We start from the raw sequence: 288,358 nt of genomic DNA on the forward strand, positions 1-288,358 counted from the left end.
TGCAACCGCAAGAGATGCAACACCTGTTCCTTTACCTCCCCCCTCGACTCCATTCAAGGACCCAAGCAGTCGTTCCAGGTGCGACAGAGGTTCACCTGTATCTCCTCCAACCTCATCTATTGCATCCGCTGCTCTAGATGTCAGCTGATCTACATCGGTGAGACTAAGCGGAGGTTGGGCGATCGTTTCGCCGAACACCTCCGCTCGGTCCGCAAGAACCTACCTGACCTCCCGGTGGCTCAGCACTTCAACTCCCCCTCCCATTCTCCGTCCGACCTCTCTGTCCTGGGTCTCCTCCATGGCCAGAGTGAGCAACACCGGAAATTGGAGGAACAGCACCTCATATTCCGCTTGGGGAGTCTGCATCCTGCGGGCATGAATATTGAATTCTCCCAATTTTGTTAGCCCTTGCTGTCTCCTCCCTTTCCTCAGCCCTCGGGCTGTCTTCTCCCATCCCTCAGCCCTCGGGCTCCTCCTCCTCCTTTTCCTTCCTTCTCCCCGCCACCCCCTATCAGTCTGATTTTGTGTACCTTCGATTTTCCAGCATCTGCAGTTCCTTCTTAAACACATATTAAACAAGTGCAGGCTAAGGATTAGGTGGGCAGAAGTGAAAGGATGTAAAATGCCATGGGAGGCTATGACATAGGTACCGATTTTGCTCAGCTCACAAAAAGGTTCAAATCCTTGGAGAACATTTTGTGAAGTAAATTGAAAAAAAGTTTCCCACTAGTTTCACCTTAAAAATTCTGGATACATTATAATTTTGATTGATTGATTAAAAGATCCATCATGGAAACATGCCCTTCGGCCCAACAAGTCCAAGCCGACTATCAATCAGCCGATTACACGCGTTCTATGTTATCCCACTTTCAAATGCACTCCCTGCACATTAGGAGCAATTTACAGTCTAATTAACCTATAAAGCTGCAGGTGTTTGGGATGTGGGAGGAATCCAGAGCAGAGGAAATCGACATAGTCACACGGAGAAGGTGCAAACTCCACACAGACAGTACTTGAGCTCAGGATCAAACCTGGGTCTCTGTCGCTGTGAAGTAGCAGCTCTACCAGTTGAGCATCAGTGCCGCTGAGACAGTGAGGCAGCATCTCTACCAGCTGCTGCATGATTGCCGTCCATAGCTCGGTAATCCTAGTCAAAATGTAATTTTATTGAAATCCAAATAATGACTACGTGAAGAACCCCGCCAGGACGCATGCGTGTTATATCGCTACACGCATTGCAACAAGTCACAGCAAGGGGGAACGACGTTCCCCTAGCGGCAAAATTTGAAAGCCAGGAACAGCAGGTAAGGAGACTCTGCGTTCCAGAATTTGAAAGTCGGGAACAGCAGGTAAGAAGACTCAGCGTTCCTTCCACTTACCTTTTAGGTGGAGACATGGACCGGATCCATGAAGGCTGCGGGAGAGCTGGCGGGGGAGAACCGCGGAGTAGCGGGCAGCCGGCAGCAGCAGCCAAAGGCACGCTAATCTCCCGTAATGGGAACAGCTGTGCCCGACTTTCGCTCCCGACTCACTCCCGCACCGGGCCGGGCGGGAGAGGGAAGCAAAACTAATGTTCCCCGCGCTGGTTTTTTCACAGGAGGGGAAGCTGGACAAAGTAGTGTCCACAAGTGCTGCTAGTGAAGCTGGCTGGGGAGGACCGCGTAGTTGCGGGCAGCTGGCAGCAGCAGCCAAAGGCACGCTAATCTCCGGTAATGGGAACAGCTGTGCCCGACTTTCGCTCCCGCTACGGCGAAATCCACTTCTCGGCCGGGCGGGAAAGCGAAGAGAAAGATCCCACGAATGCCGGACTCAGATGAGTCGGAATTTGAGGAGCCGCCGGGGCCGGTTCGAGCGGACGGGGCAGTACGAGCAGCCGGGAACGGCTAGTGCCCGAGAGCACTGGAGCTGGTTTGACCGGCTGCATGACGAGGAGCAGCCGCGAGCGGCCAGTGCCCGTGAGCACAGGGGCCGGTTAGAGCGGTTGCTCCAGGAGATCCTCCAAAGTGGCAGACTCCGGGAGAGGGTGGTTAGCCACAGTGGGCACCCAATAAGCCCCACAGCGGTACCCCTTGCGGGGCTGCATAGTGTCTCCTCCTCGTCAGAGGAGAACACGGAGGATCTGTTCTGGGTAGACTCTGAACGGGTCACAGAACCACATACCCCCAGTAACCCTGGGGTGTAACAAGGCATGCTGGATATGGTGAACCAATTCTTTCAGCCAGACCTAACCGGGGAAGACCTGGAGCCCAAAATTGGAGCCAGTGTGGACTATTTGTCTAGTAACAAACTACAGACACAGGCTATGTCTGACGCCATTGCACGGCATATACCCCCAGGTAACTGCAAGGCATTGCAAGTGCCTAGTGTTAACCAGTGTATCTGGAGACATATGGGGACAGGAGATTAGCAATACTAATCTCAAAATCCAAAACGTGCTCAAGGTATTGACTGCGGGAAGTCAATAACGGCAGCAGACGGGGTGGAACGACGTTCACCCGTAGCGACAATTTTAACCTGGACCTGCAGGTAAGAGCTGCGGTCTTTTTATGTTTTTACCATGCTGATTGCAGGTGGAGAAACCAACGGGCTGCGACAAAGCTGGTGGGCTAGATGGGATCAGCTGTGCCCGATCTCGCCTCCACACCGGCCATATCCACTCCACGGGAGGGGCACTCGGATCACCGATAGTAGGATCAGCTGTGCCAGATGTCGCCTCCGCACCGGCCAGATCCACGCGGCCGGGCAGAAAGGCTAGACACAAAACAAACAAGATCGTGGACTCCGAGGAGTCCGACTTTGAACAACCGCGGGCGGCCAGCGCCCGAGAGCGCTGGAGCAGGATGGAGCGGTGTATGGAGCTTTGCTCCAATGTGACAGGAACAAGAGAACCTGCGGGGTCCTCCAACGCCAACCAAACCGAAAATCCAGACCCAGCGCGACAACAGCAGCGAAGAACCTACAAAAAGTAAACCTGCCACTGGTAACTATGGAGGTAGGTGGGTCTGGTTCCCTACAATATACAGGGAGCACGGAGATTGGGTGGAGATTACACTCTTTTCTGAGTGCATGGAGCATGATAACAACCGATACTTACATCTAAAGCAGTATCCAGGGATATACAATAGAGTTTATACACAAGTACAGCCCTCCAGTTCAACATATACTGAACCGAATGTTCGTGCCTTCTGATAAAGGAAAATCAAAAGCGCAAGCTGAACTGAAGCGGCTTTACATAAAAGTGTAATTGAGAAAACTCAACACGAACCATTAGAATTCGTGTCCAATATATTTATCAAAAACAAAAAAGATGATGGTTATCACATCATCATAGATCTGACAAAATAGATACCTTTGTTACTGCTTGACAATTAATTTCCAAAGGTTACTTCAACGGCCAGCATCGATTTAAAAGATGCTTACCATTCAGTGCCTATACGAGGTGACCACAGATGTTACTTAAAATTCAACTGGATGGGACAACTCTGACAGTATAAAGCACTGCCAAATGGGTTCTCATCAGCCCCAGGCTGTTTCACAAAAATTTTGAAACCAGCCCTAACGTTTCTACGGAAATGTACACACATGGTCATGGCATATTTAGATGACATACTCATTGTGGGCAACACTTTGGAATTGGCCAAACAAACTGTCACAGCCACAAAAAAGTTATTTGGGAAACTGGGATTCATTTTTCATCCAGTTAAATCTAAACTAACGCCTTCCACTACTATGGACTATCTGGGGTTTCACCATTGACTCAGTTCACATGTCGGTGACTCTGCCTAAGGGAAAGGCTAGAGGTTTAATAGAGGCTTGCAATAACCTCACTGACATCAGCAAACCATCCATCAGATTGGTAGCAAAAGTAATTGGCATAATGATGGCTGCCTTTCCATCCACACAATTTGGACCTCTACATTACCAAAACTTACAGAGAGCAAAATACAAGCACTCTAAATTATGCAGGTCACTTTGCAGGTCATCTGTGAAACTACCAATCAAGCTAAAATGGAACTAAAATGGTGGATAGATAACATCTGGCTTTGTTCCAATCCAATCATTGTCAGTAACCCTTCCATGGTACTACAAACTGATGCCAGTGCACTTGGGTGGGGAGCCACCAATACCAATACCACCGTGGTAGCATACATTGACCACAGGGTGGAAACAAATCGACATCATGTGACAATCTGTCTATACAATTTGGCAATGGTGTATCCAGAGAGATATTTGGATATCAGCCACTTACCTACCAGGAAGACTAAATTCAGTGGCAGACACCAGGTCAGGCAAATTTAATGAAAACACCAAATGGATGTTGAATAAAATAGTATTTGCTGATATCACAGCAAATATGGAACACCAAATATAGATTTATTTGCATCCAGACTTAACCACCAGTTTTCAAATTATGTTTCATGGGAACCAGACCCTGGGGCAGCGGCGACAGATGCATTTTCGCTGCATTGGGGGGGGGGGGGGGGGGGAATTGTTTATTTACGCATTCCCTCCTTTTCCTGCCTCATCAGTCGGGTATTAAGGAAATACAACAAGACTCTGCATCTGGTATTGGTAGTACCCGATTGGCCTACACAACCATGGTTCCCAGTGGTATCAAACATGATATCAGAGACATGAACATCCCGTCTGTTCTGGAATATCTGGCAGGCCTCCACTATGATGAGGGGCTCAGTTACAGTGCCATCAACTGCGCCAGAAGTGCCCTATCGACTTACCTATGGCAGGGGACAGAGCATTACACAGTTGGGACTCACCCACTGGTACAAAACTTATGAGGGGAATTTTTAATACTATCCCCAAGAACCAGATACTCCCAAATATGGGATGTAAGAATAATCCTGAAGATGCTCAGGAATTGGTCTCCAGCAACAGTTCTGTCCCTACACAGACTGACATTAAAACAGTCATGCTAATGGTATTGGTCACGGCACAGAGGATACAGTCACTGCAAAAACTAGACTGGACAACATGACTTCCTCAACAGAAAATATTACGTTTCATATTTATGAGTTAGTAAGCAGAACAGAAAGGGATCAGCAGGCCTCAATATACAATTAGGTCATACCCAACAGATGACCGTCTGTGTATAGTAAGACATCTGTCGTTATACATGGAGAAAACGAATATCCTAAGAGGCAATGAAAAGGCACATTTTGGTCAGCCACTAGCAACCACACCAAGAGTGACGGACCAGACCATCTCAAGATGGCTGAAACAAGTGCTAACACAGGCTGGGGTGGATACTAATATTTTAAAATCTCTTTCCACCAGGGCTGCAGCTACATCGGCAGCAATACAGTTGGATGTACCAATGGACCAAATCCTCAAGGCAGCAGGATGGTCTGGAGGGGGAAACATTCCAATTATTTTATAATAAACCAGTAATGAAACCTGGAACGTTTGCAGAAACAATTTTAAGTTCTGTAAATTAATTTAAACCCATGAAAAGGGTTATGAAAACATATGATTTCAATGTCAAATTCATATCCAAATTATGTTAACACAATTCCTCCCACAGTCAAGGCAGACGTGATGCATGGACTCGTTTCCACGGCATGATATCACAGAGCTTTAAAATCTTCACGTAGTCACTCACGTGACTCCGAAGTAAAATAGTAAGATTAAACGAGAACTTACCAGTTTGAAGTTTGATCTTTATTTTATGAGGAGGAACGTTGAGGGAATACGTGCCCTCCGCTCCCACCCTTGATCATAGTCTGAACTGGTATCTGTTGTCTAATCTTACTATGTTTAGTCATTACAGTTATCTGTGATTTCACACCGCTGCTTTGAAGAATGACACGCATGCGTCCTGGTGGGGTTCTTCACGTATTCCCTCAACGTTCCTCCTCATAAAATAAAGATCAAACTTCAAACTGGTAAGTTCTCGTTTAATCTTACTATTTTATTGAAATCCAAATAATGTAGGCAGACACAAGTATTACAGGTAATGTACCCTTTCACGGTACTCACCCAGAGAAACAAATACCATTCTGCGGGCTGTTGACATGGTGAATGGGGAGAGAATCTTGAATCAGGTATTATTGTCCCAAAATAAGGGGTTATTTCTCTCTCAATAATTGTTGTCTGACCTCCTGTGTTTGGAATATTTTCTCTTTTTCAATCCATTCCTAGTCCAACCAGAATTGTGTCAATCAATCACCTTGGAATCTGCAATTACTTAATCCCCTCAGGTGCATGGGAGGAATGGGATACAGTGCATTGTTGATGCCCAGTTTGGCAGATCAGTGGTTAAAACAGTGTGGCATCAAATCATGGTTGTGTTTGTGTACCTACAATGCATGGGAAAGCTACATATTTTACTGCCCTTCCCAAAATGATGTACAGCATGAGTTATGCTGCAAATATGTATGTGTGTATGTACGTGTCTGTACATTGATCACAAGTAAACTTAGGTGAACACAATTTTAAGAACTGAGTGCATTATGTGGTGAGATTGTTGGCACAATGTTGTACCAGGCACTGCCAATGGCTGAGAGTTACTGCTTTCAGTAAAAGATCATTTTTAGATAACTTTACCTCGGTTTATTGGCTTATGTAATTAGCAACACTAAAGAGAGCGGATGGAGCTTACAATAACACTGATGCTGTGGCTTGTCAGTGTAGCAGGATTATGTTTACATTACGATGGAAATAGAAAATGATAAGAATGGTAGCAAGAGGGGCAAGAAGCGAACTTGGCAGATACATGAGTGAGCCCTCGAGATAATGAGAAAAGTTGATAATCTGACATCCGATTATGTAGAAATCCTGATAGTTCAGCATCTGGCTGCACAACAAGGATCCACAAACCTGTCTTCCTCGATGGGACGGTGGTGGAGAGAGTCAAAAGCTTCAAATTCCTAGACGTGTATATTTCTGAAAGATCTGTCCTGGACACAGCACATTGATGTAATCATAAAGAAAGCCCATCAATCTCTCGACTTGCTTAGAAGACTGAGGAGATTCAGTATGTCAACAAATACCCTCCTGAACCTCTCCAGGTGTATAGTAGAGAGAATAGTGACAGGTTGCATCAAAGCCTGGTTTGGCAACTCGAACGCTCAGGAACGAAGATGATTGCAAAATTGCTGAACATTGCCTATTCCATCAAGGGTACTGACCACCCAACCATTGAAAGGATCTATAAGAGTCGCAACCCCCAAAATGCAGCCAGCATCATCAGGGACCTACACCACCCTGCCCACACATTCCTTTCACTCCTGTCATTGGGAAGAAGGTATAGAAGCCTGAAAATTGTAATGTCCAGGTTCAGGAACACCTTCTTCCCTAAAATCATCAGGCCATTAAATACTACAACTTCCACAAATAGTCTCAAGACTTGGGGGCAATATTTGTGACTATTTGCGCTAGTATTGTTTATTTATTTGTCTGCTTTTTCATATATATACTGAACTTTTTTTTCGTGTGTGGTGGGTTTTATGGTGTACTATGTTTACATATCTGTTGTGCTGTTTTCTGACTTTCATTGTGTTTTAACACTTAACTATCATTTACATATATATTGCAGGTTATTCTATGCCCCATGTCCCTAGATATCCTTCTACAATCAGTGATTAAGAGGCTAGGGCAATACTGCCAAAATGTTCAATATTTTACCATTGCCAAGGGTGACTTCAGTCAGGTGTATTCTCAGCCTTTGGTCCCTTTATAATGCCTGCTACCTTTCTTTTGATGGACTCAAAACATGCATATCCACGTGCAAACTGAGAGAAACTACTTCATATTACACAAAGGCATACCAGTTTTACTTTAATCCTGCCTAATTGCTTCAGTATCTCTGCTAGAGTTGGAAGAAGTTTCTTTTTGTGGTGATCAGAACATCCTCCTGATTACACAGAGATGTATTCCGTGGGAAAATCTCTTCATAGTTGCTTTGAAACGTTCAATACAATACAATAGTTTGGTGCAAGAATAAAATCCCTTGTGTGTATTGATTGTTCAATATAGCTATCTCGATCAACATTTAATTGCGTGTCCCCATGGGAAAAATCTACTTGTGTAATTACTTTTGCCCCAGCCAGCTCAGCCAAAAGGTCCTGTGATGCTGGCAGTGGATATTATTCATCATCCACCACTTGATTTACTGTGCCCTTGCAGTCATTATAAAACTTGACTCTTATATCTGGTTTTGGAACCATCACAAACCTCAGCATTGTGATTCATCTTCAGTGAAACGCCAAGCCATTTATCCAACTGAATCGGATAATTGGCCCCTGTGAATTGTCCCTGGCGTGTAGGTGACTTATAGAATCTGGGGGGGGGGGGGGGGATTTTGTGGAGAGCATAAATTTATATTGGTGTGAAGGGTTTTTGATGGTGACAACAGATGTGATGGTGATGTGACAACAGTGGGTCAAAGGGCCTTTTTCCATAGATGGACACAAAATGCCGGAGTAAGTCAATGGGTCAGACAGTATCTCTGGAGAAAATAGATAGGTGATGTTTCAGGTCGAAACCCTTCTTCAGACCAGTGTCTGCAGTTCATTTTCATTACATATGGCCTTTTTCCATGTTATATGACTCAATGATTCCACAAACAGTCTTCACACCCAGTTTAATGTTGATGTGCACTTTATTGATTTTAATATCTTTGTGGGCATCATTAAACGTGCTTGCATTCATATTCAGCGGTGTCTAGACACAGCTTGGCAAACTCTGAAATTAATGATTCCCCAATTAAATGTTTGCTGCCATAAACATGCCTTCCCTAGGTCTATCATAAAATGTTGCTTCTTTAGTAGACAGAATGTCTCTCAAGTGCACCTTCAATTAGGCTATGCTTTAATGTCGGAATTCCATGAATATGTGTCTCAGCTATTAACTGAGCTGAACACAGCACTGAAGCTGCACCTGAATGCGTTTGTTTTCAGTTATGATTTTTGTCTTGAAAACTCAATTCACCTGCTTCTGTTATTAAAAAAAAAATAGTAATTATTCTGCTGGGATCTGGACATCTATTACAAGGCCAACATTTATTGACCATATGATCCTGGAATAGACAGTGGTGAGCCATAGTCTTGAACTGTAGTAGTGCTGTCTGGTGCAGAAGGTCCCACAGTGGTGATGACAAGGAAGTTCCAGTGGTGATGAAGGACTGGCGATATGCTTCCAAGTCAAGGTGGTGAGCAATTTGGAGGGAAAAGCAAATGGTGGTTTATCCATGTTCTGATTTAGTTTTTTTTCGTGGGGTAAAAATCAATGGGTTTGGGATGTGTTGTTAGATGACTGGTGATTAACAGTATTGCCCTTATGTGCCAATGCAGGGGGAAATTAATAGTTAGGCGAATGGATGAAGTCATCATCAAATGGGTTTCTTGTCCCAGATGGTGTTGAGCTTCAAAAAAGTTAGATCTCAACAAGGCGGTTGGAGAGGAATCAATCATGTTCCTGCATACTGCCTTGTAGATACTGGAAAGGCCTTGGGGTGTTAGTGGGTGAGTCATTCACTGCAAGATACCCAGCCTATGAGCTGCCCTAATAGTCATGGTAATCATAGCTAGACGGCATAGATTTAAGGTGAGAGGGTAAAAATGAAATAAGAACCTGGGGCAACCTTTTTATACAGATTGTGTTGGTAAATGGAATGAGCTGCTGGAGGATGTAATTGAGGCAGATATGTAAAAGCATTTTGACGGGTACTTGGTTAGGAAAGATTTAGAGGGATATATGCCAGGCATGGGCAAATGGGACTAGCTCGGATGAGACATCTAACTCGGCAGATGAGTTGGTATGAAGGGCCTGTTTCCATGCTATGCAGCTCCATAACTACTTTCCTTTATGTGATGGATTTCTCAAACCACTGAAGAGGTTTCCCCTTGACATCTGTTGACCATTTTTTACCAGTGCTTTGATGCCTTATTTGGTCAAATAATACATTTAAAAGACAATTGGACATGTATATGGATAGGAAAGATTTAGAGGGATATGAGCCAAATGCAGGCAGGTAGGCCTAGTGTAGATGTGGCATCTTTGGTAACCTCAAGAAGAGCAAGGTGACATACCTCGATGACTACCCACCGGTGGTGCTGGCGTACATTGTGAAGAAGTGCTTTGAGAGATTGATTGTGAGGCAAATCAATTCCTGCATCAGTAATGAACTGGACCCTCTTGAATTCAACTACAGGCATAATATATAACCATTATTATATGGTTATTATAATAGATTCACAGCAGATGTAATCTTCCTGGCTCTCCACTATGCACTGGATCACACGGGCAACAGGAACACGCACATCAGGCTGTTGTTCATCAACTACAGCTTGTCGCTCAACACTATCATCCCTTCCAAACTCTTCGACAACAGGGTGTCAGGGATTATTGGGGGAAGGCAAGAGAATGGGTTTGAGAGGGAAAAATAAATCAGCCAAATAAACATGATGGGCGAAAAGATCTAATTGTGCTCCTATAAGTTATGAACATGAAATCTAGGTCTCTGTTCCTCCTTATACCACTGGATCCTCAACCTCTTCATCACCTCTTCACTGACCATCATCACTGGAGCACCTCAGAGCTGCATCCTCAGTCCCTGCTCTGAGGTGGATTATCAGATGAATAATGGGTAACAACAAGTCAGAGTACTGACGGAGATCGATAATCTAGTTGAGTGGTGTCAGAATAACAATCTTGCTCTCAACTTTAGCAGGACCAAAGAGATCATTATTGCCATTGGAAGAGAAAGCTGAGGGATCACGCCGAGAGACCACGGGGATTGGCAGTGGAAAGAGTTCAAGTTCCTGGGAGTAGACATCCCTGATGATCTGTCCTGGGTCTGGCATCACAATCACAAAGAAAACTCAGCCACTCTTCTATTTCCTCAGAAGGCTGAGGAGATTTCACACGTTGTAAAACACTTTATCAAACTTCTACAGGTGTATGGTGAAGAACAACATGGCTTGCTCAGGGATGAAGGAGGCTGCAATAGATGGTATACATTGTCCAGACCATCATGGGTATGTACCTCCCCAGCATTGAAGGAATTTACAAGAAACGCTGCCGCAAGAAGATGGTGAATATCATTAAAGACCCACAACACCCTGGCCACGTTCTCGTCATGCTGCTGCCATCGGAAACAAGGTACAGGGTCCTGACAACCATTACCGCCAGGTTCAAGAGCAGCTTCTCCCATCAACATTAGGTTATTGAACCACCTCGCTCAATGCTAACCATAAACCTATCTCAGCACCAAAACACTATGGGCTTTGCTATTATGGTTGCTCCACGTACCTTGGTTTTTGCACTATCAGGGTCTGATTTATTCAGAATCAATGATAATTTATTTTTGTTGTGTCTAATATGCCGGTAAAGCTGCAGTATATAAAAATTTAATTGCTCTAGTTTATATCTGGGGCACATGACAAATAAATATTCTTGACTTTACTCTTGGATCGTGACATCATGTGGAGTGAGTCAAATTGACGGGAAGTGGTCAGTCTTTAGAATTTTCTGCCCATGAGTTTTGTGAAGGTTCAAAGATCAAAAGATGTCTCAATATTAAAGGAATACAGCATACAGATCAGCCATGTACTGGCTGAATGATAGCGCAGGAACGAGATGCTGAATAACATTCTCCTGCTTCCATTTCATTGGTTCTCTTAAATGATATGGCCATAATAAGTCCATGTGTAAAAATACCATTGCAGCTTGGAACTGAGTGCATGTGGATGATGTTTGTTTCATCTTGCTTTCCAGCTTTATTGGTCACTCCACTCCCTATTTTATCAACCTCTTTTAAACCTATTTTGCCTCTTCCCCTGAGCCAAGTACCCACAAGCTTCATTTCAATCCTATATCTTTCAATGTCTTGAATCATTCTGTTGACTCCCATTGTTTCTTTTATTGCCTTAACATTGAATTCTATCTACAATACTTCTCAACCTTACTGTGTGCAATCCTCCTTCCCAGAATTCTACTTCTTCAACTGATACTTGGATCCAAAGCGCTTTTGTGGACAAAAATATGTCATTACGCATGATTCATAGGCAAATGTGTCACGTGGCCGGAAAACAAAATAATGATGTGCAACTGTTTAGAGGCTGGCATGCCATTCCAGAGCGTATTTGTAGATTGGTTACTCCACACTAACCAATGTAGTGCTTTATTATTAGAAGCTCCACCTACTACACGGTTCAAATTATCGTAACCCAGCTTGTGCTGTTAGTCTTGTTGCCGCTACACAGCTGAAGTAACATGCTGTAGTGTACTGTAAGTGTCTTTTAATAAACTCTGTTGTACCATGTTTGTGAGAATGACTGGGTCATTTACAGTATTGTCACAAACAAAGCACTGTTTGGATCTGCATCAAATCAGAGGTGGGAGCACAGATGTTGGAAGACAGCTGTCCTGTAAAACAGGGATGTCTGTGGTCTTGAATGAGTAGAGAGTTTGGTTTATGATAATGTAGACTCATAACAGTAGAAGAGACTGGATGAACCAGCCCTCTATTTCAGAATGCCCAAATCCTGCTTTGGTACTTCTCCATTTGGTTTTCACTCAAGGTAGCAATGTTAATGTCCTTGCTGTTTGTACAAACGCTGTGGCATCAGATCATGTCCACACTTCCAGACTTCCAGAATCAGAAGTTTTTACACTTTTCGCTGGTGATTTATTTGCATTCTTTCACTAGCAGAAAGTCAAGATGCCTGCTAAATGTACAGGGGATCAGCTTCAGGGGCAAGTAAGTTACACTTAAGCCAAATAGTGCAGAGAGATGTTCACCAGTGGAATAATGGTTGGTTATCAGTTGGTTATCAGACGACTCATTAAAATTGAGAAAGTTATTAGTTAGACTTGATCAAGGTCTTCAAGATCATGAAAAAGTGTGCATTGATGGATTTGTCCCTCTGGTCACTGAGATACTAAAGAGGAAGTACAAATTTTAAATATCGGCAAAAGAATAAAAGGAGAGATTTGCATTATTAAGGTTGAGTTGAGAAATTATTTGGAAAAATTTGAATGCATGACAGCAAATGTTATAGAGTATGCTGTTTGTTCACTATAGCATGCTACCATTCTATCAAGTAGGATTTCCAGTAGTCTTACTGTTTCATATGACAGGAAGACAGGGTCAGAGGATGGGCAATTAAATGGTAAAATAACTTAATTTTCAGTAAACAGTGACTGAATCTAAGTGATAGTTTTTAGAATTATCAGTCAACCAAACACCGTGACATCCAAAGCAATGGGATAAGTAAGGGGCTAACAGGATGGGTTGGATTGGTGGTACAAGATATTTATGAACAAGTTTTGACTGGAGGAGTACAGAAGCAAAATCCTGCAGATACTGGAAAGTTGAAATAAAGCACAATTAATCAATGGGTCAGGCAGTATCTGTGGAGAGAGAAAGACGTAATGTATTGGGGTTACAGCCTTTTATCAAAATATTAGAACACTTGATGTATAGACTCCAATGAGCTGAACGGTCCTTTCTATTTTATGTCTTTTACTTACAATCTACACAGCTGCAATGTTCCTTCCTCTGTCTTCAACATTTTGACATAAAGAGTGCCATTCTTCTGGCTATTCTGATTAATGTGCGATTTGTGACAAACACCCTTCCGCTTGGGTTTGCATAGAGTGCCTGGAAGTGGTTGAAATCTATTGATTTGTTTGCCTTACAACACTTCAAAGAGCAAGAAAAAGAAAGCTGGTTTGTATTTCCTTTGTGAACGAAAAAAAACTTTTCATTTTTTTTCTTATTAATTTCCCGAAATTCTTGAAGTCGATGAGTCCTGGATCCCTTGACCTCTTGCAAAGAAAGGGCTCTTGCCCCCAAGAGCCTACCCATGCATTGAAGAGAGAGAGAAAATTCACAAGCACCACTTTGAATTATTGGCCATTGTGACCGTCAAACAAAAGCCTTTCATCAAAGGTCCTTAATACACGTTTTTCTTTCATTCCTCTGTGAAATAGGCTGGGCAACAATTAATTTCAGAGAGAATTCATCCAGGATCCATTACTTCCCCCAGCCCTATTGCTTTAATGAAAATCTATTTCCCTCTCTTTTGTGTCCAATATAATTTAATGCCCATTTTATTAATGGCCTGAAATAATTATGGAACCTTTGTGATTCTGAAGTATGTTTCATTTAATTGTGCAATAAATGTCTAATCTTTTCCTCCATCTAAAGCTATTATGGCATTAAAATTAACAATTATGCAGCAAATGTCTTGGTGAATGCACAGGGGTCCATTGAAATCACTTCTGATAACAAGACATATATAAATCATTCATGAGAACAATTTCTGAAAAGAAAAAATTATTTGTGTTTTGAATGACATTGAGGAGCTTGGTCTGGACCACAAGAAGATAGCACTAAAATCATCATTTTTTTCCCCTCTCTAAATTGCATTATCCTACCCAAGCTTTACTCCCCCTTCTTCATTTTAGTAGGACAGATATTTTCAGAATTAATTAACTGTTAGCTCAGAAGGTAAAATATCTATTCTTTTTTTAAAGGACTAGAATAACTATTACATGCTCATCATTCAACTCTGGGCAGCATTTGAAGGTAAGGCGATTAAATAGGCGAAGCTTGCCTTTTTCATTTCTGCTATCTTTCTGGGAATTAATAGCCCTACTGATAGAAACACCAGTCAGGTGAGGCTAAGTTTGTTGTCTCAGCACTTTATTAGTGTCATGTCAGGATAATGATTTGCTTCTGCACACATTGCAACAGCGAGTGGTCATCTTTCCTGGGAAGACAGGAATCAGTTAAGATTTTCTTGATCTGCATTATCAGCATATTTACTTTCTTCCTTGTTGGACCAACTGGGCCGCAATCTGTAAATAAGATGGGTGCCTCGTGTAGACAGTCAAAAATTTGGTAGCTAAATTGATCAAGAAGGAGAAAGTGCAAAAATGATTTACAAAATGATAGTAGAACTGGAAGGTTACTGCCCACAGGAGAGACTGAATGGGTAGGGGCTCCATTTTCTAGATGACCTACAGGAGGTCATACAAATTCTGAAGCTATTTAATAGGGCTGATGGATAGATGTTCCCACTCTTGGAGGAAATGAAAACTAGGCTCCATAAATAGAATAAATCCACTGACATACCCATAGACACTCCTCCATCCAGATTAGCTAGATTGTAAAAGTTGCTGCTTTGGGAATAGTTGAGTAAAATATATGGAAACACTTAAAAGTAAAGCCAATGAAGTATAAGGGTCATATAAAGGGTGCCAGCTCTTTTATGCAACTGTCTCTTAAATTCGCTGATGTACCTTAACTTTAGACCCGTTATAAACTCGAATTTATAATTCTTATCCTTGAATAATTTTAAACTTATATTTCAACTCCACCTCATTCAATTCTCCCTTTCAGATATTCATATGGACATACAGCACAGAAACAGACTCTTCAGCCAACAAACGATCACTCAGTTTTACACTCATCCTAAACTAATACCATTTAATTCTCCCATTCCCATCAATTACTCCCCAGATTCTACCAGTCAACTACACATTAAGGGTAATTTACAGTAGCCAATTAACCTACCAGCCTGCCCACTCTCCTTTCCTATAGAAGGAAACCGGAGCACTCAGAAGAAATCAATGCAGTCACGGGGCGAATGTACAAACTCCACATTGACAATAGCCAGGGTCAGGATTGAACCTGCGTCTCTGGAGCTATGAGGCAGTGGTTCCAATAGCTGTGCCACTGCACCATTCTTTAAACTCATAATTTTGCCAAAGCCTCCTTTGGCTTACCATTCATTGTTATATCGGTTTTCTGAGCAATAAAATACTTATGCATGGAACGGATGTTACAATAATGCAAGTTATTGATGTTCTGGGTTCAAGGAATTAACATAAATTGGTATCAATTTGGTTGAGAAGATCAGGAAATGTTTGCTGCAGAATGTGTGGAGGTATCACTTACAAATTGCAGGGCAAAAATGAAGAACATGACAGGGAAATCAGAGCAATCGATAGATCCGTGTGGCTTCAAACCATGCTTAGAATAGAGTTCTGGTCACCATATTAGGCAAGCATGGTTAAAATGGACATAGGTTTACCAGGATGTTGCTACAACAGCAAGACCACAACAATTAAGAAATGACTGATCAGCCGATGTGAAGGGAACACTTAATGATGAGTTTTTATAATTGTAGAGATGTTTAAATTGAAGGACTCACTTTCTGATTTCCCAAAGCCTCTCTATCACTTACTGAGCACAAATTCACAATGCACTGACCTGGGTGAGTGTAGCTCCAACAAGAGGCTCAACATCCAGAACGAAACAGACTATTTGATTTACAACCCATCTACCATACAAAACTTTCACTTCAATTGAGGGGTGCCGTGGCACTGAAAATAGCATAGTTGCCTCACAGCTCCGTTGACCCGGGTTTAAACCTGATCTCTGACACTTTCTCCCTGTGATTGCGTGGGTATCACCTGGGTTCTCTGGTTTCAACCAACATCCCACGGATGTACAGGTTATTAAATTAATTGGCTGCTCTAAATTATAGAAGGCAGTTGAGGCCAATTCACTGGATGTTTTTAAGAGGGAGTTAGATTTAGCTCTTAGGGTTAAAGGAATAAATGGATATGGGGAAAAAGCAGAAATGGGGTACTGATATTAGATGATCAGCCATGATCATATTGAATGGCAGTGCTGGCTCGAAGGGCCGAATGGCCTACTCCTGCACCTATTTTTCAATGTTTTCTATGATTCTATGTTTTCTATATCAATGGGTTGGATGAGTATGTACAAGGCATGATTAGTAAGTTTGCAGATGACACAAAAATATGTGGTAATCAAGAATTAGATGCTGCCTCACCCACTGAGTTTCTCCAGCATTTTTGTCTACCTTCAATTTTTCCAGCATCTGCAGTTCTTTCTTACGATATAGAGCAAGTTCTTGATCAGCTGGGCAAGTGAGCTGTGGAATGGCAAATGGAGTTTAATTCATATTTGAGGTGTTGCATTGCACTTTGGGAAGTTAATCCAGGACATGACCTTCACGGTGAATGGCAGGGCCCCGGCGAGTAGGGTTGCCAACTATCCCGTATTAGCCGGGACATCGCGTATATTGGGCTAAATTGGTTTGTCCCATACGGGATCACCCTTGTCCCGTATTTGACTGCTACAACTCGGGTCGACGGGACTGTCGGGTCAGAGCCTCGCGTCCGGCCCCGCTTCACCCGACCCGGTGTAGTGCAGCCCATGGAGTGCAGCAGCAGCGCCTCACCCGTGACCCCATCGGTCAGCAGCCCAGCCAGCTGTCTGACCTTCGGACCTCCGCTTACGGCCGACACCACCACACCTCCTTCTCATGGCCGATCATCGGTTCATGAGTTAGATGGGGTGTGATGTCGTGCGCAAAGTCCGGCGTCCAGGCCAAAACTCCTCTGCTGGCCCGCCAGCTGGGCTTTGTGTGCAGTCCAGTACCCGGGCCAACTCATCATTCACCCAGCCACGGACGAGTCGGTCAACGAGGTGCCATCGGGAATTTGTCCCTTATTTTGACCTTTTGTCCCTTATTTGGGAGTGAGAAAGTTGGCAACCCAGACTGGGGATTGTTATAGATCTGGGAGAGCCTATCTACTTGTGGTGTCACAAGTAGATAGGCTGATGAAGATGTCTTTTGGTATTAGTCAAGGAATTGAGTATTGAAGTTGAGACATTATATTACAGTTGTACAAGATGTTGGTGAGGCTACACTGGAAGTATTGTATTCAGTTTGGGTCTCCCTGGTGTAGGAAGGATGTCATTAAGCTGGAAAGAGTGCAGAGAAGATTTACGAGGATGTTATAGAGGTGTATAAAATCATGAGAGGAATAGATATGGTGAATGTAGTCTTTCTTCGCCATTGAGGACTTCTCATCTCATTCTTTGCCTCAGAACTATCCTGCGACCTTACTGCTGTGAGTGGTCCTACCAGGAACATCGCTCCAGTTGATGACACTCTTGAGTCATTGGAACATGCAAGCCTCTCCTATGCATGAAGCCAATAATCCCACGTACCACATGTCCTAGACTAATACAACACAGAACAGGTCCTTCAGCCCACCCAGTCCATGCTGACTATTCATTACTCATCTACACTAATTCCATACACGTTCTATGCCTTGATGATTCAAGTGCTTGCTCAGATTCATCTTCAAAGTCGGTGTCTCTGTCTTCACCATCTCTTCAGGCAGATTTTACTTCGGAGTCACGTGAGTGACTACGTGAAGAACCCGCTCAGTGCGCAGGCGCGGCATTACGCCAGCAGTGCAACAGCGGCTGCCACGGGAGTTAGGCTCTCCCGTTACAGAATGAACCGGACCGTCAGGTGAGTACCCTGAGGTCGGGTTTTCTTTTACAGGTGAGCCTTTTTCTGCTTGTGTTTTTTACAGGCAGAGAAAAAGGCTCTGGAACAAAACTGTCCCCCGTTTTCCCGTTGGGGAGGGGGGCAGCAACAGGCGGTAGGAGCGTTACCCGGTGTTCCGTAATTCCCCGACACCGTGCCGAGGCCAGCCCGCTAGTACCTGAGCAGCGGGCTGGACGCATAGCCACTCGAGAGGCATCCGGCAGGTGTTCCCGATGTCGGACGAGACGTCTCTCCACCCGCACGGGGGGAGTGAGAGCCGCCTGAGCTGCTGGAGCGGCTCACGGAGCAGGTGCCTGCGAGACGCGCTGCTTGAGGGGCGCTCTCGCATCTACAAGGCACAAAAGCTCCAGAAGAAGGCAGTAGGAACAATTACCGGGCGCTCCGCTATCCCCATCACCGCGCCGAGCCCAGTCCCGCTAGTGCCTGAACTGCGGGCTGGATGTCTAGCCATCCGAACAGGCATCCGGCCGGTGGCGTCCGATTCATCGGACGGGGACATGTCTCCACCTAAATGGAGAGAGACAGCCGCCTGAGCTGCATCCAACAGCAATTGGAGCAGCTCCAGCGAGATGCGCAGAAAGAGCGCTCTCGCGGAGGGAGGTCAGGCACCCCCTCCACAGTGCTTCATGCACTGCCCTCTGCTCCCTCATTACTGGAGGCTAGCATTGGTGACCAGGGCTGGGCTGGTCTGGAACAGGGGCAGGCGGACGAATTCGGGAGTATGCCAGGGGTGCAGGAACATGAAGAGCTGTTGGGTGTGATGGACCGCTTGTAGCAACCCCACGGGCTGGAGCACCGCTGGAACCAAGAATGGCGGCCAGCATCAACCATTACTGGGAAAGGTGCTCGCTGAGGTGCTGAAACAACACAGCACCAGAAAACGGCGAGGCCCTCAAAGTAAAAAGTGTCAACAGCCAAATCTGGGGGCATGTGGGTCACACATCCGGACCCAAGAACTCAAGCTACAGCGGATCCTAAGGCTCCTGACGTCGGCCATCACAGCCTTTGCTCGTTCCGTGGAGACCACGGAGATGGATACCTGCCAGCAGGATGTGCTGGCATTAATGTGTACCACACAATTTGAGATCAACAATCTCTGGAGGGAAACATAAGACCTGCCCTCAATCCCAAATGTGCTGGCTTGTGTAAAGCCCCAGCTGCGGAGACGGACGCGCTGCTATTTGGGAAAGATTTCAATAAAAAACTGAAGGAGATGCAGGAAGCATCAAAAACCTTCGGCCTAATGAGGGCAGGCCCCGGGACGAGCAAACCAAGACCTCCGATACCCAAGCGGCAGCACCCCACGGCATCCACCAGTCGACGTCCGCAATATGGGACTGGTGAACGCTTGGGGTCCGCACATTATCCCCAAAGATCTTTTAGATCAGGGCCCGCAGCGGACCCTCTGGAAAATGCGCCTCCCCCCAACATCGCCAGCACGTCAGAACAAAATCTTCAGGAAAATGAAGAAACAGAATCGCCAATAACCATGGAGGTAGGTGGGTCTGGCCCCTACCAGCATATAGAGAATAAGGGTGCTTTATTAACAGGGGGGAGATTACACTTGTTTAAAGAAGCATGGGGTATGGTCACGAGTGACAAGTATATACTCAACAACATTACAGGATATAAAATACAATTCATGTCAGAAAAAACGCCGCCAGTTCAACAATGGCCCCAAAGGGTATTTCTCCCTCCGTCAAAAAGAAACGTGAGGGACAAGCTGAACTGGTGAGACTTATCACAAAGGGGGTCATCGAAAAGACCAAACATGAACCTTTGGAATTTGTATCGAATATATTCACTAAAACCAAAAAAGATGGTGTCTGTCGCATCATCATTGACTTAACATCACTAAACAAATTTGTTAAGTATATACATTTCAAAATGGAGACATATGTTACTGCCAAACAACTGAATTCCAAAGGACACTTCATGGCAAGCATTAATCTTAAAGATGCTTACTATCTAGTACCCATATACAAGGATCATCGCAGATACCTAAAATTTATCTGGATGGTACAAAGCATTGCCCTATGGGCGAACTTCAGCCCAAGATTATTCACCAAAATATTGAACCCAGCCATGGCAATACTAAGAAAACAAAAACATATTGTCATGGCATATCTGGAGGATATTCTGATAGTAGGGAAAACGATGGAATTGGCTGTGGCAGCAGTATCAGCTACAAAACAGCTCCTCGAAACTCTGGGGTTCGTCCTACATCCAGATAAATCTAAGTTGAAGCCATCCACTATCATGGACTACCTGGGCTTCACAATTAACTCAGTCCATATGACTGTTACCTTGCCAAAGGCAAAAATGGTTGAATTAGCACAATCATGCAACAAATTAATGGTCAACGAGCGACCAACTATTCGACAAGTAGCAAGAGTAATTGGGGAAATGGTAGCAGCATTTCCGGCTACACAATTCGGACCTTTGCACTATCAAAAAATTTACAGAGAGCAAAGGTACGGGCAATAAAACGACATACAGGTCACTATGATCGTGTCATGAACTTACCCACTGAAGCAATATCAGAGCTACAGTGGTGGGCAGAAAACGTTTGGCATAGTTTCAGCCCTATCTTTATCACTAACCCTACTTTAGTTATTCAAACAGATGCCAGTGCTCAAGGCTGGGGAGCGACTAACTCCATATCCAGCACAAGTGGTAGATGGACTAAACTAGAGTCATCATTACTACTTACACTGGGCATTAACTATCTAGAGATGTTGGGCGCCTTTTATGGTTTAAAAGCATATGTATCTAATATGCAGCACTTGCATGTTCGGTTACAAATTGATAAATACTACGGTGATGGCTTATATTAACCATATGGGTGGCATAAAATCATTATCATGTGACAAATTGGTCAACATGATTTGGCAATGGTATGTCGAAAGACATATTTGGCTATCAGCTACTTACCTGCCAGGTAAGCTAAACACCCATGCCATGAGAAAATTAAACGCCTGGGTTGCAAGTTTGAACAGACCTTACCTGGAACTGGGATTGTCCAAACAAACCATCACCACCATGTCGGCATCCCTTCGAACATCCACCAAGAGGCAGTACTTAACCAGCATCAAAAAAGGGAGAAGTACTGCCAGGAAACAGGGACAACATACGCAACAGCTACAGCCACCAACATACTGGAGTTCCTGGCCATCTACACCACGATGTAGGGATCAGCTACAGTGCCATCAACACAGCGCAGAGTGCTCTTTCTGCTTATCTCAAACCAGCGCCAGGACAACAGGCGATGGGATCCCATCCACTGGTGGTAAAACTGATGAAGGGCATTTACAATATCAAGCCCTAAGCCCAGGTATACCCATATTTGGGATATCAGTGTGGTCCTGACATATCTCAGGGAATGGCCACCAGCCAGATCCCCCGGCCTCGAGCAAGCTACACTAAAGACGCTCATGTTGATGGCACTTGTATCCGCTCAGAGGGTCCAGTCACTACACCTATTGCGACTGGACAACATGATCACAGCTCCAGACCAGATCTGTCGTTATCCAGCGACTGGTCAAACAGAGCAGACCAGGAACACCTAATCCAGTCGTGGCTTACCCACCAGAACCACGGTTATGTGCCATGACCTACCTACTATCCTACATAGACACAACCAGAATATTCGAGGGAGATGAAAAGCCTTGTGGGTCAGTCACAAAAACCTTATGGTGGGGTACGAGCCAAACCATTGCGAGATGGCTCAAGCAGGTGCTAGAAACTGCTGGGATAAACACTAACATGTACAAATTTTATTCCACCAGGGCAGCATCCATGTCGACGGCTAAAGAATGGACATGCCTATACACCACATCCTGGCTACAGCAGGATGGTGGGAAGGGAAAAGACCGTTCAGAAATTTTATAATAAGCCGTTGGCAAAACCTGGTTTATTTGCAGTAAAGATTTACGAACTGCAAATATTTAATTTAAGCCCAGGGGAGCAACTTAATTCTTTGTTGTTATTGTTTAAAAAATACCATTGTGTTTTTCTACAAATAGACTCATTGGTTCATTACGATAACACTTCCTCCCTCAAGAACTTCGGCAGTGAGTGAAATGAAACTGTTACACGGTTTGAAATCACAGAGCTTTGAAATCTTCACGTAGTCACTCACGTGACTCCGAAGTAAAATAGTAAGATTAAACGAGAACTTACCAGTTTGAAGTTTGATCTGTATTTTATGAGGAGTTACGATGAGGGATTACGTGCCCTCCGCTCCCACCCTCATTATATGGATCAAACTAATAAATTGATGTCTCCTTATCTTTACTATGTTTACTTCAAAATAACTGTGTCTATCTGTGATTCCACACCGCTGCTTGGAAGTATGCAGCGCCTGCGCACTGAGCGGGTTCTTCACGTAATCCCTCATCGTAACTCCTCATAAAATACAGATCAAACTTCAAACTGGTAAGTTCTCGTTTAATCTTACTATTATATCAGATTCCAAAAAACCTCTGGTTAAAACAGATCTCCTCCGGCTGGTTCTCCATGCCCAATTTATTTTCTCTTTTTTGATATCTTCGTTGTGGAGAATGTTTGCTACTATCTACACTTTCTAAGCCCATCATAATTCTCTGTATGCTTCAATCAGGGCCCCCTTCACCCTCCTCCTCTCCAAGGAAAACAAACCCAGCCGATTCATCTCTCATCTTAAGCAAATGCTCCATCCCAGGAAACATCCTGCTGAGCCTCTCCAATGCAACCATGTCCTTCCCATAGTGTGGTGACCAGGACTGTTACACCATACTTCAACCATGGCCTCACCACTATTTTATCAAGCTGTACATAGCCTCTCTGCTCCTATATTCAGTGCCTCAGCTAATGAAGGCAAGTATCCTGTCCTCATTCTTCACCATCTTGTCTGCTTATGCTGATGTTTTCACTGGTCTTGCCTCTTTTTCACTCAACCCATACACATCCAGCCAAGCACAAAGCAGTAAGGAAGAATAAATCAGGAATAAAAACGAAGCTCATGGATGAATTGAAAGAAAATAAATAGAAACACAAAAGAGAAAAAGGCACAAACATCCAGAGTAAAACAAAGCAGCATAAATAGAAAAGAAACAGACAGTCTGCAGATATAGAGTTGAAAATGAAAGCTTCTGGAGTGTTAAAAGTCCAAACATGAACCTCGCAAGTAGATTTCTAGTTCAATTGTCTTGAGTGTGCTTTGGTCATGGTTGAATCAATTATATTGTTAGGTTTGCAATTCCTGAAATAGTTAGTTTTTTGTTGTGATTTCATAAGGTTAAGAGTGAAATTATATCACAGGCCTGTTTCAAGAAATGTTTGCTAATTTACCTACAGACATTATTGAGGGCCAACTTGCATTTAGATGAAACACTGTTTTGAATATACACTATACAATAACTCCATCTGACCTGAATATCTTCCACAGCCATTGTGCACTTTAATGAAAGAGATCCAGGAAATTACTCACTTTGGGAAAGAATTAAGAAGCCTGTCTCACTGTATATTTTATGTGAGTACATTACGGCAGAAAAATTACAAAAAAAATGATAGGGAAAAGAAAGTCATTGCAAGCTTTAAATGTGTTTAACCTTGACTCTACAAATGAATCGTAATTACACATAGAGGTCTCTCATTCTGTATTTAAATAGCATTAATTAAAAAGCAGTGGAGACTTTTATCTCAGGCCAAAGTTCCACACAATAGCACAAGGGGTAGCAAAAAAATTATTTGACCCTTTCAAAGCAAGTACAATGCTTTTCCCGAGAAGGTATTTTTTGTAGAAAAGGACAAAATGAAAAATGTATATCTCCTGAAATAATTTGTTCTGTGCTTAATATATTCCTTTTTTATTCATTGTGTTTCTTTTTAAAACTCAGGAAATGTTTGAGAAATGCATTTTCTTTTTCATTTCTATGTATTCTAAAATAATTATTTTCGATGTTATGCCTTGCAACAATTATTTGTGCAAACTTCCATTTTCCAAAAGAGTTATGAATGAGACTTAATGAAAACTTTACAACATATGCCATAGTATATAACAATAACATGATGATAATGTGGCACAATTAAATGTCATTTATGAATGGAATGCCATTCTTCAAAGTGACATGGTTTATTTTAAACTATTTATGACTAATGTGCAACATTTTCTTTTATTCATTATTGGGATCTGAACATTATTGGCAAGGCCACTATTTATTGTCCAGTTCCACCTACACTTGAGAAATTGGCTGCCTTACAGAACATAAAAGATTGCAGCACAGGAAAAGGCCTTTTGTCCCATCATGACCTTAATTTTATCCTTGTAATATCATTGCTGAGGTGACCCGTCGTCTTGTCAAAAACATTTCATTTGTTACCGTTGACCCTGTGTTAACCTACATATCACAAATAAAACTGAACTGAACTGAACTGAACGACCATGATGCCAATCTACAGTAACTAATCCCATCTGCCTGCACATGGTTAGTATCCTTCTATTCCCTGCCTATTCATGTGTCTATCTAAATGTCTCTTGAACGTTGCTATCATATCTACTTCTACCACTTCCCTTGGCAGCACATTACAGGCACCTCTGTGTAAATAATTTGCTTCATAAATCTCCTTAAACTTCCCCCTTTCACATGAAGGCTACGCCTCTCGTATTTGACATTTCTACCCTGGGAAAAAGATGCTGACTATCGACCTTCTCTATGCCTCTCATAATTGTATATACTTCTATTGGGTTGTCACACAGCCTCTGACACGCCAGAGAAAACAAACCAAGTTTGTCCAACTCTGCTTATAGCTAGAGCTCTCTAATCTAGGCAATATCCATGTGAAACTCTTCTCCACACCTTCTCTACATCTTTCCTGTAATGTGTTGAGCAGAACGGCACACATACTCCAATTGTGGCCTAAGTAAAATTTTACATAGAACCCAATTTTCATCCTCAATGACCTGACTGATGAAGACAACCATGCTATACCATCCTATCCACTTGTGTTGCTATTTGCTTGGAGTTTTGGATTTCCACTTCAAGATCCCTCTGTACATCAAGGTTGTTAAGGATCTTGCCATTAACTGTATACTTTCCTCATACATGTAACCTCCCAAAGTGAAATATCTCACAATTGTCCAGATTAAACTCCTTCTGCCATTTCTCTATACATCTGTAAATGGCCTTTCCTCCATTGTATACTTTAACAACCTACCTCACTATCCACACCCACTCCAACTATAATGCCATCTGTAAATTTACTAATCTGACCACATACATTTACATACATTTATATGCACATTTCACAAACAAACGAGATCTCAGCACAGATCCTTGAAGAACACAACTGGTCACAGACCTCCAATGCCCTTCCACCACCACCCTTTTATGGTCAAGCCAATTTTGTATTCAATTTACTCCCCAGTTCACCATGGATAAGACTACTGACTGGTACTTTGTCAAATGCTTTATAAAGTGTATATGGACAACATTCATTGCGCTTCCCTCATCAATCACTGCCATTACCTCCTCAATAAATGGAATCAAATTTACGACATGATTTCCACTGTACAAGGCCATGATGATTATATACAATAAGTCCACGTTCTTCCAAATGCAAATCATATTGTAAGAATCTTCTCAAATAACATCCTATCACTGATGTAAGGTTCACCAGCCTATAATTTTCTGAACTGTCCCTGTTGCCCATATTAAACAAAACAACAACTTTGGCTACTTTTAGGACTTTAGGACTTTAAGTGTCTAAAGAGGATACAAATATCTCTGTCAAGGTGTCAGCAATCTCCTCTCAGTATCCTGGGATAGATTTCAACAGGCCATGAGGTCTTATCCGCCTTAATGTTTGTCATGTCACCCAACACCTTATTATTATTGACATGCTCTCAAATATTAACATACTCCTCCTTGATCCCACCATCATACATGTTCTACTCCCTCATGAACACTAATGTGAAGTACTTATTTAAGACTTCACCGACCTTCTCAGGCTCCATGCATTCATTCAGTCTTTTGTCCTTGGGTGTGCCTCACTTTCCATAGATACACTTTTGTTGTGTCGTTGAAGCTTTGGCAAGTTGCTGTTATGCATCCTGTATTAAGCAGCCATGGTGCCATTCTGATGACTGGCATTGAGGCTTAGTTGAGGGCTGTATGGGTAATCAAGCAGAATTGTTTGTTGTTGACGATAGACACAAAATGATGGTGTAACTCAACGGGACAGGCAGCATCTCTGGAGAGGAATGGGTAACGTTTCAGGTTCAGACACTTCTTCAGACTGATAGTATCTGTTGCTTTGCTTATTCCATGCCCAAACCTTCATTAAATTGCATCAACAAACATGGTCCTTTCAAAGTGGGATCTCAAACTTCTTGTTAATATGAGAAGTGACGGAATTACATTTTATGCAGATGAATAACTGAGAGACAGAAATGCTTTATAATATTGAATCACTGAGAATAGTGTGACATGTCCTTATTGTAGTCTTTGCGGGTCATGTTCAGTCAAGTCCGTTGTCAGGCTATGCACCAGACCTATGACTCTCAGGATGAATGATTGAACAGCATAATTTCCTAATGAATGCATTTTCTATTATTGCTCAGCAGCTTCCAGATGGAATCAAGTGGCTTGCAGTCTTGACTTCAAACTTGCTCCTGTTGCATCACAAATAGTTTCTGTTTCCCATTAGAAACTCATCTTCAGCCTATTGCATATACAACCCTCTTCAGAGTCCTTGTCACTTCCAGACTATCGCACTGATTTCTTGGCCGGTACACTCTCTCCTTCCACATATCTTACCTCGCCTGAAATCCAAATCTTTGTATCCTATTCCTTACCTTCCCATTTAGAATTTGACCCTGTTCTCACTAATCCAGTGGTTTCGAGCTTAGCTGTCTCACAGTACCAGTGACCTGAGTTCAAATTCTCACCTCCAGTGCTGTCAGTGCAGAGTTTGCTCATTCTCCCTGCCTGTGCACTTCTCCCTGCCTCCCTCCCCCGGGTACTTTGGTTTCCCTCTATCTTCCAACGCCGTGTAAATTAGTAGATTAATTGGCCATTGTAAATTAACCCTAATGTGTAGGTGTGTGCCCAAATCTGGAGGGAGTTGATGGCAATATGTGGAGAATATAATTGGATCAGTAAAGAATGGTCAAATGGCCTGTAATCATGCTGTATAATCTTATGACACTTTGATTCTATCGCTAATTCCTCAATTTTAAATTTCCTCTCCAAGCTCTCAAATCCTTCCATGTCTTTGTTCTTTCCTTTTACTGAAACCTTCTCCAGCCCTACACACCTCAAGGATATTTCTGTTCTTTCATTTTTGCCGCTTGTCGAGGCCCAGTTTTAATCATATCAACATGGACAGCTGACCTTTTATCTGCCTGGGTCCTAAGCTCAGAGGTGTCAGTCTGAACCACCCACTCTCATGCAAAATTTCCTTCTTTAAGATACTTTTAAGGATCTGCCTCAAAGACCAAGCATTTGACCATCTGTGACAATATCTCTTCTTATCATCATTGCTATGAATAACTCTGGGTCATCTTACATTGTCAAAGGTTGTACATAATTCAAAATGTTGTGCTGTTCAAATCTTGAATAAATATAATGTTATCAAGTCAGAAGTAAAAACATCCTGGAAGTGTCAAATACCATTATTATAGAGGGAACCGGGTTAGCAGCCCCAAGTGAGCTGGGATTGAGTGTGGCATTGTCAGCATGGTATTGGGAGTCTATGGCATGATTAGGTATGGATATGTGACTACAGGAGAGAAGTGATGGCAACATAAGGAAGCATGGTGTAATAATGGCACCGCATATACAGGTTCAGAGGAAGGATACACATATATTGCTAGCATCTGAGTAACCAGGAGAAATTTACAAACTGATGTTACAGCTCAGAACAAATCGTTGTAAAATGCTTGATGTAAGGGTGAGATCCTCTTCCTTGAGCATGGTGTAAGAGCCTGAGGATTGATCACTACCTGCCGTCTGAGTTTGACTCCTCACAAGTCTGAGTATTGCTCCTCATAAGCTCTGGGTCCTTTCTGAGCCTGAACCTGATATCTAAGCCCCATATTCATACATTATCAGAATTCCTAATCACCGTAACATTTAAATAATCCAGTGTAGCGGCGCCTGCTGGCGTACGCAGAAATCGAACCCGGCGTTCGGAAGCCACGGTCACGTGACTCGGGAGGGGCCGCTTGTTTTGCGCGGTTTTTACTTGCGCACGTTAGTTCAGCGCTGACCAACATTGTGGGCTGATGAGTCTCAAGAGCCTCTATACTGAAAATCGAACTTTTGAATAAAGATCTGTTGGAAACCCCAGTTGTCGTTCTTCAGACCGCCAAATTGGTGACCCCGACTTGTCTAGCTGTCGTTAGACAAGAAGAATTATGCAGGAAGAGAATGTTCCCGCAGAATCGGCCAGCACGAGGCAGGGCTCACCGGCCTTCAAACTGCCAACCTTTTGGCCTGATCAATCTCAGGTGTGGTTCGCCCAGGTTGAGGCACAAATCCACCTTCAACGCATCGTGATGGACGACACAATGTATTTCCATGTGGTGGGGGCTTTACCAAAGGACTGTGCCTCGAGGTTGTTGCCCTACATCAGGGACCCTCTGTCCATCAGCAAATACGAAGGGCTGAAGGCCCTGCTGTTCCACGCTTACGGTCTCAGCCGCAGAGACAGGGCAGCGAGGCTGCTGCACATGGACTGTATCGGTGACCGGCGGCCATCAACCATCATGGCGAAGATGTTAGCCCTGATGGACGGGAACCGCCCGTGTCTGCTTTTCGAACAGGCGTTCCTGGAGCAGATGCTTGACGAAGTCCAGCTAATGCTCGCCGGAGCCGATTTCAGCGACGCGCAGCAACTGTGGGCGCACATGCGGCGGGACATTTTCGCTTTCGCCCGCCCAGTGGTCTACAGTCAACGCAGATGGTGCTACTACCACCAACGATATGGACCCGAAGCCCAAAGATTTCGGAGCCCCTGCTCGTATCCGGGAAACGCCCTGGCCAATCGTCAATAGAGGCGAACGCGATCGGCCCAAACAAACTCCTTTACATCCGCGATCGCCATTCTGGCCACTGTTTCCTGGTGGACTCCGGTGCCCATGCCAGTATCCTGCCTCCGAGTGCCCGAGATATTCGCGCTGGTAAGGTAGGACCCATCCTCTCGGCTGTTAACGGGAGCGATATTCGCAGGGTTGCTCACGCCCCGGTTCGACGGGGCCACGCCCCATCATGGCGTGGTCCACCACATTCCCACCGAGGGCCCACCGGTACACGCCCGCGCGCGCTGTCTCCTGTCCGATAAACTGCGCGAGATGAGTTCCAACTTATGGAGGACCTACGGATCATCCAGCGGTCGGATAGCCCATGAGCTTCCCCGTTACACATGGTGCCCAAAGCGTCCGGGGGTTGGAGACCTTGGGGTGATTACCGGCGTTTGAACGCAGTAACCACAGCCAATCGGTACCCAGTCCCAAGGATTTCTCGGCCCATCTGGAAGGTGCAACTTTCTTGTCGAAGGTTGACCTTATTCGCGGGTATAATCAAATCCCGGTCCATCCCGACGATGTTCCTAAAACGACCACCATAACCCCTTTCGGCCTTTTCGAATGGGTCAGAATGCCTTTTGGTTTGAAGAACGCTGCTCAGGCATTCCAAAGGCTAATGGATCAGGTCGGTCGGGGTTTGCCGTTCATTTTCATCTACCTGATGATATCCTGGTAGCCAGCAGCTCACAGGTGGAGCATGTCAAGCACCTCCGCCTACTTTTCGAACGGCTGCACAAACACGGGTTGGTGATCAACCCTGCGAAGTGCCAGTTCGGATTGTGCTCCATTTATTTCTTAGATCATAGCATCCCCTCCCACGGTGCGCAGCCACTGCCCGAGAAAGTCGACGTTATCCGTCGTATCCCGAGGCCCCTATCGGTCAAGGGTCTACAGGAGTTTATCGGGATGGTTAACTTCTACCACCGATTCGTCCCGTCAGCCGCCACCATCATGCGGCCATTGTTCCAATGCCTGGCCGATAAGCCCAAAGACCTGGTCTGGTCTAAGGAGGCACGGAAGGCGTTCGAGGGGGCTAAAACCGCATTGGCCAAAACTTAGGGCGTCAGCCCAAACGGCACTCACTGTAGACGCTTCCGAAGTCGCAGTAGGCGCAGTCCTCGAGCAGTGTGTAGGTAGTCGCTGAGTGCCACTGGCATTTCTCAGCAGGCAGCTGCGAGCCCCCGAAGTTAAGTATAGCGCTTTCGACCGGGAGCTCCTCGCACTGTACCTAGTGATTCGCCATTTTCGTTATTTCCTGGAGGGGCGCGCTTTCACTGCATTCACAGACCACAAGCCACTAACGTTCGCTTTGACCAAGGTGTCTGACCCCTGGTCTGCCAGACAGCAACGGCACCTCGCCTACATTTCCGAATTCACGTCCCATATTCGGCATGTGGCAGAGAAGCTGAACGTTGTGGCTGATGCGTTATCCCGTCCAACGCTGCCCGAAGTCTCAGCGCTTAGCCTAGGCGTTGATTATGAGGAGCTGGCCACTGATTGGCCTTGGATTATTGGGGTTTTGCTGTGAGGCAGTGACTCGACTAATTGTGCCGCTGTGATGCTCCAAGTTTCAAGGTATCAGAACCCATTCTCTTCAAGGGATAATAAAAATGTCCTGATCTTGGTCTAATGTCAGAATAAACACAACAAAGCAAAAAGGAACTTTCCTGTTCCCGTTCACCAGGACACCAATTCGATATGTTCACCCCATTCCTGCCACTGCATTACCTGCTGTGCAGTGAGGCATCTCCCACTGGCGATATTGTGGCCACTTCCCTCAGAAGATGTTTTCTTCAGCCGGTCTGGAGGTTGCTGTGTTGATGCATGTGGCAGCGGTGCCCAGCGCTGCGGTTAAATGACGTATTTTCCAAACCATTCAGCAGCACTGTGAACTCTAACCCAGCTGTGAACATTCACACAAAAGAGCTGGAACTATTCTTTGTGAATAAAAGGCTCAAAATAGAGTTTCTAACTGTGTTATTCAAACGCAAGATCCAGTGCAGTGGAAAATATCTCTGAAAGCTCACTCGTTGCATACTTAAAGAATGCTGTTATTTCTCTTCAATTTATGAAGAAGTCACTTACTTGTACATTCAAATAACAAATGCATATAAACAACATACGGATATGCAGATATTGTGCATATAAACTCACAGCTAGATATACATAAGATCCACATATTTGTGTGTGTGTGTGTGTGTGTGTGTGTGTGTGTGTGTGTGTGTGTGTGTGTGTGTGTGTGTGTGTGTGTGTGTGTGTGTGTGTGTGTGTGTGTGTGTGTGCATGTGTGTGCGTGCGTGCGTGTGCACGCGTGTGTGTGCACAAATCTGCACAGTGCATCAAAATATAAATGCACCCTGCCTCAGAATTAGATGCAATAAGTCAGCATAGATATGATAAAGGCATTTAAGAAACACTTGAATATGCTGTGAATGGTGGGATAGGGATTATGTTCGGCATAGACACTGTGGGCCGAAGGGCCTGTTCCTGCGCTGTACTGTTCTATGTCCATATTCTAGATGCATGTTTTCTCCAGTGAGAAAAAAACCCCACATAAACTAAAGCGAAAATAAAATAGTGCAGATGCTGGACATTTGAAATACAATCAAAAGGTGGTGAAAATGTAAGTGTCTGTGGAGAGTGTCAGATGGCCTAAGTCCTTTATTTAAAATCCAGCAGATACACAAATAACTGATTCATAAATGTAACCTGCAAAACAACCTCTTGCTACAGCTACATTCCAGTCCTGGGATGGCTACCTTGCATTGAGGACTCACTTTGGATCCTGATCGAACAGCACAGCATTCCAGAGATTTCCCAGACCTCAGCTTGGAAATTATACGAAAGAAGCATCTAACAAAGCAAACCATATAATTTGTTTTAGATCAGGAAATGTTTATATATTTTAGAGTTTAGAGATACAGCATGGAAACAGGCCCTTCGGCCCACGAGCCCACACCAACCATTCACACTACCATTCACATTCACATTCACTGACCCATTCACACTGGTTCCATGTTACCCACTCTCTCACCACTCCTTACACACGGTGCAATTTACAGAAGCCAATTAACCTACAATGTGTATGTCATTGGGACGTGGGCAGAAACCTGATTACTCAGAGGAAACACAGGCAGACACAGGGAGAACATACAAACTCCACATCGACTGCAACCAAGGTCAGGATTGAACCCTGGTGTCTGACGATGTAAGTCAGCAGCTCTACCAACGGCGCCATTGTGCCACCCATTTAATTGGTTTAAGTGTCCGTGATTAGGTCTCGACCTAAAAAGTCACCATCTCTCTGCCACCATAGATGCTGCCCGACCCATTGAGTTCATTCAGCAATTTGTTTTATGCGCTTTTTAGCGCCTCAATGCTGCAAAGGTTTTTTTTAACATTTTTGAATACCTCCTGATTTTGTTGTTTAATGTTTATTGATGCTAATTCACAAATATCCATTTTCAGTTACAGCTTCATAGGTGTGTGCCTCGACGGGGCAAAGCCACTCAGGAATTGCAGGAACACTGACAATTTATAGTGGGAGCACCTTCCCCCGTTGCTCATCATCACCTTCCCTGGGGTTATTAGGGATAGAGTATAAATGATGGCCACCCACCAATGTCTACCTTGCAAACAAAAATCAGAATACTGTGGCCTGGACTATATAAATGAGCCAGGAAGGAAAATTGTGCCCAAAGGCAAGCTGGAAGAAACAAGTGTGACTATAAATGGTGTCTGGAATGAATTAGGACAAGGCAGCAATTTTGGTAAGCTTCCAGTTAATGGTACAGGAAAGAAAATATCCACCTCCATTAAATTTATCATTACCTTTTCTGCAGAGATCAACCTCGTTTTCTCCAGCTTTCCACATTACTGAAACATGTCATCCCCGCTCCTGTTCTACTAAATCTCTTCTCCATTCTGCAAGTGCGTTTTTGTCTTCTTGCATTTTCTGAATCCTTCCTCTTTATTAACATTACTCTCAATTTGGTTTTGATGGCAAACTCTGAAATTGCATTTGAATTCCCAATACCCATCCATTTATCGAAATGATGAACAACCTTAATCCCTGTGAAACACCACTGCCCATCTTTTGACAGTGTGAATAAATATCTTTAACCTTTAATCACAAGTTCCTGTTACTATATCAGCTCTGCAACTGGCCACATAACATGCACGCACTCTGATTGTAGTCATAAGTCTATGCAGAATGTTTTATAAGTCATTGTAGCAAACATCCGCTACATTATTTGTGACTTCTCTTTCTGTTCCTTCTTCAGAGCATCTGACTCAGACTGTCCATTTAGAAGGAATCTGCAGTTATAGATTCTCCTGAAGTCCAAAGTGCTGATCACACTTCTCATAAGAAGGAACTTTTTCACGCCAATCCAACCTATAACCCGGAGGTGCAAGTGACTGAAGATGCTGGAAACCTGAGTAAAAAATGAACTGCTGGAGGAACTCAGCAAATAACCATATAACAATTACAGCACGGAAACAGGCCATCTCGGCCCTACAAGTCCGTGCCGAACACTTATTTTCCCCTAGTCCCATCTACCTGCACTCAGACCATAACCCTCCATTCCTTTCCCATCCAGGGAGCATCAGTGGAGGTAAATGGATGACGTTTTCTTCACCGCTCTTCTTCAAACTGACTGGTTTTGGTACAACTTTATAAAACATTGGTTAAGCTGCGGTTGGAGCATTTTGCACAATTCTGGTGAATCTAATGAGCATAAAAATCTGTGGATATGAGGAACTGCAGATGCTGGTTTACAAAAATAGACACAAAGTGCTAGAGGAACTCGGTGGGTCTAACAGCATCTCTGGAGAACATGGATAGGTGTCGTTTCAGTTCAGGACCCTTCTTCAGATTGATTGTGGCGGGTGGGGTGGAAGTGGTAAAGAAAGCAGGAAGAGAGGAGGGGCAGCAACTAGTGAGTGATAGGTGCATACATGTAAGGGAGGAGTTTGTTAAGTAGATGGTTGGACAAAGGCCAGAGATGAAAAGACAAAAGGTGTGAAATAAGAATGGAAGAAGTGCGAAATGTGAAGCCACAATTCATACCTCTACTATCTTTAACTCACACCTTTTGTCTTTTTTATCTCTGGCGTTTGTTCAACCATCTGCCTATCCTATCCAACAAAAAAACCTCACTTGTATCAGCCTATCATTCAGCTTTGTCATTCCCCTCTTCTTTTCCAGGTCTCTCTACCAGACCCCTTCGCTCCCCCACTCCCCCCCCCCCCAACCCAATCTGAAGGTGGTCCCAACCGGAAATGTCACCTATACATGTTCTCCAGAGATGCTGCCTGGCTCGTCGAGTTACTCCAGCACTTTGTGTCTAAGTATGCCTACACTTGATGTTAGTATTGGTATTGGTTTATTATTGTCACATGTACCAAGAAAAATATTTTGTTTGTGTGCTACCCAATCTAATCAGAGAATACTAATGAAGCCATACACCAATACCAAAAAGGTAGAGCGATGAACAAAATATTACAGTGGAGAATATATTTGCTCAGCATTGTAGTGTAACATTTCCAGAGTCTGACGGTAAGGGGTTTCCATTGTTTCTATCTTCTGCCCGACAGGAGCAGGGAAGAAGGAATGATCAGGGTGGAAAAAGTCCTTGATTATGGTGGCTGCTTTCCTGAGACAGCCTGAAATGTACATGGAGTCAATGGAGGGGAATCTGGTCTGTGTCATGGACTGAACTACATCCACAACTCTCTTGTAGTCTTGGGCAAGAGCTGTTCCCAAACCAAGCTGATGCACCCCAACTGGATGCTTTCTATGATGCATCTGTAGAAATTTATCAGAATCTTTGGAGACATGGTGAATTTTCTTAGTCTTCTGAGGAAGTAGGGTCATCAGTGAGCTCTTTTGGCTGTAGCTTTTTTTTGGTACTGGGATTAGCAGTCTTCTTAAAGTGGGTGGGGAGATCATAATGGAGTTGTGAGAGGTTAAAGAAGTCTGTGAATACTTTGTCAGCCGGTCTGCACAGGTCCTGATGATTTGGCTGGGGACTCCATCTGGGTCAGTTGCTTTCTGCGGATTCACTCTCAGGAAGGCCAATCTTACGTCAGCCACGGTGACCATTGGTACAGGCGCACCCAGGCGGGTGATGCTCCTCCACCGATCTTCAGTTCAAGGCACACGTAGAATGCATTGAGCTTATTGGGAAAGGATGCCTTATTTTCCAATGATACAGCCCAGCTTCACTATGTAGCCTGTTATAGCATGCATTTGACGTAGCTATGGGACTCTCTTGGCATCCCTCTTGGCATCCATCATGGCTTTGCGGAGGTGATAAATACTGTAGATTTATTGCACCACTGATATGAACCATGGCTGCATTTCCAATTTGACCTTGCCAGCTGTTGAGCTTTACTCATTCAGACTTGTTTTCCGTATAGTTACTACAAATCCAAGATCAAGCCAGATAATGGGTGCGCCTGTCTGTAAAATAAATATTCTGCCTAACCCTTGGAGCAAACAAGTTTAGAATGTTGTTGATGCTTCTGCTTCTAAATCCATCACATGTGCATAACTACAATTCCATTAGCCTTGGATATAGATTAAATAGTCTGATAGGTACATCAGTTGTTAATGCTCGATGACCCATCCTGTGGTTGAATGCCAGCAGCTGATTCATTGAGAAGTCATGTATTGTCTCAAGTCCTTATCAAGGCATCTGAACATACCTGAGGTTGGTGGCTCCGTGTAGTTCATGTTTTTTACTGTTCAATTTGTTAACAATAATAAGACTGATTGGAACCCAAAGCATGTGGGCCCTGAAGATCTAATCTGACTTTTGCTTTTTGTAGTATTTGACATTCTGCTGGTCACTTCCATCTGATCCGCAATGGGCGATTCACATTGTGATAACCCCTCTTCAGACAGTGGAACTCTTCCTGAATGTACAGTATGGATACATGATTGCATGTCGCACTAGACTTTGGTAGTTCCAAAATCCCAGTCTTCATGTGTGATCGCTGATCTTGTCTGCAAGGAGGAAGAACAATAGAAAAAATTCTTGCTGCTGACTTAGTGCGATTGTGTGATGTGTTGAGCAAATGAACATCTCTCCAAATTGGGCCTGATTTAATTACGTAAATTAGGACTTCTTATTTTAGCAGAGGCTGATTCAGAATTCATTATAAGTGCACTTTCCATATGTGGACTAAAATAAGTAAAATTTGTCTGTGAGGGCAGGAAAAGTTCCTGTAACTGTAACCCCAAAACTCTTCTGGCAGTCTGGGGAAGGGTCCCTGATGCTGTGTAAGAAGGAACTGCAGATGCTGGTTTAAACCGAAGATAGACACAAAAATCTGGAGTAACTCAACGGGACAGGCAGCATCTCTGGAGAGAAGGAATGGGTGAAGTTTCGGGTGAAGACCCTTCTTCAGATACTACTTGACTGACTGAGTTCTTCCACAATTTTCTGTTTTTCTTTCAGATTCCAACATCTACAGTTTTACTTGTCTTCCATTTTTTTTCCAGGAAATTTTTTACATTGCAACTTTTTGTAACACCAAATTATTGGACAAATCATTGGGTGTCGGGGTGGTGGGGAGAAGGCAGGAGAATGGGATTGAGAGGGTAAAATAGATCAGCTATGATCAAACGGTGGAGTAGATTTTATGGCTGAATGGCCTAATTCTGCTCCTATAACTTATTAACTTATGAATCTATGAAATCCTTTTGTTGGCGATTTTAGTTTTCTTATGGGATGGACAATAGACAATAGACAATGGACGATAGACAATAGGTGCAGGAGTAGGCCATTCGGCCCTTCGAGTCAGCACCGCCATTCAATGTGATCATGGCTGATTATCCCCAATCAGCACCCCGTTCCTGCCTTCTCCCCATATCCCGTGACTCCGCTATCTTTAAGAGCTCTATCTAGCTCTCTCTTGAAAGTATCCAGAGAACCAGCCTCCACCGCCCTCTGAGGCATTCCACATATCTAAGATCTAAGCACTGTTCATTGTACTGATAACCAACTCTATATATTGAAGGCACATACCCTAAAAGAGTCAATGACTTTACAGTGAATGTTCGTCAATCAAATGTTTGCTGAGTAGCTATGAGACTAACTATTATGGGGTTCTTTTATTTGGATCAAATCAGATTGAAGGCAGATTTAATTGAGGTGTATGACATGAAGCTGATTCAGGATGAATAAAGGATCTATTTTCAGATTCAGATTCAAATTATTGTCATATACATCAAGCTGCAATGAAATTCCTTGATCACATGAAGCACTCTACTTGTGTAGAAAGGAACTGCAGATGCGGGTATATACCAAAGAGAGACACAAATTGCTGGAGTAACTCAGTGGGTCAGGCAACATCTCTGGAGAAAATAGATGGGTGGCATTTTGGGTTGGGACCCTTCTTCAGACTAAGCTCTCTACTTGTTCCTTGTAGAACAATCAGAAGGGAGGGGGCGTAGAAATAAATCATTGGTAAAAGGATTTAGAGGGAATTGAAAAAAAAAATGATTTAACTGAACAAGTGTTGGGAGTCTGGAACTCACTGCCTAAAAATGATGTATGAATGTTTCATCACATTTAAGAAGGACCTGGATGAAACCTTGAAGACCCATAACCTATCCACCTTTGGACCAATTGCTGGGAAGTGGGATTCAACTAAAATCCATTTTTGGCTAGCATGGATGTGATTGATTGAATGGTCGCCTGATCTGACATGCATGTATATGATTCTACATTGGAATCTATCTGGTGATAAATTGGCAACCTATTTTCTCCATTTTAATTCCCATGACTTCCAGGGAAGGAATGCCAGAACATTTATAGCATTCTGTTGCCACCTTATTCAATAATAGTCAGGGTCCCTGCACCAGTTGATTGATTCAATTCAAGTCTTGCATTTCCCAATTCAGTCATAGGCAAAGAACTTGCTTCTGTTACTTCTTTGCAGTAAGCTTCCCTTTGGTATTTTATTGCTGAGAAATGGTTTATTAATTCAAGGCCTTGCTTCCAAATGCCAATTCAAAATATGGACCAGACAGTGTTAACAAGAAATGGGAACCAATGCAAATGAAAGCAAATGAATAGACTATTGGAAGCATGTATGATTGTTTATTCTAATCATTTGAGATGTAAACAGAAGGCCAAGGTGTGTGTGGGTATTGGTGAACATTCTACAGTATAGAAAAATGAAAAATGCCTCAAAATATAATGATTCGGTGAAATCCCATTTTGTTTGCTGAATGTCTTGGGGGAAGAAGGACAGTGAAGCAATGAGTTGTTGGATCCCTTTGAGGAAAGGAAGCCGTTTAATAAAAGATCACGCGGAGAGTTAAACAACATACTGGCCAGAATCCTTTCTCTCTTGCTTGAAAATCCCAGTAAATATCCAGGTTACAGAATCCAAAATGTGAAATGGGACTCATAAAGAATTAATTCATTGAAGGACAATGAACAGAAAACAGGGTGAGAATGAAGGCAAAGGATTACAGCGTTGGGGCCAGGTATCTGTCCAGTCAGGGGCCCCTTTAGAAAAGTTGCTTTAGCCAAGAGGTGGAAATCGGGGGGAAAATCCACTACTTAGTTAGTGGGCTTCTGGTCTTACATGCCAGTTATACCTCTGTGTCCTGTTACTAGGTTGCTTAGCGAGGGCAGCATCACCCCTCATCTTCAGTCTCATGAGCCTGAAGAAGGGCTCGGACCCAAAACATCGCCTGACCATTCCCTCCACATATGCTGCCTGACCTGCTGAGTTCCTCCAGCACTTTGTGTTTAGCTCTACAAGTTCTTCCTTTTCTAACACTTCTGCCTCATGACACTCCTGCCAATGGGAACAGCTTTGCACTATCTATTCTGTCTCCACCCTTCTTAATTATAACATCTATATCAGATCTCATCACCATCTCCTCTACTGCGTGAAGAACAATGGTCCACCCACAGAACTAAAGTCCCTCATTCCAAAAATAATTTTAGTCATTCTCTTCTGAACATTGCTCCCTCACTTGCTGGAGGATAGTGAGATCAGCGTGGAGTATATTAATGTGCTAGGGTAGCTGGAGATCAACCAGGAGGATACTGAGTTGGATGATCAGCCATGATCATATTGAATAGCGGTGCAGGCTCGAAGGGCCAAATGGCCTACTCCTACACCTAATTTCTATGTTTCTATGATAAGCATTAAAGTGGACAAATATCCAAGACGAGATGGGATCTATCCCAGGTCATTGAAAAAGGCAAAAGTGGACATTGCAGGGGCCTTGATGAAGATCTTTGAATCCTTTCTAGCCACATGCAAGGTTCCAGAGTGTCCAGTATTGTTATTTTATTAAAAAATATTATAAACATGATATAGACATGATTCAGGAAATTACAGGCCGATGAGCCTCACGGGTCAGTGGTAGTGAAGCTATAGAAGAGGATTTTTGGGGATAGGATTTATTTGGATTTGAAAAGGAAATGTGAAAATTCAGAACAATCATCTTACCACGCCCAAGGCAGGTCATGTCTTACTACCTTGATTGAGTTTTTTGAGGAGGTGATGAAGTTGATTGATGTGATAAGGCAGTGGGTGCTGTCCCCATGAATTTTTATTAGGCAGGATAATGTCCATCATGACAGGCCGATGCAGAAGATCAACAGTGGATGCGATCTCGCTGGCCCTCCACTCCGCTCATGACCACTTGGACAATAAAAACTCATATGTCAGGCTGTTATTCATTGACTACAGCTCGGCATTTAACACAATCATCCCCTCCAAGCTGGTTACCAAACTCTCAGAACTGGGTCTCTGCACATCCCTCTGCAATTGGATCCTCGACTTCCTCATTCACAGACCACAGTCTGTCTGTATTGGTGGAAATGTGTCAGCCTCGATAACAATCAGCACAGGAGCAACTCAAGGCTACGTGCTCAGCCCCCTGCTGTACTCACTCTATACTCATTACTGCGTAGCCGGTCATAGTGCGAACTCCATCATCATGTTCGCTGACGACACCACTGTTGTGGGACATATCACGGATGGAGATGAATCAGAGTATAGAAGAGAGATTGACCGTTTGACCAAATGGTGCCAGCACAATAACCTGGCTCTCAACACCAGCAAAACCAAGGAACTGATTGTGGACTTTGGAAGGGTTAGGATGGGACCCATAGTCCTGTTTATATCAACGGGTCGATGGTGGACAGGGTCAAGAGCTTCAAATTCCTGGGCATGCATATATCTGAAGATCTCTCCTGGTCCGAGAACACGGATGCAATTATAAGGAAAGCACATCAGCACCTCTACTTCCTGAGAAGATTACGGAGAGTCGGTATGTCAAGGAGGACTCTCTCGCACTTCTACAGGTGCACAGTAGAGAGCATGCTGACCGGTTGCATCGTGGCTTGGTTCGGCAACTTGAACGCCCAGGAGTGGAAAAGACTACAAAAAGTTGTACATACTGCCCAGTCCATCATCGGCTCTGACCTCCCTACCATCGAGGGGATCTACCGCAGCTGCTGCCTCAAAAAGGTTGCCAGCATCATCAAGGACCCACTCCATCCTGGCCACTCACTCATCTCCCCGCTGCCCTCAGGTAGAAGGTACAGGTGCCTGAAATCTGCAACATCCAGGTTCAGGAATAGCCGCTTCCCCACAGCCATCAGGCTACTAGACTCAACTCATACAAAACTCTGAACATTGATAGCCATTGCACTTTATCTGTTTATTTATTTAGGTGTGTGTATATATATATTCAATGGTATATGGACACACTCATCTGTATTTATGCCTATTATATTCTGTTGTACTGAAGCAAAGCAAGAATTTCATTGTCCTATCTAGGACACATGACATTCGGTAGGGGGCGCTGCACTGGCAGCGCCTGTCAGCAGCGTGTCCGTCTTTTTTTCAACTTTTTTTATTTTTTTAGTATGTTTAAAAGTGTGTTTTTAATGTTTCTTTGTGTGTTATGTGTGGGGGGTGGTGTGGGGGGGTAAGGGGGAAACCGTTTCGGCCGCCTCTTCCATGGAGAGGCGACTTTTTCAGGCCGCCTCCCCCGTGGCCTAACAGCAAGGATCGGCGCCGACTTTCCCGGAGACGCGCCCGGGGCTTCAGCGGCGGGCACAGCGTGGACTCTCGGCGTGGAGCGGGTGAGACCTCGCTGGAGGGGAGCGCTCCGTTACGCTGGCCCGCGGCTGCCAGCAGCCGGCAGTCTGAAGCAGCGGTCTGCAGAACTCCAGCTGGTGCGGTGTCTACAGCCCGGGATCTCACGTTGGGGACCCGGGTGGAAGAAGCTTCCACCGCCGGCCCGCGGCCATCTTCTACCGCGGGTGTGGTATGGACTTAACATCACCCCAGGAGGGGAGCTTCGACCGCCGGCCCTGCAGACTGTGGTGCTTCCGGCTGCGGCACGGCAGGTACTTTAAAACTTTGACCGCCGGCCTGCGGCCTACACCAGCCTGAAGCCGCGGTCTCTGGTTGGGAAGAGCCGATCCTGGACTCACCTTGACTTTGACTTTGTCCCTTACCATCTGGACGCCCGCAGCAACGGCTGTGGAGGGTGGTGGTCCCAACCACGGGGGAAAATGGAGGAGGACTGGCCAAGCTCTGTGCCTTCCACCACAGTGATGAATGCTGTGGTGGATGTTTGTGTAAAATTTTAATGTGGTTGTGTTCTTTATTATTGTACCGCTGCTGGCAACCCAAATACCACCGACCTTGGTTGTGTGGCAATAAAATTATTTCTATTTCTATGACAATAAACTCTCTTGAATCTTGAATATTAAGATGCAAAAGATCTACAGTGACTTGATAGTTGGATTTGAACGGCCTTAACCATTGCAGACAGTGGGTAGTCGAGGAAGGGTGTTATTCTGGCTGGAAGTCTGTTAACAGCCGTGTTCCACAGTTGTCTATACTGGGACCTCTGTATTTGTGAAATGTATAAATGGCGACCTAATTGGTGAGTTTAGAAGAAGGGAGAGTTTGAAAAAATGTCATGCTGAAGACCTCCTTCGACTATGTTGAAGACCAGCTTCGACTAGCTTCGGGAAAATTGGACACCGAATAGTGGAGAGTGAAGACGACCTCCTTCGATCTCCTTTGACCTCCCTTCGGCCATGATGAAGACTAGCTACGACTACCTTCGACTACCTTCGACTACCCTTAGACTAACATGCCGACCTATTACGACCTACTATGACTTAACCTATGAGTAAAAAAAAGTATCGATTTTTTCCATGGCGACCTTTTATTACTCGCGGGCATTTTTCAACATGTTGAAAAATACGCCGCGACCTAGCTAAGGCCTCGAGTACACGGGGACTACTCTCGAGCATGAAGGAGAGTTACAAAGACCTCCTAGGACCTCGTGTCGACCATGCTGCGAGTACAAGTCGAGGGCAAACTCGCCAGAACTCACGGATTAGGTCGCCGCAGTGGGACAGCCCCTTTACAAACACAAGCAGAGAAATGGCAAGTGGAGTTTAATCAGAGCAGTGTGAAGTGCTGCACTTTGGGAGGTCAAATGTAAGGGGAAAGTACACAGTTAATGGCAAGATCTTTTACAGTTTCGATGGGCAGAGGAATCTGTGGTCCAAGTCTATAGATGCCTGAAAGTGGCAACAGAAGTAGAGAGAGTGATAAAGAAGGCATTGGTTGGGCCATTGAGCATAAAGGGCCTGTCCCACTTACGTCCTTCACACGCTAATTACGCGACCTCGTGGTCGCGTTGAGGCGCGACGGTCCCAAGAAGGTCGAGCTCAACTTAATTCGACCGCACAGCCGTCTGGAGCGCGTGACGTTATTTGAAGATGGACGCAAATTGCAGGAGTAACTCGGCACATCTTGTATGTGTATGTGACGAATAAACTTGACTTGACTTGACTTGACTTGATTTAACTCAGAGGGACACGCAGCATCTCTGGAGAGAATGAATGGGTGATGTTTCGTGTCGAGTCTTCTTCAGTCTGAAAGAAGAGTCTTGACCCGAAACGTCACCCATTGCTTCTCTCCAGAGATGCTGCCGGTCCCGCTGAGTTACTCCAGCTTTGTGTCTATCTTCAATTTTCTTGGCCCCGCTCTGGGAGTAGAAGTGGGGGCGGATCCGGACCGCAATGGCCGTGAGTCCCAGGCTGAGCTCGGCGATCGTTTGCCTGCTTCTGCTGCTGTTGAAGGTGAGACGTTGCGTCGCACCAGGGTCTTGGGCCTGCCCACTTTGGCCGTCAGTTCCGCGACAGGCCGTTGGCGCGCGAAGGTTTTGTTCGCTACAAAAATTTCAGAGCCCCACGCGATGTCGCGCACAACTACATACCCCCCCCCCGCGCTTCTCAGGGGGACCGGCCCCGCGCGGCCATACGATGCCCGTGCGCCTCAACGCGACCACGAGGTCGCGTAATTTGCGTGCCAAGGACATGTAAGTGGGACAGGCCCTTTAGAGTCAGGAAGTCATGTTGTAGCTTTATAAAACTTTGGTTAGGCCTCATTTGGAGTATTGTGTCCAGTTCTGGTCATGCCATAACAGGAAGGATATGGAGGCTTTGGAGAGTCTTGTTCCCAGGGTAAGAGTTTCAAATACTAGATGTTAACTGTTCCCCTTTTCACAGATGTTGAGTTTTCCTGGGATTTTCTGTTTTTATTTTTCTCATCGGGTCACTGAGGTGTCACTGTTTCCAGAAATTTGCTGCTGCACCCAACTGCATCCATTGGATCTCATGCATATTTTTATGTTCAGGGGTTGTAAAAGTTCACTGTTAAAGCAAAAGTCTCCCTCTCTTTTCTTTTTAAAGTAGATGTTGCTGGAACAGCCACCATTTATTACCAACTCTCAACACCCTGAACAGGTCACTTCAGAGTCAACCACATGGTAGGTCTGGAGACATATTTAAACCAGACTGGTTAAGGATGGCAGGTTTCCTCCCTAGAAGGACATTAGATAAGTTCTTGCAATTCAGTAATTTTATGATTATCATTACTAAGACTAGCTGATCATTTTTTAAATTCCAGATTATAAACTGAGTTGCCATAGAGGGATTTAAACTAAGATCTCTCAGGTGTGAGTCCAGACTCCTGGTTTGCGAGCTTAGTAAATGAACCATTTCATTGTCTGCGTACCACAAAAAATAGGCAATGTTTCTTGTGTGAAGTGCAAAGAGCGAGAAAGGAATAGGGAAGTTTGGGCGGAAAATTTGGAATTTTTTAAATAAATGTATAGAATGTATAGAAGCCCTCATGAAAAGATACTGTCCTTCTGGTTATTATTCTGGTGTGCCCAGTTTGGTGTAAGGACAACATATAATAAAGCCAAGAATTCATTAAATCTCCCCTCTCTACCCCACCCGCCCTACAATGCTGCAATATACTTTTGATTGATGGAAAAAGAGCCATTAAAATGTTAATTGACCTCTGCACTTCAAGTCCCTAGGTGTTAAAGAAGGAATAAGAAATTGCCTCCGTTTCACTTTCATGGTTAATAACCAATTGCTTTACGAGAAATAACGTATATTTTACACAATGCCTTTCACGATTTTGCAATGTCTTAAAGTAGAGTTTACTTTAATTTTGTTTAGTTTAGAAATACTAAATGACACTTCAGCCCACCGAGTCCACACCGACCACTGACCACTGACCACCTGTTCACACTAGTTCTATGGAATCCCACCTTTGCATCCATTCTACACACTAGGGTAAATTTACAGAGGCCAAACCTACAAACCCGCATGTCTTTGAGATTCTTTGGGAGGAAACAGGAGCATCCATAGGAAATCTACAAGGTCACAGGGCAAACATGAAAGCTCCATATCGACATCACCTGAGGTCAGGATCAAACTCAGATCTCTGGCACTATGAGGAAGCAGCACTTCCAGCTGTGCTACTGTGCCACCAAAATGAGTTGTAGATCATTCAGCGCAGAAACAGGCCTTTTCGCTCATCAAGTCGATGGCAACCATTGACCACCCATTTACTAGGTGTGTTGCAAAGCCTACCTGAAGCGTCGCTGAAAATCTGTCGCTGCGGGTGTGCGCGATTTTGGCGCCGTTTAGAGGGGGGCGGGTTTAAAACGCGATTTTCTCTAGGCTGTTCAAATCGAAGATGTTCAGCCTAGTTAATTATTAACGAAAAATTGCTGGAAGACCCCGTCGCAAAAGCTATTATTAGTTTTAAAGACCTCGTATAATAGTTATAGTAGTTTAAAAATCAATCTCTAAACCCGCGACCACCGGCAGCTGTCAGGGTCGCATAGAGCAAATAATAGAAGGTAGGCTGCTTATTTTTACATTAAAAAGGGCTTCTTAAGATCCCTTTATACAAAGTTTAATATTGCGAGTAGCTCATTTTGGGCCCATTATATCCCGCAGTATTTTTCTGGGCATTTGAGGGCACAAATCTACCGCAATGTGAATGTTCTAAACCAGCGCGTTCACAGGAACCCACTAGAAAGCTGATTTAAAATGGACTTTAATTTACAGCAATTAAACACTAAATTCCTTCCATTTGGCCTATAAATTAATGTAAATGAGATTTTAAAATCATGTTTTATTGTGAATTATTTATGAATATTATTTGGACACTTAGGCTATTTAAAAATGTTAATCATTTATTAAGAAATGGATAGATGTTTAGATCTAGTAATTGAAGTTTGAAATTAGCTACACTTGGGTAACTAACTAATTATATGCTTTAATTTCAGGTCATCCAAGTAAGATTATTTTATATTTGTTTCAGAATGCTTCAATCTACGATAACTGAAAATTTCATTCAGTTCTCTTAATTTTTAAGAAGGTTATGGGCTTTTGACTGTCCACGATCACAGCTTTTTTGTTATGTCCATAGAAAATCAATAGGGAACAAGATGCTAATTTTCGAGTATGTAAATGGCCATAACTTTTTAAATACTTGAGATATGAAAGTGAATTAGGTGTCAAATTAAACTTCTTTTTATGCTTTATCTGATGGGATAAATTGCAGACTTGATTTTTAAAATCTCAAAATTGTGTAACATTGCTACATTTACATTATTTTATTCACCCCACAGTCTCATCAACACCCCACAGATTCTACCACTCACCCACACACTAGGAGCAATTTGCAAAGGCGAGTAAACTCACCAAGCTGCAAATCTTTGGGATGTGGGAGGAAACCATTACACCCAGAGAAACCTCACATAGTCAGAGAGGGTGTGTGCAAACTCCACACGGGCAGCATCGGAAGTGAGGATGAAACCCAGTCACTGGGGCTGTGAGGCAGCAGCACTACCAACTGTGCCACTGTGCCATCCTATCCCATCTCACAAGGTAATTCACAATCAATGACGGGGTTTTAAAAATGTTATTGCATTGTAGGAAACGCAGCCGTTAATTTGCGTGTTGCAAACGCCCTACGTTGTAATCTGCAAAGACCTGGTTGTCTGCTTTAGCAATGGGACATGTTGGTTGGCACATCAGTGCAATCATCTTGCTCCTCTCTAAATTACTTTAACAAGATCTTTTACATCGATCCCAAGGGAATAGCTAAAACAATTTAACATCTCCAAGAGATGGATGAGCCCTGTTAGTTCAGATGTTAAATGAAATTAGGAGTAGGATTGACCCCTCTTACCCCTTCACACCTGTCCATCGCCACCCCCACATCCCCAACCAAACACCTTAAGTAGAATGAGGCCAGGATTCACACATGACAAAGAATTTCTGAATAGGAGCGGGTGCCTGAGCAAGACGCAAGGCTGTAAAGGAAAGGGGAACAGATTAGAGAGGGTGGACTGCATGATAAATCTGCAAGCTATTGTGAAGCAGTAAAGGTTTCACCATTTGCAATATAAATCACCCTCTGACATTTGTGTTTTATACCCAGAACCCCACATCCTCTGACAAATAGATTCAATCGGGTGTTCATCTCCAAGAGTCTCGTAATATCTGTCTCAGCAAACAATTGCGTGTAGCACATCTGACTGAATTTGTCTGCTACTATCCATAGATAAGAATCCTATCTATCACCCAGAGAACATTTTTATGTATGAAATACAGCAACTACAAGCAGATGCATGCACAGTATTTGTTCAAACACATGATTTCTATCTGGAATCCCATTAACTCAGTAAATACTGAGTTATTCTAGAGAACGCAGGCTGACAATTCATTAGTACCTTATGAAATGGGCAGGTAACGTTAAACGAATGACCTACTTGATATGGCGTTACACATACCGATTGTGGCTATGCAATTATTAGGGAGTCTGTGAAATATCAATGCACAAGCTTTGCGAATTCATGGTAATGAATAGGTTGCAATGGTCAGATGCTATCTAATATTTTCTACTTTCATTTCATTTTTTTTTAAATTGTAGGCACATTGAAATAATGGAGGTGGGTGACGAGAGTGTGGAGCATTCTGCATTTCAGACAATGAACATCAATATTGTGCAGTGCAATCAACTGCAGTCTGCTAATGCAGAGTAAATGCGCTACCAGAGATAGTGGTGGAGGCAGATACAATAGTGGTGATAGAAGCCTTTAGATAGGCACATGGAAATGAAGGGAATGGAGGGATAGGGATCACATGCAGGCAGAGGAGTGTATTTAAATCTGGCATTCTGTTCGGCACAGACATTATGGACCGAAGGGCCTGTTCCTGTGCTGTACGGTTCTATGTTTACGATGTAATGCTTTTTTCCACAGTATCTCAACACTGCATTCAAACTAGCACACTGCATCCTGTGCACCACCTACCATCCTAGAGAAGGAAAACCCTGTGCATTCTTTAAAAAAATCATCTCCGGGGCAGCATTCCTTCCATTGAAACCAACCTCCCACCCTATCCCAGTCCCCACTGTGATATTCAAACTTCCTCATGGAAAACCTTGTTCAACAAAATCTTCTCTTACCCTGAATCCTCAATTCCATCCAATTTTCAGTTTCCGACCAGGATGTTCAGTTTAGTTCAGTTTAGTTTATTGTCACGTGTACCGGGGTACAGTGAAAAGCTTTTATTGTGTGCTATCCAGTCAGCAGAAGGACAATACATGATTACAGTCGAGCCATCGACAGTGTATACACTCATGATAAAGCGTTAACGTTTAGCGCAAGGTGAAGCCAGCAAAGTCCGATCAAGGATTGTCCGAGTCGAGTAGTCTCCAATGAGTAAGATAGTTAAACCACACTTGACGCAAATAGGCTGTGGAAGCAGATGCAATAGAAACAGTTGAGGGGCATTTAGACAAGCACATAAACAGGTGAAGAATGGAGGGATACAGACCATATACAGGTAGATGTGTAGTTTGAATTGGCATCATAGTTAACACAGGTCAAAATGTAAATAAATGCAAATATCATAAATCTGAAATAAAAGATTGAAGGTTACAAACCAAACTGAAGTACATTGGTTTAGTAAGGGTGGGTACTTAATGGTCAGCATGGATATAGTGGGGCCCAAGGGACTGCTTGTATAGTGTATCACCGACTCTAAAAATGCATGAGTATGAACATCTTTACTTCTCTCCACTCTTTAGGCTTGAATGTGTATTAGACAAATGCTCTCAAGAGAGAGAGTCAGGGGTGAAAAAGATTAAAGTATTAGAACAATTTATGTTCAAAAGATTAGGTAGATTACTTTGCTGACAAACCTTTAGGAAGTGCCATTGTTATCCCTCAGTTTAGTGACAGCTGCCCAGTGCTCAAAGGACTGCAGTTCTTTGAGTGGCCTTTTGTATTTTCAGGAGCAGTGAGAACACAAATAACATTAAGTGAGTGACAAATTTGGAATACTGATGGTAAAAGCATTGGCCTTGTAATGCTAAAGATGCCTACATACTTAGAGATAGACAATAGATAATAGACAATAAGTGCAGGAGTAGGCCATTCGGCCATACAAGCCAGCACCACCATTCACTGTGATCATGGCTGATCATCCACAATCGGTACCCCGTTCCTGCCTTCTCCCCATATCCCTTCACTCCTCTATCTTTAAGAGTTCTATCTAACTCTCTCTAGAAAGCATCCAGAGAATTGGCCCCCACTGCCTTCTGAGGCAGAGAATTCCACCGATTCACAACTCTCTGGGTGAAAATGTTTTTCCTCATCTCCGTTCTAAATGGCCCACCCCTTATTCTTAAACTGTGGCCCCTGGTTCTGGACTCCCCCAACATTGGGAACATGTTTTCAGCCTCTAGCGTGTCCAATCCCTTAATAATCTTATGTCTCAATAGGATCCCCTCCCATCCTTCTAAATTCCAGTGTATACAAGCCCAGTCGCTCCATTCTATCAACATATGACAGCCCCACCATCCCAGGAATTAACCTCATGAACTTACGCTGCACTCCCTCAATAGCAAGAATGTTCTTCCTCAAATATGGAGACCAAAACTGCACACAATACTCCAGGTGTGGTCTCACTAGGGCCCTGTACAACAGCAGAAGGACCTCTTTGCTCCTAAACTCCTCCTCTTGTTCTGAAGGCCAACATGCCATTAGCTTTCTTGACTGTGTGCTGTACCTGCATGCTTACTTTCAGTGACTGATGAACAAGGACTGCTCTATCCCCTCTCCTCCCCCACTCTCCATCCCCAGGATCTCGAGGTTGCCGTTCCTCTCCCATCTTGAGTGCCCCAGAGGAGCATCAGCCGTCGGCACCCTCAGAGCCAGGCCTCGGATCAGCTCGGAAGCACCAGCAGCTATGGCCGCGCCAGCGTGTGTGCAGGAGGGGGGTGAGGGGGTGGGGGAGAGCTCGGAGAAAAGGCGGGGGAAGAGCCCTGGGGGAGAGAGGGGTATCATGGGAGAGGAGGGCAGTAGCCAGCGAGGGAGACCAGAGGGGAAGGGGCTGGAGCTGCAGGGCGGTGTGATGGCGGTGCGATGGCGGTGCGTTTGGGACTCACAGTGGCGCTGGATGCTGTCCGCCACCGGGATCAGACTGACCGCTTTCTGTTTAGCGACATCTCCCGCGTCGGGCCGCTTCCAGTCCCTCTGAAAATTGTGTCGGGTTGGTGACTTCCGCCAGCCACCCACGGCGTCCCTCTGCTCCAGTAAAGACGCGATGGCGCAGGAAAAGGTGGACCGTCCAGCGGAGTGATAGGAGAAGAGACCAATCCGCGTGGCGCTGAAAGGAGATCGATTTGCGCACGCACGGTTTTTAAGATTTTTAAACCTCGCTAACTTTTACAATATACCACTGATTGGAACAAAACTTGAGCACTCGCACACAGGAGAACGGTGAATGAGCTGGTGAAAATCATAGCGCTCTTGCGTACCGTTTTTGCGCAACTAGAAAACTGCGCAAACCGGAAGAGCAGAAGATCAGAGTTTTAGAGATAGATAGATAGATAGATAGATAGATAGATAGATAGATAGATAGATAGATAGATAGATAGATAGATAGATAGATAGATAGATAGATAGATAGATAGATAGATAGATAGATAGATAGATAGATAGATAGATAGATGCAAAATTAGTGTAAATGGGTGGTTGATGATTGGTATGGACTCAGTGGGATGAAGGGTCTATTTATATGCAATATATTTCTATGACTACGACTCCAGAATGTCAAACATATGAGATACAAAACAAACAGGTCGTTCAGTCCATCAAGTTCGTGTTGACTCTCTAGCCCTCATTTATTCAGTGATTCTCTGATGCACTTGGTCCTAACCAATAGATTTTCTGCTGACTATCACAAAAAATTAGATTATCCAGTTATTTATCTCATTACTTGCTGTGTGCAAACTATCTAAATTAACTTAAATTTAGGGATTACCCTCCAAAGTTATTCCGTTACACTGTGGGAGTGCATCAGAGGATGTGTTAAAGAAGAACATCTTTTTTCTCTTGTTTTTGAAGATGATTTGATCTGTGGATCACACGCCACAGAGCATGTTAAGTGCTTTAAGCCAGTATCTGCTCTGATCAAATGTGCGAGGCCGTCGGATTTAAAGACAAATAAAATAGAAAAATGTAGCTTTCTAAGCTGATTTCTTCCTGTATTTTTTCCAATTTAATTGAAGCCCAGTTCAAGGTCCTTAATTTCAGATAGCACAAAGTCAAGCAAATTCCTCATTTCACTTTTTTTTCTCTCTCTCTCTCAAATGCCTGCATCACAAAACCTATTATTAACCAAGAGCAAAAGTGACATCCCTGGAAAGTGCAAACGTGGAATATTTTTATGCGACGGAAGATAGAGAAAATACCTTGAATTACCTGCACTGTCTGTCTGGAGGCACTAAGCAATGATACATCATCCCATCCATTCAACAACCCATTATCACTTGCCTCCCTCCCCATTATTCTCCTTAAACCTTATCAACAGTTACCATCACCACAGATGCTTGAATGGAGGCCTTGTAATTGTCCTGGATACCACTCCACAGCACCTCGAACTGTCAGAGCAATTTCGAGAAAGGTCTGGGAAGTAGAGACTCGCCTGTGGCTATAGGTACTTAATAGGATACCTTTTCACAGCTAAATGGAAAGTTTCTTTATTTATTGCCTGCTGTTTAGCTCACTATTAACTGCAATCATGTTTTTTATTTGGACGCTGAATCTCCATACCTAGGTTGTTCCAAAGTGACCCAGATAGGGGGGAGGGGGACTGATGATGAATGCTGAAATGTAATGTGAGGGAGCTGGCTTTAGGGAAAGTTACTTTACTTTTATTCTTACGGTAATTGTCAATGTGGAATGTTTCAAACTTGCTTCAGTCGATCTTAACATTTCACCTGAGTAATTGCAACTCCAATTAAACCATTTTGACTTATCCTATCACAAGCATTCCCTGTGTCCTACACATCACTCCCCCATCTTCTCTCCTTCTGAAAACGAACCCATCTCTCACTCTCTTTCCCAGTTCTGACAAATTTGCACAGTTTCTTTTTCAACGGTCTGACTTGCTGGTTTTCAATCACTTTTTGTTTTTATTTCAGATTTCCTGCGTCTGCAGTTTTAATTCCCTTTAAATTAAATTAAATTAAATCTCTCCCCTCTCACCTTCAACCTATACCCTCAAGTTTGTGATTCCTTTACCCTGGGTTAAAAAAATGTGCATTCACCCTATTTATTCCCCTCAGGAATAAAATGGGACCTGGACCACTCTTGTTGGGAGCTGCAAGCAAAAATGCAGGACTGGTATTCACACCACTGGAAGCACGCTGGTGCTTAGTCTCCACAGAGGGCAACAGAAAAGGCTGCAATGGAAGAAAGTAAAGCACAGAGGGGAGGGAGAGAGACATTCACCCGCCCATCTGACCTGACTTTAGGAACAGTTTCTTCCCAGCTGTTATCAGGTAACTGAACGATCCTCTCCCCAGCTAGCGTGTAGTCCTAACCTTCCATCTCCTAATTGGAGAGCTTTGAACTATTTTTAATTGGACTTCAATGTTATATCTTGGCACTAAATGTTGTACTTTGTATCCTTAATCTGTGCACTGTGAATGACTTGATGTATTCATATATAGCCTTCGACTGGATAACACACAAACAAAAGCGTTTCACTACACCTTGGTACACGTGACAATAATAAACTAAACTAAATTAAACAGCCGAAAAATGTGTAGGAAGGAGCTGCAGATGCTGGTTTAAACCGAAGATAGACACAAAAAGCTGGAGTAACACAGCAGGACAGGCAACAACTCTGGAGAGAAGGAATGGGTGACGTTTCATGTCAGGACCCTTCTTCAGACTGGAGAAGGACTATATTTTGTGTCTATCTTCATCTTAAATTAAACTGACCCCATTCGTCAAGTTGCCCATGCCACAGTGAGCTTTGGGCTGAGTAAAGGAGTGAGTTATCATAGTGTGAGGCTCACAATGGATTTTCATTAAAACACTGATCAGAGAAAGGAGCTCCAGTGAATTACTTAACATGACGCTGCCCACTGAAAAGTCCAGAACAAAATAGATTATCTAAAACAGGTGGCTCAAGTGAGTCACTTGGAAAAGAAAATGACATGTATTGCTGAGGACAAGATGTTAATGCCACTTTTTCAATCTCAATCCGACACACATGCTCCTGATCTTGTATTTATTCCTTGTTTGAGGTCTGGAGTCAGACCAGAATATACAGTATTTCTCATCTTAAGTGATCTTGAACTTAATGAGCTTATTAGGAGTAAAGCATATTGGTGGGTCTACATTCACAGACAAGCCTGACTGAGTCGGGAAGGTAAGATTCCTACCATGACGGACCAGGGTTTTTATAAAATTGGTAATTTTATCATCACCCTTACGTTAACAATTTTCAATTTCCTTATTAAACTCCAGATCATTCACTGAATTTAACTTCCACAGCTGCCATGATTTGAACTCGGATGTCTCAATTGTTAGCCCAGACCTCCGGATAACTAATCTAGTAGTGTAACACTCACACCATACCTAGAGATGTGAGCTGGTAGTGGCAGGTCATTGTTTCACAGAGAAGCTCCAATCTCTGTCAGCTGGAGAGAAAATACACATTGTGTGACCGATCACAACATCACCAGGCAAATGTCAGCACCTCCAAACGAAATGGGAGCACCAGCCAATTTCCCTAAGTTGCTAACTGGCCTGGAAATGATTGCTAGCATGAAGTAATGTGTGCAAACTGGTTTTCATGAAAGAAAATCTGCAAACGGGTGCAATTTCTAGGCAAATGAGTGGTTTTGGCAGTCAGACAAAAACAACAAACAAAATTTAAGAAGTTTATTGAACATAATAAGGCGTCCAAAAGCAATTCAAAGGAAAATTGTCAGATTCAATTAAAAGCAAGTTACAACAATGAGACAAGGAAGTTACGAGAGAATTCTTGAAACGTTTTTATCTCTTCCCTGTACATGGAACCCGACTTTTTCCTTATCGAGTCTCCGTTGCCATTGTCGTTGGGCCTAACATCATGGAGCCGGCGGCCTCCAACCGGAATTGACCTAGGGCTCCAGTCGTGCAGCCTGCGGACTCACCATCTGGCCGACTTCGGAGCTCGGCTGCAACCCGACTTTGGAGCTCGGAGGCTTAGGCTGCAGGCCCTGTAGACGGTAACTTCGGGAGCTCGCGGATCACTGGTTGGAGGCCGCTTTTCGGAGCTCCTGCAATGGCAAACTTCGCCCGCCCGAATCGAGGGGTTTAAATCGACCTGGAGCGAGGTCTTACATCGCCCGGCGCGGTTTAAACGGCCGTGGGATTTACCATCGCCCACCGGAGGGGCTCTAACATCTAACATCAGGAGCCCCGATCGGCTCGATGCAAGTTTGACTGCTTGACTGCAGGAGAGGAATGGGCACAGAGAACGGGGAAGAGATAAGACTTTTGCCTTCCATCACAGTGAGGAGGTGTTTGGGGATTCACTGTGATGGATGTTGTGTGTGGAATTGTGTTCATTGTGTGTTTTGGGGGGTTTTTTGTTTGATGGTGACTGCAGAAATGCAATTTCGTTTGAACTTATGTTCAAATGACAATAAACAATTCTGATTCTGATTCTGAGATGCTGCCTGTCCTGCTGAGTTACTCCAGCTTTTTGTGTCTATTTTCGGTTCAAACCAGCATCTGCAGTTCCTTCCTACACAAGAAATATCTCACACCTGCTTGTATCTCAGCTGCCTGTAGATCCACTCAGTACTTTCAGGGACCACTATAAATGCCACAGGAGTTCATTCATGACAGGGTCCATGGTTCACCCAACAGATTTGCTCTTATTATTTTGCCAGTGTGGCTGTCACTAGCAAAGCCATCTTCTATCACAGTGGCGCAACGGTAGAGTTGCTGCCTTACAGCAAAATGCAGCACCCGAGACCCGGGTTCGATCCTGACTACGGGTGCCGTCTGTATGGAGGTTGTATATTCTCACCGTGCTCTGCGTGGGTTTTCTCCGAGATCTTCGGTTTCCTCCCACACTCCAAAAATATACAGGTTTGTAGGTTAATTGGCTTGATAAAAATGTAAAATTATCAAAAGTTGGCGATATGCAGAGCACTGCCTTGCCGACTACAAAATTTGGAAGGTTCAGAAGGTATGGCCCTTGGGAAAGAGGAGGTGACCAACTGCAATGCATGTTGTGAAGGTAGCAAGTTCCAGGACTTAAATTCAGCGCTATTGGAAGAAGATACTTCCATATCAGAATGGTGTGTGGCTGAGAAGGGTACGTGCAGTTACAATGCCCCTGCAGTGGTGATGGCAGGGTTGGAGTGTGCAGGGAGAGAAAGAGTTTCACCTGAGTCCAGTGGCCCACTCACCTACTACCAAGACAATTGCATCAGAATCAGAGTTTGATGGAAATTAAGAGATTTCCTTTTATTCTCGTGTCTGGAAAAAACATTTTCACCCAGAGAGTTGTGAATTTATGGAATTCCCTGTCACAGAGGGCAGTGGAGGCCAAGTCACTGGATGGATTTAAGAGAGAGTTAGATAGAGCTCTAGAGACCAGTGGAGTCAAGGGATATGGGGAGAAGGCAGGCACGGGTTATTGATAGGGGATGATCAGCCATGATCACAATGAATGGCGGTGCTGGCTCGAAGGGCCGAATGGCCTCCTCCTGCACCTATTTTCTATGTTTCTATGTTTCTAGGTTACTCAAGGGTTAAATAACCTTTTCAACTTGTTTTATCTTTTGATGCGCAGCGATTTATTCAATCTTCCAGCTTTCATGTCACTTTCGTGCTCTGCAGGCTCAAGTGCATTGCTTTTTATTAATTTCAGCTATCAGGCCCAAGCTTTAAGTAGATCAGTCGGCTTCCTGTTTTCTTCCGAGATAAAAATGGAATGAAAGATAAAGGGGCAGAGCACATTCCTGAACTTTACACAGCCCAGCCAAAGCAGGTGATAAAATACTTGAATTCCTCCTGTTCCTCCCATACACACCACACACTATCCATAAACAAATCAGTGGGAGATATCTCAGTTCAAACAACATTTAAAATGACATTGTGTGTGGATGCGTGCATGTGTGTATGTATAAGTGTATTCTGAATTTCATATGCACTTTTCTGAATGTTTTTGTGTGATGCACATATTTACGAATGCAAGTCTATTACAATGCATGCATGTTTCTGTGTCTCTGTATATGTCTTTGTGTGTGATTATTTGATGTTCAACATTTCACTTATAACTATGCTTTATTACATATTGATTAGTTTCCCACTACTTTGGATTTTGAATGCATCAGTTTTGACAAATAGTCCTTGGCAATTGTAAATTGTGAATGAGTATGGATAGATATGTGATCAGGAATTGGGTATTTCATCAGAATACACGGATTCAATCCTCTCACCATATTTGTGGCAACAAATTTGCATAACTGGAAAAGAACTGGATGAGCAAAAATATTGTACTTCCTTAGAATTTCCCAGTAAATGCATCCTGCCAGACCAGGTATTTGAAATATAAGCCAAGCCCATAAATGATATTGCAACATTATGTGCATGAGTTGCATTCTCAGGGGTGAGATAAATACTTATGGCTGCTCCTCAACTCATGCGAACCTTGTCTTTCTCACACTGCCACCAAGACAGGAACACCTTTATCTCCCATGTCATGACGTGGGGTTTCCTGCGAAAGTCTGGGCATTAAATTCCCAACTTTGATTGCTGATTCTGTTTTACCTGGATTCTCTTCATTGCACTTCATTCTGTCATTGGCTTCGCTCTGTGCCAACATTTAATTTAACTCACTCAAGTTAGGGCCTATGTTGGGAATTCCCCTCTAGCTACATGCTGTAGAGAGAGACAAACCCAGGAATAGAGGGGAGTCATCTATGGGAAGTAGACTGGAACTGCTCCAAGGACAGCCCAGGAGTGCTTGACCAGCAGAATCATTGTTTCATTGCGTCATGCAGCACTGACGTGGCATAAACAAGCCAAAACCAAAGAACTGAGAAGCAATATGATATTGTATTGATGAAGGAAATACTTTCACATCAGAATAGTTTAGTTTAGTTTAGTTCAGAAAAACAACGCGAAACAGGCCCTTGGGCCCACAGAGTCTGCGCCGACCAGTGATACTACACACACACTAGGAACAATTTACAATTTTACCATGCCAATTAACCTACAAACATGTACATCTTTGGAGTGTGGAAGGAAACCGGAGCTCCTGGGGAAAACACACGCAGGTCACGGGGAGAATATACAAATTCTGTACAGACAACACCCATAGTCAGGATCAAGCCAGAGTCTCTGTCAGGCAGCAACTCTATCATTGCCCCATACTGTACAGCTGGAGTAGGTATTTGCACATCCAATGCACCTGCTGCCTTTCTAGACAATAGAGGTGGCAGAGCTGGTACTTAAAATAGAAAATGTTGAGACATAAGGAACTGCAGATGCTGAAATGGAAAAGAACACGTGACATTTTGTGTCAGGACCACTCTGCAGAATTAAAATGCTCAGTTTACTCAGCCAACAGATTGATACTGGCTTTTACACGAAAAATCACCACCTCCCTACTCCAAATAACTCTCCCCATCATTCTCCTAGTTTTCCATATTCACTTAGAAAATAATTCCCTTTTCTCTCATGCTTTTTGTTCTTGCGTGTGCCCAGAAAGTGAGATCAATTCTCTGCAGGGTTGTGCAGTTTGCTGTGCTTGTCCACCTTGTTTTGCCAAAGTGCTGGTTTAGCAGCAGTTAACCAGCAGGGGGAGACTGGTGGAGGAGTGATTGAGAGAGAGGTAAAAACAAAGATGGCTGCATCTAGATGAACAGCGTATTTCCATTTTCCTTTCTGAATTGATAATGAATGTTAATCAACCTCTCTCCTTTCTCCAAAATTAGTTATTTGATCTGTTCATATCTAATTTAACAAGTCTGCAAAGGAGAAACTCATATTACAACTCGTATTACAAAATCACAACGCATGTTAAAGGCAATGAAAGACATTTGTGAGCAGTCTTAATAAAAATGAAGGACCATTTGACCATCATTTAGTGTTTCATTCAGAGAACAGCACTTTCGTTACTGTAGCATCCTACGAGAACCGGATTCGATGTTTAGCTTAGAGTTTGTGGTCCATTCTTTGAAGTCGGTCTTCCATCCGTGACCTGATTTTGGCTGAAATTATTAGATTACTTAATTTTGGAAGTAGACACTAAATGATAAAAATTGAATCTATCAGAAAATGGATATCCTATGGATACAATGGAAATGGTCAGATTCTCATTCCAAGGGTAGAAATTACAAATAATAGAGAAGATAGATTTAGGGTTAGAGGGGGGAAATTGTACCTGAGTGATACAGCATGAAAACAGGCCCTTAAGGCCACTGAGTCTTCACCAACCATCATCCACCCATTTACACGAATTCTACATGAATCCAAAGATAGACACAAAGTGCTGGAGTAACTCAGTGGGTCAGGTAGCGTCTCTGGAGAAAGAGGATGAGTGATGTTTTGGGTCGGGACCTTCTACAGACCCTTAACTCAGACGGTCAGCAGCATCATTACTTTGAAGAAGTTCTCCTCCTATCTCCGGTATGAACCAGCATCTGCAGTCCCTTACTACACATTTTGTCTGCTCTACTGCAAAATCTCCTCTCCTTATCCTTACTTTGAAGAAGTTCTCCTCTTCCTATCTTTAGTAACTTTGAACTTTAATAATGTTTTTGTAATATTATAAATTCTAAACATTTAACAATCTAGTTTTTAACTTTAACTTTAAACTCTGTAGATTTACCTGTACACAGCATTGGCCCATACCATTACCAAAGAAGAACTGTATAAGTCGTGAAGTTGCTATGGCAGAGATGGTCCATTTGGCATATCAACTCAATACCTGCTCCTTATTGAGCAAATCAGTCAGCCTCTGGCTCTATTCCGTAACTTTAAGTTTCTTTTTAGTTTAGAGATACAGTGCGGAAACAGGCTCTTCGGTCCACTGAGTCCGCGCAGACCAGCGATCCCCGCACGTTAACACTATCCCACACACTAGGGACAATTTATACTTATACCAAGCCTATTAACCTACATCACTGTACGTCTTTGGAGTGTGGGAGGGCACCAAAGATCTCGGAAATAACCTACACGGTTACGGGGAGAACGTACAAACTCTGTACAGATAGCACTCATAGTTGGGATCGAACCCGGATCTCGGGCGCGGCAGCTCTGTAAGGCAGCAACTCTACCTCTGCGCTACCGTGCCAGCTTCTATCCAGTTTTCTTTTATATTCACTAATAATCCTCACTTTCACCACTCTGGTAGTCAGCAAGTTCCCGAATATCATTATTTGATGCTAGGTAAAAGGTTTGTCCTCCTCATTTGCTTGTATCTCTGGGTCAAGATCTTACATCTATGCCCATTAATCTTTGTACGAACAGCTAATAGGAACTATTTATTCTTGTCTTGCCTGTGTAAATATCATGGTCATATAAACCTCTTTCAAATCTCTTTTCAACTTTCTTTCCCCATGAAGAACAAGTTCAATTCAGAGATACAGCATGAAACAGGCCAGCCCACCAAGTCTACATCGACCACCAATCACCTGTTCACACTATTTCTATGATATTTCACTTTTGCATCCACTCCCTACACATTAGGGGTAATTTATAGAGGCCAATTAACCTACAAACACATCTGGATGGAAACCGGAGCACCCAGAGGAAACCCAAACAGTCACAGGGAGAACTTGCAAACTCCACACAAACTCCACACAGACAAAGTCAGGATCGAACCAGAGTTTCGGGAGCTGTGAGGCAGCAGCTCTACCAGCTGCACCACTGTACTGCCCAGGTGCCTTCCAGAGATGCTGCCTGACTGATTGGGCTACTCTAGCACTTTGTGCTTTTTTTTCAAACCAGCATCTGTAGTTCCCTGTGTCTAAACTTTCCCAGCATTAAAAAAAATGGGACTTTGAGGAAGCCAAAGGCGACTGACCTTAAAAGCAGGCATGCAGACTACAATGCAAGATAAACCCGGTGGAAACTCATGTGGTCACAGGGAAAATGTGCAAACTCCACACAGACAACACCCAAGGTTAGGATCAAACTCGGTTGCTAGCTCTATGAGGCAGCAGCTCTACCAGCTGCACCACTGTGCTTCTCTGGTTTCTTCAGAGAAACATTCCAACTAAAATGTCTCCATCCTGGAAACATTCAGATAAGGCTCCCTTGAACCCCTGAGCATTTAACATCTTGTCTAAAGTTTGGTGACCAGATTCGGACACAATATCCCAGTTGTGGCCAAATTAGAGATTTATAGAGGTGTAGTAAAACTTCCCTAATTATTTGTCATTTTATTAAAGCCAAGATTCCACCAGTGTTAAAGTGATTGTCCTTTATTTGTATGGACCCTCTTGCACCCTTTCTTCAATACAGTTGTTCTAATCTTGTCCCTGTAACCAGAAGACAAAGTATGTAGGAAGGAACTGCAGATGCTGGTTTACATGGACGATAGACATAAAATGCAGGAGTAACTCATTGAGACAGGCAGCATTTCTGGACAGAAGGAATGGGTGATGTTTTGGGTTGAGACCCTTCTTCAGACCGATAAAGGTAAGATAGACACTTACACTTACTGGAGATAATGTAAAGGTAAGCCTTTACATTATCTCCACGCCCCCTCAATTGGTGACCTAGAATGTGAATCATCTAGACCGGGCTATTTATCCAATGTTGTATAACCAGTCTTTCCAGTACACCTACCTATCAATTTTCACACCATCCAATCCCTTTTTAATCTACAGAGAACGTGTCAGCATTCTCTTCAGGAGTAAAACACCAGTACAATATATTTATTTCATTATTGCTTTGTTCTGCTCCCCTTGATCACATCGCACCTTCTTTGTCCCTCAAAGCTCTCTCCCCACCTCCTACTATTTACTTAATATTTACATACCATGAGAATATTGGGTTCCCTCACTCTAACTCCCATTTAATTCTCATATCCACTTTTCATTCTCTATTCTCTTATCAAGAAATTATCAAAAGCTGCCTTCTTCCTCAACTATATCAGTGAACTTCCTCAAGAAGAGGCCTAAGTTTTGCTGATGAACCATCGATCACCTTTTGAGTAATACTTTTTTCAGAAGACCTGACCTCGATGTTATTTATGCGTAATATTCTTTTCAGAAAGCAGATATCGCATCAAATAAATAGGATGATCATTAACACGTGGCAACAAAGAACATGCTGGATGAACTCTGTACATATTTAGAATCTGTGGAGGGAAATGAATTGTTGACATTTCAGGTCAGGACCAAAGATCCCAGTGTTAAGGATCTTTGGTCAGGACCTTCATCTAAAGTCCATCTTGAAACGCCAATTGTCCATTTCCCTCCACAGATGCTGCTAGATCTACTGAGTTCCTCCAGCACGTTGGTTGTTGCACCAGATTCCAGCATCTGCAATCTTCTGTGTCTTAAGCTATAAATGTAGCCTATTATATTATATGGAATGAATCTGAGTAAACAGCAGAATATGAAACAAGATGAAGATTAAAAAACAGAAAGTGTTGGAAATACTCACTAGATCTCCCCGTAACCTTGATCAGATCTGCTGGCATTCACTGGAGCAAGGAATAGAGTTAGCCTTTCAGATCAAAGATGCATCGGCGGAACTGAGACAACAAAATGAACCATTCCATTTCAATTCTCCGCATGGTTTGAATCTCAGCTACGTATGTACAAATTTGTTCAGACATGCAGCAAGATGCTGAGTGTTGAGAATGTATATGTTGTGCAAGATGACAGAAACATTGCAAGGTAAATGATTCTATTACATGTTCTGGTGTTTCTGCCCTTAGGCCACTGTAAATTGGGCCAGTTATGTAAATGAATGGTAGAATTTGGGGAGAGTTGTGGAAATAGGGAGAATAAAATGCATTCAGTGAGACATGCTTTCAGGGGCATGTTTCTATGTACTGATCCAGGAAGCAGTCTGGAAATATTCTTCTGCACCCCCTTCAATCGTTTTACTTCCTCATTAATAATAATAATAATAATCTGACCATGTTGCACGTTGAAGAAATTGCAATTACTATACGTCATATCTATACATAACTAAAGCTCTGATCTTGTTATCTTCCGGTTGCGCAGTCATTCTATTTGCGCAAAAACGTTACGCGATAATGCTACAATTTTTTGCCAGCTTACTCACCATTCTCCTGCGCTGCGATTGCACCACGTTTTGTTCTGATCGGTGGTTTAATGTAAACTTTAGCGAGGTTTAAAAATCTTAAAAACCGTGCGTGCGCAGATCGATCTCCTCTGCTGCCGTTCAGCGCCGCGTGGATTGGTCTTTTCTCCTGTGACTCCACGGGAGAGTCCGCCCATTCCTGCGCCATCGCGTCTTTACTGGAGCGGTGGATGGCCGGCGGAGTTTTCCAACTGGACACAATTTTCGGAGGGACTGGAAACGGCCAGGCACGGGAAATGTCAGCAAAGGGAAAGCGGAGAATCTAATCTCGGCGGAGGAGAATGACTGGTGACCAGCGACCAGTGACCAGCGGTCTAGCAACCAGCGACCAGCAACCGCTGTGTGTCCACTCCAGCCCCTTCCCCTCTGGACCCCCTCGCTGGCTCCTGCCCCCTCCCCGTGATAACCCCACAACCCCCGTATTTTCTCCGAGATCACTCCCCACAACCCCCTCCCCCACCAACACCCCCTCCACCCACCGCCCACATCCCCCTTACCCCGCCCACACGCCCCCTCCCGCCTGCACCCTCCCATCCACGCCCCCCTCCCCAAACAACCCTCCCCCACACCCCCCATCCCCCAGGCACTCCCCTCCCCCACACACTCCCCCCTCTCCCACACATCCCCGTCGCCCACAAACCAACATCCCCCTCCCCCACACACACACCCTCCCCCACACACCCCCCTCTCCCACTTAGGGGCTTTCTCTCTGTGACTGCATTTGTCTCTCCCAGATGCTTTGGTTTCCTCCCATATCAGGGTGGTTGATTATCCACTGTTAATGGGTAGAGGTGAGTCATAGAGATATACAATGATAAACCAGACCCTTTGGTCCAACACATCCATCATGACCAAGCTGCCCAACTGAGCTAGACAACACCAAGACTGTCTCTTGCTGGACTCACTCCAACCACACTGATTTGTGCCAGTGTTCATTCCCAATAACCAATTTACAATAACCACCAGGTAATAATACTGACGCAATCTGGGGTACCAAAACACCAATATTGAATATGGATTGGTACAATCACACTTCCATAAGCCAGATAGATTCTCTGTCTATCAAACTGAGTCAGAGTCATAGAGTCATACAAAATTGAAACGGGCCTATTTCCAACTTGCCTATGCTGATCAACGTACCTCATCTACACTAGTGCCACCAGCTTGCGCTTGGCCCATAACCCTCCCAAACCCAACCTACCCATGTACCTGTCCAAATGTCTTAAACGTTGTCGATTAGTGTCACTCATACTGTGGCTCCGCCCACAGGCTTATCAGAGTGCTCTCTCTCTCTCTCTCTCTCTCTCTGTTAGACTGGTAGTATACATGCTGAGATGAAAGCTCCTTGAGTTACCTCTGCAGAGTTGCTAATAAAAGACAATGGATTCTAATCACTTTGTGTGAGTCTGATCGACATCCAACATGGTGTCAGAAGTGGGATCATTCCATTAATTGTTTGGCACTCCTGACGGCACGTTGAGCCAGCCCATTCGACTGAGGATATTCAGGGCTGCTGGTGATTGGACGAAAACCCCAGCATGCAGCAAAGTCGTTGAAGTACTGGCTGGTAAATTGACTGCCATTATCAGACAGTAGTTGGAGCTCCGTTGTCTGAGAAATGGCGAGCCAGCTTTAGAACTACCCCATGAGAAGTGGGGCTACTAAGAAGATCGATGTCAAACCAACCAGAATACGAGTCGACAAGAACCAGGCACTGCTTGCCATGCCACTCAAATATGTCAGTTGCCACTGTGGACTACAGAAGTGCAGGAACCGGGTGGGAGAGAAATGGTTGCTTTTGTTGATGTGGTGCCAAACTGTTGCACAATGCACCGGATTCCACTTTCTTGTGAATGTAATCAGTCATGCCAGGCCAGTAAAACATGTTTTTTGCTCATAGGACAGTTGCTTCGGCACCTGGGTGTCCCGCATGGACAGCGTCAAAATACTTGCTGTATAGAGAGGCAGGAACGACAGCCTTGTGACCTTTTACGATAATGCCATCTTGGAGAATCCTGACACAATATAAACGTTTGGTCGACGACAAGCTGGGCAGGTTTGCCTGTCAAGTACACAATCGCAACTAACCCCGAGGTACTCCCAATTCTCCGTCTGGCACACCAGATTCCCCATGCTATGCGGGTCTGTGTACAAGGTGAACTCGACAGAATGGTGAATATGGGTGTGATTGCCCCCGTGGATATTTTTAAAGTGGAGATTGACAGATTTTTGATTAGTATGGGTGTCAGGGGTTGTGGGAAGATGGCAGGAGAATGGGTTGAGAGGGAAAGATAGACCAGCGATGATTAAATAGTGGAGTAGACTTGATGGGCTAAATGGACTAATTCTGCTACTATAGTATACTATAACCTGAACCTATGAACATGAATGAAGTGCAGAAGAGCATGCTGGAAGCAGCAATCCTTCCACATCCAGTCATGAATGATAGTGGGCAGTTAAACAGCTATCAACAGGAGGAGATACCATGAACATCCCAGCCTCACTGCTGATGGGCACAGCATGACAGTGCTAAGGACAAAGCTGAATATTTGCAACCTTGTTCAGTCAGAGGTGCTGAATGGATGTTCCACCTCAGCTCCCCACAGCACAGAAGGCAGTCTTCAGTCAAATGGATTCATTCCACGACATCAAGAAATGGCAGGGAGCACTGAATATAACAAAGACTAACCCAAGCTCTCTGTCTTGTGCAGTACTGAGTGAGTGCTGCAGTGGTAAACATAGGATCTTAAGACTTAGCTAACCTCTGTAGTGGATATAAATGTCCCCGAGGTATCATTTTGAAAAAGAGCAGAATTTGGAGATCAGCATTATGGGCCTGTCCCACTTAGGCGACTCTTTAAGAGACTGCCAGGGACTAGTTTTAATGGCATTCACCTACGACACCTGGCGACAACCAACGACAGCACCTACGACAACCTACGACAGCAAAAATTGTCATCACTGTCGCCAATTTTACAGCAGTCGCCTGTAGTCGCCCAAAGAATCGCCTGTGGGACAGGCCCATTAGGGTAGCACCTTTTGAGTTTTATTCCCAAACCAACATTACTGAATGAAATTATTTAATCATTATCATGTTTAAGAAAGAACTGCAGATGCTGGAAAAATCTAAGGTAGACAAAAATGCTGGAGAAACTTAGTCTGAAGAAGGGTCTCGACCCGAAACGTCACCTATTCCTTCGCTCCATAGATTCCTGCCTCACCTGCTGAGTTTCTCCAGCATTTTTGTCTTACCTTTAATCATTATCATGTTGTTGTTTATGGATGGTTACAAGATTTCCTGTATTACCATGGTGACTATGATTCACACTTCATTGCATGTAAAGCATTTAGCAACATCCTGGTCCCTGAAAGATGCCATGTAAGTGTAATTTTTTCCTTCCCGCTATACATTTAATGGAACTCTAAGTTACTGGTGACATTGTATTCTTTCTGCACAGAAGGGGAACAAACACAGTTACAGATTATACGCAAAATACTTCCAATGATCTATTTTTGGAAGCTTTTTCCTAAGTGTCATATCTCCTGGACGATCAGACTATCGGGGAGAATAAGTTACTCTCCTGCCTGGACTAGGTTCCCTGCTGAAATCAGCCTTTTAAACACTCTCCTTTTTTATTCCTTGCGAATTTCGGAAGTGAGATCTGGATCAGCTTATTAGCGAGATAATGGAGGTACAAGGGTGGTATCTACAAACCGATTATGTCTGCGCTGGGCTGCAGTGACCTATGATTACCCTGAAGGCAAGCAGGGATACTTCTAAAGGTCAGCAGGAGCTATCAGGCAGGGGAAAAAAAGTATCAACTTAAAGCTGTATTGGGCCAGACTCAGTGATAAGTAAACCCACGGGCACAATCACAAATTGCTGCTTTGTGCTTTCATCTCCTTTCCCATATATAGTGTAGTTACCATGCATTAGATGAACATTGTTTAGTAAGCAGCAGCGTTGCTGCTTATGCTTTTTCTGCCCCCACCATTCCCACTCACTATCAGACTGTGATTAACCAGGGAAGCTCATCTATGCTCCTGCTGCAAAAGTGCTTTGTTTGTGGAAAGGCCCCTGGGGTTTGGAACACAATAGGACACTGGGTGGACATTAATGGCTTCTAATACACCACCTGTGCCAGTCATTACTCCAAAACTAAAAGCATTTATCTAATCAACAACATTCAATAACAGACGCACACATACATTTACACACACAATAAAGCACACACTCAGATAAATCCATGTACATGCCACACACAATGCCAGACTCATAAGTAAACCCTCACACAAGTGAATATATCCTCTGAATGCATTCCCACACTGATATGCAAATATACACCATTGTAAAAGAAGTAAGCACAGATGTATTCCAATACTTAGCAGCATATGGCCGCTTCTTCCTTCCTCTTGTCCCTTAGTGGTCTGTCAGGATTGAGGATGACTGGCTTCCACTTTGGGTCTTTGCATTCTAAGGTGAGTGACAAGGCATTGTGAGAACAGCAGACTCTTCCACAGAGGGGCACCTGATAAGGTGGCTGACTGGTCTCTGTGTCGATACAATACATGGATTGGCGTTTTTTAATACCATCTTGAATGTTCCTATTCTACTTTCAGTGTAAAGGGCTAGGGATCACCAAGACTCCGTGGGTTTGCTAACTTCAATGTCCGGTGTGTGCCATGAACTTAATACTGAGACCTAGACATTGAATATTGATCTCGTACCACTGTTCCCATGTATTGGAACTTACTGCATAGTGGACAGTCAATCTGTAGGCGGACACTGCAAATATCTATTAGGCAAGGCTCAAGCATAAACAAACAATATATTTAACACAGATCAAGCAGTATTCAATATAAAACAATATGTAGTTATGTGGAGATTCAGAAGGATAAGTTGATTAGTACGGGTGTCATGAGTTATGGCTTCATGATGCAGGAGGTCATGCTTCAAGTGCATGGACACTGAGCTCACTGGAAAATGGTAATTGGTTTCAAAGGCAAATTAAGAACAATAATTATGAAACAGATTAAATCGTAGTTTTTAAATAAGAATTCTATCTGGGAGAGAGAAGTTGGGCGTTAGATTAATTCTCTCCAAGAGCCTGCATAAGTACAGTGGATCAAACAGCATCCATATGTACTCCATGAATCCATATTTACATCTTTCCAAATCCTCTGAGGAAGAAGAAACAGAGACAACAGGTAAATAAACCATGTTTCCCTTAATTGGTATGACTGTATGGCAAACCAAATTCCTCGTATGTTGCAAAACATACTTAGCTAATAAGTTACGATTATATTATGATAATGTTACTGTATTAGTCATTCTTGCTGTGGGTGTTCATCACAAAGTTATTTAGTATTTTGTCATCGTCAGATACATAATTCAAGTCGTGTGAAAGAAAGACTTAATCCAGTTAAAACTTGCACTGAAGATCAGCATTTATTCAACTTGCAATTTGACTCACTTGCACTGATTTTCATAACATACTCCACATTATATGATTCAAACCAAATGATAACTGCATTAAAATGATAAAATATGAAAGATGCTCCAATCAAATGTGGATGTACTTATCTGTTTCAATTTGTTTATTTTATTCCTTCTGTCTCATACTGCCTGGTTTCCATTGGTATCTTGGTGATTTTGGCTTGATGTCGATTACAAACACTCCCCCTGCTCTCTCCATCCCCATTCTCTGCAACTGATTTTTGTACTTTTCTGGTTCTGACAACGTTTTTTCAACTCAAAACAATGACTCTGTTTCTCTCTCCACTGATGCCATTTGACCAGTATTCTCTGTTATTTCCCATTTTATTCATTATTTTTTATTGTAATAATTATTACACAAATTAAATATTTATAAAATAAATTAAATATTAGGTATTAACTGGACATGAGGGAGAATGGAATTGTAGCAATTATAACATTATTACTTAAGCATCTATTATAATCCCATAGCTTCCCGGGACTGTGTGAGTTAAAAGGATTCTCACCTTTCCAGCAGAAACTCAGTCCAGTTTGGAAGAATAAGCCTTTCTTAATTGCCAGATCTATCTTTCTCTTTGAAAGCCTGTTTGTCTTGCTGATGTTTGCAAAAACTTTCATTTTAAAGTTCTTATCTTTGCTTTCAAATCCCTCCACTACCTTACCCTGGCTCTGCCTGCCAAGCGTTCTCCTGCCTTCCGATTCCCGATTTTAATCTTGACATCACTGACAGACAGTTCCTCAGTTCTGCAAAGTCCTCCATAAATCGCTCCACCCCTCCAGCATTATTCCTTCACTAAGGTGTTCCCTCCCCAACCAAACCTTTGGTCATTTGCACTAATATTATCCTTTGTCATCTACGGTGAAACAAAATAAATAAAATATACAATGTTAAATATACAATATACACCTAAGAGGGATTTTGTTGTTCAGATTGATTTTGCTGTTGGAAATAGTGTCAGAATATCTCGTCTGCAAAATTGCTATTTCCAATTCTTGATTTGCAGAATTATGCAAATTGGTTAACCATTTTAGAGTCAGGGAGAAATATACTGTAGCACAGAAGTTGGCCTCTCAGCCTGAAGATAGACACAAAAAGCTGGAATAGCTCAGCGGGACAGGCAGCATCTCTGAAGAGAAGGAATGGGTGACATTCTCGACCGGAAACGTTCTATCTTCGGTTTGAAGGGACCGAAGGCTGATAAATCCCCAGGGCCTGATGTTCTGCATCCCAGGGCAATTAAGGATGTGGCTCTAGAAATCATGGAAGCATTGGTGATAATTTTCCAATGTTCTATAGATTCAGGATCAGTTCCTGTGGACTGGAGGGTAGCTAATGTTATCCCACTTTTTAAGAAAGGCGGGAGAGAGAAAACAGGGAATTATAGATCAGTTAGCCTGACATCCGTGGTGAGGAAGATGCTGGAGTCAATTATAAAAGATTAAATAGTGGCACATTTGGATAGCAGTAACAGGATCGATCCAAGTCAGCATGGATTTACGAAGGGGAAATCATGCTTAACTAATCTTCTGGATTTTTTTGAGGATGTAACTAGGAAAATAGACAAGGGAGAGCTAATGGATGTAGTGTACCTGAATTTTCAGAAAGCATTCTCAGAACTCTGAACAAACTGGGTTCAATAATGACCAACCCCACTCACCCACTCCATGCCCTGAAGGTGATCAAGAGCAGCATCTTCAGTCAGAGGCTGATTGCACCAATGTGCAAAACTGAGAGACATAGGAAGTCCTGTTTACCAGCTGCTATAAGGTTATATAATGCGCATAAATAACTGCACTTTTTTTAAATTAATTGTATTTTAACTTGTATTTTAACTTGTATTTTAACTTGTTAAGTATGGAAGCCATTTGAGGAAATGTGTGGTGTTATGTCTGTCTTGAAGCTGTCGTGGCACTGTAATTTCCTGTAAAGGATTATTAAAGGTATAATCAATCAATCAATCAATCAAATCAATCAAATCAATCAAATCAATCAATCATTTGATAAGGTCCCACATAGGAGATTAGTAGGCAAAATTAGGGCACATGGTATTGGGGGTAGAGTGCTGACATGGATAGAAAATTGGTTGGCAGACAGGAAACAAAGAGTAGGGATTAACGGGTCCTTTTCAGAATGGCAGGCAGTGACTAGTGGCAGCTATTTACAATATACATCAATGATTTAGAGGAAGGGATTCAAAATAACATTAGCAAATTTGCAGATGACACAAAGCTGGGTGGCAGTGTGAACTATGAGGAGGATGCTATGAGAATGCAGGGTGACTTGGACAGGTTGGGTGAGTGGGCAGATGCATGGCAGATGCAGGTTAATGTGGATAAAGGTGAGATTATCCACTGGCAGCAAAAACAGGAAGGCAGATTACTATCTAAATGGTGTCAAATTGGGAAAAGGGGAAGTACAACAGGATCTGGGGGTCCTTGTTTATGCAGGTTTGAAAGTAATGGCATGTTGGCCTTTATAACAGGAGGAGTTGAGTATAGGAGCAAAGAGGTCCTTCTGCAGTTGTATAGGGCCCTAGTGAGACCACACCTGGAGTATTGTGTGCAGTTTTGGTCCCCTAATTTGAGGTAGGACATTCTTGCTATTGAGGGAGTGCAGCGCAGGTTTACAAGGTTAATTCCTGGGATGGCGGGACTGTCATATGCTGAGAGATGTAGCGGCTGGGCTTGTATACTCTGGAGTTTAGAAGGATGATAGGATATCTTATTGAAACAAATAAGATTATTAAGGGTTTGAACACGCTAGAGGCAGGAAACATGTTCCCGATGTTGGGGGAGTCCAGAACCAGGGGCCACACTTTAAGATTAAGGGGTAAGCCATTTAGAACGGAGACGAGGAACCACATTTTCTCTCAGAGAGTGGTGAGCCTGTGGAATTATTTGCCTCAAAAGAGGGTGGAGGCCGGTTCTCTGGATACTTTCAAGAGAGAGCCAGATAGGGCTCTTAAAGATAGCGGAGTCAGGGGAAATAGGGTGAAGGCAGGAACGGGGTACTGATTGGAGATGATCAGCCATGATCACATTGAATGGCGGTGCTGGCTCGAAGAGCTGAATGGCCTACTCCTGCACCTATTGTCTATTGTCTATTGTCTATAAACCAGCATCTGCAGTTCCTTCTTACATCTTTCAGCTCATTGAGTCTGTGTCAACTGTCCACATTTACACCAATTTTGCATTAATCCCATTTTTTTAAATGTCGGTGCAATGTGAGACTGTAGCTGAGTTCTGTAACTTCTTCTGTGACAGAGGTAATGGGAACATATATCCCTCCGAAAAACCTCCAGCGAACATGTTTTCTTCTGTCAGGGCCAGCTTTCCTGTGCATGGTCCACCCTGTTTCTTTACCCTGACTATTGTGGCCAATCGGGCACAAACATGGCATCACAGTGGCATCCTTCTTGATTATCCAGCATCCATGACATTTACCAGTCTGCTGTGCACAAATTTTTACCATTGTTGATCATCCAGGGCCTTTTGCATCCATCAGCCCTACATGGGTTAGACAGGGAATGGGAAAGAATTTGGCCAATAATTGGGAGTGCTAATAAATTTTGACGTTGCTAGCAGCAACCAGATTCCCCCAAAATTTAAAAAATTTAAAAATCAAACAAAGATGAAACAAAAGTAAACAAAACAAAATTGTGACTGTCAAGGGGCAACACCCCAAGTTTCAAGAAGCACTGGCCAATGTAAGCGGAGTTGTTAAATAATGTGTTTGAATTTTGCAAGATTACAGAAGAAAGGCAGGATCTGAGTAAATAGTCAACTGAAAATAAAAATAAAAATCAACAAATGCTGGAAATCTGCAAGAAGGATAGAGAATGTCAGAAATTTTCAGCGGGTCGGGCAGCATCCAGAAAGACAGTTAATCTTCCTATATCTGACAACGTGTCAATTGTTCTTATGCCTGGGGGAAAAAAATGAGTGAGGGTAGGAAGTGCCTTGATTTCTGCCAACAAAGGAAGAGAAAGCATCAAAGATGACAATTTTTGCGGAACACCATGAGGCCCACTTTCCATGAAGAAGATAAGAAAGAACTGCATATCCAAGGAAACTACATCAAAGTAAAACAATGCCGGTCTCTCCCTCTCCAGCTCAGCCTTATTTGCCAGTCGTTTCCAGCATTTTCTGGCTTAATTCTGATTCCTTTAGTGACTCAGATAAGCAAGGACATCACAAAGTGTTTTACAATCAATAATCACTGATTGATTTTCTATGTCGTTTGAGGGGTTAACGTTAGGCAGATCATTGCTAAGAAGTTGCCAGCTTCAGCGGAATTGTTGAAATAGGGAAATGTAAGGAATGCTGAACACCTCAGATAGAAAGAAGGTTGAGATCTTCTGTATGATCCTTTAGAATCATAGCGAGATACACCACAGAAACTGGGCCTTCAGCTCACCAAGTCTACACTGACCATCAAGCATCCATTTCTACACCACCCATTTTATTCTACCCACATCTCCCCTCAGATTCTACTAACCTGCATGTCTTTCGGATGGGGGAGGAAACACGAGCACCCAGGGGAAGCCCACATAGTCACAGGGAGAATATGCAAACTCCGCAGAGACAGCACCGGAAGTCAAGATCGAATCTGGGTCACTGGAGCTGTGAGGCAGCGGCTCTAGCTGAGATGCGGTGGAGTTGTGGTGGTATCCACAAGGACTACCTAAACATGGGAGCTGAATTTAAACCACTGGCTGGATGGCATCAAGCTGTAGAGGTAAAAGAAGGATTTAGCTAAAGTAAATACTTTAAAGACTGCTTAAAATATCCCTTTGAGCTCAATCATCTTTAGCTTGTTCAAAAGCAGGATTGCTGCCAAGACCATGACCATGGGCTGTTAAATGGATGGCCATGGTCTGCTACAAAAGTTTGGTCACTTAGCAAGTATTGGGATTTTCCATGAAAGCCCTGCTTGGTAGCTGGACTGAGTTAAATGGGACGTCGATTGTAAAAAGCGGGATTAAGATTAAAAACGTGTATCAGCAAAGTGCAGGTTCAGTCGACGAAAAAAAAATGCAAGCGAACCTCCTGTACTTTCATTGATTTGTGTAGAAACAGCTTACGAAGGACTGGAAGGAGTATTTACACAGTGAACTAATGTTGTCTTTGTGTGTTTGTGAGAGAGAAATAAAGCGAGGAAGGAAGGATTATTCCCTCAGATGCTGATCCAGTTCCATTTCAAGGCAGAGTTTCTCGACACCATCAGTTAGCTGTGGGGCACATCTCCATAATCACAGTGACTGGCTATTAAATGCTTAACCACTATAATTTTGCCTAGGTTCGGATTAGTTTGTGCCTTAGGCAAGGTGCTGGGATAACCCCAGCTAATTCCTCCTTTGATTTATTTGTGGGATCATGTTTTAAACACTCCATTAGTGCTATGTGAAGAGTCTAACCATCATTGCGAACTTCTCAAAGTTGCACTACAGAGGCCTGTCAACCCATTCTCGTGTCTAATGGAAATCTCTCCCGACTTTCTTTTAGTCAACAAACAAATTGTGGTTTTATTGTTTCTGCTGTTAAAATCTTTGCAAATCAGACAGGAGAGAGAGAGAGAGAGAGTTCAAGTTCAAGTGAGTTTATTGTCATGTGTCCCTGTATAGGACAATGAAATTCTTGCTTTGCTTAAGCACACAGAAAATAGTAGGCATTTACTACAAAACAGATAAATGTGTCCAGAGGGAGAGAGAGTCAAATGCAAAGGGATGTTGACAATGACCATGGCACAACAGACCCTGTGTTAGGGAGACACAAAAATGCTGGAATCTTGAGCAAAGCGCACTGTGCTGGGGAAATTCAGCAGCTCAGGCAGCATCCGTGATAGGAATGGACAGACAATGTTTTGGGTTGGGACATTATATTAGTTTAGATGAGTTCAGTTTAGTTTAAATTAATATTGCCATATGTGGATGTGAAAACCTTGTTTTGCATGTTATCCAGTCAAATCGTACTATACATAACTACAAACATACACAAGTAAATGAGTAAAACGATTGTAAGCATATCCTCTTCTGCAACAGCAGGCAAAGAGTCGCCATCTTGCAACTTTCAAGTTTCAAGTCTCTGAAAAGTCTGCTCTTGACAATTTTAATAGGCAATTTTAAAATGTTTAAGGCCGGGTGTCCTGGCAGCACTGGACAGATGATGTAGGGTTTGGCCCAGCCCAGCATGATGCTGTCGGTTTCCTTCACCACCACTCCGGGAAGCTGCTGCAGGCTGTGCTCGATCTGCTTGCCAGTGGCCGCCTCCACCAATGCCACTACCTGCTGCAACCACTGCAACTGTATCATCTGTTGCCTTTGCAGCCGCCACACTGCTTTCGTGCATCAAGGTCTCAATGTCCCGCTTCCCAAACTGACCACAAAACGTTAGGACGCTTTGCGACGGTGCAGGAGATACATTCACAGACCGCTCCCAGACACTAACTCTCTCCTTCACATCCACTACTGCCATCTTGATTGCATATAATTTAATAGTCCTCTTAGATTGAACTGTAGTCCTCTCATCTTCATCAAAGCAAAGGAAATTTAGTGTTTAAAATTGGACAAAGCTCTGGAAATTTAGTGTTTAACATTGGACAAAGCACTTCAGACAGCCATCACTAACACACTCACAGCCAATTCAAGTCACAAAGGTGCAGAGCAAACTTCCTCTAATCTACGTAGTAACATTTAAACCATAGTAATCATCTACACCCTTCCTTGTCGTACAAACATGCTATTTATTCTTATTCCCTGCACCATCCAATTATCAGCCATCTTTTCATGAATACCTTTGTCAATTAGTGCCACAGAGTTCAGGGCTTGTCTGTTTTCCTGACTGAAGTGGTTAAAATTAATTTATGTTAGACCCTCAGAAACAAGAGACATTCTTTCAATTAATCTGGGTCAAATTGACTTCAATTGCAGAGGTGAAAGGTAAATATCTCACCCAACACATCACCCAATCCCAATATTTTATCTGATTTATGTCTAAACTTCTAAACAAGTGATAATTTTGACTGCAGATTAAAATGCTCGCTTCGCAATGCCTAGTAGAACAAAGCTTTGCATTTTCTGAAGAGGCGGATTGAAGAGGAAGCTTTTCACAATCATTGTACAGCAAAATCTTTGACACAAAGCTCTGGCAACGTTTCTGTGACGTCTATTTAATCTGCAAATAAATACTTCAGCTGTCAAAAGGTTTTGCTATGTGAGGAAGCTTCACGTTTAGACTCATTGTTCATCAGGCTAAATCCTGCTAATCTCGGGGTTATGGATGTCAGATTGTGAATTTTGTTTTGATCAGCACAATAAACAGATTACTGCATATACTGTGTCATTATGAAACACCAGAATGTTTTAATCAAGTTGTTTTCCCCCCCTCCCCCTGAGTTCAAGTTAAAAGCAGCTCCAGCTTCTCAGTTACCTAAAAGATTGTGCAGAAATGAAATATTGAGCAATTACTGATCAGGTGTGCATTCCAATTTGCAACACAAGAGTTGTGTGTTCTGTGTTTAGGTGATTATTTAACTGATGGGGTAGAGTTTCCAATTTAGTGAAATCAGGAAATTGGACATAAATTGTGCTTGAAATTGCATTGGTTAGTTTAAATTTTCACTTAAATGATTTTCCATAATCACAAACAAGCGTAGTCAATCAATGTAATGTAATGTAATGCAATGTCATTTCTTCTTGGTTTAAGAAACTTCCCTTGATATATTTAAAGAGTGCTAATCTGGTGACGTTTTACCATTGCATCTGAAAATTGGTGTAATAACAACAACTTAATTATGGGTCTCCAGTTGACCACATGTGAGTAAGGTGAAAATTTAGTTTGGAAAAATCACAAGAGAACTATTTACTGTATTAAAGTAAGATTTTTTAATATTTAAAAGCGTAAAAGATATCACAAATAATAAGTTCAAATAGGAGATGCTTTAAAGGCTGCAAACCTCTGTGTTAATGGAGGCACAGCCCACTCATTATTTCAGTCTGGGATCTGCCAGCCCAGGTATTTGATCTCTAAGAGTGGATGTGGGAACACTCACGAGTCAAATCCTTAGTCTTGACCAAGAAGATGATAAATCTTTGAGAAAAAAAATATGGTAGGCACCAGGGAATTCAAATGCACATTACTTATTAATAAGCAGTGGGCACCCTTGATCTTCTGAGGAACTGCATAAGAATATGGGAAAGTAGGAACAGGAGTAGGCCATTTGGCACCTCATACCTGTCCCCTATTCAACATGATCGTAGTTGATCAGCCATAGGCCTAACCAGCCCTTCTGTGCCTGATCCCCACAATCTTCCATTCCACGATCTTTCAAAAATGCATTTACATCCTTTTAAATATCCCCATCATCCTTAATACCCTTTTTTTTTGCATTATTAATGTTCTATTTTGTGGTCATCTTTGTGTAACTGGATGGTTGTCTGAGCCACATCACAGGGGATTAACAACCAAGGTCATGTTGTGTAGTCAAAGATAGCCCAAATGGGCAGTAAATGCCAGGTTCATTAACTAAAGGGTATTATTGTATTTACTATAATTTAGCAACAATTTGCTATGTAGTTTCATGGCATAAACCCAAGAACTGTCAAGAGTTTTTGAATTCAGCTACATAGCATGCCATAATAGGAAATTATAAATTATTATGCTCAGAATCCAAAATAATAGACTACCAAATCATCTGAGGTTGAAGGATGGCCAGATGCCAATTTTCCCTGAAATAGACCTCACAAAAAGTGAAGCTTCAAGTATGTGCTCTCAAATTTCAAACAGTTGTTTAGCCGTATAACTAATGGAATCCATCTTACCTCATTTAAACTTTTTTTTTCATACACATGTACAAACTCAATATTTATTGTTAAAATATGAAATGCTAGAAGTACTCAGCAGATCAGGCTGCATCTGTGGGAAGAGAGATAACATTTCAGGTCAAAGATCCTTTGTCAGAACTTGGAGGGAGACATAGAAACATAGAAAATAGGTGCAGGAGTAGGCCATTCGGCCCTTCGAGCCTGCATCGCCATTCGATATAATCATGGCTGATCATCCAACTCCGTATCCCATCCCTGCCTTCTCTCCATACCCCCTGATCCCTTTAGCCACAAGGGCCACATCTAACTCCCTCTTAAATATAGCCAATGAACTGGCCTCAACTACCTTCTGTGGCAGAGAATTCCACAGATTCAGACAAAAATAGGTAGGTTACAAAACTTACCTTCAGCGGTTTGCAGTTCAGCCACTGGCCGTGTGTGCGACTTTGGCGCCTTTGAGGAACGGGGGGGGGTTCTTTAGTAACTTGTCAGTTTCTTTGTTGAACTAAATTAAGGCGCATGTTGCAATCAAAAGCGCTTGAACAATTGGTTGGGAAGAAAGCCAAACTGTAAGAAAGACGACTGCGCCTCCTTTTCAAAATGCCGTTTTCTCCTGCCTGTCTGAGATATATTTTCTCGGGCTACTACCTAATGCTGAATAATCGTTCCGACTGCCGTTCTCGGAATTTTTATTTTTAAACTGCGGGACAATTTCAGCACTGGAGTAAAATAAAAAACTACTTCTAACGCTGTCAACGCAGGCAACGGAACGGATCTCACGTACGGGACAAAACATATAGGTAAGTCGTCTATTTTACATATAAACTTGCTTCTTAGGATTACTTTAATCAAAATTTCATCAGCGAAAATGAGATTATGTAAATATACGAACCGGCAGTGTTTTTCCTACCGATATGGGGTTTAAATTCACCACAACTGCAACGTTCCAATCGATCGTGTTCCACAAAAACCCACTCGCAAGATGATTAAAATGGCCATTAATTTACGGGAATTAAACACTAAATTCCTTCCATTTGGCCTATAAATTCATGACAATGAGATTTAAAAATCATGTTATATTGTGAATTCTTGTGTGAATGTTATTTGGACACTTAGGATATTTAAAAATGTTAATCTTTTCTTAAGAAATGGATAGATGTTTAGATCTAGTAATTGCATTTTGTAATTAGCTACAATTAGGTAACTAACTAATTATATGCTTTAATTTCAGGTCATCCAAGTAAGATTGTTTCATATTTGTTTCAGAATGCTTCGATCTATAATAGCTGAAAATTTCATTCAGTTCTCTTAATTTTTAAGAAAGTTATGGGCTTTTGACGGTCCTCGATCACAGCTTTTGAGTTAAGTCAATGGAAAAGCAATAGGGAACAAGATGCTAATTTCAGTATGAAAATGGCCATAACCTTTTTAATACTGAAGATATGAAAGTGAATTAGGTATCAAATTAAACTTCTTTTTATCCTTTATCTGATGGGATAAATTGCAGACTTGATTTTTAAAATCTCAAAATGTTGTAACATTGCTAACAAAAGAAGCTGGTTAACTAATGAGGGTGGGAGAGGGGAATGTCTTTGTTAGGATAAAACTGTGGTGACCCTGAGGATAATGCAAACAATGTTTTCTGCTTAGTGAGAGCAGTCAGATAGAAAAAATATAGACAGAATGGTCGGCGGGGGCACTGCAAGCCGGCAGCCCTGTAAGCAGCGTGTTAGTCTTTTCAACTTTTTTGTGTGTTTTAATGTATGTTTTTAATGTTTCTTTGGGTGTCTTGTATGGGGGGTGGTGTGGGGTGGTAAGGGGGAAACCGTTTCGGTCGCCTCCTACATGGAGAGGCGACTTTTTCCATGTTGCCTCCCCTGTGGCCTAACAGCGAGGATCGGTGCGGCCTTTCCCAGAGACGTGCCCGGGGATGCAGCAGCGGGTGCAGCGCGGACTCACGGCGTGGAGCGGGCGAGGCCTCGCCAGAGGGGAGCACTCCGTTCGCTGGCCCGCGGCAGCCTGAAGCCGGGGTCTGCAGAGCTCTGTCTGGCGCGGCGTCCGCAGCCTGGGATCCCTCATGGGGGACCCGGGGAGAAGAAGAAGCTCCGACAGCCGGCCCACGGCCAACTTCTACCGAGGGCGCTGCGTGGACTTACCATCAGGAGCGGGGTCCCTCGCCGGGGATCCCTGGAGGGGAGCTTCGACTGCCGGCCTTGCGGTCTGCGGTGCTTATGGCTGCGGCGCGAATTTTAAATCTCCGACCGCCGGCCTGCGGCCTACACCAACTTGAAGCCGCGGTCTCCAGTGGGGGAGGCACCGTTTCAGGACTTACCTGGACTTTTTACCTTGTCTGCACATCTGGACACCCGCAGCAACGGCTGCGGAGGGTTGAGGTCCCGACCAAGGGGGAAAATGGAGGAGGACTGGCCACTTTTTTGTGCCTTCCACCACAGTGATGAATGCCGTGGTGGATGTTTGTGTTAAATGTTTAGTGTGTTTTTGTGTGTTCTTTTTCATTGTACCGCTGCTGGCAAATTCATTTCACTTGCACTTTATGTGCAATGTGACGAATAAAACTGTTTGTATTGATTGTATTGTATAGAATAACATATACATTATGAAACGCACAGCAGGAAAACATGCTGATGGGCCTCCATTTTCAGAGAGAAGAAAAAAGCAAAGAAAGAATGAACAAAAAAAAAGAAGTAAGAGAGAAAAAAAGGTGAGAAAAGGAGAAATATTGGCGCTGCTTTTCACCCTTTTTCCCTCCTTTTTATATTTCTTTGTTTTTCCTTGTTCTTTTTTGCATTCAATAAAGAATTGCAGCCCCAATTAAGAATGGAAATATTTTGAAATAGGTTGATGCCTTCAAAACCAAATTTAATGGCATTCATTACTAAAAATCAATTGATCAGTTTAATCCATTAATATGTTCATGTGATAGGAGCAGAATTAGGCCGTTTAGCCCATCAAGTCCATTCCACCAATCATTCATGGCTGATCAATCTTTTCCTCTAAACCCCATTCTCCTACCTTCTCCCCATAACACCCTCACTAATCAAGAATGACTTGGCAATGAATTCCACAGATTCATCACTCTCTGACTAAATAAATTCCTCCACATCTCCTTTCTAATAGAAACATAGAAACATAGAAAATAGGTGCAGGAGTAGGCCATTCGGCCCTTCGAGCCTGCACCACCATTCAATATGATCATGGCTGATCATCCAACTCAGTATCCTGTACCTGCCTTCTCTCCATACCCCCTGATCCCTTTAGCCACAAGGGCCACATCTAACTCCCTCTTAAATATAGCCAATGAACGGGCCTCAACTATCATCTGCGGGAGAGAATTCCACAGATTCACCACTCTCTGTGTGAAAAAAGTTTTCCTCATCTCGGTCCTAAAAGATTTCCCCTTTATCCTTAAACTGTAACCCCTTGTTCTGGACTTCCCCAACATCGGGAACAATCTTCCTGCATCTAGCCTGTCCAACCCCTTAAGAATTTTGTACGTTTCTATAAGATCCCCCCTCAATCTTCTAAATTCTAGCGAGTACAAACCGAGTCTATCCAGTCTTTCTTCATATGAAAGTCCTGACATCCCAGGAATCAGTCTGGTGAACCTTCCCTGTACTCCCTCTATGGCAAGAATGTCTTTCCTCAGATTAGGAGACCAAAACTGTACGCAATACTCCAGGCGTGGTCTCACCAAGACCCTGTGCAACTGCAGTAGAACCTCACTGCTCCTATACTCAAATCCTTTTGCTATGAATGCTAACATACCATTCGCCTTCTTCACTGCCTGCTGCACCTGCATGCCTACTTTTAATGACTGGTGTACCATGACACCCAGGTCTCGTTGCATCTCCCCCTTTCCTAATCGGCCACCATTCAGATAATAATCTACTTTCCTGTTTTTGCCACCAAAGTGGATAACCTCACATTTATCCACATTATACTGCATCTGCCATGCATTTGCCCACTGGATGGATGGATGGATGGATGGATGGATGGATGCATGCATGCATGCACGCAGGAGTAGGGCATTCGACACTTCGTGCCAGCACCGCCATTCAATGTGATCATGGCTGATCATTCACAATCAGTACCCCGTTCCTGCCTTCTCCCCATATCCCCTGACTCCACTATCTTCTGAATGTCTACTAATGAGAAGATTACATATTGACATTAGGTAAATGTTATCATATGAAATAAATATGACCGCTGTAATGAGCTATATATTCACATCTTAACTTTATATTTCCCATGGAAAATATTTGCATAGCAACTTTAAGACAAACACAATTCTCAGAAGAATTAAAACTTAAATGTCATGTGAATGTCCTATTTGTTAGCTTATCATAATTAAAATAACACAGATGGAACCCATTCAAGCTATCAAGTCCATGCCAATTACTCTATTTATTTCTATGTAACTCTGCACCTTATTGTCCCTCACATATGCCTATCAACTGACTTTTGATTCCTTTTGTCATTAACCTACATACAGTGGTTATGCACAGTAGTCAATTAACCCTTCTGCCACATGGGAATAATCACGCCATTGAAGAACAGGAAAGAAAGAAGCAAAGGCTGTCCACTAGGTGTCTTAGGCCTTCTCGGTAGTCAGTAATATTACTGCTGATCCTGATCCTTAAATCTACTTGCATCCCAATTCACAACTCCTCCCATTCTATTTTCATACACAAATCTATCAACCCCAGCTTTAAGTATATGCAGTGACTGAATATTTATTTCCCTCTGGGGTAAGGATTTCCAAAGATTTCCAACAAACTCAGTCCTAAGTATTTAATCCCTTGTCCGGAGACTAGATGCTATGTTATTCTCCAGATGAAGGGAAGAATCTCTCTACATCTACCCTTTAAACCCTTCTCGATTCAATGAAATCACCTCCGATCTGTCATTCTTCTGAACCCCATTAACATTAGCTAATTCTTATTCAATTCTTCCTCAGAGGAGAATTCATTCATCCAAGAACCAACCTCGTGAAAAGACACTACACTGAGTTCAGGCAATAATTAGTAATAATAATAAACTCGTTTACTTAGAAGGTTCACACAAAAATAATATAAGAGGCATGCTAATTGTCCCGGTGGTAACAGTCCTCCTGAGAATGTTCCAGTTCCATAAAAGAAGTGGTCCAAGGCACCTGAAGATTTTCATTGGAGTAGGGAGAGGGTGTTGGGTGTTAGGTATCTTACCAAATGGGATTACATGGGGCTTCATTCACAGCGGTTGGGAATCACTGAAATATAAAGTGTAGAGTGATGGAGTGAAGCTGTACAGAAACAGTCCCTTCGACCCACTGAGTCCACACTGATCATCAATCACACAGTTACGCTAATCCTACGCTAATCACATTTCATTCTCTCACATCAGGGTGAGGTGTTGCATATAGGTTTGCGAGGTGTTGCTTTTTGGGAAGTGAACAATAAACAGTAAGGAGCTGGAGAGTGTTGTAGTGCAGAGGGATCTAAGAGTACAATTACATACAGTAGCTCCCTGAAAATGGTGACACAGGTAGATGGGAGGGTGAAGAATGTTTTTGGCATATTGGGCTTCACCAGTCATGGATTTGAGTATAGACATCGGGACATTATATTACTGTTGTACAAGACATTGGTGAGGCCACACTTGGAGTATTGTGTTCAGTTTTGGTCACCCTAGAAAGACTACAGAGAAGATTTATTAGGATGTTACCAAAACTAAAGGTATAGCCAGAGCTACAGGGAGGAGATGAGCAAGTTAGGACTTTATTCCTTGGAGGCTGAGGGGTGGTCATATGGAAGTGTATAAAATCTTGAGAGAAATAGATAGGGTGAATACACAGAGCCTTTTACCCAGTGTAGGGGAATAAAGAACCAGAGGACATAGGTTTAAGATTAGAGTTGAAAGATTTAATAAGAACCTGAGGGGGATCTTTTTTTTCATTCAAAGGGTAGTGAGTCTATGGAATGAGCTGCCAAAGTAGTTGAGATATGTACTACAGCAACATTTAAAAGACATTTGGACAGGTACATGGATAGGAACGGTTCAGAGAGATAAGGACCGGACAGGTGTAAATAAGACAAATTTAGATGGGGCAACTTGGTTGGCATGGATGAGTTAGGCTGAAGAGCCTGTTTCTGAGCTGTATGATTTTATGACTCTGTGACTATCCTCTGCCCCCAGACCTGCACACATGATAGACTTTAAGGTGGCAAATTATGTTCCCAACCATAGGCCCTTGGGATGGTCAAGGAAACCAAAGCATACTGGGTAAATGTATGCATTCACATTTAAAACATGCAAACTCCACAGATACAGCACCCAAGGTCAGGTCTGAACCCGGGTCTCTGGCATGGGAAGGCAGTGACTAGGCCGGCTGTGCCACAGCAACAACTTTCCAGTTTCTTTAACAGCATCTCCTAAACTCTCTATCTCCTCCACTTAGAAGATGTGGAACAACAGAATCCCATCACCCATGAGTTCCCCAAAGGTCACCCTATCTCGACTTGGAACTATGTCATGGCATAGAACAGAAACATGAGAAATTGTTCCTCATAGCCTGATTCATGGTGATGCCTGTAGTTGTCGACAGGCCGACTACCTCCACCTTCACAAGGGCAATCTTGGCAATCGGCACGCTCACGCATTGTGAACAAACAAAGACATAAGCACTGTCAGAGGTGATCTCTCATCATACATAAACCTAAAAGGCGCAACTGTTTTTTTATTTGTTTTAATCAAAATGACATAATTCACCTTTTCGTTCTGCACTAAAACAAACCTGTTTTCCGAAGTATTGTCTTGCAAGCCATTGGATTTTTTGAGGGCTGGATTTGTGTTAAGCATCCCATCTGATTAACTGACCTTCTCATAGAACTGGAGTGTGAGCCTCCCTTAAGTTGCCATCTCTTCGTACATAGGAGTAGGCCATTCAGACAATTCCACAAGTCAGAGACTACTGTTAATCTGTACCTCAAATCGTTCTGCTCCACTTTATTCCAAATACCATTTTATACCCTCCCAGCCAACTACCCGCAGCACACTAACAGGGAGAAATATGAGAAATAGATTTTTTTCCAGCAGTGATTGTCTGTTTTTTCGTTTTTTTTTACTCCACAAAGAAACAAATAGAATTGTCTAATTTGAGTTCTTCCTTCCTCCGCCGGGGAAGAGAGGATTTTTGCAATTTCTAAACCCATACAATTTCATCTGCTGTCCATAAAAATCCTTTTAACCTCGGAGATATGAGATAACTTTTTTTCCATAGACAATATGAAGTGGCTGTCATTATCTCAGATGGTCTGTATCATATTAGAATCTGCGCTGGCAGGTCAGAAGGTACACTGGGGTCTTTTTCTCTGCAATGCTACTGAATGACTTTGCATCATACAAAGGCCCATGAATGGCTGGACCCTTTGTCATTCAAACTGCATAAAGAGGCAGAAATTGATTTTTATTGTAGAATCTTCATATGTAATAAAACTCAGAGGATTTCTTTTCTTCTCTCCCTGAATGCTTCCAGAACGCTTTCAATCTACTTTCTGTGTTTCATACATAAACTGAAAAGGATAAAAATAAATTGGTGATGTTGTCGGGGGGTGGGGGGTTGGAGATGGGTAGTGGGTGGTGTTGGGTGTGGGGGAGGAGTGCTGGAACTCACTCTTGAAGCGACTGCAATAGGAAAAAGACTGGAAAAGAAAACAAAGTTTGAAACGGATAGGAATTTTTATTCTCTGTGTCACTGAATACAATTGCTTTTCAGATCTTTAAAAAAAAAAAAACTATAATAAAATAGCATGATGTGACTAGATAATTAACCTCCATACTCTTTAAGCGCTAAGAGCACTTGAATCACCAAGACATAGTAAGATACGGGCCAAGTTCTATCAATGGGATTAGTATAGATAGATAGTTGATAGATGGCGGTCAGCGTGGACATGATGGACCGAAGGGCCTGGTTTTGTGCTTTATAACCCAATGGTTAATCTCCTTCTAAAGCAGTCCCTCAGGATCGACGAGGTCTGTGCGTTGTGGGGTGGGTGCTCCTATGTCCATTTTTCAGCCTGCTCCCGACACACGCATTTGAGATTTTCATCAGCTTTCTCACAGTGAGCAGCTATGGATCAGTGATTCCCGGGGCGATCAGTAGCTTTCCTGCACCGCAAACTGATCTAGAGTTGGACTATGCTGGACCAAGCGCAGGTAAGAGGGACTAGTGTAGCTGGGACATTGTTGGCCAGTGTGGGCAAGTTGGGCCGAAGGGTCCGTTTCCACACTTTGTCACTCTGTGACTCTATGACTCTGGAGGGGCACCATAGCTCCAAGAGTGATGGCAAGAACCAGGAATTTGTGAAATTTCCAAGATTAAGAACAAAAGCGTCCTTCCCTAGATAGATATACAGGGCTGGAGGCGGGTCAGTGGGTCAGCGGGTCAAGCAGCATCCCTAGAGAAAAAGGACGGGTGACGGTTCCGGTCGTGACCTTTTGTCAGTCTGAAGATAGGTCCTGACCTGAAAATTCACCCATCCTTTGTTTCCAAAGATGCTACCTGACCCGCTGAATTACCCCAGTCTATCCTTGGTATAAACCAGCACCTGCAGTTCCTTTCTACGTATCCTTGCCCTAGCTTTGGCTGAATGCTATGTTAAAGTTCTGGAATGGAATGAGGTTCTTCTCCCTATACATCGCTCAAAATGGGTGAGGCCAGTGAGTAACGCTGTTCAGCGACCCACAATCCTACCTGTAGCAGGTCATGGAAATATGCATTCAGAAACTAGTCCAACTCTAGATCAGAAAGTAGCAGAATTCCCTAACTTTCTGAAAGCAGATCATCCACTTAGCTGGAGGCCATGGTCATTGTCAACCTGAATTTACCAACTATCAGAAAGAAGTAATCCAAAAAGTGCTGGAGGAACTCAGCAGGTCAGGAAGCATCTCTGGAGAACGTGGGTAGGGGACGTTTCGGGTTGGGACCCTTCTTCTGATTGTTGTAGAGCGAGGGGGGGGGGGGTGAAGCTGGAAAAGAGCAGAAACAGGAGAAATGATTATGGGGAACAATGAAATGGCAGAACAGTTGAAGAGGTACATTGGTTCTGTCTTCTCTAAGGAAGACACAAACAATCTCCCAGATGTACTAGAGGACAGAGGATATAGGGAGACAAAGGAACTGAAATACATTTTTTGCATTAGGTAAGAAATGGTATTGGGTAGACTGATGGGACTGAAGGCTGATAAATTCCCAGGGCCTGATGGTCTGCATCCCAGGATACTCGAGATGGCTCAAGAAATCGTGAACGCATTGGTGATCATTTTCCAATGTTCTATAGATTCAGGATCGGTCCCTGTGGATTGGAGGGTAGCTAATGTTATCCCACTTTTCAAGAAAGAAGCGAGAGAGAAAACAGGGAATTATAGGCCAGTTAGCCTGACATTGGTGGTGGGGAAGATGCTGGAGTCAATTATTCAAGAAGTAATAACGGTGCATTTGAATAGCAGTAAAAGGATTGGTCCAAGTCAGCATGGATTTATGAAGGGGAAATCCTGCTTGACTAATCTTCTGGAATTTTTTGAGACTGTGACAAGTAAAATGGATGAAGGAGAGCCAGTGGATGTAGTGTATCTGAACTTTATAAGGTGCAACACAGGAGATTAGTGGGCAAAATTAGAGCACATGCTATTGGGGGTAGGGTATTGACATGGATAGAGAATTGGTTGGCAGAAAAGAAACAAAGAGTTAGAATAAATGGGTCTCTGTCAGAATGGCAGGCAGTGGCGAGTGGAGTGCCGCAAGGCTCGGTGCTGGGGCTGCAACTATTTACAATATATATTGATGATTTAGATGATGGGATTAAAAGTAACCAGCAAATTTGCAGATGACACAAAGCTGGATGGCAGTGTGAACTGCGAAGAGGATGCTAGGAGGTTGCAGGGATGACTTGGACAGGTTGAGTGAGTGGGCAGTTGCATGGCAGATGCAGTATAATGCAGATAAATGTGAGGTTATCCACTTTGGCGGCAAGAACAAGGAGGCAGATTATTATCTCAATGGTATCAGATTAGGAAAAAGGGAAGTGCAATGGGACCTGGGTGTTCTTGTACACCAGTTACTGAAAGTAAACATGCAGGTACAGCAGGCAGTGAAGAAAGCTAATGGCATGTGGCCTTCATAACGAGAGGATTTGAGTATAGGAGTAAAGAGGTTCTTCTGCAGTTGTACAGGGTCCTGGTGAGATCACATCTGGAGTATTGTGTGCAGTTTTGGTCTCCTAATTTGAGGAAGGACATCCTTGCTATTGAGGCAGTGCAGCGTAGGTTCACAGGGTTAATCCCCAGGATGGCGGGATTGTCATATGAGGAAAGATTGAAAAGAGTGGACTTGTATTCACTGGAATTTAGGACAAAAGGTGATCTTATAGAAACGTATTAAATTATAAAAGGACTGGCCAAGCAAGATGCAGGAAAAATGTTCCCAATGACGGGGGAGTCCAGAACCAGGGGTCAAAGTCTAAGAATAAAGTAGAGGCCATTTAAAACTGAGATGAGAAAAAACGTTTTCACCCAGAGAGTTGTGAATTTGTGGAATTCCCTGCCGCAGAAGGCAGTAGAGGCCAATTCACTGGATGAATTTAAAAGAGAGTTAGATAGAGCTCTAGGGGCTAGCGGAATCAAGGGGTTTGGGGAGAGGGCAGGCATGGGTTACTGATTGTGGACGATCAGCCATGATAACAATGAATGGCGGTGCAGGTTCGATGGGCCAAGTGGCCTACTCCTGCGCCTATTTTCCATGTTTCTATCCATGTTCTCCAGCGATGCCGTCTGACCTGCTGAGTTAATCCAGCACTTTTTTTTAGTAAACTTGCATCTGCAATTCCTTTTGTTTCTACTTCCTATGATCCAGGTCATTCCAGTGACAGCAACTGCACTGCATTTGCCAGTATGCTGCATGGCACCTCATTGCCACATTATTAGGAAGCTCCCCAATGTTCTCTATTCAAGGAAAAAGGGCCGTCTCATTTTACAGAAAACTCATACATTACAAGGTAGGAGGGGGTGTGGTAGGGAGTTGGAGAGATGTGGAATGTTCATAGAAATTTTCCATAACACAAAGCCTTTTCACGAGTCAAAAAAGTAAATGTTTGACTATTTATTTACATTTTTTGCATAATTTTGTCAAGAATGAACTTTAATTCCATTTCCCAGTTTTTTTGGTAATAATTTGTGAATTCAGTAAGGGGCAATTACCAGGACCTGAAATGGCTTAATGCAGGAGTTGCCTGTGCTTGATAGATACCATCAGAGTGAGGTGTTCATGAATGCAGGGAGAATGATAGATTGCATTCATGTGGTGATTTAGGCTCACCTTGAAAATTCAGAGTTGCCCTTGAATCAGTCTGTTCATCTCCAATGCATCGAGCATAAGAGGTCGAGGTTGTTGTGATTCAATCTCTCACGTCTAGTACTATGGTCTTACTGAATCTTCATGGAAATTTATTCTTAGGATATTCTTTTGGTGTCTGGCATATTTCACTGCCTCACTGTCAACTCCAAAAGAAATAAGAGCAAGGGTAGGCCATTCGCCATAACTATGGCTGATCTGCCTCCCAACATCATCTCCTCTTCCGTTCCAATTCCCCATAGCTCCCAATTTCCCAACCAAAAATGTGTCCACTCGACCTTTTATACTGCTAATGATCAGGTGTCCACTACCCTGTGGGGCAGAGAATTTCCGAGATTCACCAACCTTTGCAGGAAGTCCCTGGGCACCTTGGTTTCAAATGATTGCCTCCTTATCTTGAAACTATGTCTCTTCATTTGAAATTCTCCCACTAGTCAATACATCTCACCATCTATCCTATCATGCCACGAAAGGATCTGATATGTTTCAAATTCTCCCCTCATTCTTCTAAATTCCAAAACTGGATCTTGAATTTAAGATTTACCACTGAGGTGAAAATAACTTTAATACCTTTATGCGTGCAAAATTCTTAGTGGTACAGTCACCTGACAGACATTGCATTAGTGAATTTCTTACAAAACGTTGTTGAACAGTTGCCATATACTATAGCTTAGTATCACCTCTGTTTCTTTCCTCTCTCTTGGTTTTGAACTCTAACACATGTCCAACTGAGTGATTTTATAGCAATTGCCACAGGGTGGTACAGTGGCACAGCTGGTAAAGCTGCTACTTCACAGTGCCAGAGACCAGGGTTTGATCCTGACCTCAGGTGCTGTCTGTTTTGCCCAATCTCCCTGTGAAAGCGAGGGTTTCCTCTGGGTGCTCCAGTTTCCTGCCACATTCCAAACACAGCAGGCTTGTTGGTTAGTTGGCTTCTGTAAAATTGCTCTCAATGTGTAGGGAGTGGATGCAAAAGTGGGATAACGTAGAACTAGTGTGAATGAGTGATCGATGATCGACGTGGACTCGATGGGCCGGAGAGGCTGTTTAGATGCACTTTCTCTAAACTATAGGACATTAGGAAGTCAGCAGGCAATCCCATTGGTGTCTTGAAGATGAAAAGTCCATATCTGCATGGCTGTGGGACCTCCTGACTACCTTGCAGAGCCACTTTCTGCTTGCTTTCTCCATATCCTTGGGCAGCTGTGGTGCAGCTGGTAGAGGTGCTCCCTTAAACACCAAAAACCCAGGTTCAATTTTGACCTTGGTTCCTGTACATGAAGAGAATGAATGTTCTCCTTGTTACAAACAATCTTGAGACATACAATGTACGGAGAGCGACGTGACTGTCCAGAAAGAACTAGATGGTTAGTGTAGAAATAGAGGGGGTAGATTCAGGTGAATGGGCCACTCAGGATGGAGATGAGGAGAAATATCTTTATGCAGAGAGAGGTGATATTTTGGAATTCTCCATCTAGGAAGGCTGTGCAGGTTCAGTGAGGCCTAGATGTATAGGCACATCATTCCCTGAAAGTAGAGACATAGGTGGACAGGATGGTGACGATGGTATTTAGCATGCTTGCCTTCATCAGTCAAGACATTAAGCACAGGAGTTGAGATATCATGTTGCAACTGTGCAAGTCAACACTGAGACATGATAAAGGTGGGTACAATTATACCATTTTTGAAAGTCATTTGGACAGCATTCAAGGATAGGAAAACAAGAAATTGTTAGAGAAATTGTAATTAATTTAATAGCCAAGAATGTAATACAAGGGATTTGATTTGCCAACAGTCATACAAAAAAGCAACAAGATACATAATCACATAAAAATTAAACATAAACTTAAAACGCCACCACAGCGGCATGTGAGAATCCCCAGGGCCCACAGCAAAAGCAAAGGCCCACAGCCATGAGTTCAATATCCGGTCCACACACACGCTCCTTCACCATGATGTGACCAGAGTTGTACCGACCGCTGTCACTCTCTCTGCAGTCCCTGTCCACCCGAGCAGTCAGAAAGCCTTCCACACTCGCACTAGACTCCGGGATGTCCTCATGAAGCCATGTCCCTGCAAAACACCAAGATCACTGCACTCACAGCACTCCCTCCGAGTCCTCACCAGTGCAAGCATCACATCCATCTTGTTTTTTTCGGTGACCTCACATTGCCCACTGTGATGGAAGGCAAATAACTTATACTTTCTTTCCTTATTTTTTCCTGTGTTCGGGGCAATCGAAACTTCCGCAGTCGGGGCGATCGAAGCTCCCACATCGGGGCGATCGAAGCTCCCATGATCGGGGCGGTCGAAGCTCCTGTGGTTGGAACTCCCGCAGTTGATTCCTAACAAAGGGACCGCGAGCTCCACGATGTTATTGCCGCAGTGCAGACGGAGATACGATGAAAAAGTTGCGTCTTTGTTGAGGAAAGAGATAAAAAAGGTTTCTCCCAACCCCGCCCCCCCCCCCCCCACATAATACAAAAAGTAAAAGTACACTAAAAACATACAAGTAAACAGATCAAAACAACAAAAGACGAGACAGCCAGGTACGGCGCCACCCAGTGGATAAACCTGCAGACATGTGGGGCCAAAACAGGCAAATAGGACTAATTCATGCAGACATTTTGGTCAGCATGGACAAGTTGGGCTGAAGGGCCTGTTTCAATGTGTAGATGTGTAGAACTGCAGATGCTGGTTTATACCGAAGATAGACACAAAGTGCTGGAGTAATTCAGTGGGTCAGGCAGCATCTCTGGAGAAAAAAGGATGGGTGATGTTTTGGTTCGGGGCCCGTCTTCATTCTTTTTCCAAGCTGTATAACTCTATGAATCTAACAGTAGCATGGGACTACGGAAGGAGGTAAAGGTGTTGTAATCATGTGTGACTTCTATTGATGCACAATCAACACGGAGCTGAATTCAAACCAGTGAGGGCATTGTTCTGTGAGGCAACATATCACAGACCCCACTCGGGAGACTCACACCTAGAATTGCCAAGTACAAACATCCATTCATCACACACGGCCAGGGCACTCTCCCAGGATTAGTGAGCACATTACGATCGCATTTAAGATTATCTAGCAATCAGCATCAGCAGGTATCAGGGTGAAAATACCAGGGATTAAAAGGGCCAACTTCAAAGAAATAAGGAATAAAATCAAAGAAAATAACGGGGGGATGTTGCAGAATATATATCTGCATCAAGGGAAACTGCTTTTCAAATGATAACATGTCGTATTAGTGGGATTAATATCATGCACAGGAAAAAAAGTGAAACAAGCGGTTCCCAACATTAAAGTAAAGACAACTAAAGGGGTTAATAGGGAAAATCAGATGGTGCCAAGACCATAGAGAATAAGGGAAGGAACAATGAAAGGACGATAGTGATTATATTAATCAGGTTAAAAGGGTTGTCATGTAAATGGTCTCAGTAATATGTGAAAGAGGGAGGGAGTGAGAAATATTTTTTATTTGTGCTGTAGTATAATACAGGTAATAATAGTGGGCAATCGAGATTGCCTGCCTGACGTTTTAGAATGGGAGAGCTATAAAGTGGACTCTCGCCTTCCTTTCATCTGCTTTAGGCTGCAGTGTTAATTTCCCAATGAGGTGCTTGCGTCTCCCAAAGGAAACTCAAATACTGCACATGCCACAAATGATGCAAATTACTTCTTCATCTACAATACAAGCACTGTCATTCTTCAGCATTTACCTAGTTCAATAGTTCTTTATTGTCATAAGTAATAGGAGCAGAATTAGGCCATCCGGCCCATCAAGTCTACTCCGCCATTCAATCACGGCTGATCTATCTCTCCCTCCTAACCCTATTCTCCTGCCTTCTCCACATAACCCCTGACAGCCATACGAATCAAGAATCTATCTGTCTCTGCCTTAAAAATATCTGTTGACTTGGCCTCCACAGCCTTCTGTGGCAAAGAATTCCACAGATTCATCACCTGTCTGCATTGCTCAGGTACATTCTTGCACCCGTCACCATATTTTGGCTACCACAAGCCTATGTGAGTGCATTTTCTTTGATGTGAACAGCATAAAATCAGCACATATCCATAAACATAAAGGAGTCTTCCTACAAAAGTGTTACCTTCCCACAACAATTCCACACATCCAGCAATGTAACATAAACAGTGTTTATGGCCTGAAGATCTTTTCCAAGAAGAAAACGCAGTCATCTCTTTCAGTCACAGACAAAGATTCAAAGAAGAACTATCAGTATTGGAAGCTGGTAAAAATGGTGTCAAAAAAGCAGTCATTTGTACAAGCTAGATCCGGTGCTGGATGATGGACTTCCGAGAGTAGGTGGTCGATTGAACAGACTCATGACTGAAGAGGCCAAACATCCTATTATTCTCTAAAAAGGACCTTCACATATCAACACTACTGTTACGGCATATTCATGAACAGTTCGGACATGGAGGTAGAAATCATATGCTGTCTCGTCCCTGTAAAATATACTGGATTATCAAAGCCAACTCCGCTGCAAGAAAGGTCATAATAGACTGTGTTGCGTGTAGACGACAGCGGGGAAGATTTGGAGAACAAAATATGGCAGACTTGCCCCTGGAGAGGATTCTACCACACAAGCCTCCATTACAGATGTCCTATAGAGATAAAGAGAGGACGAAGTCTTGTTAAAAGGTATGGTGCAATCTTCACCTGCATGGCAAGCAGGGCAGTACATCTTGAAGTTGCATCTACACTTGACACAGACTCCTGCATCCATGCATTACGAAGATTCATCTGTTGACGAGGTCAAGTTTCATCTTTAAGATCAGACAATGGCACAAATCTTATTGGAGCGGAAAGAGAATTGAGGGAAGCACTCAATGCCTGGAATCAAGACAAGATCCAGAGTGCTATGCTTCAACGAGGGATAATGTGGTACTTTAACCCACCAGCAGGATCCCACCACGGTGTTGTTTGGGAACGATTGATCCGCATGGTTCGAAATGTGCTGCGCTCTGTTCTTAATCAACAAGTTCTGGACAATGGAGGATTGCAAACTTTAATTTGTGAAGTTGAAGCAATTTAATAATGATCGACCCATTACCAAGAGTTCTGATGATCCAATGGACCTGGAAGCACTTACACGAAACCAACTTCTGTTGAAAGCCAAGCCAATACTACCACCTGGACTCTTTGTGAAGGAAGACTTGTACATTAAACGCAGATGGAGACAGGTGCAATATATGGCAGATCTCTTTTGGAAACGATGGACACAAGAATACTTGCCTCTAATCCAAGAACGACAACGATGGTCAAGGGTAAGGAGAAGTTTTGCTCCAGGTGACATTGTTGTGGTGACTGATTCCACTGCACCACACGGCTCCTGGCTAATGGGCGGAATATTGGAGACCGTACCAGATACACAAGGTCTTGTGTGCACAGTTCGACTTCAGACTAAGAGCAACATCTTGGAAAGACCGATAACAAAGTTATGTCTTCTCCAAGAAGCTGAGACCTAGGTACAACAAGAAGAAGGATAAGAAGAAGAAATAGAAGAAGATTGAAGAATCACTTAAGAAGATTAAATGGCAACACATAGTACATACCTTTTTTTTGAAAATGTGTAAAATATTTATAGCTCCTTTTAATGTTTATTGGTAATTGTTTCGTTATATATGTATAACGTTATATACATTGTTTTGTTATATAAATATAATATGCCAACAGTAGCTAGCTTAAACATAAATGGTGTGTAGGAGCCACTGTTGGCACATTATATTATTTTGTCTCGATATATCTTGCAATATTATTTTGGACACTTGGGGGCGGTCATTAGATGCACAGAGTGGCGTATATAAATGGGCATAGGGGACAGGAAGTGAGAGACACAGGGAGGGAGAGCATTCAGTTCTCACCAGACCGGGGAGAACAGCCAGCTACAACATTTATGCAGAATAAGGAAAACCTGGTACGTTCATCTCTTTGTTTGTACAACTACTTCAATAAACAACCAATGGAAATAACGACTGGAAGATCTGTTCTATTTGGTCTGTGTAAGATCACTCCTACTTATCTGTGTAGTATTGGCAACAGAAATGAGGACACTGGAGGAGTTGGAAATTTGTCATTACAAAAACCCTTCCATAAGTAGAGGAATATAAACATGATATTAGTCACGTGGTGTTCCTATGATAAAGGAACATTCAATAGGTGAGATCGTCTCTTCACATCCCATTCATTTTTTGTGCTCTCTATCCATCTTGGAAGTGAATTTGAAAGCACGAGATATGGAAATATCCTCCTTCATCAGATGATGTTTCAAGTTTGGTGGTGTCTATTGAAGATTCCTGACTCGAAATGTTGACCGTTCCTTTCCGAACACAGATTCTCCAGTGGTCTGTTTTTTCACTCAGGTTTCCAGCAGCTGCAGTCTCTTGTGTCTTCCTTCATCACTTTCTTTTCACCTCTCTCCACTGAGCTGAAAGGTTTACATGTATGTGATAATTCATTGAAGGTACCACTTGTCCATGCGTTTCATTCACTTTACTTTTGGGAGGGATGGATCAGGATAATTTGTGATCATCCCTATATTATTACAGCTAAGATCAGAGTATTAAGTAGGAACACTTATGAGGGCAATGATAACACTTCAAATAACGGTCTGTGCCAGTGGAGTTGAAGACATTATTCTCAATTCTCCCGCCTCCATGCTCCTTTTCAGAATATAACCACTTAATATTTTTTACTTTACAAATTGCTTTTCAAGAATACTTTATTGTCCAGAAAGCGACTTGAGGCATCTCAAACTTGTGCAACGTCTTTACATGGTCTCAAATGTCACTCCCACACCACTCATGCCACCTGCATCTCCTCCTCTGACTTCAATAACTGGTCAACCCATGGCAAAAGCATCTAACACCTACAGCATTCGACCTTCAAACAACAAATGGTTTTAATTCTCCATCCACACTATTCCTATACATACCCCAACAACTCCCCTTTCCACCATCAGCATGCCTCATTCTGCATTATCCACATTGATTTGTCAATTGAAGCATTCACTGCCCCCTTTGTGTTCTAAACTGTCATAAAGTGACAAAGAGGTATTGATAAACGATTTTGCAGAGGAAATCTTCCTCTTACATTTTTACAAGCCCCCTTTCTGTGACTTCCAAAACCCTCTTTCCAAACGTAACCTCAAACTTCTTTGCAATTACTGATGGCATGCCTCTTTAAAGCAGCAAAGAGTCACAGGAGCTTTGCGTTTGAACTATACATCAGATATAGCCATGCACTTTACGAAACCTACCTACACATTTACTTTATTTTCAACAGATCAGCAAAAAAAGAAAACAACTGTGGGGGAGGAAGAAGGGAGATTTTTTTTTCTGCCCAGCAAAATATGTTACAAGATAAAGACTTTATCCAAAAAAAACCTCTTTAAAGTTATTTCAAATTCCTCAGCGAAAGCTTTAAAAAGTCTGTTTGTTTGAGGGCAGAATTAGATGTGACCAACGTTTTATTGTGACATAAAACCGCATTTCTTCCTCAGCAGATTAAAAAAAAATTGGTTAATAAGAAAAGCTGTCAGCAGCAAAAAATGGCTGACATAATCCGTTTATCCAGCAAGCAATGAAGATATTGGTCCAAGGGAGTCTATCTTCTCTCTCATGTTATTTCCCCCCAAAACATTATCTTTCACACACTCTGATGGATTAAGGAGTCATATGGGAGATAGGAACGAAATGGCAGATACTAAAATATAATGTTCTTTCATTCAGTCAAAAAAAATAAAACATGGTGGTTTTGGCTTCCCATGATTCCGGGGGCCTATGATGATCCAGATAGGACACACCTGGGGTGCATCCTGAAAGAGGAACCAGGTAAAAATAGGGCAATTTTAAACCTCACACTCACACAAAGCTAGCTGTCACACAAATGAAACGACGCACACGTGCAGGCAACACAACTTCTGGTTGTCCATAGCAATAACAGCTAATCCTCACAGAAGAAAATATGAAAGGAATAAAGAGGTAGAAATAAATGTGTGTCTCACCACTTTTGATCGTAATGGTAGCCAAGCGCCCTCCGCAGGGCGGGGAACAGTTTGCAGTCCAAAATGGATGTGAATCCGTCTCTCTGTGTGAAATCAGCAGTGTAATTTAAACTTCTGCATGGCAGGTGTAGGTGAAGCTACGTCACCACAGCGCTCCAGGACTTTCTTTACTCAACAATGCAGGTGTAATTTCAGCGTTACACGCTAGACTTGGAAATTCAGGGAAAGAATTGCCGACAGATATTGCAATATCCGACTGTGCCCCAAGCACTTCTCCATCTCATAAGGCAAGTCTGACACATTCCTCAATTCCCACATATAAATGTATAGACAATATGCTTCCATTCACAATGGATCAGTTAGTTTGTTATCACACAACACACCAAGCACATGCATACCAAAACCCATTGGGTACTCCACCAGGTTGCGATCCACTCTCACTTTCAGTATTCAGCAAAGCACTTCGAAAAATGAGCAATGTTCCAGGAATTTCAGGATTCCAATCTGCAGTAGGAAAGTAAGTAATCTAATCCTTCAACAACATCAATAATCTACCATCCGCCCACTCCCCTGACATCAGTCTGAAGAAGGGTCTCGACCCTAATCGTCACCCATACCTTCTCTCCAGAGATCCTGCCTGTCCTGCTGAGTTACTCCAGCATTTTGTGTCTACAATGCGATCAAAAGGTCAAGGCAACACGCCACACTCAAATTTTTATTACTGCAAATTACTCTATAATGCACCGGAATTACAACAAAGCAAGAAATCAGTAATTTCAGTGCACCCAGTGTATGAACAATTTAATAGCAATAAGTACGAAGGATTCCAGTATTCCACAATGCACAGGGCTTTTAAGCAATTCACAATGCATAACGAATCTCAGTATTCCAGAACCATTGGGATCTTGAGTAGTCAACAATACACCATGGAATTTAATACTCTCTAAAGTACTAGGAATTACTCCAATATGCAATTGGAATTTTAGTGTTCCATCAGGCACAGGAGATTTTAGTAATCCACTACATACCACAGATTTCTGAGCTCCACAACATGCTTGTAATTGTACTGCTTCACACTGGACTTGAAGTTTCAGTGTACATTACATTAGGAATGTCAATATTCTACAATTTAGGAGGAGTTTCAGTGCAAATGCACTGCACTGAATATTTCACTGCCTTGCAATGGACTAGGAATTTCAATACACCATATGGTAATCTTCATCATTGTCCATGATTGTGCCATGAGGCAGGCGCTCAAGGAACATGAGGACCTCGGCTTCACAATCACCCCACGGCGTATGAGAAGAATCGGGCCAGTCAACTTGTCAGACCTCGACTTCGCTGATGACATCGTCCTGCTGTCAGACCAGGTTATGGAGGCACAGGAGCTGTTCAGCAGGGTCGAGACGGAGTGCGAGAAAGTGGGCCTCCACCTCAATGCCAAGAAGACGGAGTACATGGCGTTCAACGTTGGTGACCATGAGCCTCTCAAGACCAGTGGCGGTGCAGCTGTCAAGAAAGTGGAGGACTTCAAGTACCAGGGAGCGAGGATGCAGAGCTCAGGGAATGACATCAAGGTCAGGAAAGCGCTCACATGGAAAGCCCTCAATAACACAGGGAAAATCTGGACGTCTCGGATGTCTAAGGATCTCAAACTGAGATTCTTCCATGCAACTGCAGAGACCATATTATTGTATGGGTGTGAGGCATGGGCTCTCACTCGAGCTCTGTCCAAGTCTCTCGATGGTACCTACACCCGAATGCTCTGAAAAGTTCAAAATGTCAGTTGGAGGGACCACATCACCAACACCCAGCTCTATGGGGAGATTCCACCTCTGACCGAGAAGATCAGGTTGAGAAGGATGAGGCTCGCTGGTCACTGCCACAGCCACCCAGAAATGCCAGCAAACAAGGTTGTGCTGTGGGAATCCACCCATGGAAGACATGACCCGGGACGGCCAATCAAGACAATGCTGAAGACGTTGATGGAAGACGCATGTGTAGAGGCAAAAGAGGAGCTTGCCAGCTGCATGGAGGACAAAGATGTGTGGTGGTCCATCACCGTGCCCATTAGAAACCAGCACCACTGCGTCGCTAATGTTTTCAACGATGTTGATGATGATATGGTAGACATTTTAGTGCTTTAGAATGTATAAAGTATTCAAGGACACAAAGCACAAAGAACTTCACTACACCAGAATATATGATGATTTTTAATGCACCACATTGCACATGGATTGTTAGTACTCTGCCATGTATGGGAATTTCAGTCATATGAAATGCTCTAAGAATCCCAGTACTGCACACTGCAGTCAAAACTTCATTACCTCAAAGTTAGTTTGCAATCTCAATACTCCATCATGCAATAGGCACTTCCCAGCTCCTGTCAACAGTACTAACATCCATACCCCACTTTGTGAATTGGAATTAATACTACACAGTGTAGCAGGAGCTTTCATACTCATAAATCCACTACGAAATTTGGTATTCTACAATGCAGTAAGAATTTCAAAATTCCACAATGTACTGAATGCTCAGTATTCTGTATTGAGTTCAGAGTTTCAGTACTCCACCACACACATGGGACTGCAGTAATCCACCTTGTACTTGAATCCTTGGAACTCTGTCGTACACTAGGAATGTAGTTATCCCAAATACAGTCAGAATGTCAATATCCCCCTATCTGTAGGAATCTTAATACTCCATAATGCACTGAGAATGACTGTGCTCAGCAACACACTATGAATTGCAGTATCTCATTCTACATTTGGAATTTAAGCACCCGACAATGCACTCAGAATTTCAGAGTTCCACAATGCGCAATGCATTTCAGTACTTTACGAAGCACTAAGATTTTTAGTACTGTACTCCACAGTGCACCATCAAGTCTGCGGCTCCAAAATGTGAGAGGAATTCTAGTTCCCTACAACTCACCCGCAATTTCTGTTCCCCACATGCATTTGAAATCTCAGCAGTCCCCATTGCATGAGGAATTTCAGTACCTCACAATTGCATTAGTAACTCAACATGTGAGGATGCATGAAATGCTTCGGCACACCACATGGCACTAGGACCTGTTCTACAGTAGGATCTCTACCATTACACAATGCACATGGAAAATCAATACTCTCAGCGGATGATGAATTCCTGTCCTACAAAATTCAATACGAATTTCAGTTTTCCACAATTGACAAAATATTTCAGTGCTCCTCAACACATCATGATCTTAGAAACATAGAAACATAGAAAATAGGTGCAGGAGTAGGCCATTCGGCCCTTCGTGCCAGCACTGCCATTCAATAAGGTCATGGCTGATCATCCAACATCAGTACCCCATTTCTGCTTTCTCCCTATTTGCCTTGATTCTGTTAACCCTAAGAGCTATACCTAACTCTCTCTTGAAAACAACCCAGTGAATTTGCCTCCAATGACTTCTGTGGCAGAGAATTCCACAGATTCACAACTCTCTGGGTGAAAAAGTGTTTCCTCATCTCAGTCCTAAATGGCCTACGCCTTCTGGACTCCCCCAACATTAGGAACATGTTTCCTGCATCTAGCCTCTCAAATCCCTTAAGAATTTTATGTTTCAATAAGATCTCCTCTCATCCTTCTAAATTATGGTGAATATAAGCCCAGTTGACCCATTCGTCAGATAAAACAGAAGAACTCTGTAGATCAGTCAGCATCAGCGGAGGCAAAAAGGTATAAGTCGACATTTCAGTCCGATACCCTGTATCAGGACTGAAAGGAAAGTGGAAAGGTTGCTGGTATATAGCAGTATAGGGGGATTTAGGGGATGGTGATAATGGGATAGGGGTTGGTCGGTGAAACAATGCCATGACTAACTGTTCCTCTTCCTACCCCAATTGTTCCATGCAAGAGATGCACAACCTTTCTTCTTGCCTTCGCCGATGCAGGGACACAAACAAACCTCTGTAAGTTCTTCGAAATATATACAGGGCTACGGTTTCTTAAACACACAATAATACACAAGGTTTTTACCTTCACCATAATCTTCAATACATTTCACTTTAACACACAGAATAGTAAATCCTTAAGAATATTGAAGTACACCTGCATAACAATGGCTTCATCGTAACTCCATTATGTGTCTGTTTATTCAGTACAGTACCTTTCAGCAGATTGTTTAGTTGTCCATAAAGGGGCTGTCCCACTGCGGTGACCTCATTGGCGAGTTTAGAAGAGTTTAGGAGAGTTTGAAAAAGTGTTGAAGATCTCCTTCGACCTCCTTCGACTATGTTGAAGACTAGCTTCGACTAGCTTCAGGAAAATTGGACACTGCTCTACATTGGCAATCGCTTTGCCTAACACCTCCGCACAGTCCGTATTAACCAACCCGATCTCCCGGTGGCTCAGCACTTCAACTCCCCCTCCCATTCCGTATCTGACCTTTCTATCCTGGGTCTCCTCCATGGCCAGAGTGAGTCCCACCGCAAATTGGAGGAGCAGCACCTCATATTTCGCTTGGGTCATTTACACTCCAGCGGTATGAACATTGACCTCCAATTTCAGGTAGTCCTTGCTTTCTCCCTCCTTCCCCTCCCCTTCAAAGCTCTCCCACAGCCCACTATCTCCGCCTCTTCCTTTCTTCTTCCCCCCCCCTCACCCCCACATCAGTCTGTAGAAAGGTCTCGACCGGAAATGTCACCTATTCCTTCGCTCCATAGATGCTGCCTCACCCGCTGAGTTTCTCCAGCATTTTTGTCTACCGCTGGTCCCATGTATTGTCTTTCCACTGACTAGTTAGCATGCATCAAAAATGTTTCACTGTGGCTTGGTACACATGACAATAAACTAAACTCAAACTCAAACTCCCAATACCCTAGGCAATTAAAGTTTGCCTCCCTCGTCCTCCCCTGCACCATCTCTCGTCACACATTCTTTGATTTCTGTAGTCATGGCCATATTATCTGGGAGTAAAGTAATGATTAAAGCTCTTGGTTCTTAAAATCCACCGACAAAACATCATTCCTTTTACAGCTCATAGTATTGATCCTTTAGGGACCACAACCTCTGCTGTTTCCCCTTCCCTCTGGAACTTCCTGTAACTGCTCAACAACATTTTTGACCCAAGGAGGCATCAGGCCTTATTGAAATCTTACCTGTAGCCACAAAAACTTCTGTCCCTTGGCCCAAGTATTGAATCGCTGCAACCACTGTTCTCTTGACCTGTCTCCTCTCTCCCTGTATTCTTGCTGCATGTTCCTGGTTCTGAATGCACTCCCAGTGGAACTCTCTGTCCCATCAGAATTAAGAACCCAATTCTAGTTTGAAAGCAAGATGTCCTCCTGCGACATCCGGCTTTTCATTCTTGCTTCTTTCTTTCCAGTGGTCACACATCCCTCCTCTGGAGCTGCAGGGTGAGCATCCTCTGAATCATCTGAGAACCACCAGGCTCATGGATGGATGGCAGGTACGTCAGCTGCTGCTCCTGCTCCAGCTCCATAACCCAGAGCTCGGGCTCCTCTAGGGGACAAACCTCCTGTACCTGTGCATGTCCAAGGCACCGGATGCATCACTGCGTTTCCACTTATCTATGGATGCATGGGGTATGCGTAACATCCAATAATCTGGAAAATCTGGAATGTGCTAGATTAACAGGGTTTTAATGTATAAAATGTGTCAAAAGGAAGTGTAAATGCTGGTTTACACTGACGATAGACATAAAATACTGGAGTAATTCAACGGGCCAGGCAGGATATCTGGAGAGAAGGAAAAGGTGATATTTCGGGTTGAGAGTACTTTGTGTCATGGATGAAGTCTGAAGAAGGGTCTCAACCTGAAACATCACCTATTCCTTTTCTTCACAAATGCCGCATGATCCGCTGAGTTATTCCTGCATTTTCTGTATAGCTTTTAATGTATAAAGTTGTAAGTTAGCTTGTGTTCCTGTCTAGTCAGAAACATAGCTTGCTTCTTGTGTCTGTCACCAAACCTTAGATTTGGTTTTGTGCATAATTTTTGAGAACAGTGTACACATGTTATCATGGGTTCAATGTACAGATTCTATATTTAATGTCTTTGCTGGCTTTAGTTGTAATGTTAAGTTGGGGGCTGTTGTATGCACAAGGAATATATAAATAATAACACATAAAAGAACAATAGGAAAAGTGCTTCAAGAGAGGTGTGAGATAACATTAGGTTTCTCAACTAAAGCTTATGGCTTTGCCAAAGAAAGTCATAAGATTATGGATTGGGAAAATTTCAGGATTCAGGATAATAAGAACAGAAAGGAATTGAACATGAGAGTAAGCTAGTGGGAAGCATAAAAAGGAACTGTAAGAACTTTGTCTGGCATGTAAATATTAAAAGATTAGCTAAAGTTGGTCCCTTAGAGATTGAGACAGGAGGAATTATATCTGGGAATAATGAAATGACAGAGAATTAGAGAAGTACTTTGTGTCACGGATGAAGGCACAGAAAACATCCCAGGAGTAGTGGAGAATGCTGGTTTGGAACTCACATAAATTTGCATTGATGAGAAACTAATACTGGAGAGTAGGAAAGAAGTAGATGCTGGTTTACACTGAAGATAGACACAAAATGCTGGAGTAACTCAGCACGTCAAGCAGCATCTCTGGAAAAAAGGAATGTGACATTTCGGATCAAAACCCTTCTTCAGACTGAGAGTCAGGGTAGAGAGACACTAGAGGTATAAAAATGTACAGAACAGATAGGAGCCATCACCAATGACCAAAGAGCCCACAATGGTCCATTGTTGGTTGTGGAGGAAGTGATAATGAGGAGATACGAACAGTAAAACTAGCAGGACGACTAGTGTGGGGGAGGGACGGAGAGAGAGGGAATGCATGGGTTATTAGAAATAAATGGGATTTGAGGGCAGCAAATCCTCAAGGCATGAATACCTGAGGCCCAAAAGTTGAAAGAGATGGCGATGGCGTCATCCAGATGGCGTCATCCAGAATTCCAGATACCAGAATTATCCCTGCACGCTGGAAGGTAGCAAATATATCCTCGCTATTTAAGGTAGGAGAAAGAAAAACACAAACTGAAAGCATTAGCTTGACATCTGTAGAAGATAAAGTGCTGTAATCTATTGCTAAGAACGATGCAAAAATAACTATGAGGTTTGGAAATGTTCATATGAATTTATGAACAGGAAATCTTGTTTGATAAACCATTGGAATTTTATGACCCTCTAACTGGCAGAATAGGCGGGGTAAACTAGTTGATGTATATTTAGATGTTAGAACGTCTGGGTGGCAGTCGGGAGATTATTAAACAAAGTTAAGAGTACATAGGTAGACACAAAATGCTGGAGTAACTCAGCAGGACAGGCAGCATCTCTGGAGAGAATGAATAGGTGACGTTTCGGGTCGAGACCCTTCTTCAGATTCTTCTAGAGTTAGCGTGTCATGTATATGCTTTTAATTGAGTGAGGGCTGTACCCGCGATGGACTGGGCTGGGTCCACCACTATCTGCAGCCTTTTGCACTTGTGTGTGTTATATTCTGGACGGCAGAATGAATAACAACTTACACGCAGGTTGCCTGGATCACGAGAGAGAGAGATTAATTACCCAACATTCCCTGCTTATATACAACACCAACTCATTAACATATACATGAATATGCATGAATACATTACAGTGTGCGTTGGAATTGCTGTACCAGAACAGGATGCACCTTTTACCTTTACTTCTACTGTTCATTTATTGAGGTATTCAGTGACATGCAGAATCTATGTAAATTTCCAAACAAAGACTTGGACAATCTTGCATGAAATGTTAATGTGTAGGTTCTGCAAGCAACTCAAATTGCAAAATGTTTATTCGCATTCATTGCAAGAGGATCAAAGTACAAGACCAGTGAAAGCATAACTGTAGAGTGAGTCATTGAGAATAGACCCTGGATATTGAGTATGGGTCCAATCTCCTGACTGAAGGAAGGATATCTTGAAGATAGAGGGTGTGCAGTGAGGTTTCACCAGATCAAATCCTCAGACGGAGATTGTCGTATGAGGAGAGATCAAGCAGATTGGACTAAGTCTCTGGAGTTCAGTGGAATATCTTGTTGAAGCGTACAGAATTCTTACGGGGTTTCACAGAACAGAAGCAGATGTGCTCTTCTCTTACATGTACATATGCTGCCAGGAACCTGGGGTCATAGTCTCAAATTAAGGAATCAGCAAATCAGGACAGAGTTGAGAAGAAATATCTTCATCCCAAGTGTAGCTGATCTTTGAAATTCTCTTTTCAAGAGGGTTGTGGATGCTCATTCAAGACAGAGATCATTAGATTTTTCAGCTATTAAAGGAAGCATGACATTTTGGGGTAGTGCAGAAAGGTAATATTGAGGTAAAGTTTTGAAAGGAATGACCTATGTTCAGGAAGTCAGAATGTAGAAGCTGTCTGGGCTGGTTGAGAAATAATAAAAGCATGAAGTCACTTGTGGGGGTGGTGATCTGGCCCTCTGACACTAACCACGATAGACCAGGTTGTAAAGGAAGAAATAATAGGAGCTTTCAGAAAGTGAAGTGTTAAACATGGAGCATTGTAATCTACATTGAAATTGGAAAATGGTCAGATGCTGAAAGGTAGTCTGGCTGAGTAGTTCATAGTTTTTGGGATGTCCCAGAGCTAACCAGAGAGCAGCCTATACTAGGCCTGATAATGAACAATGAAAAAGGATTATCAAGCACCTTCTGTGAGGGCTGTCTTAATCTCCAGAGACCATAAAAAGTTTGAATTTTATATTCAGTCTGAAGGAGTTTGGAGGGGCCACAGAGTGGTACAGTGGTACAGTTGCTGCCTTGCAGCACCAGAGACCCGGGTTTCATCCTGACTACGGGTGCTGTCTGTATGGAGTTTGTACGTTCTCCCTGTGACCATGTGGGTTTTCTCTGGCTAATCTAGTTTCCTCCCACATTCCAAAGATGTACAGGTTTGTAGGTTAATTGTCTTTGGTAAAATTGTAAATTGTCCCTAGTGTGTCAGATAGTGTTAGCATATGTGGTTGTAAATTGCTCATTTCTAAGCTTCCCCCCAGTCTAGTTTCAGTACAAACACTGAATCAAGCACTAGAAACAACTACATTTTATTTTACCAAAAGCGCGTTACAGTTCAACTACCGTACCTATCCCACCGCAGGTTCGATCCACTTATCTGTCTGTTCAAGCCCTCTAGGCCTCGCTCAGACAGAGACACTCCAGAAGTTCACGCAGTCCCAGGCATTCTCCTAGAAGATCGACGCTGGACCTCGTGGTAGTGGACTTTTATATGTCCCGGGACCTCGAGGGGCCAAACCACATGGGAGTGGTCTCTTAATAACCCAATTATAGATATCGATTAACCCCATACATAACAGACATTTCCCTAAGCCAATAATACAGCAGCTCAATACATTGTATTTAAACTGGACTTCGCCAGGAAGCCAACTTAGAAATATTTACCCTGATCTGGCAGACACCCAGACAAGGCTCATTAACTCATTCAATCACCACTCGGCAAAATAGAACTCTGCGACATTATTTACAATTATTTACAAGGTGTATGTCTGGTTTGCAGCCATCCAATCCATTCTATGCATTTTCACCTAATTGACAGGGTCTACAGATGTTCTTATTCTTTTCTTGAAAATAGTATCTAGGCTCGAGACACACTGGCACCACTCCGCTCCTTTCCCAGCTCTGCGGAGAGGAAATCCAAATTGACCAAATCTCCCAACATCTCTGAAGCTTTTACCCCATTTTGAAGTCCTAGCCTCTTCAATTTAGCCAGGATTAACATTCCTTCCTTTTTATCATATATGATAACCCATCATTTATGATGACCAAAGTGGCTCACAAATAATCTATAAAGGCAGCAGGTGACTTCTTACTATCGGGGATTCTGTTTAGGACTGCCATTATTTCATGGGGCTTCCACGGCATATGGGCATCTGTGGCACGGGGATTGTTCATATTCACCGCGCTGGCGGAATCTGCTGTATCTATTCCTTCCCTTACTGGTAACTGCCTATGGGATACCTGTTCAATTTGTAAGCTTTCGGTTACGTCAAAGTCTATTTCGATATCTAAAATCACTGTCTCGCCCTCAGATAAATCTTCCGGTTCGCTCGGGGTTTCCCGATACTGCCCAAATAAATAGTTCCTTTCTACTTGAGTAATCTGTCTAGGTTGTGGCTGACAGAAATACTCTGGTGGTTGCACTATATCTAACATACCTTTCTTTTCTTTAAACACCAAAGCTAACCGTTTCTTTCTACTCTGGGTGCCATAAGCCACTGGACGATCTATCAATGATGGCGTGGATAGGATTGAAGGATCCAGTACCTCAGTATCTGCTGTTGATGGAATCTGTTCAGATGTAGAATCTGCAGGAGTTATAGGTTCTGCAGACTTAAAATGTTTATTACGGGCACAAGTCATACACGGTGCTAATGAAGCCAGGGAAACGCAAGAGGAACATGGTGGGAGCTGCGAACTTCCACTGGCATTAATATTTGTCCACTCTTCTAAATACTCATCTTCTTCCCCCTTGAAGTCAGCACTAACCATCGGATTCCTAATCTTTAATTTTATGGGGACTACTTTTCTTCCAGGAGATCCACCTTTCCCTCATTCTGAGTGTTTTCCTTCTTCTCCACTCCTATCCTTACCACTGCCTGGAGGTCGATCAACTTTACCTTCTTTTAGCTCTAATCCAAGTTTAGCGATCCTTTTTCCGAACTAGCCATTCTCTTAACCTCGTTATTCACCTTCCAATCCTCTAAATATTTTCTCCATAACCCTATTAATTCGTTTTATAACTTCGTTATTACTATGCTGCCAAATGATCAGTTCAATGTATTTTATCCCCTTTACTGTTCTAATTCACCCCGGCAGCCATAGCTTATTTCCTAATTTCTTATTAAATGCTCCTGATAAATTTCTTAATTTCTCTGCCTTGCGAGGAAACACATTACACATTAGTTGCAATGGGCTCTTTTCCTCTTCTGTTATAACTCTTCTACATTATTCCCCATGCTGATCACCTGAAACAAAATTTTAAATGCTTCCTTTTGATCCCTAAATTTACCAAGCTCGTTCCTAGACAATGGCTAATGGTTCAAAGCGATCCCAACCTTGCAATTTGTCACTCCTTTACTCCACAAATCCTATTCTCTTTTTCAAATTCTTCTTTTATCTCCCACAAATCCACACCCTTTCAACCTTATAACTTTCTCAATCTCCAGTCATTCAAGAATCAGAGTTCTTCAGGGAACAATCAAACACATACAAACACAGTCAAACACACTCCCACACTCATTTACTGCTCAATCAAAACATCCAAAAATGATCTTCAGACACGTAAGTAACACTATCCACAAGTAGAATAACATGCTACCTATCACTATCAGGCACAACTACAGTCCTAAATAAACCACAAACATTTGTTTATTAGAAATCACGCACTCTAAGAATTCCTCCTCGTGGCACGATCAATCAGCGTGACGACTCCTCCACCGACGCAGCGATCCAATCCAATCCAACTTTATTTGTTAAGCACTTTAAAACAACCAATGTTGACCAAAGGGCTGTAGAGAAGAATAAACAAGACATCATAAACAGACAACATAACAGCAAAGTGCTTTACATAAATTAAATAATAAGTTCCTTTACAAACCATAGAAAAAGGTTAAAAAAAATGAATAAAATGGACACAACACATTTTAGAGTTCAACACAAACGTCCCCCCACAGCAGAATCAAAACTTTCCACTGTGGGGAAAGGCACCAGAAAGTTAAGTCCTCTTCCTCTGTGAGACACCCGAGGTTGGGGCCCATTTGTGGCCTTGCAGCCAGTCCGATGATTTTCAGAGCCCTCTTGCCGTGAAGATGGAACTTCGGCATCAGGTGAAACATTCCTCAGCGGCTTGGAGAAGTCTGGAGCGGCTGCCTCCTCCCTGGGGACTGGGGCACTCGTAGTCCTCAGGCCGCGCCGGTTGTAGCTCCGACCCCGGCGAACTCGAACCCTGGCTCTGCGGCGCTCCAAATCCAGCGCCGCCCGCGGCCGGACGCCCGCAGCACCAGCTCCGCGATGTTGGGATCGACAGCCACAGCGTTCCGGAGCTTACCGCACGGCGACCCGGTAAGGCATCGCCCGCTCCCTGTTGGTATCCCAGCTCCGCACCACCGCCGCCGAAGCTGTAGACCCGGCCGGTCCCGACAGGAAACGCCGCTCCATTCTCGATGGTAGGCCGCGAGGACGGGGTGAAGAAGCAGCTTGGAGGAATGCTGCCTCTCCGACCAGGTAGGGGACTAAGAAATAAAGTTTCCCCCTTCCCCACCCCCACCCCCCCACATAGAAGACCTCCACTAACATTTTTTAACAGGACTTAAAATAAAATAAAATAAAAAAGGAGTAGAGACGGACTGCGGGCAGGCAGCCATACACAGACGGCGCCCACTCCCGCACATCCTAGGTAAACTATCGAAAGAGTACAACCCCTGATCGAACCACCCTGATTCAGATTCTTACACTATGATCTTAAACAAATATAATATTTAACTCAAACACACTCTTACTTCAAGTTTCTAAATCCGTGAACATGCGCACAAGCAGCAACACAAATGACGGTCTGCGGACTTAACACAATCTAAATCTTAACATAATTCTTAATATACCCTAAGTTTATTTACATACATAGAATATTTACATAATCCGGATCCTATGACAATACAAAAAGCTAGATTTTTACAATTTACAAAATGATTTAAAGCACTAGCGCACAGTTCACGAACACTCGATCTCGATGCCGCGTCACGCTGTTATCACGCAGTGAACCACTCCCTCTGATCCCAAAGACTTTCCCCTTCCTAGTTTACTAATAATGGAATGAGAGTCTTCAGAAGACACGTTTAAATGATGATTAAGCTTTTGACTATTCGTAACAATTAATTTCCATCAGTTGGCTCATAACAGAAGCATTGTGGTGACCTTTACATAGATACAAGGTCAAGCATACCATACCCACTCATTTACAGAGTCAAATTTCCCATGTGTAACATAATATTTCCATTGTCTATCCATCGGGTGGCGCCACAGCTACGGCTGCCTCGCCAACAGTCTGTCAGTCACCTCTCTGTTTTTATTATTTTAAGTATGATTTAGTGTTTCTTCTTCAGACCGAAGAAGGGTCTCGACCCGAAACGTCACCTATTCCTTCTCTCCATAGATGCTGCCTCACCCGCTGAGTTTTTGTCCCCCCTCAAATGTTTCAGCATCTGCAGTTCTTTGTTAAACATTTAGTGTTTCTTGGTTTGGGTGGGGGGGGAAATCGGGGTAAACCTTCTTCGGTCACTTACCTCGACGGAGATGCGATTTTTCTCCGTGTCGCAGCTCCATCCCCCCCTGCTGCCTACAACGTGGAGTGGTGGGGCCTTTCCTGGAGAATGGCCCAGAGCTTCAAGCCGCGGGTGCGGCGCGGACTTTAATATCGGGAGCTGCGATCCTTTGACGAGGGTCGCCAGCAGAGCTCTGACCGTGGGGCCTGTGGACTTTAACACTGTGAAGCCGCAGTCTCTGGTAAAAGAAGCCGACTCAGGAGCTCCATTCTGCGGAGTGTTCCGATCCATCCCAACGCTGGAGTTTCGATCATCCCGACGAGAGGGCTTGAACATTGGATCATCGGTAGCAGCAAGTGCGGAGGGTTCAAAGGCCCCGGCCGTGGGTGAAGAAAGATGACTGAACTTTATTGCTTTCCATCACAGTGAGGAATGTGGATTCCACAGTGGTGGATGTTTAAGTTAAATTATATTTTACGTGGCTGTGCGTATTGTTGCTTTTCACTTAGTATGGCAACTCACATTTCACTGTACCCTAGTTGGTTAAGTGACAATAAACACAAACTTGAACTTGAAACATGTTCCATAGAGGGATCTCTGATACTCACATGATTCTAGGAAGAGTCGCTAAGTTTAGTTCCCCTGTGTACACTCAAATTATTTGGAACTGCAAAGAAAAATGTTAAAGAGGAAAGGTTTTCTTCATGTAAATTGTACATGATAATATTTCAGCACTTGCCTAGAATGTATCATTCTGGGATCTGAAAACGCAGCTTTAATCACAATGCAATACTCTCCACAAATCTAATTATGTAAACCTACATCAATACTAGTATGTTTAACCTAATCAAGACAACTGGGCTGTCAGGTCACCAATCAATGTCAATGTCAATTCCCATCCAAGAATGGTGCAGCTACCTACAAGACCCAAGTCAGGTTTCACAAGACCCATGGAATGGAATGTGTAGGAAGGAACTGCAGATGCTGGTTTAAACCGAAGATAGACACAAAAAGCTGGAGTAACTCAGCGGGACAGGCAGCATCTCTGGAGAGAAGGGATGGGAAACGCTTTGGGTCAAGACCCTTCTTCAGACATGGGATGTAACATCTGGTTGTAATCATGTTTTGTCTTTCCACTGGCTAGTTAGCATGCAACAAAAGCTTTTCACTGCATCTCGGTACACATGACAATAAACTAAACTGAACTGAACTGTTTCTTCCACTACTGGTGCACCATGGTTGGAGGATACACTATCCACAGGATGCACTCACCAAGGTTTCTATAAAGCATGCCCAAACCCACCTCACCATTAAGGACAAAGGCAGCCGGCAAGTGAGAACGCATCACCTCCATATTTATATCTTTGTACCCAACATCGAACATGTCACTGCTACTTCAACATAATTCAGTAAAAATTCCAGAAGCCTCATCCTCACAGTAACTCACTGCATGGTTAGTGGAGAATATTCCATCGTGCTGTGAGTTTTGCAATTAGCTGTGCCTTCAACTCCCAGCATTTTACAGTCCAGGTTCGTGCTGCAACTTCGCCACGTACAATTCAGTGTAACCTTCAAGCAAACACTTCCCTCTTCAGCATTTTTTGTACATATTTTGAGAATACACAAGGGAAGTAAACTTGGAAACTATTCCTGGTATGTAAACAGGATCTTCAGCCCACTATATACATGCCGACCATCAAGTACCCAGCAATTCTAATCTAATTTAACAGCAGTTATCCATAGCTGACCATGTCTGGGTGATAGTGCTAGTCCAGATAATTTATAAATGTTGTGTGAGTACCTGCCTCCACCAGCTCCTCAGGTAGTATGTTACAGGTTACAACCACCCATTTTAGTAAAAAGTGTTTCACTATCTACCCCATCTATGCCCTTCATAGTTTTCTATACCTCCAGCAAGTCACTCCTCAGCCTCCTCCATTTCTGTGAATACAAACCAAACCTATCCAGTTTCTCCACATCACTGAAGGCAACGGGGTCAAGGAAAGAGCATTCACGTCGCGGCCCTGTTTCAACCAATCTTTCCACCACCACGCACAAGACGCACAAGAAGCGCAAGACAGACACCATTGTGCAGATGCCGAGAAGTGTGTTCAGCTCTTGCTGAACAACTTCTAATCTTGTATGTGGACTCGATAAGAAGAAGGAGACTGAAGGCAACGTCCTGGTGAATCTCTTCTGCACTTACTCCAGTGCAATCATATCCTTCCTATACTGTGGCAACCAGAAAAACACATGTACTCCATGTGAAAGAGCTAATAGTCAAATCTAATAGTCAAATCTTAAAATGGAGTCGTTCTTCTACAAAAGCATGGTCTAGTAGAACAAAAGAATGTCTCAGTGCCAAGTTTGAATGACTTTTCAAATTATATGGAATACAATATGGAGGACATGTTGTCTTTTTAATAAAGTCATTAAGATGGAAGCCTGCGTAATAACATGTGCTCTTTCAAGGCCATAAAGAAGCCAAGAGTGAAAAAAATAGCTGACGCTCCAGAGATAAATAATTACTCGTTATTGGATGAGCTTGATTTGGACCCAGCTTTTCCTATATTCTGAAAGGCCATAGAATCTTTCAGTCATGCCATATTCAGACTTGGTAGGAATGTTTTACTGATAAGAAAAATGTATAATAGTGCTAATCTTCCTTTGTTCTGAATGGAGCCCGAGAAACACTGAGCAACATGTGTGCTCTTTGTGGTTCCCGCCAGACGAATCAATTAAAGATTGCCATGGTTTACCTTTAACAATGTTGTTGCTATCTGCTTTTTAAGAAATGAATTTTGAGACAAGTGTGGCTCAAGCAATGACCAGTCCGAAGAAGGGTCTCAATCCGAAAAGGCACCCATTCCTTCCCTCCACAGATGCTGCCTGTCCCGATGAGTTACTCCAGCTTTTTGTGTCTATCAATGATTTATAAAGTTGTACCATGACCTCCCTGCACTTTCATTCTCTGCACCAGCTAATGAAAGTGCCCATATGCTTCACTACCTTATTTACCTGTGCTGCCACCTTAATGGATATATGGACTTGTATATCAAGGTCCCCCTGTTACGCAATACACCCTGGGACCCTCCCATTGATGGTATATTTTCCACCATTACTGGACCTTCCAAAATACATAACGTCATACTAATCAGGATTATATTCTACTTGCCATTGCTTTAGCCAATTGACCAGGTGATCAATCTTGTTCACGCTCAACGCCACCAATTTTCGTTCCATCTGCAAACTTACTAATCATATCTCGTTCCTTCATATCCAAATCATTAAGGTATGGTTTGCATCTGTTCAGCTCTCCCACCTTCTCAATGTCGACTAGGATTGGGTAATAATTGCTAGCTTCGTTGAACAATTAAAAACTGTTCTTGACAACTTGGTGTCGGTGACTGTGGTAAAAACTGGGGAAACAAAATCAATTGCACGTCTATGCTTTCAAAGAAACAAAAAAAACAAGAATTAAAGACACCAGAAATGTTGACACTTAAAATTGTTATGCAAGTTCACCACCATTGTGTAATCATACAATCTGTTGGAGCATAGGCATTATTTTGATGCTACAGTTGGTCACCAGTGGAAATAAAACTCAACTGTTTTCTATAATTGATTTAGAAAATCATAAATTACATATTTGCATACCAACTATCAGATGGATACAATCAGAATAGCGATTAGACAAATTTGAATATGGTTTAATCAAGTGAAAATTTGCATAAATGCATATGTGATGATTGATGTGTGACAAACAGAAACCAGTAGCGCAGCCAGAAAAAGATCAATGTTCCCGCTGCAACATGTTGACCTTTCAATAAAAAGCTTGTTACTCCAACTCATTTCCCTGCCCTCATCATCCACCTTATTCTTCCTTTTCAAATATTCATCCAATTCTCTTTTAGATCACATTATTCCAATAAGGATTGTCTTGTTTCCCTGGCAGGGTCTGTATCTACTGATTAGCAATGCGTTCCCTCCGTAATCTCTTCAAACTTTTCAAAGTTCTGAAAACAAAACTCGGTTATCTCCACTTTTCTTTTCAATTGTCACTGAACAAAGTAAGTTCCATCCTTCCTTTATAATCCCTTACTTTATAATCATAAGCTGCAGATTTTTCACATCACCTTTTCTTAGTTTCATAATTTGGGCCCTTTTACCCCTACCTTCCTCAAACCCTGTATTAAAGGTGCCACTTCCCTTATCTCAGTATCCAAGATAAATAGTCGCCTATGTAGTTTGTCAAAGCAATCAGCTAAAACAGAGCCTGTTACTCCTGAATGTGAAAATGCTATTTGCTTTTCCACCGCCTTTGCTGGCACAGTTATATACCACTAGATAATCTCATTCCACAATTGCCAACGATTGGGTTCCCTTGTCCCCTAGGGTAACTATTCATAATATAACTCTTTGAAAATAACTATTGAACCCATCAGTGCCCAGGTGTCCCTATTGTTTGACCTAACCCTTTCCTGATAACCCTGCAATGGATGCACTGAACCCTAACTTCATCTTCTAGATAATCTGCAAAGAGTTGCCAGATGGCAGTTCTTGATTAGTTCTTCTTCCTGGCATTGCTTATTCTCCCTGGGAAGAAAGGAAAGCAAATGGTTGCTTAAATAAAAGCAATAACAATCTGCATTTATAAAATGTCCCAAGACCTGTTGGTTTAACAAACATAATTGCACCTCGAGCTACATAGTGTGAACAAAAGAGGTAAATGAGGGAGAAGAAGGAAGGTAGGAAAGCCAGTTGTGAGGGAGGGAAAAGGGAAGGTTTAGGAATGGGGTCTCCAGTACTTTGGACCTAATGATGGAGCTGTAGAATCCCAGGAGGTAAGAATTGAATTGCAATTATGTATTAACTCTTACCTCTGACAAGGGAATGGAAGAGTACAAATGGTGTCAGTGAGGGTGGCAATGGGTCGGATGTTATCACTAACCGGGAAGGTGACTTCCATCTGGATCTTATTTCTGCCCTTTCAATCGGGGTAAAGGTCCGGGGATGTGGTAGTCATTTCATTCTTAAACATCAGCCACTGTTTGGCCGTCAGCAGCCAAGGCCATGGAGTAACAACCGTAGATATCATGCCTCATCGCTAGAACACTTTCTAAGACAATAGATGGCTCCTGACACAAATAATGACAATGATTTTCATAGGCCAAGCACAGCAGTAGGTGGGCAGAAGGATATCAAGAGCGACAAGATACCAGGTGACTGACACAAACTCAGTGGTCTGTTTCGGTGCTGTATGACTTTATAGCTCAATAATAAAACACTAACTGAGTTCACCAGCTGGACAGTCCATACTTAGACAGTCTCATTAACAGCTGCTGAAGGAGTAATGGCAAAGGATGCCTGTGCACAGGAAGCTATGGTTCAATATATTTTCTACTGTTTTTATTCCAAAAATAAACTGTATTCAAAATAAAAAATACATACAAAACAAAAACTGTGCAAATACTCTTTTGACACACTCAGTGTCAATACGTTCATTAGTGTCATACAGTAGTGTTTGCACCCTTCTTTTATCAAACCCAAACACCCTTGTTATTCAGTGGCCCCCTGGGGGGATATACCTTTGCTTGTTTGAGTGAACTCCCTACCGGTATCTGCCCTCAATGTCCAGCAGCAGAAGGACCCTAGATGATGGTCCTCCCCCATGGAGTCTTGGCGTTGGCTGTACCAAGCTTCAGTCCTTCCCTCAGCACGTACACCTGTAGCTTGGAATGGGGCAGTCAGCAACATTCCCTGATGGACCTCTCACCATGCTGGGACGCCAACAAGTTTCAGGCAGACTAAAGCAATTTTCACCAAATTGATGATCTTCCATCAGCACTTGATATCAATTTCCAATTTTATCTTTGGAAACAACCCATAAATCAGAGTCTTCTGTTACGGAGCTGATAGGGAAGAACCGCGACAAGGACCCTTGCATCATTCTCCAGACCTGCTACACAAATCCACATTCCTCGTCGCAGTCATCCCAACGGCAGCGTGCATCAGTAGTAAGATTCCAGTGCTACGGAAGGGATCTGACTGGGATGGCATCTCTCACCTCCGCCAAATGAGATATTGATGCTTGTTGGTGAGATCTAGTGATGAGGCATAATATCTACTATTGTCATGACCCAGGTTGTGGATGGCCAACAGTGGCTGACGTTTGAGAATGGAATAACCATGACATCCCAGGAGAAACCTTTGTGATTAAGAGCAAAAACTGTTTAATTTAAATGGTTCAATACCCAAGGCCGGATGTGAGTTCCGGAGTAAACGGGCTGTCCCACTGCGGCGACCTAATCTGCGAATTAAGAAGAGTGCCCTCGACTATCAAGCTCGAGGGCACTCGCCTGGAAAACCTCGAGCTGGATCGACCGTCCGCGTTGAAACCACGAGCTGGATCGACCGACCGGACACACACAAACACATTGCAAAGGCAAGGGTCAGGGAAAGCGGGGGAGCGCTGTCTGAAATTCACACCCGCGATGAAGAGGAAGGTAAACGGTTGCCACAGTGTACGGTAAGTCCTTTAGAGAGTGCGGAGGGGGGTGGGGGGGGGGGGAAGAGAAGGGGAGAGAAGGGGAGAGAAGGGGGAGAGAAGGAGTGGAGACACTTTTAAGAAGTATAATAAAGTTTAGCTGGCATTTAACCTACCGGTCGGTTTTCCCTGGTCCTGAAAACTCCAATGAGCCAATCAAAATGCCGGGTCAGTGATGGAGATTGCCTACGGCTGCCCTCGACTGCCTGTAACTAAATAGCGACCCCACTCCTCTACACTACGAGTCAAAAAGAACCATGCCGACCAAATTTTACTCACGGAAAAAATTTCAACATGCTGAAAAATTTTCCGCGACCTAGCTGAGGCCAGGAGTATTCGGGAACTTCCCTCGAGCATGAAGGAGAGTTCCAGTGACCTCATTGGACCTCCTAGGACCACGTGTCGACCATGCTGCGAGTTTGAGTCAAGGGCAAACTCGTCTAAACTCGCAGATTAGGTCGCCGCAGTGGGACAGCCCCTTAAAGAATATACCAATACCAACATTCCATAAAACACTAACAATCTATGTTTAAAGTGCACCTCATCCAATTGTTTTACAGATTGCAGGAGAGGTAAGAGGGGGCAGAAAGGAGAAAAGGGGGACAGATTTTTTCTTGATTTATTTAGACTAAAAGCAGTTATTGAATCTTTTAGCGTGTTCAAAAGTCACAGAGAAATCTATCCTGTAAATATTTCCAAGGCTGTTTAAAATTTGATTAAACCATCCAGATTTCAGTAATAAACCTATTTTGACGCACTGTACACATCAGTATGTTTATAACCCAATAAAAGAGAGTTAAGCAAGCCCATTGTTTGATTTTAAGAGTGAATGCAATATTTTACAGCTGTAATTATTTACGTGTCTTGATCAGGGTGAGGAACAAACTTGCTGACAAATAGGACATGTTCTGTTCTCCCACTGACAGCATCGAAGGCTACTTGACTACTGTCGCTGTATTGATGAGGATGAGGTTCAAAGTTCAATGATAATCTGTCTGATTGAAGAACAGCACTCTCAATGTCAGAACTTGCAAGCACAGCTGTCTGCAGCTCTGTGTTTGGTTATTAACCGTGCAGCATTTTATTCTTCTCTATTCAGGTGAATAACTTTCCATTTCCACACATTTTGCTCCCACTCACTTTACTCCTTTACACCTCTCAACAGCCTACTTCATAACTTGCTTTCCATATTATCTTCATATCATCAGCAAATGTTGCTTCAAGACACGAGTCCCTTTACCTAAATCATCATTATGGATTTGTGAACATTTTAGGCCCCAGCGCTGATCCCTCTGGCACTCAGCCAGTTTCAGCCTGACTATCTAAAAATGACCATTTTTACCCACTCTGATTTGTGTTAGCTAGCCAATCATGCCAATAAACCTTTACTTTGAGCAATAAACATTTATGGAGATTCTAATCAAAATCCACTTTGAAATTCCAAATATATTATGTCAACTGGGACACCATCATCCACCTTCACAGATTCAAATAACTATGTCAAATACAATTTCCATTTCATGTTGTCCCTGCTTAATGCTATTGTTACTACTTCCTTAATCATGGATTCCTGCCTTTTCCAAATGACAAATAACAGATTAATTGGCTCTTGTTTAAAGGTTCGTGTTTCTTGGTTATCGTTTCTTGTTTCCAATCTCCCTCCTTTCTTGAACAAAAACATTCTATTTGCAGTTTTCTAATGCAGACAAAAGTGCTGGAGAAACTCAGTGGGTGCGGCTGCATCTATGGAGCGAAGGAAATAGGCAAAGTTTTGGGCCGAAACGTTGCCTATTTCCTTCGCTCCATAAATGCTGCCGCACCCGCTTTCTCCAGCATTTTTGTCTACCTTCAATTTTCCAGCATCTGCAGTTCCTTCTTGTGCAGTTTTCTAATGGTCTGGAATCCTTCCAGAGTCCAGCGAGATTTAGAAGGCCACAATGTTTCCGCATCCGTTTATTTTAAGACCATAAGATGCAGGCCAAGAAACTATTCAGTCTTTTGATTGTCAAGTAAGTTTCCTCCATTGATAGACAGCTTCACCTTCCTCCATCCCTTTAATCTCTTGATCTTATTCAAAAATTGGAATGCTTTTTGGCCATGAAGGGAGATACAAAATTTTTGTTCAAAGTCTATGTCATTTTCTAATTCTGTCATAAGTCCCATTCTCATTCTCTAACGCTTACATAAGCTATTCTTTTTGTCTTTAGAAAAGCTCTTACTATCTACATTTACATGTCTTGGTTGGTTATTATATTCAGTTTCCTCACAATTTTTAGTCATCATCTTTTACTGGTTACTGCAATTTTTCCATTCTACGGATTACCATTAATCTATGCTTATTCTGCACTTAGATTACCTCCTTAACATTATAGTCAAGGATGGATTATACATGTCAAAAAATCTTTATTTCACAATGTAAGGTGTCTTTGTGGAGTATTCTAAAATATTTCTTTAAATATCGAATGTGGCTTATCTACCATTTTTAATTATTTTCCCGATCGATTAACTTTTTAATTATCATTGTTTATGTTTATGTTTAAGATCTTAGATCAGCTTCTCACTTTCAAATTGAATATAAAATTCAGTTATGTTATGATCACTCTTCCCCATACAATTCCTTACTGTGAGATCATCAATTAATCTTATTTTGTTACACATAGCTAGATCGGAAATAAACAATTCAATTTGTAGCTTCACAATAAATTGCTCAAATAAACTGCTTCCAGTATACTCCATGAACTCATTCTCAAAAGTCTCACCAATTTTATTTGTCAATCTATATATAGTTTGTTAGCCTTGATTAGAACAGAATCGTTCTCACAATCCTCCATTATTTCTTGTCTTATGCTTTGTCCTACAGCTTATCTACTGTCAAGGCATTCTCCACTGCTCCTACTGGTCGCTGCTTTCCCTTACTATTCCTTATCATCACCTAAACTGATTCTATCAATTGATTTTCTCGGCAAATTTTTTTCTCACATCTGCACTGATCTTGTCTTTAATTAACAGCGTTTCCCTGTCTCTATATCTTTTCAATGTATCCAAAGTCTGAAGCTCTCCAGTACTGTTTCAGTATTTGCATTTCTCTCTCAGGGATCAATCTTTCCCCTTCAGACAATTACTCTGCTTCCCCAGATAGACAATTTGTTAGTCATTAAGTCCTCCTGAACATTTTACCATACCTCTTATTCTGTTCTCCTTCTCGTTCTTCCTTTCTCCCAGCCTTCAAATATGTTTTATCTCAATCTTTTCCCAGTTCTGGCAGCTCAATGCCCAATGTGTTGGGCTGAATCTCGATGGTAGTGACTAACATCTCTGAAAGGAACTGCTGACATTCACCTATTAGAGCCAGACTTACATCCGCATCCAGTGCATCCCAAACCTGCCAATAGGGCCAAATCTGTACCTGCACTTCAGTGTTGGATCCCACGAGGAAAGGGGCCTAGTTTGGCCCCCATCATTACAATGGAAGACATGATTTCTAATGACACCCAGTACGGGATTTGAGACACCACATTCCAGAAGCATTTCAATGTGTGCAGTTCATGGTGCAAAAGGGAAAGTAAGTTATTTTATAATTATCTTCTTTTAGTTTTATGTATTCAATTATTTATATGTCCTTATTTTCCATTATGGGCATGGTATGGTTTCACAAAGATGGTATGATTTTTTTCATAATCATTTTTGTTTTAGTGCTGGATTTTATTTCTCTGTTTTTCATTTAGTTTTTTGGTTGGTAGTTTTTTTAAAGGGATGGTGATCTATTATATAATTATGTATATAGAGAGTGAGTAATCTCTGGAATTCTATACCACATCCAGCTGCAGAGGCTATGTCCAAGACTGTATTTAAAGAGGAAGATTTTTTGAAAGATTGGTTAAATACCCCAGGAGATGCGATGAAGCCCAGGGCGGATCGGCCATGAACATATTGAATGATGGGAAAGTCTTGAGGGGCCGAGTGGCCCACTCCTATTCCCTTATGTTCTTATATAATGTTTCAATAATTATTTTGCTTGAGTTTTGTTTCTAATTATTTTTAATTTAGTTTTCTGTCTTAAAACTATTCTTTAGATCTTTTACTTTACTTGTGAATGTCAGAGATATTTAGAAACTGTTCAACTCTTGGTGATGTGACACGTCAAATTCCTTTGCTGTCTTTGGCATCTTTCCTATACCTGTTAGTGGTGTTATAGGGATAAATGCAGTGTCACCGGGAAAAAAACTGTTTATAGTGCAGACATAGCTGCCAGATTTCAGGTGTTGAAGTCCGACAGGTTTGGCACTCCACATCCATCCCAGCTAAGAGCTGGCATGTGGAGACAGCCAGTGTTAATTGAGGATGGTGGGTTTGGCTCAGCAAGGCCTGTCTCACCAACTCTACTTCCCCCTCTGCAGATGTTGTCTGGCCTGAGTAATTCCAGCGTTTTAGCATTAATGACAATTGTAGATGAGGCAAAATGTAATGCCCCTGTCCCACTTAGGAAACCTGAACGGAAACCTCTGGAGACTTTGCACCCCACCCAAGGTTTCTGTGCGGTTCCCGGAGGTTTTTGTCAGTCTCCCTACCTGCTTCCACTACCTGCAACCTCCGGCAACCACCTGCAACCTCCGGGAACTGCACGGAAACCTTGGGTGGGGCACAAAGTCTCCAGAGGTTTCCGTTCAGGTTACCTAAGTGGGACAGGGGCATTAGTGACATATAAGATACAAAATACTAGTTCATAATCTCTCTAACAGTTTTAAGGGTGAACAGATACCACCTGGTTATAAAAAATAGGTTCAAGTTGATGTCAGGACCATTTCATGACAGGCAGAGATCAATAATTGGAACCATTATCCAACTGATATAGTGAAAGCAAAATCTGTTGTAATAGGTTGACAGTACATTTCATTTTGCTAATGTCTTCCTTTATCTCTCTTTTTAGTTAACATTCTAAAGAGATCTGAGGACAGCCACGGCAGAATCTAAAGTCATTATTGCCAGTGTGGTTATTCAAGAGGAATGTGCTCACTGTACCAGTGAGCCTTGGGCAATTGTAATTTTCACTAAAGACCAATAATGTTCAATTATCCACCTCTGGACAACAGATCCCAGATACCAAAAGTCACCAAGAAGGAAAGTAGGACATAAAATACAGGTGCTGAACTCTTTATACAAAGTTGGCATAGGAGAGACAGAGATGTGTCACATACCACATTGCACAGTAACATAGAGACAATTGCCCAGTAGAGGAGCAAAACTTGGATATCGCACCTGTAAAAGGCATGGAAATTCCAGAGGGTGGATTGGTAATGTGGGCATAGACACAGAACATAGACAAGTGCTGGCAAATTGGAATAATACAGATGGGTAATTAATGATTTTACGTCGGAGTCATGTGAGTGATTCCGTGAAGAACCCGCTCAGCACGCATGCACGGCATTACGCCAGCAGTGCAACAAGCGGCTACAGCGGGAGTCAGGCGCTCCCGCTGCAATTTAAAAGACGGACCGTCAGGTAAGTGAACTGAGGTCGGCTTTACTTACCAAAGAAGAGCCGTCTGATTTCTCTTTCAGAAATGTCTACACCAAAGACAAGGCTCTCAAGGAAATCTGTACCCCGTTCCACTCCACCAGAGGAGCGTTCCATCAGGGGGGGGCAGCAACAGGCGGTAGGAACGCTAACCGAGCACTCCGCTATCCCCGACACCGTGCCGAGCCCAGCCCCGCTAGTGCCTGAGCAGCGGGCTGGAGGGAAAGCTACCAGGAAAAGCGTCCGGCCGGTGATTTCCGACACGTCGGACGGGGACGTCTCTCCACCCGGGCGGGGGAGAGACAGCCGCCTGAGCCGCCTGGAGCGGCTCTTGGAGCAGGTGCTCCAGCGAGGTGCGCCCCAGGAGGGGCGTTCTCGCCGAGGGAGGTCAGGCACTCCCTCCACAGTGCCTTGTGCACTGTCCATTGCTTCCTCCTTACCAGAGGATAGCTTTGGTGACCAGGACTGGGCTGATCAAGAAGAGGGGACGATGGCTGAAGATCTCGGGAGTATGCAAGGGGTGCAGGAACAGGGCTGCTTGGTGTAGTGGACCGCTACGTGGCAACCCCACGTGCAGGAAGACCGTTAGAAACCAAACTAGCGGCCAGCATCAACCACCTCTCCAACAGGGCTCTACAGGAGCAGGTGGTCAATGATGCTTTAGAAACATATACAGCGCCGGAGAACTGTGAGTCCCTCAAAGTGCCAGCTGTAAACAGCCAAATCTGGGGGCACGTTGGGACAAACATCCGACACCACGAGCTAAAACTGCAGCGGATCCTCAGGCTCCTGACGTCGGCCATCACTTTGTTTGCTCGTTCCGTGGACAACACCGAGATGACCACCACTCAACAGGATACTCTCGCGCTGTTGTGCAATACGCAATTTGAGATTAACAACCTGCGTAAAGACATCATAAAACCTGCCCTCAATCCTAAATTTGCGGGGTTGTACAAAACCCCAGCCTCTGAGCCAGACATACTGCTCTTTGGCAATGGCCTCCTTAAGCGAATGAAGGATATGGCCGAGGCCTCAAAAACTCACGGTCTCATGAAGGCAGGGCACGGGACGAGCAAACCTAGAGCAATAAACACCAAGTGGCAGCACCCCGTCGCGTCCACTAGTCGACATCCACCATATAGGACTGGTGAAAGCTCGGGGTCCGCATTCTATCACCGTAAGTCTTTTTTAGACCAGGGCCCAGAGCGGACCCCATGGAAAATGCGCCACCCCCCAACGTCAACACCACATCAGACAACACGCAAGCCTCGTGGGACCGGCGGGAACCAGAGGAAATACCCATAACCATGGAGGTAGGTGGGTCTGGTTCCTACCAGCATATAGAAAGAAGGGGCTTAATACTAACAGGGGGGAGATTACACCAGTTTAAAGCAGCATGGGAGTCTATCACGAATGATCAGTATATACTCAATGGCATTAGTGGATACAAAATACAATTCATAACAGGTAAATTGCCACCAGTTCAACATTTACCCCAAAGGGTATTTTCCCTCTCAGTGAAAGAAAAACGAGAGGGACAAGTTGAACTGATGAGACTAATTACAAAGGGTATCATTGAAAAAAACTAAACATGAACCCTTGGAATTTGTATCAAATATATTCACTAAAACCAAAAAAGATGGTGGATGTCACATCATCATTGACTTAACATCACTAAATATGTTTGTTAAGTATATACATTTCAAAATGGAAACGTTTGTTACTGCCAAACAACTAATTTCCAAAGGATACTACATGGCAAGCATTGATCTTAAAGATGCTTACTATTCAGTACATATTCACAAGGATCATCGCAGATACCTGAAGTTTACCTGGATAGGGCAATTATGGCAGTTTAAAGCGTTACCCAATGGGTTAACATCAGCCCCAAGATTATTCACCAAGATAATAAAACCAGCCTTGGCAATATTAAGAAGACAAAAACATATTGTCATGGCATATCTTGATGATATCTTAATAGTAGGCAAAACCATGGAATTGACTATGTCAGCTGTATCAGCTACCAAGCAGTTGTTCGAAACCTTGGGATTTGTCTTACATCCAGATAAATCTAAATTGAAGCCATCCACAACTATGGACTACTTGGGCTTCACAATTAATTCAGTCCATATGACTGTAACTTTGCCAAGAGACAAAACAGTTGCATTGGCACAATCATGCAACAATCTAATGGTCAACAAACGACTAACTATTCGACAAGTAGCAAGAGTAATTTGGAAAAAGGTAGCAGCATTTCCGGCTACGCAATTCAGACCTTTGCACTATCAAAACTTACAAAGAGCAAAGGTACAGGCACTAAAACAACATGCAGGTCATTATGATCGTGTCATGAAGTTACCCACTGAAGCAATATCAGAACTACAGTGGTGGGCAAAAAACGTATGGCATAGTTTCAGCCCTATTATCATCACTAATCCTACACTAGTTATCCAAACAGATGCCAGTGCTCAATGCTGGGGAGCAACTAACGCCATATCCAGCACAGGTGGTAGATGGACTAACCCTGAGTCGTCATTACTACTTACACTGGGCATAAATTATCTAGAGATGTTGGGTGCCTTCTATGGTTTAAAAGCATATGCATCAAATATGCATCACTTGCATGTTCGGTTACAAATAGATAATACTACGGTGGTGGCCTACATTAACCATATGGGCGGCATAAAATCATTATCATGCGACAAGTTGGTTAACACAATTTGGCAATGGTGTGTCGAAAGACATATTTGGCTATCAGCAACTTACCTACCAGGTAAGCTAAATACAGTGGCAGACACCAGGTCACGTAAATTTAATGACAACATCGAATAGATGTTAAACCCCAAAATATTTGCAAAAATTGTCAAGCAATATGGCACGCCAGATATCGATTTATTCACATCAAGGCTAAATCACCAGGTACCTATGTATGTCGCCTGGGAACCAGACCCTGAGGCAGCAGCAGTAGATGCGTTCGCGCTGGATTGGGGAAATTTCTTCTTCTATGCATTTCCTCCCTTCTGCCTCATTAGTCGGGTACTACGCAAAATACAAATGGACTCTGCTTCAGGTATTTTGATAGTACCCGACTGGCCTACGCAGCCATGTTTCCCGATACTCCATGACATGGTTGTTGGAACTCCGATGACATTTCCCAGTGACCCAGAATTAATAAAACACCCAGTGTCTGGCATAAGCCACCCATGCCATGAAAAAATCAAACTCCTGGGTTGCAGATTCTGAACAGACCATTGCTGGGACTGGGATTATCAGAACAAACTGTCGACACCATGTCAGCATCCCTCCGAACATCCACCAAAAAACAGTACTTGACCAATATCAAAAAATGGGAAAAGTACTGCCTGGATACAGGGACCACCTACACAACTGCATCAGTCACCAACGTACTGGAATTCCTGGCCGAACTTCACTATGAAGAAGGACTCAGCTACAGTGCCATCAACACAGGGAGAAGTGCCCTGTCTGCCTACTTAACACTAGCACCAGGACAACAGGCCATGGGATCTCACCCGCTGGTGGTAAAATTAATGAAAGGCATTTACAACACCAACCCCCCTAGACCAAGGTACACCCATATATGGGATGTCAGTGAGGTCCTGACTTACCTCAGGGGATGGCCACCAGCCAGATCCCTCAGCCTGGAACAATTGACACTCAAAACGCTCATGTTAATGGCACATGTATCCGCACAGAGGGTCCAGTCTCTACATCGGTTACGACTGGACAACATGATTACAGCTCCAGACCAGATCTCGTTTATGATCCAGGGACTGATCAAACAGAGCAGGCCAGGAACGCCTAGTCCAGTCGTAATATTCCGGGCTTACCCACCAGAACCACGGTTATGTGTCATGACCCACCTACTATCTTATATAGACACAACTAACAATATTCGAGGGAGTGAAAACGCCTTGTGGGTCAGTCATAAAAAACCTCATGGTCGGGTGACGAGCTAAACCATTTCGAGATGGCTCAATCAGGTGCTAAAAGCTGCCGGGATTGACACTAACTTGTATAAATCTCACTCCACCAGGGCAGCATCCACGTCAACGGCGGAAAGAATGAACGTGCCGATGGACCACATCCTGGCTACAGCAGAATGGGCAAGGGAAACCACGTTCAGGACTTTTATCACAAGCCGTTGGCAAAACCTGTGTTATATGCAGAAACAATTTTACAGTCTGCAAATATTTAATTTAAGCCCAGGGGAGCAATTTTCTTTTTGTTGTTATTGTTAATAAATACCGTTTTTGTTTTTCATAAAACAGATTAATTGGTTGATTACGATAACACACTTCCTCCCTCAAAGACTTCGGCAGTGATGTAGTAATAACTGTTACACGGTTTGAAATCACAGAGCTTTGAAATCTTCACGGAATCACTCACGTGACTCCGAAGTAAAATAGTAAGATTAAACGAGAATTTACCAGTTTGAAGTTTGATCTGTATTTTATGAGGAGTTACGCTGAGGGATTACGTGCCCTCCCTCCCACCCTCAATAATATGGGTCAAATTCATAAACTGATGTCTCCTTGTCTTTACTATGTTTACTTCAATAACTGTGTCTATCTGTGATTCCACACCGCTGCTTTGAAGTATGCCGCGCATGCGTGCTGAGCGGGTTCTTCACGTAATCCCTCATCGTAACTCCTCATAAAATACAGATCAAACTTCAAACTGGTAAGTTCTCGTTTAATCTTACTATTGTTATTGACTGAAGAGCCCTTTTCAATGCTGTGTGACTATACTGTATGTTTTTGTTCCCTTACTTTTCCAATTACTCTCCATAAACAGGTGTTGTTTATTGCAGGATAAACAACAGTCCTGCCTTCTCCTCTTATCCCCTGACTCCGCTATCTTTAAGACCTCTATCTAATTCTCTCTTGAAAGCATATGGAGAATTGACCTCCACTGCCTTCTGAGGCAGAGAATTCTACAGATTCATAACCCCCTTTGTGAAAAGGTTTTTCCTCATCTCCGTTCTAAATGGCTTACCCCTTATTCTTAAAGTGTGGCCCCTGGTTCTAGACTCCCCCAACATCGGGAACATGTTTCCAGCCTCTAGCACGTCCAAACCCTTAATAATCTTATATGTTTCAATAAGATCGCCTCTCATCCGTTTAAATTCTATCAACATATGACAGTCTCACCATCCCGGGAATTAACCTCGTGAACCTACGATGCACTCTCTCAACTAGCAAGAATGTCCTTACTCAAATTTGGAGACCAAAACTGCACACAATACTCCAGGTGTGGTCTCACTAGGGCCCTGTACAACTGCAGAAGGACCTCTTTGCTCCTATACTCAACTCCTCTTGTTATAAAGGCCAACATGCCATTCGCTTTCTTCACTGCCTGCTGTACCTGCATGCTTACTTTTAATGTTTTCTTTGAAGAACAGGGAACTAAAAAGAGTTGAAAGTGACCATGATATCATTTGGTTGACTGCATGCATATGTTTAACACTGTCCAGCCACAACTAACAAGGTCAATAACATGTTGAACCGCATAAAGGAAAGATTAGAATATGTCAGCATGCCCTTATCAGATTGTGCCTTGAGTGTTGTATCCATTTCTGGTTGCCAAGAAACAAGAGAGACATTCAGGTAGTGAAGCAGTGCAGAATAAAGCTACGAGGCTTAGCCGCCAATAGTCATTGTGCCCCCGTTGCACACATGCTGATTACCTTGGAACCTTTATCAGTTTGGAAACCAAATACTGAGAGTGGAACATACCGATGACTATAATTTTTTAATGGTATGCATATAGTTACATTTGAATATAACAAAATTAAATTAAGAAATTGCATTCAAAGCAGAGAAGCATAACTTTTTGACGGAATCAAAAATTAGAGGTGAATCCCCCCTCACCTGTATCCACCTATTGCTTGCCAGACTTTGTCCTGCCACCTCTTCCAGCTTTCTTTCTCCCCCTCCCCCCCTACCACCCAACACAATAAGTTGGAAGAAGGGTCCCAACCAGAAACATCACCTTTCCGTGTTCCCCAGAGATGCTGCCTGACCCACTGAGTTACTCCAGTACTTCCTGTCCTGTTTTTGTAAACCAGCATCTGCAGTTCCTCATTTCTACATTTTGAAAGTATATGCTGGGAGATGCGCATTGCAGCCAAAGCTAAGGCTCTGTGGGGAGGGACCAGAGTCTAGGGTCCTGCATCATCTGGACACTGAAGGGCTGGGCCCTGTGTGAGAGCCTCTCAAATACTTCATGGGTGCATTGTTTAAGGAGGAAATATGAGTGGCATTGAGACAAAAATATATTGAATTGATGATACAATAAATGTTGAGAAAGATGTGTACTGATTGTATTATTGTATACATTATAGACAAAGTTATACTTCTGAAAAAAATATTGGAAGTTGTCAAATAAGCCTCCAGCTTGCTATAATTTGCATTACACTCATGCACAAAGTCAAGGTCCAGGCAGACTGATCAATGTGTTCACTGCAGTTCCAGAAACATCAGTAGAGGTACTGTAAAAGCCTTTAAGGGATATTTAAGAGGCTACAACTGGGATGCATTAAGGTCTCTCTGGATGGATGAATCAAGACAAGCCATCACATTATTGTGAACTGTGGGGAAAATCTGCTGTGTCACATAATCTTGATGATATTCATTGGTGGTGCTTCCATGGTCTGTGTCCTGCTTTATGCTTTATTAATCCTGCTTCAGGGTCAGGGAATGAAAGAACGAAGAAAAACAATTCTTCCAAGGCATGAAAGCATTTAAGTTGGAAGGAAGTAGATTGGGTAACTGAAGAACATGCACTGAATTATTACAGCAGGAAAGAGGCTTGTGGTCAGAGCAATTGGGTAAGGGGCGAGGTATGATGAGGGTGTTTTAGAGAAGGGTTCCCCCATAATGTGAGGGGTTCTTGGAAAAGATACGAGTGATCAGGTCGTGGGAGAATGAGATCATACTGGGGTTAGGAGGGATGAGATTTATTGGGTCCCAATGCTCCCAATGATCAGCAGTCCATCGTGTCATTGTAAAATTCATTGTTTTATTTACATACTTATTCATAGGCATTGCCAATCCTTAATTGCACCTGGACATAATAGCTTTACCAGGCCACTTTAGAGGGCAGTTCAGGGCCAGCTACTTTGTTGTGGGACTGGAATCAGATCGAAGGAAGGCAGGTTTCCTTTCTTGAAGTACGTTAGTGCGGTATTTTACTGCAGTGCAGCAACTTCATGATCAGCATTACCAAAACCAGGTTTTTATTCCTGATTTCTTCATTTACGATTTTTAAATATCCATCCACTATCACTGGATACAAATCCATGTCTCCTGGTCCAATATAGCTCAACCTCTGGATTAATACATTATTTAATCAGCCATTATGCCCCTTGGGTGGCAATAATTGACAAATCAACAACCATTCCTACACTGCCTCTAAAAGAGGAAGCTTCCTCAAGGACCTCCACATGTGGCACTGCAGGAACAAGTAATGGGCCTGTCCCACTTAGGCAATTATTCAGGCGACTGCCGGTGACTGTCAAGTTGTTGGCAGTCGCCTGAAAAACCGGCAACTGGAACGGTGACTGTCAGAGTGGAACCCCCACACACACATATTGCTTCCTTCACCAGCCCGTTATGCAGGTGGGGGACAGGGCAAGCGGGGGGAGCGCTGTCTGAGTGAAATTCACGCAGTGCAAGGCCAAGGTGATACCATGATAAACAGGAAGGTTGGCGCTGTAATTAGGACGGCTAAAGCACAGTGTACGGTAAGTCATTTAAAAGAGGGGGGGAGAAGGGGGGAGTAGGGGGGGGGGGGAGGAGTGGAGACAACTTACAACTTTTCAGAAGCCAGAGATACTCGGCTGTGAAGCTCGGCGGACATTAACATTACCGGTCGGTTATCCTTGGTTCTGAAAACTACTGCTTACGTTTTTTTTTCCCAATGAGCCAATTAAATTCACAGATCAGCACCGACTGCAACCTACGAGAACCTACGAGAACCTACGAGAACCTTCGACCTCCTGGCACCCACTAGGACCTCCTGGCGACCACCTACGGCACAAGAATTCTTGTTACTCTCCATGGCGGCTTCATTCTAGTCGCCGCTAATTTTTCAACATGTTGAAAAATTTGCGGCAACCATAATGAGGCCGCGACTAGTTCCCAAAATGCGGGAACTCCTCACGACCATGAAGGCGACTTCCCGGCAACCACCCGCGAACATGTGGCATCTGCATAGTCTCCTGCAGTTGCCTAAAATGTCGCCTAAGTGGGACAGGCCTATAAGAAAAGGAAATTGAAAGGCGTGATAGAATCATGCAGCTTGAAACAGGGTTCTGGCCCACTGAGTCCGAGCTAATTATCATTCACCCACTTATACTAATCTAATTTTTATTCTTCCCACATTCCCGTCAACTGTCGCCATTCCTCCACACATTTGGGTCAATTTACACAGTCAATTCACCCACCAACCCACACATCTTCGGGATGTAGGAGGAAACTGAAGCACCCAGGAGAAACACACACAGTCACAGAAAGAATACACAAACTCCACACAGACAGCATTGGAGGTCAGGATTAAAATTGGATCGCAGGATCCATGAGACAGCAGCTCTACTAATTCAGCTATTGTACAAGAGGTGGCCATTAGTTTGATCAAAGGTCTGTGTTCCAGGAAGTTTTTAATTGTCGAGAACAGTGATGAAGGATTCAGTTCAAACTGTGGAGCAAATAGCTGGTGATAATATTGTGAAGGAAGATAAGGAAAGAGTGAATCAGAGGCAGATATGAGCATGAAGGGGAAGGTGAAAGGACAAAATTTAGATAGGGACTTGCAAGGGCAAAACAAGACAATAGTGAAGTTAACTATGGGGTGATGGGCACCTGAAGCTCTGAAAATATAATTCCTTCAGAAGAGAGGATGTTGATGCAGGATGTGGATATGAAGGAGTGGAGTGAAGGGAGGAGCGAAGTGATGGAGGTTCTTCCTCACAAGAGCGGTAAACAGAGGGGCAGGTTTGCCCACTGACACCATCTCTGGTGTGGAGCAGTGCCAGAGACCTGGGTTCATTATTGACCTCAGGTGCTGTCTGTGTGGAGTTCGCACGTTCTCCCTGTGACCAAGTTGGTTTCATCTGGGTGCTCCGGTTTCTGCCCTCATCCCAAAGATATGTGAGTTAGTAGATTAATTGGCCACTAGAAATTGTCCCAAGTGTGCAGGGAGTGTATGTGAAAGTTGTATTACATAGAACTAGTGTGAGCAGGTGTTCGATGGTCAGCATGGGCTTGGTGGGCCGAAGGGCCTGTTTCCATGCTGTATGTTTACACTAAACTAAACAAAACTATTCCCACACCTCGTGACTTCATCCCACCCACTGCCGGACCCACTCTCAATACTGAACAATCGTTATCAGGTGACCTGTGTAACAGATGGGCAGCTGTTCACTCTTCCACTTCAGTAGCTAAGTGGATGGGGCACTGACGTACCCTTGATCAGAACACGGCTGGCACTCTCTGCACTGAGGAAAAGGAAAAGGGCAGTAATATCTAGAGGTGGACATACTGGCGGATATTTGGAAAGTCAGCCCAGGCCTTGCGCAGAAGACAATTGACCTAAATTAACTGTATAAAATCCTGAGGGGAATACTGTAAATATTATGGAGAGTAAAATTATTTTTCCCATGATGGAGGTGTCTAAGACAAGAGGGTGTAGGTCCAAAGTAAGGCAAGGGAGCTTTATAGACAATCTGAGGGAGAATGTTTTTATACAGAGAGTGGTTTAAATCAGGAAAACACTGCCTAGGAAGGTGAAGGAGGTACACACTCTCACGACATTTAAGAAGCATCTATGAAGGAAGTTGAATCACTGAGACATTGAAGACAGTGGATCTAATAGGAATAATTGGGATTAGTAGGTATGGGCAGCATGGACATGATGGGCCGAAGGGCCTGGTTCTGTGCCGTACCACTCTATGATAATGAGTTAAATAGGACACCCAGAACCTTGGTCAGTGGAGAGAAGGAGGAATGAAAAGGTGACAGAACTGTGTGGCTATGGTTCATTCAATATCACAGTTGTGGCTCATCCTAGGCTGGATATCAAACAAGCAGTCGGACAGTTTAAGAGCATGGGAAGCCTTCAAAAAAGCCAGTGGAGAGACAGAGCTGGCTTACAGCCAGAGATCATTTAACTTCTTTTCTGCCTATTATTTTAAGTTTCAGTATATCTAAGCTGACCTGCAGCCTGACATTGTCTTGGTTACTGAGTCCCAGCAGCACAGTTCCTTCATGATGAACTGTGATTATGTTTTTGAATGTTATATTGTTGATTGATGAGACTCGGTATTCTGCACTCTGCTGATGTATGATCCTGTGAGTGTAATTTCAGCCATAGAATTTTGCCTCTTCACAGTTTCTCATATTGAAACCGTTACCAAGCCATCATTTATACAAACCTTGGACTCAAGACTCTCATTCCATCTTCTTCCGAGCCATTCAGCGAGCTGCCACTCAAGGAAGTCCTTATTTATTAATCGTCCATCATTTTATCTCAACAACCTGCTACAAGGTCATCATTTATGCAGATTATTTGCCTCATATACTATTAAAGCAATTAACCTGCCTGTCATGTCCTTCATTTACAGAGCATGAACATTATTTAACTCCTTAAAGGTACATCTTTGAATGACTATTTACAATTTAACAAAGTTTAGGATTGATCCCTGAGCACTCATTTAGAATGACAGGGGTAGATGTTTGACTTGAAATAAATGGAAATGAACATCAGGCATGCACCCAATGGATGACTGGTCTACTAGTTTCAAATTACCTGGCAAATTAGCCATGCCAAATTTAGTTAATAAATGTAACCAAGTTTGATATACATCAATTTGACCAAATACAGTAAAGTAGTCACTGATGCAAAGACAGTTTGTCAGATGTGCTTGAAGAGGTGTGTTTATGTACTTTACTGCAATATAGGTTTTTTCCACAGAGTCGATTTATAAACATCCAATTTACAAATTTTCGCTATTATGCCATTGCCTCTTTGAGGTGCATTTATTAAGGTCATAAACATATTTTTTCACTGCAATAGTATGGCACTCTCCACCCTAAGGTCCAGGTTAAGAGACAGCTTTTTCCCACCAATTTGGTTTGTTTATTATATTATATATTAAGTACTGTATTTTCAAACCATTTATGTTACTGCTGCAATTAATAATTTTATTGTTACGTTTAGGTACAATAAAACATTCTTGACTCTTGACTCTTATTATCTGAATGGTGTCAAGTTAGGAAAAGGGGAAGTACAACGTGATCTGGGTGTCCTTGTTCATCAGTCACTGAAAGTAAGCATGCAGGTACAGCAGGCAGTGAAGAAAGCTAATGGCATGTTGGCCTTCATAACAAGAGGAGGTGAGTATAGGAGCAAAGAGGTCCTTCTGCAGTTGTACAGGGCACTAGTGAGACCACACCTAGAGTATTGTGTGCAGTTTTGGTCTCCAAATTTAAGGAAGAACATACTTGCTATTGAGGGAGTGCAGCGTAGGTTCACAAAGTTAATTCCCGGGATGGCGGGACTGTCATATGTTGAGAGATTGGAGTGACTGGGCCTGTATGCACTGGAAATTTGAAGGATGAGAGGGAATCTTATTGAAGGATGAGAGGGCATCTTATTGAAGCACCAGGACCGGAAGTGGCGGCGCTGCCCTGGCAGCAGCGGCTCACCTGCAGTCCGTCTGTTTTTGCTTTTTTGTGTTGTTTTTTTTTCGTTTTGTTTAGTCTAGTTTTTGGTTTTTAGTTTGTGTTTTGGGGGGGGGGGGTTGAAACGGGGCTTGCTGTCTCTCCCTGCGGGGGAATGCGACTTTTTTGTCGTATTCCCCTTCTCTGCCTCCGTCTGCGCTGAGGCCTAATGGCAGAGCTGACGACCTCGAGGCTCAGGAGGCAGAGCCCGCCAGGACTCGCCCTGAGCTCGCTCCCGTGAGGACGGCCCGGCTCGGGGCTGGAACAGTGCTTTCGTGAGGGGCTGTGACGCTCCCGGGAGGGCGGCCTGGCCCGAGGAAGGAACGGTGCTCCCGTCGGAGTGGCCGAGCTCGGGAAGGTACGGCGTTCCCAGCCCGAGGGAGGAGCGGCGCCCATGTCGGGGCGGCCCAGCCCGAGGGAGGAGTGGCGCCCATGTCGAGGCGGCCCAGCCCGAGGGAGGTACGGCGCCCAGTCGGGGCGGCCCAGCCCGAGGGAGGTACGGCGCCCATGTCGGGGCGGCCTGGCGCGAGGGAGGTACGGCGCCCAGTCGGGGCGGCCCAGCCCGAGTGAGGAGCGGCGCCCATGTCGGGGCGGCCCGGCCCAGCCCGAGGGAGGAGCGGCGCCCATGTCGGGGCGGCCCAGCCCGAGTGAGGAGCGGCGCCCATGTCGGGGCGGCCTGGCGCGAGGGAAGTACGGCGCCCATGTCGGGGCGGCCCAGCCCGAGTGAGGAGCGGCGCCCATGTCGGGGCGGTCCGGCCCAGCCCGAGGGAGGTACGGCGCCCATGTCGGGGCGGCCCGGCCCAGCCCGAGGGAGGAGCGGCGCCCATGTTGGGGCGGCCCAGCCCGAGTGAGGAGCGGCGCCCATGTCGGGGCGGCCTGGCGCGAGGGAGGTACGGCGCCCATGTCGGGGCGGCCCAGCCCGAGGGAGGAGCGGCGCCCATGTCGGGGCGGCCTGGCGCGAGGCTGAGACGGTGGCGGTACTCACGTGAGGGCGATCCGGCTCGGGGCTGGAGCGGTGCTCCGGTGGCTGGGACGGTGTTCTGGTGGCGGTGACCTGAGTCCAGGGTTCGGCCGCGGGCCAGCGGCTGCGTCGGCGGGACTGGTGGACGGCAGCTTCGACCACCCCGGGCCGCGGTGATTGAGCCGCGGGACTGTTTTTAACATCGCCCAGTGGGGTATCGCCTCAGCGCAGAAGGAGAAGAGGAGGGAAGAGACTGCAGCCCTAAGACTTTTGCCTCCATCACAGTGAGGAGGTGCTAGGTGGACTCACTGTGGTGGATGTTAATATGTGTTTATTGCTGTTTTTTATTGTATTGTATGTATGACTGCAGGCACGAAATTTCGTTCAGACTTCGGTCTGAATGACAATAAAGGAAACCCTGTAACCCTGTAACCCTGTAAGATTATTAAGGGATTGGACACGCTCGTGGCAGGAAACATGTTCCTGATGTTGGGGGAGTCCAGACCAGGGGCCACAGTTTAAGAATAAGGGGTAAGCCATTTAGAACGGAGATGAAGAAAACCGTTTTCATCCAGAGAGTTGTGAATCTGTGGAATTCTCTGCCTCAGAAGGCTGTGGAGACCAATTCTCTGGATGCTTTCAAGAGAGAGTTAGATAGAGCTCTTAAAGATAGCGGAGTCAAAAGATATGGGGAGAAAGCAGGAACGGGGTACTGATTGTCAATGATCAGCCATGATTACAGTGAATAGTGTTGCTGGCTCGAAGGGCCGAATGGCCTACTCCTGCACCTATTGTCTATTGTCCATTGTGGAGAAACTTTGACTGCTGCCAATTCTCCATGTAGGTCCTGTACAGTAACTGAGGGGTATGGTTTATCAGCAGTGCCTGGTTTAATCTCACATTGGAATCACCACATAGTTCACATACACTCTACAAACCTCTGCAGCATTAATTTATTTTCAAGAGAAATTAATTTAATTCTCATTAATCAAATTTTTAATCCAACTGATACTTCAACAAATGTAAGACAGGTTGAGATTTTGAGTTTGCACGTGGTTTGATGTAACAATTGGTACTGTAACCTGCTAAACTAACGCATGTGGCTTTGGATTTTGCTACCTACCGTAAAGCAGCACGGTGATACAGCTATTGGGGCTGCTTCCTCACAGCTACAGAGATTCGGATTCAATCTCCTGTTACTGTCTTTGAGGAGTTTGTATGTTCTCCCTGTGACCACATGAGTTTCCTCTGGGTGCTCCGGTTACCAAAGACATGTGGGCTGGTCAGTTAGTAGGTCGCTGTAACTTTCCCCTAGTGTGCATGTACTCTCTGGCTCCTTCCAATTTCCTTTTTGCTTTCTCACTATTTCTCCTTTGCTGCTTGCAGTGCTTCTTGAGAAACGCTGTTGAAGCTGAAGAGGAGCAGGCCACAGTTAACAGAGGCAAAGCCTCATCCAGGCACCTGTACTGTCAGATGCCCACAACATTGAGAAACATTTTAAAAAAATCATTGTAAAGACTAAATAATGGATTAAAAATGGAAGGAAAGCTCACTTGCATCATCAATTGCAAATTAAATTAAACATTTAAAGCACATTTTCAAAACCATTTTTAACAGAGGTCATTGCCAAGTTTGCAATAGCAAGGGACCCAATACTATTGTTAATCCCTTGTCAATAACAAGGGACCCAATACTATTGTTATTCCCTTGTCAATAACAAGGGACCCAATACCCAATGTTACCGGTCATCGGCTCACTAACTCACAGAGTGTCTCTGGACACAGTGTTAAGTCTGCAATAGATCGGTCACCACAGAACCATCAGTGGATTATCTGAACAATCTAGCCCATTGTATGGGTAAATTCGACAAGATTAACTTGTTGATTGAACCACGACAAACTTTGTCAAACAGTACAGAGTCTAAATGCGAAACTAATTGTACTGAGATGGGTACTTCAATAAACAGCTGTTATGGCACAGATATGGAGGGTCAAATGGTCTGTTTCTATGCACCACCGTGGTCTCTTCAGCCCACCATGCCCATGCAGACTTTTGATCCATCTTCGCAAATCCTATTTGCCCACATTAGAAAATATATACTTTTACGATTTGCCAATTCAAGTGGCTGTTTAAATGTAAACCCTTTAACTATCAACCCTATCTGTTTATCTCATAATCTACACACCTGTCTCCGATCATCCCTTCAGTCTCTTCACTTGGCGCAGAGGTACACTTGCTGCCTTACAGCGAATGCAGCGCCGGGGACCCAGGTTCGATCCCAACTACGGGTGCTGTCGGTACACAGTTTGTACGTTCTCCCTGTGACCTGCATGGGTTTTCCCTGAGATCTTCGGTTTCCTCCCACAGTCCAAATACGTACAGGTTTGTTGGTTAATTGCCTTGACATAAAAAATTTTAGTTGTCCTAAGTGGGTGTCGGATAGTGTTGATCTACGATAGCGGGAATCGCTAGTCGGCGCGGACCCGGTGGGCCGATGGGCCTGATTTCGTACTGTATCTCTAGACTAAACTAAACTAATACGGGGAAAACAAACCCATTCTATCCAACCTCTTCTCCTCTCTGATGTCCCCAATCCCATGCCCTTGCTAACAGTGCCTCCTGTAGTTCCCATGCCCTTCGAAAAACAGGCAGCGTTGTAATCCCAGCCTTGCTCACCTCTGCAAGAATTGTGCAGGTCTTCACCAAACAAATTCACCCAAGGACCTCTAGAGCAGTGTGCATTTCCCTTCCCTGTGCGGTTTGTCCTATATTCCCTCTGGTGCCTTCATTGATCATCAGCACAGCCAGTTCACAAAACGTTTTATAGAGAGATACATCATGGAAAAAGGCCCCGGGGCCTATCGTCAGCACTGAGCATTAATTACAGATTTTTACAATCATCTCCCCACATTCATTTTATTCTTCTCACATTCCCAGTAACTTCACCAAGATTCTACGACGTATCAACATAGTTTACAGTGGCCAATTTAACTTACCAACCCGCACACCGTTGGGATGTGGGAGGAAATCCATGCATTCACGTTGAGAACATGCAAACTCCACACAGGCATCGCTGGAGGTCAGGATTGAACCTGAGTCTTTGGAGCTGTGATGCAGCAGCTCTACACTCTGTGCCATGGTGCTGCCACCTTCTGGCTAAACTCATTTATTATTCCATTGCACAAATGTCATTCTTGCTGCTCAAAATGATGTCCATTTTGTACACCCTTGTTGATAATGTGTAGAGTACCTGCGGGTTATAGAATCATGGATCCATGGAGTCATATAGCACAGAAACAGGGCCTTCAGCCCAGCTTTTACTTGTTTTTTATTCCAATTGAATGTAGTGCCAGGAATATAGGCAATTACTGAGTGGTGTGGACAGTTGCTTTAATATTATACCACTCCCCCAATTAAATACGTATAGATTTACATTATTCAGTTATCCTACTGCTCGTGAAGATGAGATAGTTGTAGACTTTTCATGAGACAGGATCAGGGACAATTGTGATGCTTTCAGAGCCAAATATTTCACCAAAGCTTGCTTACCCAAGGGTTGCGTATGAAGAACTGGCAAGGTTTTTTCATGGTTGTGCCTGAGTGAGTGGAGCTTGTCCATAGCGGAGGTTTAGGAATGCCTTAAATTGACCTGGAGAGAAAGGTGAAAAGTCAACAAAAAAATAAAATAAAATCAGCCGTGTTTGGAAATTTCTTTGCCTGGGGTTCGTCAATACCTCAGTTTTGTATCGCTATCACTATTCTATGGAGAGGGAATGTGGTTCTGAAAGAGTTAAGTGCCAGAGCTTCATCACAAAACTGTTGCGTGATGATACAAAAGGAAACCTGCCTTCACATTTTAATCAATATAATGTTCTGAAGAAAAATTTCCTGCCTCTCTCTCTTTTTGCTTCTAAAGCTTAATCCTGACTGAAAACCGATGTAGTTTTGTGTGTTAAAAAAATCCCTTTGCTTTTTTTTTGCCCTAGTTCATTATTTTTCTTTCTTGTCACTTTGTCTGATAGGTTGGACAGAGGCTGGCAGATGAGCTCTGAAGGCAAGTCATGAGGCCTTAATCTAGTCTTTAATGCGTGACTTCAGAACTGCCATTTATCTTCTGACTGCAGCAGGTCTCCAGAAACTTTATCTCTAATAATATATTGATGGATTAAAAGGGTCAGGCAGGAGACCAGGCAAGAAAAATTGCTTATTGACATCAAAATACAGTGCCTTAACCTGATAAACATGGAGGGGGCCTTGTGTATCATGAATATTTGCACTCCGTAATTTTGTTCATCAGAGGTGGTCTCAGGCCCAGCAGATAATGCAGGCCCACTCGCTCAAGCAGCAGTGCGAGGCTCCGAACAGCAGCTCCCTGCCTCCAGTTTACTCTTAAGTGCTCCTCAGTTACATCATGTGCAGGGTATGTGGCACAGTGGTGCGGCTGGTAGAGCTACTACCTCACAGCTCTGGTGGCCCAGGTTTGATCCCCACCTCCGGTGCTGTCTGTGTGTGGGGTTTATCTTCGGGTTCTCCGGTTTCCTCCCACATTTCAAAGACGTGCAGGCTGGTTGTTTAATTGTCCATTGTAAATTAAAAACCTGGGTGCGTCTGTGAGTGGTGGAATCTGGGGCGAGAAACGAGAATGTGTGGAGAATAAAATAGAATGAGTGGGAACTTGATGATTGGTGTGAATTTTTTCAGACAAATGACCTGTTTCTCTGATGTAAGAATCCATGCATATAACATGTAATGGCTAACACAGCCAGTTGTAGTCAGTCCAGATGTCATGTGGCTGTTAGAAAAGAGCGCTCTCTTTAATACGGCTAGTGCCTGGGCTAACAATATAACAGAGAACAGGTTTAAAGAAAAACAATTGGCTTTTACATTGCACCCTTCATTCAGCAAATACATTTCAGGGGGTTTCCAAGAACCAGGTAGACAAACAAAAGTTAACACCATTGCACAAGGCAATATTCAGTCTGTTGACCAAGCCTTGCCCAAATTAGGAAGTCTTGAGGAAAATGTTACATGTTGAGAGATGTGGTTTAGGGACAGAGCCAGAGATGATCACAGAGCTAGTGAGATTTAGAAAGAATATGAACTCACCTAGCTGTTTCCATGAACATTTTTCCTCCTCTTCCTACACGCTCTCTTGGCTCGGGCTCTACCACATCGGATGTCAATGTCCGAGTACCCATTTTTCACCTGTTCACAGCGCAAGTGTTAGATGGCCATTCTACCGTGGAGAGTAGCTACTCAGTATTCTACCCAACAAATAATGCTGCCAGCCACACAAGGAAAGCTGTGTCTGTGCCTCAATGTCAGGTCCGGGCTGAAACCCTGCCATCTAATGCAATGCTGGGTCAGTCACTCAACCAGAATCCAACTGGGAAGTAACATCTTCATTTTGTGTTCGTAATTTTCAATTAAAAAAGGGAGATTATAAATGGGTTGTTGGTGAAAATGAAGTAGCTCCTTAATTAATGAATAAAATAATGTTGAATGCCTTTAGCTTAAGGAAACAAAGAACTTGGAGCTGTAGAAATAAGGAACAGCAGATGTTACACAACGTGCTGGAACTGTGCAGTGTATTATGACCATGGTCCAAAGTTTACAAGTAGGGAATACATCTGAAATCCAGATACAAAACTTTAAAAAAAACCAACACAGGAAAACCACTATAGGATTTTTCAGCCACAAAAATCCTAAATTAGCAATGGAAAAACACAAGGGCAGAATGACCTCAAAATGAGGGCAGAATGAATCCTAAAACATGGAACAATTTGTGCACGCGTGACTTTAGAGTCAAGCAATCGCTAAATTTGTATTGGATTGTATTGGATTGAGGATGGAACTTAAAAAAATTGTCCAGTCTTTCTTAAATTAGTTTTATTGTCTACCTGGACCTGCTCCCCCTCCCCCATCTCACGTTGCAGAAGGTAGACAAAAGTGCTGGAGAAACTCAGCGGGTGAGGCAGCATCTATGGAGCGAAGGAAATAGGCAACGTTTCGGGCCGAAACCCTTCTTCAGACTGACGTTGCAGAACTCTGACCATGTAACATTCCTACAGTGGTCGGGTAGTAAAATACTGGAAATCTGCAGCAGTCAGAATTCAAAACTGCATCAGCAACCATTCCCCGATTCACAAGTGTTGAGTTCCTGCGAAACACTTGGTTACGCGAAAAGCAAAACGACTGGTTGAAATGCAACATGGTGCAGTGTTTTCCTACTGACAGAGAGTGGTGCAATATTTGGTACAGTGGAAAATAGCTTTGTAAATCGAAGACATGCACCCTGGAGAATTTACAGTATAAATTAAATGATCACAAAGTTAGGAAAATCTGGACAGTCGCTCCAGAACTCCCGAAGCATCAGCCCCGGCAACAAAGCAGGTCACTGTTTGCATCCTTTCTCTGCTTTTCCAGCTGTATGCTATTCCACTAGTACCGTTTCTCTAATTAATCAGCAATCTCTCTCTCTCTCTCCAACTGACCCAACACTGAGGGGCTCCCACAGCAATGCCACTCGATAGTGCAGTATTCCCTGAATACTATCATCTTGAAAGACTGAAAGGAGCTTTATAACTTATAGGATCTTCCTTTCTGTCCGATTCTGCCCAATTTATCATTCAGAGATTGACAGCTCCAGCTGAAAATTGTGTGAGATTCTGCATCTTCATATTCTAGCTGAGGGTGGCTGGTAAAATCAGCTGTAGCTCGTTCCTATCGAAGTGGAGAGATTTTGAGGCCAATAAGCAATCCAGGGACACGTTCCATGGTGAAGGAGCGTATTACCATCAGAGGCATTGATTTTCAGAGGAATATTACACTGAGCAGTCTTTCTTCTGAGGTTACGGGTTGGAGGTTGGGAGCAGTTCCATTGTCTTCTCTGAGCCAGTCCCTGGTCAATATGACTCCATCCATTCAGATGAAGAAAGCAGGCCAGCTGCAGAGTTATCACACAGCTGTCTGTGGGAGAATTGGTTGCTGCAGCAGTAGCTAAACTTTATTGGCTGTGATTGAAATCCAAACAAAAAAATCTGGGTGCTGGAAATCTGAACTATAACCAGAAAATGCTGCAAATGCTATTCATGTCAGGCGGCATCTGTGGAAAGAGAAAAAAGTTACTGTGTCAGGTCAGGGTACTAGGAGAGGAGGTTTTGGAGTGGAATAGGTGAGCAAAGGGAACAGGGCAATTGGGTGAGACTGGGTGATCTGCTGTGGTGTTTACGAGCTAGTTAAAGTCAGATAAACTTTCTTTATCTGTGCAATGCGTTGCTAATGGTTAGGTAAGGGACATGCCCAGTGGGACACACTACACAAACAAAAAGAGGGTAGTGTGAATTGGTGATTGATGGTAATTGTGGACTTGGTGGGTCGAAGAGCCTGTTTGAATGCAGAACCTTTCAATCAATCAATCAATATAGGGAAGGAAAATGTGATTTGGTTCTCTCCCAATTTTCCTTTGCGTTAACCTGGCTCACAGCAATTCCTTATGCCTCAAACCCCACGGTTAATTCCCTGCACCAGCCCCCACCTACCCTTCACCCCTGTCGCCTTGCCTTCAAGGGCATGACTGAGATTTCCAACTGATGCTCTTTGGGTCGATGAAACGTGACATGGAGAAGTGAGCGATTCAGTTCACCAAGGCCACTGCTGGAGGCTTTAAAATCGAGAGGGAGGTAATTCCAAAGGCACTGGTTTTCTGGGTAGCAGGGGGTGGGTAGGAGATAGGCCTGGCTTTGACCTTCACTGTTAAAGAGGTCAAGGAGAGGTAACTGGACAGGGTGGATTTCCCATTTGGCCGTCTCTCCAGGGAATATAACCTCTGCACTCCTTTTTATACAGAGTCACACTGACAGATTTGACTTTGGAATGTCGACTTTATATTTATCCAGGAAAAAAGTAACAGCATCCTATTATTTTTCCACAGCAGAAATGGTGCTGTCTCTTTAAGACTCGCAACTAATATTCCACCTAATGTGTTATTTCACAGCCAGACTATAAATCGTGTCAGGGAGAAATAAACCAGGCAATTTTTCTGATAAATAATTTTGCTTTCACTTTGTTCATCTGCCTAAACACATTTTACTGAGGCCACAAGGTGAGGAACAGCAATCCACCATCCACCAGCTCATACAAATGTTTGCCCCCCAGACAGGAATTAACATATCTACTCCTCCCCTCTCCAGCCTCCCTCTTCCCCCCCCCGCTCCCCTCAATCTCCAACCACTCCAGCAGCATCAGCCTGCCAAGATCTCTCAGTGACGAAGAGAAAGCTAAGCAGGACCCCGAGCTGCTGGAGAATACCCCAGAGCCCGTTTGCTCCCACAGCATAATTCTGGTCAGCCTCATTATTTAGTGTGTCATTGCTATTTTACATTTTTAAAGCCTCTTTGCCCTTTAATTTATTGAGGGAATATCAAGTGGGTTATGATCCCAACGTGCTTGCTTTTTTCTCTCTTTGTCCTTAGTCTCCGGTGAAGGTGAAAACTTGGTCGATGTGCAGAGGGACTGAGCGCATTCTGTCGCTCGGACCACAGGCAGGCAATCAGAATCCATGCCGACTGCACCCCGCTCACTGCTAGAAGAGGTGCACTCTGCCTTCAATTTCACACCGAATGCAAGTCTCAAAATCAGAAATAAACAGGGGGGTGGGATGGTGGGGCAGCTCATAGAATTGCTGCCTCACAGCTCTAACGACCCGGATTCAATCCTGACCTCCTGTGTCACCTTTGTGGAGTTTGCATGTTCTCCCTGTGACACAAAGCTTTTTCCCAGGTTGCTCCGGGTTTCTTCCCACATCGCAAAGGGATGGTAGGTTAATTGGCTGCTGTAATTTAGTGCAGGTGGGTGGTAGGAGAATAACAGGGGAGGTGATGGGAAGCTAAAAGAGGATAATTTACAGGGAAATAATTGGGAGATGGGATTATTCTGAGGGCTGGTATGGACATGGGGCCAAATGGCTTCCATTATGTCATAAGGATATATGAGATGGCCATTCACTCCAGCCTATTTTTAATTATTCACACATATAGGATCCATAATGGCCTTGTCAGGTCAGAACCTGAGATGTATTATCTCGCGGGAGAGTCATGAACAATAGGTCTTGGCTTCAAAATAAGGAACCGGTCATTTAATATAGAGGTGTGTAATAATTTAATCTCTGAGAGGCTGGTGAATCTCTGGAATTCTCTGTCCAGAAGGTACAGAGGCCAGATCATTAAGTACATTTAAGGTGGAAATAATTAAATACTTGTCATGGGGAAGTGGCACGAACGAGGAGTTGAATCTACCCTGGATCAGCCATGATTAGATTGAATGGCAGGACAGGGTAGAAATGTGTCTCAGAGATGCAAAGACTAGGATTAGGTCAGTAAAGTTACGGGTGAGTTGAAGCTTATGGTGTTTGAAGGATGGGCAGTCATTCATGTCAACAACAAGCCAGCCAAATGAATGTGACAAAGGCATGGTGGAAGGTTTTCACAGCAAATGGCCTGATTCAAGTCAAGGGCTTGATTTGTGCTGAGATGGAAATGTGGCCCATGTGATGGAGAGCATTTTTGGTTGAAAGGTCAGCACAAGGTCAAAGAGGACCAGAATCTGGGGATAGTGTTAGTCAGACTGAGAGAAGAGCTGGGAAAGGGATGTAGTTGGCAGCAAAGGTTTGATGTGCCAATGTTGACGGGTGGAACTAGCCCCAGTATTTCCCTCAACACAGCAAGCTTCCACATAGATCGATGAAATAGATGAATAGATCACCATTGTTTAAGGGGAAATATTGGTGCGTACATACACGGAGTGAACGTACCTAGTCAACCTGGAACACTGCCAGAGGTTGTGTCTTGTACAACCGAGGCATCTTTGTTTTACACTGTGCCTCACTCTGACAGAGCTCCCTCAGGACTGCACTAAAGAGTGAGGCTGAATTATGTGCTCACTGTTCAGCTCTGGAAGATTAATTCAGATGCTTCCTACTGAGAAACTAAAAAGGGACCAAGTAAAGGTCAGGGATTACATTGTGTTGTTGGTTGATTGCTACTGGATTTCTAGCCAGTGGTGTTCTAGATGAGGTTTGGGGAAAACTTATTCCCACACTGATCTGTGCAATCACATCCTCACCTCCGTCATTGAATCTTGAGCACCTTTAAAACAATTCCTCTCTCTAGTCTTTCACCAGCTCCCTGGTCCGGTCCTCTTCCCCACTCCTCGGTACAATAGGCCTCATGAGAGGGGTAACTCCATGGCTTTTATGCCAATTGTCTGAACATACCTTGCTGTGACCTTCATTAATCCAAAACTCGGTTGCCAGTGTCTTCCAGTGCACTAACCCATGTTCACACTAGGCTTGTGCCACAATTTTAAAATTCCCATTTTCTTGGTCAGAAGCCTCCATGGGCATCTACTGGATTGCCAGAAGCATCCAAATGGGCCATAATGCCATTCAGTGGAGTCACAGGAAGGTGCAACACAGAAACAAGCCCTTCGACCCACAGAATCCATGCCGATCATCAACTACACACCTACAATAATCATTCACTAATCCTATTCTTTTACTCTCTCCACATTCACATCCACTTCCCCCACAGACTATCACTTGCCTGCGCCCAAGGGGCAATTTACAGCATTTACTAATTCATTTACCAACCCGCGTGTCTGTGCGGTGCGGGGAGAAACTGGAGCACCCGGGGTAAACCCATGCAGTCACAGGGAGAACATGCAACCTCCAGCAGACAGCACCTGAGGCCAGGATCGAACCCAGGTCTCCAGCACTGTGAAGCAGCGGCTCTACCCACTGCACCACTGTGCCGCCCATTGTAAAGTGCTCTCTGATGTCATGAATCATGAGAAGTGCATAAATCCAATATTTGTCTTTAATTCGCTTCCCCACAGCTAAGCCAACGGCCCCCATCTCTGTCCCTGGGCACCAAATCTGCCTTCGACATGTACAAATAAAACACGGGCAGCAAAGCATTGTGGGGGGAATGTTGTGATGGAAACTTTAGACCAGCGGATTTCTGTGAAGTAAAAGAAGCAAGTGAAATGATTGTACAAAGTACATCTTGCTTACAGCAGCAGGGTCTGATCTGAGCATTATGTGAATACATCAGCCTGTCTCTCACCAAAGAAGCAAATTATCAGAGCTCGTTTGAAGGTGAATGAAGGCTGACTCCTTTCCCCTTCCTACTTTGACATCTCAGTTTTTTTAGCAAGCGTTTCTGGGTTGGGTGATAACTCCTTGTAATAGGATTAGCATTGATTTCTTCTGGTGAGAACAGAGATGTGGCAGTTCCAGTCATTTATTGAGCTAGCAGCTTTGAAATATCAAAACTAACTGCTGTAAAGACTAATGCAGCATCTTAAATAAAGAAAGCCCCCATGAATTCCTTTTATATTTTGACTATTGCACGATGAAAAACTAAAAATAGATGCCCTGAGTTTCCAGCTCCCATAATAGGCTTTATTCTTTTTTTGCCATGCAAAAAAATCTTACTTTTTCTTGTTAATTTAATATTTAATCTGTCCCTATTTTTTTTTACAACACATAGTTAGAAAATGATAAAGGTTACATTTTAGCTTTGTAATACCCAAAGGGAAAGATTTAGCAAAATGGGCTCTTGTGAGCATTACATATCCTGACCACATTGCACAATATGAAGCCAATTATGCTTGAATTATATGTAATAAAAATATGCAGAATAAATAAATCCAAGTGTTCCCACAGCACTTCTCTGTGTCAGCTCTTCAATGAAATTAAGACTCACTGCACCATCTCCTATTTCAAACCCATGTCTCTCCTTCCAAACTCAGTCCAGATGAATGGTCTCCACCCAAAACAATGTCTGTTAATTTGCCTCCACAGATGCTGCCTGACCCACTGAGTTCTTCCAGTATCTCTCCATTTTTGTTCCAGATTCCACCATCTGTAGTTTTTGTGCCTACCTTCTCTCATTATCCCCACATATCAATTTATTTATTTTACTTCCTTCATTGCAAACATTACCTTTCTAAATCCTTTGTCAGTCTTCAAATTCAGTATGGTGTGTAATTCCTCGTATGTTGCAAAACATACTTGGCAAATAAAGTACTCTTCTGATTCTGATTTTGATTACCACTCAGAGAGTGGTAGCGGTGTGGAATGAGCTTCCAGTGGAAGTGGTGGCGGCAGGTTCGTTGGTATCATTTAAAAATAAATTGGATAGGCATATGGATGAGAAGGGAATGGAGGGTTATGGTATGAGTGCAGGCAGGTGGGACTAAGGGAAAAAAGTTGTTCGGCACGGACTTGTAGGGCCGAGATGGCCTGTTTCCGTGCTGAAATTGTTATATGGTTATATGGTTATATGTTATATGCCACTGGATCTCTTTTGGACTGCCTCCAATGCTACATCTTCTTTCTTAAATAAGTGGACCAAAACTGTACGCATTACTCCAGGTGTGGCCTAACCAGCACCCTACACAATTATATCAACATTTCTCTATTTCTAAACTGTAATCCATTTGCGTTAAAGACCCACAAACCAATTTCTTCTCTGTGCAGGGATTGTAAGTTTAGATGGTGTAACATAAAGATATTATAATGGGAGCCAACAGACGAAAGATAGATAGATAGATAGATAGATAGATAGATAGATAGATAGATAGATAGATAGATAGATAGATAGATAGATAGATAGATAGATAGATAGATAGATAGAGACAGACAGACAGACAGACAGAGACAGACAGACAGACAGACAGACAGACAGACAGACAGACAGACAGACAGACAGACAGACAGAGACAGACAGACAGACAGACAGACAGACAGACAGACAGACAGACAGACAGACAGACAGATAGATAGATAGATAGATAGATAGATAGATAGATAGATAGATAGATAGATAGATAGATAGATAGATAGATAGATAGATAGATAGATAGATAGATAGATAGATAGATAGATAGATGCAGAATGGAAAGAGGCCCTTTAGCCCACCGAGTATTTGTTGACCATCAACAACCGATGTAAATCATAGCCATGCTGGATACTGATGAAGTGGATGTTATCAAGGTTCAGATACGGACATTCCTTACTGAGCAAACTCAAAGGTAAAATGGATCATTTTATCAGTAAAGATGTTCAAGTCTTGTGCTGAATACCACTATATATGTGGCTGACAAATCTCAGTGATTTGGGGAAAGTGTGGATGCACTGGTGACTGACTGGCATTTAACAAATATCCTTGGAATACTTACGTGGCAGTTTTTTACCTTGATATAAATAATTTCATTGTAAAATACTTTGTATCCTAAAATGTCCAACTGCCAGTGAGACGCATGTAAAAGTGTGCTTATTGTTGTAAGGTAAGGAAACACAGCACCAAATCACACAGCAAGGGCCTGTAATTAGCAAAGCAATAATGATTATTTTTATATTGCTGGTTGACACCCTCTCTCTGTAAAATACCTGCAGTCCCACAGTGCAGATAGAGACCTTTTGGCCTACAGAGTCCACAGTAACATTAAATAACGTTCCACTCATCCTTCGTGAATACCATTTTATTCTCCCCATGCAGCAGGAGCAAAAAGAGAAGAAAAGAGGGAGGGGTAAGACATGTATGAGATGGAGAGAAGGATGAGAGGACAAGAGAGAGCAAAAATTGAGATAGAGAAGGTGGGAAATATAAGAGGGGGGAAACACAAGGAAGTGCAGATGCTGCTTTACAAAAAAAGCCACAAAGTGCTGAAGTAACTCGGCAGGTCAGGCAGCATCTCCAGAAAACAATGGTAGGCGGTGTTTAGTGTTAGGACCGTTTTTCAGGCTGCTTGTCATAGGGGAGAGGAGAGCGGGAGGTGAGGTTGGAAGAGAGGCGGGCAGAACAAGGCCTGCTGAGTGATAGGTGAATGCAGTGAGAGTGGTTTAAATGGCTATTGATTGGACAGGCAGACAGACAGGAGATGAAAAGGCAGAAGGTGGAGAGATGAGGATATACGGAAGGACAAGACGTGAAATGTGAAGGGGAAGAAGGTGAAGGGGAAATAAAGAAATGGTTCCACACCCAGATGGAGCTCAGGGAAGAGAGGGGGAAAGAAAGGGGGCAGGGATGTTGGTTGGTTGGTGGGCAGGTTACCTAATATTGAAAAATTCAATGTTCGTACTGTTGAATTGTAAGCATTTGTCAACCTATCACTTGCCAGGCTTAGTCCCACCTCAATCTCTCTTCTACCTATCTACCCTTTTCCCCCTCTCTTCCATCTGGATGCACACCATTTCTCCCTTTTCCCTTCCCCCATCCCTTTCCATCTATATTCCTGTCTCTGGATTCACATTTCACACCTCTTCTCCATATTTCCCTATCCCACCAGCTTCTGTGTTTTCATCTCTGGTCTTTGTCTAACCATCAGTCAATCAGCTTTCCAGTTTTCTTCCCCCATGACAATCAGTCTGAAGAAGGGTCTTGACGTGAAACATCACCCGTCCATGTTCTTCAGAGATACTGCCTGAAATTTGATTAATTGGCAGGGCTCAGGTTAACTAGTGGTGCACCCTCTAGTACAGATGGGTGAGCACTGCCACTCACTTTCTGCCTATCTCTCTCTCTCTTTATTTTCCTCTTTCTGTCTATCCATTTTTCTCTTCCTCTCTCTCTGCCACACTCTCTCTTTCTCTCCCTCCCTCGCCCTCTCCTCTCTCTCTATATCAATTCAATTTCAATTTCAATTAAAAAACTTTATTGGCATGATAAAAATACATTGTTATATTGCCAAAGTATAAAACATGACATGCATATTTAAGATGCATGTATAAATACGTATACAGTGCATGGATAGATATGTCCCTGTGCATAAACTCGCAATAGGCCTATAGCCCTTTATTGATTGCTACACGTTCTTGCAGCTGTAAGCAGTACAACACAATAGCAAGTTTAGCAATTCAATATTAATTTCTTAGTGTCAGTTAATGTCAATTAGTGTGTGCGTACATATGTGCATGTTGGTCATTCACCGTCTCTCAGGTTGTGGCATGCTGTTACGTATTGTGCACCAAGATGTGCTGTATTTCCTTCGCCAAGGATTATTCTTAGTTTTGATGTATCATCTAGTTCTTTAAAATCAGTGGTTGCCACACTGAGTTTGTCAAAGTATGCTTTCTTTGTTTTGTCAAATTTTTTGCATTTTAGGAGGAAGTGCACCTCTGTTTCAACCTCATCTGTCAAACAGTGGCCGCATATTCTGTTTTCTCTTGGTTGCCAGAATCTCTTCTGTCTTCCTTTTTCAACTGCCAAATAGTGGTCACTTAATCTGTATTTGGTGAGGGTCTGTCTCTGCTTTATGTCTCTAACAGTTGAGAGATAGTCTGCCAATTTATAATCTCTTTTTAGGGCACGGTAACATTCTAATCTGCTTTGGCTATTGGTTTCTTTATCCCAATGTTCCAAATACTTTTCTTTACATTGTTTGATAATTTGGTTCACTCTAACTGGTGATTGGGGATCAATATTGATCTGAGGCTGGTCAGGATTTAACTGGATAGGGTTTAACTGATACTCTCTTTGTCTGCTTACCCTTCTCCCACTGAAGAAGGGTCTCAACCCAAAACATCCCCATTTCCTTTTCTCCAGAGATGCTGTCTGATCTGCTGAGTTACTTCAGCATTTAGTGTTTATCTTCAGTGTAAACCAGCATCTTTCTACATACTCCTCCCACTACTCCCTCCCCACCAATCTTTACATACTTTTCTTCTTTTCTCTATCTCTCCACTCCTCCCTAACCTCTCCTGCATTTTTCTCTACCTCCACTATTCTCCCTCTTACTTTCACTCCCTTTGCCACTCTTCTCCTCTCCCTACACTTGCCTCTTACCTCTCTTCCTCGCCTTCAATCCATCTCCCAAACTCTTATCCTGCCCCTCTCCCTGCCCACTCCTCTTTCATACCTCCTCTCTTGATCTCCATTGCCTTTCTCTCTGCACTTGCCACTCTCTACCTCTGTCTATCCTATCCATTTTTCACTCACTTCCTCCGGTCCCCTCTTCCTAACACTCCCCATTCTTCGGGACTGACATATGATGAAAGAATGAGTCGACTGCACGTATTCACTGGAATTTAGCAGGATGAAAGAGGATCTTATTGAAACATATAAAAAATATAAAATTCGTAAAGGATTGGACACGCTAGATGCAGGAAAAATGTTCCCGATGTTGTGGGAGTGCAGAACCAGGGGGCAGAGTTTAAGAATAAGGGGTAGGTCATTTATGACTGAGATGAGGAAAAACGTTTTCACCCAGAGAGATGTGAATCACTCTGATGAGATGAGAGCTTTTAGGGTTAAAGGAATCAAGGGTACTGATTTTAAATGAACAACCATGATCATATTGAATGGCGGTGCTGTCTCAAAGGGCCGAATGGCCTACTCCTGCACCTATTTTTCTATGTTTCATCTTTACCCCCACCCACTGCCTCTCTCTCAATGCTTGCCACTTTCCGCTCTCATCCTCCCATTCCTTCTATTCTCGGTAGACTCTCTCCTTTCACTCATTCCCCTTCTATCTCAAAGATAGTTCTCCCTCTTCACTATTCAAAGTTGATATCCCATTATTGTTTAACAGTGCGATTAAAACGACAATTAAACCATAATTTTTCTGTATAATCGCACAATTAATCATGATTTTTTTATCATGCGGCAGCCTAAATTATAATATTAAAGAGGTTGATAATTTTATGTGACATTATGTTGCCTTGTTAATAATGAGCAAAGCAGCAGATAAAACTTTTTTTATAGATTTTATTTAATAAAGCTCTGTATTAGATTCCTATTTTTTCAAGAGTAAAGAGAGAGTCAAGAGTGTTTAATTGTCATATGTACTGAAACAGAACAATGAGATTCTTACTTGCAGTAGCACAACTGGTCTGTAAACGCAGTTCTGAATAGATATCAAACAAAATAAAGACAAATAAATTTTAAAAATCTAATATAGTGCAAATCAGAACAAATCCCAAAGTCCCTAGTGCAACCAAGACAGTTTGTAATTCAAAATTTAGTTGAGGTTCTTAGTATTCAATAGTAAGTAAGTAAGTAAGTACGTTTATTGGCCAAGTATTCACATACAAGGAATTTGCCTTGGTGCTCCGCCCACAAGTAACAACATGACATACAGTGACAGTTACGAATCTCAGAAAACACTAAACATTAATAATAATAAGACATTAATGATAAAACACCATTGATCAAGCATGTGAACCAACAAAATACCAGATCAAAGGGAGGCTACAGATTTTTGGCTGTTGAGTCGAGCAACTACTCGTGGATAAAAACAGTTTTTATGTCTGGCTGTGGCAGCTTTGACAATCTGGAGTCGCCTTCCAGTGTACAGTTCATCAATGGAGGGAAGGTTACAGCCAATAATCTTCTCTGCTGATCGGACGAATCGCTGCAGCCTCCAGGTGTCGTGCTTGGTGGCTGAGCAAAACCAGACCATGATGGAGAAGGTGAGAACCGACTTTATGATGGCCGTGTAGAATTGGACCATCATTGCCTGTGGCAGATTGTGCTTCCTCAGCTGCCGCAGGAAGTACATCCTCTGTTGTGCCTTTTTGTCTGTGGATGTCGATGGGAGCCCCTCACTTAAGGTCCTCGGATAAGATGGTTCCCAGGAACTTAAAAGACTGCACAGATGTGACTGTGGTGTTGTTGATGGAGAGTGGGGTGAGGGGAGGGGGAGCTCTCCTAAAGTCTACAATCAATGCCATTGTCTTAAGAGCATTGAGTTCCAGGTTGTTGCTACGGCACCAGGACGCCGACTGTGACACTTCCTGTCTGTAGGCAGATTCCTCCCCATCCTGGATCAGTCCAATCAGGGTTGTGTCGTCCGCAAACTTGAGAAGCTTGACAGAGGTGTCTGTGGAGGTGCAGTCGTTGGTGTCGAGAGAGTAGAGGAGAGGGGAGAGTACGCAGCCTTGCGGTGCTCCTATGCTGAGGGTTTAGGGTCCGAGATATGCTTTCCCAGCCTCACATGCTGCTTCCTGTCTGTCAGGAAGTTGGTGATCCACTGACAGAGGGGTTCAGGCACAGTCAACTCGGAAAGTTTGGAGTGTAGTAGCTCTGGCACAATGGTGTTGAATGCAGAGCTAAAATCAACAAACAGGATCCTCGCATAGGTCCCCTGGCGGTCTAGGTGCTGTAGGATGAAGTGCAAGCCCTATACCTTCCTCCCAAGATTTGTGGATGTAGCACCAATATGATATCTTCACATGGAGACACATGAGACTGCAGATTCTGGAAACCTGAGCAAAAAAAAAACACTGGAGGAACTCAAGTAATCAGGCAGCAGACAACATTTGGGATTGGGACCCTTTTCCAGGCACATTTATCTATTGCATAAGCATGGACTAGTGTAAGTAGGGTCCTGTCATTTTGTTACCCTGTCACAGTCCATTGCCAGCTTTATGTTGGTGAAACGGAAGTCAGTGCATCATGGATCAATATATAGCTCAATGGTTAGAAGCACTGATTGAATTCACAATGTTCTCTTGCCTATTGACATCCAAATTCACGAGGAGCTGAGTGAAAACAATTTCACAAGTTATTCATCCTGACCTCTCTCTGACCTTTCTCTCATCTATGGCCTCAGTGCATTGTCTAGCAGGAGGCAATAGGGAACCCGGTCTGCTCATTAGCCCAAGAATGGGAAATATAGTTGCAGAGGTTCAACTATTCTTACATTGGATTAGATCAGTACAACAATAAGTACACATCTAAAGTACTTCTACAGCTTTGGAGGCGAGGAAGGGAGGAAATGGGACACTACTTCACATAGTGACAGAGTGAGCAGGAACAGCAAATGGATGTACCTGCTACACTCACAAGAACTAACATTCCACGTAGCACAGAGTCTGGTCCTTACTTACGATTCACTGTTCGATTATTGGATAATTTGTGATGGCAGAATGCCAAGACACCTCTGGGCTCTCTATGGAGAGCTGATTGAGGGCAAACAATTGCATGGTGGACAGAATAAGAGATTCAAAGACACTATTGACACATATCGCTGGGAATTACAAGCATTGAATCATGTTTGGCATCCCTTTTACCTGTGTGTTATAGCATAGATGGGCTTGTTGGGCTGCAGCAAGTAAGAATTTCATTGTTTTGTTGCCAGTAGGTATGACAATTAAACACTAGTGTATTGACACATAAAAAGCGAAGCTCACTCATATGAGGAAGCTAGAGTGGAAGAAGCAACGTGGAATAGAGAATTTCAAATATCATGAACCCACTGATGTTACAGCATCCCTCCACCTCTGTCACCTGTGTTAAGGAAAGTTCAAGCCTAGATCGGTCTAATCAGCCACTTCTGTACACATTACAAAACTATAGACTATCATGGTCTAACTTGAGAACAAGTGACGAACAACAATAATAATCAGTGACGATCAATAACCAGAAACCACCAGTCCCCACTCAATACTTAAATCTCTGCCAGGGCTCCTCTGTTGTATGATCAGAGATATGTTCCTCTAGGATGCTGCTCCCACTGCTGTAATGATGTCCCTCAATGAGACGAGCAATGGGTCTGAATAGCAAGCAAATAGAATAATAAAAACTAATTCAACTGCTTCCCCACCCCCGGGCTGTACTGGAGCGGAGAGTCATTTGCAACTGGTGGCAGCAAAAGGCAAATCAGTGCTGAGGCTAAGATTTATATCAGGGACTCCAGCTCATCATGATTTATTTATTTGAACAGCTTGTGATATCATTAACCTCACAAAATCTCCAGAGTATGGCATCTGCAGCTTTCTAAGATTCAGACAATAGGGCTGTGTTTGCACGCCAGGGCTCTTGAAAATTATTATATCCATCGGCAAACACAATCTCTAATGGAGCCCTTATAATTGAAGGTTAAGTAGTGTGAGGGTAAACAAACAATAAAAAAACGAGATATTGGGGCCTCTAGTGTTGACTGTTGGCACAATTAAACCATCAGTGGCCATGTTTACCTCAGAGATGCAAGGGAGATTCCCCTGCAAAATCGGTGTGATTTCAACTCTGTGTTACTCCATTCACAAACTTAATCCACTCCTCACTAATGGTTTACTTCCAACTGTAATTTAACAAAGCAAATGTAATTTCTTAGGTACTACAAGCAGCATTATAACACTTTTAATAAAGAATGCAGAGGAACTGGGCAAGCCGTATAAATAGATTTTCTGGAATGATAGAGTCATAGAATCGTACGACGCAGAAACGAGCCCTTCAGCCAACCATGTCCATGCCGACCAGTTTGGCAGCTATGCTATTCCCATTTGCCCACCTCAAGTCCCTAACCTTCTATGTCTTACTTATTTAAGTGTCCATCTAAATGTCTTTTAAATGTAGTGATTGCATCTGGCATCAACACCTCCTCCGGTAGCAAGTTCCACAAATCAACCACACTGTGTAACAAATCTCCCAGATCCCCTTGAAATTTATATCTCCTATAATTTGATATATCTCTATCATATCAACCCTCAGCCTCCTTTGCTTCAACCTATCCAACATCTCCCCATAACTAAAGTCCACCAATCCAGGTGACATCCTGGTGAATCTTTTTTGCACTCCCTCTAGTGCACTCACATTCCTCCTATATAACCATATAACCATATAACAATTACAGCACGGAAACAGGCCATCTTGGCCCTTCTAGTCCGTGCCGAACACTTACTCTCACCTAGTCCCATCGACCTGCACTCAGACCATAACCCTCCATTCCTTTCCCGTCCATATTCCTATCCAATTTATTTTTAAATGAAAAAAACAAACCTGCCTTCACCACTTCCACTAGAAGCTCATTCCACATAGCTACCACTCTCTGAGTAAAGAAGTTCCCCCTCATATTGCCCCTAAACCTTTGTCCCTTAATTCTCAAATCATGTCCTCTTGTTTGAATCTTCCCTACTCTCAATGGAAAAAGCTTATCCACATCTATCCCTCTCATAATTTTAAAGACCTCTATCAAGTCCCCCCTTAACCTTCTGCACTCCAAAGAATAAAGACCTATCTTTTACAACCTTTCTCTGTAAATTAGATGCTGAAACCCAGGCAACATTCTCGTAAATCTCCTATGTACTCTCTCTATTTTGTTGACATCTTTCCTATAATTTGGCGACCAGAATTGTACACCATATTCCAGAATTGGCCTCACCAATGCCTTGTACAATTTTAACATTACATCCAAACTTCTATACTCAATGCTCTGATTTCTACAGTGTTGAAAACAAAAAATGCACACAATACTCCAAGTGCAGCTTAAACAGTGTTTTGTAAAGTTGCAACTCAGTGTCCCGACATTTTCTGCATCATCCTATAAAGGCAAGCATGCCTTTTTCATCACTATAACCATCGGTGTTGCCACTTTCACAGAACTATGGACTTGAATTTCCTCTGTTCATCAACACTCCTTAGCACCCTACCATTTACTGTGTGTCCTATCCATATTTGATTTCCCAAACTGCACCTTTCAGTATTAAATAGGGCAGCGCAGTGGCATTGCAGTAGACCTGCTGCCTTACAGAGCCAGAGACCCGGGTTCAATCCTGACCACAGGTGCTGTCTATACGAAGTTTGTACATTCTCCCTGTGACCACGTAAATTTTCTCTGGTTGCTCTCGTTTCCTCCCACACTCCAAAGACATACAAGTTTGTGAGTTAGCTGGTTTCAGATAAAATAGTAAATTGTCCCTGGTGTGTAGGATAGTACTAGTGTGCGGAGTGATTACTGGTCTGCTCGGATTAGGTGGGTCGAAGGTCCTGTTTCCACATTGTATCTCTAAAGTCTTAAGTCTAAAATCTAAATTCCATCTGCCAAAACGTTCTATGTGATCTATATCCTGCTGTAGCCTTAGATAACTTTCCTCACCACCTTTGCAAACTTACTAATTATATCTATATTTACCCCCTCACTTGTAATATATGCCAAGAACAAGAGTCCAGTAGATGTCCAATCAGAAAAATATCCTTCCACTAGTACCTTCAGTCACCTATCACCAAGCCACTTTCAGATTCAGTGAATCTTGTGTCCTATGTGTCTAGCTCAGCTTACCAAGTCTCAGGAAGGTTCTCGACCTGAAACGTAACCTAGCCATGTTCTCCAGACATGCTGCCTGACCTGCTGAGTTACTCTAGTCCTTGTGTCCTTTTGTGGACATTGTCAAATTCCTTACTAAAGTCAATAAAGACAACATCAACTACCCTGCCTTCATCACTCTCCTTTACTGTCTCCTAAAAAATATCAATTAAATTAGTGAGACAGGATTTCCACCGCACAAAGCTATGTTGACTACAAAGGAACCTAAATGCTATCCCTTCCAATTTTCTCCAATAATTTCTGAAAATGACACCAGGCTCACCAGCATGTATTCCCCAGGTTTATCCCTGCTATAGGTAAACCCAAGTGGGGACAGTTCATTTAGAACTTGTTCCATACACTGAATATTATGTGAAGCAGCCAATAACTTGTTTTTATTGTGTGTTACTGCTGAGGCAATATCAGAAACAGGGCAGTTATTAAGCATACAGCAAGCTCCAACAAAGATCAATAAAGTGACAACCAGCGTTGGTGTCTGCAAGATACTGGGCGAAGTCCTACAGCAAAATAAACCCATGAAAACATTTTTAGACAATGGCACAGACACTACAGATAAATACGGAAAATTTCTGGAATGGCTCAGCAGGTCAGGCAACATAAGGTCTCAACTCAGTTCCCTGAATGATGAAGACTAATGTGCCACAAACCTTCTCCACCACCTTATCTACCTCTGACGGCACTTTTGGGTTCCATGTACTTATACTCATTAGTTCAAATAAAGCCACACTGTACATAATCTGGAGAAATTCTTGGGTGACATTAATGTCTGACTGAGCAGAGCCAATATTTTAAGGTAGTGTGGGTTTGTTTACCTTTTCTTTCTTTAAGTCCACAACCAAAGATAGAGAACTAAGCCTGATTTTGCACAGTTTCACTCGCATAGATGTAAAGATTAAGCCACTTTGCAGTCTGAAGCTGAAGCTCTTGTGATCTCAATGGCACCTAAATCCGTCCTCCAGGCATTTCACTTCAATCCCGTTTTAAGAGCTGTCTTCGTTAAAACACCTCTAGTCTGCCGTCCAGGCAGAAAATAGAGTAGGATCCCCATTGAAGCAATTAATAGCAGTGCGATAACCATGAATGAACTAAAATTCAATCTGATTTTAAATACATTACATTGATAGTGCAGAACCAAACCCCATAACTGCTGTCTGGGGGTGACTTGTACCTTGTATTATATAGACCCATTCATAAATGATATTCAGATATTGTGTGCAAAATCATGAGAGGAAAAGATCAGGTAAATGCACAGTCTTTTGCCCAGAGTAGGGGAATCAAGTACCAGAGGACATAGTGGGGGGGGGGGGGGAGATGTAATAGGAACCTGAGGGGTAACGTTTTTACATAAAGGGTGGTGGGTATATAGAATGAGCTGCCAGAGGAGATAGGTGAAGCAGGTACTATCACAAAGTTTAAAAAACATTTGTACAGGTACATGGATAGGACAGATTTAGAAGGATATGGGACAAACGCAGCAAGGTGGGACTAGTGTAGATGGTACATGTTGGTCGGCATGGGCAACTTGGGCCGAAGAGCTCTATGACTCTATGACTCTATGACTCAATAGAAATGATGGGTTTAAAGGGAAGAAAGATAGAGAAGAATATGATAGGAAAAGGAGTTGGGTGAAGGGTGGTAGGAATAGGGCTGTGAGAGTGTAAATGGGCAATTACTGTTCCTTTTGAGTTGAATGGCCTGTTTCTGGAGGGCAACTTACTTATTGTCACCCGTTTATGTCAAGACACGTCCGTGCAGGGCTTTGCTTAGTGGAAGCACATGCAAGATTATCAAAACCTTGCTAGATCCAGCAACCCGACTGCAAACCATTTGAATTTAAAATGACAATTATATGCATATCAAGGGGTTGTGAGCATTTCAGCACGATTACTGCAGGAGTTTCTAACAACTTACATGATATACATTGGTTATAGTCCCTTCGAATGCTGACAATGGATGGTGAGGTGTATTCTGAACCTGGAAATGGACAGCGTGTATAACACTCAGCCCTGAGAATGGGCTATGTACACCACAGTCATCAAATCCTGTCTGAGTCTAGGAATGTTTAGTGCAACTGTCTAACCTGGAAAACATAGAGCGTTTGTCGCAGAGTCATGAGAAATAGATCATAACTAGAAGTTTGAACATGTTAATTAATAAATATATCATTAAACTTTCCTGTGACATACTGGAAGAAAATTAAAAACATGTCAAACAAATAGGCACCTCAAAATTATCATATTCTAGATGGTGTCACACGCAGATGCACTTATTTATTACAGGTAATGAATTGTATAAAGTCATAATTCTTCAAACATACATATATGGCATCTGACAACAGTTACAACAGAACTGCAAATATTTCAAATACTGTCTGATACGAGCAAACGTAATGAATCCATTATATACCATTCCTCATGAATAGAATACATTCCTCTGTTACAATAGACCAATGCATTCATTGGATCTAGGAAACAAACTCACATTTGCAGTTCCTTGTGTCTAAATTCACTGGAAACCTTTGTTGATGGAGTAAATTTTAATACTTTGTAATTGGCTCTCAAATATATTTCTTTATTTTAGATTGAATGTTTAAAAATGGCAAATGTGAGATGGGTTTTTCCAGGGTAAATGGATTCCCTTTTGAGTCCATATGACCGGACATGCTCAGAGTACAAGTCTTGATTATACCTCAGTCACGGACATGTGTCACAAATTCAGAAGGGGATTTCTCACAGAGTCCTTAGGTTATTGGGAAATGTTTGCAGCTTTGCAACAAGCTGGTGGTATTATTCCCCTCTGAATTGCCAGCAAGTTCAGTTAGAGGCATTCAAAATCTCTAATGGGTGGCGAGGTTGGGAGGCCTGCTTTGTTGGCTGTGAGAAGCGTTTTCAGCCATTATGTAGGCAGGGCATGTTCCGAGCTTCCCAATGGACAGCATAACCTTTTACAAGGCTCTGCTGTCAGAGGGACTTCACATTAGGCAACCTGATCTTACGTTCCAGTAACTCAACACTGGGGGATGCACGAAAGATAGAATCAAATCTTTCCTATAAACCAGCAGAAAGCATGGAACGTTAAACACTGGCAAAAGTTACGGAATTCTTGTGCAATCTCACCAGCCCATTGTTGCATTAAGTTGCCCTTAGTTGTTTACTCTATACCCTTTGCAATAATTGAACAATAATCCATTAGCCTTCTGAATTACTTGTTGTATCTGCAAGCCAACTCTTTCATGCACTTCAATCACAGAAATATTTGCACCCACCTCCCAACCTGTTAAGCCACCTCACTTTGCATCATCAACAAATGTGCCCACAGTACATTCATCCGAATCATTAAGATTAATTGTAAATATCTGATAGAGCATTGGGATGGATATTGGAGACTTGTATGAAGGATACCATGAACCATAGGTGATTTTGATCAAATTAGTAAAGCTAGGCTTGACCACTAATTCATAGGATGCATTTGGGTTGGCTTCTCAGAGCAATACATTTAGGGATCTACCAGGGAGCAGGCTATTTTAGGTACTGGTATTCTACAATGAGATCGGATTAATTATTAATGTCACAGGAAAGAGTTAACAGAATTAAGAGTTTTAGAATTTCAAAAAGTGGTTGAGACTGAGAAACTAGTATAATAATAATAATAATAAATTTTATTTGTGGGCGCCTTTCAAAATTCTCAAGGACACCTTACAGAATTTAACAAGAGTAAAAAACATATAATCGGAGTAAAATAAATAATAAAGACATCACCAATACACAAATTAAAGACAGAATTCGATCCAAAGACAAAAAAATCAAAAACACAATGTGAAGAGAGAGCAGCGGCAGCTAAACCGCGCCAGCGTACACTCTCCCTTCCGACAGCCATCTTGGACACAAACTAAAATAATCACTTACACACAAAAATCATCCCCCCACAATGGTTACCACTGTGGGGGAAGGCACAATGTCCAGTCCCCATCCCCAGTTCTCCCAGAGTCAGGCCTATTGAGGCCTCCGCTATTGCCTCTACGGAGGCCCGATGTTCCTGGCCGTTCTCGCCGGGTGCTGTTGCCCCGGCGTCGGGAGAGTCCTCTCAGCGGCTGGGCCACCTGGAACGGCCGCTTCCTTACCGGAGACCGCGGCTTCCGAAGCCGACAAGGCCGCGCCGGTTTGGAGCTCCCAGGCTCCCTATGTTGAAGTCGGCGCCGCCCGCTCCGCTCCGCAGACCCGCTCCGCAGACCCGCAGCCCGGAGGTGTTGAACTCGGTGGTCACAGCTCACCGGAGCTCCAGCGCGTCGATCCAGTGTGGCGACCCAGGCAAGGCATCGCCCGCTCCGCTTCGCGATAGCGCTCCAGCGCTGTGCCGCCACCGAAGCCGAGGTGCTGGGCGGTCCCCGCCAGGAAACGGCGTCCATGCCCGCTGGTAGGCCACGAGGACGGGTCGACGGGGCAGCCCGGAGAAAAAGCTGCCTCACCGACCAGGTAGGGACCGAGAAATATAGTTACCCCCTTCCCCCCACATTAAAAAGTCTATTTCTCCCACAAACAAAACACAGGACTCACTAGAACTACAAAAAAAAAGTGAATTAAACGGACGGCTGCTGGTTAGCAGCCGTTCCCCAAGATGGCTCCTCCTCCTCCTGAAGTATCCTAAAGTTCACTGAAGACCATTACAATGCATTGAGGACAAAACCGGATAATATGAGCTGGGAAAATAAATTAAATGGCTAAGGCAGTAGCTCAACAAAAATAGACATTTATGTAGATATTTCATCAATTTTAGCAAACATATATCCCAATGAGAAATATACCACATCTTTAGCCAACTAATAGTTAAGGATAGTATCAGGTTGAAAGAAGAGGCAAATAATAATGTGATGATTAATGGCATGGGGAAGGATTAAGAATTATTTAATAACCAGCAAAGAAGTACTTAAAATGTATAGAGATGAAAAGATAAAGTATGGGAGTGAAGCAACAAATTATACAAAAGCAGACAGTAGGAGCTTCTTCTTGTATGAGAAGGAAAACAAATTGTTAATCCTAACATTGGTCTCTGGAAGGCGGAGAATGGGGAATTAATAAAGGGAATAAGAGAAATGACAGAGGTTTTCATTTGTTCACAGTAGAAGACATTAAAACATCCTAGTAATAATAAATAATCAATAGGTTATAAGAAGGGAGGAACATAAAACAATCTTTATCACCAGAGAAAAGGTATTAAACAAGTTATAGTGTTAAAGGCTGAACATATCCTGGACTTAATGTCCTATATGCCTAGGTCTATAGAGAAGTAGATACAAAAACTGCATCGGTTGCAATGCATCAACATTCCCTGAATTATGCGGGGGTCCATGAGAGCATTGAATATAGAATGTAGAGCAATAAAGCACAGGAACAGGCCCTTCATCCCACAATGTCTGTGTCGACCATGATGCCGAACATGATCTCCACTGCTTGCAGGTGATCCATATCCCTCCACTGACCGAACATCAATGTGCCTATTTAAAGGCCTTTTGAACCCACTATCATATTGACCTCTGCCATCACCACTGACAGCACATTCCAGGCATCACCACATTCTGTGTGAAAATACTAGTCCCGCACATCTCCTTTAAACTTTCTCCATCTGACCTTAAAAAGCTATGCCCTTCAGTTGTTGACATTTCCTCCCTGGGATAAAGATTCTGATGGTCAACTCTATCTATACTACAAATAATTTGATGTAATTCTATCACATCTCCCTTCAGCCTCCGATGCTCCAGAGAAAAGAATCCAAGTATGTGCAACCTCTTCTTATAGCTCAGACCAGAGGATTTGAAATCACCAAATGTCGGGCAAGAGCCAAAATAAGACCACCAAAAGTGGAGACAGAAACAGGAAACTAAAGGTTAATTACTCTAACATCTGTCAGTTGTAAAATCAGCCTCCATCACTAATAGCAGAACTTTTGGAAAGTCATAAGATAATCAAGCAGAGTCAATGGGATTTTGTGAAAGGAAGATTGTGTTTGACAAAGTTGCTGAAGTTCTTTGAGGGTGTTACAAACCAGGAAGATAAAGGGGAACCAGGATAGGTGATACATTAAATTTGATAATATGCCGCTTGAGAGGTTGGTAATAAATTTGAGTACACAGAATTTGGGTAAGATTAGCAAGTTTGCTGATGATACAAAAGTTAGTGGTTTTGCAGATAGTGATGATGGCTGTGACTGATTGCAGCAGGATTTGGATTGATTGGCCGGGTGGGTGGAGGAATGGTTGATGGAATTTAATACAGAGAAGTGTGAGGTGTTGCATTTGGGGAAGTCGAACAAGGGCAGGGCCTACACAGTGAATGATAGGCCTCTGCGTAGTGTTGTAGAGCAGAGGGATCTAGGAGTACAAGTGCATGGTTCCATGAAGTTCGAGTCACAGGTCGATAAGATGGTCAAAAAGGCTTTTGGCACTTTGGCCTTCATCAGTCAGAAGTATAGAAGTTGGGAGGTCATGTTGCAGTTGTATAAGACGTTGGTGAGACCGCTTTTAGAATATTGTGTTCAGTTCTGGACACCATGTTATAGGAAAGATATTGTCAAGCTTGAAAGGGTTCAGAAAAGATTTAAGAGGATGTTGCCAGGACTAGAGGGTGTGAACTATAGGGAGAGGTTGAGTAGGCTGGGTCTCTATTCCATGGAGCGTAGGAGGATGAGGGAAGATCTTATAGAGGTATACAAAATCATGAGAAGAATAGATCAGGTAGATGCACAGAGTCTTTTACCCAGAGTAGGGGAATCGAGGACCAGGGACATCGGTTCAAGGTGAAGGGGAAAAGATTTAACAGGAATCCGAGGGGTAACTTTTTCACACAGAGGGTGGTGGGTGTATGGAACAAGCTACCAGAGGAGGTTGTTGAGGCTGGGACTATCACATTGTTTAAGAAACAGTTGGACAGGTACATGGATAGGACAGGTTTGGAGGGTTATAGACCAAGTGCAGGTAAGTGGGACTAGGGTAGATGGGACATTGTGTGTGACTTAAGGTGGAGATTTAAGAGACCCGCTCCATTTGTAATTGGAAGTCAGTAAATAGTGTGGAGCACAGATATCAAGGCTTGGCAATACAGCGATGGGAAATAAAATATTTGCAGATGATTCTCTGGCTACGAGTTGCAGCTGCAAATTCTGCACGGAGTGCACACTGCAGTTTTGCTGCACCATTGATGGGCAATGTTTGTTCAAGGTAGTGAACTGGCTGCTTTATTCTGGAACAATGCAGCTGTGGGGAGCATCAGCAGTTAGGAGGCAAGGTAACTGAGCTGGGCACACAGAGAGATTATTTTATGGAAACAAATAATTTAATCATTTCCAAATAAGATCAAGATAAAAGCAAACTGTTCTACAATCTCCTCCTGTATCAAGACTTTCCCCCACCTTGCTGCCTCTGCTGCGGCAGCAAAGGGCAGGAGCACAATCTTCTGTCACTGCAGAAATTTCAATCTGAATGCACAGTCTCTCAAGCATTCCGCTTCCTTGATTAGTCTCATGAAGAATTCCTTCAATGTAAGGCAAAAGATTGGGAATGACAAACAGCAGTACTTTTCCACCTTTGGAACAAACATACGCGCATATAAATATGCAAGGTTCCTGCCCTGTGTGAAGTGTCATGTGGACTCCAGATATACGGCTACACATTGTCAGACATTTCCAGATTCAGCCAAAAATCCAGGGTTTATTTCCTCTGCTCAACTTTCCCCTTTCTCCTTCACATTGATGCATGCTGCTTCATTAACAACTCTAACAAAACAAGTTTAATTCTGATGTCTGTAGCTGTCTGTGTGGAGTGTGCACACTCTCCTCTGACTGCATGGGTTTCTCATGGGTGGTCCAGATTCCTCTCAGCATGTGGGTGTTTCCTCTCACAAGAACAAAGACATGCAGGCTGGTAGGTTAATTGGTCATTGTATGTTGCCTCTGGTTGTTGGTGAGTGATGAAATCTATGGGACGATGAGAATGTGGAGGGATTAAAATGGAATCAGTGTAAATGGGTAATTGATGGTCATCGTGTGCTCAGTGGGCTCAGTGATCTATTCCTGAGTCATATAACTGTGACTATAACAGGATGAATGCATTTTTTAAATCAAGGATTTGAAGTTAATGCAGGAAAATGGCATTGGGGTAAAAATCAGCCATGGAGTTGCAATGGACTAAATGACCTATTCCTGCTTTTATTTCTAGTCTCCATCTGTTGAGCTACATCTGTTGACCCAGTCATAAAGTGCATAAGGGCAGTGTATAGAATAGACCAGAGCATGACAGGAAGATTTCCAAATACCTGTCTACAATGTGCATTAATGAAACAGGCCCTTAAGCCCATTGTGCCCATGCTAACCCACTGAGTACCCATCTATTCTGATCCCATTTACCAGTACCTGCTTCACATCCTTTTATGCAATGTCAATTCAAGTGCTTATCTGGATATATCTTAAATGGTAAACGTAAAATACTGGAGTAACTCAATGGGTCAGGCAGAATATCTGCAGAAAATGAGTAGGTGACGTTTCGGGTCAGAACCCTTATTCAGACTGGTGGATCTGTGGTCTTCATGATCAGCTTATTTGAAACCAAACACCCATGTCTCTCGACCCAAAACATCACCCATTCCTTCTCTCCAGAGATGCTGCCTGTCCTGCTGAGTTACTCCAGCATTTTATGTTTATCACCCATTTCTCTCATCTATTCTCGTTCCCGCCCCGGGTGACAGCACCTAGAGTCATAAAACGGATACAAGCTCTTCAGCCCAATAAGCCATGGCCATACTACCCATTTTATACTAATTCAAAATTAATCAATTTCTTTCATTCATTGCACATTCCCATCAACTACTCCCAGATTCTATCATTCACCTACAAACTGGGGACCATATATAGCGGCCAATTAACCCTCAAACCTACAAGTCTTCATGGGAGGAATGAGCACCCAGAGGAAACCCAAGGAGAACGTGCGAACTTTAATCACTACTCTACTCACTCCGACCTGCGTGAGATAACCACTGATGAGGTGTTTGCGCAATAATCAACCAGAACCAGAACCAGAACCAGAACCAGAACCAACTCCACACAGCGCCCAGGTCAGCATTGAACCTGGCCCTCTGGCCCTCTGGCCCTCTGGCTCTTTGGAGCAGCAGCTCAACCAGCTGGACCATTTGCTGCCCTTACGTAACTTGGAGGGGAGCTGGCACCCATGGATTGCATCCTTGGGAGAGGGAGTGGGAGAAAACTTAGATTATAAAAACATCATCAATTCACCTCATTCCATCTGGTGCCATTCTCCCTACTGGTGTAAGCCCAGTTTAAAACATTTCAAATCCAAGATAGATGCTTACTTGAACAGATCATTTTACGAGATAATGTTCTCCATAAACTTCACACAGATGATCGGAAAGAGCCTTTCCAGCATGTGGACAAGGAGGAGTAGGAGCCTGCAGTTTAATCTTTTGATTATCAAACAAATAAAAAATTCAGGAGAGCTTCCAAATTATGAGCTGGCCCAGTGGTATTGTAAACCTTGTCATTTATAGCTGGGGTGAAGTCCTGTGTGCGATTGGAATGGAAATGTTATTTTCTGCTGGCTTCAATGGCTTGCATGTGGCATGGAGGGGGAAACATGGAGGGACTTTTTCAACAACCTTTGCTGGCGTGGCATGCTTTCTAATTTGTTCATGCGATTGTGAAAGATTTAAGAGAAGACATGATCAGTTCTGCTGAAGTGAAAAGCCACTGCAATAAACAAAAAAAATCATTTTGGTGTCCTACACTATGTTGAGACTGAACCCATGTGCTTCATGAAGGCAACGATTAAGGTAGAAGTTCAATCGGTTGGCAGAAGGTTGAGACCTAGAACCAGGATCTTGAAGCATTACAACAAGCACAGAGAATATATTTGGTGGTCAGTCATTTATTCCATTTAGAGTTCATCTTCAACTGTCAGTGTCAGTTTTCATAGACACTCGCTCCTCTGAGGGTCCTAAGGTGTATATCTCCTTTCCTATGCTTAAGTTCCTCACAGACGCCAGCCTCAAATCTTCAGTAATATGCTCCAGATCCTCAGCTCTCCAAACATTCTGCATTCTTCCACCCCTCTCCCCTTTTACTCCATTGGCAGCTGATGTTCGCACTCAAAATTCTGCAATTTCTTCGGTCACTTGTGGCCTCATTTTAAACTTGAGCTGTTCTCTGCAAATATGTATATTGCAGCATTCACCACAAAAGAGTAACCAAGAGGATAGGGAAACTTTTAAAGAGCAACAGAAGGTAACTAAAACGGCAATACTGGGAGAAAAGATGAGGTACAACGGTAAACTAGCCAAGAATATAAAGGAGGATGGTAAAAGCTTCTTTCGGTATTTGAAGAGGAAAAAAATAGTTAAGACAAATGTGGATCCCTTGAAGACAGGTGAATTTATTATGGGGAACAAGGAAATGGCAGACAAGTTGAACAGGTACTTTGGATCAGTCTTCACAAAGGAAGACACAAACAATCTCCCAGATGTACTAGGGGACAGAGGACCTAGGGTGACGGAGGAACTGAAGGAAATTTACATTAGGCAGGAAATTGTGTTGGGTAGACTGATGGGACTGAAGGCAGATAAATCCCCCAGGCCTGATGGTCTGCATCCAAGGGTACTCCCAGGGTACTCAAGGAGGTGGCTCTAGAAATTGTGGACATATTGGTGATCATTTTCCAATGTTCTAAAGATTCAGGATCAGTTCCTATCGATTGGAGGATAGCTAATGTTTTCCCACTTTTCAAGAAAGGAGAGAGAGAGAAAACGGGGAATTACAGACCAGTTAGCCTGACATCGGGGCGGGGGAAGATGCTGGAGTCAATTATTTAAGAAGTATTAACGGCACATTTGGATAGCAGTAAAAGGATTGGTCCAAGTCAGCATTGATTTATGAAGGGGAAATCCTGCTTGACTAATCTTCTGGAATTTTTTGAGGATGTGATAAGTAAAATGGATGATGGAGAGCCAGTGGATGTAGTGTATCTGGACTTTCAGAAAGCTTTTGATAAGATCCCATACAGGAGATTAGTGGGTAAAATTAGAGGACATGGTATTGGGATTGGGATTTATATCAATGATTAAATGGAGAATGGACATGACATGATTAGTAGGTTTGGACACTAAAGTAGATGATATCATAGACAGCGAAGATGGTTATCAAACATTTTAGCAGATTCTTGATCAGTTGGGCAAGTGGACTGAGGATTGGCAAATAGAGTTTAATGCAAGTAAGTGCCAGGTGTTACATTTTGGGAAGTCAAACCAGGGCAGAACCTTCACTATGAATGATAGGACCCTGTGGAATGTTGTAAAGCAGAGGGATCTAGGTATATAGGTACACAGTTCCCTGATAGTGGCATCACTGGTAGATAGGATTGTAAAGAAGACTTTGGTACTTTGGCATTCATTAGTCAGGGTATTGAGTCAGGATATGTTGAGTCAATATGTTACAGGTGTACAAAACGTCAGTGAGGCTACATTTGGAGTATTGTGTTAGGTTTTGCTCACCCTTCTATCGGGAGGATATCATTGAGGTGGAAAGAGAAGATTTGCATGGAGTACTGGAGGCTGAGGAGTCATCTTATAGAGAGATATAGAACCATGAAGGGAATAGACAGGGTGAATGCACGGAATCTTTTATGCAGGGTGGGGGAATCAAAAACAGAGGACATTAGTTTAAAGTGAGAGGGGTAAGATTGAATAGGAACCTAAGGGGCAACCTTTTCACTTGGAGGGTGGTGGTTATATGGAAAGAGCTGCCAGAGGATGTTATTGAGGCAGGTATTACGACATATTTAGAAGATACCTTATTTAGAAAATACCTTGATAGTACAAGAATAGGATAGGTTTGGAGGGACATAGGCCAAACGTGGGCAAAAGAGACTAGTTTAGTTGGTACATCTTGGTCAGCATGGACAATGTGGGCTACAGGGCCTCGTTCCATGTTGCATGACTCCACGACTCTGTGAAACAGTTTTCTACATTTGAGTTTTCTACCTTCACTATCTACCAGTAGGTTGTGGAGGCTAAATCATCAGGGATATTTAACAAAGTAGTAGATAATTGTTTGGACAATCAGAGAGTGTGAATGATGAGAAAGTAATGCGGAAGAGGAGAAAAGGCCTGGGGTACATCAGTATTGAGCATATTAAATGGTGGGGTAAGCTTGATGGGCCCAATGGCCCACTCTATTTCCTGGTCCCACACATTCTTATGGCTGACCTGTGAAGAATCGAGAGAGATTAATTTAGAATTAAACACACAAATGCTTAAGTGTGCTCAATGCACTGAAAGTTCTTGTGCAGAAAAGTGATTTATCTGAGGTCAGGAAACAAACACTGGAGATACAACAGCTTTCAATCATTTTAGGGATGGGAGTTAATGCTTCGTGCAACTATTCTTCTTTCATATATTTTTCTGAGCAATTAAGATGATTTATTTCTCAATCTTACAATCTGGTTATTTATCATTTCAAGTTGTTTTATTATGACACGTAATGGACTTCATTGCATATAAGATATACATCAACACTCAAAGAAACAATAATCATGTTTATCTGGAATCATCTGGGCTTCAGTGCCAGAGTGAAGCAACAATTAATGGAGCTGGGTAACAGTCTCATGGCGTTGGTTCAATCCTGACCTGGGGAACAGTCTGGCAGAATTTATACATGAACACATAAATTTCAGATTCAGATTCAGATTCAGATTCAATCTTTATTGTTATTGTGCAGTGTACTGCACAGAGACAACAAAATGCAGTTAGCACCTCCCCAGAAGAGCGAACATAGAATAATGAGCAATTTACCGCAATACTCCTGTTTCCTCTCACATCCTATATACACGCGAACAGATGAGTTGAAAATGTTGGCAAAAGAATAAAAAAGGAGTAATTACAAGGAAATAAGAAAAGGAACGGGACAAATTCCCTACAGGTTTCCCTACAAATTTCTACAGCTACATTAATAGCAAAAGGAAAATGAGGGATAAAATTGGTCCATTGGAGAGACAGAGTGGACAGCTATCTGCAGAGCCAAAAGAGATGGGGGAGATATTGAACAATTTCTTTTCTTCGGTATTCACCAAGGAGAAGGATATTGAATTATGTGAGGTAAGGGAAACTAGTAGAGTAGCTATGGATACTATGAGTTTCAAAGTAAAAGAAGTACTGACACTTTTGAAAAACATAAAAGTGGATAAGTCTCCAGGTCCTGACAAAATATTCCCTAGGACATTGAGGGAAGTTAGTGTAGAAATAGCCGGGGCTATGACAGAAATATTTCAAATGTCATTAGAAACGGGAATAGTCCCCGAGGATTGGCGTACTGCGCATGTTGTTCCATTGTTTAAAAAGGGTTCTAAGAGTAAACCTAGCAATTATAGGCCTGTTAGCTTGACTTCAGTGGTGGGCAAATTAATGGAAAAGATACTTAGAGATAATATATATAAGCATCTGGATAAACAGGGTCTGATTAGGAACAGTCAGCATGGATTTGTGCCTGGAAGTTCATGTTTGACTAATCTTATTGAATTTTTTGAAGAGGTTACTAGGGAAATTGACGAGGGTAAAGCAGTGGATGTTGTCTATATGGACTTTAGTAAGGCCTTTGACAAGGTTCCTCATGGAAGGTTGGTTAAGAAGGTTCAACTGTTGGGTATAAATGCAGGAGTAGCAAGATGGATTCAACAGTGGCTGAATGGGAGAAGCCAGAGGGTAATGGTGGATGGTTGTTTGTCGGGTTGGAGGCAGGTGACTAGAGGGGTGCCTCAGGGATCGGTGTTGGGTCCTTTGTTGTTTGTCATGTACATCAATGATCTGGATGAAGGTGTGGTAAATTGGATTAGTAAGTATGCAGATGATACCAAGATAGGGGGTGTTGTGGATAATAAAGAGGATTTCCAAAGTCTACAGAGTGATTTAGGCCATTTGGAAGAATGGGCTGAAAGATGGCAGATGGAGTTTAATGCTGATAAATGTGAGGTGCTACACCTTGGCAGGACAAATCAAAATAGGACGTACATGGTAAATGGTAGGGAACTGAAGAATACAGTTGAACAGAGGGATCTGGGAATAACCGTGCATAGTTCCTTGAAGGTGGAATCTCATATAGATAGGGTGGTAAAGAAAGCTTTTGGTATGCTAGCCTTTATAAATCAGAGCATTGAGTATAGAAGCTGGGATGTAATGTTAAAATTGTACAAGGCATTGGTGAGACCAAATCTGGAGTATGGTGTACAATTTTGGTCGCCCAATTATAGGAAGGATGTCAACAAAATAGAGAGAGTACAGAGGAGATTTACTAGAATGTTGCCTGGGTTTCAACAACTAAGTTACAGAGATAGGTTGAATAAGTTAGGTCTTTAGTCTCTGGAGCGCAGAAGGTTAAGGGGGGACTTGATAGAGGTCTTTAAAATGATGAGAGGGATAGACAGAGTTGATGTGGATCAGCTTTTCCCTTTGAGAATAGGGAAGATTCAAACAAGAGGACATGACTTCAGAATTAAGGGACAGAAGTTTAGGGGTAACATGAGGGGGAACTTCTTTACTCAGAGAGTGGTAGCGGTGTGGAATGAGCTTCCAGTGGAAGTGGTGGAGGCAGGTTCGTTGGTATCATTTAAAAGTAAATTGGATAGGCATATGGATGAGAAGGGAATGGAGGGTTATGGTATGAGTGCAGGCAGGTGGGACTAAGGGAAAAAAAGATGTTCGGCACGGACTTGTAGGGCCGAGATGGCCTGTTTCCGTGCTGTAATTGTTATATGGTTATATGGTTAAATTGGATGGTTCTGCTGGAAGCCGGCATGGACAAATGGGCATGGGCGGCACAGTGGCACAGCAGGTGGAGCTGCTGCCTCACAGCACCAAAGATCCGGGTTCAATCCTGTGCTTAGTGGCTGTCTGTGTGGAGTTAGCACATCCTGAACTGCTGGGAAATAAAGAGCATACTTAAGAAGGAACACAGAAGGGCGAAAAGGGGGCAGGAGATAGATAGACTAGAGAGACAAGAGAGACAATAGGTCTTCTCAGAAACTAACGTGGTCATTTCTGTGTGGAGCCGAAGGAGATGGGCAAGGACCTTAATAAATATTTTTTCTTTGTATTGACTGTGGAGAAAGATGTGATGACTGGGGAACTTGGGACAGTTAAGTGCCTTGAGGATAGTTAGTATTACAGTCGAGGAGGTGCTGCACATCTTAGGGTGTATGCCGATGGATAAATCTTCCAGGCAATATCCGTGGATACTGTGGGAAGTTAGATAAGGTCCCCTGGCTGAGATATACTAATAATCGTTAGATAAAGACTGAAGGGTGGCCAACGTTCTGGTTCTATTTAAGAATAGTTGCAAGGAAAAGCCTGGGAACTGTAGACCAGTGAGCCTAATGTCAGTGGTGAGTGAGTTACTGGAGAGTGTTCTGAGGGATAAGATACAGTCTATATGCATTTGGATAGACAGAGGCTGAATTGGGCCAGTCACCATGGTTTTTGTATGTGGGAAATCGTGTCTCATGAATGTGATTACGTTTTTTTAAGGAAGTAACTAAAAGGGTTGTTGAGGGCAAAGTGGTTCTCCATATAGACTTCAGCAAGGCATTTATTTGTTAAAGTTCCACATGGTAGGCTGCTCTGAAAGGTTAGATTGCATGGGATCTAATCAGGGTACTGACTTCAAAGGAAGCTTTCGATAAAGGATTCATCGATGTCTATCTTTTCAGATGACACTTTCTGCCAAACATCAACTCAAAGTAACTTCAGGTGGTAAACAGCATAGGCCTGCATAGTCAATCACATTAAAACACATCTCAAAGATAGCAAACCAGGAAAGAAATAATTCTGAAGAAGGGACCCAACCCAAAACGTCAATTACCCATGCTCTCCAGAGGTGCTCCCTGACCTGCTGAGTTACTCCAGCACTTTGCATCTTTTTTTGTAAACCAGCATCTGCAGTTCCTTGTTTCGAAAGAAAATCAATATTGTTTAGTTACTTCAAACATATCATAAAGTACTAGGTAAAATCAGAAATTTTATGCATTTAGTAAAACTTGAAATATCATTCCAAAAACTCTTAATAATAAAAATAATAAAAGTGGTAAAAAAAAAAAACAATAATAATAATTTTCATTGTTTTATATTTGATTGTGTTTTGACGTATTTGTCCCAATGAATTATATTCTACATTGCTAATATTAATGTTACAATAAAAATTGTAATCAATTTGTGGAACTTACACTTGCAAATCGTGCAACAAAGCATAACACTCTCAAGATATTTTATGATGAGAACGATTCACAGCTGCCTGAACATCACCAGTTCGTTGATTGCATTGGAGAAGATCACACAGCTTGTGGAGGGAAACCAAATTACTTACAACTACTGCGTTTCTGAGTTAACTGAATATGTGCAGAGTCCAGAAGTTGCAATCAGTTTCCTCCTGTAAACGACAATGAGTGTTGACAGATTTGCCAAAGTTACTGCTACAAATTCAAAGGTATGGCTTTAATAATTTAATGTCATAAAGGAGGACAATGGGGAAAAAATAAGTGGAGCTTTTATCTTTTATGCTCCATTTACCACTGTACTGTTGCCACTGTTGTATTGCTCTACAAACTTTGTTTCTGATAACTTCTGACTGCAATGTTATTGCATTTATGGTAACAGACAGCTGACAAGGGACTGGGGAGTTGGGGACGATCTGAGGTGAGTTGAGTAGGGTGGCAGTCAAGAGTGAAGCACAGAAGGGAGTAGATTTTTTTCAGAGAGTGTCATGTAGAGTAACAGGCAGCTCTCAGTAACTAACTATGCTGAGTTACAGGGATCATATACAGCAGACAATGGTGATAAGGAAGACCAACCATGCTCTACCTATTACACAACAGTTAGTTAGATAGACTCGACTATGGGATGGTGTGTTGCAGAATAAGTGGCTTGTTTCACGGCTCATTCTTTTATTACTATTATCTTCACAGCAAATAAAAATGAGGACTGATATAAAATGATTTGTCAAGTTGCTATCAACTACTTCTTACTATCAAGCAGAATCAAGATCTACCTCAATGAGTATACGTAGTGTTCAATAAATACTGTGGCAGTGGGTTATGTGATAACGGAAAAGCAGATAATAGTTATGCAGTGCATAATGCACAGCTGTCCGTCACGTACTGTATTGTGCTTATCTGGTAGTGTGGTGTAAAACAACTGCGAGAGTTATATGGTGAAGAAGAACAAATAGTTGTGGGGTACAAACTATGCACCGCTGGTGAATGTATAAAATATTGCAGTCTCAGAGGCTATGATAAGCTTCAGGCTGTGAATTATACAATGTATAATAAACATCTGAATGAGTTATAACATGGATAATAAAGTTAACAATGCGTTATGGTTAAACTGACAATTTTTCAGTGGAACATCTGGCAACTTTTTGGAATTTACAATGAACAATTGGCACTGAGCTACAGACATTATAACAAACATCCACTGGTTCCCATAAATTTCGGCCAGCAAATCATGGATGGCATAGTAAACATCTGGCAGAGTGGCAGTGTACAATGCAAGTTGGAAAGGATTCCAGTGCGCTTGATGACAGGCTGACAATAGTTATAGACTGAATGAGAAACATCTGGAATAGGGTTGTCTGCGCTGTTGCAGTGTATAATAATAGCTGGCAGTGTGTTGCTGCAGAACAAACAGCTGGCAGTATCAGACTGCCCAAGATGATCATCTGGCATCATTGTTTATGGCATTTAATAGTTACTCGATGGGCAATAAATTCTGGAAGTGGTGCATGTTGCCTCGTTGAGGAGAGTGAATCCATGGATAAGAGGGGAAGGTCACAAGAAATATCATGATCTCAGAAGGCCGACCAAGGTGCGTTTGATGCTGCTAAAGGACTATTCTCTTATTTAAAAACACTTTTCTGGCCAAACATAGTCACACACATTCACATTCAAAGAATCTCATTAATGCTGTTAATTTATCTACATCCCATACACAACCCAACTTCTCCAACACCATCCTCAACTCACCCCATATATGATAATCACTGCAACACACATACAGTAGTTGAATGGAAGATAGGATATTATATATGAGTATTCAGTGTACTTCATCCAAATATTTAGGTGGAATCAACATTGAATAGGAAGGAGGTCACTCACAGAGGGCCCGTTTGCATGTCGTGTAGCTCTAATGGACCTGTCCCATTTAGACGATTTTTCAGGCGACTGCCGGCGACTGTCAAATTGCCGGCAGTCGCCTGAAAAACCGGCAACTGGAACGGCGACTGTCAGAGTGGAACACACATACATCACTTCCTTCACCAGTCCGTTATGCAGATGGGGGACAGGGCAAGTGTGTGGAGCGCTGTCTCGCTAGAATTTAGACGATTGAGGGAGGATCTTATAGAAACTTACAAAATTCTTAAGGGGTTGGACAGGCTAGATGCAGGAAGATTGTTCCTGATGTTGGGGGAGTCCAGAACAAGGGGCCACAGTTTAAGGATAAGGGGGAAATCTTTTAGGACCGAGATGAGGAAAACATTTTTCACACAGAGAGTGGTGAATCTCTGGAATTCTCTGCCACAGAAGGTAGTGAGTCCAGTTCATTGGTTATATTTAAAAGGGAGTTAGATGTGGCCCTTGTGGCTAAAGGGATCAGGGGGTATGGAGAGAAGGCAGGTACAGGATACTGAGTTGGATGATCAGCCATGATCATATTGAATGGTGGTGCAGGCTCGAAGGGCCGAATGGCCTACTCCTGCACCTAGTTTCTATGTTTCTATGTCTGAGTGAAAGTCACACGGTGCAAAGCCAAGGTGATACACACAGGTTGGTGCTATAATTAAGACGGCTAAGCACAGTGTATGGAAAGTCCTTTGACAGATAGGGGGAGAGGGGGGGCAGAAGGGGGGAGAAGGAGTGGAGACAACTTTTAAGAAGCCAAAGATACACGGCTGTGAAGCTCGGTGGACATTAACATTACCGGTCAGTTATCTTTGGTTCTGAAAACTTCTGTTTACGGGTTTTTTTTCCCAATGAGCCAATGAAATTCAGCGGTCAGCACCAGCTACAACCTTTGAGAACCTACGAGAACCTTCGACCACCTGCCAATCCACTAGGACCTCCTGGCAACCCACCTACGGCACGAGAATTCTCACTACTCTCCATGGCGACTTCATTCTGGTCGCCGCTAATTTTTCAACAAAAAGGTGACTACCCGCAACCACGCAGTCGGCCTGCCTTTTACGCGTCACGGATATAAGCGCGCACGATTTTAAAATTTGCAGTTTCGCAGAGAAAACTACGTGGTGAACACCAAAATACACTAAACCGGAAAGTGCAAAAGTGAATTGATACTTCACTTGCAATGACTGCTTGGGTCCCTGGATTGTGGGTAAGGAAGAGGATAAAAAGACAAATGTTGTATCTCCTACAGCTGGATGAACGAATGACATGAGAAGGGGTGCAGTTGGTAGAAATGGAAGAGTAAACCAGATAAGTGATACAAAATGCTTGAGTAACTCAGCGGGACCGGCAGCATCACTGGAGAGAAGCAATGAAGAAGAGTCTCAACCCGAAACATCATCCATTCCTTCTCTCCAGTGATGCTGCCTGTCCCACTGCATTTGTGTCTATCTATTTATTTATTTATTTATTTATTTATTTGATTCTTTATGTCGAACAGAATAAAAGAATAAAAAGCAAGTATGTAACAGCATACAAAAAACAAAACAAGAATATTTAAGTGTCATAAACAATATCTATAAATAAATGAAATCGTATGTGTCCGAAAAGGAGCAGGAAGAAGCCAAAGCTTATTATCTACATTTACATTTAAATCTACTTTTTATAAAATCACCATCAATTTCATAAAATGGGTAAATATCATAAACTGGACGTCACGTGCTCCAGACGGCTGTGCTGACGCATGAAGACGCGTGATGACGCGCGCAATAGTCACTGCCGGCCTGTTGCGTAAATGACGGCCAAGTGGGACAGGCCCTTAAGGGAGTTTTATTCTTGTTCCATTCAGGGGGAGGGAGAACGAAAGTAGAGCTGTGGGACACAAGAGTCGACATATGCGAGAGTTCCATTCACAATAACAGGGAAAAACAAGGTTTACAAAAGAAAGAGGTCATCTCGGATGCCCTCGAGTGGAAAGCCTCATCTTGGGTACAGATGTGAAAATGGACAGTCGACATTTCGGAATCTTGGCCTTTCCTCTGGACTTCAAAACATTAATTGTCCATTTCCCTTACATCAGCTTCTCAACCTGCTGAGTTACTTCATAGACTGTTTTTATGCCAAGTTGATATGTTAATTAGCCACTGTAAGTTACTCCTGCTGTGTCAGTGAGTGGTAGAATCTGGAGAAGTGGAATTGAACGGGGGAAAATGTAAAAAATGGGAGTAATCTGATTCGTCTAAATGCGTGCTTGATGGTCAGTGTGGACTCAGTGGACCAAAGGGCATGATTCCGTGCTGTTTTCTCTAAGATGCTATAACCTTTCCCATGATTCCACGAGTTTTCAGTATTAAACATTGTGTTCAAAGATCCCTATTTCTTCAAAGATGGAAGGCGCTGCCCTTTTAGAAAAATGTAATCACTTCCATTGTCTGAAAATTAATAATTCATGGATAAGGGTCCGCTTCGGGTAATTTCCTCCATCCATTCCTCAAACAGTGGCCATGATATTACCGCTTCACAACTTCCGCTAATGCTCTGTTTGAATTATCTGTATTCGGAGTGCATCCCCATTGGTCCCGAGGAACTGATTCTTGCTCAAGGCTTCTTTAAATAACTCACCAAGGTTTTCAGTGTTGCTCTGGTCAGTGAGTAAAGTCACTTTAGTTACTGACCCGGTTCCTCCCCAACGTGACCAGAAACATTTAGCGAAAGATCAGATTTCCGCCACATGCTGGACTCGGCAGATGTTGGTTAATCAATGAGACAATTAATCAATGCCGACTCTTTAGACAAGAGCACTCCCCTGTTACCAACGTGGAGCTCCCTCATTGCTCTCCCAATGACATTCCCTCAGCACTACCCTGATGTCAGCCCAGGGCTCCTCAGCATTGTCCTGTTTACAGTCTAGGGCTGCCTCAATGCTCATCTTACCTTGCCTTTGGCATCTTGACGCTGTTCCAATGTTGGACCAAGGGCTCCCTCACGATTCTTCTCTTGGTAATGAACCAGTGTTGACCCAAACCCTCCCGCACCACTACCTGAGTGCTCCCTCAGCACTGTCCAATATTGACCCATGCACTTCCTTACCACCATCGTAATATTGATCCATGCACTCCCTCAGCACTGTTGTAATATTGATCCATGCACTCCCTCAGCACTGTTGTAATATTGATCCATGCACTCCATCAGCACTGTTGTAATATTGACCCATGTACTTAACCAGAACTGTCTAGATATTAATGCAACTGCTTCTCAGCACTGTCAATATTAATGCAAGTTATCCCATAGCACTCCCCTAATATTGATCCAAATGAACTCTCAGCACTGTCCCAAAATTGACCCATGGATTCTCTCAGCACTTCCCAATATTGACCCATGCATTCTCTCAACACTGTTACGATATTGACCCATGCATTCTCTCAGCACTGCCTCAAATTTGATCCAACCACTCTTAGGTACTGTCCCGATATTGACCCAATCTCTCTCCTAGCATTCTCTTGATATTGATCCAAATGCATTCTCAGCAGTGCCTGGTATTGATCTATGCACTCCCTCAGCACTGTCCCTATATTAACCCATGTACTCCATCAGCACTGTCCCGATATTGACCCAAGTGCACGCTCAGCACTGTCCCGATGCTGACTGAAGTGATTGTGACTGGGGTGTGGACAAGACCACTCTTCCATTACCAACCCGGGCTCCTTCATTGCTCTCCCAACGTTATTCCTTCAGTGTCAAATCATGGCATCAAATTATGGCAGTGTTAAGTTATGACATCGACACACACTTCCAGCTAAGGTCAGTAAAACCTTGTACCTTCACAAGTAAAGGCACATTTCTAGATTTGAATTCATCTCCAGTGATTCCATTTCCAATCCTAACCATCGTGTTTGATCTTTTAAGTGAGTGCTCACCTCAAGAGTGAGGTTCCTAATGGTTGAGACTCTGTGCATTCAGCTTTCCAATTGCATTCCAGTTTAACAATGCAAGGTGCGTGCAGTGGGGGAGAGTGGGGCAGTTCAGAAGTAGCTCTTGAAATCTGCCCTAAAGTGGCAGATTTAATAACAACATGTGAGCTAGATAGTTCACCAGTTAATGAAGTAACCTTGAAAGCCCTAACAATTTGTAATAGAAGCAGATCATGCCTTTAACAACAGCTGACAAATGTTGGATCCCTCTCGCTGACAGTGCCGTTTCGCCCACCCCCATCTTCCCACTTCAAGCACTTCCCTCACTCTCTGACCGTCACCAGGCATCTGTTGTCTTGCATGTTACAATCCTCATTACAAGCCCCTTATCAAGAGCTGTGGCAGAGAATGACACTGACATTGTGTTTAACCAATGCCAGAGAAAGCCTGATATTCCTTTTAACAAAGTGTCAATTTTCATTTTGCACTGCCTTAAATCCCTATGTATTCTTTTCTGTCGATTACTGTCTCGTCTCAATATCAACCTCCTCCTTTTCTGTTTTTCCTTCTTCTCCCCCCCCCCCCACCCCCCCCCCCCCCCCCCCCCCCCCCACCATCACGACCAAACAACCCCACCCCCCACAAAATATTTTTCTTTTTCTCTCTGATCCTTGTTTGCTAAATGTTTTGACAGGAGCTCCTGACTGCTGGCAGCTTATTGACTGAAAGAGAAATCTGCCAAGTCTCCTTGATGGATGGGCTCATTTTCCTCCCCACTGCAAGTCCCTGTGAAGCATCCTTGTCATTTGTAATGCCAGCCAACAAAATGTAATCAAACATTCCAGCAGTTTAATCACTGAGGGCTGCTCGGGAGATGATTGTAGTGTCAATATAATGCTATTTCATTATCTGTTTGTATTTTATATTGACAGTGTCAGATAAACAGTGTGGAAAATTAAGATTAAAAATATGGTAATTTCATTTCAATCACCCTGCTACAGTTGCTAACCCATTATGCAATTGATTACTTCTGAATTAAATTTTGGGCTGAATGAAAAGTTTAATCTTCTTTCTTCTCCGCAATTCAGCTCCCCAAAGGCCTCTTAGTAAGTAAAGTACCCATTTCATTTGATCTTTAATGAAAACTAATGGCCCAAATGAATTGTATAAATCACTGGGCATGTATGCCTGGTTTGACACTATGTTTTCCCCCAGTCTCCTCCTCACTGCACAATCCTTCAAATCTTATTTTTTTTTAAATTTTCTCCGTTTTATCTCTTCTGCCCTAATGGGTTGCCAGGAATGTTTTAATCTAGAGAAAATAAAACAGCAAAAAAAAAGCCCTAAGATTCTAACCGGGTGCTTTTACTAAGGCGCGTGAGGGGAAAGGATTTCTTTTTTTTGAAAAAAAGAATGATTATATACCAAGCAGCCCTAGTAAGGATTTAACCACTTTACTTGAGTGCTTAGTTACAGAATTTAATGACAGTTATGTTGCCTGAAGTGGAATTCTTTTTTGAAAGCGTAGTATGCTGATATGGGATGCACAAGGATAGACATTTTAATTACATGGTGAATTTTGATATTTCGCTTCGCATTAAGATGTGGCAAAGGATCCCTTTAAACTCTTAGGGAAAAAAAAAACAGCCTTGTGCAAAGCTCGTCTTTGTGGACCTATTCAGGCTGATTTGTAGCCTTTGTAGTCTTAATTATTTGCAAACGCAGGATAACAGGAGTTCTCAGCTCGTCCATTATTTCCCACAAAAAAGACTCACAGAAGCCGCTGATCATTTTTGAATTAGCAAACATGATACTAAAAAAAAAATTCATTAATACCATGAGGGATTAGAAGGCTGATTAAAGTGTAGCTGTTACGGTATGCAAATGAGTGATATGCATTTATCAGAGGGAAGGCAAGCTGCCTTAGTGTCAAAGCCACATATGTTTGTTGGCTGATTAAAACAGAATTCAAGTCTGGGGATTTTTTTTTGGATGTGGTTGGAGGGGGTTATCGTAAGGGCCTAGGAAACGGCTGCCCCTAAGCTCGCCGCTCGAAATTCTCCTTAACTCTGAAAGCATGTCAACTTAATTATCTTCTCCTATCAGTCCAATGTTAGGCGCATAATTAATACATTTCTCAAGTGTTCTACATGAAGCTCCGCAGCAGTTTTTTTTACCAAACTCAATAGCGAGCAAAGCAAAATCATAAGGCAGGGTTAAACCAAGAAACAAATGATCTTTGCTATTTCATTGTTTCCTCTGTTGTTGTATTAGTTCCCACATTATTTCTGTGGTGTACAAGCGACCCTAGGTTTACACATCTCCACGGAGTGTACATTTCATCAAGAGCCCCGAGAGGTTTTCCTTCTTACTCCACATCTCCTCTGCTCTTCCCTCTTTAATATTCCGTCCCCTCTTCTCTCCTCTTTCCTTTATTCTTCTTTTTCCTCATTGCTTATTGGCAGTTGACCACACATCCTTCATAAATGTGCCCACTCTTCCTGTGCAAGTGCAGAGAGTTAACATCAAATCTCCGCGCTCCTTCCATCCATGCACTCTGAAGCCCATCACATAATCCACACCAGGGGAGACCCAATGAATTACTAGACAATTACCATTGAAGAGAACATCATTGTTAATTGACACTTCCAAGTTTCACTGTTGACAAAATCAGCCCTTAGTGTAAATTAGCTGTTCAACAAAGGGAGCATCACCAGTAAAAAAGGGTGCTTATGTCATGTTCAAGATTCCAGCATCTGCAGTTGTTTCGTTTTTTTTTTGTTGAGAGATATACCGCAGAAACAGGCCCTTCGGCCCACCGAATCTGCACCAACCAGCGATCACCGCACATTAACATCATCGTACACCAGGGACAATTTTTACATTTATACCAAGCCAATTAACCTACATACCTGTGCGTCTTTGGAGTGGGGGAGGAAAGCGAAGTTCTCGGAGAAATCCCAAGCACGTCGCGGGGAGAATGTAAAACGCCGTACAGACATGCACACGTTGCCAGGATCGAACCCAGGTCTCTGGCGCTGTGAGGCAGCAATTCTTCCGCTGCGCCACCGTGCCACCCCTTGTGTCTCAAGAATTTATGTATCCATTCATGTAATTAACAAATTAGTCCCACTCATTAGAAGTGCAGCTGTGGACATAAGTGCAGAAAGGTATCCTTCACTTTTAACATCTCCGTACTTCACTGTGTGTTGTTCCATGCCAGTCTACTATTGTGCAGGACTGAACTTCTCTTCCTCTGAACTATCCATGAGGGTCGCTTTGCATGCTCCAAGAAACGTAGGAGTTGATTAACTAATAAAGCCTGCAAAGTTCAATAGTAGAAGCTGACTAAAGGCCAGCCCATCAATCCACTTGGTATGGTCAGACCTATCTGCTGAAAAGTGTGTTGTGTTACATAAATGACTCAGGACACAAGAACAAAAAGAAAGTTGGAGTACAAGCCTGCCCTGTCATTCAATATGATCATGGCTGATCTACCGCTTCTCTCTCTGTGCCTGTTTCCCACAGCCCTCCAACCCCTGATCATGCAAACTTGTATCTACCTCCACTTTAGATGCTTCATATATTCCTGCCTCCATCACCCTCTTAGGTATAGAATTCCAGAGATTCACCACCCTCTGCGAGAAGTTTAAATTACTGCCCCTTTATCTTGAAACTAACTCCCCTTTAGTCAGAGGGTGGTGAATCTGTGGAATTCTTTGCAACAGAAGGCTGTGGAGGCCAAGTCAAGAGATATTTTGAAGGCAGAGATAGATAGATCCTTGATTAGTACGGGTGTCAGGGATTATGGGGAGAAGGCAGGAGAATGGGGTTAGGAGTGAGGGATAGGTCAGCCATGATTGAATGGCGGAGTAGACTTGATGGGCCGAATGGCCTAATTCTGCTCCTATCACTTATGACCTTATAACTACGACATTCTATGACATGTAATTTGAGGCCCTATCACCAGTGAAAACTGGTTTACCCTGTTTCCCCTATAAACGCTAAATGGTAAAGAGGGTATATGAGCTATAGGGAGAGCGTGGGCAGCTAGGACTTTATTCCTTGCAGTGCAGCAGATTGAGGGGAGATCTTACAGAGGTGTACCAATTCAGGAGAGGAATACATTGGACGAATGCACATAGTCACAGAGATAACATGCAAGCTCAACACAAACAATGCCAGAAATCAGGATTAAATCCAGCTCACTAGAGCTGCGGCAGTGGCTCCAACAGCTATGCCACTGTTGCTCCAAAGTTCCCACATTTTAAGTCCTACCTTTGGCACTGATGGGTTTTGGAGATTCCTGGAGTGGTGAAGGATGCAGTTTAGGGCTGAAGACCCCGCTAAATTGATGGACATTCCACCAAAGGTTACGCCAAGCTGCTCCCTCTAAGGATCTCATACAGGAGCAATAAACAGCATGCTGAAATCCAGTAGGAAATGGTAGCTACCCACTTTCCATGGTCAGCTGGTCATGACTCAATAGCCTGCTTCGCAGACCCCATGAAATATAATCCATACACTGATAGAGTGAACAGAATTAGATTAGATTATTAGATTCAACTTTATTGTCATTGTGCAGAGTACAAGTACAGAGACAACAAAATGCTTTTCACCATACAGCCATACGAATAAAAAATAATAAGAACACAGAACATGATAGTCTATAACATAAAAATCCCCACAGTGGTATCAAAGTTTCCCACTGTGAGGGAAGGCACCAAAGTTCAGTCAACCTCCTCTTTGATGTTCTTTGATGTTCACCCGTGGTCGGGGCCTCCCGAGCCCCCCGCAGTCGCCGCTACGGGAGGCCCCGACCAAGGGTGAACCTCTCGCCGGGATGATGGAACTCCGACGTCGGAACGGAAGAACATCTTCAGCGGCTTGGACCTCCGAATCAGCCATTTCCTACCGGAATCCGCGGCTCCCGAAGTCCACAGGCCGAGCTGGGCGGAGATTCAATACTAGCAGCACTCGGCAAAGGTTCCCAGGACTCCGCGATGTTGGTCAGCGCCGCCTGCGCTGGGAGCTCTGCAAACCACAGCTCCGCGATATTGATGCAGCAGGCCCAACACTCCAGAACTTCAAACGACGATCCCAGGTAAGGCATCGCCCACTCCACGATGTATCCAGCGCTGCGCCGCCGCTGCTGAAGCTCTGGTCCGGTCCCCGACAGGAAAGGCCGCGCCAATCCAGTTGGTAGGCCGCAAGGAGGGGGGGCGAGGATGCGACTTGGAGAATAATCGCATCTTCGCCAGGACGTGACTAGGAAACCGTTTCCCCCTTACCCTACCCCCCTCCCCCACATAAAATACTAAAAAAAATCCTCCAAAACATACCTTAAACCAACTAAAAATAAAATAGATAGAAAGGCAAACAGAATGTAGGCAGAGGTTGCCATCATGCGGCGCCCCCGGTGGTCAAGAATAGACCCAAGACAAGGTACCATCTGAGGGGATTTAGTGAAATGTTTCAGATTTATTTTCTCTAATTGGCTGGAGTTTTTAATCTGGCTTTTGGTCATTCAGGAGATCTTTGGAAGATCTTTTGGAAGAGATGGGGAGTGCATATATGGTAAGACACAGGTTTTTCCAGATGATTTTCACCAAACGTAACAGATTACTGATAGTGCCTTGAACTCAGAGTTAATTAGAAAAATAAAACAATGGAAACGAGTTTTACATTAATGGGTACTGTTGATTTGTTTTAAGTGCGTACATGTATTGGAGATACTTAGTTCATTTTCTGAAAGATACGGTTGTGGAAATTCATCAGAGCTCAAGGAGGTGCGGTATAGTTATGTTAATGTCATAGTTATAGGATTCAGCAAGTCAGATACAGGTTCTTTGCCTACCACATGCATATTGATCATTAAATGCCACCTATACTTATCCCATATGCCTTGGCAGTTCAAGTGCTCATTTAGATGTATCTTAAATGTGAGAGCCTCTTCTCCAGAACACTCTCAGGCAGTATTTTGCCAACTCCAACCATTCTCTGGGTGAAAATATAATCCTCAGATCCTTCATACTCCTTACCTTAAATCTATGCCCTTTGGTTATAGGCACATCTGCTATGGAGATGTTTCTATCTATACATAACTAAAACTCTGATCTTGTGCCCTTCTGGTTTGCGTGGTTTTTCTATTTGCGCAAAAACACTACACGATAGCACTAAGATTTTTCGCCACCTTACTCACCATTCCCCTGTGCTGCAAGTGCAACATGTTTGTTCCGATCGATTGCATATTTTAAAATTTATTAAGGTTTTAAAATCTTTTTTAAAATGCGCATGCGCAAATTGGTCTCTTGTCCTCTCCGTCAGCACCACGTAGATTGCTCTCCTCTCCTGTCAGTCAACACCACGACCAGGGCGGCGACATCCCTTCCTGCACCGCGGCCTCTCCCGCCTCACTCACAAACTCCTCTCTCCCCTCCTCACAGTAACTTGTCTACCGTCTCCCCTCCACCGGTGGTGGCCAGGGGGGGGGTGGGGGGGTGGGGGGGTTGGGGGGGGTCATTCGAGGCCCTGGTCCCGTCTCTCTCTCCCTCACTCACCCCTCTCCCCCGCCCACCTTCTGCGGCAATGGCGGTCCCCTCTACCGGTCCGCCAGACAGAAGGGTGAAGTCTGAAAATACACACGTCCAGATGCAGGGACAGCTTCTTCCCAGCTGTTATCAGGTAACTGAACCATCTTGCCAACAACTGGAGAACAATCCTGAGCTACTATCTACCTCATTGGAGACCCTCGGACTATCTTTGATTGAACTTTACTGGACATTTATCTGGCACTAAATATTATTCACGTTGTTCCCTGTATCATGTATTTGTACACTGTGGATGACTCGATTGTAATCATGTATAATCTTTCAACTGACTGGTTAACACGCAACAAAAGCTTTTCACAGGACCTCGGTACACGTGACAGTAAACAAAACGCAAACTGAAACGAAACTAACTCAAACCTTTGGAAACCTCTTCCTTAGAGGGTGGTGGAAGCAGAGTCTTTGAATATTTTAAGGCAATGGTTAATAAATGCTTGGAAAGCAAGGAAGTGAAGTGTTACGGGATTAGGTGGAAATGTGAATTTGAAGTTCCAATCAAACCATCCACAGACACATTAAAGTCTTGAAGAGCATAGTGACCTATTCCCATTCCTATTTCATGTGCTCATATACATAAAGATTGATCGGGCCATTGAGAGTCATGCACATGATCCCTGGTGGTGGACACCATTGGGTTGCGGGGATCAGGTATATGATTAGATACAATTCAAGTAGCACATTGAGAAGGGGAATAAGTGATGAAGGGTTAGGGTTTGGTGACCCAAGCAACATCAACAGTGAAGTGGAAGGTGGACAAATTGAAATAGGAAAACTGGGAGTGGGTGACCTCAATGTCAGAAGTCGCATGCATAAAACTCAATGTCTGCAAACTAAGCAAAATCCTTTACACAGAGTTATGCCTCACCTACCTAGTTCTGGACAGCATTATAAGAATATAAGAGTGGGAATACATGATAAGACTTGTTTAGTCTAGAATAATTGTGTGCAGTTCTGGTCACCACACTATAGGAACCATATGGTATCTCTGGAGAGGGTGCAAAAGAGGTTGTAGAGTCATAGAGTGATACAGTGTGGAAACCGGAACTTTGGCCCAACTTGCCCACACCGACCAACATGTCCCAGCTACATTAGTCCCGCTTTTGGACCATATCCCATCAAACCTGTCCTATCCATGTATCTGTCTAACTGTTTCTTAAATGTTGGGATAGTCCCTGCCTCAACTACCTCCTCTGGCAGCTTGTTCCATACATCCACCACCCTTTGTGTGAAAAAGATATCCCTCAAGTTCCTATTAAATCTTTTCCCCCTCACCTTAAACCTATGACCTCTGGTCCTCGATTCACCTATGGGCAAGAGACTCTGAGCATCTACCCGATCTATTCCTCTCATGATTTTATACACTGACCAGGATGTTGCCTGGGATGGAATGCTCCAGTTAAGCAGAGAGACTAGACTATGGCAAGGAACAATGTCCATGGCTTCAGCTTACCCAGATTTAATTGATGGTGATTCCAGAACCAGAAGCCAGAAGAGTGGTCCTGCAATTTGGAAGGAGTAGAGAAGTCAAGGAGCTACTGCAGGCATAGGCAGGAAACTGTCATGGTTTCCTCTGATGCTGCATTCAGCTTCCTGAAGACACAGCTGCCAATTACAGAGCAACAAGGTTGGGGTAGAAGCAAGAGCTGAGAGCAAGTTGCAAGGCCAGAGAAGTGAGGGAGGACTATGGCTACAGAACGATCTGAAGGCAGAGAACGTTCAATCAAAACGTTGCATGTCAGAAGTAGGTCCATGTTATCGGGGTGATTTGTGGTCACACTCAAATTGACCCAGAGCACATAGTGGCACGTTAGGGAGCCTGTTATCTGTGGGGGGGGGGGGGGGGGGGGGGGGGTTCTCCTTGTACTTCTCACGGCTAAAGTTGTCATATCTACCATTAGCATTCCACTCATTCTCCAAGTAAGTATACGGTGGAAAAGAAAAATATGAATAGAGTGTCCATAAAATCTCTCGCCTGGCTTGCAAAATATTAAATCCTCCTTCCAATCCAAAGTACTGTCAAATTGCGTGATGATCTTGCTCGCCATGTTGAATGGGGTGGATGTTATTTGAGGTCAGATTCATCTGAAGAGCTGTGTGTGGGAGTATATGATTACCAAACCTTTATAACATTTTGTCTGGTTTTTATTTGGTGCATCGTGCTGCTTGATATGCTTCTTTTTTATTGCAGTGAAGTTACAATTGAGCCTGAGAAGAAGGAAGGGGCTTGTGATTAAAAGATGAGCAGAGATAGTGCGTCGAGCCATTGCACCTTGAAGTGCATGATTTCATTCCAGTCGGTGCTCAATGCGGTTTGGAGGCAGAAATTTATGTTTAGCCCGGCCGGCGATGACTAAGCAACCACAGAGATAACTTAGTCTACCATGTTGCCAAAGAGTCATGGAGAGAAACAGCATGGAGATGGGTCCTTTGGCCCACCGAGCCTGTGCCAACATCAACTACCCATTACTATTACTCCATTTTGTTTTTTTCACATTCCCATCTTATACTAATCCCCTACCCCCCTCCCAGATTCTACCACTCATCTACACAGAAGGACAATTGACCCACCAATCAACAGGAGAACATGCAAACTCCACATGGATAGCCCCAGAAATCAGGAATGAACCTAAGTCAATGGATCTGTGAAGCAGCCGCCCTACCAGCTGCAACACTGTGTTATATATTGTCTGCAATGTCCTTGAGGTATAAAATAAATGTTTTTGTTTGCAAAGCCATAGGATTAAACAAATGGCATAAGAGCTTGTGTGGGAAGGAACTGCAGATGCTAGTTCAACCTTACAGTCAATGGAAACAAAGTCAAGGAACTTATTGTTAACATCAGAAAGAGGGACTAAAGAAGGGTCTTGACATGAAGCATCACCCATCCACGTTCTCCAGAGATGCTGTCAGGCCTGCTGAGTTACTCCAGCACTTTATGTCCTTTCAAAAAGAGGAAGTCAGGATACCAGGCTCCTGTTTTCATTGGTGGGTCAGTAGTCGAAAATGTTGGCAGCTTCAAATTCCTGGATGTTAACATCTCGGATGAACTGTCCTTGGCCAAGTACATTGAAGCAATCATGAGAAAGGTGAGCCGATCTAAACTTCCTTAGAAGTTTAAAGAGTCTCAGCATGTCACAGAAATACTTTTAACAAACTTTGAGAGATACACTGAAGAATGTATCCTCATTGGTTGCATCATGGCCTGGTACGGCAATCCCAATACAATGTGTTGACTTGTCTTGATGTTGCCTCAGAAGGTATGTTTCACCTGTTAGGAGAAACTGGATGGGCTGGGTTGAATTTCCTTGGAGTAGAGGAATCTGAGGGTGTGGATCTGGATGAGTATACAAAACTTGGGGGGGCAAAGGTAGAGCTACTGCTTCACAGCACGAGAGACCCAAGTCCAATCCTGACCTCAGGTGCTGTCTGTGTGGAGTTTGCTCATTCTCCCTGTGACCTTATAGGTTTCCTCCGGCTGTTCCCACTTCCTCCAACATTTAAAAAACCTACAGGTTTGTAGGTTAATTAGACTCTGTAAATTGTCCCGTGGGTGGGAGTGTGCAGGAAGTGAAAGTGAGATAACATGAATGAACCCACGCAGTCTCATGCTCAGAGTATGGGAATCTGAGGACATATGGTTAAGGTGAGGGGGGAAAGATTTAATAGGAACCTAAGGGGCAACTTTTTCATGCAAAGGGAGGTAGTTGTATGGAATGAGCTGCCGGAGGAGGTAGTTGAGGCAGGTACTATCGCAAAGTTTAAGAAACATTAGACAGATACATGGATAGGACAGGTTTAGAGAGATTTGGGCCAAATGCAGGCAGGTGGGACTAATGTGGATGGAACGTGTTGGCCTGTGTGGGCAAATTGGGTCAAAGGGCCTGTTTCCATGCTGTAGGACTCTATGACTATGACTCTAACATAGAATTAGTGTGAATGGGCGATCGATGGTTGGCATTGACTCGGTTGGCTGAAGGGCCTGTTCCCATGCTGTATCTTTCAATTCAATTGGGTTCAAATGGAGTTTGGTTGGCCACCCAAACTTTGCCAACCTACTCTCCATAAAACCCAGGCATTCTAGCCAGAGGAGAGAAGAAACAAGAGAGAAAGAGGAAGAACAGAGAAGACAGAGGAGGGGAGACAAAGTGGCGTGCCTCCCTGCCAGCTGTGTTCCCTATTGCAGGTTTGAGGAAGACTGATCCACCCGGGAAAACCATCAGTCCACTGTTTGATCAAGACTGGACTGCTGGGAAGAAGCCCCAGTCAGCCAGCATGTCTACCTGAAACTAAGACTAAGTGACTGGGGCAAGCCTGAGATGCCAGTGCCTCTTCCTGCCCATGAACAATGAGGGACTGCGCCCACACACAGTGGTAAAGACTGGCCTCTAGGATAATCCGGAGATCGCCAGTGTCGTCTCTTCAAGCCCAAAGCTGAGCCGACAGGATAAACCTGAAACCGTCAGCTACTCCACTTGAGGCAAAGGTGAACTGCAGGAGGAAGCCTGGGATCGCCACGTCTCCCCATTTGAAGACCAGGACTGAGCTGCTAGGGCAACCCCACGATCACCAGTTCCCCCACACATGCGCTCTGATGGCAAGGGACAGCGCCTCCATGCGGTCCTGGACTTTCTTACCACTGTAAACAAAATACATCATGTCAGTTCGCCCTACTGCCAGTGTTAGTGTCATCACTGCTGAACCCGGCGTCATCCCCAACGCCTGCCGTACACATTTGCTAATTCAACCTTTGGTCATTCCTTTTACTATTCAGTGATACGTCCTCCAGGCTGCTCCTACTGTGCTCATCGAAGGCCGAGGCATGTGCAGCAAACAGGTTAGTCAACCGCACTGTCTGACACACTACATTGCATTATGTCATACCATCTCCTACCACTACACTGGAGGCCTTAAACAAATGAACTGATACTTACGGAGTGAACAAATTGTCCCTATTAGAAAGATGAATCTTTTCTACCAAATACTTCTGACACTTTACCAATGAACATCTGCGTGAAGAGTGACAGGGTGAAGGTCAGTTAATCATTTTCAAATTACAGTTATAAAGTTCTATACAATACTTTAATAGGCTCTACACCCTATACACAAAGCATTCTGAGATCAAGATTTAATAATACAATGTGGAAATGAAAGTATTAACATTTGAAATTGGTTCTCCTGAATGGTATTTAGTGCAATAATATGTTCATAGAATAGTCACTCTTTTCTGTATAGAAATTACTTCATTCTGCTATTTAAAATGGACAAGGAGCAGCAGTTCAATGTAGGTGTTCACAATCCAGACAACTAATAGTTTAACCTTCACTATACAGGGTGGTTAACTTGCTACATACCAAGCAGTGCAGAGAAATAAGCTCTTTAGAACAGTTTCAGGGCCAATGAAAGAGATTTATGTTGTAGCTGTCCTCTACACAGACTGTTTCCGCAGAGAGGAATTGATTCCCTTTCCTCTAGAGCGAGGCAATCTTATGTTGATCGTCCGTGAGTCAAAAGCTGAAGTCTCGCTGCAGGACATAAGCGTATAGCCTGGGCTAACATCCAGCGGGGCACTGGGGTTGAAGAGGGAGGGGTGATATTTGCATTGTCGGAGGTGCCATCTGAGAATGAAATTAAACCAAGGCTCCACTTAGAAACATAGAAAATAGGTGCAGGAGTAGGCCATTTGGCTCTTTGAGGCAGCATGCCATTTAATATGATCATAGCTGATCATCCAGAATCTGTACCCTGTTCCTGCTTTCTTCCCATATCCCTCGATTCTGTTAGCCCTCAAAGCTACATCTAACTCTCTCTTGAATGCATCCAATGAACTGGCCTCCACTGACTTCAGTGGCAGAGAATTTCACAGATTCACAACTCTGGCTGAAAATGTTTTTTCTCATCTCAGTCCTAAATGGCCTACCTCTTATTTTTATACTGTGATCACTGGTTCTGGACTCCTCCAAAATGGGGAACATTTTCCCTGCATCTAGCCTGTTCAATCCCTTAAGAATATTAGATGTTTCTATAAGATTACCTCTCATCCTTCTGAATTCCAGTGAATATAAGCCCATACCTCCCTCATTGGAAGGGAATGATTCCTCAGCTTTGAATTTTGGAAATACCACTACAGGTTTCAACACATGACCTTTACGTCAGCTGTAGTCCCCTTACCCAGCAGACAATGGTTGTCCAAAGTGCTTTTTGACAACAAAACAACTTCTCACGCCAACTGGAATCCATTACCAAAATGGCTAATCCTCAATCGTCATTTCTTTAATTTCTCATCACCAGCACTACAGAACTAATGAACGGAATGCTGAAACAAAGAACTGCAGATGCTGGATAATACACAAAATGACACAAAGTACTTGAATTATGCAGCAGGTCGGGCAAAATCTCTGGAGAACATGGATAGGTGACATTTTGGTTTCCAAACTGCATCTCTCTACAGCTCTATAGCCGAAATGTAGGAGGTTGTGAGTTGACTTTACAGATGGTTTATAAAATCATGAGACATTGATAAAGTGAATAGCCACAGTCCATTCCCCCGGGTAGGGGAGTCTATGACTCAAGGGCATAGGTTTAAGGTGGTATGGGAAAAATTTAAACAATAACTGAGAGGCAAATTTTTCACACAGAAGGTGGTGCATACATGGAGCAAGCTGCCAGAGGAAGTGGTACAATTATGACATTTAAAGACACTTGCACAGGTATATGGATAGGAAAGGTCTGGAAGGATACGGGCCAGATGCAGGCAAGTGATACTAACTCAATTGGGCAATTTGTTAGGCATAGACAAATTGGACCAAAGGGCCTGCTTCCTTCCTACATAGATCTATGACTCCATGACTCTAACTTCCAAGACTACTTGCTTGAGGTTATTAATAAGACTGTAACTGACGTACCTACCAGACCCACAATTCTTTGTTAGCTGCATTGGTGGGTTTAATCTCGGGTTCCTTAATAATTTTTAACAAAGCACATTCAGCATCTTCTCATGCTTATTTAGATGCTCTGAGCAATGCAAGGTCCAAAACAAACCGAGGGATAAATATCTACAAACCACTTCTGATCATCAGCCAGCCATTATTTCTAAGATGTGCATCCTTAACGTTAGATAAGAATATGGTGCATCTGTTTGTAGAATCGTGCAATTTGACATCTGATGGATGTGTATAACACTGTGCACCTCTCAACATAAGATATTTACCATGTATACTGCACTTCAAGGGCAATTAGTGAGGGGTAAGAAGTATTGGCCTGACCTACAGTAGACACATCCCATTTTATGGGGAGAAAGTTTGGGGTATGGATAGGGTCTGCTGTGAAACTGCTGCAAGTTGAAAGGTCTGAAGGAACAGATATGAGGAGGGATTTTGTTAGCAAGAGGGTGATGAATCTGTGGAATTCATTGCCACAGACAGTTTTGGAGGACAAGTCATTGAGTATTTCTAAAGCAGAGATTGATTAGTAAGGGCATCAAAGGTTACAGGGAGAAGGCAGGAGAATGTAGTTGAGAGGGAATAATAGTTCAGCAATGATTAAATGGCAGAGTAGATTCAATGGTCCGAATAGCCAAATTCTGCTCCTATATCTGAAGGTCTTATGGAATTGTGCGTGCACCTTGCATGATATTGAGAATATGAATCAGTTCAGAAATGACGGCCTTATTTGTTCAATAAATCCAGCTCGCTCCTGAAGAAAGCAAAGGCTCAAAGGTCAGTCTATTGTCATGTGTATCAATTAAGGTACAGTGAAATTTGAATTCCCAAGCAAGCTGGTAAAAGCAAAGTATCTGCTTGTTGAAAGCTAGTTGAAATGGTGAACCCTCTTGCACCCTCTTCGGAGCAGAGGAACTGGACTTAGATGTTTGGGCACAATAAAAAAGCACCTTCACGAACCACATTTGCAGCTTGACTCCTGACTCTCATTTGGAGATGTCAGCATGTTACATTTCAGCTAATATGGGCAGTAGTGATCCAACTAATTCTCAGAGCCCTCTTTAAAAAAAAAAAAGGCCAGCCGTCCCCAGTAGAACATCCACAATGAAAACCATTTCCAATTGAGCACAAGCTGTGGCTTCTCACGTTACACCCCCAGCCCACTCCCGAGCCCAGTCACTCTGCCAAGTTGGCGTGAGTGAAGGGGAAGCTTCTCTCTTCTGGGCTCACAGGAGCAGCATCTCATTCCCTGGGCAGGAGCTTTCTGCCAGTCTGCCACTGCCAGCACTGTGCCTGCTCATGGACTGGGCCTCCTGGTACATCTCTATTGCAATAGCTGCTGAAATTGCCAGGCAACAAGATGCCAGCAAGGTGGTGCCAACTTAGACTGCATCACTGTGCTGGCACCTGTCTATCGGCTGCAGCATGGGTTTTTCAATTACTGCCAGACTCTGGGGGGAGTGAGGGAGGGGGACCTTTGTGTGTGTGTACCCTATTATCTCTGTCTTTGACTGAGAAAATAAATCATTTTTTAATTTAATGATTGAATCCATTGTCGTAGAAAGATGCCAGGTTCAGTCCCCGACGTGTACCCAGGTAGCTGGCAGCCAGGACACAAGCTTGGCTGCACTACCCCATCACTCGGGAAAGGAGAGTCTCTATCGGTTCCCACCTTGGCTCAGCCCTGGTAGATGGCTGTGTGCCCAGCGAAGATACAGTCAGTCTCAGTGTATCTGAACTCTTGCACATGCGTGAGCTGCACTTGGCTCCCGAGTGGCCACCCTCTGTGGTATCTGTGGCTCACCACTGAGTGAGTTAATACAATTATTAATATTGACCAAATTAAAGACACTATAAAATGGAGAATCCCTGCATTTGTCAGAATTACTTAACCTTTGTCAGTGGAATATTACAGCCTGTGGATGGCACCAGCCAGTCTGAGCTTCAGATTGATATGCAAGACGGTGAAAGATCCAGGTGTTCTCCTCATATCTCCCTAATTGATAATATGTATAAAAACTCTGCAAATAAACTTAAATGCATTGATATGATTGGATTGCTGCAAAGGGATTGTAAATAATGTGAATAATGTTGCAAGACAGTTACCCTGCTGTTTGTTGATTGGCCAAAGTGTTAAGCCCTGGCAGAATTGTTTTGTGTTCCAGGGTAAATGTTGCATTATTCAGTTGACTAGCTTCCTTCCAGAAGCTTCTGTAAGAAACATTGTTAAGACTCTCTGTAATTGGGTTGGGGAACTGTCAATAATGTATTAATGGAATTGATATGTTTGATTGGATTATTTGAGGACCACCCCTATGTAGTTCGGTCCATCAAGGTTCGTGGACCTATAAAAGGTAGCCCCATTTTGGATCGATCTTCTGGAAGGGCACTTGGGACTGCGTGACCTTTTGGGCAGTGTCTGCTTGCATAAGGCTGAAGGGCTTGCCAAGGCAGAGACAAGGATCAAACCCACAGTGGTTTAGGTATCGTATAGGGGAATTTGTGATCATTCTAAAAATAAAGATTAGTTGGTGCAGTGCTTGAGTCAGTGTTTTTACTTAACAAGACTAGGGGGGTAAGCTTTAGGAGCATATTTACACAGTGAGTCCTATAATCTGGTATCACAGTCATGCTGGATCAGGAGAATACCTGGAATATGTGATGATATTTTAATTAATATTTCAATCACTCTCGTTTTAGGTGTTACACAGTAAAGTGTCCAGTGGTAGACAATTGGGCTGAAGCAAGTTTGGGAAATGGTAGGAGATGAAGTAATTTTGTTCGCAGAGTTGGTGTGATCTACAATATGTGGTTTGCCAAGTTGATATGTCAATTCAATAATAATTTTCATAAAGGAATTGGATAAACACTCAAAGTAAAGAAAATGTGCAGAGCCATGAGAAAGTAAATGGTCTACTTTGACTGTTCTTACAAGGAACTGTTGAAAACTTGATAGACCACGTGGTGTCATTGTCTGCTGCATCATTGCAAGTATGAATGCCCTCCTCATGAATGAATGAATGAATGAATGAATGAATGAATGAATGAATGAATGAATGAATGATACTTTATTGTCACATGTGATAAGTCACAGTGATATTCTTTTGAGTCCATGAGTGATACAGTGTGGAAAAAGGGACTTCAGACCAACTTGTCCACACCGGCCAACGTCCCATCTACATTAGTCCCTTCCACACCAGTCCCACCTCCCCGCGTTTGTTCCATATCCTTCCAAACCTGTCCTATCCATGTACCAGTCTAACTGTTTCTTAAATATTGGGATAGTCCCTGCTTCAACTATCTCCTCTGGCAGCTTGTTCCATATACCCACCAATCTTTGTGTGAAAAAGTTACCGCTCAGGTTCCTAATAAATCGTTTCCCCTTCAACTTAAACCTATGTCCTCTGGTCCTCAATTCACCGACTGTACAAGAAATCATGCATCTACCCGATCTATTCCTCTCATGATTTTATATACCAGAATAAGACCACCCCTCATCCGCCTGCTCTCCAAGAAATAGAGTCACAGCCAACTCAATTCTTTGGTTTTGCAACCACAAGGTATACAAAGAGTCCCCACATACAGGGCACTAACAAAGTTACAAGTATTCAATGTTTTCGCAACCATTTTTAACACATTCGATTTGTGGTCTCCCTTAGTTCTCGGTCGTCCCCCGTGCCGGGTCCTCCTTTGTTCTCCCTCTCGACAGTCCCCCCTCACTGGGTCCCCCTTTGTTCTCGGCAGCGAGTCTTGAACTGATAAAGCTCAAGAAGAACGAATATCTTGTGAGCTGGTGTCACAGTCAAGAGTTTCAAAAGGATCAAGAGCTTCAAATTACTGGGCATGCACATCTCTGAAGATCTTTCCTGGTCCGAGAACACTAATGCAATTATCAAGAAAGCTCATCAGCGCCTCTACTTCCTGAGAAGACTACGGAGAGTCGGTTTGTCAAGGAGGACTCTCTCTAACTTCTACAGGTGCACAGTAGAGAGCATGCTGGCCGGTTGCATCGTGGCTTGGTTGGGCAACTTGAGCGCCCTGGAAAGGAAAAGACTACAAAATGTAGTAAACACTGCCCAGTCCATCATCGACTGACCTCCCTTCCATCGAGGAGATTTATAGTAGTCGCTGCCTCAAAAAGGCTGGCAGTATCATCAAAGACCCACAACATCCTGGCCACACACTCATCTCCCTGCTACCTTCAGGTAGAAGGTACAGGAGCCTGAAGACTGCAACAACCAGGTTCAGGAATAGCTACTTCCCCACAACCATCAGGCTATTAAACCTGGCTCGGAAAAACTTTGATTATTAATAACCAATTATCTGTTATTTGCACTATCGTTTTATTTATTCATGTGTGTATATATTTATATCATAGTATATGGACACATTGATCTGTTTTGTAGTAAATGCCTACTATGTTCTGTGTGCTGAAGCAAAGCAAGAATTTCAATATCCCATCAGGGACACATGACAACAAACTCACTTGAACTTGAACTTGAACAGTATTAATAGTAAAAGGTGATCTGAGCCATTGGGCTTCTCTATGTCAGAATCAGCCTTAACATACTGTAACTTGGGCACAGCTAGAAGAGCCGCTGCCTTACAGTGCTGAGTTCAATCCTAACCTCTGCTGCTGTCTATATGGAGTTTGCACATTCTCCCTGTGACTGCTTCAGATGCTTCAGTTCCTCTCACGCGCAGGTTAGGAAGTTAATTAGCTATTGTAAATTGTCCCTAGGGTGTAAATGATTAGTAGGATCTGGGGGGAGTCAATGAGAATGTGTGGAGAATGTAAATGTGGTTGATGGAGGATTAATGTAAATGGATCCAACGCAGAATCAGTGGGCCAAGGAACTTGTTGCCATGCTGTATATCCCGAAGACTCCATTGCCCTCCTGCTAACAAGACTAAATATTTTTGTGTGCCGTGTGACATCCATGCAATTATATCAACCTCATTTTTTTTCTCTTGGCCATCAATACAGCTTTCTTGAATGGAAAAGCATGCTTGTTGTTTTGTACATCAATGGAAATGTAGGTAGCTCAACACCTGAAATAAATCAAATAATCCTAATACATACCAAGAACTAACAAGCGTTAGCTTCATGGTTACAGAACTGAGATAATTAACATTCAGCACACTATTCAACAAAATGTGTGTTTCTCCATGCTCCATAAATGGGCACTTGAACAATATTACAAAAAGAATAATGTCAGATAACCTATTGTTTTTAGTTTACTTCATTATTGCCACATGTACCAAGGTATATTGAAAATCTTTTGTGCACGCTATCCAGTCAAAGAAAAGACATGATTACAATCAAGCGGTCCATCGTGTACAGATAAAGGATGAAGGGTACAGCATTTAGTGCAAGATAATATTTGATAAAGTCTGCTTAAAGATAGTTAAAAGGTCTCCAATGAGGTTAATGGGAGGTCAGGACTGCACTCCAGCTCGTGAGAGGACAGTTCAGTTGCATGATAACAGCTGGAAAGAAATTGTTTCTTAAACTGGAGGTATACGTTTTCAGACTTTCCAATCTGTGTCTAGCCTTTGTAAACTTGACTTCTCAATGCATATCATTTGTCCTTTTTATTCTTCTTCCATTGATCAAGGCAGGCAGACACAGGATATAGTCCTTGGCGTTATAAGGGGTGCTGCAGGCAAATACAACAATAGCTAACCTTCAGAATTAAATCAACAGCAACTGCATTCCCAATTGGAATTCCTGGCCGAAGAGTCAGAAAATAGAATTGAGAAGAATGAGTTCTTACAGCGTAAAATGAATAAGAATATCTGGAATCTTTTAAACTTGATTGGTGTAAAAATATATTGCCAACATGAGCGCTTCAGAATTCATTCTCATTATAGATTTACAGATACTTGGTAATGTAGCTTGCTTCCAATAGGAGGTTGGGATATGAAAATGGAAGAGGTGAGTTTATATCCTGAACCATAATGTTTGCTTTGCTGATGATTAAAATTCATTAGAGATTTACTTCATTGGAGAATGAACGTTTCCACACCAAGGGGCGTAGAGGTAAGTGTGAAGATGGATCTCAACAGCAGGATCCAAGTGACTAGGTTTTCCAATTTAGCTTTACCCTGAAGAGTTCTGTGGGACCAGACTTCCTGTTGAGAAATCAGGCATAAAGTGAAGATGAAAATTTCACAGGGTGGCCAATTGATTTAATTGATTTAACTAACAGAATTCTCTATTTGCATACCCAAGTACAGTGTGAAGAAAGGTCTCGACCCAAAACGTCACCCATTCCTCTCTCCAGAGATGCTGCCTGTCCCGCTGAGTTACTCCAGCATTTTGTGTCTACCCAAGTACATAACACTAAATTGAAGTACTTTGAAGTGAAGAGTTGCTTCCATGAATCTGGGTTTTATGCGGTAGTGTTTGAATGGGAGGCAAAGGAGTTCTGAAAGGCAATTGGGCTTACCTTTTCTTATTTTGAAAACACAACCATAAGGCTGGCATGAGTTCCGACCAGAGTCAAGTGATGAGCCACTAGTTCACATTGAGGAACACTGTGGGCAAAGACACAGAGAGTGTGGGTGCTGCCCAACAGGTCTTAACGTCACAGTGAGACATGTGCCAGGCCTGGTGTCTGAGCATGAATGATAATAGGTATGTACCTCTTGCTTGGCAAACCAGTAGAGTGTCTGATTACATGTTTGGGGATTAGTAGTTGACAAATGAGAGCTGGTAGTTTTAATAGAACTGTTGCCTCACAGATCCAGTGACCCAAGTTCAGTCCTGACCTCGGGCGCTATCTGTGTGGAGTTTGCACGTTCTCCCTGTCACCACAAGGGCTCTGATTCCCTCCTGTGTCCCAAAGACGTGTAGATTGGTGAATTGATTTAGCTCTATAAATTGCCATTAGTGTGTTAGTGAGTGGTAGAATCCAGGGGGAACTTGTGCGAATGTGGGGAGAATAGAAATGGAATTGGTGTAAATGGATGGTTGATTGTTTCACTGGTTTCAATTATTATTTTATTAGCATGTGTACCAGGTACAGTGAAATTCAATTGTTGCATACAGATCAGTAAGATTATTGCTATACATAAGGGCGATCTCCAATTAAGAACCAAATGCATAGAAGCAGCTCACTGAGTCCATATGCAAATGTCATCAGGTCTGGCACCATTTTCACAGTCCAATCTGTAGCTGGCTATAACGGCCCGTTGCAGCAGTCCCCTCCATCCAGATCACAAGTGAACCGCCGTTCCCCGGCCTTCGTGCTCCCACAGCCGACCTAGAGGTCATAGAAGGTAAGACCACCGATTCGCTTACCAGCCCTTTATTCCCGTGCCCGCCATTGACTCTCTTTACCCTCCAGTTCCTGGTGTCCGGGGCGAGCAGAAGCCGGGCCTCGGACCCACTCCAGGCGGGCTCCCCTGGTTCCGCGGCAGCGAGCCAGGTCTGCTGCCTATGGGGGCTTGGTAGCCGTCCCGGCCATCCCGGAGCTTCTGTCATGCGGTCCTCTGGGAGCTGGCGGGTGAAAGGTCTGGTTCCATGCAGCATGAGTCTGCCACACTATGTCTTGAGACTTATTCCCGAATACTGTTGATTGAAAATGTATTCATCCCAATATGGATAGTGCAAATGAGACCTTTTTATTCCTGTTATTGTATACAGATTATATAAACAACAACAAAAACATTTTAAAACATTTTGCTTTCGCTGTTTTCCAGTTACTAACCTGAGCGGCCCAGTGCTCCTCAGGGGCATATTAGCTGCCAAGGTTTCCCAATGCCTGTTAGGCTACTCATGCTGATAATATACATTACATCCAATTTGTGAGATTTCAGCTATCTTCAGACATTGTTCACACCAAGTGATCCATAGACCTGGGTCCAAATCCTGATGAGAGTCCAATATCCGGTGGAATGCACCATAAAGCATTCAGAGTTTACCGGGGATATTTGAAGGACAAAGGCTTTGATTCCTCTGGGGGAAATAGAAGAACTGCTGATTAAAAGGGCGAGCACTGTTGAGTAACTACAATCTGAAACAGCAACAACTTCCATTCAAACAGTGCCCTTAATGTAGCAAGACATTCTGAGCTCCAACATCGCCAGTGCAAAACACAAAGGACAGACAGGCTAATGGAGGAGGTGTTAGTGCAGATGACCTTTGCAAGCCTGGCTGACATCTCCTGGAAGGAAACAAGGATTAGTAACAAAGCTTTGGTGAGAAATAGTGGTCACACCGACATCGGAATTCTCCTTAGATGCACATATTTTGATGTTGGGTTAAGTAGTGGTGCGGGGTGGGGGTGAGGAATGGGTGTCAGTCTACCACTCTGCTATATTTGCCCATGTTATGTATTCTATTTGAAACCATGCATTTTCGAAGCTTGCTCAGGAAGTGGGGCTCTGAAGTAAAACCATTTTAAAATATATGCCAATTTCATTACTCCTGTAGATTTATTGTGCCAATTTATTCCAAAAATGTAACATTGACTGTAAAAGTCAATTTCTCATTTACAATGCAAGCAGCAAGAGAGTGTATGAGATGCCAAGGTTAAATTGAAAACTAATAGCAATGTGGCGTTGTTTAGTTTTTAGGTTACTCCACCCCTTCCAGGAAGTTTTCAAACAATCCATGCTTTACCCCCGTGGGAAGCCCTGCCATAAACCGCTTGCTGTCTAGAATCTGGGCATAAGCAAAATATCCATTGCATCCCCGTGACCATTGCACCGGCTCCAGTTTCCCTTCACCTCCCAAAGATAGATAAGTTATTCCTGATCACATAATCCTTCTGAAATTCAATTTAACTTTGGGTTGAATAGGACTTTTTAATATAATAATTCAGTGAGGTAGAACCTTGATCAAGTGATCATGCATGGCGCTCATTTGTTGGTAGAAATGGCTTTCTTTGTCCCTGCTTTCTCTTTCTCCCATTACAATTTTCCGATTATCCTCTTGATGGAAAATCTAGCTAAAAGTGAAGGTAAATATCTATCTAATATATAAAACTGTGTGCCTGTCACCTGCCGTCCGTCCGGCTGCCTTTCTGCCTTTTGATTCGTTTCCATCGTGTGATGTCACAATGCCCAATGCTCGCAGATGTCCAATCACAATGCCCAATGCTCGCAGATGTCCAATCGGAATGGATCCATTTACATGGACGGCTGCCGGCTGCATTTCTTCCTTTGATTCACTGCAACTCCGAAACCAGACGCAGAATCGCCGACATCTTTTCCATTTCGGTAGAGATTTCACTTTTCTTTCTAAGTATCCACTCCTCATTACATTTCGTCGTGTTTAAGTACACGTTTTTAATCAAATCCTTCCCCCCCACCCCAATATTTCAAAAATAAACTGGCTTCTCACCCATAAAAGCAGCACCAGCCCCAGCCCCTGGTGAACGTTCCATTGTGTGATGTCACAATGCCCAATGTTCACATATGTCCAATCGGAATGGATTCATTTACATATGCCTTTGCAGGAGCCCCACCCCCTGGTGAACGTTCCATCGTGTGATGTCACAATGCCCAATGCTCAAATACATTGTTGCCATAGAGGGAGTACAGAGAAGGTTCACCAGACTGATTCCTGAAATGTCAGGATTTTCATATGAAGAAAGACTGGATAGACTCGCCTTGTACTCGCTAGATTTTAGAAGATTGAGGGGGTATCTTATAGAAATGTATAAAATTCTTAAGGGGTTGGATAGGCTAGATGCAGGAAGATTGTTCCGGATGTTGGGGAAGACCAGAACAAGGGGTCACAGTTTAAGGATAAGGGGGAAATCCTTTAGGACAGAGATGAGAAAAATATTTTTCACACAGAGAGTGGTGAATCTCTGGAATTCTCTGCCACAGAAGGTAGTTGAGGTCAGTTCATTGGCTATATTTAAGAGGGAGTTAGATGTGGCCCTTGTGGCTAAAGGGATCAGGGGGTATGGAGAGAAGGCAGGTACAGGATACTGAGTTGGATGATCAGCCATGATCATATTGAATGGTGGTGCAGGCTAGAAGGGCCGAATGGCCTACTCCTGCACTTAATTTCTATGTTTCTATGTTTCCCTCTCCTCACCCCTCTTCCTCTCCCACCCATCCCTCTCTCCCCACCCCCATTCCCTCTCTACCACCACCCCCTTACCCCTACCCCTCTGTCCCTCTTTCACCACTCCCCCTACCCCTCCCTCCCCACTCTTCCACTTCTATCCCCTTACCCGACGCCTCTCCCTCCCCCACCCCTCTCTCTTCCGCTCCCTTCCCCTCTCTCCCCAACCCCTTCCCCTCTGTCCCTCTTCCAACCACTCCCCCGTCCCTCTTCTACCACTCCCGCTACCCATCTACCCCTCCCTCCCTCCCCACTCTTCCACTTCTCTCCCACTCTCTCCTCCCCCTCTCCTCACCCTCTCCCATCCCTCTCTCCCCCCCCCCCCTTCCCTCTCTACCCCACCCCCTTCCCTCTCTCCCCCACCCCCTTCCCCTATCCCTCTGTCCCTCTTCCATCACTCCCGCTACCCCTCTCCTCCTACCTCCCCACTCTTCCACTTCTCTCCCCCTTCCCCCCCCCTCTCCCTCCCCACTCTTTCCCCTCTCTCCCCCCACCCCTCTCCCCATCCCTCCCTCCTCCCCATCCCCCCTCCCCCACATCTCTCTCCCCATCTCTCATCCCCTACCCCGCTCTCCTTTCCCTCCCAAATCTATCCCGTTTCCTCCTCCTCCTCTCCCCTCCCTCCCCTCTTCTCACCCCCCCGCCGCAAACGCCGTTGGGGAAACAGACCCAACGGGTCTGTACTTGGTCTAGTAATGTATAAAAGCAACTTTCATTCAAAGAGGGCCTTTACTGTAGCAAAACATTCCAAGGTAACAAGAGCCAATGCAAAATGACAAGATATAGAAGGAGAAGTTATGGCAGAGGACCTTTTGTCAAAGAGGTTTGTTTTTTAAGGAGTATCTTGAAAGAGGTAAGTGAGGTAGTGAAATAAATGTTTCAGAGAGAGAATTTCAGAGCTTATGCTCTGGGTAACTGAAGGGATGGCTATCAATATTGACAACGGTGTAGGTATACTATTGCAGATCTCCAGTGACCTGGCTTCAACCCTGCCCTGTGTTGCCCTCTATTGAGTTTGTACAGTAGTTCTGTCCGTCGCCATGTAGGTGCTCCAGTTTCCTCCCACATCTCAAAGACAGATAGGCAATAGGTTAATTGCCACTGTAAGTAGCCTTGAATGTTTGGATGAGTGGGAGAATCTGGGGAATTGATAGAAATATCTTCAGGGCACATTAGTGGGGGAATGAGAGCCAAGTGAACTGGCAGAGAGTTGACGGCTTTGCTCTAGTTCACAGGGAGATCTGAAGAAAGGTCTCGACTCGAAATGTCACCCATTCCTTCTCTCCAGAGATGCTGCCTGTCCCGCTGAGTTACTCCAGCATTTTGTGTCTGTCTATGGAAATTAGACCTGGGGATGAGTAAGATGTTCAGATATTTCAGGAGATTATGGCATAAGGGAAAAATGTCAACGCAGGCAGGGGCAGGATGGGTCAAAGATAAGTTGACCATCTGCAGGTCAGAAGAGGGCCTGGTCTGATTTAGAAGAGAGTCAGCATTTGGAATACCTATACATTAGAAGAAGGAAGGGTTACTGCCTGTGAAACAGTTCATGACATTTAGGGAATGTGCTGGAACTGTTCCATCTGTAAAAATATATCCGCCTCCACAACTTCTTCTGGTAGCGTGTTCCATTTAAAATTGCCCCTCGGGTATCTTTCAAGTCTTTCCCCTCTCATCTTAAACCCATGCCCTCTTGATCTGGACTGCTTTGCATTGGAAAAGATGGTGACCGTTCACTTTACCCATGTCTCTAATGAGTGGAAAATCAAATAATGCAACTAAGTTCTCTGCAAAGTTGTGAGTGATGATTGTATTCACTCTTGAGGCCCAGTGGTTGTGTGTCTGTTGCTGACAGATTGTTCTCAGTGTTCTTAATCAGCAAAACAGTCACATTATTTGTGTGAAATATTGATTTTATGGGTTAGGCTATTATGATGGCTATAATCTATTGTGCAAATATGTTTGGCAAGCTGCGTTTTGAAATGCCAAAATTAATTTGCTTTAAATTTGGACTGAAGAACGCTTAATATGATGACATGGCTTGTTCATTGCAGAATAATCCTTTATGAGGAGACATTGCTCAGCATTGATCTGCATAGGCTGCAAATTGAAAATTATGCCCAGTCGAACACGTCTTCCTTTTACTGTAAATATAATTCAATGCTTCTTTTAGTGCTTGGTTTTTAATTCCTTACATCTGGTTGTTTAAACTAAATAAAGGTAAATAAAGGAATGGGATAAAGTTCCAAATAATGGAGATAAAGTTTTCCACATCAGCTTTAGACGTGTAAACAAATACAAGCACATATTCTCAGGATTGAAAATAATTTTCTCCCACTCTGGTTATTAGGATTTTAAGGTGACTGGTAAGGACAAGGTTGAAGCCACAGATTTTGCAAAACGCCAAGCACAAAATGCCCAAGATACAAAAGGAGAAGTTACGGCCGAGGACCTTGGTCAAAGAGATTGGTTTTATCAAGTATCTTGAAGGAGGATAGGGCACTGGAGAAGTAAGATTGTTTAGTGGGTGAGGGTCAGAAGCGCATGTGGTGGGATGGTTAGGTGGTGAGCTTCACATGCCACATCCCTTGCATGCTCCTAACACAAGTCATCACAGTGTCTCAGCTAGTAGAGCTGCTGCCTCACAGCGCCAGAAATATGGGTGCGACCTTGACCTCGGTTGCTGTCTGTGTGGAGTTTGCACATTCTTCCTGTGACTGCATGGGTTTCCTCTGGATGCTCCTTCCCACATCCCAAATAATTCTTCCCACAATAAATAATTGGAGCACCTGGAGAAAATGCAGAGGGACCTTATAGGACTTTAGTTAGGTCACATTTGGAGTATTGCATGTATTCTGCTTGCCCCATTACAGAATAGACGTGGAAGCTTTGGAAAGGGTCAGAAGAGGTTTACCAGAATGAAAACTGGATTAGAAGGTATTAGCTACAGGGAGAGGCTGGACAGACTCGGATTGTATGCTCTTGATTATCGGATGTTGCAGGTACACCTGAAAGGTATACAAAATTATGAGGCATAGATAGGTGTGGCTTCGAGGGAGACACCAAGTCAATAATGACTACACCAACGCACTCTTGATAGGGGAGGTTAGGAACATTTGCAAGTCCATATAGGAGCACAGTACCTCATTGTCTGTAGGTAGGTAAGGGGCTTTGGCACTCTTGTCTTATCTAGGCAGCTCAGTCTTGCTCCTAGCCTGCAAAGAGAGGCGCAAATAGTAGGGAATCCTCCCTTCCCTCCTCTCTCCCTCCTGGCTGGAACTGCCTTGGTCTCCAAGGAGTAGGGCAGGTCAGGTGTAGGTGAGTTGGTCCAGTCCTAGCTACTTGGATGCAGTTGTTGCTCCTCTGGCTAAGGTTACATCTCAGTCCAGAGCATCGTCCAGTGCCCGTGTTTTGTAGCAGCCAGGCGCTGTTGGAGGTGCTGGTCGTTGACTTCTCTTGGCCTGTCTGCTGGTGATGGGGATCAGAGCGGCCCTTAGGGAAGAAGTGTTGTGACATGGGATATACAGTCAGAATCTATTTCCCATGATGGAATTATCAAATAGTGGAAGACATGGCTTTAAGGTAAGAGGGGCAGTTTAAAGCAGATGTGCGGGCCAAGTTTTCAGACAGACGGTGGTGAGTGCCTAGAACAAGCTACCTAAGGTGGTGGAGGTAGTTACAATAGTGGCATTTAAGGGGCATTTGGATAGGCACATGGATATGCAGGGAATAGTGGGATATGGATTGTGTGAAGGCAAATGAGTTGATCTTATGTTTAACACAGACATTGTTGGCCAAAAGACCTGTTCTATGTTCTATGTTCTATGTTGTGCAGTCTGTTCTATGTTCATGCAAAGAGAACAGGCCATTTCCACACAGCCAACTCTGAAGGTCAGAACTGAACTTGATTGCTGGAGCTGTGAGTTTTACTAGCTGAGCCACTGTGTTGCTGAGAATTGGTCAACGTTCAAACCTCTGGCAGAAAAGGAATTAAGTAGCATTCTTATACATTATCTCTATTACCTGGCCTCCAAAGTGTATGGTACAAAAATCATATGAGATGAGGAACTGGCTGGGCCAGTTATTTATGGTTATCCACCAGGTTAGATACCAGTGGATGATACTCTTCAAGAGAGTCACAGAGTAAAAGAGGAGCATGAAATGTGTCTGCATTGTTTGCTGGCACCTTACCTAGACAAGCAGGTTAATTCCCTGAGGCGCAGGCTATCCAAGCATCATTACAGCTCGAGGGTAAATAGAAATCTTATAATAACTCATTAATGACCCCACCTCTTTGTTTCCCACAATGCTTCTTCTTCTTAAATCAAACTCAATATTGATAAAAGGCTCAAGGGAGGTTTTTAACTTCTTTCTTGGTAGCCTATTCAAATTGGAGACATGATTATTTTCCTTGGGTGTTTTTCTGCAGTCCCAGAGACTCGATACAATAATGAAACTTGAGTGTACTGTTATTACTTGTGTAGCAAGAGGTTGATCTCCATGGCTGAGTCCAACACAGGTGCCCGAGTGTAAATGTGCTGGTGGAAATCATAACACATGCACACTTCCACACACCGTAAAACAGGTAAGGGTAGAATGAGTGTAAATGAAAATCAATTAAAAAAAACAGCAGGTGATGGAGATGCAAGATATAAACAAACAATGCTGGAAACACTCAGCAGGTCAGCTAGCATCAGTGGAGAGAGAAACGTCAACATTTCAGTTCTAGGGCACTTCATCAAAACTAAGAAAGAGAGAAACATTATTTGGAGTAGCAAAGGAAGTGGAGGAGGGGATGTATGGGACAAAGGGACATTTCTCTGATAGGGTGAAATATTAAGGAACAGTTACGCTCCTTCAACTGTGTACTGTGTGGCTAATGTTGCATAGTCTGGCCTACCAGGGCATGCCTAGCAAGCCGAAATATGCTGAAGAAAGCAAAAAGAGAGCAAAAAATTACCAATCCGATACAAAGCAAGAGTTAACCAAAGTTGGAGAACTCAAATCGAGCTTGGAAGGCTGTGACATGCCCAGCAAAACATGAGGTGCTGTTCCTCAAGTTTGCATCGGTCTTCATTGTAATGGTGCAAGGGGCTGCAGACAATGAGATGAGAGTGGGATGGTGAATTAAAGGGCAGGCAACATGAAGTGGGGTCACTCCCACAAATTGATCAAAGCGATCACCTTACCTTGGTTTTTCAAGTGTAAAGGAGACCACGTTATGAAGGTCAAAGGCCCTTTGATGCAACTCGTCCATGCCAACTAAGATGCCCCATCAACGCTAGTCCCTCAATACATTGAAAAAGCATCTCAGTGTATTGAGATCGAGCATATAGTTGTGGCTTAAACAAGGTAATTTTTCACTTTTAAGACTATATAATAAAATTCCGATAATCCGGCACCCTCAGGGATGGTGATAATGCCTGACAAGCAGGTATTCTGGACTATTGGATATTATTCCTATTATTACCCCAATACACTGTTAATTCAAACATTTTAAATGTTATACAGTAATATAAAAAAATTGTCCTTCATATTGGTCAGTTTAAAGGGCCTAATGAACTCCAATGTGAACAGTTGGATAGTGGATTATCAGGGTTGACTGCACTCAAAACATACATTTGAGCAATTATGCATTTTCCCTCTGATGATCACATTGAATGGCAGTGCTGGCTCGAAAGGCTGAATGGCCTACTACTGCACCTATTGTCTATTGTTTCTCATCTTTTCAGTTATATTTTTGTTCTTTTTATCATTTCATCTTAATTCGGTGTGACCACCTCCTAGCTGTTGTAGCATTCATTATTAGATTTTCATGTGCTCACGCCCACTTTGAATGTAGAAAATAAAGTCGCCATTGATGGCTGTGAACCCACTCAGAAGCCAATTTTCTCAACAGACCATGGCCTGAAAGTGAAGGTTGATATGGCAATATCATAGACTTGACTCAGCCTGTACAATGCTCTTACATCAAATAGATCAGCAGTTCAATGACAAGCAGAGGTAATTAATTAGTGGGAGAGCAAGGGTTAACATTACTTTTAATTAAAGTGTTCAGAACAGTGTCATAGACAGTAGAAAGTGACTGAATAGGTAATTATGATGGGCCACTTATCAGATGTGTTTCAGAATTTAGCTTGAGGTTTATGTGTAAAAGTTAATCGCTGGAGTGATTTTAAAATCAGCTTCTGAAGCCGTCAATGCCAACAACGGGGCCGGATTTTATGTAGGGGACAGGTAAAAGAAAGTTGTTTATTTTTATGTATAAAAGTGTTTCTTAAGATGCATTTAATTCACATTTTAAGTTGCGAAATGGTGATTTTTTCCCCCGAAGAACCGGCAGTGTATTTGCTGCCGATATGGGGACTAAAATCACCGCACCCTCAACATTCCAAATGGTCGCGTTACAGAAAATCCCACAGGCAAGTTGATTTAAATGGCCATTAATTACAGGTATTAAGTAAGTAAGTAAGTAAGTAAGTTTTATTTATATAGCACGTTTTAAGTCAACTCGCATTGACACCAAAGTGCTTTACATAAAATAAATAATAAGTTTCCATACAAACCATAGAAAAAGGTTAAAAAAATAAAGAAAATGGACACAATACATTATAGAGTTCAACACAAACATCCCCCCACAGTGGAATCAAAAATTTCCACTGTGGGGAAAGGCACCAGAAAGTTAAGTCCTCTTCCTCTGTGAAACACCCGAGGTCGGGGCCCATTTGTGGCCTTGCAGCCAATCCGATGATTTTCAGAGCCCTCTTGCCGTGAAGATGGAACTCCGGCATCGGGTGACACATTCCTCAGCGGCTTGGAAAGTCTGGAGCGGCTGCCTCCTCCCTGGAGAACGGGGCACTGATAGTCCTCCAGTTGTAGCTCCGACCCCAGCGAACTCGATCCCAGGCTCCGCGGCGCTCCAAATCCAGCGCCGCCTGCGGCCGGACGCCCGCAGTCACAGCTCCGCAATGTTGGGAGTAGGCGGCCACGGCGACCCGGTAAGGCATCACCCGCTCCGTGTTGGTATCCCAGCGCTGCGCCGCCGCCGAAGCTGTAGTCCCGCCCGGTCCCGACAGGAAACGCCGCTCCATTCTTGATGGTAGGCTGCGAGGACGGGGCGAAGAAGCAGCTCGGAGGAACGCTGCCTCTCCGACCAGGTAGGGGACTAAGAAATAAAGTTTCCCCCTTCCCCACCCCCACCCACCACATAAAAGACCTCCAACTAACATTTAACAGGACTTAAAATAAAAAAAAGGTGAAGAGAAGGACTGCGGGCAGGCTGCCATACACAGAGGGCGCCCACTCCTGCACATCCACCATCGGGGGGGTTCAGAAGGGAGGGGTGTGTGAATGTTATTTGGACACTTAGGCTATTTAAAAATGTTCATCTATTCTTAAGAAATGGATAGATGTTTAGATCTCGTAATTGAATTTTGTAATTAGCTACAATTAGGTAACTAACTAATTATATGCTTTAATTTCAAGTCATCTAAGTAAGATTGTTTCATATTTGTTTCAGAATGCTTCAATCTATAATAACTGAAAATTTATTTCAGTTCTCTTAAATTTTAAGAAAGTTATGGGCTTTTAAATGTTCTCGATCACAGCTTTTATGTTAAGTCAATGAAAAAGAAATAGGGAACAAGATGCCAATTTCCAAGTATGAAAATGGCCATAACTTTTTTAATACTGAAGATATGAAAGTGAATTAGGTGTCAAATTAAACTTCTTTTTATGCTTTATCTGATGGGATAAATTAAAGACTTGATTTTTAAAATCTCAAAATTTTGTAACATTGCTAAGAACAGCACCCCCCCCCCCCCCACCTCCCCCACCTCCGCTCTCCAAGCCTTCCGTCATCACACTTTCTGTCTTTTCATCTCAGCACCTTGTCCAACCATCTGTCTATCAAGGTGTTTAGAAAGCTGAAAGGTCTGAAGGTGGATGTCATCTGGTCAAGTTGGACCACATCACAGGGTTCTGAAAGCGGTGGCTTTAGAGATTGTGGAGGCATTAGTGGTGATCTTACAATACAATACAATACAATTTTATTTGTCATTTGAACCTCATTGAGAAATGTTGTTTCTACAGTCATACACACAAGAAAGAACCAAGACACAACACAATTTACACAAACATCCATCACATCGCATCTCCTCCTCGCTGTGATGGAAGGCAAAAACTTATCTCTCCCCTGCACTCCCCATTCTCCTCCCGATGTCAGAGTCAAAGCCCCAGGCGGGCGATGGTAATTGTCCCGCGGCCATTAACGCCGCGCCGGGTGATGCAAGGCCGCGCTCCGGGTCTTGGTGTTGGAGCCCCGGCGGGCGCTAGCAAAGTCCCGCAGCCATTCCAAGCCGCGCCGGGCGATGATGTAAGGCCCCGCTCCAGGTAATCTTCAACCCCGCAACTCGGGCGGGAGAAGTTGCCGTTGCGGAAGCCCCGAAAAGCGGTCTCCCAGCAGGGACCCGCGGGCTCCTGGTATTACTGTCCACCAGACCTGCGGTTGGAGCCTCCGAATCTCCGGGGGTCCGGTCACAGCAGCGTGCCACCACCGCTCCTCCCGCTCCGAACTCGGCCAGCTCCACGATGGTAAGTAGGTCCGCAGCTCCGCGACTGGAGCCCTAGGTCGTTCCTGCTGGAGGCCGCTCCACGTTGCTTAGCCCCAACGACAACGGAGACCCGACAAGGAAAAGGTCGGGTTCTCCGTGCAGGGGAAAGATTTTTAAAGTTTCCCCCCCCCCCCCCCCCCCCCCCCGCCCACACATACCCCGTCAAAAAAAAAAAAAACTACATTGAAACAAGACAAAAAATACTTAAAAGACAGACGGACTGCAGAGGCCGCTGCGACGTGAGTCACTAGAGTCACTTTCAAGAATCACTAGAATCAGGAGTGGTTCCAGAGGACTGGAAAATTGCAAATGTTACTCTGCAAGGAGAGAGTGAAGAAAAAGAGGAGAAACTATATAGCCTGACTTCAATGGTGGTAAGATTTTAGAGGTCATTATAAAAGATCAGGTTTCTGAATACTTAGAAGCACATGATAAAATAGGCCAAAATCAGCATGGTTTTGTGGAGGGGAGATTTTGTTTGGGATTCTTTCAAAAAGTAAATAGCAAGTTAGACAAAGGAGAGTTAGTGGTGGTTGTTTACCTGGAGTTTCAGTGGATAGTGTCACTGCCTCACAGCTCCAGTGACCCGGGTTCGATTCCAATCTCTGGTACTGTTTGCATTTATTCTCTGTGACCAAGTGGGTTTTATCTGGGTGCTCTGGTTTCCTCCTACAGATGTGTGGAGCGATAAGTCAATTAGCTGCTGCAAATTGCCCCTACTGTGTAGGGTGAGTGGTAGAATCTGGGGGGAGTTATGTAAATATGAGAAGAATTGAATGGGATTAGTGGACAGTGTGGGCTTGAAGGTTGGCATGGACTTGATAGGCCCAGCTGCCTGTGTCCAAGCTGTAAGACATTCTGGTCTCTGGCGCTGTAAGACAGCAACCCTACCACTGCACCACGGTGCTGCCCCTAATGTTGCCGCCCCATCCTGCATGTTGGATCTCACAGCATGATATATTTTTGATGATCCATGTATTAGTTCATGGGAAACATGGAGGTCCCAGACATAGATTGGAACAGTGATACAACTAATGGATCCACTGTCTCAGTGCCAGTGATCGATCAAGAAGATCGATCAAGAACTCCATTGCTGTCTGGCTGGAGTCTGCAGGTTCTCCCTGTGAAACCGGGTCCTTCGGTTTCCTCCCACAGGCCAAATACGTGTTTGGTAGGTTAATTGGCCACTGGTAAATGTATCCTGTTGTACGACTCAATGTCGCTACAACAGTATGACTCTATCATTGATCAGCAGATAAATGTCCGAATGGGGGTCCTGATTAGATTTTCTAAGAAATGTGAAAGTCGTTCAACAATGTAAAACAGGATTTCTGTGTCCCCTGATTTTTAAGCATGATTTATTTGGATTTAAGTTCCCCAGCAGCCTGGATGAGAATGCATTGTTTGTACATTAATAAAGCTACCTTCCACTGGCTGCCAACTCTTTCTCCACCACCGAATGTAAGTGATACTTGGTTCCCTGACGGTAACCCAGTCCCAGGCTTTTAACAATTTATTTCTTCAGCAGCAACAACAGCTGATGAATGCAACTATACAATTCAAGCAAAGCAAAAGCATTGTCAGAATTATAACCAAGGACAGAGTTTTTGAAATTAATTCACAAAGGAATTTGGAGCTATGACACCTACCAGAGGAATGGGGATTGGTTTAGTATTAAGCAGGATTTGTATGGAACAGAATTGGACAATGATTTCTTGTTTTTATATGGGGAAAGGCCTTGGAAACTTGAAGAAAATAGTGAAACTGGGAGTGAAAGGCCTATTTGTGGATAATTGGTGGGGACAGATTGGAAAATAGCTATAGACAGCATGTACTTACTGTATTTCCCACCACTCCCTCCTGACCATGCTATGGTCTCCAGTTCCCAAGTCCAGATGCATAACCAGCCCTGATTGCAATCCCCAGCTCTGGTTACAAACTTGACCAAGTTCTTGACGACCAGCTGATCAGGAATCAGCCAATAAAGAAACTGGTTGTTCCAGCTCATTGCCTTTAAAAAACATACTATAGAATAATGGCCGCACATTTTACTCTACTTCTCTTCCAATATCGGTCAATGGAACTGAATTTTGAAAGTATTATGAAACGGGTCACTGGTTCTATATCATGTACTCAACACAGGTCAGCATGGAATGGGCAGCTGGTACCATATAAGATGCCACAGGGGAATGGGCAGCTGGTACCATATAAGATGCCACAGAGGAATGGGCAGCTGGTACCATATAAGATGCTACAGAGGAATGGGCAGATGATGTTAAATTGTGTAATAACAAGGAACTGCAGGTGCTGGTTTACCAAAGAAAGACACAAAATGCTGGAGTGACTCAGTGGGTCAGGCAGCATCTCTGGAGAACATAGATAAGTGACATTTTGGGTCGGGTCCCTGCTGCATGACCCTCTGAGTTAGTCCAGCATTTTATGTCATTCTATACTAAATAGTATGTTTAACATTGCCACCTTGGAATGGGCAACTGGTGCTGTATCATGCAATTAACACTTCCAAGCAGAGATGAATTTCTGAGCAATTCTCCCATCCTTTATTTCAAAGCTCTATTTCAGGTAACTGTGAATTATGGCACAAAACTACCTTGTAACCTTTTACATCGGCCCTTGGTCCTCGGCAGGCTTAAGTGACAGCAGTGTTGGTGAAGGGGTCACAGATTAACAAGTAATGCAGGAAAATCGGAGCAGGAGCGAGTCACCGAGTCAATCAAACCTACCCCACCAATCATGGCTGATCTGTCTCAGACTTCTGTGGCATTCCTTATCACCCTCAATTCCCCATTGTCTAATCCCAGTAAATTTAAAAGACAAAGATACAAAAGCTGTCATTTGCTATTTAAAAAAAATCTCAACAATTAACTGAGGGACATGCACTTCTACTTTGGAGGTCCCAAACCATTCCTCATTCTTGAGCATAGGAATCACATTATTAACACACTGGGAAAATGTAAGGAACCTTTAACACTCCACATTATGATCTCATCCAATATAATAAATTATTTTGTGATCACCTTATTTGAAACTAATGAATAATACTTCCTCTTTAAGTATCCCCCAATGGTCAAGCCTACATAATGTTAAGGAGGGGAAAGATTCAGCACCTTGTGCAAGGCGTTCACACCACGATTTTAAAGGACTGGTGCCTAATCTTGTAACTATGTCCCCTTGTTCACCATTCACATATTGATGAAAACATCTGAACATCTACACTGTCATGTCCCATCCAAATCTTACAGGTCGCAATAGGATTGCCGCTTGTTTTTCTAAACTCCAAATTAAAGAATGTAGATCTAATTTATTTAGGACATTCCTCCCATTCAATATTATCTAAAAATTAACCAGGAAGAAGTGCAGGGGACTGCTATTCCTTGGCCATCCTCAAGCCCAACATAGAAATGATCTAACTCACCTAAACTCCACTGTCCATCTTCCTCTCAAAAACCCATGACAGCTTGTTCAGCTGCAGCAATGTCGTGGTACGCACTCAAACAAAATCTTGAGAATTTCATTCCATATTAAAGTGACTTTTGGCTCCGGGCTACGAATAATTTTCTCTCCACAGTTACGAGTCTACTACCTTCCAGCTAAGATTTCCAATTTATCTCTGAGCTTAGCTGAGTAGCTCACAAGAGTTTGTCAGCAGAAAAATTGCCAATAAAAAGTAGTTTAAAATTAGACCAACTGCAAGATATCAATTGGCTGCCTGCAATAACTTTGCCGTGTTAGTTTCAGCATTAATAATCTTATTGGTTTTGTTCTCATATACAAATCCTGGAGTGGAGGGTTAAATTTGACCCATGGTCTTCTCCAGAGTTAATGATGGCCCATTCAATCTAGGCCCCCAACCAAAAAAGTAGTTTGGCCCTGTTGCAGAACTCTGCCTCACAGCTCCAGTTCAATCCTGACCTTGGGTGCCATCTATATGGAGTTTGCATGTTCTTCTTGTGACCATGTGGGGTTCCCTCGGGGTGCTCCAGTTTCCTTTCGAATCCCAAAGACATGGGGGTTGATAGGTTAATTGACTGCGGTAAATTGCCCCTAGTGTGTTGATGAATGGTAGAATCAGGTGTAGTGGTGGGGTGGGGAAGAGTGGCGTGGGGAAGCGTGGGGGGGGGGAGGGAGCAGAGGTGATGAAAACTTGGAGAAAATAAAATGGGATTAGTGTAAATGGGTACAATAGTCAGCAAGGACTGAGTGGGATGGATGCCCTGTTTCCATGCTGTTTGACTAGGAGGTCAAACTACTGTACCTCATTGTAATAGGGCAACAGAAACATCATGGGAATTGTTTAGCAAGATGATTTTGCACACAGTAAGTCCCAGAAGTGCTGCTGGAACAGTCTCCATTTTTGGCAACAGTGGGAAAGAAATAAAGAAGAAAGAGATAAAGACTGGTGAATGATAAATATACCTTCTGTTTTTGGTTGGTGGAGAGGACTGATAAAAAAACAGTAAATAGGAGGTAAACTAATTGCCTGTGGGGGTAAATAGACCACCCTCTGTGGGATAGAGTGAGTGGAGAAGGAGAGATTGTGAGGGTAAAAGATCACTGTGTGGGACTGAGAGTATAACGCATGTAACACAGAGAGAATAATTAGATCGCCCTGTATAAGGCAGGGTGGGTAAATAGTCTGACTGGAGTGGGAGTGGTAAATAGACTGCCTCATGGGGCAGAGGGGTAAAATGATTGTCGATTGTTGGATTTAGAGTGTAAATATACTGCCCTGGGTGCAGACAGTGTAACTAGTCCACCCAGCATTGGACAGAGAGGGTACTTGCACTATCTAATAAAGGACAGATGTAATAAAAGGATTGTCCATTGAGTGATGTACAGAACAAATACACTTTTCAATATGACTCAGAGAAGATAACTAGACGACACAGTGGAGGACAATATGGGATGGAGAGTGTGAATAGAGTAGAATAAGAAAAGACAATAATGGAAATCCTAACCTTGACAAGCAGCAAACATGGAGAAAGAATAGTGTTAAAATGTCAGGTTGATGCTGCTTCAACAGAAGCAGACAGGACAAGAAAGCCAAGCAGTGTCTATAGCAGTGGTTCCCAACGTGGGGCGTACGCCCCACAGGGGGGCAATTTGATTTTTAAGGGGGGCAATTGAGCGCGACTGAGGAGGTCTGGGTCCAAATTTTCGATTTTTATTATTTTGGATTTTCCATCAGGTAAACATATGTAGTTTATGTTTCAGATGTTATTTTGAGTAAATATTTTTTTTGGGGTAAAAAAGGGGGGGGGGGGGGAGCATCAGGATTTTAGAGGTGATTAGGTGGGGCATGGCCAAAAAAAGGTTGGGAACCACTGGTCTATAGTGTACAACAGACTGCCCAGCATGAGACAAAGAGGGTGAATAGTTTAGTGTGAAATATCACGGCATCAGTCACTGAAGATACTGCAAACATTCTGCAATTTAAACCATTGACAAAGGTACATTGTTCAGGACACAGACTCCAAGGCCAGCCAGTGTCCTTGCAGTTGTTTGCCAGTAGTTTTTCCACATAACATTCTTTGAAAGGTTGACAAAATTAAAAGGATAATTATTGTCCAGGGGCCGACATTACACATGACACATATGTTGTAGTACTGACAAATGACCACGTTTCAATTGCCCCACTCTCTTGTGTTCACTGATCTCAGTTCACGGGTGGTCTTTATAAAATTTTGACATCAGGTCTTCCGGGTCTTGCAGCATATAATTGCCTGATTCCTCCCACTGAACATGCTTCAGGCATTCCTGCTGGGATAGATGTCTCTGTCAGTGAGGAAATCATTGAAGCTCCCTTGTGCTGTCCTTTATAGTCTACGTGCCTCGTGCGGCGGTTTGTCTTATGAGGAGCCAAGTGTCCTGAGGACATTAGAGCAGGGAAACAAAACTCGACACCTAAATTAGGAATCAGTGCTGTTGGGCGTCTGTCACAATCCAACTGCTAGTTGTCAGGTTAATCCACAATGTACTCATGGATTGCTCATTGTACAGCCAATCTGGTGATTCCCAGAAGCACATGCGACCTTGTTCCCTGATTTTCTTGACCAATATTCCTGAATAATTGCAGGCAAGCTCAATGCAGACATCAGCCTGGCATGGTTTTAATAGTTATCTAAATCATCAGAGGAGAGAAATGGTGTTGGATCTGTGAGATACAGAACTCCCCACTTTCTAGATATCTGCAATAGAAAGATTTCACTCGATCTCAAGATGGCAGAGGCAGTGGATGCAGGAAAGGAAGGGTGCCGGTGTACAGGCTGAGGTCTTATTTCCCGTGCCCTCACAGTGCTCTGGGTGTTCTGAAATCGGCTCAGGAGGTGCTTCGGGGCAAGGAGGCTGAGCGTTGGGCACTTGAGGCGAGGGACGGGGAATTCGTGAGTCAATGTGATAGGATCGATGTGTCTGGATCAAGGTGTCGCTGGAGGCCCTGCAGCAGCCAGGGGCTGGAGTAGATCAGACACTGCTCCAAGAAGCCGAGCACGCCGATCGGAAGTGGCCTGCAGCGGCAAAGAGTGGCAGCAGTGGAGAACATTGACAGCATCACCTGGCCAGGCCCATCCCTGTAATTCCAGCCCAGTGCCCTCACCAGGTCAGTGGGCCTTTATGGCCAAGTTAAGACTCACACAGTTTTACCAACTTCGGATTTGAATCACACAAAATGGTGCCAGAAACGTGGCGACCCTTGTGCTGTCTGTGTAAGCTACTATTTCTACTCTTCTACTCGAGTATGATTTGCTATGGACCATAAAAAATTTACTGAACTGTATGCAAAACAGAAATGTCAGTGTACCTGGGTACATATAAAGATAAAGTACCATTGAACCATTGTAATGAGAGATGCACCAATATCACACCAAGCTTGGAATCCACTGAGATAAATCTGCTGCTGAGGATTGATTGTTTGCCATCAGAGGTAGGAAACTCAGTAGGGAAAGTGAATATATCATAAAGGGTAGAACTGACTGGAGAGATTGAACATGAGCAAAGCTAAGCGGATGAAAGTTCAAGAAGTCGATATCTGTGATAGATAGCACACAGGAAAATATGTCCATGCTTGTGTGTGTGCATGAGTGCGTGTATGCATGTGTGTGTGTGTGCACATATGCGTCTATGTGTGCGTGTGTGGTGTGGGTATGTTTGTGTGCTTAGTTATGCCCCTGTCCCACTTAGGAAACCTGAACAAAAACCTCTGGAGACTTTGCGCCCCACCCAAGGTTTCCGTGCCGTTCCCGGAGGTTTTTGTCAGTCTCCCTAATGGTTGAAAGTGGTTTCCGCTTCTTCTATGTTCCGGCAAAGATTTCAAAAAATTCAAAACAGGCCGCGACTAAAAATAGGTTGCCGTTTAAAAAATCGGTCATTTTTTAGTTGAAATATTTTACCTTTTTTTCACCCAGTTTTATTCCACCAGGGAGGTCTTACCTTCCACTACCTGCAACCTCTGGCAACCACCTTCAACTAGCATCGCAACCAGCTTCAACTAAAAAATGACCGATTTTTAAAACGGCAACCTATTTTTAGTCGCGGCCGGTTTTGAATTTTTTGAAATAATCGCCGGAACATAGAAGAACCGGAAACCACTTTCGACCATTAGGGAGACTGACAAAAACCTCCGGGAACGGCGCGGAAACCTTGGGTGGGGCGCAAAGTCTCCAGAGGTTTCCGTTCAGGTTTCCTAAGTGGGACAGGGGCATTACTGTCACTGCTACTGTGCTCAGACATGTTCCAAGCGACGTGAAGCAGGAACTCAGGCTGGTCAAGCTCCACCAAAAGCAGCCAGAGTGGAGAAAGTGACAAAGGATTGGAGAAGGTTAAGGGCTGAGAGTCCGAATCTTCAGATTGGCGGTCATAGCTCACTCCAAACCGTGGCCACCAGGAGTTCAAAAATTCTTGACATAATTTCTTTATGTTTGCTTCTGGGAAGGATGCACAGATGGTTGTTGAAGTTAAAGTTCTAACAATTATGATTGGCATCCCTCTCAGAGATTGGGGAAAAGATTGGGGAGATTTGGGCAGCACGGTGGTGCAGTGGTAGAGTTGCTGCCTTACAGCACTTGCAGCACCATAGACCCAGATTCGATCACGACTACAGGGGCTGTCTATACAGAGTTTGTAGGTTCTCCCCGTGACCTGCATGGGACTTCTCCGAGATCTTCGGTTTCCTCCCACACTCCAAAGACGCACAGGTATGTAAGTACATTGACTTGGTAAATGTAAAATTTGCCCCTAGTGTGTGATGGATAGTGTTAATGTACGGGGATAACTGGTCGGCATGGACCCGGTGGGTCGAAGAGCCTGATTCTGCGCTGTATCTCTAAACTAAACTAAACTAAGCTCATGAGCCATCTGCGACCTGCTCCTATCGCCCTCCTCCAAGTGGCTCTTCTTTGTCAGCAGTCACAAGCTCCACACACACTGGGACACTAACCACCCCATTCACTGGTTCCATCAGGACCAACTTGTATAGCACTTTTAATAGAGTCAAACATTCTCTGGCACCTTAACTATTAGCAGACAGGAGATCATGAAAGATCTTCTTTTGCACAGAAGGCCAGTGTTCAAGTGAACCAGAATAGTTGTAAGGCAGGTTGCCTGGTAATGTTTACAGAGAAGGGATTTCATTGTATTAAATTTATAAATCAAGACTTCGTGGATCAGGAGACAATGAAGAGCAGGGAACAGCAGAACTATTGGTGATGAGGTTTGGGGCCAGTTAAAACGCCGACTAAAAAGAGTTCTGGGTGAGCTTCTTCTATGTTTAAAGCACAGTACAAACTGGAATGCTTCTCAAGGTGAATCCTTTTGCAACAAGAGACTTAAACCCATCAACCTCCCACTTACTGACCAGAGGCAACTTACACCACACAATGCAACAGAGCACAATTCTGTTGCACAAATATCTCCACTCCCATTTTAATTTCAATGTAGCATTCAGACACTTCATTATATAGAGGTGCCAACTCTGCTTTGATGTATTCCTGGTCTAGAATACCCCCAAACTCAAATTTCCTTCTCCAATATAATGACCAGAACTAAGAAAATTGCCACTTTAATACCTGCTACACACTCGCTGGCTTTAGAAGATTAATTTTCAAATCTTAAATACTGTAATACAATCCACGTATATCATTAACCCTAGTACTGTACACACAGCATTTAATAATATAAATAATAAAATCAAGTAAATAACAGCAAAGGAGCACTTGTGTTCCCTCCTCTGGGAGAAAGTAATAAATCATTTTCTTTGTTGATGGGAGAGGCTATTAAACCTCATGTGATTTAAAGCAATTACCTGGATACACACTGTTGTGTAAATGCCTGATTAAAAGGTGAGCAAAATGCAAGATCAACATCCATCTGACTTCAATGGTTCTTGATTTTCATTTTTGTTGAAAGTATCTTTTTTTTTAAGTTCCGACCCCAAACACAACGAGCCAGGAGCCTGGGGCCAATAATGTCTTCCTGTCCCACCAGCCATTTGCAAAGTTTCACATCAGTAGTCACACTCTCACAGGCCGAGTCACCTCAGGCTAAAATGTTGTTTAAGCGGTCACCTTTGACACTATGACAAGAGGAACCTTTCCTGACATTGAACACAGAACAATGGCATTTGGTAGGTATTGTTCCTCAAGCTGTTGCAAGAGGCAAACAAGTTTTACATTTAGTTGGGGAGCAATGGACTTTGCATTGAATTGTTATTGGAACCAACCTTATTCAGGCAGCTACGATTACAACACTATTCTCTTGACTAGGGAAAGTGCTGGGAGAATTCCTAGGAGTGGTATCTAAGAAAATGATTGTGTTGTGAAAGGCTGGTTGTGAAAGGATCAATGAGAATGTGATAGAGCAGTTCAGAGGCAAAAAAGTTACAAGAACACACTTCTGTAAAATGGACCTCAAACTGGTTACAGAGGTTCTCCAGTCGTTTCAATGGTTTGGATGGTGATCCCAGTCCCAGGTGGTTAGGAGGATGAAATGCTTCTGCTGTCTCTTCATTGTAAAGGTAAACTGAGCTTAGAAAACCCAGTCACAGACTAGGGTACTTCACATGATCCACAAAACCCTTGATAGAGACCACTTGCAATCTAAAGTAAAGGCTTTACTGTTTTCAATTCCACCCAACACTGGGAGGAAAGATCAACTGAAGATAAACACAGTGAGTGCAGTTGAAGGAATGGAACACTTGGAAAAAAAGACCATGTTTCAGTTGAGTTTATTGTCACGTACCTAGATACAGTGAAAAGCTTTTGTTGCGGGCTAACCGTTCAGCAGAAAGACAATACATGATTATAATCGAGCCATTCACAGTGTACAGATACATGATAAGGGAATAATGTTTATTGCAAGATAAAGCTAGTAAAGTCCAATCAAAGATAGTGCACGGGTCATCAATGAGGTAGATAGTAGTTCAGGTCTGCTCTCTAGCTGTGATAGGTTGGTTCAGGTGCCTAATAACAGCTGGGAAGAAACTGTCTCTGAATCTGGAGGTGTGCGTTTTCACACTTCTATTCCTTTTGTTCAATGGGAGAGTGGAGAAGAAGGAGTGGCCAGGGTGCGACACCAAAACTGTTCCAACAGTGGCCTTATCACTCCTCGCTTCTGGAAGACATTGACAATTACTATCGAGAAAACACCATCACCTGAAAACCTCGTGCAAACCTCAAAATGGACAAAACTAGACAACACTCACCTTGCACGGACAGCAGCTTTTGGAGCTGTAACTCAGCGAGGTCTAGGAGTGAGAAGAGGAAAAAATCAGTGGTGGGGGGAGTCAGCCTTACATACCTTATAAATTGTTAAACATAGTTAGTTGTTCCTGCTGTGAGGAATTTAATACACAATTATTTCTTTGGCTGTGAAGAAGAAGGCTGTGGAGTGTTAGCAGAGAGAAACCAGGCTGGAAGTTATTCTGAAGTACAGATCTGGAAAATTACAAACCTTGGATTTTCATATTTCAAGACACAATAGCCAAGATATGAATGGGACTGCTGTCCCACAAATCGGTTCAGCTCTCTCTCAGCTACAGATTAAATGGAGGCTTTAAGCAGATTTAACACACACACAAAAAAATTCTGAGCAGCAAATAAAAAGTAGCTTGCAATTCAGTGTCTGCAGGCGATTCATCACAGAAATTAGGTTTCTCAGGAAACGTGGAGTGATTCCTTTTTTTTGCCTTGTCAACTATTTTAATTCATAATCTGGAAAATGTAAATCATATTTGAAAAAAGCATCTCTTTCAATTTAGTGTGAAAGCATTTGGAAAGCTGTAATTCATCTTCAGAAAATAATATATTACTAAATGAATTTACCTTTTTCCCATACACTGGCTTGTAAAGACTGGACTTGTTAGAATTGCAAGCATTGCGATACCAAGCTCTTTAGACACAAGTGAGTAGACAAGAAATTATTGGGACGTCTCTCTATTTCAGCTTGATTGAAAAAGGAGCCAATATCGTTTAATCTCACAAGGTATAACAACTGGCGTTAGCCAGCAATTACCATAACTATTTAAATAGTGGTGATTAAATTATTTGGGATATTGATGAAGGAAGTCTTTCGACTTAGCATCGTGCTCTGTGTAGTTAACTACAATTACTAGAGTATTTCAACATGCACTGTTTCACTTTACATAGCTGACCCAGACATGATTAGATCCTTCATATTAACTTAACCGTTTGCTTGTAGTTTGCTTCATAGGTGCACATATCTATTGCGAACATTAATTGGATTTTACAAGTGTTTTCGCTATTAATTAGCTAAGGTTATTCTCTGCACTATTAAAATCAAATGGCACAGTGGGGTACTAGTAGAGTAACTGCCTTGTAGTGTCAGAGACCTAGGTTTGATTCTGACCTCAGGTCCCGTCTGCAGGGAGTTTGAACGTTCTCCCTGTGAACACCTGGGTTTCCCCGGGTGCTCCAGTTTCCTCCCACATCCTGAAGACGTGATGGTTTGTAGGTTAATTGGTCACTGTAAATTACCCCTGATGTGTAGGTAAGTGGTAGAATCTGATGGGAATTGATGAGAATGTGAGGAGAATGAAAAATGGGATGATTGTAGAATTAGTACAAATGGGAGGATGATCATCAGTATTGGCTGAAGGGCCAGTTTCAGTGCCGCACCGCTCTATGAATCAATTACTCCAAATATTCCTAACATTAACCACCAACACTGAAACAGTTATGTTTAAGAAAGAACTGCAGATGTTGGAACAATCGAAGGTAGACAAAAAATGCTGGAGAAACTCAGCGGGTGAGGCAGCATCTATGGAGAGAAGGAAAAGGCGATGTTTCGGGTCGAGACCCTTCTTCAGACTGATGTCGGGGGGGAGGGCGGGAAATAGAAAGGAAGTAGGCGGAGACATTAGGACATGGGAGAACTTGGAAGGGGGAGGGGAAGGAGGGAGAAAGCAAGGGCTATCTAAATTAGAGAAGTCAATGTTCATACCATTGGGGTGTAAACTACCTAAGGGAAATATGAAGTGCTGTTCCTCCAATTTGCGCTGGGCCTCACTCTGGCAATGGCAAATTGGAGGAACAGCACCTCATATTTTACCCCAGCAGTATGAACATTGACTTCTGTAATGTTAGATGGCCCTTGCTTTCTCCCTCCTTCCCCTCCACTTTCCCAGTTCTACTCGTCCTACTTTCTCCGTCTGCTTCCTTTCTTTTTCCCACGCCCCCCCACCCCCCGCCCGACATCAGTCTGAAGAAGGGTCTCGACCCGAACGTCACCTATTCCTCCTCTCCATAGTTGCTGCCTCACCCGCTGAGTTTCTCCAGCATTTTTTGTCTACCTACTGAACAGTTATGATCTACATAGGATCCTGATGTACCCAGATGCCTTAAACAGGATTTCACAATTTTCTCATGCAATAAAAACGTGCTGCATATAATAAACAATTCTAACAGCCAATTAGATCTTCTGCAAAATTAATCGATATACCTTAGCTATATGTACTACAACCAGAATGGCAGATTAAATGTGTGGCTCGCAATGGGAGCTGTATGAAACATTCTATACTGGTATATTTATGCCACACTGATTGTGGGTAGTGTTTCAAATCTTAAAGGGCAGTCACAGAACAGTAGCAATGGAGGTGAGAGAAATTACAAAGGAGCGCAGCAAACAGGGCGGCGTTCTGTGCAAGTCGCTATGCATAATGTGGTCACTGGTAATGGTCATAATGGTCACTGGTAACTTTGAGAGGGCGGCACGGTAGCGCAGCGGTAGAGTTGCTGCCTTACAAGGTCAGAGAACCAGGTTCAATCCTGACTATGGGTGTTATCTATTTGGAGTTTTTATGTTCTTCCTGTGTCCGGGTGCTCTGGTTTCCTCCCGCCCTCTAAAGACGTACAGGTTTGCAGGTTAATTGGTTTCTGTAAATTGTAAATTGTCCCTAATGTGTAAGATAGTGCTAGTGTATGGGGTGATCGCTGGTTGGAGTGGAGTCGGTGGGCCGAAGGACCCGTTTCCACGCTGTATCTCTAAAGGCTAAAGACACAGGATGGTCAAGATGGTAAAGGTCACAGCACATAGCTCTGATGTGGTGCATACATTATGGTGCAATGATGAGGTTGTAAATATCCGGTGCATTGAAACTAGATGATGTTCTGCAAGACATCAATGTCAAAGGGTTGACCCCTTAATTCACATCTTTCTGCTCCTAATCTTTCTGTTAAACTGCAGTCATAGCTTGCCGTCAACATCTCCAATTTATGTCTGCATTGGGGAAAATACCGGTGCTGAATTTAATTGTGTTTACTTCACCACATGGCAGCAAATAAAGCAAATTTTGGATAACATGGGCATGGGAGCCTTGAATGGAAGATGTTCATTGTGCAATTGTTTGTGGAGGCCACCTGGGGGCAGGAAGGAGATGCCATGGAATGCACTTTTAACAGAGTCAGCGATTCAGAAATGGGTGAGATGTCCTGGGCATTGCACAAGGCGTGTTGACCAGTTTGAGCTAAAGTATGGGGCAAGCAGTTTAGTTTAGTTTAGTTTAGAGATACAGAGCAGAAACAGGCCCTTCGGCCCACCGAGTCCGCACTGACCAGTGAACTAACGCTATCCTACACACACTAGGGACAAATTTACATTTATACCAATCCAATTAACCTACAAACCTGTACATCTTTGGAGTGTGGGAGGAAACCAAAGAGTCGGAGAAATCCCACGCGGTCACGGGGAGAATGTACAAACTCCGTACAGACAGCACCCGTAGTCGGGATCGAACCCGGGTCCCCGGTGCTAAAAGCGCTGTAAGGTAGCAACTCTACTGCAGCGCCACTGTGCCACCCAGTGATCTGGCTTTTATTTTGAGAGTTCTCAAAAATGATCAGCTAGAATTTGTTGAGATGATGCAAGACAGCCAATTGATTGCATTGATGGGACAACCATGGATTTGGAAAAGATAGAACAGTTCTGGGAAAAGGGCATTGTGTCTGCAAAGATACTGCCGCCCACATGGCTGCTGAATGACCTAAATTAGGTTCAGGCTGAGCTGGCTTCCCTTGACAAGGTTATCGTGCGCAGAAGCGATATAAGAAGCCTGATGATCCGAGGATTTAATATTCCCTCAGGCAGAGATGATTTTGGCTCAGTACCCTGGAACCAAGGCCAGAGGGCCAAGAACCACGATGGCTGAGCTGCTTGCACTGGTAATCATTGAGAGAGAAAAAGTTAGGTACACTGGTTTCCTGACTTCAAAAAGATCCAGAGGGAATAGGGAACTACAGTGAGAGCAGTGATGTGTAAAACTAAGTCAAAGCAAGGAGATGGAGAGCACTGAGAAAAAACAAGTTAGAAATTAGACATAAAATGCTGGAGAAACTCAGTGGGTCAGGCAGCATCTCTAGAGAAAAGGAATAGGTGACGATTTGGAAGGATCTCGACCCAATACATCACCTATTCCTTTTCTCCAGAGGTGCTGCCTGACTCACGGAGCTACTCCAGCATTTTGTGTCTATCTTTGCTGTGAACTAGCATCTGCAGCTCCTTCCTACCTATTAAGTTAGAAATTGTAGTTAACTTTAGTATAATGTTAGATTTTGGAGTTGGAAAATGCTGCATATACACTGTATTTATAAACTATAAATCTACATAGGTTAAAATCATTGGTGTTTTAACAGAAGAACCTCATAACGGTGCACTTTGAGTTACTCTGAGCAGAACCTGGGATGCTCTTATTAACATGCTAATTATGTGATGCTCAAATTTAAGAAGGTTTCATTTCTGAAAAAAACAAAAAATAGAATTTGAAACAAAAAAAATGTAAACATTTTATTTGTGATTTTCTTTCCACTACATTCCCTATTTTGTTGCTTTAACTTTGATTCTCTTTTTTTTTGTTTTGTATCTAATGTACACCTGGCAAAAAAAAGAGATTTTTTTCATTATACCAACCTAATCTCAACCCACTCAATATCCTGTGAGGCAGGAAAAGATAAAAGTCGATTAAAGCTCCTTCTTACACCCAGGGGTATTCAAGCAAGGATCCGGAATACCTTATAAACCACACTTGGTTCAACATTGGTCCATTGCATTCCACAGATAACTCACCCCTGAGTCCAACAGCACATCACCCATCACCTTCCAGAGAGGATTTGGTCATCTGTGTCTATGTTTATAGCTTTCAATCTCGTTCTTAAACAGATACTTATCCAGGGTCTATATTTAAAGAGTTAATTGACAGAGTGTTAGCTGCTTTAACTGGGAATAAAATTCTGAATGGGAGTCAAGGGCTGAATCATCATGGGCTCAATTCTGATCTGGATGTGATTGCTGAATATGTTCCAATGAATTGCATCCATAATTGATGTGCAATCCAATTCAGTGGAGCAGGTTATGGGATCTTTGATGAGTGACAAAATTTATAACCTGAAATTGGCGAATGTTGGGATTGGTTGTGCTGGTTAGATCACAAGTTGAATTTTTTAACTACATCATGCCTATTTGTAGGTGTTGCTGACATGTACTTTTAATGTTTATGAATAATTAAGTGGATTGGAGACGGTACACTAATGATTTTGACATATTTCGACTCAAAGCCCCGTGGGCGGGTTTTATAGCACCTTTTTTAAATACAGGGAGGCATTCAATTATTATACTTTTCACACTGACACAGTGAGTCGTATGTCGTCATACTCCAGAGATGCAAATGGAAACTCGAAGATCCATGCCTTTGCATTTCCAAGCACACACTCAACTATGCCATGATGCACACATACATACACACACACACACCAATGCAGCAACCAGTGCAACACACATCCTGTATATGTGCCCCGCTGCAGCAACACAACAACTTCACCAATGCAGCAACGCAATACCATCACTAATACAGCAACATAACAACCTCGCCACTATAACAACACATCTCTACAACCATCTCAACTTACCACTTCCTCGCCACTGCAACACAAACACTCACAGTCACCTAGCAAAAGATAAATAATGTTCCATTAATTTCATTAAGCACTTGTTATACCTGCCTACAGCCTTTTGCAAAGCAGGCAGGACATTGTGATCCCTCTGCACCTCAGAGCTCTGCAAATCCAGGAAAGACATGAAAACAATAGGGTGAAACATGGGTTACTGTAGCTGCGGGGAGCAGCTCCACTAGTTGTGTCACTATGACATCTCTCATATTATATCTATTTTCAATTCAATTTACAACATTGTACCTTGTCCTTGGGACTCCCTACTTGCAGTCATAATATGGCAAGTGGAACATGGATGTGTATATAATGGCAAATTTCATGGATTAACAGTTAATCCACTTGATTCTCCCATCTATGCTTTTGACCCTTGATTTGCTTGCCTATTTTATGATTTCCTATCAGATGAAAACTTTCTCACAGCAATTGGTTTCCTGCTCTCTGAAATATTTATTCACTGCCCAGTATCTAAAACCTCTGTTGTGGCTCTGATGTGTGTGGGAGGTATATGTAGACATTAATATTGGGAGAGATTGCCTCATCACAAGTTAACAGAAACTTCCACAGTCTATCTGTCGTGATTTTTACTCAGTTTTCTTTTTATTCATTTTTTTTGTGTCACTTGGTCCCACAACTGTAACATTAGCAGCACATTGCACATATGAAGTAGCTCAATCTGATTTTAACTGCACATTACAATGTCAGAGATACTCCCTTTGTTCCACCCATCCTCCTCACAGACCATATCTGCTGCTTAAAACCATATTTTTCTCTATCTTTTCCAATTCTGATGAAAGGTCCAGGACCTGAAACATTGACTGTTATTTTTGCCACAGATGCTGCCTGACCTGCGGAGAGTTTGCTGCATTTTCTGTTTTTATCTGTAATGTCCTTCACGCTCAGGAATCAGAGGGATGGTCAGAAAGTACTGAATTAAATGCATCAAAGGCAAGGTCTTATAATGTACAGCACACATTTTGCATCCTTCCTTACACTCCATTGAATTCATTGAATAAACACTCAGGCAGAATGCTTTTGCAGCACATAAATGGGTTGCTGATTTCTTATCATATATTGCCAAAGGCCTATTTCACCCTGAAAGTTACAATAATGGGCAACATTTCTCCTGAGATAACAATAACTTTATGTTATTTTTGATTGTAGAATTTTGCCATGGTTTGCAATATACTCTCCCACCGATATTTAAAGAAGGAGTCCTGTATATCATGTAAATAACACTCGTTTTCAAAACAGAGCACATGTTCATTTTCCTTATGCTTTCATTTTTGTAAAGTGGTGATTGAAAGCCTCTGCTCTGGATTTAACAAAATGGTGACTACCCCGTATCTTTTTAATATTGTATTTTATAATTTGAAAGAGTGGGTGATAAACTGTTGGACAGGAAGGTTGGTTATCAAAATTAACCTCGGCTTTTACCAATGCATATGCTTTCTTTTCAATATAACTCAATCTCTAATCTCATGCTCTGACAGATGCTTCACTCCACCATTACTGCGCAGAGTGCATTGAACGGGATTTGGGGTGCATACCTAAAAAGGATGAGGTGCCATCAAGGTGAAGCTTTGTATAGGAAGTAAATGCAGATGCTGGTTTAAACCGAAGATAGACACAAAATGCTGGAGTAACTCAAGCAGCATCTCTGGAGAGAAGGAATGGGTGACGTTTCAGGTCAAGACTCTTCTTCTGAAGAAAGGTCTTGACCCGAAACGACACCCACCCTTTTTCTCCATAGTGAAGCTTCCATGGTGCTAAATAGTTAAAATAATCGGCAATACACAGTGATGAACAATCTCACAAACATCTAGATAGAAACTCTGCAGTCCTGTCAAGATGGTGGTGGATAACTGAACTGCTAGTGGAAGGAGGAGACTTCAATAACATTCCTATCCTCATCCCTGGCGGCCCAGCATGTGAGTGCTAACCATGTTCATCCAGAATAGATGATGCCTCAGGACTCCCTCCTGTGATCCCCAACAGCACAGAAGCCAGTCTGCAGTCAATTTTATTCCCTCCACATGGTATCAGGAGAACATTGGATACAGCAATGTCTCCGGGACCAGACGACATCTCAACCATAACACTAAAGACCTGTGCTTCAGAGCTAACTGAGCGTCTATCCAAGCTGTTCCAGTGCTATTACAACACTGGCAGTTACCTGTCAATATAGTGAATGACTCATGTATGTCCTGTCCTCAATCCACGTAATTATCACCCAATCATCCCCTCTCAATCATCAGCAAAGTGATGGAATTCCTCACTATCCAGGTAATACTTACCAATAATCTACTCGCTGACATACATGAAGTTTTCTGCGGGCAGTGGTCATTGACAAATCCACACCTGACTGCTGAAGAGTGTTTCTGATCTGTCGGACAGGTGTTTTGGGGATTTTTCTTTATTATTGGATTTCATCAGGACCACCCGCCTCCAGTCCTAAGAGGGAAGTGGCCCTTGGAAATCCACCAACATCAAATTAACTCATTCATTCATGCACTCATAAAGTCTCTGTTCATGTTCCAGTTCCTTGCCTGAGGGAGACTTATCCAGGTATCTTGTGGTAATGGAATGTACAATTACTTCATTTAGAAGACTTTGGATAGGTACATAGAGAGGAAATGTTTGACAGGATATGGGCCAGGTGCGGGCAAGTGGGACTAGCTCGGTTAGGCAACCTGATTTACAGTGCATTGAGAAAGTATTCAGAGCCCTTCACTTTTTCCACATTTTGTTACATTACAGCCTTATTCTAAAATTGGTTACAGTCATTTTTTTTATCATCAATCTACGCACAATACCTCATAATATAAAAGCAAAAACAGGTGTTTAGTAATTATTGCAAAATAATTAAAAATGAATAACTGAAATATCACATTTACGTAAGTATTCAGACCCTTTGCTGTGACTCTCAAAATTGAGCTTTGGTGCATTGTGTTTCCATTGATTATCCTTGAGATGTTTCTACAACTTGATAGGAGTCTACAAGTGGTAAATTAAATTGATTGTACATGATTTGGAAAGGCACACACCTGTCTATATAAGGTCCCACCATTGACAGTACATGTCAGAGCAAAAAACAAGCCATGAAGACAAAGGAATTGTCTGTAGACCTCCGAGACAGGATTGTGTTGAGACACAGATCTGGGGAAAACATTTTTTGGAGCATTGCAGGTCCCGAAGAGCACAGTGACCTCCGTCATTCTTAAATAGAACTTTGAAACCACCAGGATTCTTCATAGAGCCTGGCCAAACTGAGCAATCGGGGGAGAAGGGCCTTAGGATAGAGACTTACTAACATATTCAGGGAGGTGACCAAGAACCCGATGGTCACTCTGACAGAGCTCCAGAGTTCCTCTGTGGAGATGAGAGAAACTTCCAGAAGGAGAACTATATCTGCAGCACTCCACCAATCAGGCCTTTATTGTAGAGTGGCCAGACAGAAGCCACTCCTCAGTTAAAGGAACATGACAGCCCGCTTGGAGTTTGCCAAAAGGCACCTAAACAAGATTCCCTGGCCTGATGAAACCAAGATTGAACTCTTTGGCCTGAATGCCAAGTGTCACATCTGGAGGAAACCAGGCACCGCTCATCACCTGGCCAATACCATATCTACGGTGAAGCATGGTGGTGGCAGCATCATGCTGTAGGGATGTTTTTCAGTGGTAGGAACTGGGAGACCAGTCAGGATCGAGGTAAAGATGAACGGAGCAAAGTATAGAGAGATCCTTGATGAAAACCTGCTCCAGAGCATTCAGGACCTCGGACTGGGGCAGACGTTCACCTTCCAACAGGACAACGACCTAAAGCTCACGTCCAAGACAACGCAGGAGTGGCTTTGTGACAAGTCTGTGAATGTCCGTAAGTGGCCCGGCCAGAGCCCGGACTTGAACCCAATCGAACATCTCTGGAGGGATCTGAAAATAGCTGTGCATCAACACTCCCCATCCAACCTGACAGAGCTTGAGAGGATCTGCAGAGAAGAATGGGATAAATTACCCAAATACAGGTGTGCCTAGCTTGTAGCGTGATACCCAAGAAGACTTGAGCCTGTAATCACTGCCAAAGGTGCCTCAATAAAGTACTGAGTAAAGGGTCTGAATACTTATGTAAATGTGATATTTCAGTTATTTATTTTTAATTATTTTGCAAAAATTTCTAAACACCTGTTTTCACTTTTTTATTGTGGGCTATTGTGTGTAGATTGCTGATAAAAAAAAAAGAATTTAATCCATTTTAGAATAAGGCTGTAACGTAACAAAATGTGGAAAAAGTGAAGGGGTCTGAATACTTTCTGAATGCACTGTATATGGATACGTCGGGCCAAAGGTATGTTTCCATGCTGTATACCTCTATGAATCTATGATTCAACTTCACGACTGAGGTTGGCAATAATGGCCACACTTTGCCTCGGGTACGGGCCCAGACCGGCAACAACCTTACTCATTGTTTGACAGTGTTTGAGATGGGCAGCACAGCCCAACCACCAGCAAGACAAGGTGAGGCATAGGTTTCACTCTACTGGGGAGTATAGATCAGGGAGACTGCAGGAAGTTTTGCCCCATATCAGAGCTGAATAAAACCAGAGGACATAGATCTAGGGTGTGGGAAAGAGATTTAGAGGGATCTTCTTCACCCAGAGAGTGGTCAGTAGCCGGAGCGCGCTGCCCGAGAGAGTGGTGGAAGTAGAGTCACTGACAGCATTTAAGAAGTGTCTGGAAGAGCATTTATATCACCAAGGCATAGTCTGGGCCACATGGTGGAAGATGAGAACAGTACAGAAGGGTGCCCACTGGCCAGCATGCATACGATGAGCCAAACAGCTAGCTTCCATGCAGTATGACTCACAGATTCAATGAGGATATGGTTCCCCGAGATTTAAAGCGGATCTAAAGAGGACCTTCATCACCCAGAGTTTGGTAAGTATGTGGAATGCACTGCCCGAGAGGCTGGTGGAAGCAGAGTCACAAACAGCATTCAAGAAATGTCTAGACGAGTACTTGTATCAAACCCTGCAAAACCTTCAATCCTTGCCTAAAAAAATGTAGTTTAAGACCTCATGCTGAAAGATGGGGTTAATACGCGGGGTGCCCACTGATTGGTGTGAACATGGTGGGCCGTATGGCCTCTTTTCATGCTGGATGAGGATTTTTTGATAAACAGAGGTAGATGGTAACACTGGTGCATGATCGGCCCTGGTCAATTGGGCATCATTTTGGAATTATCCTGGAATCTTCCCATTTAAGGTACTGCAGGAAAATATACACTTGTTCTATGCTGCACTGTTATAACAAATTACAGCATATCCTGCAAAATAACATCTTAAAAGACATGGTCAATAGGTGACAAATTGACTGCCTTTCAATGCCTGCCAAGCTGAATCCTATGCTGTAGCATTCATTTAATATTGCCTACAATCTACAGGCAGCTTTTCTTTTTTATGTATTTTGAATGTGTGCTGTGCACTAATGCCTATCACTGTCAGATTATCTGCTCTAGGTTCTGCTTACTTCAAAGTCTGGGACATATGAATTACATTGGCAAGTTAACAGAATATGTCCCTGACATTAAGAAGATTAACAGCGGAATGCAAACTGTGAAGTCGCACTGAATCAATTTAATTGTGTGGCCGATGTTCCAAACAGCATGGCTCTCTTTTATAATAATTAAAAACAAAAACTATCGCACCGACTGAACACAAAAACTCGCTGCATTGCTCTGTGGGTGGAAAGGTGCACAGTTTCGCATTCCAACAACTCTTTAGGCCCTTCCTAAAATGGGTAAAGATCCATGTGTCAATCTGTGAACATCACCTCCACCCTCCCTCAGCGTCAGGAAGAGGTTAGGTAATGAGTACATTGCCACTGGGCAAATTGGGTCTTCTTCCAGCACAAACAAATATTTTGTTGAGTCTGTCTGATCTCGAATGTCAGGCAGACTTTTTAAGTGCAAGATAGACACAGAGTGTGAGAGTATCTCAGCAGGACAGGCAGCATTCATGTAGAAAAAGGGTGGGTGGCGTCTCGGGTCGGGACCCTTCTTCAGACTTCAGATGTCCATGTTCAAATTTTCCATGAATGCTGCCTCACCTGCAGAGTTACTCCAGCACTTTGTGTCTATCTTCGGCATAAACCAGCACCTGCAGTTCTTTTCTAAACACTTTTTGAGTGCAAATTGGCTTTTATGCTTTCAACAATACAACGGAGACCATCTTTCAAAGGTACCTTTTGTAAGGTACAATAACAACATTTAAAAGATACTAGACTAAGTGGGACCCGTTGGGTCCCAGCTTCACAAGGGAAAGCTGGTCCCACAATGCAATGTTCCACCTCTCCACCAATTCCAATATTGCTGGTCAGTGGTGGGGGGTTGGGTGTTCTGGAGCGCTAGCATGGTGTTGTGGGCCGAAAGGACTGGTTTCCAGAGGGCTAGCATGGACAGTGTGGGCCGAATGGATTCTTGGGCTGGCAGCTCAGTCACTGAGACCACACACACACACACACTCACTGACACACTCACACACTCACTCACACACACACACACACACTCATGCACACACACACACACACACCCTCACACACACAGACACACACACACTCACACACACACAAACACACACACACACACACACACACACACACACACACACACACACACTCTCATACACACACTCACAAACACACACACACACATATACGCTCACAAACGCATACACACACACACACACACTCACACAGACAGTCACACACACAAACACACACACACACACACGCGCACACACACACTCACATACACTCACAAACACATGCTCACACATTCATTGACTCACACACCATATATATATATGGCAGTAAACGTTCTTGAATGCTCACACGGTAGAGCGTGGCCTCTCCACTTTGGGGCTTCCGCAGTCAGTGGGACTTCCGCTATCAGCATGACCTCTGCACTCACCGGAAATTAAGCAATCAGCGCAACCTGTCCACTAAGCGGAAGTCACAAAAAGAGCGGGACTTTTGAACAAAATACAGTCGGGCCTAATAAAGCATTTATTCTTTCTAAACACAGTCGCACCTAGTAAAGCATTGCAATTTCAAGCACAGGCAGGGCAGCAGGCCAAACAACTCATGGCATTGTCATTAAGGGCTAACAAATCATTTATTGCAAGTGCATTGCAGACTCACAGTTCAGTTGATTCATAGCTTGGAATGAGTCGTGGCATCTCCCTCGCGATCTTGCAGAATGACTGAGTCACATCCAGGCATCCGGGATTTTATAGTCCTGCACCCCCCCCCCCCCCCCCCCCCCCCCCGGAAGGGGCGTTACCATCATTGTGGTGATTGACAGGCGAGAGGATCTCAAGGTTTTTTAAACACTCATAAAAAAAAAAAAATTAATCGATGGGAAAAATCCTCAGGGCCTGCTCAGCAGAGAAGGATTGTGAGTAAGATGGCCAAATATCATAGCGATATATGGTAGCATTTTTTTCTAAAATCAATATACAGCGCAGACAGGAAGTGGTCAAGATGAGACTTTTAATTATATAGATTTGGACAGGGACACGATTAGGAAAGGTATAGAGGGATATGGTCAACATGAGCAAATGGGACTAGCATGGATGGGCATCTTCTTTAGTGTGGATAAGTTGGGCCAAAATGCCCGTTTTTGTGCTGCATGATACTAAGGTACTTCAAGACCTTCTGAGCTCATTGAAAGTGCCATATCAATAAAATGTTCTTCTTACTTCCTTCAGAGAGTAGTATCATGGATTAATCAATAGGTGGGTTGCTTTTCTAACCTTGTGTGATCCACTGGGGTCACTGAATGTATTTAGTCCACTAAGGGGATGTATATTGACGTTTCAGGTACATTTCCAACCCAAGCCATGTACTTTCATCAACTGTGGGGCATAGCTTTACCTACAAGTGTCATCTCAGGCTCTGCAGTGGTCATGTCTGATATTTATTGGAAATCATTGTTTTGCCGGCCTAGCAACGGTTGTGTCATCGGCTGACAGACAGAAGAAGTAATTTAAATTTGGTAGGGTCCACCTTTCTTCCCTTCAAAAAGAGCTGTCCTTGCATCTGCCTCTTATGTGGAGTAGTAAAGTGAAGCCCATCACACAGACTATGGTGGCTCTTTGCTTAATACATCTGGTGGACGTTATTCACACAATGGGCTGTTTTGGGTGGAGTCTGCACCCAGGTAGGATATCTGGGCTTGAATCTCAATTGGTTCAGTACATCATTGCTGAACCTGTCGTAGTACTTTCTCTATCTCTATGGTCAATGGCAAGGTCACTGGCAGGGATAACCTGACCAAGATCAAGTGCTGGGGGTAATCAGCAGATCAGACACCATCTGTGCCATGGGCGGCATGATGCATGGTGTTGTCAGTGTGGAGTTTGGATCTCTCCACAGATGCTGCCTGACTTGTTGAGTGCTTCCGTCATTTTCAGTTTTTATTTGCAGCTTTTGCACTTTTTTTATTTTTCAATATCTGGACAGAGACCAGTAAATAGTTGAACTTTTTTCTACCCTTTGCTTTCTTGTTGGCTACAGTCAGTCAGCTTACTGTTGACCCAGCCTATCCTGATGTGCTAGGGAGACTGAAAATCCCACTGAAAAAGGAGCTATGAATTTCTTGACTAGTACTATAAGCTATGCGTATATTTATACTGAACATCACCATCATGGCATCACACTGGCATTAAACTCAATCTTAATTGGACAGAACCAAGTAATGAATTGGGCGTCAACATTTTAAATCAATTTTATTCACAACTCGCTCATTGTGCTGAGTTCTGCGGATCTGAGTACAAAATGTTCACAAACAACCCAATCATAAAGATTATGAAAAAAGGTTTCTGAAATGAATGCATTTGCACAGATTAAAAGAGAGAATTGGAATGCCTCCCTGCTGGGTTTAGTGTAATAATATAAAAATCAACAGCATTGTTAGGGCAACTGGAAAAAAAGTGAGATTTAAAAAAACGGAGTAGAAATTAATGAAAACATCAAAACAGAAAGCCTCCTTTTGCAGTTCTCAAAATTATTCTCCTTTATAGCTTCAGCTGGTAGAAAGTCATCTCCACCCTCTTATCCTCATTCCGTCTGTCTGACTCTCTCTCTATCTCCAATGTATAGATGTGTTTCTGTTCAGGGAACCCTGCACACTTGCAATGATAATGTTTAAGAAACATTTAGACAGGTACATGGATAGGACAGGTTTAGAGGGATATGGGACAAATGCAGGGAAGTGGAACTAGTGTAGATGGGACATGTTGGCCCATGTGGCCCAGTTGGGCCAAAGGGCCTGTTTCAATGCTGTAAGACTCTATGACTCTATAAATCACCCACCTCTTGATGTGGGGAGGCGTATTGTGAAGTCTGATACTGGGTGGCTCAGAGACAGCATTGGGAACTTTCACTTCTAAGCTGTGTGACTCAACAATTACACGGTGAGTGTAGGTGTTTGTTGGAGACTGGACCTGCTCCATTTCAGGTTAAACATCCCCTTTCCTCTCCTTCTCATCTAATCATTTCCCCCACCTCACCCATACCTTTCCTCCCACTCCCCCTACCCCCATCTTTCATCCAGTTTGTTTTTCTTCCTCCACCTCCTCATCTACTCACCACCCACTGCCCCTCTATTACAAGTTCCCAATTTTATTCCCTCCCCTTCCCTCCTATCCATCATCCCTCCCTCTGGCTCTACATTTTACTCTCCACCTTCCTTCCTCATCAGATTCCACTGTTTGCACCTTCTTGCCATTTCCAATTATCACCTCTGTCCTTGGCTGTTATTTGTATCTTTCTCTCCCTCAAGCGATTTATTTACCAATGAACACTTGGATCCGCCTATCACTTGCCCCATCCCATCCCTTCATCTCTTTCTACCAACTATCTCCTCTCTGCTCCATCAGTCTGAAGTAGGGGTGGCACAGTGGCACAGCGGTTGAGCTGCTGCCTTACAATGGTAGAGACTCGGGTTTGATCCTGACCTCGAGTGCCATCTGTCTTTTTCTTTGTGCACGTGTGTCTCTCTCTGTCTCTGTTTGTCTGCCACTCTACTCCTCTCTCTCTTTCCACACTTGACATTGGCTGTTCCTCTCCACACTCAAAATAAACTTGAGGACCGCACAGAGGCGCAATGGCAGAGTTGCTACCTTACAGCGCCAGAGACCAGAGTTCGATCATAACTATGGGTGCTGTCTGTGCGGAGTTTGTACGTTCTCCCTGTGGCCGAGTGGTTTTTTTCTGGATGCTCTGGTTTCCTCCCACATTCCAAAGGCGTGCAGGTTCGTAGGTTAATTGACCTGTAAATTGTCCCTAGTGCGTAGGATAGAACTCGTGTAAGGGGTGCTCGCTGCTCGGCGTGGACTCATTGGGCCGAAGCACCTGTTTCCATACTGTATCTCTAGACTAAACTAAGCTAAAATAAACCAGTTTGCCTTTAAGTTCAGAGGGACTGAGGCTGGTGGAACAGCTTGCCTACTGACATTGCATTGCAGTGCCAGTGATATTTACTGCCTGAAAACAAATCACTGCAAACTGGACAAAAACCCAGTAAATATTTACTGCCAAGCTTGCTTCAGGAGCAATAAAAGGACAGCTGGTCTAATGAACAGGCAAGTGGCAAATATAATCTCAAATGGTATGAAGGGAAATGCTTTGTACAATTGCCAGTGACTCTCAGTCGCTCCTTGTTACCTTTCTTTTTAGAAAGGCTAAGGTAGCCGGTGAGACTCTATTTGGGTGCGATATTACAGCATGTGATCTGAGGAAACGTCTCTCCACCAATAGACCCCACAGTTCACAATCCACTTGCTGCATTCTATGTAACATCAAATACCAATATCTAGAATCTGACGACACTAGCATAACCTCACCTGCAACGCTCTAAAGACAGTACAACTCCAACGGTCTGCTATCTGTCCAGAACAAGGGGTCACAGTTTAAGGATAAGGGGGAAGTCTTTTAGGACCGAGATGAGAAAAACATTTTTCACACAGAGAGTGATGAATCTGTGGAATTCTCTGCCACAGAAGTTAGTTGAGGCCAGTTCATTGGCTATATTTAAGAAGGAGTTAGATGTGGCCCTTGCAGGGATCAGGGGGTATGGAGAGAAGGCAGGTACAGGATACTGAGTTGGATGATCAGCCATGATCATATTGAATGGCGGTGCAGGCTCGAAGGGCCGAATGGCCTTCTCCTGCACCTATTTTCTATGTTTCTATGTTTCTATCTGACTATTTGAAATCCCAATGGATTCGCATCTGTATCTCCAATTGGTGTTGTCCATGCTCCCATCCCACTAACTGGATCCTCTGCTCCTGTGCACCCTTTAACTTAACCATTGAAAATTGCTGAGGTCTTTCTTCCCGTACTCCCTTTAAATTTACTGGGTTCACTGGAGAATTTATTATAACTGCATTTCATTTCTTTAAATAGCTTAACGGTATGTTGGAGTAATAATAGAATAATAGCCAGAAAATCTGTCAATCTTATAAATAGGATTAGTATAGATAGATCAGATTGTCCACATGGACATGGTGGGCTGAATGGAATGTTCCTGGACCATCTGATGTGACCCTTTATAAAAATGTCCTTGCTTCCATCCATTTATTTTACTGAGTACTTTGGATTTGCATCGATTGATAACCAATTTTCCTACCAATAAAAACTGTCATTCTGTTCCATTAAATCTCTGAATTCATCATCTCTATTCATTCACACTTTAACCTTTCCTGCAAGAAACAGCATCCTCATTCAATTCCAGAGAACTTACAATGTGCTGTCTTTAATCCTTCTTAAGCATGCAGGTACAGCAGGCAGTGAAGAAAGCGAATGGCATGCTGGCCTTCACAACAAGAGGAGTTGAGTATGGAGCAAAGAGGTCTTTCTGCAGTTGTACAGGGTCCTAGTGAGACCACACCTGGAGTATTGTGTGCAGTTTTGGTCTCCAAATTTGAGGAAGGACATTCTTGCCATTGAGGGAATGCAGCATAGGTTCACCAGGTTAATTCCCGGGATGGCGGGACTGTCATATGTTGATAGAATGGAATGGCTGGGCTTGTATACTCTGGAATTTAGAAGGATGGGAGGGGATCTTATTGAAACATATAAGACTATTAAGGGTTTGGACATGCTAGAGGCAGGAAACATGTTCCCAATTTTGGGGGAGTCCAGAACCAGTGGCCACAGTTTAAGAATAAGTGGTAAGCCATTTAGAATGGAGATGAGGAAAAACTTTTTCAAACTGAGAGTTGTGAGTCTGTGGAATTCTCTGCCTCAGAAAGCGGTGAAGGCCGGTTCTCTGGATTCTTTCAGGAGAGAGTTAGATAGAGTTCTTAAAGATAGCGGAGTCAGGGGATATGGGGAGAAGGCAGGAACGGGGTACTGATTGTGGATGATCAGCCATGATCACATTGAATGGCGTTGCTGGCTCGAAGGGCCGAATGGCTTACTCCTCCACTTATTGTCTATAGTCTACTGTCTATTGTCTATTGATATGAAGACCAAACCTGCACAGACCACTCCAGATGTGTCTTCATCAAAACCTAGTATAATTCCAACAGGAGATCTCCCAAGAAATTATCGGCCAACATCACCACTCTTCACATCCTCTTATGTGTTAACCTTCTATATGTCACATACAAGAACATTTAGATCTCCCTGAACACCAATAATAACTAGGTTTGGAAAAGTGAAAGTTTTTCTCTTCTTTTCTTCCTTCACTTCTTTTCTATTTCTCGGGCTCAGACTATCCCCCAGAACTCTGGCGGCCTTTCATGTAATCGTGTATCCCAAGTGAGGTGAAAGAGTTGGCTATCTATTCTGCTGGTTTCTTTGGATTGGTTTTGAAATGGAAATTAGCAGCAGCTAATTAATAATTAACCAGAAATGAATAGATTCATAGATTGATTGAGATACCACAAACTATTCCAACAATGCACAATGCAAGTTTGCTTCCTGGTATGCATAGCAGGTTTGAAGGAACAAATGAGAGAGAATATATCATTGATGTCTAACAGATTCGTGATTAACTTAACCTTGAACATTCTCCCAATTGAATGAGCCTACATCCTTCACAATGGAACTTAACAACTGATTGTCTTGACTGTTTCCTGATCATTATACAATTGGTTTTTGCTTCAATAGCAGTTCCTTGGAGTAACAAATGATTTGGTTCTGTGAGTCCTAATGAGGCCAACATGGGACCCACAGACTTTCCCCCAGCTGGGGCCCAATGATGAGGTGGGCAGTTGATATTCTGCCTCCACAATTTGCACTGGGCTTCCGGTCACTCCCAAAACATGACAAGGTTCTCACTTACATCCTCAATGCCCTGCCTCTGCTTTAAGAGCACAGAACATAGAACACCACAGCACAGGAACAGACCTTTTAGTTTAGTTTAGTTTAATTTAGAGATACAGCGCGGAAACAGGCCTTTCGGCCCACCGAATTCATGCCGACCAGCGATCCCCGCACATTAACACTATCCTACAGACACAAGGGACAATTTACAGATGTAGGGAAGAACTGCAAATGCTGGTCTCAACCCGAAATGTCACGCATTCCTTCTCCCCAGAGATGCTGACTGTCCCGCTGAGTTACTCCAGCATTTTGTATCTACCAGGGGCAATTTGCACATACACCAAGCCAACTAACCTACATACCTGTACATCTTTGGAGTGTGGGAGGAAACCGAAGATCTCGCCGAAAGCCCATGCGGTCACAGGGAGAACGTACAAACTCCGTACAGAAAGCACCCATTGTCAGGATCGAACCCGGGTCTCCGGCGTTGCAAGCACTGTTAAGGGGCTGTCCCATTGCGGCGACCTAATCTGCGAGTTTAGAAGAGTTTGCCCTCGACTCAAACTCGCAGCATGGTCGACACTTGGTCCTAGGAGGTCCTATGAGGTCATTGGAACTCTCCTTCATGCTCGAGGGAAGATCCCCCATACTCGCGGCCTCAGCTAGGTCGCGGAAAAATTTTCAGCATGTTGAAACATTTTCCACGAGTAAAATTTGGTTGGTATTGGTTCTTTTTAACTTGTAGTGCAGTGGAGTGGGGTAGCTATTTTGTTAAGCCAGTCGAGAGCAGCTGTAGGCAATCTCCTTCATTGACCAGGCATTTTGATTGGTTCATTGGAGTTTTCAGGACCAAGGAAAACCGACCGGTAGGTAAAATGCCCGCTAAACTTTATTAAACGTTGTCTGGCTTTTTAAAAGTTTCTCCACTCCTTCTTCCCCCCCCCCCTTCTCCCCATTCTCTCCCTTCTCTCCCTTCTCTCTCCCTCTCTCTCCCTCTCTATCCCTCTCTCTATCCCTCGCTCTCCCTCTCTCTGCCTCTCTCCCTCTCTCTCCCTCTCTCTGTCCCTCTCTCTCCCTCTCTCTCCCTCTCACTCCCTCTCTCTCCCTCTAAAGGACTTACCATACACTGTGCAGCCATCTTTTACCATCCTCTTCATTATGGGTGCGAATTTCAGTGCTCCCCCGCTTTCCCTGGCCTCCGCCTTTGTGATGTGTTTGTGTGGGTGTGTGTGTAGTCAGTCGATCCAGCTCGCGGTTTCATCGCTGACGGTTGATCCAGCTCGACCTTTTCCAGGGGAGTGCCCTCGAGCTTGAAGGTCGAAGACACTCTTCTTAACTCGCGGATTAGGTCGCCGCAGTAGGACAGCCCCTTAAGGCAGCAACACGACCGCTGCGCCACCGTGCTGCCCAACAACTTCCTTGCATGGCACATTGGCCATGATATCTGCGCCAAACGTGATGCCAACTGAAATGAATCCCTTCTGTCTGCATGTGATGCATATTCCTCTATCTCTGCATATCCATGTGCCTATCTTAAAGCCTTTCAAATGCCACTATTGTATCTACTTCCACAACCACACCAGGCAACGCATTCCAGGCAGCCACCATTCTCTGCCCCACAGATCACATTTCAACTTTGCCTTTCTTAATTTAAACCTAAGCCCTCAAGTTTTTTACATTTCCACCCTGGGAAAAATGTTCGAACTGTTACCCTATCTAAACCTCATATAATTGTATATACTATCAGGACTCCTCTCAACCTCCAAAGCTCCTGTGAAAACAATCCAAGTTTGTCCAACTTATTTTAGTTATTACCCTCTAATCCAAGCAGCACTTGGTAAATCTATTCTATACCCACTCCAAAGCCTCCACATCCTTCCCATATTTGGGGTGAGCAGAACTGCACACAATACTCCAAACGCAGCCTAACCAAAGTTTGCAAAGCTGCAACTAGACTTTGAAGATCGTGGCCCGAGGATTCACAGATGTCAGTGGAGTTGTTACATTCTTTCACTTGGGATTTTGAGAATGTCTTTGAATATGTTCATTATAACTTTTTCCCAAGACAGAGCTTGGAATAGGATGCCAGGCATGCAAAGCGTGGAGCTGGGCCAATGAAGACAGGTGAGTGTCAGCAAGGCCTCAGGTTAAATGGAAATTAGAACAGTATCGATCCATGGAACGGCAATGGTCTCTGAGGTATGAATCCCATTGCATTACCCGCTGCCAAGTATGTGTTATGTAGACCCCTGTTTAATAGGATAAGTGGTAGATTTCAAAAGTGGTAGAGCTAAATATGTTTATTGAATTGTCTTCCGAAACCCAGTCGTTAAGTAATTGCCCAGAGAATAACATATCACCATTACTTGGCACGCTTGACAATAGTGTTACCTATCCAAAATGTTGTCCGGCAATTTGTAGGTTGCCTCTGACCGGTGACAGGTGCAGAAACATTTCACTTGTGGCCTTCCCCACCTCCTGTGGCTCTATTGTGTGAAGGGTGCTGAACTGGTGAAAGAGTGAGTGGGCATAACCAGATGGAGAGGTAAGAGTGGAACCACTGAGGATTGTCCAGTATTGCAAAAGCTAAATGCACCCTACTCTGGTGAATGCCACGCTAGAGGGAGGTGAATGAACACCACTTAGATGAAAAAAATGAAAGGCACCTTTCAGTTTACTGCAGAAGCCACAGATGCTGGACAACTGAATTAAAAATGAACATTATTAGAGATACTCAACAGGTAACGCAGCATCTGTGGAGAGAGGAGGGAGAGTTAACATTTCAATGCCCTTTCATCAGAACTTTTCTTCAACCTGAACTCTGTTTCAGATGCTGTCCATGGCATCATAAGTCCACAACATAGTATTAAGATAGCTATGGAGATGGCTGATTACACAAATCTGGGCTAGGATTGGTATGGGTGAGTTGGGACTCATGAAAAACATTTGCAAGAATATTTCCTGATTGGGAACATTGAGCATGTTATGTGGTAATAGCTATGAGTTGTATTCAATTTCTGAAATTCAATTTTACTGAACCCAATGAGTTAATGCAACTGAATCACAAGTAGAGTGCAATGCATAGTTGCCACAAGATAGTGTTTAGCTCCACTGATCGACCGAGGATGAATGTCTAAGCAATTGTAACTTTGTGAACGTCATGGAAATTTCCCCCTGAAATTGCACTCAAAACCTCTCAAGATGTGCCCATGGCTCCCCCTCGTGGTCAGAATATTCATTCTGTACAGCTCGACAAATACTGGAAATTAGCGTTGTAGTGAAGTTCTGCATCACTTGTAGATTCCCTTCAGCAACTTCATGAGTCCAACCGACTATTTTTAATTCGCTCCAAATGATCAATTAGGAAGTGATCTTATTGCTCCTGAAAACATGCATCAGATTAATCAGGGCAAGTAGATGCAGCATGAACAGTACTAATTTTGGAATTTAGGTCCTTAGATCCGTGCTACTGTGTAATCTCCTTTTATGAATCATGTATCCTTATAACAAGTTACCCAGATGAGGAAATGGGTTCAGGATCCTACATGTTGCTCTCTGCTTTCTGTCAGATCTCACCTCCACTAGCTCTTTTTTTCAGCATGACGTACATCTTAAACTTTCTCAAGATGAGCAATGCTGCAATTGTTCAATTTTGAATGTTCTGTCCATCTGGACTCGGAACCGACTGCTCTTCATCCTATTCAGTTATCTCTTGTGGCCTTTCTGTTGATGTGACAACTCCATCTGCTACCTAGTGCAAGGATACTGCAAAGGTCAATGCCATCCAGAGTGCCTATTGCGTTCTAGCAATGTTTCAACTAATAGACAAATATTCAACTTGGATAACTCACCAGAAATATGAAGGATGCTGAAGCCCTAGATAAGGTCATCAGCACCTCTGAATCACCGATCAGGCTGGCCAAGTCCTGAAGGGCAGAGATGTACAACTGGATCTGGGGCAGATGGTGCAAAACCAGCACAAAGGATAAATCTACTTGATCTACTGCTAGTCTAGCCATGGCAGATGCTTTGTTTGTGATAGCATAAAGAGAAGAGACCACCATATCGTCCTTCGGGAGATAAAAGTCCCCTCTTCACACCAAGCTGTGTGGTGCAGCTCAAAACATGGCATCCATGAGGAGTTGTGGACCATCAGCAGCAGCAGAAATAAATACCACAGACACCTGTAGGTTCATGGCCTTGCACATCTCTCAATCTGCCATTACTGTCAAGCCTGGGGATTATCCCTGGTTCAATGAGAAGGTGACTGCTGCAACCAGCACTGGGCATAACCAAACAGGAAATACCAAACCGGTGAACCTGCAAAACAGGATGTGCTACGTTAAAAACAGAATATAAACAGCCAAAAAAATCAGACACCCAATGGATCAGACCAACGCTCTGGTGTCGTACATCTAGCTACAAACACTAGTGGGCAATTAAACAATCGAAATGAGGAGGGAGTTCCAAAAACATCTCCATTCTCAATGGCAGGGTGCAGCATGTGAGTGCCAGAGACAAGGCTGAAGCATCCATGACCACATTTAGAAAGGGATGATGAATGTCGTACCCCCAAAACTGCACCATTACCATCAACAATCTAGACTTCATCTTTAATCAAATTGCCATCATTGAATGCCTCAATGAATAGGTCTGGTATCGACATTGACCAGAACCTCAACCGGACCAGCCACAGCAGTTGTTGGAACTGCAGTTCTGAGGCTGGGTATCTTACAGCAGGTGATTCACATCTTGACACCGCAAGGATTATCTACCACCAGGAAGGCACAAGCCAGGAGGGAAATGGAATACTTTCCACTTGCTTGGATGAGGTTAGTGATAACCCTCAAGAGGCTCAACCACATCCAGGACAAAGCAGCCCGTTTGATCTGCAACCCATTCACAACACCAATCATTCACTCCTGCACTGCCAGCACATAGTGTCTGTAGTGGGTACCATTGACTATAGGCAATGCAGCTAGTCTTCCAGGCTCCAAAAACGCATCCCTGATGCATGACCTCTATGGCAAACCTGGGCAGGTCACAACAAAAGATAGGGCCCGGGGAGTGCTGCAGATTGGGGAGATCAAGGGTGCAGGTAGATAGTTCCATGAAAGTGGTAGCACAGGTAAACAGGATGGTGAAGAAAGCATTTGTCATGCTTGCCTTTATCGATAAGGGTATTGAGTATAGTAGATGTGCTGTAATGTTACAGCTGTACAAGGTGTTAGAATAGAATACGTTTATTGTCATTGCACAAACAACTATGCAACAAAATTCCATTGCAACTCCTTCGGTGTGTACATAAGACACAGGATAAAAAATGTTTTAAAAAGAACAAAACACAACAGCCATTGACTCACATATACACAAGATCAGTAAGAAAATAATAAATAGGTATTAAAAATATTTTAAAAGAATATTGCACATTATCTTGCACCCCAAATTATATTGTGCTTCCCCCAGTGGGTAGAAACTATTTTTTAGTCTACCGGTGCGTGCCTTCAGAGACATCTATCGCCTCCCAGAGGGTAGCAGAGTGAAAAGGTTGTTGGCAGGGTTTGATGTGTCCTGCTTGATGTTTGTGGCCCGGCGCAAGCATCGGGCCCTGTATATGTCATCCAGGGAGGGCAGTTGAGCGTTTGTGATGCTCTGTGGAGTTTTAATAACTCTCTGCAGCGCCCTCCTCTCAGCCACAGTGCAGCTAGCAAACCACACCAGGATGCCATAGGAGAGGATACTTTCCACGGCGCACCGGTAGAAGGACAGCAACAGCGGCTGTGAAACATTTGCTCTCCGCAGAGACCTCAGGAAATACAGCCGCTGCTGTGACTTCTTCATGAGAGTGACGGTGTTCATTGTCCATTTGAGGTCCTGGGAGATGTATATTCCCAGGAACTTAAAGTCAGTGACTCTCTCCACCATGTCTCCTTTGATGTAGAGAGGAGCAGGTTCCTCTCTCCTCCTCCTGAAGTCAATAACCAGTTCTTTTGTTTTAGTTGGGTTGAGTACCAGGTTATTTTTAGTGCACCAGACAGTCAATTTTTGGACTTCATCTCTGTAGGCAGACTCGTTGTTGTTATTTATCAGCCCCACCACAGTCGTGTCATCTGCAAACTTGATGATCCGGTTTGTGCTGTGTATTGGTGTGCAGTCATGGGTGTATATTGTGTATAAGATAGGACTCAGCACACAACCTTGTGGCGCTCCTGTGCTGAGCGTCAGGACTGGGGAGTGATTGGACCCCATCCTGACAATCTGTGGACGGTCTGTTAAGAAGTCCTTGGTCCATCTGCATGTGTTGGCATTAACACCCAGTTTGTCAGACAGTTTGTCCACCGTTCTGCTGGGGATGATGGTGTTGAATGCAGAACTAAAATCTACAAACAACATCCCCACATATCCAGCTGAATGTAGAGCTATGTTGATGGCGTCCTCTGTTGACCTATTAGCTCTATATGCAAACTGATGCTGATCCAGGGTGGGTGGGAGTGAGGATTTAATGTGGGCCAGGACCAGCCTCTCAAAGCACTTCACCACAGTTGAAGTGAGAGCAACAGGTCGGTAGTCGTTCAAGCTGGTGATAGATGTTTTTTTGGGAACAGGCACGATGGTAGCAGTCTTGAAGCATTTAGGGACAGTGCATGTTGACAGAGAGAGGTTAAAGATGTCGCTAAAAACCTCCGCTAACTGGTCTGCACAGTCCCGCAGTACTCTCCCTGGGATGCCATCTGGGCCAGCAGCCTTCCTGGGGTTGACACTGCGGAGTTAGTAAGGGCACATTTGGAGTACTGTGTACAGTTTAATTGTCTTGCTATAGGAAGGATATCAATAAAGGGTGCAATTAAAATGGTGCAGAAAATGTGTACGATGGTGTTACCAGTCCTTGAGAGTTTGGGTTCTGAGGGCAGGAGACAGGGTAGATAGGCTAAAACTTATTTCACCGGAGCAATGGAGGCTGATGAGTGACCTTATAGAGGTTTATAAAATCACTAGACCAAGTGGGACCCGTAGGGCCCCGTTCCCTAAACACAATATTCCACCACTCACCCATAGCCCCCAACTGTGCAGGGGGAGCTGACGGATACCTGTTGTGACGCCAGAGATTCCCGTTGTGACGCGAGTCATGGCAACCCTCCCCAACTGCGCCTCGCCATCCCTCTTCCTACCCCTATCCTCATCCATTCCCCCTCATCCTCCAGCATTCCCTCCCCCACCTCTTCACCCGTGTATTGTTCACGCGGTGAACAATACACAGAGGGCCGGGCCGGGGGTTGGAGCAACGTTTACAAACATCGGCCTCAGCTCACACCCGTCTGCCCGCCCAGACCCCGGCATCCGCTCCCGCCGCCGGCCCTCTCCCTCCCTTCTCTCCTTCCCTTCTTCCCTCCCTCCCTTCTCTCCTTCCCTCCCTCCTTCCTCTCTCTTTTTCCTTCTCTCATTCGCTCCATCCCTCCTTTCTCTCCTCCCCTCCCTGCTTTCTCTACTTCCCTCCCTCCCTCCCTCCTCTTCCCCCCCCCCTCCCTCCCTCTCTTCTCTCCCTCCCTCTCTTCTCTCCCTCCCTCCCTCCCCCCTCCCTTCCCTCCCACACACACATAACGCACAGTCAACTAGCAAACACACATCACGCACAGACAACTAACACACACAACTAAGTTAGGATGGGGTAGAAGCCCAAAGGGTAGGATGGGGCTGAAGCCCAAAATTTAATGCCTGGACTGTTTTTTCACCAATGGTTATTGGTTTTCCAGGATCTAGTTAATTAAATTACTTTTTTTTTTTCATTTCACAGTCACTAAAACAAGTGGTATTGTAACTATGTACTTTTCAGAGGTGATCTACACATTTTGTTTGTTATTTGTAGGCTTACATGTAGGCAATTTTATATTAAGATGTAGCTTACACCTGTTTGGTCCATTAACTCGCAGGCACTTTTTAAGCGCACATTTTGATTACTTTCCATTCTACCATAGAGATATAAAGTCTATAATAGACTTTAATTATATTTCTATGATTCTCCAGACCTTGGCTGGGAACCTGAAGCTCACCAAAATTGTTCCCAATTGAGCCCCGCACCTCCTAAGGCCGGCCCTGGTGTTGGTGATAGCTGGCTGCAATGGTGAGTGCACCTTTAAGAACTGAAGCCCTCCTCTGATTATTACACCGCAAGGCACCTGCTGTTGCACCACTTTTTGAGATGTCTTGTCACTCTATTCCCAGTCTGGGCGCAGAGCACCCTGACTCAAATGATGTAGTGGCCATTCCTGCCATCTTTAGTGGGAAAAATGAATTAGGACACAGTCCAAAAGAGATTCACAGATCCTGATCCAAAACATCATCTGACCAATCCCTCTTCAGATGCTGCCTGACGCATTGAGTTCCTTCAGCACGTTGAGTTTTACTCAAGATTCCAGCATCTGCAGTTTCTTGTATCTTTACCAGGCTAATTCCTGGGATGAGAAGATTTGATTTTATTATGAGCAGTTTGGATCTGTATTTTATGTAATGCGCATGAATATGCAGAGATCTTATTGCAGAATAAGGTCCTGGGGGAACGTCAGAAGAGACACTGAGATGTTTTCATCGTGTCAGAGTCTCGAATGTGGTGATGTGGTTACAAGGTAAGAGGAAGCTCATTTAAAACAGAAGTGTGTAGAAACTCTTCTTGCAAAGAGTGAGAATTTCTGAATCCTTCCCCCAGAGAGACGTGGAGGTATTATACTGTTACAGGTATTTAATGTGGAGGTAGATAAATATCGGAATCGGCAGGTATGATGAACTTGCACACAAGATGAGATGAGGACTGAGCCAGATCAGCCACGATGTATGACATGAAAGATTGAGGGGCTGAGTAGCCTTCTCCTGCTCCTGTTTTCTCATGCTCTACATAGGATATCGAACATAAAAAGGTACAGCACATGAACAGGCTCTTCGGCCCACATTGTCCGTGCTGAACCCGATGCCAAGACAAATTTCATCTACCTGCAAATGCTCCATATGGCTCCATTCCCTGCATATCCATGTGCCTTCTTATACACCACTATCAAGTTCAAGTGAGTTTATTTTCATGTGTCCCTGTATAGGACAATGAAATTCTTGCTTTGCTTAAGCACACAGAAAATAGTACCTGCCTCCACTTCCAGCCCTGGTAGTGCGTTCCAGACACTCACCACTCTCTATGTAAAAAACCCGTACATCTCCTTTAAACTCTCTACCCTATTTTTGTCTCCCATAATTTCCAATACTTCTACCAGGTCACCTCTCAGTTCCGATGCTCCAGACAAAGCAATTCAAGTTTGCCCTTATAGCTAATACGCCTTAATCCAGGCTGCACTACTGATCCTTTCCAAAGCCTCCACACCGTCCCTGGAAAGGGGGGGGGGGGGGGCGGGGGGCAGAACTACAAGCAATACAGGGCAGCACAGTGGCACAGCTGGTAGATCTGCTGCCTCATAGCACCAGGGACCCAGGTTTGATCCTGACCTTAGGGTGCTGTCAGTGTGAAGGTTGCATGTTCTTCCTGTGAACACATGGATTTTCTCCTGGCTTCCTCCCACATTCCAAAGACTTGCGGGTTTATCGTTTAATTGACCTCTATAAATTGCCCATAGGGTGTTGGGAGTCGATGAAAAGGCGGGATCACATAAAACTAGTGTGAATGGGTGATCGATGGTTGGCATGGACTCGGTGGATCGAAGGCCTTTCCCATACTGTACCTCTAAATTAAATTAAACAATATTCCTTTTAAACATTTGCTTTGAATGCAGAGACAGTTTTGACGAAAAGCCAATGAAACCCAAATCCGGGAAATCAGTCTCTTTTATGATGAATACTTCCGGAAATGATACTATGCCTTTTGTTTTTATGTTCTTGTGCTGTCTAATGCTTCTTGTATTTATACTGTCAGTTCGTTTTTACACTTCAGCCCTTGTTTGTCGAACTGGGCCTTAATACATTGGGAGGGATCAGAAGGATTAGCATTGACTGTTAACCTTGAAAGGGGAGAAAAAGCCACCTGATTCTTCAAAGTTCACACATAAAGGGGAAACAAAGGATTATAGGTGACATGACAAGGATGTTAAAATTTGAGGAAGGGATTCTGTGGAATTTGAGAGAAGGCTGCTAATCGGAGATTGGAGCTTAAGCATTAATGCAGGCACAAAGCACATAGGGTTCAGAAGGAGTGGATTAATTTATAAATAAAAATAAAAGTATAACCTTCTGACATCTTCAGAATAAAGATATATTAACCCAACAGATTTCTATTATTAAACTATGGTATACCACAAACGTGAAGTTAAATCTGTGTTTGAAATTGACTTCATTGGCTTCATATGAGACTAGCTTTCAGAATTGTCCCACACATAGCAACCCTAACTACTCACTAACTCTGTAATTCTAATATTGGCTTCATCTGTTGCTTATTCTCTGCTCAGATCACACTTCAAGTGTATTGGTCACCAGATTTAAGAAGACTTGCCTTGTGGCCTGACCTGCAGTTCCATGAGTCACCACTTGCGGGGTCTTCAGCTCTGGAAAAAGATGCATGCAAATTATATTATTGAGATATAAAACACAGTTATGGGCCTGTCCCACTTAGGCGACTTTTTAGGCGACTGCAGGAGACTATGCAGTCGCCACATGTTTGCGGGTGGTTGCCAGGGAGTCGCCTTCATGGTCGTGAGGAGTTCCCACGTTCTGGGAACTAGTCGCGGCCTCATTATGGTCGCCGTGAATGTTTTAACATGTTGAAAAATTAGCGCCGACTAGAATGAAGCCGCCATGGAGAGTAACGAGAATTCTCGAGCCGTAGGTGCGTTGTAAGGAGGTCCTAATGGGTTGCCAGGAGGTCAAAGGTTATCGGAGGTTCTCGTAGTTTGTAGCCGGTGCTGACCGGTGAATGTTATTGGTTCATTGGGGAAAAAAAGGTAAGCAGTAGTGTTCAGAACCAAGGATAACCGAACGGTAATGTTAAATGTCCGCTGAGCTTCACAGCCGTGTGTCTTTGGCTTCTTAAAAGTTGTCTCCACTCCTTCTCCCCCCTCTCACAACCCTCCTCTACTCTTTTAAAGAGCTTACCGTACACTGTGCTTCAGCCGTCTTTTTACAGCGCCAACCTTCCTGTTCATCGCGGTGTGTGTCTGTTTCATCTTGGCTTTGCACCGTGTGAACTTTTTAGACAGCGCTCTCCCCCGCTTGCCCTGTCTCCCGCCTGCATAACGGGCTGGAATGTGAAGGAAGCGATGTGTTTGTGTGTATGTGTGTTCCACTCTGACAGTCGCCGTTCCATTGCCGGTTTTTCAGGCAACTTGACAGTCGCCGGCAGTCTGCTGAAAAATCGCCTAAATGGGACAAGTCCATTTAAGACAAAATGGCAGGTATTTCAGGGAATAATACAGAAGGTGCAGGATCAGTTCATTCCAAAGGGGAGTAAGAGGCGACCGTGGCTGACAAGGGAAGTCAAGGACAGTATAAAAATAAAGGAGAAGAGGTATAACAGCGCAAAGATGAGCGGGAAGCCAGAGGATTGGGAAACTTTTAAAGAGCAACAGAAGATAACTAAAAAGGCAATACGGGGAGAAAAGATGAGGTGCGAAGGAAGGTAAGCCAGCCAAGAATATAAAGCAGGATAGTAGGATTGAAAACAAAGTTCTTGCATTATGAATCACAAACATTTTTATTCAGTCATCATCATGCTCTGTAACAGGCAAAACCCTGCTCTTCTCTCTAAAGAGCCTCCCCACATACAGGACATCATTTCACTTTTGACTTGCGATTACTTAATGGATTTGAACAATGAATTGACTTGCCCTCGTTTCAGAGTCACCTCACAGCTGGATGAAGTTGAATTTAATTCACAAGTCACTCCTGATTAAAATATTTGCCCTGAATTCAAATTAAAATGTATAAGATGAGTGGCTGTGCTCAGTGTGTTTTGGAGGAAAGGTTATGTGGGTGAACAGCAAACAGAATTGCAAATATTTTCCACCTGAAACATTTATTTGGCCCATACTTTATCAATTAAATGAGCAGAGGCAATTTTACCCGCAAGTAATTGCTTCTAAAGCATCAGGAATTAGTAATCCTCTGAGGCTTTGAAACATATCTTTAAAGAGAATGATTCTGCAGTGGAGCGGGGCCAGTCACTTTACTGACACACAGAACAAGGAAGTTGAGGATCATGATGATATTGTGAACTGTGGAAGGGAAATGAGAATGTCAGAGGAATAATACTGTAACCACTGAGGACATGTGAACACACTTCAACGAGTACCATTGCCAACGTTAGGTAACAATCAAGAAATAGTTTTACTTAGTTGGAAGGACATTTGCCCGAGTGCCCTTTTAAGCGAACTCATCTATCAAACAAATGGTGGTCACACAACCTGCCAGATTTTACACCCTCCCAACAATATATATGATCATCAAATGTAAATGATATACTGTGGCTGCAGAGGGGAGTTTGTAACGTGCCACTGTTGTTCTCACCTGTAGTATAGGAATTTATGAACACAGGCTCAGGAGAGGTGCCCAACACCCAACCCTGCATTAAAGGTACTGGAAACATAGAGAATCATAGAAAATAGGTGCAGGAGTAGGCCGTTCAGCCCTTCGAGCCAGCACCGCCATTCAATATGATCATGGCTGATCATCCAAAATCAGTATCCCATTCCGGCTTTTTCCCTATATCCCTTGATTCGCTTAGCCATAAGAGCTAAATCTAACTCTCTCTTGAAAACAACATATGATCTGTACATTTAATGGTCCTAACCTAATTATAGTGTCAACAACAGCCTGCACTTCCACTGAACTTGGCACCTCAAATGTGGAAATGTTTCAAGGAGAAGGAAAGACCAGGGTAAGTTTGCAAAATATATTTATGTAATCCATCCCCTTCATCATGGTCATTTTTCATGGACATGAAGAGTGTGGCAGTGTTCAGGAGGTCTCCCCATGTACCGCATTCATAAGATCATAAGTGATAGGAGCAGAACTAGGCCAGTTGCTCCATTCTGCGCAGTTGTTTGGCGGGTGAGTCAGGCCTACGGCGGGAGTATTCCGGAAAGCTGCACTTGTCCAACTCACCTGCCAAACAACCGCACTGCGGACCAGAACCTGCCTGGTAGGCCCGACTCGCCCCCAGAGGCCTCCCAGCAGCTGCAGAAAAGCCGGACGGCACAGCCTGCCTGGGCCAAATGGAGCCTCGACGGCAGTGGTGAGCCTCGGTGGCGGTGGGGTCTCGGTGGCGGTGAAATCTCGGCAACAGCGGCGGTGAAACATCGGCGGCGGTGGTGAAGCATCGGCAGCAGTGGTGAAGCCTCAAGGCATTGGAGCCTCAGCAGTGGGGCCTTGGCGGCGGTGGTGGAGCATCAGCAGCAGTGGTGAAGCCTCAAGGCATTGGAGCCTCGGCAGTGGGGCCTTGGCGGCGGTGGTGAAGCCTCACGGCATTGGAGCTTCGGCAGTGAGGCCTTGGCGGTGGTGGTGAAGCCTCACGGCATTGGAGCCTCGGCAGTGGGGCCTTGGCGGCGGTGGTGGAGCCTCGGCAGTGGGGCCTTGGCGGCGGTGGTGGAGCCTCGACAGTGGGGCCTTGGCAGCGGTGGTGGAGCCTCGGCAGTGGGGCCTTGGCGGCGGTGGTGGAGCCTCGGCAATGGGGCCTTGGCGGCGGTGGTGGAGCCTCGGCAGTGGGGCCTTGGCGGCGGTGGTGGAGCATCGGCAGCGGTGGTGAAGCCTCACGGCATTGGAGCCTCGGCAGTGGGGCCTTGGCGGCGGTGGTGGAGCCTCGGCAGTGGGGCCTTGGCGGCGGTGGTGGAGCCTTGCGGCTATTGATGAGGGTTTACTGCATTTAAAAATAAAAACATTTTAAACATTTAAAACATTTAAAAACACACAAACTGTTCCCCCGCAATGCTCATTACACTGCGAGAGGCATAACTGAAGTTGGGTCGGGTTTACTGAAGTGGCGGAAGTTATGCTCCGGTGTGTACTACACGTCAGTCCATTGAATCTCGCAGGAGTGGACCATCTTGCTCCGCTCTAAGATCTTTGGTTCACAGTCTGCACATGGTGTCTTAGGGCTAGGAATGTGAGAGGGCTGAGAGGAATGCTGCTATTCTGTACCAAAAAGGTCTGCCCATCCTTTTAAATGTTGGGCTTCCATCGCTTCAAGGTCAACACTAACCGCTGCATTTTTGCTGAATTTAATCAATTTAATTTTCGTCTGGACCACTTCCCCTTTAAGAGCCACTGGAGTCAACTTCCCTTTAAGAGTTTCTGCTCTTCTCTGCTCCTGCTCCCAATCTTTGGTATCTCTCTCCTTTCAGAAATCTCCAGAGAAGGACTAGCTCTCACCTCTTCTAGCTCTATTCCCAGCCTTGAAGCTGCCATCCTCCACTTCGTTAGCCCAACAATTTCTTTAGTCACTTTCCACTTCGTGAAATACATTTTCCATAATCCTATAAACTTGTTTCTTCTCTCGTTATTCCCATACTTCCACACAATTTTCTCGATATACGTTATCCCAGTCGCTGACTTCAGACCACCTATCGGCAATAATTCACTTCCTAGCTCTCTGTTCAATTTTCCCGAAAATTTCCATAACATCTCGATTCTCAGAGAAAATTCATCACACATTAATTGGATTGGGCTTTCAGAAGATATCGTTAGGTCCTTCTCGAGATTATTTCCCATGGTTTTTGTACAATAGAAACAATACAGCTACAGATAATTTTATGACTCACCAACACAATACAGATAAGTTTCTGACTCGCTAACACCTCACACCTCTTCAATAGTTCGCTCCCTTTCAGTCTCCAAGGTTATCTAGATCACTCTTGAACAATAGCTAACATCTCCCAAAGCACTAACAGACTCACGCCTTTCTCAAACAATCGCACAGTTAAGTTAGTAAGTAAGTAAGTTTATTGGCCAAGTATTCACATACAAGGAATTTGCCTTGGTGCTCTGCCCACAGTTAACAACATAACATACAGTGACAGTTACGAATTATTCAGAAAACACTAAACATTAATAATAATAAAACATTAATGATAAAACACCATTGATCAAGCATGTGAACCAACAAAATACCAGATCAAAGGGATGCTACAGAATTTTGGCTGTTGAGTAGAGCTACTACTTGTGGATAAAAACTGTTTTTATGTCTGGCTCTGGCAGCTTTGACAATCCGGAGTCGCCTTCCAGATGGAAGTGATTCAAAGAGTTTGTGGCCAGTGTGAGAGGGGTCAGAGATGATGTTGCCCGCTCGCTTCCTGGCCCTTGCAGTGTACAGTGTTAATCTTCCCAATCTACCGGTCAATCGCTATTCAATCACTATTCACTCACTCTGTTCAATCACTCTGTTCAATCTCTATTCAATCGCGCACTCAACTCTCTTATCAATCTCCTCTCTCATTCGCAATCACCCATTCAACTTCCAGTCTGTATACAGTTCTGGCTTCCAGACTAAGGTGCTTAATATTCAAATAGCAGCAGTCTCTCCCACTCAAAATACTTCAATTTAACAGAGACAAATGAATCCAAACCACGCAAGCAAAACTATACTCAAGCCAGAAACTATACCACCTATTACAAGCAAACAAAAACACACAACAATATAAACTATAAGCATCAATATTAAATCACCCACTATTTTAGTTCCTCCTCGTGGTGTGCTCGGTCGACGGAACAATCCCTCCCCCGAAGCAATCGATCGGAAGGATACGAACCCCCGATTGAACAACCACGGATCGGACTTCAATACTAACACAATCCCAACCAAACCAAATTCTTATCTCTCTAACCCACTATTACCCCAGCTTCTAAACACTCAAACTCTTGAACAATACACAATAACAATTCACGACCTTAACAGTTTCCAAAAGTTTCTTACACGCAACAAAGTATTTATATACCGTTTGGATCTGAAAGAATCCACTGGAAATTTACTGGTCTCTAACACAAGAATACAATACCAGATAAACACAGTACAATAACAGCAATCTTTAAGATACAATTCCACAAACAAATCACACTTGATTTCAATTCTGCGTTGCGCGGTTATCAACCAGTGAACCTCTCCCTCAGATACAGAAGACTTTTCCCTTCCTAGGGTACTCTTTGCTGAGGAATACTACTTCTTAGTTAGCTACTTTTCCCCTTCAGATACTTCTCCTCTCACTAAGTGCTCAGACTTCTATTGGGGGACCTATCCCTCCACTCTAAGTTCTCAGACTTAGGGGTACTTTTTCCCGTCCAGTTACTTTTCACTAAAAAAATCACTTTTCCTTCTCTCAGTTACTTTTCACTATCAGGTACTAATCAACAATCGATCAGAGGGGTGCTACTCCTGGTTGATCAGCCGCTATTCGGAATCGATCTCAAACACAATATACAAACTTCGAAGTTATATAGCTTACACAGAATTCTGAAGTACGTGCCAAAACCTCAATATGAGATTCTGTATTTAGATATTTTAATTCGAAAAATTTCTGTTCGCTCAGATCGGACCAATTAGCTTTTGGCGGTGAAAGCGACATACGCAAATACAAATTCAAATTTAGTTTGGATAGACTTCTCGAATGATGAGAGTATTCTCAACCAATCTATACGCTAACCACCGAGCCCGATGCCTTTACAAAAGTCCTCCCCATCTTTTCAGAGATCCGGATATCTCAAACATGCGTGGACTTTAACTAATATAGGCTCACCCTGTCAAAAAGGCTTCTTCCTTTCCACCTGCTTGGCACCGAGTCTCTTCACGCTTTCCAATCTGCGCCCCCAGCAACGATGATCAATGCTTCACTGCTTAGCACGTAATACCCAGTTTTGTTTTTCAATATCTCGTCAATCAGATACCAATTCTGGGCAGGGCCTTTAACCCAGCTTATCTGCACGGAACAATTTTTGGGGTTTTCACCAACAGCTGCAGCTACCAAATACGACCAAGTTTTACAGGCCTTAAACCCAGAGGAGAGGGTCTTAAACCCAACCCTGGTGTTATGTTATGGGCCTTTAACCCAGTAGGGCCTCTAACCCCAAAGGCACTAACGCCCTCAGTGCTTGCTCGACTCTGTTCTATGATCTCGTTGGGACCCTTTCCCAAGCCCGTGAATGATCGATCTGCTCTGACTAGCGAAAGGACGTAAATCAATGTGAAAACCGCACCGTGGCGCCGATTTCTGCACTCGCCACTGGAACAGCTCATACCCTCAATCGCAAGCTTGTGTTTGGGAGTCCGTTGAGATCCCAGATGAGCCCCCAATGTAAATAAGCTCTTCCCCCCCCCAGTCTAGTTCAGTCAATAAACCACTGATTCAAGCACTCAAACAACTAATCTTTATTTTTGGATAGCACAACAAATTACCCTTTACGATACCTAAACCACTGCAGGTTCAATCCTTGTATCTGCCTGGCCAAGCCCTTTAGCCTCGTGCAAGCAGAAACACTCCAAAAGGTCACGCAGTCCCAAGCGCTCTTCCAGAAGATCAACCAAGGACCTCGTGGGGGCTGCCTTTTATAGATCCCCAAACCATGAGGGGTCAAACTACAGAGGGGTGGTATATTTACAATCCAATCAAACATAGCAAATTACAACAATACATTATTGACAGTTACACAGACCAATTACAGAATCTCCTTACATTGTTGCAGAAGAAGCTTCCAGAAGAAGCTAACAGAATCTTGAATAATGCAACATTTACCCTGGGATTCAAACAAACCAGACAGGGTTTAACATTTCAACCAATCAACATGTAACAGGGTAACTGTCTCGCAACATTATTTACAATGTGTACACTTAGTTTGCATTCATCCAATTAACCTCATGCATTTTACATTTCCTAGGATGTCCTCTGCAGAAATCCATCTGTCAATTGAATATACATCACTGATCTGGGCCACAGACTCACTGGCACCATTCAGAAGCTTGTCCCATTTCAATGTGGAAACAAAGGACAATGGGGACCCAGCGTGGGGGAACCGATGTTGGAGGGGGGAGGGGAGAGCAAAAGGAAGTGCCGGCATGCTTTGTAACTTTGTCAGCGCCGTGTGTGGCCACTATTGAATACTTTGACTGTGCAAGCAAAGAATTTCACTGTGCCTAGTCACATGTGACAATAAAGTATTCCATTCCAGTGAAAAACATTATTTTGCTCTATATTGGGGGTTTTTTGTTTATTATGTTATCTATTGAGTACTGTGTTTGCAAACCTGTTGTTATGCTGCAAGTGAGAATTTCATTGGCCTGTTTCAATACATTTGGCAATAAAACACTCTTGACTCTTGATGTCCACTTGCGGGGTGGAAGATTGCAACCTTCACGTGGTTAGCCCTGTTTCGACAAATGCAATCAACCCGGCGTGCACAATCAAATAAGATCAAATAGAACAAGTTGTCCTACAACTTTAGGCTGTGCACGCCATACGCAAGAAGAAGAAGTAGATACACAAAAATGCTGGAGAAACTCAGCGGGTGCAGCAGCATCTATGGAGCGAAGGAAATGGGTGACGTTTCGGGCCGAAACCCTTCTTCAGACTGAGGTTTGAATGAAGTCTGAAGAAGGGTTTCGGCCCGAAACGTCACCCATTTCCTTCGCTCCATAGATGCTGCTGCACCCGCTGAGTTTCTCCAGCACTTTTGTGTACCTTCGATCTTCCAGCATCTGCAGTTCCTTCTTGAACAAGAAGAAGAAGTTGTCCACTTGTACATCTTATACATCTTATAGAAACTTACAAAATTCTTAAGGGGTTGGACAGGCTAGATGCAGGAAGATTGTTCCCGATGTTGGGGAAGTCCAGAACAAGGGGTCACAGTTTAAGGATAAGGGGGAAATCTTTTAGGACCGAGATGAGAAAAACATTTTTCACACAGAGAGTGGTGAATCTCTGGAATTCGCTGCCACAGAAGGTAATTGAGGTCAGTTCATTGACTATATTTAAGAGGGAGTTAGATGTGGCCCTTGTGGCTAAGGGGATCAGGGGGTATGGAGAGAAGGCAGGTACAGGATACTGAGTTGGATGATCAGCCATGCTCATATTAAATGGCGGTGCAGGCTCGAAGGGCCGAATGGCCTACTCCTGCACCTAATTTCTATGTTTCTATGTATTCCAGTCACAGCATTTACTGCCAATCCTGGATCAGTGTAGCTCATTAAGCCATTTAGGAGTCAGCCACATAGACTGCGTCTGGAGTCACATATCAGCCACACCACATGTTGTATAAGAACAGAACAAACAGAAGCACATTGGGCCTAGACCTCTTTTGTTCTTCCTATTACAGGTTCCTTAAATCTTATCCATTGAACTGGCTTTTGGTTTTCTGTTTCGGTTTCAGTTTAGTTTATTGGCATGTGTACCGAGGTACAGTGAAAACTTTTTGTTGCGTGCTATACAGTCAGCAAAAAGACAATGCATGATTACAATAAAGCCAATGGAATCTGCTCTGATATCTTCCTACATGCTTTGATATTGCTCCTTTAAAGTGCCTTGGGATGTAGACTTTGCAACCCTCATGTGGTCAGAAAATAACATACAAAACTGGAGGAATAAGTAACTCGATCTAACCATCTACTGTAGCTCCAACATTCAATAAAAACCACATCCATAAGTTCAATGTAAACACTCATTTAGTTAGTTAGTTTATTGTTGTCATGTGTGCAAGGTTACAGTGAAAAGCATGTGCAATCTCTGATTTCCTCACTTTAAGGCCTGCTTGGGTCAAGTATTGGATCAATGATATAGGCTTCAGCCTGACCCAGCACAATGCTGTTGGTTCCTTCCATTGTCACCCTGCGCAGATGCCGCAGGCTCTGCTCAATCTACTCACTCACTCACCATGCTGCTGCATGGCCTCCTGCACCTGCCTCCGCCAACACTATGACCTGTGACCCCCGCAAATGCACCATCCATATGCACTTCCAGTAGTCGCCCTTCTGCTTCCATGTGCTGAAGTTACCATGTACTGCTTCCTGAGCCGATCACAAGACTTTAGGGCATTTTGTAAGGGTGCAGGAGGTGATTTTGGAAGAGCATCTGTTTTGGCCGCCAACTCGTTCCAGATTCCAACCATCCTCTAAGTGAAAAGTGTCCCTCCTCAGACTTCCTATAAACCTCTTAGCCCTTTATTTTAAACCTTTGCCATCTAGCTTTGGATATTTCTGCTGTGGGAAGATATTTTGTGACGGTATGGAACCTTGTAACCATGGTGTTCTGAAAGTTGCTGCATCAACCTTGAGTGTCAAGGAGTTATGTTCCGGAGCTGACTTTTCAAAACGTTCAGTCTAAAGAAGGGTTTCGGCCCAAAACGTTGCCTATTGCCTTCGCTCCCTAGATGCTGCTGCACCCGCTGAGTTTCTCCAGCACTTTTGTCTACTTGCCAAACGTACTGTTTTCTCTTTGCATTTGCCTCTCAAAAGAGAATACATCTGATGTTCTGAAGAACTGGATTATATATCATTGTCAGACCATGGAAGTAAGAAATGGTCAAAAGATCAGCTGGTGTTCTTTTGTTCATATTTGTTTATAGGCAGATCAATAGATATATTTTTATATATTATAAGTCATGCATACAAAGAGACACAGAGAGAGAAGGAGCGAGAGAGAGAGAGGGAGCAAAATATTTTACAGCATATAAATATACAGTAGGTTATTTATTGCTTTGATGTGATTAAAAATCTATTACATTCAAAAACAGAGCACTTGCAATGTCCTGGATGATAAATGTTACTGAATTTTTAGAATTGAATATATTAAAACTGAAAATTGGAAAATTTCTAGTATGGTCAAATCTGTTAATAACTTTCCTCAAAACATAGCAGGTTAGAATAAATAGCCTCTTCATAAAGAATGGTAAAAGGAAAGAAAGAATGTATTAATGTAATAGTGAAGATAAATGAGGCATATTGCAGCAGTGGCCTCCTGATGTGGAAGTAGTGCTCTCTGGAAACGTGAACAAGAAAGGTCTCCATATGCAGCCCACAATGTTCCTCTCAACTGTTACAGAGTGCACACTGTAGATTTCTTGGATATTACCAGCAATGAAAACATGATTGAAAGATCATCTCAAGATGGTGGTTGATTTCAAGCAACTCCATGAAACAGCTCATGCCATCAACAAGGCATTGAGTTTGACAAGGGATGCATCTCGGTGACACAGTGGAGCTTTATTTCCAACTTTAAAGAAAACAAAATTAAGTTTCACTTCACTGTCAAACTCAGCATTTGAGGACCGTCGCCATCTAACTTTAAGAAGATAGTGAAAACCTACTGCTGTTCTTCAATAGTACTTCTGTGTAGCTATTGAATAGAGAGCTCCAGGGTATAGTCTCATTTTTTATTTTTTGTTAAAAGAGGGGAGCCTGCAGGTGGTGGAGCTCACAAAAAAATTCCACTGCTGCCATTCTTTGGTGGAAGAGGTCACAGGTTCGGGAGGTACTGTCAGAGTAAAGTTGTCGAATAATTGCAGTGCATATTGCAGATAATGCACACTGCAGTCACATTGCACCAGGGTGAAGGTACTGTGCAGCCCCTATTCCAATACCTAAAGGGGCTGCTCCTTACCTTCTGGCTGCACTTCACACCCACCATCCTCATTTTGGACACCCTGTGCATAGGGGAGAGGGTAGGGCTGAAGATGTCCTGGTTGGGTTGCTCCTTGGCCTGGCCAAGCTGGCCATCCGCAAGTCACAGCGGCAGAAGGAAGAGGGCTCTGCCCGAGCCGGCTGCCCGCCCCTTTTCCGGGGTTAGGTCCGTGCCCGGGTGGTCCAGATCAATCTCTGGAATAAATATCACCAGCAATTTGTCCTGGACTAGCCGCATCAAGGCCATGAACAAGAAAGCACACCAATGCCTCTACTTCCTTAGGAGGCTTAGGTAGCTCGGCATATCTCAAAGACCTCTAACAATGTCTATAGATGCACCATAGAATGCATTTTATCAGCATGGTTTGGCTCAAGACCCCAAGTAATTGCAGAGAGTTGTGGACGTGTCCTACACAAATCCTTTAAACTTTGTCTCTCTCACTTTAAAGCTATGCCCTCAAGTATTTGATTTTTCCAATCTGGGGAAAAAAAGTTTGCAATATCTATCTATCTATGCCTCTCATAATTTCTCCCCTCAACCTCTGGCATTCCAAAGGAAAAAATCCTGGTCTGCCCCCAACTTTCCTTGTAGTTCATACCCGTTAATCCAGTCATTATTCTGATCAACCTCATCTGCATCCTTCCAAAGCCTCCACATCCTTACTGTACTACGGCGACCATAATTGCACACAATACTCTAAATGCGGCCTAAATAAAGTCCTATAAAGCTGCATCATGGCATGCTGACTCTTATACTCCATGTTCTGACTAATGAAGGCAAGCATACCACATGTCTTCTTTACCACACTACTTACTTGTGTTGCCATTTTCAGGGTATTAGGGACTTGAACTCCAACATCCCTTTGTACATCAATGCTATTAAGGATCTTGCCATTAATTGTATATTTTCCCATTACATTCAACCTCCTAAAGTGCCAGACCTCACATTTGCTCAGATTAAACTCCATCTGCCATTTAAACTACATCCCCATCTACTTCAGCACATTTCTGTAGATGATCTATATCCCACTATATACTTTGGCAGCCTTCCCCACATACTGCCACCCCAGCAATCTTGATGTCATCTGCATCCTTACTATCCAACCCATCTACATTTACGTCTAAGTTCAAGTGAACTGTTCTATGTTCCACTTTTCCATCATTTTCTGCTTTTATTTCAGATTTCCTGCATCTGCGCAATTTAAACTTACATTTTCTCAGTCATGTGTACTTTCACCTTTAAAGCCAGAGAGACTGCCCATTTTAGGACTGAGCAAAGTAACTGCAGTACTTGCAAAAGTCGATGACAACCAAACATAGCACGAGTGCTTGTGGGGTAGGCTGGTAAAAGATTCCACATCTTGTGCAATGTTTGGCGATCTCCTGGGGAATATCACCTCTTGTCAGTTTTTGATCAGTATCTGACTCTTGAGCATCAGGTGATGAAATGGAGAAATAATAATAAACTCCTCTGAGTTTCATTAAACGACTGTCCTTTTCCAATTCTTCACTATGGAATCCCAGAGAATAGTGTCTCAGGATAGGATGACCATTTTATAGACAATAGACAATAGGTGCAGGAGTAGGCCATTTGGCCCTTCGAGCCAGCACCGCCATTCAATGTGATCATGGCTGATCATCCCCAATCAGTACCCCGTTCCTGCCTTCTCCCCATATCCCCTGACTCCGCTATTTTTAAGAGCCCTATCTAGCTCTCTCTTGAAAGGGAGGTTCTACTGCAGTTGTACAGGGTCTTGGTGAGACCACACCTGGAGTATTGCGTACAGTTTCGGTCTCCTAATCTGAGGAAAGACATTCGTGCCATAGAGGGAGTACAGAGAAGGTTCACCAGACTGATTCCTGGGATGTCAGGACTTTCATATGAAAAAAGACTGGATAGACTCGGCTTGTACTCGCTAGAATTTAGAAGATTGAGGGGGGATCTTATAGAAACTTACAAAATTCTTAAGGGGTTGGACAGGCTAGATGCAGGAAGATTGTTCCTGATGTTGGGGAAGTCCAAATCAAGGGGTCACAGTTTAATGATAAGGGGGAAATCTTTTAGGACCGAGATGAGAAAAACATTTTTCACACAGAGAGTGGTGAATCTCTGGAATTCTCTGCCACAGAAGGTAGTTGAGGCTAGTTCATTGGCTATATTTAAGAGGGAGTTAGATGTGGCCCTTGTGGCTAATGGGATCAGGGGGTATGGAGAGAAGGCAGGTACAGGATACTGAGTTGGATGATCAGCCATGATCATATTGAATGGCGGTGCAGGCTCGAAGGGCCGAATGGCCTACTCCTGCACCTATTTTCTATGTTTCTATGTTTCTATGAAAGCATCCAGAGAACCTGCCTCCACCGCCCTCTTCCACACTCACCACTGTCTGTGAGAAAAAGTGTTTCCTCGTCTCTGTTCTAAATGGCTTACTCCTTATTCTTAAACTGTGGCCCCTGGTTCTGGACTCCCCCAACATCGGGAACATGTTTCCTGCCTCTAGCGTGTCCAAGCCCTTAACAATCTTATATGTCTCAATGAGATTCCCTCTCATCCTTCTAAACTCCAGTGTACAAGCCCAGCTGCTCCATTCTCTCAGCATATGAGAGAGTCCCGCCATCCCGGGAATTAACCTTGTAAACCTACGCTGCACTCCCTCAATAGCAAGAATGCAGAAGGACCTCTTTGCTCCTATATTCGATTCCTCTTTTTATAAAGGCCAACATGCCATTCGCTTTCTTCACTGCCTGCTGTACCTGCATGCTTACTTTCATAGACTGATGTACAAATCCCCCAGATCACGTTGTACTTCCCCTTTTTCCAACTTGACGCCATGTAGATAGTAATCTGCCTTCCTGTTTTTGCTACCAAAGTGGATAACCTCACATTTATCCGCATTAAACTTCATTTGCCATGCATCTGCCCACTCCCCCAACCTGTCCAAGTCACCCTGCATTTTCATAGCATCCTCCTCACAGTTCACACTGCCACGCAGCTTTGTGTCATCTGCAAATTTGCTAATGTTACTTTGAATCCCTTCATCCAAATCATTGATGTATATTGTAAATAGCTGCGGTCCCAGTACCGAGCCTTGCGGTACCCCACTAGTCACTGCCTACCATTCTGAAAGGGACCCGTTTATCCCTACTCATTGTTTCCTGTCTGCCAACCACTTCTCTATCCATGTCAGCACTCTACCCCCAATACCATCTACCCCCAATACCTATCTCTCTGTCTCTGTCCTGTGTATGGCTGCCTAGCCAGCAGCTGTCCGTCTTTTTCACTCTTTTTTTTATTTTTAGTGAGTTTTAGTGTTTTGTTTTTAGGAGGTCTAGGCTTTTTTTATGTGGGGGGAGGGGGGGGAAGGGGGAAACTTCTTTCTAGGGTCCCTACCTGGTCGGAGAGGCAGCTTTTCTCCGGGCTGCACCGTCGACCCGTCCTCGCGGCCTACCAGCGGGCCTGGAGCGGTGTTTTCCTGTCAGGGACCGCCCAGAACCTCGGCTTCAGCGGTGGCACAGCGCTGGAGCGCTATCGCGGAGCGGAGCGGGCGATGCCCTGCCCGGGTCGCCGCGCTGGAGCTCCGGTGAGCTAAAGAACTGCCGAGAAAAAAAATCGCGGAGTTGCGGGACTGTGGAGAGGCCAGCCGCGGGCGGCGGAGCCGAACTTTACACCGGGAGCCTGGGATCTCGCGACGAGATCACCAGTGGAAATGCTCCAACTGGCGCGGCCTTGTTGGCTTCGGAAGCCGCGGTCTCCGGTAAGGAGGCGACCGTTCCAGGTGTCCCAAGCCGCTGAGAGGACTCTCCCGACGCCGGAGCACCATCAACTGGCTAGAACGGCCTGGAACATCGGACCTCCGTAGAAGCAACTGTGGAGGCCTCAATAGGCCCGACTATGGGTGAACTGGGGATGGGGACTGGACATTGTGCCTTCCCTCATAATGGAAACCATTGTGGGGGGATGTTTTTATGTTAAAGATCTTTATTATTGTTATGTTTTAGCTGAAAGGACGCTGGCGCTGTTTGTTCGCCGCTTCTCCGTCTGCTATTGCCTCTTGTGTTCTTGATTGTGTTCTGTTTTTGTTTTGTTTTTGTTTTTGTTTTTTGTTTGCCTTGCCTTGTAAAGCGACTTTGAGTCCTTGAAAAGCGCTATATAAATTCAATTTATTATTATTATTATTACCATGTGCCCTAATTTTGCCTACTAATCTCCTATGTGGGACCTAATCAAATGCTTTCTGAAAGTCCAGGTACACTACATCCACTTGGTCTCCCTTGTCCATTTTCCTAGATACATCTTCAAAAAATTCCAGAAGATTAGTCAAGCATGATTTCTCCTTCGTAAATCCATGCTGACTCGGACCGATCCTGTTACTGCTATCCAAATGTGCGGCTATCTCATCTTTTATAATTGACCCCAGCATCTTCCCCACCACCGATGTCAGGCTAATTGGTCTATAATTCCCCGTTTTCTCTCTCCCGCCTTTCTTAAAAAGTGGGATAACATTAGCTACCCTCCAATCCACAGGAACTGATCCTGAGTCTATCGAACATTGGAACATTATCACCAATGCATCCACGATCTTCACTATGAAGGCATGTCCCACTTCAATTCCCACTGGAGTTGAAAGGCAAATGATTATCACATTTGATGATCTGATTAATGATTAAACAATTTGGTCAAGCAAAAAAAAATTCACAGGGTTACTTTAACCTCTGCATAAAATTAGCTTAGTTAAAATTCAGCCCCATTTTCTCTTAAACATAAAACCAGGAATGAACCATTCAGCCCCTCAAGTCTGTTCTATCATGCAGTCAGGCAATTGCTATTCCATTTATCCAATTTAGTTTCATTTATCTCAATACCTATATCTAACTCCTTTTATCAAATCCAATTATATTCTTTTCCATGATCATTTATTGTACAATTTAGCATTTTGGGTGCTAAAGTTATTGATTGAAAAGTACTTCACCATTGTGATCTTTGATTGCACGATCAGAAAGATACAGATTATTAAATGTCAGCATAGCTCAATGGTATTTATCTTGCCTCTTATTCCCACTCCAGAGATTTAAGCAGTTAATACTCTTAAATGCTTCACTGCAATACAGATGCTTCACTGCAATATTCAAGAAATGTTTCACTATGCGGAGTGGCAACTTCTAGATGAGATTTTACTAAAACCTCTTGTATGTTTACATTTGATATACATTGGATATATTCCAGAAAAAGACACAAAGTGCCAGAGCTTCGGTGGAGAACATGAATAGATGACATTTCTGGTTGGGACTCTTCTTCATTCTGATTGTGGGGAGAGGGGGAGAAGGAACTTGGAAGAGAGGAGGTGGAGGACAAAGTCTGGCAGATAATGTTGATACAGGTGAGGGGTGTTTGCCCTTTGGACTCCAGAACTTTGTACCTTTTTTTGTAGACAAGCATCTGTAGTTCTTCGTATTCTGGATATAAATCCAGTCTTGGTTTAGCTTGTAACATGTCAGCTCTTGAAATCTCAGGGTTAGCAATGTTGCTGAGGCTAAGATCCCATGAGCCCTGAGAGACAGATCTGAGGACAGGCCTGAGAGACAGTCCTCCGGCAGTACAGAAAAAAAACATGTTGAACTCTGAGAAGTAGCATCTTCCGGATGAGATGTTGTCAAGACTCTTTGAGTTTGGTTACGCTTAGAGAACGCGTAAAAAACAGGCCATTCAGCCTTCCGGGTCCGCGCCGACCAGCGATCCCCGCATATCAACACGATCCTACACACACTGGGGACAACTTTTACATTTAACAAGCCAATTTACATACAAATCTGTACGTCTTTGGGAGTGTGGGAGGAAACCGAAGATCTCAGAGAAAACCCACGCAGTCACGGGGAGAACATACAGACAGCATACAGAACTTCATACAGACAGCACCCGTAGTCGGGATCAAACCTGGGTCACAGGCGCTGTAAGGCAGCAACTCTACTACTGCGCCACCATGTCCTTGTTTCAAGTTGTTCAAATGCTTTTAAATGTACTTGAAGTGGATTTGAATGAAACCAGTTCTGCCCCCAAGTGGACATTCTGCTCTGCGTTAGAATTGCCTGGAACCTTAGCAAATAAAAAAATGTCCTCTTTGATTCCATGCTTGACAACTTCAGGACCCTGTCATGGCTTGACCTTTGAACAAAACTGGTAGGAATGCTAATGCAAATACAAATTGTTATCCATCAATATCCAAATATTTCCTGCTATTGTGGAGTTTGAACTCAGCAAGATTGCCAACCCTGTGCCTTTAGAGCAGATGAGTTACAAACTAAAACAATACTGAGATGTATCCACTCTCACCAGATTAAACATTGGCTAGCTGAAGGATAAGGATTCCTCCATGCTGGCTACCAACTCATTATTGTACTTTGTATGTATTTGGCAAAACCCCATCATCAGCCTTCCCAATAATCCCACCACTGGTGGATTTCAACATTCATCCTGTGCTACCTCGCCCTTCCCATACCATTTGGGAAATTGAGAGACTCTTTGTAATCAGACTGAATGATTCAATTGTCCTTGTTCCCATCGCCAATATAATTGGAACCAATAAGTAAATGCGATGAAAGAAAATGAGAAATGAACACAATGTTTTTTTTTAATACCCCAGTGACTGTCTCCTGAAAGGTTATTTGTGGTGAATTGGTAATCCTTCCTCCCAGCACAATGGACAGTTACATTCTGATTCATATTGGTTTGTGCTTTCTTTTCTGTTTGAAAAATACAATATCTTTTTTTTAATAGTCTTGTGAAGGAGTTTCCTGCTCTCGAGAAATCAGGCCTGGACATAGCATTCGGTGGGGGAAAAAGTATCAAGGTGAATGGGCAGGGGAAGTTAGGATCAGAGACAGTGGGGGGAAAAGAGGGCAAGTCATTGTCAAAGATGTATTAGAGGCCCATAAATAGTTCAGCCTCTGATCTGCCAACAGCCAAGTGACTCCAGCATGCTTTCCTGCAATTATTTCAACAATACATCTTAAAGTGGGTGGGGGTGGTGTGGAAGGGCACGGAGAACGAATATCAACATAGGGGAAAGGCAAGACTGCACTGTAGCAAAGTTCAAATGAAAGCAGAGCTTGTTTTCTGTTTGAAGACACCCAGAGGCAGTTTAGATAATCCATCCGACAGACGCAACCAAAAATGATAGATTTGACCTCATTGTGAGTGTATTTTGAGAATTTTTTTATAATGACTGCCATGGTAATATTTCATGGTACCTCATGTATAATAAGTGGAAACTCACAGGTCTTTATGATAAATTGCCAGGGTAACACAGGGACACCTAGTTTGCATTTCAATATGAGCAAGTGCCAGATCCTTATTTCATTACTGGTCGACACTTCAGTGGATGGATTTTAATTTGCTCGTGGAAGCGTGTATCCGTGGAGACCTGCTATGTCCACTGCACATTGCAAAATTCAGTGTCAGACTGCTGAGAATTCTGGGCTGTGTGCGCACATCAAATGCCTTGCTGAATAAACAAAAAATAGCAAGCTGTTATAATTGTGAGAAAGACCCCATTCTATGCAAGTGGAATCCAATTAAGTTGAGCTCAGTAACTTTGGAACTAGTAACCCAGAGAGTGTGAGTTTTACTTATCAACCAATGTATTCACCTGCTCCTAAGAACTCCTTGACCTCTGCAGGAAAGAACACTGCTGATACCAGCAGATCGCGTGGAGTCCATGTGTACATTTGGACAGCCGTCCGATTGAGATAGCCGAAGCTTTAGCAAGTGTGGGTTGTGCATCAGATGGAGAATTCGACATGTTGCGTGTTTTTTTTTGTTTTCAACAGCTAACGACTTCTTGCATCTCCCCAGCAGTTCACTCAATAGAGTCATCTCCTGCACGTCACAGCCAATTTCTGGTCAGATGAATGAACAAAGCCAATTTCCAGATGTGAAGGATTTAGGCAATTCAGACAGAAATGGATAGTGCTACACTCAAATTCACTATACATTTGGGGTGGAAGATTGCAACCTTCACGTGGTCCGCCCTGTTTCGACTAATGCAATCAACTCGACGTGCACAAACGGAAGATCAAATAGAACAAGTTGCCCAACAACTTTAGGCTGTGCACGCCACACGAAAGAAGAAGAAGACTATACATTTGTCCAATCAGATTCAGATTCAGATTCAGATTCAATTTTAATTGTCATTGTCAGTGTACAGTACAGAGACAACGAAATGCATTTAGCATCTCCCTGGAAGAGCGACATAGCAAATCATTTGAATAATTAATAATAAGTGATAATAAGTGTCCGGGGGGTGGGGGGGTGATTGGCAGTCACCGAGGTACGTTGTTGAGTAGAGTGACAGCCGCCGGGAAGAAGCTGTTCCTGGACCTGCTGGTTCGGCAACGGAGAGACCTGTAGCGCCTCCCGGATGGTAGGAGGGTAAACAGTCCATGGTTGGGGTGAGAGCAGTCCTTGGCGATGCTGAGCGCCCTCCGCAGACAACGCTTGCTTTGGACAGACTCAATGGAGGGGAGCGAGGAACCGGTGATGCGTTGGGCAATTTTCACCACCCTCTGCAATGCCTTCCGGTCGGAGACAGAGCAGTTGCCATACCATACTGTGATGCAGTTGGTAAGGATGCTCTCGATGGTGCAGCGGTAGAAGTTCACCAGGATCTGAGGAGACAGATGGACCTTCTTCAGTCTCCTCAGGAAGAAGAGACGCTGGTGAGCCTTCTTGATCAGAGTTGAGGTATTGTGGGTCCAAGAGAGGTCATCGGAGATGTTGACTCCCAGGAACCTGAAGCTAGAAACACGTTCCACCTCCGTCCCGTTAATGTGGATGGGGGTGTGCGTGCCGCCCCTGGACTTCCTGAAGTCTACAATGAGCTCCTTGGTCTTCTTGGAGTTAAGGGCCAGGTTGTTGTCAGCGCACCATGCTGCTAAGTGCTGGACCTCCTCCCTGTAGGCCGACTCATCGTTGTTGCTGATGAGGCCAATCACCGTTGTATCATCTGCATGCTTGATGATGGTGTTAGTACCATGTACAGGTGTGCAGTCATAGGTGAAGAGGGAGTAGAGGAGGGGGCTCAGCACACAGCCCTGTGGTGAGGGTGAGGGTTGAAGAGGTGTGCTTGTCTAACCTAACAGACTGGGGTCTGTTGGTTAGAAAGTCCAGTATCCAGTTGCAGAGGGAGGGGTCGATGCCCAGGTTACCGAGTTTGGTGATCAGTTTTGATGGTATAATGGTGTTGAATGCTGAGCTGTAATCGATGAACAGCATTCTTACGTAAGTGTCTCTGTTGTCGAGGTGGGAGAGGGCGGAGTGAAGTGCCGTTGAGATGGCATCCTCCGTACTCCTGTTCTTGCGGTAGGCAAACTGATAGGGATCCAGTGTGGGGGGTAGGCAGCTTTTGAGGTGTGCCAGGACCAGCCTCTCGAAGCACTTGGTGATGATGGGGGTAAGTGCAACTGGGCGGAAGTCGTTGAGGCTTGCCGCAGTGGAGTGTTTTGGCACTGGCACGATGGAGGTGGTTTTAAGGCACGTGGGGACAACTGCTTGGGCAAGTGACAGGTTGAAGATGTCAGTCCAGATGTCTGTCAGCTGCGCAGCACAGGCCCTGAGCACGCGCCCGGGGATGCCGTCAGGGCCAGCAGCTTTACGTGCATTAGTCCTACTCAGTGCCACGAATACGTCGTAGGGGGTGAGTGTGAGGGGTTGGTGATCGGCAGGTAGCACAGCCTTGATGGCTGTCTCTAGATTGTCCCTGTCGAAGCGGCCATAGAAGTGGTTAAGCTCCTCAAGGAAGGAGGCGTCGCTGGATGTGGGGGTGGTGTTGGAGGGTCTGTAGTCCGTGATGGCCTGGATGCCTTGCCACATGCGTCGGGGGTCAGAGTTGTTGTTGAAGTGCTCCTCAATCCTGAGCTTATGGCAGTGCTTGGCCTTCTTGATGCCCCTCTTCAGGTTAGCCCTGGCTGAACTGTAGGCTCGAGCATCGCCTGACCTGAAAGCGGTGTCCCGTGCTTTCAGCAGTAGCCTGACCTCGCTGTTCATCCATGGCTTCTGATTCGGGAATATGGTCACCTGTTTGAGGGAGGTGACACTATTGATGGTGGAGTTTATAAAGTCCAGAACAGAGGATGTGTAGGAATCAATGTCCGTGTGGGAGTCAAGGGTGGCCTGGGCTGCAAACGCCTTCCAGTCAGTGTTTCCAAAACACTGCTGAAGTGTGAAGTCCGCTTCCTCTGACCAGACTTTAACTGTCCTCACAGTTGGTTTAACCCGTCTGATGAGTGGGGAGTACTTAGGGAGCAGGAACAATGAGACGTGATCAGACTGACCAAGGTGGGGGAGGGGGATGGCTTTGTAAGCTTCAGCCATGTTAGTGTAGACTTTGTCCAGTGTCTTGTCTACTCTAGTGGGGAAGGAGACATGTTGGTGGAATTTGGGGAGTACAGTCTTCGGGTTAGAGTGATTGAAGTCACCCGCAACAATGAAGGCTGCCTCGGGGTTGTGCGTCTGTTGATTGCTAATGGCAGTATGCAGCTCTTTCATTGCAAGCTTGGCATTAGCATCAGGAGGGATATAGGCTGCAGTCACAACAGTGGAGGTGAACTCTCTGGGCAGATAGAACGGTCTGCATCTAACCAAGAGGAACTCAAGGTTAGCTGAGCAGTGACTCTCGATGATGGTGGAGTCCGTGCACCATGCTTTATTTACATAAATGCACAGACCCCCACCTCTGGTCTTACCGGAGTCTGATGTCCTGTCCGCTCGGAGTAAATGACGCCCCGATAGCTGGATGGCGCTGTCAGGAACGTCAGTGTTGAGCCAAGTTTCCGTGAAGATCAGGATGTTGCAGTCCTTGATCCAGCTGTGGGAGGTGATCCTTAGCCGGAGTTCGGAAGCCGGAATCCCCATTCCTTATAAGAAAGCATTCACTTCCTGTATTAGTGCCAGTTGAAAACAGATGTATACACTCTGCATTATTACCAGAGAGGGACCTGATCGCAGCCTAAGGCAGATATGTATTGTTATGAAGAAGGGGCTTGACCTGAAACATCATCCATTCCTTCTCTCCAGAGATGCTGCCTGTCCCGCTGAGTTACTCCAGCATTTTGTGTCTACATGTGCATAGTTATCAGTTATGTAGATTACGGCCAAATGAACAACAATCAGCCAAACTCTTCTTTGAAGAGGTTGGAAGGCAAATGCAATGATAGCATTCATTTGGAGATGACTAGGATGTCAAAGCAAGGATGTAATGCTGAAGCTTTATAAGGCACTAGTCAGAGAACATGTGGAATATTAGGAGCAGTTTTAGGCCCCATATCTGAGAAGGGTTGGAGAGGGTCAAGGGAAGGATCCGTGACCAGCATTGAGAGAGAAAGAGAGAGATCAACACTGTCAGAGATGCCCATTTCACATTAAAACATTAAACTGAAGCAAAGGGCAACACCCACTATGTTGAAATAATGAATCTTTTGGCACTCTTTCTGTGTAGAGAAAGAAACCTGTGGCATAGTGCCCAGGCCAATGCATATCCCCCTAAATGAAATCATGAAGACATGTTGGCATCTGAAGAATCTTGTTCTCAGTGAACTGGTGAAATTGTTTCTTATACGACACCTATATCATGATTTAAAAATAATTATTTAGTTGTAATGTTCAGAGTATCTTTTGATTATAATTACATTATAATGTAGGTATATTACAATACTTACCTTCAGCGGCGCTGCAATTCTGCCACTGGCCGTGTGCGCGATTTTGGCGCGTTTGATGGGGGGTGGGGTTAAAACGGGGTTTTTTTCCGACCTGGTCCTGAATTATATTTTGTTGGAGTGCAAGATTTTGCTAAAGAATCGTTCCGACGGCCGTTCTGTGTTTTTTTTTTAATTTGCCCGACAAGTTAATCGCTGGAATGAATTTAATATCAGCTTCTGAAGCCATCAATGCCGACAACGGGGACGGATTTTATGGAGGGGACAGGTAAAAGAAAGTAGTTTCTTTTTATGTATAAAAGTGTTTCTTCAGATGTATTTAATTCACATTTTAAGTTGCGAAACGGTGATTTTTTCCCCCGAAGAACCGGCAGTGTATTTGCTGCCGATATGGGGGTATAAATTCACCGCACCCTCAACGTTTCAAATGGTCCTGTTCCAGAAAATCCCACTCGCAAGCTGATTTAAATGGCCATTAATTTACAGGTATTAAACATTAAATTCCTTCCATTTGGCCTATAAACCCATGACAATGAGATTTAAAAATTATGTTATATTGTGAATTCTTGTGTGAATGTTATTTGGACACTTAGGCTATTTAAAAATGTTAATCTATTCTTAAGAAATGGATAGATGTTTAGATCTGGTAATTGAATTTTGTAATTAGCTACAATTAGGTAACTAACTAACTATATGCTTTAATTTCAAGTCATCTAAGTAAGATTGTTTCATATTTGTTTAAGAATGCTTCAATCTATAATAATTGAACATTTCTTTCAGTTCTCTTAAATTTTAAGAAAGTTATGGGCTTTAAAATGTTCTCGATCACAGCTTTTGTGTTAAGTCAATAAAAAAGCAATAGGGAACAAGATGCCAATTTCCGAGTATGAAAATGGTCATAACTTTTTTAATACTGAAGATATGAAAGTGAATTAGGTGTCAAATTAAACTTCTTTTTATGCTTTATCTGATGGGATAAATTAAAGACTTGATTTTTAAAATCTCAAAATTTTGTAACATTGCTATATAATGGAGACATTTCTTTCTTTCTGAAAATCCTCTAGATACATTCTTGGGTCTTCTCTTCCTGACCTACATGTATTCCCGGTATCCACAAATTGAAGTTAGTTTCTGTTATCCACAGGTTGGGGTTGGATCCATCCCAGTGTCCACAGGCTGGAGTTAGTTTATCTTATCTATCCCAGTGTCAACAAGCTGGGGTTAGATCTATCTCAGTGTCTACAGGCTGAAGTTCGTTTCCATGAGCTTGCTGGCACGCTCTATTCGTTGGAGGCTCCGATTATTTGTCTGATATCAAATACGTTAAAGGATTTTCAGTGGCATAACTCCCAGCTCCAGCAACCCAGATTAGATTCTGATTTCCAGTGTTGCCTGTGTGGAGTTGCATGTTCTCCCTGTCGCAATGTGATTATCCCTCGGTGATCTGGTTTCCTCCCACGCCCCAAAGACACATGGGTTGGTAGGTTAATTGGTTAGTATAAATTATTCTTCAAGTAGGTGGGCCGTAGGAAAAGTAGGGAGAGAATTGATGTAAGGAGAATTATTTACAAGGAAATATGTGGGAGAAAGGGACTGATGGGGTAGCAGCATGGACTTGATGGGCTAAATTACCTTCTTCTGTAATGAAAAAGATAGAAATGATAAAATTAAGTTTACAAAAATAAGACAAGAATTTGGGGCGGCACAGTGGCAGAGTTGCTTCCTTACAGCGCCAGAGACCAGGGTTTAATCCTGACTGCGGGTGCTTGGCTGGACGTTTGTGCATCCTCTCCATGACATGCGTGGGTTTTCTTCCAAGACTTTCGGTTTCCTCCCACACTCCAAAGACGTACAGGTTTGTTGTTTAAATTGGCTTGGTGTAAATGGAAAATTTCCCTAGTGTGCGCAGGGTAGTGTTAATGTGTGGGGATCGCTGGTCGGTGCAGACTCGGTGGGCCGAAGGGTCTGTTTCTGCGCTGTATCTCTAAACTAAACTGAACTAATAAAATAATAAAGAAGTAAATGAGTAAGAAGCCCAAAGTGTTCATAAATAATATTATACAGTGGCAATAACAGCTTTTGGGTAAAATTAGAACCAAGGACTCCAGGTAAGGAGATCTTCAATGCAGCTGCCATATTAAGCAATATATGGTGAACCTGATAACTGACACAATTTATGGAAACATGTGATTCAGTTCAGGTCAGGAGATGCTGCACGTGGGCCAGATATCAAACAATGATGAGATGGAGCATAGGAGGAGATAGAGACCAATGGTATCAAGACAGCAACCTCGCCTTCAATGTCAGCAGGATGAAGGGAACCTAGTGGTTTTCATGTCAGCATTAATGGTGCCAAAGTGGAGATGGTCATGACCTTCAAATACCTAGGTGTAAATATCACCAATAGCTTGTCTTGGACTAAGCACATTGAGTCTATGGCCAATAAGGAAAACCAATACCTCTAATTCCTCAAAAGACTAAATAAGTTTAGCATGTCTCCAACAACTCTTACCGATGTCTGCAGGTGCACTGTAGAAAGCATCCCATTGGGATGCATCACAGCTTGGTTTTGACAACAGCTCTGCCCATTACTGTAAGAAATTGCAAAGAGTTGTGGTTGTACCCAATCCATCATATAGACCAGACTCCTCTCTATTGACTCCATCTAGACTCCATCTCCATCAGGAAAACAGGCAACATGATCGAGGGCAATTAACACTCCAGGCATTCCCTATCATCATACTATTGAATGGGCCTAATCTCTTAATTGACCTAATTGTATCCTTTGCACTATTTTTTTTATTTTACACTTTATCTACAATCATAATGTCATAATGCTGTAACACTATATTCTGTACACTGGTATTTTTCTCTTTATTAGGTCATAAGTGAAAAGAGCAGAATTAGGGCATTCGGCCCATCAAGTCTACACCATTCAATCGTGGCTCCCTCCTAACCCCATTCTCCTACCTTCTTCCTATAACCCCTGTCACCCGTACTAATCAATGGGTCCTTATTGGCCTTGGGCATTGCTTGATTGCACTCATTTTTAGTATGATTTGACTGGATAGCAGGCAAGATTTTTCACTGTATCTCAGTATATATGACGATAATAAATCAATATCAATACCAATTAAACTGCTTGGAGGAAAGTAAAATAAATAGTATGGATGTGGAACCTTTTCTTTGTTTACCCCCAGGTCTTCCACTCTCCTTCCACATCCCAAAAACAAGCATGTTGACAGATGAATTGGTCACTGTAAATTGTAAAGTTGGGTGAGTGGTAGAATGTGAGGGGAGATGAGGGGGATGTGCGGAGATTAAAAACTGGGTTAAGGATGGGATTAGTGTAAGTGGGTGGCTGATGGTCAGCAACAAAACGTCCCTCTGGGTTATGGGATAAACTCAGCATGCCAACTAAATAAGCCGAGAGTTTGAATACCTGCGGACATTTTCACTGCTCCGTCGCAATTCACTAATGAGGAGCACACTGCTGCATTGCAGGGCGCCACATCTGTCCCTCAACAGCTCATATTTAGCTTGAGCAGCTTAACCAGCTTAACCTTTAGCTTGACAAGCGATATGAATATTGATTTCTCTACTTTCAGGTAAACCTTGCATTCCTTCCCTACTGCCCCTCTCCAACCCCAGTCGTTCTGTTAGTTTTCCTTTCGTTATCACCTCCACAGCCAACAATGGACCATTGTGTGCTCTTTAGCCATCGGTGCCGACTCTGATTTGTTCTGTACCTTTTCATACCTCTAGTTTCCCTCTCCCCTGACTTTCAGTCTGAAGAAGAGTCTCGACCTGAAACGTCACGTCTCCCTTTTCTCTAGAGACGCTGCCTGACCCGCTGAGTTACTACAGCATTTTGTATAGCTTTGGTGTAAACCAGTACCTGCAGTTCCTTCCTACACATCTAATTTTTTTGCATTCTTTTCATCTTCACAATTTCCAATGGGTGTTCTTTGCTGCTGTACTCGGGGCAGCCAGTCGAAGAGTTACAGGGCCGGTGATCGCTCTGAGAGAAGGACCACAAGAAAATACAACCAAAGATTGTCCACATTGGAGTGTGTGCAGTCTTCTCCACTCGGGCACCACGAGGGAATCTGGCAGAATTCCTATGCAGCCTCATCCAATTCCAAATTATTTTGAAGTCAATGTAGTCACACTACCAAGTGATCAACAGCCAGAGAACATAAACACACGTGTTGCAAAGAAGCATCGAAGCATTGAGAGTTCTTCATGGAACCCGAGGTACACATTGTCACCCACGGCGGCTCCAGCTGTGACCCGCAGCGGCTGTGGCCGTCCCCTCCGACCGCTTCCGGCCGACTGGCTGTGTGGCTGTGGCCGTGCAAAGCCAGGCTATGCTGGGCGAAGCGTGGCGCCACCGGAGAATGACAGAACAGGGGACCAATCTGCATGCCGGTCACCGACAGGAGGTGACACCCATCTGCGCATGTGCGGTTTTTAAGATTTTCAAACCTTGATAACTTTGAAATTATACCATTGATTGGAACAACATTTGGTGCACTTGAGCACAGGAGAATTGTGAGTTAGGTGGCAAAAGATCGTGGCACTATCATGTACCGTTTTTGCGCAAAGAGAAAATAAACGCCAACCGGAAGAGCACAAGATCAGAGTTTTTGAAAATAATTAGTTTACTCATTTTACACCTTAAACTTATTGGAAATGTGGACACAAAAGGTTTTAAATCCATCAACAATTGAAATTAAAAAAAAGATGATTTTATTGTCTTGGAATGTGAGCAGACCGATGGTTGATACTGAGATAAGAATTGCCACAGAATTGTGTCAAATGAACATTTTCTGTCTGTCTTACCTATCCATACCACAGGAGTGTATATTTCAGATCAAATCAGAAATTACTTCTTTCAGCTTCTAAAGTCATGGGATCATTGGGAATGGAGGAAGAACTGCTCTTCTGCTATTTTCCCAAAGCTCTGAAAATGTTTCTCCTCAGGTATTTATCCAATTCCCTTATGCAAGTTACTGGTGGATCTAGTTTCTACTACCAGTCCAGCGTCCTTCCAAGTTGTGCATGATACATCATAGACAATAGACAACAGACAATAGGTGTAGGAGTAGGCCATTCGGCCCTTCGAGCCAGCACCGACATTCAATATGATTATGGCTGATCATCCCCAATCAATACCCCGTTCCTGCCTTCTCCCCATATCCCCTGACTCTGCTATCTTTAAGAGCCCTGTCTAGCTCTCTCTTGAAAGTATCCAGAGCACCGCCCTCCACCGCCCTCTGAGGCAGATAATTCCACAGACTCACAACTCTCTGTGTGAAAAAGTGTTTCCTCATCTCCTTTTTAAATGGCTTACCCCTTATTCTTCAACTGTGGCCGCTGGTTCTGGACTCCCCCAACATCAGGAACATGTTTCCTGCCTCTAGCGTGTCCAAACCCTTAATAATCTTATATGTTTCAATAAGATTCCCTCTCATCCTAAATTCCAGAGTGTACAAGCCCAGCCGCTCCATTCTCTCAGCATATGACAGTCCCGCCATCATGGGAATTAACCTTGTAAACCTATGCTGCACTCTCTCAATAGCAAGGATGTCCTTCCTCAAAGTAGGAAAATAACCCCTGTTAATAATAACACCTGTTAATCTCCACTGTGCCAGTTAGAAACCTGGAATAAATGCTTTACTCTGAGCTCAGAGGAAGAGATTCAAAGGTGTGTTTAAAGTCTCCTTGAGGAAATGTAACATCCATACCATCTTCCATGATTCTCTCCATGATTCTACACCAACGACTGCACCTCCACAGACACCTCTGTCGAGCTTCTCAAGTTTGCAGACGACACAACCCTGATTGGACTGATCCAGGATGGGGAGGAATCTGCCTACAGACAGGAAGTGTCACACCAGGCATCCTGGTGCCATAGCAACAACCTAGAGCTCAATGCTCTTAAGACAGTGGAATTGATTGTAGACTTTAGGAGAGCTCCCCCTCCCCTCGCCATCAACAATACCACAGTCACATCTGTGGGGTCTTTTAAGTTCCTGGGAACCATCATCCCCAAGGACCTTAAGTGGGGAGCTACCATCGACTCCACAGTCAAAAAGGCACAACAGAGAATGTACTTCCTACGGCAGCTGAGGAAGCACAATCTGCCACAGGCAATGATGGTCCAATTCTACACGGCCATCGTAGAGTCTGTTCTCACCTTCTCCATCATGGTCTGGTTTGGCTCAGCCACCAAGCATGACATCCGGAGGCTGCAGCGAATCGTCCGATCAGCAGAGAAGGTTTTTGGCTGCAATCTTCCCTCCATTGATGAACTGTACACTGCAAGGGCCAGGAAGCGAGCGGGCAAGATCATCTCTGACCCCTCTAAACCAGGCCACAAACTCTTTGAATTACTTCCATCTGGAAGGCGACTCCGGACTGTCAAAGCTGCCACAGCCAGACATAAAAACAGTTTTTATCCACAAGTAGTTGCTCTACTCAACAGCCAAAAATCTGTAGCCTCCCTTTGATCTGGTATTTTGTTGGTTCACATGCTTGATCAATGGTGTTTTATCATTAATGTTTTATTATTATTAATGTTTAGCATTTTCTGAGTCATTTGTAACTGTCACTGTATGTCATGTTTTTACATGTGGGCGGAGCACCAAGGCAAATTCCTTGTATGTGAATACTTGGCAATAAACTTACTTACTTACTTACTCTCACCGGTAACTGCTCAAAGTTGAGAAGGCGATTGGGGCAGGTATTGAGAACCTCCAAGTCATGCATCAGAAGCACACAGAAATCGAACTTTAGGAGTGGAAGGAACAACCCACCTCACAAATTGCCGACTTGCCCATCTCATCCTACTCCATCTATGGAAATCTACAATTCCGTCACCTCATAGAACTATGGTGGGACTGAATCATCCTCTATGCCACGGGAAGATAATAATACATGGGTTAGAAAATTAAGCTCACCGACCATCAGCGTGTTCAACTCCACAGCTGTTTTTGCCAATCATCGTAAACATGAACCAGTGTGAAAATAGTTTAAGATTCATAGTTATAGAGCCAAACAGCATGGAAACAGGCCCTTCGGCCCAACTTGCCCATGTTGACCAAGATGTTCCATCTACGTTAATCCCACCTGCCCGCTTTTGGACAATATCTCTCTAAACCTTTCCTATCCATGTACCTGTCCAAATGTTAATTCACTCAATCAAAATTCTCCATTACGAGCACCTCCGTAAAATCCTAATCCTAATCCTTTTGCTCAATGCCAGCATTATCAAGTAATAGAAACACAGAGCTATACACCATGAAAGCAAGTCCTTCAGGTCAACCTATCCATTCCAACCAAGTTGCCTAACCAAGTTGGTCCCACATGCCTCGAATTGGTGCATATCCCTCCAAACATTTCCTATCCATGTACCTGACTGAGTGTCACTCCATATAAAGCTCCATGATCTCCGATGCCATCTCTAAACTTTCCAGTGCATTTATGTGGCCAAGACTCATTAAACTATCACCATGATATCCAATATCTTAGGGCTATAGGCTCGTTCATCAGGATTGTACACCAGCAAGTTCTCAGTCACAGCCATTCTGTCAATAGCCATTTCTTGGAGACACAAGGAACTGCAGGTGAAAAATGGAACAAAACACAAAGTTCTGGAGTAACTCAGGCAGCACCTGTCCAAGAAATGGACAGGTGACATTTCAGATTGGGATTCCTCTTCAGACTTATTGTAATGGGAGGAGAAAGCTGAATTTGCACTGGGTGGAAACTTTCCAGCTTTCTCCCGACTACTACAATGTCTGAAAAAGGGTACTGAACTGAAATGTCACCTATCCATTTCCTCCATAGCTGCTGCCTGACCTGCTAAATTACTCTAGCAATTTGTGATTAGCTGTTCCTTGCTCGATTCTGCAAAGCCCTCAAATCTCTATATTGTCGAGCAAAGTGCAGATGATGCAGGAATATACGATATATCAGGCAGAAGTCTTCTATTTTCACAGTTTGTACTTACCACTCTGTTCTTCCTGTAAGTCCTTGTACTTCCTTTATCATGGGCTGAATAGGGGTCCATTATTCCGCTGGCATTGAAGAATGCTTCAAGTTTTCCATGTCTTTGCAACAGAACTATTCAGCACTGCAAAATATTTAGAAAACAGAGAGAATCGACACTATCGGAAACTACATAAAGAGATTTTTTTTTCTCTTCTGGATCCAACTTGAAGCATACAGGTCCAAATACTGAGCTGCATTGTACTTGGAACACGATTGTACATGGAAATACAGAACCTCAAGGACATGAGGATTCTTGCAGCCAATATGAAAATACAGTAGTTTGCTTTTTTCTGTAGGTCATACATTGAAATCAAGGATTAACGATAATACAGTAAAAAAATAAACTTTTCATCTCAAACCAGCATGACAGACAGAGGATGTCATAGAAATAACACAACTAGAATTTGCTCTATAATTTGAAAAGGCCATTGATAAACACTGACAATGCATTGCCATTGTATGTCACAATGCCAGTGTTTTCTTTTCCCATAGAGGCTGTAAGTGAATATCTGTTGTGTTCCGTAGACGAGTGGAACTAATAAAAATAGGACGACCAACTGTATCAGTGACAGAACTGCTATTAACCCCTTACAGACATCTCAGAGCCCCCTAAGTAGCTACATTACCAGCATCCATTCCAACCATATAAAGATATTTGCTGCAAAATGTGTCTATTGTACATTATTTCCAGCCGAACAAATACTAACTTACTTACATCTTAATTTGTGGAATACAGCAACAATCCTCCCATCTACCTCTTGCGGAGAGTTTCAACAATGTTCAAGGAACTCAACATTATCCGAAACAAAGCAACCTATCTGATTGGTACCCTATCTAACATTTGCTTATCAAGGTTGCAGCCTGCACCATTTACTAAAAGCACAGCAGCTGCTCGCCAATGGTTCTTCAATAGAAATTCCATAACCACAGGTTAGATGGATAAAGGAGCAACGTATATGCGTTCACCAACAAGGGCATTCCTAGGGCACACAACATCTATATCTTTACTCCGCCATTGTCACTGAGTATGAATTTAGAAACTCCATACCTGGCAGCATTGTGCAAGTGCCCTTGCCTTCATGGCATGGATTCACATTCTCCCACTGTTCCATCAACTCTCCTTGGATTCCACCACACACCCACACTCCAGAGACTAATTTTCACTGTGCCAATTAACCCACCAATCTGCATGTCATTTGGAGGTGGAAGTAAGTAGGAGAGCACTCAGAGATGATCATTAAACACTAATCTGCTGCAAATACCGACATAGGCATCAACTCATCAACGTGTGTACCTTTAATGCCTACCTCCTTCCCCACTGCTGTGAAGCTGTGCTCTGCCCATAGCTGCCTTGCGGCTGGTGGACCACAGCTGACTTTCAGTGGAGGAGGCTACTCAAGCAACTCACATGACCAGCCTTCATGTAATAACCCACCTGATCACAAGCAGTGAATAAGTGGGCTTGTTGATGGGAGCAGCAAGGGTGCAGGAAAAGAGACAGCGATGGGGTCATGGACACCATTATGCAACAAATGTGCACTGGCTGTAAACTCAGAAACATCTTCTTCACCATTGTTTCCAGGTTTTGAACAGTCCTTCCATAAACTAGTGTGCTGTTAAATTCATCTACCCCATTGCAGATGTTGGGCTTTTCACTATGGAATTCACATGTTACAATGCTGAGAACTGTACGCTGCACTCTGCATCTTTCCCTTTGCTCCATCTATTGCACTTGAGTTTGACTTGATTATATTTATACATAGTATTATCTGATCCATTTGGATAGCATGCAAAACAAAGCTTTTCACTGTACCATGGTACACGTGACAATAATGAGCCTATACCTAAACCTAAGTATCACTTATTCCCGAAGGAAACAACTCATCCATCTGAGTACTCGGCTGGCTTGCTGGAGTGTCCTATGGATGAGTGTATCTGGAGACCTGGCAGTGCTATCCAGCATAGAAACAGGCCCTTCTCCCCATCAAAGTGGTGGCACTAATCACAATGTGCTAATCCCATTTTCCAATTTCCCCACAGTGCCATTAACTCCCCCCAGATTCCACCGCTCACCCACATGCCAGAGGCAATTTACACTCCACCAACCTGCATGTAGTTGGGAGGTGGGAGGAAATGGGAGAGCACTTAGAAACCCATGCACTCAGGGAAAATATGCAAACTCCCAATGTCAGGCTCAAACCCAGGCCTCTGGTGTGATGAAGCAGATAATCTACTGGGCTGTATCACCATGCTGCCTTGTTTGTCTCTGGCAGCACAAACTTCCATGGAAGGGTAAAGGTGTGGTGGGCCCCTGCCTCCGCTGCAATGGTACATGAGCTACTGCATTATGGTTTGGGTTGACATGGGGCTCACCACCATTTCATGGGAGAGATGAATGTGCTCCAGGTTCCGGCCAAAGTCGTTGCAAGTGGGTGTGGTCCTCTGCCATGACCTTTGACTTTTCATGTTGATTACATGGCGGTGCAGTAACGTACCAGGCTTTTGACTGCCCACCAACCCTCGACCATGGATCTCTGGAGGAAAGCCCAAAGGACACCTTGCCTTCCAAAGAGCTTTCCTTACCGACTGCCTGTCCGTGAAAGCCGTTCCTGTCTGGCACATTAACATGCACAGGTCCTCCATTGATCTCTTTATGTGTTTCCGTCCATCAATGGGGGTTCTTGTCCAACAGTTTTATGTCCCATCTCACAACCTTCAGTCTCCAGTTATTCAACCACATGAGGCACATCACCCAAGCACTTATTTTATCCATGGATCCAATGCAATCATTGTGATACATAAAATGACAACAACAGAGCAGGTGGTTGAGGGCTGAGTGTCATCTTCCTTACTGTCCTCTTGCACCCTAGTCAGCGGGAATTCATTGGTCTCCAAAAGCAAAAAGGAATGAGGTGCGTTGAGAGGCAAGGGAGGGGCGGATGCTTTACTGTCCTTGGTGTTAAATCGGAGATTGTGTAGAAGGGCAATCTGAATCTGAGAAGGGTGATCAGCCACAAACACACCATCACCTTCATTATCTCTGAGCATGGATGCGTTGGTGCACTTGCCCTCCAGAGCAGTGGCGGACTGGGTCTAAAAATATTGGTTGCCAGGAGACAAAGGGGCCCACTTCATCAGGGGCCCACTTGATATAGGGGGTCCACTTCATCAGGGGCCCACTTGCCATCGGGCAAGCTGACACCCTGGCCAGTCCGCCACTGCTCCAGAGAGCAGGTCCCTAGGTTTCCTTTACCCATTGCCCTGGCTGCAAGTTCCCCACAGGACAGGCTCCTCTTGGGCAGTCTATTCTCCAGTCTGCTGAACCTATGGATCTAAGGACACCCCGTGTGTCTAGCCCAAGAACAAACTAGCTACCACCATTTTCTGTCAGAGAGGGAAAGGTAGGATACTGAGTGTGTTTCAACAATGAGCTTCCTCCAGTTGAATAATTGGGATGCTGTGACATGTGGTCTTGGAGGAGCGATATATGTGATGGGGGTGTATCAGTTAGGTGGGCATCCTGTCTGATGCCACGCTGTACCCAGTTAGTTAAAAAAGGTTCCACAGCTTTTTTTTCCATTGAGATGTTAAACCTATCTCACTTTGCTTTATCCCAATGTCTGTCATCTCCAAGATCATCTGCCACCTGCGTCTTTGATCATCTCTGACCTCTTCCAAGGTCTATATGACATTTGCATCTCCCTTCCATGTCACTCCACAACCCACATTAACACATCCTCTAGAACAAGCCTCCTCAACCCTTCCATTCTTACAGGCAACCTTCTCACATCCAGTTCCCTCTTTCTGTTAACAGCGCCCCTATGCAATCTCTCAACTCCCCTTCTGAATTGCTCCAGAAGTCCAACCATCCTCCAGAACTGGAACTACCCCAATCAAGAAGATAAATGGCATATTCAGCAAGCATCACCATGGTTCAGCACTGCCAACTACTCCAATCATCAACACTTTAGTTGTCCAAGTCCATAGGATTGCGCCCATTTTACGTTAGGTCACAAGAAAATAGGAGCATGAGTAGTATGCTCTCAAAGTCTCAATCATTCCCTGTCATCCAATCTGACATATTCGAGGCCTCGTCTCCTCTTGTGGCAGTTCCCTTTACCCCTCAATTGTACCAATTTTACATAAACGTATATATTTCTTTAAATACCCCAATTATCCTGCCTCTACAACCCTGCACCTAACACCAAGTATGGCCTCACCCACATGCGTAGAATTGTAACAATGCTTCTCTATTTCTTCACTAAAGTTGATCTCTCACCAATCTGAATATTGCTACTAAACCTGCAATTGTAAAAGATGCCGCAGGTCTCTCTTTCTGGTGGCAATGCCATGAGTTTCTGTAGTCATGATATTTGGCAGTGTTTACAAAGGGACGAGGTCCAGCTCCATCAACATCTACAGTATGTAGCAGTGCTTACAATGAACAGCATGCTTGCTACTCAGCAACACAATAAGAGAAGAAATGAAGAAGACGCTCACTGCAATTGAGCAACAATTCACAGAAGACGTCCTAATTGAAGGTTTATTGAATTTTGAACCTTCCTAATAGGTTTGTCATCATAAATTGTTCAGCAAAAATTCCAGTTATTTGCTGAAGAATAGTTAAGATTACAATGTTTCTTTAAGGGCATCAGCCTTTAAATGTTGAACTTAAAGAGTTCAGCTCATTTTCCTGCACAAACATTCTGTTTCCTATGAAGAGAGATTGCATGAGCAATTGTCTCTGAAGGACAACAGCTACCTGAAGACAATCGTTAATACCAGCGTGTTGCTTCCTCTCTGTAATTGCTGGGCACTAATGCACAACTGTTAGCTTTGCAGTGACAATGTAAAAATGATAAACAGGCAGTTGACAATGTTCATCATTTATATATAATGAGATGGACAGAACGTAGCAAATTTAACTGGAACTTTAAACACTGTTTATCTCTCCTTGCGAAAGTGGATTAAAAATGATTGAGGAGAAACCACTAGGCCACAATTAATTCTTACGATGTAATTAAAAACAACTCTGTACTCAAGGATTCTGGCACTTAATGAACCATGACATTGCTTTTATACTAAGTACAAGAACAGTTTATTAAAAGTGAGAGGAGCCCCAATCAAATATCCCTTACAGGGCTGAAATAAAAGGAGAGCCTTAAAGTGGATGTACAGAGAGGACTGTATTTCACTGCCAAAAATGAGAAGGGAAAAAATTCTGCAAAATATTTGCATTGACCTCTTCAAGCTCCATCCATCAGTCAGACTAGCTCATTATTCTAACTAGAAAATTCTTTGCTTCCATATTATGGCACCATCAGTTGCAATCTGCATGCCAATTACTGGGACAGACCCCCTGATACTCAAAATGGAAATGAGCTGTCAAGGAGGCCCTCCAAGCCCAACAACTGGTCTCTCAACTCCGTCACACAGCGCTGACAGGGCCCGCTAGAAAATTAATCTCAAAAATAAATGTAGCAACTTTCCCTGATTTTCAGCACAATCCCTAATCCACCAGAGGGCAGGTTCTGTAAAGTTTATGATAATTGCAAAAGGAAAAGAGCGAGATCAACGATAACAAAAAGACACGGTTTATGAATGTTAGACTAAGGGCAAGCGAGAGAAAAATGAAAACGCTGAAGCCCTGCGTTGCACTTTTCTGAATCCCTGCCCTCTTTACGGGCTGAGAGAATAGAAGAGAATGCCCTCCTCTCATTGTTCCTCTCAAGAACTTTCGCTCTGTTGTGCCACATATGATTGAGTGCTGGTGTTGTAAATACACATAACAAATTATTCCCAGATACAATTACCCTTTATGGTGCTAATTAGTCTTCTTAAAAAGGCTGTCAACACCTGCAAATATTTCATATTTAACATCTCCAGATGAAGGATTGTGTAATAAGAAATATAAAAATAAAATACTAGTTCAAAGTCATTCAACTATTATTAATGCAGCCTTGTGGGACAGAGAGCACGGCAAATATTCAATGGGGATGCCTTCACTTTCGAGGTTTGTAACCAGTAGGAATTGTGCCAGACACATTAGGGAATGAAATAAAAGTACATTTTGCAAATCTCAGGATGTTCCAAGTGTCTTTGCCAACAAGAAAATGTTGATATGGTTATAAATTGTAACCAAGAAAATAACATGGAAGTTAATATGCCTATTGCAATGTTCCAAAATGATGTCAATAAGCAGATCAACTTACTTTAATATTATTGGGTGAATTATTTACAGGGACATCTCAGAACTACAAGCTGTGTAATGGCAGCTCATGGGGCTGCAGTTTAAAGTCCCATCAGAAAGACAACACTGTTTACACTGCTGTGCTTGAGGGTTGCTATAGTGCTGTAGTGCTGAAGTGGATTTTAATATCTTAACTTTCATTGAGTGACAAAAGAGTGTGCCAACGATATCACTTAATATTAAGTATCAGAGCATTGGGCAT

Source organism: Amblyraja radiata, chromosome 13, assembly GCF_010909765.2.
Source record: "Amblyraja radiata isolate CabotCenter1 chromosome 13, sAmbRad1.1.pri, whole genome shotgun sequence".
NCBI lineage: Eukaryota > Metazoa > Chordata > Chondrichthyes > Rajiformes > Rajidae > Amblyraja > Amblyraja radiata.